The following is a 276,347-nucleotide window of genomic DNA, read 5'->3' as shown; positions in this document are numbered from 1 at the left end:
GTTACTGATGATAGTCTGGGGAATGGTCGGCCACTCTGATTGCATTTGGGCAAATTATCAAGATCCGCTGCTGGCAGCTCCCTTTGCAATCGCCTAACAATCTCATTATCTTTGCGTCAAAAACAAAAAGTGAGTCTACTCACTGGAGGATAGATCTTTATTCCAATCTGCATCTATAGATCACAGGGGAAACTCATTACTCCTGTCATTATAATATGGTATAAATGTACGGTAGCTGGACCCATCTAGTCTACATTTCAGGTACACTAACTGCTCCGTGCTACATTGAGAAAATGGCCGTACCACTGGTTTCACGACTAAAGCAAAGTGTCCCAGGATGCACGTTGCTCCTTCTGTGAGCAGCCTGTAACATACTATAATGGTCTGCAGCGTCTCCGGCTTTGTCTTTCATATAGCACATCTGGGACACCATTGGCCGGCAATTTCAAACGCAGCTGTCAGCAGCGGATCTTGATTTGACCAAGTGCATTCAGCATGGCAGAACATTCCTCAGACAACCATTAATAACTAGAGATGAGCGTCGTTCGACTCAAACTGTTCGCCAATCTCAAATTCGAGCTGTTTTGGGCGGTGTTCGAGCCATTCGGTGAACACGAACAATTTGATAAAAATTCGGCTGTTCGAGGTTATGTTCGATAACTGTTCGTGCACCAAAATCATAACTGGATTTTTTCTCAGTAATGATGAAAATTAATGTTAATACGCAGTTTGAGTGTACAGCCGGGCGGGGGGGGGGCAGGGGATGGATCTCTGCAGGAATAATGAAGATCTCCATTTTTTTTTCTCTTTCCCGCATTTGCAGTGGGGAGGTGCAATCTGTCAGCCTATCAGCAGCGCGCACACGGAGCGAAGTGCTTTTTTTCACACAAGCAAGGGCATGTGTCATTGGCAGTGTATGTCACATGTCCTTGCCCTATAAGACCAAGCCATTTTCCCTGTCGCCACCATTTTCTCACTGCTGCAGCTGCGTGTTAGACGGCACCGCTGTTGCTGTGTGCGCTATACCTTGTTAATTTCAAGCCAATTTTCGCACAAATCTACAGATAGCTTGGGAGTAGGGAATAGTTGTGATTGCAGTCCTTTTAAGGACTAGGTTACAGCATTTCCTACGACTTTTATCAGGCAGGTCTGTGCTCTTAAATAGATAGGTTGTGGGAGTAAAGACTAATTGTAATTGCAGTCCTTTTCAGGACTAGGTTACATCAGTTCCTATCAGTTTTTGCCAGGCAGGTCTGTGCCAGTGCTGTGCAAGTTTTTTTCACAGCATTTGGCTGAATCTAGCAAAGCTAATCCTTTTTGGCCTATTGCAGAGTGTGTTAGTCAGTGGAGTAGCCTATCTGTGTTGCAAGATATACCACCTGTGTATAGAATACCAATTTTTTTACTGCACCTAGTGAAGTAAAATCTTTTGGGCATAGCATCATTCTATTAGTCCATCTATACTGACCTCCATCAGGTTGCAAATTGAATATAATTTTTTTCTGCATCTAGCTCTGAAAAAATATTTGGGCTTCTAGCAGTGTGTGGGACTTGTTCTATTAGTCCATCTATACTGACCTCCATCAGGTTGCAAACTGAATATATTTTTTTTCTGCATCTAGCTCTGAAAAAATATTTGGCCTTCTAGCAGTGTGTGGGACTTTCTCTATTAGTCCATCTATACTGACCGCCATCAGGTTGCAAATTAAAAATAATTTTTTTCTGCATCTACCTCTGAAAAAATATTTGGGCTTCTAGCTGTGTGTGGGACTTGTTCTATTAGTCCATCTATACTGACCTCCATCAGGTTGCAAACTGAATATAATTTTTTTCTGCATCTAGCTCTGAAAAAATATTTGGCCTTCTAGCAGTGTGTGGGACTTTCTCTATTAGTCCATCTATACTGACCTCCATCAGGTTGCAAATTAAAAATAATTTTTTGTCTGCATCTAGCTCTGAAAAAATATTTGGCCTTCTAGCAGTGTGTGGGACTTTCTCTATTAGTCCATCTATACTGACCTCCATCAGGCTGCAAATTAAAAATAATTTTTATCTGCATCTACCTCTGAAAAAATATTTGGCCTTCTAGCAGTGTGTGGGACTTTCTCTATTAGTCCATCTATACTGACCTCCATCAGGTTGCAAACTGAATATAATTTTTTTCTGCATCTAGCTCTGAAAAAATATTTGGCCTTCTAGCAGTGTGTGGGACTTTCTCTATTAGTCCATCTATACTGACCTCCATCAGGTTGCAAACTGAATATATTTTTTTTCTGCATCTACCTCTGAAAAAATATTGGGCTTCTAGCTGTGTGTGGGACTTGTTCTATTAATCCATCTATACTGACCTCCATCAGGTTGCAAACTGAATATATTTTTTTTCTGCATCTACCTCTGAAAAAATATTTGGCCTTCTAGCAGTGTGTGGGACTTTCTCTATTAGTCCATCTATACTTACCTCCATCAGGCTGCAAATTAAAAATAATTTTTATCTGCATCTACCTCTGAAAAAATATTTGGGCTTCTAGCTGTGTGTGGGACTTGTTCTATTAGTCCATCTATACTGACTTCCATCAGGTTGCAAACTGAATATAATTTTTTTCTGCATCTAGCTCTGAAAAAATATTTGGCCTTCTAGCAGTGTGTGGGACTTTCTCTATTAGTCCATCTATACTGACCTCCATCAGGTTGCAAACTGAATATATTTTTTTTCTGCATCTACCTCTGAAAAAATATTGGGCTTCTAGCTGTGTGTGGGACTTGTTCTATTAATCCATCTATACTGACCTCCATCAGGTTGCAAACTGAATATATTTTTTTTCTGCATCTACCTCTGAAAAAATATTTGGCCTTCTAGCAGTGTGTGGGACTTTCTCTATTAGTCCATCTATACTGACCTCCATCAGGTTGCAAATTAAAAATAATTTTTTGTCTGCATCTAGCTCTGAAAAAATATTTGGCCTTCTAGCAGTGTGTGGGACTTTCTCTATTAGTCCATCTATACTGACCTCCATCAGGTTCCAAACTGAATATATTTTTTTTCTGCATCTACCTCTGAAAAAATATTTGGGCTTCTAGCTGTGTGTAGGACTTGTTCTATTAGTCCATCTATACTGACCTCCATCAGGTTGCAAACTGAATATAATTTTTTTCTGCATCTACCTCTGAGAAAATATTTGGGCTTCTAGCTGTGTGTGGGACTTGTTCTATTAGTCCATCTATACTGACCTCCATCAGGTTGCAAATTGAATATAATTTTTTTCTGCATCTAACCCAGCCAATAGTTTTGGCCTAATACCACAGTTTGGCCACTCAGCTCTGCTCGGTTCCCATCCATTGTTTTTTTGTGCAAACAACTCCAGAGTTGTGAACTAGTTAACCACCAAAATGAGTGGAAAAAGGCCTGCTGCTGGTGGAAAGGGGAATAGGCGTGTTGGGAAGGGGAAAAAAGGTTGTGTCCGTGGGGTAGGTGTTAAAGCAACAGTAACATCTGCAGAAGAAAGACCATCTTCCAGCCAAACTAAAATGTCTACTTCTTTTAGCGGACAATGTGATAAGATCCCTTTCTTACGGCCACGCCAATCGCTACAAATTCCAGATGAGGCACAAAAACTTCAGGTGCTTCAACGGATATCAAGTGCTCCCTTAAGTGGGCTCTCCTCCACATCAACTTCAACATCACAAATACTCCAGTCCTCAAAGGTGTCACCCCAATCGCACTTGCTTCCTCACAGCTCCCAAATCTCCAGCTGCCCGTCTGAGTATGAGGTAGAACAGATGGTGGAGTCTGCAGAGCTGTTTACTCATACTATAGCCTGGGAATCAGAGGTCGACTCCAGCGCTTCTGTGAATCCAGACGAGGAAATGATCTGCACTGATGCCCAGAATCTTTATGAGTCGGATCCAGGACCAGACGCAGAAGGTTCTGACCTTAATGTAGACCCTCATTCCCAAACTGTAACTCCTGTTGGTGGAGACAATGAGGAAAATGATGATAAGACTCAAATACCTGATTGGAGCGACAACTTTAGTTTTTTGTCAGGGCAGGAACAGGTTGGCTCTGAGGACGACGTGTGTGTGATAACACACAGGGTGATGATGATGAGGTTGGAGATCCCACTTACTGTCAACCCACAATCAGCCAAGAGATGAGGTCAGCAGAGGAGGTGGAGGAAGATGCTAGTGACGACGAGGTCAGGTTGCGCCTTCCTGGACAGAGACGTAGTACTGGAAGCACGTCAACAACTGCATCCTCAAACACAACTCTGCCTCTCACCACAAGTCGTGGTGGCTCTTCAGGTCGCATGGGTGCTAAGCCTTGCATAGCCTGGGCATTTTTTCAGATCGATAAAGATGACCCAACTCGTGTTATCTGTAACATTTGTCAGCAAAAGCTAAGTAGAGGCCAAAAAATACATAGTTTGAGTACTTCATGCATGAACCGGCACATGGACATGAAGCATAAGTTGCAGTGGGAAGCTCAGTGTGCTACAATGCGGCCTAGCCGGCCGGGCCAACCACCGTCTGCCATATCTTGTGCATCCGCGGCCTCTTCATCCTCTGTGACCTGGGGGGACAGCAGTCACACCTGTTTTGGGGCGCAGACCTGCCACCTCTTTACCCGCAACAGCCAGCGTGATTGGCAGGTCATCATTTTCTTTGGAGGTGATAACACCAGCTGGTGTTGAGCGCTGTCCGACATCGATAGCACCACCTTTGGATCAAGGCAACCTAACATGTCCGTCTGCATCTTCCTCACAGACCGGCAGTTTGCCGGGGACACCCTTATCAACCCCGTCTAAGCACAATAGCCAGCCCTCGGTCCCTCAGATGTGGACAAGTAAAAGACCATTTCCTCCTAGCCATGAGAAAGCTAAGAGGTTGAATTTCACCATCTGCAAGCTCTTGGCTACAGAAATGCTGCCTTTCCGCCTGGTGGACACAGAGGATTTTCGAGACCTTATGTCCGTCGCAGTGCCCCAGTACCAGATGCCCAGTCGGCACTACTTCTCAAAGAAAGGTTTGCCTGCGCTCCACCAGCATGTCGCACACAACATCACCGCTTCTTTGAGAAACTCTGTGTGTGACAGGGTGCATTTCACCACAGACACTTGGACGAGTAGGCATGGACAGGGGCGTTACATGTCGCTGACTGGGCACTGGGTAACTATGGTGACAGCAGGACAAGGGGCTGCTGTCCAAGTCTTGCCGTCCCCACGAGTTGTGCGTCAATCCTCTTTATGTCAAAGTTCCTCCACTGCTTCTGCCTCCTCAACCTCCTCTCAGTCTTCCACCTGCACCCAAAGCCTGTCTGGTCATGCCACAAGCTTTCTAACTGCGCAGAAGGGATTCTGCACACCTCCTTACTATGCTGGCAGTAGGACTCAACGTCATCAGGCGGTTTTTACTTTGAAATGTCTGGGAAATGTGAGTCACACAGCTGAGGAGTTGTGGTCAGCTCTGGAGAACCAATTTCATGAATGGTTGTCTCCACTGGACCTGAAACCAGGGAAGGCCGTGCGCGACAATGCTGCAAACCTGGGTGCGGCCCTTCGCCGGGGCATTGTCACACACGTGCCTTGTATGGCTCACGTGTTGAACCTGGTTGTCCAGCAATTTTTAGCCCACTATCCCAGACTAGATGGCCTTCTGCAGAGGGCACGGTCGCTGTGTGCTCACTTCCGCCGTTCGCATCCCGCAGCTCAGCGACTTACATCTCTACAGAAGTCGTTGGGCCTGCCACTTCACCGGCTAAAATGCGATGTGCCTACCCGGTGGAATTCAACACTGCACATGTTGCAGCGACTGTGGCAGCACCGACAAGCCCTGGTGCAATACGTTCTGACGTATAGCCTGGGCCAACGAGATCCAGAGGTGGGGCAAATCACGCTGGAGGAGTGGTCTCAGATCAGGGACCTATGCACCCTTCTGCACAGTTTTGAAATGGCGACGAAGATGTTTAGTGCTGACGATGCCATTATCAGCATGACTATTCCGGTGATTTACATGCTGGAGCACATGTTAAACAGAATTCGGAGTCAGGTGGTGGCACAAGAGGAGGTGGAGGAAGTAGAGGAGGAGGAGTTGTATGTGGAAGGGCTAACATCTGCAAGGTTCAGACGGTCGGCAGCACCAAGGCGGCAGGCATGTGAGGGTGGGGGAGATGGTTTTACCAGGGCGCATGGTAGCAGCCAAACTAGTGAGGAAGGTGCAGGAGCCCAGGAAGAAGTGGAGGACGAACTGATGGAAGACTCATCAGATGAGGGAGACCTTGATCACATTTCTGTTGTGCGAGGTTGGGGGGAGAGGACAGAGGAAGGAAGCATGATTGTTACCTCGCCACCAACACAACAGGGACTTGGTGCTCCTGGATGCGCAACACACATGAGTGCCTTCTTGCTGCACTACCTGCAACATGACCCTCAAATTGTGAGAATTAGAAATAATCCTGACTACTGGGTTGCCACACTGTTAGATCCCCGGTACAAAAGTAAATTTGCAGAAATTATTCCTGCCATAGAAAGGGATGCATGCATGCAGGAGTATCAGCAGAGACTGTTGCAGAATCTTACATGTGCTTTTCCACAAAACACCAGTGGTGCACGTAGTGAATCTCACAGTTCCAACTTGCCAACCGTGGGACCGTCAAGTGTTCAGCACTCAAACCGTAACAGAACCACAGTATCTGCTGGTAACATCAATTTTGCGGAATCATTTCACCACTTTTTTAGCCCATCCTTTGCAAGGCCACAGGAGACAAGAAGTCTGACACATAGTCAACGCCTAGAGACGATGGTACAGGAGTATCTCCAAGTAAACATTGAAGCCATGACTGTGTCACTGGACCCTTGCTCTTTTTGGGCTTCCAATCTGGATAAATGGCCGGAGCTAGCCACTTACGCCTTGGAGATCTTGTCATGCCCCGCAGCCAGCGTTCTGTCTGAACGTGTGTTCAGTGCTGCTGGTGGTGTGCTGACAGATAAGCGCACGCGGCTCTCCACTGATAATGTAGATAGACTCACGTTCATAAAGATGAACAAATCATGGATCCGAAATGACTTTTCTACCCCTGTTTCATCCTGGGGAGAGTAAAAGCTTGATGATTGGTTAAAATCACCCTACCAACCGTTTTAAGCTTTCAAATTACTAATCATGTTTATCTGTATCTTGGCTGGAAAATAATTTGGGCTTTGTAGCACTGTGCAGCACTGATTCTATTAGGCCATCTATAATAAGGTCCACCAGATTTAAAATTACTAATCATGTTTATCTGTATCTTGACTGGAAAATAATTTGGGCTTTGTAGCATTGTGCAGCACTGATCCTATTAGGCCATCTATACTAAGCTCCACCAGATTTAAAATTAATAATAATTTTTAGCTGCATCTAGCCCGGAAAATAATTTTGGGGCTCCAAGATGCGCAAGACACATAAGTGCCTTCTTGCTGCACTACCTGCAACATGACCCTCATATTGTCAGAATTCGAAGTAATCATGACTACTGGGTTGCCACAATCTTAGATCCCCCAAACTTTTCGATCAACCTTTTCATTTTAATAAAGACCAAAAAAATGGTCATTTTTGAAATTATAAGCATTGGCAGGTTATTAGAAACTGAAATCAAACAGTTTTCAACTCAAAACTTTATTCTAGGTGATGTTACATTTTCACATAGGACCCCTTGTTCGAAAGGAGCTTCTGAACTCTCTCGTCCATTGAATTTGTCAGGTTTTGGATGGTTTCTGCTTCAATTGTTTTGCATGAGGACAGAATACCCTCCCAGAGCTGTTGCTTAGATGTGAACTGCCTCCCGCCATCATAGACACTCCTTTTGATGATGCTCCAGAGGTTCTGAATGGGGTAGAGGTCAGGGGAGCATGGGGGTCACACCATAAGTTTGTCCCCTTTTATGCCCATATCAGCCAGAGATGCAGATGTTTTATGTGCAGCATGAGATGGTGCATTATCATGCAAAAAAATGATCTTGCTGTGAAATACACGGTTCTTCTTCTTGAACCATGGCAGGAAGTGCTGTTTGAGAAAAGCCACATACATTATGGAGTTCATCTTTAGCGCCTTCAGGGATCCTAAAGGGGCCGACAATCTCTCTCCCCATGATTCCAGCCCAAAACATTACTCCACCTCCTCCTTGTTGGCGCTGTAGCCGTGTTTGCGTGGGGTGTCCATCAACCAGCCATCCTCCACTCCATCCATCTGGACCATTGAGCGCTGCACGGCACTCATCCGTGAACAAAACAGTTTTGAAATCAGTCTTCATGTAATGTTTGGCCCACTGGAGCCATTTCTGCTTGTGTGAAGTGGATAGAGGAGGTCGACAGGATGGCGTATGCACAGCTGCAAACCTCTGAAGGACCCTGCATCTTGTTGTTCGGGGGACGTTGGAGGCACCAGCAGCTTCAAAAAATTGTCTGCTGCTATGACAAGGCTTTTTTGCCGCTGCTCTTTTAACCTGACGTAATTGCCTGTAGGAAAGAGTCCTCAATTTGCCCTTATCAGCACGCACACGTGTGTACTGTGAATCAGCTACATACTTCTTGATTGCCAAGACACTTCATCCTGATCATCGCACAATGTTGATTGTAGTCATGCCTTGACCTAAACACTCCACAATTTGTTGCTTCTCAGCAGCCGACACATCCTTTTTCTTTCCCATTTTGGCAGAAAATGTAGGCTGCTTAATAATGTGAGACAGCCTTCTTAAGTAGTCTTGCCTTTCATTGGACACACCTGCCAAACTAATTAGCACAGGTGTCTGCAATTGCTTACAGTGATATAAAGAGCCCTGACACACATCACCATCAATGAGTTTAACTGACAAACAAACAAATTCTTCCCTTATCACTCCTAAACACTTTTTGCATAATAATTTGGAACACAGTGTACATGTGCTTTTCCACAAAACACCAGTGGTTCACGTAGTGAATCTTACAGTTCTAACTTGCCAACCGTGGTCTGTATGGAGTTGTTCAATAAAGGGCCCAAAATTAAGATAACATAGATGGGAGAGGTCTCTATGAATAGGAATTCCTAAGTATTTGATACCCTGTGAGGGCCAGGCAAAGGGAAAGTTGGACTGGATGGAATCCTATATGGATTTGGGGAGGGAGACATCGAGGGCCTCAGACTTCGCAGCATTGATTTTAAAATTTGACCATGTAACAAAGTGATCTATTTCAGCCATAACAGCGTGGATGGATATATGTGATTGAGTGATATATACTAGGACATCATCAGCAAATAGAGAGCACTTGTACTCGGTGCCTCCCACCTCAATCCACCTAATATTGGGGTTATGGCGAATTGATGAGAGCAGGTGCTCCGTCACTAGGATGTATAAGAGAGGGGACAGAGGACATCCCTGCCTTGTCCCATTGGTGATTGTGAAAGGTGATGAAAATGTTCTGATGCACCCCCTGGGCCTTGGGACACCCGGAGCCGGACCCTTTTTGGTGGATGCTGGTGGTTGTAGTCTTCGTGGCGGCGACCCGGTTCCGTGGCTCAGGGTGGTCAAACCAGTGGCGGAACTATTTATGTGGTTTTGATGTTTAAATGTCCGACTACGCCACCCGTGGATTGCGGTCAGAGTGAACCGCCGCTGCAGGGCAGACCGCTGAGGCTGGTGTTGTGGGTGCAGCAGAGCGTAGCATAACTCCCCACGGGAGGAGTATAGCCTCAGGGCAGTGTATGCGGAGGATGGGGGTGATGGTGCAGGGCAGCAGCAGTAGCAACACGGAGTCAGTGATGCAGTCCAGGGCCTTTACTCACAGTTCTTATTATCCAGACCACGTCTGCAGGTAACGGCTGCCCACGTCGTACTGTGCTCACCAGGTGAGGGGCTCAGACAACTCCCAGATAACTTTGGAGCGCTTCACAGGACCCCCTTTGTGTGTCCTTTGTCTGGCCTTTCTTACCAACCCTTCTGTCCGGCTGCCTCGGGCCTCCTCTTGGTAAACTTGGCGCCAGTTTCCCTGACCCTATGTGGTGCCTTCCTAGCGGGTGTAGCGAGGGACTGCGCCACATAAAATGTCACAGCCTCCGGTTTCTAGCTGAGGGTCGTTTCCTGCCTCCACTAGTTTCGGGGACCGGTCTCCCCCTTTGGCCTGACCCCTCTACGCAGGTGGATTCGGGCGTGCGGTGGCGACTCGCCCGTCCGCACCCCTGGGATCCCTTCATTCCTCGTTCCTGGAGCCTTCTCCGCTCCTCTTCCTTCCTTCTCCCTCTTCCAGGCCTGGGACTCTGTTACTAGGCCCGCCTCCGGAGCAGAGCTCATGCAGAGCCCCTGCTCCCTGCCACTTCTGCTCAGACTTCTCTGCACTGAACTAAGATGGTGCCCACCTTTTATACTCCCTTCTCAATGCACCCAGGAACTGCTTCCTCCCTGCTCCTGCACTACAGGGTTCCCCTTCCTCAGTGTTCCCTCCCCCCACTCCAGCCAGGGACAGGGACTGTCGTGCCCATCTCAGAGGCATATTGGGCGCCCTGCCCCACGGCAATGTGGTGTAATGCATGCAGGTGTCGGGTCCTGATCCACACTCCATCCTTACCTGAGAGTGAGATATCACACCTCTGGGTGAGGTGCAATACCTCTGTAGCAACCGAGCCCTCAGGGTGCTACAGTTTCATTTATCTTCAGCCTAGGTGACTTATTGTGATACAGGGCCGTGATTTTAGCTATAAAAGGGTCCCCTAGACCCCTACCCCAAGCTTTTTAAGAGAATCATATATGGCGTGCCAGGAGACTCTATGGAATGCTTTCTCAGCATCCAACGAGACTATCTAATTACAAATTTTTAACTGCATCTAGCCCAGGAAATACTTTGTGCCTAGTAGCAGTGTCTGCTAGTCAGCGGATTATCCCGGCTGTTAAGCAAGCTACACCACCTGTACTTTGGACACTTAATTTTTTCAAAGGAAATGCTTCGGGACCACGGGATACTCAGTGAAGGGCATCAGGAGGCACCCCAAGGCATAGGGGCTGGGACTGGCAGTAGGATGCCTTGCGGTGGACAGCCGAGCTCGATCCTTATAAAAGCTTTTTAACTGCAGCAGCTTTAGTGGACGCTACTGGAGCTGGAATTACGCGGCTGCTGGCATGAGACTTACCCTCCAATAGATCCTTGTAAATGGATTTAAAGTGTATTCATTCAAATTAGAGAGACAATTTAAATTTAAAAGCTTAGAGCTGCCTCCACCACAGGGGGGCTCGCTCGACCCACCAGCGGACAGGCACCAGTATTGGGAGAGGGGGGCTGGCCGTCAGGGTTCACCGCGGCTCTGGCACAAACCCGGCGACACGGAGGTGGCACGTGTAGGAGCGGACTGAACGTGTCGGGTTCTCACTTTTTGGATTTTAGAAGGGCATGACATGCCTATATCTGTGTCTCCCCCTCTTTTTACTCCTCCACCTCTTTTCTTTTCGCATGACTATATGTACTTGTCACTTTTCCATGTGTTAGTTGTGTCTTCTGAGCAGTTTGTCAGCTTTTGGACACCTTTGAAGGTGTTTTCTATGTGTTTCTATGTGTTTTTGTTTGCCTGCCATTGGTTTTAACGGTGTTCGAAGGTGTTCGACGAACAGTTCGACGAACACACGGGTATTCAACGAACCGAACCGAACTCGAACACTACGGGGGTGGCTCAACACTATTAATAACCTCACTGATCACAGGCCAAGGAAGTGTGTGTATTTCTGCATGTGGCGCCCATACTTGATAGTTTTCAAAACATCTAATATTATTCACTTTGTTTCCATTATTTGCAGACTTAAGGCCCGACAACCCCTTTAAGATGTCTATCAATTCTGTGATTTTCATAATTCTACAACTTTTCCTTCCTGGTGTTGCAATTTCAATGGCAGGTTTTTCTGCTCTACTTGTTAGTGCAGCTTTCCTCACAGACTGCATAGCTCTCCTGTCCATAAAATGGCTGGTGTCATAAACTGGCTGGAGGCTCCTGTCCAGCAGCCTCCTCCAGTAGAAAAACACCTCACATGGGAAAGCTGCTTTACTGTTGTAGGAGGCTGGTGGACAGGTCTGGTCATTGCTCCTCCACCAGCAGACATTGTATGGACAGGTCTGGTCACTGCTCCTTCACCAGCAGCCATTGTATGGACAGGTCTGGTCGCTGCTCCCCCACCAGCAGCCATTGTATGGACTGGTCTGGTCGCTGCTCCCCCACCAGCAGCCATTGTATGGACAGGTCTGGTCGCTGCTCCCCCACCAGCAGCCATTGTAGGGACAGGTCTGGTCGCTGATCCCCCACCAGCAGCCATTGTAGGGACAGGTCGGGTCGCTGCTCCCCCACCAGCAGCAATTGTGGGGCCAGGTCTGGTCGCTGCTCCCCCACCAGCAGCCATTGTATGGACAGGTCTGGTCGCTGCTCCCCCACCAGCAGCCATTGTATGGACAGGTCTGGTCGCTTTTTCTCCACCAGCAGCCATTGTATTGACAGGTCTGGTCTCTGCTCCCCCACCAGCAGCCAATGTATGGACAGGTCTGGTCGCTGCTCCTCCACCAGCAGCCATTGTATGGACAGGTCCGGTCGCTGCTCCTCCACCAGCAGCCATTGTATGGACAGGTCTGGTCGCTGCTCCTCCACCAGCAGCCATTGTATGGACAGGTCTGGTCGCTGCTCCCCCACCAGCAGCCATTGTATGGACTGGTCTGGTCGCTGCTCCCCCACCAGCAGCCATTGTATGGACAGGTCTGGTCGCTGCTCCCTCACCAGCAGCCATTGTAGGGACAGGTCTAGTCGCTGCTCCCCCACCAGCAGCCATTGTAGGGACAGGTCGGGTCGCTGCTCCCCCACCAGCAGCAATTGTGGGGCCAGGTCTGGTCGCTGCTCCCCCACCAGCAGCCATTGTATGGACAGGTCTGGTCGCTGCTCCCCCACCAGCAGCCATTGTATGGACAGGTCTGGTCGCTTTTTCTCCACGAGCAGCCATTGTATTGACAGGTCTGGTCTCTGCTCCCCCACCAGCAGCCAATGTATGGACAGGTCTGGTCGCTGCTCCTCCACCAGCAGCCATTGTATGGACAGGTCCGGTCGCTGCTCCTCCACCAGCGGCCATTGTATGGACAGGTCTGGTCGCTGCTCCTCCACCAGCGGCCATTGTATGGACAGGTCTGGTCGCTGCTCCCCCACCAGCAGCCATTGTATGGACAGGTCTGGTCGCTTTTTCTCCACCAGCAGCCATTGTATTGACAGGTCTGGTCTCTGCTCCCCCACCAGCAGCCAATGTATGGACAGGTCTGGTCGCTGCTCCCCCACCAGCAGCCAATGTATGGACAGGTCTGGTCGCTGCTCCTCCACCAGCAGCCATTGTATGGACAGGTCCGGTCGCTGCTCCTCCACCAGCAGCCATTGTATGGACAGGTCTGGTCGCTGCTCCTCCACCAGCGGCCATTGTAGGGACAGGTCCGGTCGCTGCTCCTCCACCAGCAGCCAATGTATGGACACGTCTGGTCGCTGCTCCTCCACCAGCAGCCATTGTAGGGACAGGTCTGGTCGCTACTCCCCCACAAGCAGCCAATGTATGGACAGGTCTGGTCGCTGCTCCTCCACTAGCAGCCAATGTATGGACACGTCTGGTCGCTGCTCCTCCACCAGCAGCCATTGTAGGGACAGGTCTGGTCGCTGCTCCTCCACCAGCAGCCATTGTAGGGACAGGTCTGGTCGCTGCTCCCCCACAAGCAGCCAATGTATGGACAGGTCTGGTCGCTGCTCCTCCACTAGCAGCCAATGTATGGACACGTCTGGTCGCTGCTCCTCCACCAGCAGCCATTGTAGGGACAGGTCTGGTCGCTGCTCCCCCACAAGCAGCCAATGTATGGACAGGTCTGGTCGCTGCTCCTCCACCAGCAGCCATTGTATGGACAGGTCTGGTCGCTGCTCCTCCACCAGCGGCCATTGTAGGGACAGGTCCGGTCGCTGCTCCTCCACCAGCAGCCATTGTATGGACAGGTCTGGTCACTGCTCCTCCACCAGCAGCCATTGTAGGGACAGGTCTGGTCGCTGCTCCCCCACAAGCAGCCAATGTATGGACAGGTCTGGTCGCTGCTCCTCCACTAGCAGCCATTGTAGGGACAGGTCCGGTCGCTGCTCCTCCACCAGCAGCCATTGTAGGGACAGGTCTGGTCGCTGCTCCCCCACCAGCAGCCATTGTGTGGGCTGGAGAGCTGTGCAGTCTGTGTGAAAAGCTGCACTAACAAGAGGAGGAGAACCTGTCCTATGTATAAAATAGTAAGTGTGCACATGAGGTCCCCATCATAGCTGTTAAAGAGAAAGTGGCTAATCCTGTTGATTTCCTCCTTTATTGATTTTATTGTGACAAGAGTATTTCCAAGTCTACTTTTCTTTGTACGAAAAAAAAAATAAGTTACTGCAAATATTTATATTTAAAGCATTAAAAAAGGGGCGTCCCATCTACTCCGAATGAGATCCAGCTTATTGCTGTCTGTTTAGTAGCTGAAACCCACCCCCATTTGCTGCAGACTTTGAAGGAGAACCACGCTAATAGCAAAGCATGAGCATGCAGAGAAATCGCCGTCTATTACTCCATATGCCCAGGTAGAGCATGTGGACCGGTGTTATCCTAATTGAAAAAACCCTTTAATTAGAAAACCAGCAGAATCACTTATGCCTAATTGCAAAGCTAATGCTAAAGGGGTGGTCTAGGGAATATATATTTAAAGAAGCTTCAGCAAAGTTTTTATCCTCTTAATATATTACAATCATCATAATATATAGCACTATCTACTTAGAATTAACTGGGTAGAAAGGCAAAATGAGCAATTGTAAGAAAAATAGGTAGCTTCTTCCCATCAGATCTTAGCAGTACAAGAGTGGTCTTTCAGATTTTAAAAAGTCTGAAGCTGACAAATTCTCAGGCATACATCAGAAATATACACACATATAGTTAAAAGGGTATTCCCTTCTCCAAGTTCCTATCCTAATATGTAGTAGGAGTAGCAATAATATTAGAAAATATCTCCAATTAGAAATGTAGTATAGTCCTTCTGATTTATGTCGCTTACCCCATGTGCAGGGCATTACAGTAGCCTGGGTATCCATGGTTTCGACAACTAACTAACGGTCAGTATATGAGTGGTTGTAACCATGGACACCGAAGCTAGTGCAATGCCCTGCACATGGGGTAAGCAACATAAGAAATCAGAAGAACTATACTACATTTCTAATTGGAGGTATTTGCTATTATTATTATTATTATTATTACACCTACTACATATTGAGATAGGGTCTTGGAGACTGAAATACCCCTTTAAATCATTTACATGACATTACAGAAAATGGATTCTTTGTAAATCCATATTCTGTACTGTTGTGTATTGTAGTCTAGAGCTGTATACACAATGCAGAAGGCTTCAGAGCTGAAATCCTGCACTATTGTCAGCTCAAAGTCTGCATACCTCTTCTGTACAATAATTAATTTAAGAGAAACTATGCTGTTTACAATGTTCACATTAATTTTTTAATGTGGATTTTTTTGCAGATGAATATGTCCAAAAACCACAAAAAATAAAAATAAAATAAACACATTTTTGGCATACTTTTTTTTGCTTCCATTAATTCAGATGTGACATTTGGATTGGGTTTTTTTTCAAGCTGAAATGCCTCAAGAATTGAGATGTTCATTCTTTTTCCACATGAAAAGCCAACATCGTGTACACTATTTTCCCATATAGATTAATAGGAAGCTTATCCAAAGGTGTTTTTACTGTGGATTTTTGAGCAAAAATCTGCTTTAAAAACCACATCAGTTCCTTATGAACAATCCCTAAATCCCCCTGAAGAAAGTGAATGGTTTATGTTAATTCGTTCTTCCAGGCTCCTGGACGTGCGGTGCCTAGAAGAAATCTCTGCCTCCGGTGTTAATTTGTGTACCACCCCCCTCCCATGCCTGCCCCTGCACTCGCGCAATTACGCAGTACCTTTTCCGCCCTGCTATGGGCATTGGCTTAATTGTCCTTCTGCACAGGCACTACCGACTCCTGCGCAGTAGAACGGTGAAGACACTGCTACAGAGCAAAGCGGAAAAGGTACACATAATCGCGCGAGTGCAGGGCAAAGGCGTGGGATTCCTGCGCCACAACTGCACATCACATGGCACTGTGACGTGCATGGGAGGGGGGTGGTACACAAATTAACACAGGCAGAGATTTCTTCCAGGCACCGCATGCCCAGGAGCCTGGAAGAATGAATTAACGTAAATGATTAAAAGTCTATTTCTGAACAAGACAGCACCTATGAGGCATACAGGCAGGACTATTTGAACAATTATATCACCTGTATGCACATAGTAATAGCTTATAAATATTCCGGGGGGGGGACAGATTCCCTTTAAAGGAAAGTGATTTATTGTCAACGCATTTCAAAGTTAGTACCAACTCCTCCCTCAGGACAACCACATATCACATGTTACGGACTTTGAAACTAGTTGACAAACCACTTTCCATTAATCATCTTGTCTTTGGATCTTGGTATCTGCAGCGCATCTGAAATCCACTGTTTCTGTTTTTTATATAAAAACATGTTTTACCTCACAGAAAGAATCAGCTGCGATCCCATTCTGTAATGTCTATATACTAATTTTTTTTCCTCCCCTGCCCAGTAGATGTGGTATGATCAGACCATGTTCCTGTACGGTCAGACGCAGCCATTACACAGTACAGAGCAGGGGCACATTTATAAGATTATCACAGCACAGGAACATTTTATTTTAACACATCCAATTGTGAAACTTATTATTATTCCAAGATCTATTAATTAAAATGTAATTTATTTTTGGGACAACCCCTTTACAACCTTGGACGTATAAGTACATCCAAGGTCGCATCCCACTCTTTGGCGCGGGCTCTGGCGATGAGCCCGTACCTTTCCGGGACATGACGCCTTATCTAATCAGCTATCATGTGCCCCTAACTGCCGCGGCTGGAATCGCGATCCACCCTCGGCTGTTAACATGTTAAACGACATTGTCAAACTCCGACAGCGGCATTTAACATGCGCGCGTCATAAGTCCCGCCCATCGGCTCGCCGGTTACATGATCACGGGTCACAGATGGGTTGGCATTACAACTCGGGGACTTCAGGACACCCCTGTGGTTGTTACAGCCAATCTGCTGTCAGGGCCACCCAGCGGTCTGCGCTCGTGGCTGATGAGCACTTTTGTTACACATAGCAGGGCTGAAGCCCTGCTGTGTGCAGCACAGGCGATTGGATGACCGCAGCTTCTAGTCTCTCATGGAAACTATTGAAGCCAGTGTAAAGTAAAAAAAAATGTTTTTACAAATATAAAAGTTCAGATTACCCCTCTTTCGCCACATTCAAAATAAAACAATTAAAAATCAAATAAAAAATACACGTTTCGTATCGCCGCATTCAGAATCACCTGATATATCAATATAAAAAAATAATTAATCCAATCGGTAAACAGCGTAATGAGAAAAAAAGTCCTCACCCAGCAAAAGATCTCGAAAAATGGAGACACTACAGGTGTCGGAAAATGGCGCCATATTTTATTTTTTTTTTTTTTTACAAACTTTGGATTTTATTTTTACCACTTACATAAAAAAGAACCTATACATGCTTGGTATCTACGAACTCGTAATGACCTGGAGAATCAAATTGGCAGGTCAGTTTTAGCATTTAGCGAACATGGTAAAAAATTCAAAAGACAATTGGGTAATTGTACTTTTTATTGCAATTTCACCGCACTTGGAATTTTTTTTCTGTTTTCAAGTACACGAGATGATAAAACCAATGGTGTCGTTCAAAGTTACAACTTGTCCAGCAAAAAAACAAGCCCTCACACGGCCATATTGACAGAAAAATAAAAAGTTATGAGCCTGGGAAGAAGAGGAGCAAAAAACAAAAACACAAAAGTGGTAAAGGGGTTAAGAACCAGATCACCATACAGAAAATTTGTATAATGTGAATTTGTGAAAATCTTAAAGAAGCCAACTCATTTAATGTATTTACAAAGTGAATTTTTTAATGTACATTATAGTTATAATCTGTAAAATATTGTGACTTTTTACCTTTAAGCCCTTTTCCATTAAACAAATGTAGAAAACCATAAAGAAATCACACTCCAATGAGCCACAGCCCCTCTAAAAAGACATTAAAAAATACTTCAGAACTCTGGGCATCTTAATCTTGTGATTTCAAAACTAAACTGTGATTTCCACTGTTACAAATTTGTGAATATTAAGCAAATAAATTCTTGCTCAAGCAATTTGTAAAATACATTGGTCTGTCTGCATACAAAAATATCAAACACAACAATTATATCCGTCTGCCAACTGGTGGTGCATGATTAGATTTTTTTCATGATTATGTGTTTCTTATTCATACATTTTTTTTATTGTAAATCTTTGTATTTAAAATGATGTACAATAAAGAAAATTACATAGTTAGCCAGAAAAATCGATGTAAATACTTTTATGCCCAAAAAAGAACAAAGTATTCTGGGAGTGATACCTTTATTGGCTAACCAGAAAAATTATATTTGCAAGCTTTCAGAGCACTGAGGCTCCTTCATCAGGCAAGCTTTCAAATTAATTACTGAGACAAGAGCACAACATTTATGAGATGTCACATTTGTGTATGGGGTGAAATAGAAATCAAAGCTATAAAATCAAGGTTTTTGTTGCAAATGGAGAGATGGTAGGAGTGATAGCTTAGGAGTCTGGTGATCTGGAGTCAGTCTGGTAGAGTTGTGAAATATTTCCATGTAGTGAATCTTAGGCTGTGTGTCCACTATGCGTTTTTTAAGCATTTCCGCAGCAGCAATTCCGCTGCAGAAATGCTTAAAAAACGCTTGGTAGAAGGTCTGCCATGTTCCCCAATGATAATCCGCATATGCTGAGCACATGCTGCCGAAATTTCCACTGCGGATTATCATTTCTGAAAAATCCGCAGCACTACCAAATATTTTGCGGAAGCGCTGCGTTTTCGCCGCCATTGACTTGCATTGGAACGCTTGGATTCCTCATCACTGAATCTGTACATGCGGATTCCATGTGTTTCAATGTGCGGATGGTATCCGGGTCTGGAGAAAAGGACTATTATACTTAACTTCTGATGGCCCCAGGTGTCCTTGTCTCGGCTTGCCGGCAGCTCGCGGTAGACTAAAAGGACCTGCGTCATTCAGTCATGTGAAGGGTCACGCGACCGCTGACGTCAGCAGGTTCTTTAATCTACCGCGAGCTGCCGGCAAGCTAAGACAAGGACACCGGGGCCATTTTGAAGGTAAGTATAATATTTATTTTTTACCATTCTTTATGGTCACACTATATAAATCCCTGCCGGTTGCATGGATTTATATAGTGTGACCAAGTTGTCAAGCACTTTCCAAGTGATGCTAAAATTGCTTGGAAAGCGCTTGTCAACCCGCATGCGGAAATGCAAGTGAAGAACGCTTCACATCCGCATGTCCCTGGCAGGAAAAACACATATTTAATCCGCATGCGTTTTTTTCTGCCAGGGAGATGCAGAAACACTCAGGAAAAAATCCGGAGCATTTCTGCATCGTGGGCACATAGCCTTAAAGCATCACTCCAGTGTTTTTTTTTATTTCACTGCTGGAGTGGTGCTTAAAATCCAAGTCCTCTCCCCCGTCTAATACTCACCTTCCGGCGTTTTCATCTGTTTTCGCTGCCGCTCCATCTCCTGAAGTTTGTGACCTCCTGGCTGCTCCAGTGTTTCATGGAGCGAGCCGGAGGTCACTAATCAATGTAAGTCTATGAGAGCCTCGTTCTGGCCTCATTCTGGCCTCATTATGGCTCTCATAGACTTACATTGAGAGCTGGTGACGTAGCTTCTGAGTTGCAGACAGAAGCTGAGCTCACAAGATGGCGCCGCAGGACCGGAGTGGCGCCAAAAAACTGTGAAGACGCCGGAGGGTGAGTATATGACAGGGGGCATGGACTTACATTTAAAGCACCACTCCAGCACTGAAAAAAACAACAACTCTGGAGTAGTGCTTTAAATCCAGGTGTTAGATTGTGTCCTATTGTCAAAGACTTGAACATTCTTATCAGCTTGAATTCTCAGATTCTTCTCTCTTTGTCATCCTTAAAATGGACCTCTCAGTATTGTCTTTTAAATCTGCCATACTGTGTCCAGGTCCAAATAAATGTTTTCCCACAGGTGTCCAGCTCATTCCTTACAGGTCTATGTACATATGTACATTCATTCTTCTTTGTAGTTTTTGTTTAGTTACCCCAATATTGGTTCCTCCAGAGGGCACCTTGTACACTGTATCATGCCAACCACATTAAGGATATACATGAAAAGACATCCATGATCTTATAGTCCTTATTTGTGTTGGATATGCTGACTGCATTTCTTACCGTTACAGAAGAATGTGAATGTTTCTCATGGTGATGGGAGGACACTTCTGACAAGAAGACTCCTTAAGTTAGGGAATTGTTGGTAGGAGATTAGTGGTAGATCTGGGAATAGTTCTTTCATTCTGTCGTCTCTGTGGAATATGGGTCGAGGATCAGCACCAATTTTCCTTCGGATGCTCATGTGGGGGGCTGTATGTGATACCAAGAGGCACCCTGTTCTCCTCCCTCTGTTTGTAATCCCGAAGTCTGCTTCTGGATTCCTTGTCGCCCTGTGGATCTGTTCATCTATTACCAGTGGATGGTATCCTTGTTGTAGAAATGTATTCCTCTGTGATAGCAGGTGTAGTTTTCCTTCTTCACTTTCTGAACAGATCCGAATGTTCCCCAGAGTTTGACTATAGATGATAGGTTTTTTTGTGTGTGTCTTGGATGAAAGCTGCTCCAACTAAGATATGCCAGATGTCCTGTGGGTCTATGGTAAGTTGATGTTTGTATGGTATTGCCTTTGATGTTTATGATCGTGTCCAGAATATGTATTGGAGACTTTGAGAAGTTGAGAGTGAGCTTCATGGTTAGGTGGAACTTGCTGAAGTTATTTTGGAAGGTAAGCAAATCATCTTTTGAGACTGTCCAGATTATTAGCAGATCATCAATGTAGCAGAAATATGCTAGAGGTTTAATAGCAGAAGATGATAAAAACTCTTCCTCTAGTTTAGCCATAAACAAGTTAACATTGTGTTGACATTTTGCATCCCATGGCGCTGCCCATACACTGCAGGTATAGTTACCAAAGGAAAAGGAATTGTAATGGAGCACGGGGCTGGCTCTGTGGCCAGATTGTTTTGTTTTTTTAAGGAAATACACTACTCACAAAAAGTTAGGGATATTTGGCTGTCTAGTGAAATTTATGGAAAATGTAAAAAGTTCACACTACAGTGATATTTTATCATGAAAATAGGGCATTTAAGTAGAAGCATACAAAGGTGATTTCCTCATCTCAAACAATTTACTGAAACAAGCCAAGACCATTGGTGGGTATAGACCCAAAAAAATTCAATGTCTCAATAACTTGTCATGTGGCCTTCAGCATCAATTACAGCTTGGCAACGACATCTCATGCTGTTCACAAGTGGAGCTATTGTCTGCTGAGGCATGGCATTCCATTCTTCTTGAAGGGCGGCCCACAGGTCATTGAGGTTCTGAGATACAGATTTACGAGCCTCTACATGACGACTCAGCTGATCCCATGGGTTTTCTAAGGGATTTAGATCTGGAGAAAATACATGCCACTCCATTTGAGGTACCCCAGTCTCCAGCAGCATTCCCTAATGATGTGAGCTCGATGAGAGCATTGTCGTCCATGAAGATGAAATTAGGCCTGTGTTGTTCATGCAGAGGCACAATGACTGGATTAATGATGTTATTCAAGTTCTGTATTGACTAAACACACCTGCCCACATTGTATCACCACCAAAGGCTCATCTGGTGACAACAGTGGCTGATGCATGGCACTTTCCTTGATGTCTCCAATATCATTGGCAGCCACTTTCATCAGAGAACAGCATGAAGGCACAATGGTACCTCGATCTGTGTAGATGATCCCTGGCCCATGCAAGACGATGACACCTGTGCCTGGTTGTGTGGTCATGTACCTTTGCATGTCGTCTAGCATGCAGGCCACACTGATGTAGCTGGTTTCGAATGGTCTGATGTGACACTTGGGTGCCTCTCAACTCCCTTAAATGTGCCTGGAATTGTGTGGCATTCATCAGCGGGTTTTGAAGGGCATTGTTTACAATGAAGTGGTCATCGGTGTGGGATGTGGCCAAAGAACATCCACTTGTTTGCTTTTCTGTGACTCTTCCAGTCTCTCTGTATCTCTGTTGCAACCTGCTGATGACACTCTGGCACTCTAAGCTCAGTGGCCACTCCCGTCTGAGAACATCCTTGCTTGAAGCCTCGTAATGGCGATGTGCCGGTGATCAGTTGTTAGGTGTCATCTTGGTCTCATAATGTCAAAATGTGAACAGTATGATGTGGAGGACTGTTTAAATACCAATTTTAATTGAAACCCGAAATGTATTGGGCCATTGATGGATGAAACACCTGTTGTGAATTTTGCCATTAAGCTCCTTGTTGGAGAACAGGAAGATGTGCAAAAAGTACTGAAACATTGAACAGTTGGACATGCGTATTCAAAAGCTTAGAGACTGTCACATTAAGTTCATCTAAAAAGGTTAAAGTGCATGTTAGGATCATCCTGAAATTTCACCCAAAAGCCAAATATCCCTATTTTTTTATGAGTAATGCATATGCTTGCAGCAATCCCATCCTCATAAGGCATTCTGGAATAAAGAGACTGCATTCATAATGACTAATATTGTGTCCTTTGGAAGTGGGTCCAAGACAGTGAGTTTGCATAGAATGTTTATGGAGTCTTAGATATAACTGGGTGGGCGCCTCACCAAAGGGTTTCTAAATGTTCTCCACCCATCCTGAGATAATATCCGTTAATATTCCAATACCACAGATGACTGGTATGCCTGGATTGCCATCTTTATGCATTTTAGATAACATGCAGATGGTACCTGTTTGGGGATTGTCTAGTATTAAGTTCAATTCAGAGGATGATGTAGAGGCAACCCATTGCTGGTATGTGTAAATTCATACAGCAGACTATCTCCAGATTACCAAATTCCAAAGCCTTCACTTCCACCACCTCTCCATTTATAACAAAAGCTTTAATTTTATTACCTTTGCTTATCTTTAAGAGGCATCCTCTCATCCACAAATCTCTTAAATGTTGTGATCTAGTCTTAGTAATTTATTTGTAAGCTTGCCTGATAAAGGAGCCTCTGTGCTCTGAAAGCTTGCAAATATATATTTTCAGGTTAGTCAAAAAAAGTTATCACTTTTAGAATACTTTTGTCTCTTTTGAACATCAAAGTATTTACATAGATTTATTTTTAAATAAAATCAAGAACGGTTTATTATTATTCCAAATTCAGCATATTCAAGGCAGCACATTCTCCAGGTATTTAGTCTTCTGATAGATTAAATTAAACTAGCCCAAAAAATGGTTGTAGCTACTATTAAAGGGAATCTGGTACCGGGTTTTTGCTATAATCTGGGAACACTGAGTTAGGGTCCGAGACACTGATTTCAGTGGTGTGTCATTTATTAGGCTGTGTGCTGTTTTTATTTTGTAAATCAGTGTTTTATCAGCAGGAGATCACTGCCGGACTAGCTGCCCCCCTGCCTCCTGATCTAACCCCACCCCCACCACTGATTAGCACTTTACTGGACAACATCCTCTTCTTGGTCAATGATCCATGTAAATGTCACGCACACTCCATTGTGGTTTTTCCCTGGCCCACTATGACCTTGTTTACTTATGTTTAGATGTTTAATCTGTTTTTAAAATAACTAAATAAAAAAAAAAGTAAATATTTTAATTGAGCCGCTTTCTTACAGTTGCATCAAACAATTACGTATTTTTATTTTGTGCGTTTCCCATTTTTCAAACTAATTGCTTTGAGTTTTCTATCCTATCCAATGTATATTGCCGCCCTCTATTTCGAACACAACAAACTGGGAATAGACAATATTTTTTGCCACAGGCCATGGTAGAGAATATTTTTGTACCTGGATTTTGGAGCAGATTCTACTCCAAAATACACAGTAAAAATTTTTTTAAAATTAACTCTACTTTTTATTTCAATGTAAAAAAAACAACTATAGTACACTTGAAAAAAGTGTCACTCCTTAAGACTTTTTTGCATTAAAAAAAAAAGAAAAGCTCTAAAATTTGACCAATAAGTCAATAGAAGCAGAAAAAAAAGCCCAGAGATGTTCGAGAGTCATCATAAAGGCTGGTGCACACGCTTTCCTATACAGACTGTATGCTAGTGCATACCTGCCAGACAGAAGCCAAAGGAAAGAATACACTTTTGGTCAGCGCCTGATGAATGGAGGGGTCATGGGAACATTACAGTCTATGCAAAATGTTCACCTAACCAAGGATATTTCTGGAGTCCTTATAACTTACACCTCCCTTGTTTCGGTGACATTTTTTTTTTCTTTTAGAATTAGACAAGTAAAACAGCTACAGTATACTCTGCATGCACTCTCTTTGACCTACAGAAAAATTAGCATTTTCACACTTTTTAATTTGCATTTCTAAAACATACCTAAAAAGAGATTACAGTACATCACTGTTCTTTGAACATTAAGTAACTACATAATTTTTTTCTTCTACTTAATAAAAAACAAACATGCCATTAAACTGTTTTTTTGTCTTCATTTGTTTGAGTACCTTTGTGAAGGTAAGGTTTCACAAAGCTAGAGTTGTTCAGCTATTGCTGAAGAATTATTTAGCATCATCTCTGATTCGCCTGGTATCTGCAAATGCAAAGAGTAGCATGACAACTTTTGGCAGCGCATACAAACACAAAACTAATAGGGTGCCCTTTCAGATTTCTTTCCTATGCAGTGTTGTCAATCAGACCTTGTTTTGATGCAAAACGTCTTTCATGGCCACTGTCAGGTATTCCACAGAGATGACACCGGGGAGATCACACAATATCTCACCGTTGCCGTCACACTGTCAGGGTTTTGTCAGGGATCCATGAGCACACGGTCCCTATTACGCACTATGTAGGTATCGGCAAGCGACCAGTGAGTGTATGGCATCACACCTCCGGATTCCAACGCATGAAATATGTGTATACGCCCCCTGTACGGTCACTGTCAGCTTCACGATAGCCCAATTATTATTATTCTCTGCCACCACCGACCAGATTTGAAATAGAATACAGGCCTGGTCAGATGCCTGTGTTCTGGTAGCGTGTATGGCTTCGGGGGAGGGACTATTTAATCCAAAAGGGAGGCAGTGTTATGAAAAATATGCTAGATTTTACAAATGGCATTTACAATACAGAACAGACAGTTACATAAAATAAACAGGATTACAGAAGAAACTTACTATAGAGTTTGCAGAGATGAATCAGTATAGCTGGAGGAGGGGCTCCCTGATTTGATTTGAGCGTTATCAAACGCGATCCATTGCTTATAGTATCTATACCTTCCTGGCAAAGAATGCTCATCTATCCTCCGTGGACTCTTTTATGCCTAAGAGAAAATCTGCCCACACACCCCCTGTGCTGACATCATGGGGTTGGACTCTAGCCTGCACATTTTATTTAAGATATGTTTTTTGGGATAACATCACTGGTTGATTTCAGAAGCCCAAAAGTGATACCATATTTTCTATTATGATTTTACCTTCATTTAGAGACCACACATGGCATAGTTGCGATCGGCTATTTTGTTGCTGTTGTGCTACAGCTCCCCGGAGGGGCTTACGGCTATGAAAAATAAGCATCTTGTTCCTTGGCTGACCCTGCCACTAAAAATATGGGTTCCATTATTATCAGAATTATGGAACTTGAACTATTCCATATTTTGTATCGGTGCTGGGCGTCGTGGGGATCTCTATTAACTTCCCTTTTTCGTCCTGGGAAGCAAGCTTCAACACCTACACGTAAATTGATCGCAAGCCTGTGTTTAATCATCCCCTGCTTCTGCCAGGGAGAAAGACCCTGGGATTTTAATTAGGTTGTAGCAATTCTTGGCTGGCATTTGTTTACAGGGCACTTCTCAGGCGTGTGTTAATTGCATACAGACAGAGCTCTCAGCTCTCCTCTTGTGACAAAAGATGGATAAGGGAGGGGTGAGAGGGGCTTCAGAGGGAGAAAGAATATGTTCAATATTTCTCAATATTTCCCTGACAGCCACACATACAATCATGGCTGAAAGTGTTGGCACCCTCGAAATTGTTCCAGAAAATGAAGTATTTAGCCCAGAAAATTATTGCAATTACATGTTTTATTATATACATGTTTATTTCCTTTGTGTGGATTGAAAAAACGCAAAAATAAAATAAAAGAAATTGGACATATTTCACACGAAACCCCAAAAATGGGCCGGACAAAATTGTTGCCACCTGTAGCATCGGCGTCTCTGCCCCGTTCTAGGCAGAGACGCCGTCCCTCTCACCTCCCCGCTCCTGGCGCGGCGTCCTCCAGCGCTGCTCTCCCCGCTGCTTCCGGCACGCGCTCCTTCCCCGGCAGTGTGCTTAGGGCGCGCGCGCTCCCCCTCTCTTAAAGGGACCGCGCGCGCGCCGTCCTAAGGAGTCCCCGGCCAATTGCCGGAGGACCTCCCATATAAAAGGCACCTCCTCCAAAATGGAGGTGCCCGAGCAATGTTGTAGCACTGTTCACTACTCTGCTTCAGCCCTCAGGTCCCGTTGCCAGTTACCTGCCAGATACCTGCCAGATTCCTGCCAGTCTGCTGTCTAATTCCTGCCTGATATCCTGCTACCTGCCTGCTAGCCTGAGGTCCGACGGTCTGCCTTCCAACTTCTGTCAGTCTGTCTAAGGACCAGCTTGCCCGCTCACCTGGGAGCGCACATCTTCTACCTGCCTGCTTGCCTACCAGGAGGCTCTGCCGTCACGTGCTGTGACCACCCGCCTGTCCAGAGATTCCTGCCCGCTCACCTGGGAGCGCTCATCTGCTACCTGTCTGTTGGTCTTCCTGGAGGCTCCGCCGTCACATGCTGTGACCACCCGATTATCCAGAGACTGCCCCGGTCACTTGCCGTGACCTCCTGCCCGTTTACCCAGAGACTGTCCCGGTCACTTGCCGTGACCTCCTGCCCGTTTACCCAGAGACTGCCCCGGTCACTTGCCGTGACCTCCTGCCCGTTCATCCAGAGACTGCCCCGGTCACTTGCCGTGACCTCCTGCCCGTTCATCCAGAGACTGCCCCGGTCACTTGCCGTGACCTCCTGTCCGTTCATTCAGAGACTGTCCCAGTCACCTGCTGTGACTGCCTGCCCGTCCACCCTGGTCGCCACCCGCTCCCTTACAAGGACCGCCCCCTTGTATAGTAGCTCAGAGGTTCCGCCTCCCTGACCCGTTACACCACCTTTCCAAAAATGTGGGTAAACAACTTTGTTTGAAGCATTTGATGCTTTTTCAAACTCACTCGTTTCAAGTAACAGGTGTGGGCAATATGGAAATCACACCTGAAACCAGATAAAGGGAAGAAGTTGACTCAATCTTTGCACTGTGTGTCTATGTGCCACACTAAGCATGGAGAACAGAAAGAGAAGAGAACTGTCTGAAGACTTAAGAACCAAAATTGCTGAAAAATATCAACAATCTCAAGGTTACAAGTCCATCTCTAGAGATCTTGATGTTCCTTTATTCATGGTGCGCAACATAATCAAGAAGACATGGACGGTAGAGGAAAATTGATAAACGGTTGCAATGCAGGATAGTTCGGATGGTGGATAAGCAGCCCTGATCAAGTTCCAAAGAAATTCAAGATGTCCTGCAGGCTCAGGGTGCATCAGTGTCAGTGCGAACTATCAGTCACATTTGAATGAATTGAAATGCTATGGCAGGAGACCCAGGAGGACACCACTGTTGACCGACAAAAAGCTAGACTGCACTTTGCCAAAATGTACTTGAGTAAGCAAAAAGCCTTCTGGGAAAGTGTGTTGTAGACAGATGAGACCTATAGAACTTTTTGGTAAAGCACATCATTCTACTGTTTACCAAAAACATAATGAATCCTACAAAGAAAAGAACACAGTACCTACAGTCAAATATGGTGGAGGTTCAAAGATGTTTTACTGCCTCTACATAGTTACATAGTTTATAAGGCCGAAAAAAGACAAGCGTCCATCCAGTTCAGCCTATTTCTTGTGCACTGCAGCTATGCCGCAGCGTTGATCCAGGGGAAGGCAAAAAAAAAACATGCAGTATAGGCCAATTTACATTATTGAGGAAAAATTCACTTCCCGACTCCAATCTGGCAGTCAGATTAAATCCCTGGATTAATTAACTATCACTAAGCATAAGATGCAATTTTATTGTGCTCAAGAAAGGCGTCCAGGCCTCTCTTGAACTCATTAAGTCAGTTGGACATCACCACTTCCTCTCCCAGAGAGTTCCAGAGTCTCACGGCTCTGACCGTAAAGAATCCCCTTCTATGCTGGTGCAGGAACCTCCTTTCCTCCAGACGCATAGTGTGCTCCCTCGTCTTTGTCACCATCCTTGGTATAAACAGGTCATGGGAGAGATCTCTAGCACTAGATGCTTTGACTATGTTCAAGGCATCATGAAATCTGAGGATTACCAAAGGATTTTGGATTACAATGTAGTGCCCGGTGTCAGAAAGCTGGGTTTCCGTCCGAGATAATAGGTCTTCCAGCTGGACAATGACCCCAAACATACTTCAAGAAACACCCAGAAATGGGTGGAAACAAAGCGGTGTAGAGTTCTGAAATGGCCAGCAATGAATCTGTATCTAAATCCCAATGAACACACATGGAGAGATGTTAAAATTGCTGTTGGGAGAAGGTGCCCTTCAAATAGTTTGCAAAAGAAGAGTGGTCCAAAATATCAGTAGAGAGGTGTAAAAAGCTTGTAGATGGTTATAGGAAGCGATTGATTGCAGTTATTTATTCCAAAGGGTGTGCAACCAAATATTAAGTTGAGGGTGTTTGAGAGAAATTATGTCAATTATGACAATTTGACTTTTTTTTCTCAAGTTTGTGTTGTTCCAATACACACAAAGGAAATAAATGTGTATAACAAAACATGTGTAATTGCAATAATTTTCTGGGAGAAATACTTAATTTTCTGGAACAATTTTAAGGGTGCCAACATTTTCAGCCATAACTATATACAATGATGACTGCCGCTGTTCAACCCTGGTAAAATATCACAACTTCACGTATTTAGAGATTTCAATCTGCAAAAGTTTCATAACAAAACAATCACCTTACTGGAATCAGAATGTCTCTGTAGTGCTGCCTTCCTAACCTCAAAAATTCATTAATCAATTATACAGGTATTGTAAAATGGTTTTCTGTTTTAATAGGGCACTAGAAGGCCCTTTGTAGACTTCTTGAGATATACAAATTTTAAGTAGTAATCAAAAGATCCCACCAGATGTTCTATTTGCTCCTGGTGGTAGTTAGAAGTGACACAAATTAGTTTAAAAATAGTTTTTTATTTAGAAATATTTTTAAAATTATTAAATTAAAAATACAGAAAAAAGGGTGCAGGAAAAAAAGGTACAGGAGCTATAAATCACAGAATGTAAAAGCGACAATTTGTAAATATCAACAATTAAAGTCCTGATTCGTAATAAATATGTATTTACCTAGACCTCCATTTGCACATTGCCCTTTAGCTTGAATTACTAATGCACAGTGCCCTAGACGCTATTAAGATGCTGTTTTATTGCTAGTCCTCCATGACCAGATACTATTTTGAAGCTCTAAGGCCATAAATTAAATCAGGGAGGTTGAATTTCATACAAATTAAGGTGCTAGTGCAATTGTAAAACAATATTAATCAATATACATAATTGCATACTGCCCTCTAGCCTCCAAATATAGTATACTTTCCCCAAGATTTCCATCCTTTGTAACAATAGGACCTTAATGAGGAGTCACATTATTTGGGCTCACAGGTGCATTAACCCCTCAACAACATTTGACGTACTAATACGCGTCTGTGCCCTGGGACTTAAGAGCCAGACCCGTATTAGTACGTCATGGCGATCGCGCGCGCGCACACAGGCTGGGCGGGCGCGATCGCCGCCGGGTGTCAGCTGATTGTCACAGCTGACACCCGGTACTATGTGCAGGGAGCGGTTATGCACCGCTCCCAGCACATTAACCCCCGCAATGCTGCGATCTAAGTCGATCGCAGCATTGCAGAGGCAAGGGGAGGTGATCGCAGATACTCACCTCCTCTTCCGGCTTCCAGCGCTGTCTGCCGTGGCTTCCAGGATATTGCCATGACGACCCGATGTCGTCATGACAACATCCGGGTCACCAGACAGCAGGAAGATTTTTTGGACATGCGCAGTGCATCTCCAAACAATCTTCTCCCTGTCCAGCGCTGACAGCCTGCATGACACAGGGATGGTGCTGCATTCCTGTGCCATGCAGGCGATCAGAGAAAAAAAAGTGAAAGTCCCATAGTGGGACAAAGTAATAAAGTATAAAAACTATCAGAAAGTGAAAAAAAAAAAAAAAATTGTAAAAATATAAAAAAAAATAAAAAAAATCCACCAAAAATAAAAATATAATGTACCCATCAATAAATATTATAAAAAAAAAAAACAATAAAAGTACACATTTGGTATCGCCGCGTCCGGAACAACCTGACCTATAAAACTGTCCCACTAGTTAATCCCTTCAGTAAACACGGTAAAAAAAAACAAAAAAAAAAAACAAAGCAAAAAACAATGCTTTATCACCATACCGCCAAACAAAAAATGGAATAACATGCGATCAAAAAGACAAATATAAATAAAAATGGTACCACTGAAAACGTCATCTCGTCCCGCAAAAAAAAAGTCGCCATATAGCTCCATCAGCCGAAAAATAAAAAAGTTATAGCTCTCAGAATAAAGCTATGCTAAAAAATAATTTTTTCTTTAAAATTGCTTTTATTATGTAAAAGTGCAAAACATAGAAATACAATATAAATGTGGTACCGCTGTAAACGTACTGACCCAAAGAATAAAGCAGCCTTATCAATTTTACCACACGCGGAACGGAATAAAAAAAAAAAAAAAAAAAAAAAAACAACAATTCCTGAATTGTTGGTTTTTGTTTATTCTGCCTCCCAAAAATCGGAATAGAAAGCGATCAAAAAATGTCACGTGCATGAAAATGGCACCAATAACCACGTCAACTCATCCTGCAAAAAACAAGCCGTCACATGACTGTCTGCCAAAATCTGGAAAAATTATAGCTCTCAAAATATGGCAAAAACTAGATTTTACAAAAAATGCGTCTTTTAATGTGTGACAGCTGTCAGTCATAAAAACCCCATATGATTCTGGTATCGCTGTAGTCTCACCGACCCGAATAATAAGGTCGTCTAATCACTTATACCGCATGAGGAACGGCGTAAAAAATAAACTCTTGGGTTAGGGTTGTGCTAGGGTTAGGGCTGGGGTTGGGGTTAGGGTTGGGATTTTTTTTCAAAAGTAAGAAAAAAAGATGACGATATGGCGACTAGTGTTGAGCGCAAGTGCTCGCTACTTGAGTTTGCATCAGGTGTTCTGGTATGCATTGAGTATCGTGGGTATTTGAGTGACATGCTCGAGTCTCCGCCCCATATGCTTCACGGCCCTAAAAACTTTGCGGGGATTGCCTGCCATGCACGAGCAATCCCCGCATGTTTTTTTTTGGGTGTCTAATAACCATGAAACATTCGGGCGGGGACTCGAGCATGTCACTCGAGCACACGCAGTACATGGTGCATACCTGAGTACCTGATGCAAACTCAAGTAGTGAGCACTTGCGCTCAAGACTAATGACAACTTATTCAATATGATGACCTAATGTTATCAAATTCGGTGTCGTACCTCTGGGTTCAAAATGTTCACTATACACCTTAATAAAATCCTTGAGGGGTATAGTTTCCAAAATGGGGTCACTTGTGGGGGAGCTCCACTGTTTAGGCACATCAGGGGCTCTCCAAACGCGACATGGTGTCCGCTAACAAATTGAATGGAAAATCGGCTCAAATTGTTAGGGGACGCCATGTTGCGTTTGGAGATCCCCTGTGTGCCCAAACATTGGAGCTCCCCCACAAGTGACCCTATTTTGGAAACTAGACCCCCCAAGGAACCTATCTAGATGCATAGTGAGCAGTTGGAACCCTTAGGTGCTTCACAAATTGCTTCGTAAAAATGGAAAAGTATTTTTTTTTTCCACTTTTTCATTTTTACGAATCAATTTGTGAAGCACCTGGGGGTTCCAACTGCTCACTATGCATCTAGATAGGTGCCTTGGGGGGTCTAGTTTCCAAAATGGGGTCACTTGTGGGGGAGCTCCAATGTTTGGGCACACAGGGGCTCTCCAAACACAACATGGCGTCCGCTAATTATTCAAGCAAATTTTACAATCAAAAAGTCAAATGGCGCTCCTTCCCTTCCGAGCCCTGCCGTGCGCCCAAACAGTGTTTTTTCCCCACATATGGGGTATCTGTGTGCCCAGGGGAAATTGCACAACAAATTTTGGGGTCCATTTTTTTCTTGTTACCCCTGTGAAAATAAAAAAAATTGGGTCTAAAGTAACATTTTTGTGAAAAAAGTTAAATGTTCATTTTTTTCTTCCACATTCCAAAAATTCCTGTGAAGCACCTGAAGGGTTAATAAAGTTCTTGAATGTGGTTTTGAGCACCTTGAGGGGTGCAGTTTTCAGAATGGTGTCACTTTTGGGTATTTTCTGTCATAAAGACCTCTCAAAGTGACTTCAAATGCGATGTGGTCCCTAAAAAAATGGTTTTGTAAATTTTGTTGGAAAAATGAGAAATCGCTGGTCAACTTTTAACCCTTATAGCTCCCTAACAAAAAAAAATTTTGGTTCCAAAATTGTGCTGATGTAAAGTAGACATGTGGGAAATGTTATTTATTAACTATTTTGTGTGACATATCTCTCTGGTTTAAGGCCGAAGAAGCTGGGCGAAACGTGCACGTCGAGGCTGAGTGCAGGGGCTCCCACACCAACAGCATAAGTGGTTTGTATCAGGTAAATGACAACTTGGATTCTAAGTATGTTTGGAATATTTAAGTAGGACTTTCATGCCTGAGATGTTAATGCCTATAGGTCTTGGTTAAACCTCCAGGGTATAACCTGTAGGTTTTGATATGCAGCTTGAACTTTATATTTATATTGTTTAATGCACCTGTGAGCCCAAATAATGTGACTCCTTATTAAGGTCCTATTGTTACAAAGGATGGAAATCTTGGGGAAAGTATACTATATTTGGAGGCTAGAGGGCAGTATGCAATGAGGTATATGGATTAATATTGTTTTACAATTGCACTAGCACCTTAATTTGTATGAAATTCAACCTGCCTGATTTACTTTATGGCCTTAGAGCTTCAAAATAGTATCTGGTCATGGAGGACTAGCAATAAAACAGCATCTTAATAGCGTCTAGGGCACTGTGCATTAGTAATTCAAGCTAAAGGGCAATGTGCAAATGGAGGTCTAGGTAAATACATATTTATTACGAATCAGGACTTTAATTGTTGATATTTACAAATTGTCGCTTTTACATTCTGTGATTTATAGCTCCTGTACCTTTTTTTCCTGCACCCTTTTTTCTGTATTTTTAATTTAATAATTTTAAAAATATTTCTAAATAAAAAACTATTTTTAAACTAATTTGTGTCACTTCTAACTACCACCAGGAGCAAATAGAACATCTGGTGGGATCTTTTGATTATATCCTTGCATTTGAGAAGTGCCAATTCAGTGTTGCCAGGTATTGTGGTAAAAATAAGGACATTTTGATTAAAACAATTTAAGTAGGCATATCAAGTCTGATGTGATTATAGTGTACTCTGCCCACTAACAAGTGTGTTGCCCGAATTTTTCAAAATTAGTTAATATAAGATTTGATTTTTTTTTTCTTTATAAGTTTAAACATCGTTTTCTAAGGCAACACAAGAAAGGAGGGTGGTTTTCTAGGTCTCAAGTCGAATGGTATAAAAATTAAAAAAAAAAAAAACTAATTATAGAAGAAATACACTGGTTAATTCATGTTTCACATGGATCTGCTAGTACAAACCAGTTTTACTGGCAGTTACCCAAGGACAAAATGCCACTTGACTGAATTAACGCTGGCCTCTTGTCACTCGAGTTATTTGAGATTATTTACATTGCTGTTCATATGGCACTATTCGGCCTCCACCAGAGCTAATTGTATGTGTTCCGGATTTTAATTGGCTTCTTTAATATTGCCTGAGGAAGAAATGCTCTCCTTTGCCTCATACCAGCCTCTTAGCCCACTGCAGTAATAGCTACAATTAAGAGTGTCTAAATCCTGCTCTAATCTCGTGCCAGAACACAGGGTGAAATCTGACTACCTCCCAAACCATTTTACACAAACTGTTATTTATCCTTTTCCACACACATAAAAAAAAACAAAGTTTATATGAAATAAACCAAATGAGCTGCTTGATAAGGAAGGCATCATTCCGGTATGTCATACAGTTAGTACTAAGGCCTTCTGTTATTTGATTTGCACTTTTCTTAGAATGATACTTTGATATAACACTCTTCCCTACATAATCTACAAAGATTTTTTTTTTCCATTTTTGGATTTACAAACTGTTGCTTGCCATGGTATACACATTACACCGGTGTCTCAGCCAAAGATGGCAACATTAGCCATGTTTAACAATTAAAGGTGGTTGTGGTGATGTTTCATGGTTTAGGAAATAAAAGTATGAAAAAGGCTATCAGTTGATCTTTTGATTGATCTGCTCAACTTTTTCTGGATCATTATAGGTAACGGCCAACCATGCAACCTCTGTCTATTGTCAGTTCTGAATGGCTTTTAAAGTGTCACAGCCCTCTAACTTCGTTGTCCCTTAAAGTCGGATTACATGGACCAACGGCCGGCGATGAGTAAACTTTTACCGATCGGTTGTTTGAATGCCTGTTTACATAGGAAGACCAGAATAAATGATGCGCATGGAGTGATCTACTCTAGTTTGCTCAGTGCGCATAGGCTGCATAGTTCTCAGCAGCACGAGTCTGGCTTACACAAGATGAGACACTGCCAACAACGATTTTTCTTTTTGCACTGCACAAAAGATCATTTCACCCTAATGAACGAGCGTTTTGCTTGTTGACCGGGTGATTGGCAGCCTGTTTACATGGCAATATAACTGTGAAATAATTTTTTTTTTTAGCAATGCTTGTTCAATGCCCCTTTAGTTCTAGCCAATGGCGAGGGCCACAGCAGTGGACATGACATTGAATAGACATTATTTGCATATATCTATATGCCAGCAGTGCCTGTCACAAGTCAAACTAATACTAGTTAAGGCCTAAATAATAATGAAAAGTTTTGAAATTATTAAATGGTACAAAACTTTTCTACTTATGCAATCCAAATCATTTTAGATAAAACCAAATCAAGTTAATATTGGTTGACTAGAAACAGTTGTGTAAATTTGGGACTAAGGCGGGGTTCACACATCCTTGTTCTAGGAGGGCGGTGCATGGACGAACAGACGTCCCCTGACTTACACTTTACAGTCTCAGACATATATGAGGCTGTCAAGTTTGGTTCAGGGAATCTGTGGCTGGATGTGTGAATCTGACCTAAAGTCCATAATGTATGTCTTACTTTACTACATGGGGATAGTCGTTGATGGTCTCTTGAAACAAATGGTGAGTATTTTTTTCCCAAAAAGACAAAAAGCAGCCATCACTTGACCTTTGTGTACATTCTGTAGTCAATGAAGTGGACAAATGTTGGTCTGTACTTGATGCAAAACATGTGGGAAAGAGTCAGATACAGGGCAAAAAACTCAAAATATTATGTTATCTAATAGAAACTAGTGATGAGCGCAAGTGTTTGTTACTGGAGTTTTCCTAGGGTGCTCGGGTATACAGAGTTTCGCAGGTGCTCTAGTGAAACGTTCAAGTCCCTGTGGCCGCATGTTTTGCAGCTATTAGACAGTCACAAAACATGCGGGGATTGCCTGTGTTTGTCAGGCAATCTTGCCATGTTTTGTGTCCAACAGCAGTGAAACATGCGGCCACGGGGACTTGAACATGTCACTGGAGCACCCACGAAACTCTGTGCATTCCCGATAACCCTAAGCAAACTCCAGTAACAAACACTTGCGCTCATCACTAATAGAAACCTATGTCATTAGAGCATTATTGTTTTTTCCATATTAGAAGGGGAAAGGTGCCATTTTTACTTTGGTTTGTATATTTGATTATATATTATGTCATGAAGGACAAGTATTTATTGAACTGACAAAGAATACAGCAGTACACTGTGTGACAACATATATGCAAACATTAAATACATGAAATGTAAACTGCATTATCGCTATATGAACTATACTTACCTAGCCCACCTATTGGCCAATTCATGTCCTCACTGGCAACAACAAGGCTATTTATATATTTGTAGTTATATGAAAATAATAAAGATTCTGCTGTTTTCTGAGGAATATTCTGGTCTATGTATTTTTGAAGTAAATAGGGTTAATTACAAAACTAGACAACTATGGATCAGATTGGTAGCATTTTGGTAAAGAATAAATAAAAATCTCACAAGTCCCGTTTCAACTTTTATCCTACTTAGAAGAACAAATATCAGCACCTGGACATGGGTATCATTGTAACACTCAATGTAAAGGATTTTTTTCCTCTGATCACCGTATAGAAACAAATATTCCTTCGTGAAGATCACCCGGGTTCAACCAGAAGAAAGACACTACTGCTAGGAGGTTCTTCTTACCTGCAAGGTTTATTCAGAGTAATGAACAGACATGTTTTAGGAGCGCCCTGGCCTCCTCTTCAGGATTTTTTTTTAAATACATGTTTGAATTGAATATTTGTGAATGCAAATTCCCAGGTCCAGATTTCTAGTAAGGTTGGCACAAATGTTTCTCTTTTTATTGGAAAACAAAATATTTGAATAATGGCAAATTTGAATGGAAATTACATTCTTTATTTTACATTTTTTTTCTCTGTATCAAACCTTTGGCAAAATAATGGATACTCAAATAAGTGGGATACATATTTTGATTATTGAAATACCTAAAGGAAACTTGGCCTTAGTTTATATTGTGAAAACCTGGTGACAACACCTTCAACGCCTCTTTTACAGCAATCTAGCAACTTGAATATAAATCCCCATGACCCCGACCCCCCCTCTTCATATCCCAAAAAATACCTTTTATAATCCCCCTGTACTGCGCAGCCCGGTCCAATGGGCGTCACTGGACTTGCTCGGCGCCTTCTTTATCCACGTAATTTGTATCCTGCTGCCCTGCTTCATATGGATGACATTGAGGGAAGGTAAGTCCTGTATTGTGCATGTGTTGGGAAAGGCCAAAGAGCGCCGGTGACCTGGAAGTGGAGCCAGCACGTGCGCAATACAGAACATTGCTCTTACCTCAGCAAGGCAGAGCAAAGTACACCTGCGCAGGAGTGATATTGGAGGCTCTGTGTGGAAGATACGGGAGGCATCATTCACATGAAGCAGGGAGGAGGATGGTGATTGCGGAGATAGAGGAGGTGCTGAGAAAGACCAGCAACACCCATCGGACTTGACCGAATGGGAGGAATTATGAAAGGCATTTTTTGGGATATGCACAGGGGGTTGAAGACTTATATACAGGTTGCTAGACTGTTGCAAATAGCATTTAAGGCAGTAGCTTTAGTTTATATTGGCATAACCTGGTGACCGGATCCCTTTAAAGGGGTTTTCCTACTAGACAACTGCTGCTCAATTCAGGACCCTAATTATCTTTTTTTTTTTTAAATTTTATTCACCTCCTGCAGTGGTGCCGCTGTTCCTGAAGTGTTACGTGCAGGGCTGTGGATTCAGAAGTTGTGCAGTCAGAGTCCGTGTTCATTTTGGTGGAGTCAGTATAAAATGGACCGACTCTGACAATATATAATAAATTGGGTTCATTAGTACAATGCAGGATGTGCTGTAAATGTTTTCATAAGCATTTGGGAAAGTTATGAAATGTTCTATAAAGGTCTGTTCTGTTCCTGATCTAAGAATCTCGGCTTTGAGTTGAGATGAATCTGTGCTGCACTTTATGTACATGCTCAGTAGTGAGGCAGTGAGATGAATCTGTGCTGCACTTTATATACATGCTCAGTAGTGAGATGAATCTGTGCTGCACTTTATGTACACGCTCAGTAGTGAGATGAATCTGTGCTGCACTTTATGTACATGCTCAGTAATGAGGCAGTGAGATGAATCTGTGCTGCACTTTATGTACATGCTCAGTAGTGAGATGAATCTGTGCTGCACTTTATGTACATGCTCAGTAGTGAGATGAATCTGTGCTGCACTTTATGTACATGCTCAGTAGTGAGATGAATCTGTGCTGCACTTTATGTACATGCTCAGTAGTGAGATGAATCTGTGCTGCACTTTATGTACATGCTCAGTAGTGAGATGAATCTGTGCTGCACTTTATGTACATGCTCAGTAGTTAGGCTCCTACAGGGTTGTGGAGTCGAGAGTCAGGGAAATTGAGGAGTCAGAGGTTTGGCCTACAGACTCCACAGCCCTGGTTATGCGACTTGTGTTGCATGCAGGCTGCAACCAATGGGCAGCCGCTCTTCGGCTGCAGGTCATCAATATTCTGTAAGGGCAGATGTCCGCTCTGACAAAATAGTAATGGCTGCAGATTACGACAAGCGGCCGCTCATTGGTTGCTGCCTGCAAGTAACAAGTAATGTCACTCTCCGGAAACAGCGGTACCGCCATCGTTGGAGCGGCGACACTGCAAAAGGCGAGAATCCATTGTTTTTATTTTGAATTGGGCCCTGAATTGATTAAGCTGGGGTTGGCCAGAAGTGGAGAACCCCTTTAAATAATTATTAACTTCTATCTGAAGCACCATGTACAATACTGCTAACATGTAGCTACTTTATAAATACATATTATATAGTGCCCTGAATAGTATATTAACATCATTACTTTATTTTATAGCTTTAGTCTTCAAAAATAATTTGTCATGATAATACAGGTTAATGTAAAGTAAAAATGTGTATCTTGCAACAATTTTCCCCTACAACATCTTCATTACATCAAAATGATCTCCATGACAGCTTAACAACAAAGTAGTGATCGGAGAGACTGTCTCTAGCAATCCGAAAACCAGATTTGAGTCACTGATCAGCTCAAAGTTTAGTATTATGTTTACATCAGACTGGCAGACTTATAGTTATGCCCTTACCCATGTCAAATTTACAGAGAAAAAAAAGGAATCGCTTTTTACACTTGCAAATTGGAAAGATAAACGTATTAGCGGCCCTGAACACACACAAAACAAAAAAATTGAATAGAAGCACAAAGTACAAAATATAAAAATAAACAGTACATTGCAACATAACACCAAAAATTAAATACTAAAACAAATCTACCAAGTATCTACAAATTACGGTAGTAACATTTACTTAACCTTATAGAACTCTTCCACTTATTCTCTGTAAAAGTAACTTCAAGAGGACTGCGCATAATATTGGCTCAGAGCAGTTTTGAGCAGGGGTTTATCATACTGGCCATGTTCTACGTATATAAAAATACCCCACAAGATAGAAGAAGGCACTTACCCAGTGAAAACTGTAGCAGATCTAAATAAAATTAGACAAGCATGTTTCACCTTCTTAACTCCTAAAGCTGGCACCACATTCGTATAAGAACACAAAAACTACACATTTGCTCTACTGTGTTTAATTAGTAAAAAAATAACCTATAAAAGAAAAATAACCTCCTGGATACAATATAGTTTCTTAACATTACAAAAGTGCAAAAGGAACAGAATGTCTTTGGTAACAAATCACTTAAGTTCACTTCAGGAGGGCACGGTATAGCGACAAGGAATGTTTGGTTGTCCGTTCTTGTTCCATGCAGAATATTAAATCTCTGAGACTAACCCGAGTTATTCTTGGAACAAATAATGATTTGGGTATGCTGAAAAAGGAAGAACCAGTTGTATGAAATCCCTAAAATAAAGAGTAAAAATTTGTTAATATCACACAAAAAATAAATACGTAAATTAGTCGTGAATGTTCTTATTGGCAAAGCGAGGCTTCATATGGTCATAAAATTAGTTATTATGACTCCACTGCTAAAGGTTTAAGCCCAACATTGAAAGTCTTACCCTATCCACAGGATAGGGGATATCATTCCAATGTGATAGCGTCGGACCGCTGGAATCCCCAGTGATGCACTCGAAAAGTTTAAAAAAACTTGCACTACATTACTCACAGAATTCTGCACTGATTCCGGGTGACAAGCTTTATTACATCTTTTGCTGAATGTCATTGATACTCACCCTAACAGCTTATCTGAGCTCACTGAATGCTGTGCTGGCCCTACACTGTAATGGAAGTACTGGTCTTCCTTGCAGAGATCCATCTGGTATAGTGTTCCTGAAGCTGCATGCTGTACTCAGACAATAAAGGACAGTAGAGTGCTAATGTTTTCCATCTCTAAACATTGTGATCTGTAAGTGTATGCGTTTATGGGCTTTTTTTTTTAGGTTCCTGTGGTCTATGTTGCCCATTTGTCAAAAACAAGAACAATTATCTAGGAAAATTCAGATTGTATATATTTTTTTCATACAAGATGAATTTAACTATAACTGGAATTAGAGGGAAACCAGTCCCTTTTGCTGACTATTACAGGCAGGGCAGTGTATTGTGAAAAAGAATATAGAAGAGGTGATACAGCAGATTGTCATCTCTTCTGACTGCTAAGGCTTTACACACAGTGTGACACAGTGGTAGGACCATGCCCAATATTTTAGTACCATGCTTCACAGTACTAACCAGTAGTGCAGAGTAGTGTCCAACTTTGTATATGGGTAGGAATATGCATGGTCTGTATTTAGTGGCCCAGAACCCGGCATTTGCTAGACATTATGGTTTAAAACGGTCATCCTATTCCTGGAATTAGAATTTTTCACTTACACTGGTAGGACAATGCACTGAAGGCAAAAAAACCCCACTGATTGTGGTTTTAATATTTAATACCACTATCCTGGTATTCTGCAGATTGAGGGATTTTGATCATATAAAATATACTTTTTCTAATTGTGATTTTCTCCCATGCTTTAGACCACGTTCATGTGGTCAGTATTTGACATCAGTATGTGTAAGCCAAAACCAGGAGTGGAACAATCAGAGGAAAAGTATAATAGAAACACATCACCACTTCTGTATTTTTCAACTACTCCTGGTTTTGGCTTACAAATATTGATTTAAAAAACTACAAATGCAAACTACTGCCGCATTCCGGTCTCCATCGCCGTTCTGCTCCGCTTCTCAGTGACGTCACCACAATTCAGACTAGCCGGGTCACTCTATGCTCTGCGTGTGAGCCAGAAATATATGACAATGGATCCTCGTTCTGACACTCCATAGGCTTACATTGTAAAAAAATCACTTCCAGATCACGCGGAGCGCAGTGTGACCCGGAGAGTATGAAGAAAGGTAATGTCACTAAGAAGATTAGCAAAACGCCACTGGACACCGGAAATAGTGGCACTGGGGAGTACCATATATTAATACACGCACACTACATGCATATATACACAGATTTGATGAAGAAAAATAATGGGAGTGCTTCTTTAATACCAAGTTTAAGGGAGAAGCATCCCAGACTATATTGTAAGCCCTAAGCTGTCCCACTGGGCCATTCTAATACTACATTCACTTTCAATGAAACAGACTGTGTAATTAAGAGGAATTTCCCAAAGCATTGCAGCATCCTGGTGGTTGTTGTAGTTAGAACTAATGGATGGACTAGGAAAACCATGTTGCTTTGGATGGGGAAGAAGTGAGACGAGACAATGCCATTACCAGTAGTGCTACTGGAAATGTATTTTGTGCTGCACGATGGCATTTGCTTACCAATTGGCTAGTGAGGCCTGAGTTTTCCAGAAGTTACAGAAACATAGTTTGCACCACGACGCTGCTTACATATCTCCCAATAATTTCTACGGGAGTTAATGAAGCTGGCATAGCTTAGTTGCTCTTAGCTGAACTTCGTTCCTCCAGTAGTCGGAGCTGGATGACGTGATTGCTTGACTGCCTTGAAAGGCTGAGATCGGAATAACCCTTTTAGTCTGTAATACATACTGTGGTTATTATCTCCATATTTTAATATAACGCGAGCAGGATTCATCGCCAGTTCTAACTAGCTGTCAATAAAAATACTCTTTACATCTAATTGAGCACAGAACAGATGGCCGACTCTTGTCACTATCTAGAGAGTTGCATAAAGGAACTTGAGCTTTTCCCTTCTGAACGATGCTACAGTGAGAATCTGGAGAAAGAGGAAATATTTCACGCTTCCTATTGAACATATGAAGAAAGTGTCACATTTTTAAAAAATTCCATTTTTTCCAGTGTAGTGTACTTAAAATGACTACCAACTACAGGTCATAGAATAAGAAAGCTTCCTTGTCCCTTTAGACACAATGCCACAAGGTCGGGTCTTTTATACGACAACCTTGTGTGATCTGAGGGAAATTATAGTAATGCAGCACAGCTGCCAGCGCAGGGTTGAAAACGAGGTCAAATCCGCAGGAAGCAGCAGAAAGCCCGAGGCAATATTATAAATGAAACAACCCCCAAGGGAGCTGCAGCAACCAAGGAGTGATGTCCTTCAAACTTTAGAATTATAGAAAGGTGAAAGTATAATCAAATACTTCTGCTTGACATTTCAGAGAGCAGACAGTGTTTTATCCAACGAAACACTTCACTGAAAAACTACATTTCATGTATCGGGAGAGCAGTGTCAGAAAGGACTATAAAATGCTCATCTTTAATCATGTGCTATTCCTTTTGTAATTTAATGTTTGACTTTACATCTTAGATTCCATATTGACAAATGCAGGAGAAATCAATGATAAGAGAGAGACTATTAACATTGTTTTTAGTAATCCCTTATTTTCCCTCTAGAAACATTAAGTATGAAGAATTTTTCATCATCATCGGATATAACAAGTAAGGGTATGTTCGCACAGAGTTTTTGTATATTGATTTCAAAGCGGGTTAGTTTCAAGATCCATTTAAAAATCTGTGTAAACTCAATTTAAATGTCAAGGGTGTATCAGGTTTGACAGACAGTCGTTCTGGATCCGGCTGTAGAAGGTCTCTGAGCTTGGCTTTGCAGACACATTCTTGAACCATTCATCACTGGAGTGTAGTGGTATCCTTCTTTCGCTAGGACCCAGCAGTGATCTCCACCTCCTGCTGCTAATTGACACACCCTTGCTTGATGTATGTAAACTCTCTGTCTCCAGAGAGTCGCCGGTGATGGAACTATTTTCCCCTGCTGATGCCTTGAGTACTAGCAGTCCGCTAGTTTATTCTTGGAGTTTCTGGGTGGATTATTGTAGTCTTCTCAAACTAAGTGCATCCCCTTGTCCATTTTCCTTGTTTGTCTTTAGGTGCAGTGGGGGCTGACTAGTGCTCACCCCTTCCCGTCCATACCTAGAGCCTAGCGCTAGGGACAGTTCAGGATTAGGTATCCTGCTCGGCAATAGGTGCGGAACCTATTTGGGGACAGTAGGGGAGTCAGGTTGTTGTAAGATCTGCCTAGGGATCTCCACCCTCCCTTTCCCTAGTTGATGGGAAAAGTGTGTGGGGGGAAGCCCAAGGTCATACACTTGGTCCTTCCATCACCTAGCGTGACACTAAAGCTCTGTTTCCCACTATGTACCCCTCTTCGATGGTCACAATAACACACTATGTTCTTCTATTCTATCCAGAACAAAATTTTTACAAAAATACAAAGGTTTTATCACAGGTGCCAATAGAAGCCTCCTTTGCAGATTCTGCCAAAAAAAGGCAGAAACAAAATTAGTGCAGTATGTTGCACCATTTTTCTTGAAAAAAAGTTGTATATTATGATAAAAACCTCAAGAATTCAGTAGTCAACAAGGTCATGTTATTTTCAGTTTCTTCTCCTATGATGAAACTGAAAACCACAAATACAAGCATAAATGAAAACCCAGCATAAATAGGTAAAAAAAATATATCAGATCTTATACATTGTTGATAATGGTAAAATGAAAATCATATTGAACTGGTTTCAGTTTTGGCATCACAAGTTAGGGCTGCATCCAAAGCTTTTCTTGCTAACTCTTAATGCCAATCTAAGGCACAATACACAAAAAAAGTTGTATAAAAGAATACTACAATAAAAGCACATCTTTGTCTCCCCATAATTGTAAAGATGATCCAGTATAGAATAAAGGGCAGACAACCAAGAACCAAAGCAAAGCAGCTTCGTTCTCTGTAGATAGTTGTCCTTGGAAATACATTTCTTGTACATTAGTATGGTATAGGTTATTACTGCTTTGAATTAAAGGTTATTTACAACTTCGTAAATTAACAAATTTCCAAAGGATAGCTGAAAACTTGTTGAATGCTGTAGTAGTGTGTGTGTGTGTGTGTGTGTGTGTGGGGTCATCTGCTGGGACCTCCTGTAATCCTAAGAACAAGGCTCTGAAATGCTCCGTTACAATGGAACAGTATCTGTGCATGCATTGATTGTCTATTGGACTGATAGAGTTAACATGCATAGCCACCACTCTATTCTATCAGGGGGTTTTTGGAGCCCTATTTTTGGCATCCCTGTGATCCCTCAGCGATCAGCAAGCAGCAAGTTATCACCTCTCCACAGGCCTTGCCAAAAATACCTTTAATTCCCTAAACTTTCAAGATGTCCTCTATACTGTTAAAGTTTAATCAGTCTCTGCCAACCTGCTTCTTGCCTTTGGCTCGCCTTAATATACAAGACTACATTGATGAATATCCTAAGATGACAATGAGTAAATGCATAGTGTCAAGTTAAAGCACAGGCTCCAGGGATCAGTACTGTGCTTTTAAAAATGGCCATACATGTGAGATAGACCTGTGTGCCGAACAAACGTTTGGCCAACAGCCATTACAGACTTCTCTGTATACACGAGCCTGGCCGAGTGTTCATGTGTCTTCAACAGAGAGGAGAAAGGATCCACCAGACATCTCCAACAGTGGCTTATCTCAGCTAGTTAGCTGCTCATCTCAGGTGATGAAATTCCAACTGCCCGACCCGTCTCTCCACGACATCACATCATTTGTTGGGTGAGAAAAGGGAGACCCCCCTCTCTTCAAGCATTTTGCTGTATTTCTATAACAGGAAGCTAAGAATAAATGAGCGCTTCCAAGAGTAATGGAGTGTGGTTGTGCAGACAACTGTCAAAAACACTAGTAATTTGCCTTGATTAGTGTTGACTTGCCACTGCATGCAGGGCCGGGACGAGGGGTAGGCACCCATTTAGGGCGCTATCTCATGCCTCCAGAATGGGGGTGCACTTTGGGGGGGGGGGGGGGGGGGGGAGTGATATTGCTGAATGCCTGCGGCCGCCCAGCAACTTCCTATGGTCATAAGCATTAAGCACACTGACGGCCAGGGTGCAGGCACACAGATCATCAGTCACTGGACACCGCTCACCCTTCTCTCTGCCTGTGTCCCAGCAGTCGCTTTCCCCTGCACTCAATTGTATTTGCGTCGATCAGCTGCTACTTCCAGCCTGCACCGTATTGGAAACGGCGCACGCAAGAGACGCCAAATGGCGCTATGCAGTGACATCGCGCCATCCAGCACCCACTGCTATACAGCATAGAAGAAGATAGCAGCTGTGGAGAACAGGGAGCCTGCATTGGGGGAGTATAACATTGTACCTGGACTGTGGGGACATCATACTATACAAAATATGTGGGGGCATCATTATATAGGGGGCTGTGGGAGGCATCATACTGTATAGGGGAATGAGGGGGCATACTGGGGGCTGTGGAAACATAATACTGCAAAGGGGGATGTAGTGACCGTATTATATAAGGGGCTGTGGTGGACATCATACTACATGGATGGCTGTTGTGGACATCATAGTGTATATTGGGGGGCTGTTGTGGATATACTGTATGGGTGGCTGTGGGGGTACAGTTTGGAGAGGACAAACTGGTGGGCAGTATGTTGGCATAATGTGAAAAGGGGGAAAAAGAATGGATATGGAGAGGGGGCAGCGTGAAATGGGGTCACAGTATTATTTATTATTATAGCGCCATTTATTCCATGGCGCTTTACATGTGAAAAAGGGGTATACATAGCAAAAACAATTACAATAATCTTGAACAAATGTGACGACTGGTACAGGAGGAGCGAGGACCCTGCCCGCGAGGGCTCGCAAACTACAAGAGTATGGAGAGAGGTTAGCATGGTGAGAGGACAGTGGGGAAATAGAGTGTGTAAGGGAAAACAGGGAAGAGGAGACACCCATGGTATAGGCCAGTGGTGGCAAACCTATGGCACACGTGCCAGAATGAGCAGGCAAAGGCCTCACGGTGAGCACACGTGCCATCTCATCAGCACTAGTGCTGCTGCCACTCTACTCTGCACACGAACCCTCTCCTCAGCCCGCGCACCATCTCCCTCATTACTAGCGCCACCTAAACTCCTATCAGGCCTCGTGCTTGCTGAGGAGGGTGAGGGTGGCGGTGCTAGTGAGGAGGAGATGGCGTGGGAGATGAGGAGACCGCGCGTGCAGAGGAGAGTGGCGGTGGTGCTAGTGATGAGGAGACCAGTGCAGCGGGGGAACGGGCAGAGGTGAGTAGTGTTTTTTTTTTTTTTTTTTTTAATATGTGGCCATTATACTGCACAGAGCACCATGTGGGGCCATTATACTGTACGGAGCACCATGTGGGGCCATTATACTGTACCGAGCACCATGTGGGGCCATTATACTGTACCGAGCACCATGTGGGGCCATTATACTGTACCGAGCACCATGTGGGGCCATTATACTGTACCGAGCACCATGTGGGGCCATTATACTGTACCGAGCACCATGTGGGGCCATTATACTGTACCAAGCACCATGTGGGGCCATTATACTGTACCGAGCACCATTATACTGCACCGAACACGATGTGGGGCCATTATACTGTGCCGAGCACCATGTGGGGCCATTATACTGTGCCGAGCACCATGTGGGGCCATTATACTGTACCGAGCACCATGTGGGGCCATTATACTGTACCGAGCACCATGTGGGGCCATTATACTGTACCGAGCACCATGTGGGGCCATTATACTGTATGGAGCACCATGTGGGGCCATTATACTGTATGGAGCACTATTTGGGCCATTATACTGTACGAAGTACTATGAGGCCTATTATACCGTATTGAGGACTGTGAGGCCTATTAAACTGTATGGAGCACTATGTGGGGCCCATTACACTGTATGGAGCACTATATGGGGCCATTATACTGTATTGAGGACTATGTGGGGTCATTATACTGTATGGTGGACTTTTTGTGCCCATTATACTGTATGGAGGACTGTGTGGGGATTACAGTTGGAGAATCATACTGTTATGGGGTCACCATTCTTTGTTGGCCGAATTGAGGGAGGGGGTACAGTAGGGTCATCATACTGTGAGTGTGGAGGGTACTGTGGAGGAATTCACTGTGGGGGTATCATACTGTCTTTGGGGGCACTTGTTTGCATCATATTTCATGTGTCTTATTCAAGGTCTTTTATCCTTGTTATTACACATTTAAATTAGGCCATTGAGCCATATGATTTTATGGCCCTTACATATTATTCCAATATAATTGAAAAAGTTAGTGGTTTTATTTAATAAGGAAAAACTTCCTCAATTGTAGACATTTTTTTTAACAAATATCAAGGTGGGCCTGCGACTTCGTCCAAGCTTTTAATTTTGGCCCTCTGTGTATTTGAGCTTGACATCCCTGTCTTAAAGGTTTATGCTCATTATAATAAAGGGTTACAATTGCAAAGAGGGCTTAAAGGGTTAAAATTGCAAAAAAAACAAATAACTTTGCAATTTTACTTTTGATTAAAAATACGCTCCATTCTCAAGAACAGACCTCCACTGCAATCAGTGGCTAGTATCTTAGGCTTGGAGTGCAGTGCTTACAAGTTCTTTGCTATAGACTCTGTAGGGCTCTAATGTAGGAGTTGTTTTTCTAAACTAAAACCTCAGTATTCGGGTTAAGTTGCAGTGTTGGCACTTGGCGATAAATAAGTGGGTTTTGGATTGCAGTTTGGGCACTCAGTCTCTAAAAGGTTCACAATCACTGGTATAGGCCATGGCTCATAAGGGCGGATGGGTGGGGCGGTTATAGCGGATAATGGCAGACAGACAGTGTGGTGGTTATAGATCACTAAGGTGGACATTGTGGAGACCATATACCACATTTTTACTCAGAGGGCATTTTGATAACACTCTTATTTTTAAGGGTACTTTGTTGGAATGTGCTGTAGAAGACTGGAGAATAGGGAAGAGCTGTGGATGTGAAAAGTCAACATAGCATCTGGAGAAGATGGAGAAGAAAAGAAACGACTCCGATAAGATGTTACCTATAAGGTACATGGATGTAAATGTTTACTTGTTGATACGGACTATGTCTCATCAATACTGTGGTTCCTGTATATTGAGTAGTTTGATTAAGACTGATAACAACTCCCAGCATCTCCTTACCATTGTTAGGGACATACATTACAATTGATGGCTGTAGTAAGCTTGGTGATGTAGTCATGTTCTGATAGTACTGGTGTTGTATTTATTTATTGATGGTGGTTTTCATGATGTATTGAGGTTCTAGTGATGCATTACTGCACTGATGGTGGTTCTGGTGATGTATTCATGCACTGATGGTGGTTCTGGTGCCATATTCATATACTGATGGTGGCTAAAGTGACCTATTTACTGATTATGGTTCTGGTGCTGTATTTATGTACTATTGATGGCTCTGGTGTTCTATTTATGTACTAATCACAATTTTGATTTTGTATTCATGTCCTGATAATGGTTCTGGTGATGAATACAGCACTAGAACCATCATCTCTACATGTATACATCACCAGAACCACCATTAGTACAGGAATATGGCACCAGAACAATGATCAGTTTTGTTGCAAACTATATTTGTTGCATGAAAGACGTAAAACCATCATACGTATCCCTTTATCTATAATGGGGTCTGTTTGGTTTCAATTAAGGTGCCCAGCATTTGGCAGATATCCTAATGGAAACTAAACTGCCCCCATTATAGTTAAGCTATATTAGTTTCCATGACCGTCCTTGGGTCTGACAATTAAAATATAGGATGTCAGAAATTAATATCATTAATTGTCCCTGGTATTGTGTAAATGGTCCACAAACAATGAATGATTCTATATCTAACTTTGAAAACGCACTCCCTGTTGAACCTCAACCCTAAAGTACACCATTTTTTTTTTACTGGTATTTTTTGATGAGAAAGTAACAATTCTAGTGGAAGTGGTTGTCAGAGCTTGGGTGGGAGGTAAGGTGCATTAGGGGTCCTTTTACCTTTCATTGAAGGCTGAGGGTTCGTCGGGTGTGAGGTGGGTGTAGGAAGGGTGGGTGGAACCAATGGCTTCATCTGTCTAGGGTACAAAAATACCTTGTCCAGGCCCCAACTGCATGTCCTTGAAGACTTAACAATCCTGTCCATGGGGTCAGGAACAAGGAGTAAAACAAAGCATCTCAGTGGTTCTGGGTACTGCTAGCTCCGTTCTTGAAAGCAACCACTGTTAAGCAGTGACTGGCATTTTTGTTGTACAAAAGCTTCCCACACTAGCACCTGCTATGGATTGTCAATGGTTGCTATTCAAAAACAAAGCCAGAAAAGTGACCTTGTAGAAAAGTACTTTACTTTTCTCATTGCTAGATTCCTCAACTTTCTAACTAAGGCCACGGCCCCACTATCCGTATTTGGTCCGTATTTTTTTCTCAGGAGTGGGAGCCAAAGCCAGGTGAGGAACAATCAGAGAAAAGGTATAATAGAAACAAGTCACTAATTCTGCATTTATCACCCACTCCTGGTTTTGGCTCCCACTCCTGAGAAAAAATACTGACCGAATACTGATAGTGGGGCTGTGGCCTAAGGGTCTAAATATTACCCTGGCTGAATTGCTGACCTTAACTGACACACAGTTTGCTAGTTATAACACGATAAAAGGAAACAAAAATGCTCAATTCTCAAAATAGAAATATTTAAAAATGTTTTACACATACAAAAAGCAGTATATACCCACTGAAACTGGTACAAATGTCCAAGAACAGCGGATGCAGTCACCTGGCTTTTGTAGCCTTCCAGTCTGTATATGTGTGTTCACATAAATCTATTTTGCATCTCTCATGCAATATTTTGCACGCTTACACAAGGAACAATAAGATAATCTTATTCAAATAGCATTAGCATCACTATAACTTGATATCCCCATTACATTTTGTACGCTTGTATCCAAGGGTCTTTTTCTTCTTGGTCCAATGGCAGCCAGTGCTGTAAGATTTGCCTCTCGGTATTGTATTTGCTCCAATTCCAGCTGCTGCATCTGAGAAACAGAAAGCATTCACCATTATCTCACAAATAGCAACTACAATTTTCTGCTCTGCCTTCATTCATTTATTTCATTCAGCAGATCTTTATCGTGAGGTCAAGGACACTTTTTTATTCAGTAGATTGTAGCCATACATTGCAACAACCTAACCATAACTGAACAAGTGCTCATCTCTTATATTGAAAGTCTGACTTCTGTTAGGTAAAATGCATCATTATGTAGTCTTCTATAGGAACAGTAAAGTTCTTACACTGAACTTGCTCTTCAAGTCTTGTTTCATATCCATTTTTGTGAAAAGAATCAATTCCAAACCAGAATGACACTGAAACATGATGTAATCTTCATTGATTTGAACAAGTCACAAAACAGCAGCTAAATGGTCTCTATTTTTAAATACTTGATCCCTTTAACAATGTGCTAAATAGACAATCAACAAAACAATTTATTTAAAAAAAAAAATGTCTTAATCCCCTCCTAAAAAAAACACTCAGTAGTTCTCTTCTGTTTAACTCCTTAACTTAAAACCTGTTGTGAGGTGTAATCCATCTCTAGCATCTAGAAGTGAGTCGGGTCGTTGTTTTTTGGCTACGGCTCTTCAGTAGGTCAGACAGCATACAAGTAGGCTGGTTTTCAGTTTGAGCAGTCAAGCAACTTGACAATGGCAAGTGCAATGCATGCAGGGAAGTGAGGTGAAGGAAGTCTCAGTACATGTAGTACTGGCAGAATTAAAAAGCAACCACCCACTCAGTGTGGATGCCAGATTACAGACCATGAGAAATGGGATAGATCCTGGACATACTAGATTGGTATTTTCACCAAATCAATCTTAACTTGTTTTCTGGGATAAGAACAGCAAGACCATGCTTTTCTAAAAGTTGTGTGTGAAAGAATAAGTACACTTTTAGTTACAGTATAAGGCTATCTGCCCACGATGCAGAAATGCTCCGTATTTTTTCCTGAGCGTTCCTGAATCTCCCTGGCAGAAAAAACGCATGCAGATTGTACATGCGGATTGTACATGCGTTTTTCCTGCCAGGGACATGCGGATGTGAAGCGTTCTTCACATGCATTTCCGCATGCGGGTTGTCAAGAGCTTTCCAAGCGATTTTAGCATCACTTGGAAAGTGCTTGACAACTTGGTCACACTATATAAATCCATGCAAACGGCATGGATTTATATAGTGTGACCCCAAAGAATGTAAAAAAAAAAAAATCAAAAAATAAATCTATACTTGCCTTTTGATGTCCCCCGGAGTCTGGCTTCGCTCCGTCCTGGCTTGCCGGCAGCTCGCGGTACACTGAAGGACCTGCCGACGTCAGCATCACGTGACCCATCACATGACTAAATGACGTCACCGCAGGTCCTTCAGTAAACCACGATCTGCCGGCAAGTGAAGACAAGCACACCGGGGGCCATCAGAAGGTAAATATTTATTTTTTATTTTATTCTTTTTTTTACAGGTTCTATGGTACCCGGGTCTGGAGGAGAGTCTCCTGTTCTCCACACCCGGGTACCATCCGCACATTGGAAAGCTTGGATTCCGCATGTACAGATGCAGTGATGCGGAATCCAAGCGTTCCAATGAAAGTCAATGGCGGCAAAAACGCAGCGCTTCCGCAAAATAATTGGTAGTGCTACCTTTTTTTCCGCAATGATAATCCGCAGCGGAAATTTCTGCAGCATGTGCACAGCACATGCGGATCATCATTGGGGAACATTGCAGGCCTTCTACCATGCGTTTTTTAAGCGTTTCTGCAGCGTTTTTGCCCCTGCAGAAACGCTTAAAAAAACGCATCGTGGGCACACAGCCTAAAGATTAAAAAGGTGGTGACAATGTACATTTATCATCTAATGAAGGGGTATCAAATGTCTGCTATCTGGAGGAATTAAAGTGGGTGGTCCTTTTCACTGCACAACTATACTGATAAGCCAAGCATGCACGCTGCGGCTTCATTCAATGCCTATGGGTATGATAGAGACTGCAGTTAGAAGAAAAGGGGCTAGGGATTCACCATTAAAATGAGTCTGTCAGCACAGAATGACTGTTCAAACCAAAGACAGGCGCTCTGGGTGGAGATTATGGGGGAAAACAAGCAGGTGGGAAGGTGTAGTTAATTGTTTCGCAACACCTTTGGGCACCGAGCGCCTGTACTTGGTTTTAACAGTCATCCTGTACTGACAGAGTCCCTTAAAATAAAAATGTATATAATTTGATAATTAGAGAAGGTTAGCACTTCAATTCTGAATATATTTTATTAAAACACAAACTAGAAAGGAACGAAGAAACAGTTACCAGCAAAGGACAACAAGAAAAGGAGATTTGGGCATTGGACTTGTTGATATGCCTGTTGCTCTTTCACATAGATCATGGCAATCTAACTAATGAGAAATTCGGATGGTCAATGCAATGTGCATCTGTCAATCCAGGGAGACTAATTTTAAAGAAGTTGTCTACTACTTGGACAACTTCTTGTCATACCCCACGCTTGGCCCCAATAAAATAAAAAAAAGCCTATACTCCCCTCCCATGCCGGCGCCGTTCCAGCTCACAGGCTCTCGTGCGGTTGTTGTGTCACGTGATCCCAGTGCCCAATCAGTGCTAGCGCTACAGTCCCCGCTTTCGGACAAATCGAACATGAAGAGGAAGTCAGGGATCAGCTGCAGCCCGAACTTCCTTTCCATGTTCAATGCGACAGAAGGCTGGGCCAGTGACGCCAGCGCTGATTGGGTGCCGGGCTCACGTGTCACAACAACCGCACGAGAGCCCCTGGATGTTTTTCAGGTGGATTCTGTCTAGAACGGACTAATAAAGCGTTTAAAAAAAAAAAAAAAAAAAAAAACCTAACAAAAGCACAGCGAAGTCAAAACGACTTACTGTGCGTAGGTTTAACTTTTTTGTAACTTCTTTTAAACATTTCAGGCTTTTGGAAGCCATGAAGTAGCTAAAAAAAAGTGACCGCTGCATTCATCTGGAGGCTTCAGTTTTGAAGCGGCCACTGTTATGCACACGCCCGGACTGACTGGCGTGTGCGGGTGTTGTGGTTCCACTGGACCATGGACCGGAGAGTGCCTGGAGGGGCGTGACTAAGTATCTGGCCGATCCGACCAAGGTGGCACGACGGCATACGACGCCAGTGCACCAGGGAGAAACCGGGCAGAGGGACCAGGTGCTACTCCAGGTCAAACTCCGGACACGGGGGTTGACCCACACTGGGATTACTGGAACAGGCAGGTTAGGCTGGCACAGACTGGTGGATGTAAGCAAACACGGCAGGTATGCAGATGGGTGGATACAGGCGAGTATGCAGGCAGGGAGGTACTGGCCGAAAGGACGGGCTGGAGCACAGAGAGGTTAAGACCCAGTACAGACTGGGTCACAGAACCGCAGATGCGGTAGACAACCACAGCAGAGAGGGAACGCCCGAAGCGGTGGGCAAGAACAGAACAGGACGGGGCTGCAGGAGCAGCGGGCAGAAGCAGGGCAGGGCGGAAACCGCAGAAGGCAGTAAGCAAGATAAGAGCAGAGCAGAAACCGCAGGAGCGGCAAGCAAGGCAAGAGCAGAGTGAAAACCGCAAGAGCGGCAAGCAAGGCAGGAGCAGAGCAGAAACCGCAGGAGCGGCAAGCAAGGCAAGAGCAGAGTGAAAACCGCAAGAGCGGCAAGCAAGGCAGGAGCAGAGCAGAAACAGTAAGAGCGGCAAGCTAAGCAGGAGCAGAGCGGACACCGCAGAGCGGTAAACAAGGCAGGAGCAGAGCAGAAACCGCAAGAGCGGCAAGCTAAGCAGGAGCAGAGCGGACACCGCAGAGCAGTAAACAAGGCAGGAGCAGAGCAGAAACCGCAAGAGCGGCAAGCTAAGCAGGAGCAGAGCGGACCCTGCAGAGCGGTAAACAAGGCAGGAGCAGAGCAGAAACCGCAAGAGCGGCAAGCTAAGCAGGAGCAGAGCGGACACCGCAGAGCGGTAAACAAGGCAGGAGCAGAGCAGAAACCGCAAGAGCGGCAAGCTAAGCAGGAGCAGAGCGGACACCGCAAAGCGGTAAACAAGGCAAGGGGATAGGACTCTGTTCACAAAGAACAGACGGAGAAGGAAAGGCAGAACCAGAAGCACGCACAGTACTTACAAAGAAGTAGCGAGCGTACACTAAATTCACAACAGAGGTACAGAGACGACGAGAAGGAATTTAGGAGCAGGTTCAGACTCTGCAGAAAGACGCAGAAAACAGAGAGGGAAAAAGGGAGACAAGGTTAAAGTAGAAAAGAGGCACAGACAACAGGGAACAGAGGAACGGGAACAGATACCGCAAGGCAGGAACACAAACAGGACTCTGTTCAGACAGGAACAGATACCGCAAGGCAGGAACACAAACAGGACTCTGTTCAGACGGGAACAGATACCGCAAGGCAGAGACACAAACAGGACTCTGTTCAGACGGGAACAGATACCGCAAGGCACAGACAGGCAGATCTAGGAATACGGCCCCTAGAAGGCGAAAGAACAGGCAAGAAGCGTGTTCACAAGAACAGACCACAGTTCAGACACAGAACTGGAAAACAGGCAGGAAAACAGGATAGGACCTGGCATGTCAGAGACAAAAAGCCAACTGACAAGAAACAATGCTCAGGCGCCATCTTGAGGAAGAAGGTGGTATAAATACCCAAAGATGGACAGCAATAGGCTGAAGGTGCAACAGGGGCGTGTCCGCAGCAGGTACAAGAAACAGGAAGTTCAGCGGGCGTCGCTCTATGCAGCCAAAGTAGAGCAGAGCAGAGCACAAGGAAAGAAGCCAGACCAGGAAGCTGGGCGGGAGATGAAGTTTGCGATCTTGCATGATGAGAGATGGAACACCATGCAAGAACGCCGCCAGGTATGCTACAGTACCCCCCCCCTTACGCCCCCTCTTCTTCAGGGCTGCAAGGATCTTCCGCAGGGAATTTGGGGGCCAATCCCTCTCTACAAGGAGATTACTTCTATTGTCCACCGGAGGAGACAAAACTGGTCTCATAATCTGGATGGCTAGGATGCGACTTCCCATCCAGCCATCTTCAGCAACAGATGAAACGGGTGAAGTACCAGAAACAGCACACAAAAAAGTCTCTCTACATTTATTTTTAGGCAGCACCCCAAAAAGTTCAGGAGACAACTGGAGGTCCTCTGCCGGGTTGGAGGGGTGCAGAGACTCGGGGGTAGCCTCTGCTTCGGGGTACATCTTGTCAAGCTCACAGGATGAAATGGGCAAAGTATCAGGTACAAGGTGTAGAGAAGACACTGCCTCTTTGTTATGTGGTGGTACCCCGGAGGATTCAGGAAACAACTGGGGGTCCTCCGCCAGGTTGGAGGGGTACCGAGACTCGAGGGTAACCTCTGCTTCAGAGTACACTAGGTCAGACTCACTGGAAGAAGCGGGCGAGGTATTAGGTACCGAGTATAGGAGAGTCTCTGTCCATTCGCTATCAGGTAGCACCCCGAAGGGTTCAGGAGACGACTGGAGGTCCTCCACCTGGTCGGAGGGGTGTAGAGACTCGGGGGTAACCTCTGCTTCGGAGTACACTAGGTCGGACTCACTGGAAGAAGCGGGCGAGGTATCAGGTACCGAGTAAAGGAGAGTCTCTGTCCATTCGCTATCAGGTAGCACCCCGAAGGGTTCAGGAGACGACTAGAGGTCCTCCGCCTGGTCGGAGGGGTGTAGAGACTCGGGGGTAACATCTGCTTCGGAGTACACTAAGTTGGACTCACTGGACGAAGCGAGCGAGTTATCAGGTACAGAGAATAGGAGAGTCTCTGTCCTTTCGCTACCAGGTAGCACCCCGAAGGGTTCTGGAGACAACTGGAGGTCCTCCGCCTGGTCAGAGGGGTGTAGAGACTCGGGAGTAACTACCACTTTGAGGCACCCATTGTCAGGCCCACAGGACTGAGCGGACGAAGTATCGGGTACCTGGTGTAGGGAAGTCTCTCTCCAATTGTCATAGAGTGGTATCCCGGAGGATTCAGGAGGCAACAAGGGATCCTCCGCCAGGTAGTAGAGGTGTACAGACTGGGAGGTAAACACAGCTTCGGAGCATCCTTGGACATGCACACTGGTTAAAGTGGGTGTAGAATCTGATGCCAGGTGCAGGAAGTTCTCCTGTGTGGACTCTGGATGGGTAGCAGTCTCTTCTGGCTGGAGAACTGGTGCACCACCCACGCACATCACCCGCTGGGGCTTCTCCGGGATACAGGAAGATGAAGCTTCAGTAGGGACTTCAAGGTTGGGGTCAGGAGGTCTCAGGGAGGACAGACCCTGGCGTGACGGCTTGCCTCTGCGTCTAGCACGTCTGGACTGCCTCTTGAGGTTGGGAGCAGTATTCCGGAGAGTGTAGTCATCCTGAGTGGATTCAGGGCAAGCAACAGTCTTTTCGGGCAGGAGAACTTGTGCGCTACCTATGCACATTACCCGTCGGGGCTGCTCCGGGATACAGGGAAGTGAAGCTTCAGCAGGGGCTTCAGGGTTAGGATCATCGAAAGCCAAAAGGAAGGCCACCAGGAAGGCCTGTAGGTCAAGAACGATAGGATCCTGTGCTTCCCATAGGGGGTTGATCCATTCCAAGGCATCACCCGCTAGGTTGGACATTATAAATCCCACCTTAACCCGATCAGAACAATAAGCATTGGCATAGAACCGGAACTGCAGCAAGCATTGCCACACAAACGCACGGCATTGTTTTGGATCCCCGTAGTACCGTGGTGGATCCGCGGGAGCAGGTGCAGCTTCAGCAGGGACTCCAGGATTGGGGTCATCGAAGACCATTAGGAAGGCCACCAGGAAGGCCTGCAGGTCAAGGACGATAGGATCCCAAGCTTCCCATAGGGGGGTGACCCACTTCAAGGCATCACCCGCTAGGTAGTCAATTATAAATGCCACTTTAGACCAATCAGAAGGAAAAGAAAGAGGGTAGAACTTGAAGTGCAGCATGCATTGCTCCACAAATGCACGACTTTGTTTTGGATCCCCATAGTACTGGGGCGGATCCGCAGGAACAGGTGCAGAAAGCTCCATCTGGACGGGTGCGTAATTAGCCAGGAACTCAGCTAGAGAAAAAAAAAAAAAAATTATTTATTTTTAATGCACGTATTAGCTGGAAAACGTCTCAGAGAGCGAAGGCCGTGGGGCTCAACGGGAACCATGGCCTGAGCATGCTGTTATGCACACGCCCGGACTGACTGGCGTGTGCGGGTGTTGTGGTTCCACTGGACCATGGACCGGAGAGTGCCTGGAGGGGCGTGACTAAGTACACTAAATTCACAACAGAGGTACAGAGACTACGAGAAGGAATTTAGGAGCAGGTTCAGACTCTGCAGAAAGACGCAGAAAACAGACAGAGGGAAAAAGGGAGACAAGGTTAAAGTAGAAACGAGGCACAGACAACAGGGAACAGAGGAACGGGAACAGAGACAGCAAGGCAGGAACACAAAAGGGACTCTGTTCAGACGGGAACAGATACCGCAAGGCAGGAACACAAACAGGACTCTGTTCAGACAGGAACAGATACCGCAAGGCAGAGACACAAACAGGACTCTGTTCAGACGGGAACAGATACCGCAAGGCACAGACAGGCAGATCTAGGAATACGGCCCCTAGAAGGCGAAAGAACAGGCAAGAAGCGTGTTCACAAGAACAGACCACAGTTCAGACACAGAACTGGAAAACAGGCAGGAAAACAGGATAGGACCTGGCATGTCAGAGACAAAAAGCCAACTGACAAGAAACAATGCTCAGGCGCCATCTTGAGGAAGAAGGTGGTATAAATACCCAAAGATGGACAGCAATAGGCTGAAGGTGCAACAGGGGCGTGTCCGCAGCAGGTACAAGAAACAGGAAGTTCAGCGGGCGTCGCTCTATGCAGCCAAAGTAGAGCAGAGCAGAGCACAAGGAAAGAAGCCAGACCAGGAAGCTGGACGGGAGATGAAGTTTGCGATCTTGCATGATGAGAGATGGAACACCATGCAAGAACGCCGCCAGGTATGCTACAGCCACTATGTTATACATGAATGAAAAAATGCTTCAATGGATCCCACTGATTCTGAGATTGTACTTCATGATAGTGGTAACATTTCTTCGATATGACTTGCATTTATTTGTGAAAAAACTGATATTTGGCAAAATTTTTGAAAATTTAGCAATTTTCAAACTTTTAATTCTTATGCCCTTAAATCAGAGAGATATGTCACACAAAATAGTTAATAAACAACATTTCCCACATGTCTACTTTACATCAGCACAATTTTCGAAAGATAATTTTTTGTTTGTTAGGAAGTTATAAGGGTTAAAAGTTGACCAGCGATTTTTCATTTTTCCAACAAAATTTACAAAACCATTTTTTTTTTTTTTTTTTTTTTTAGAGATCACATCACATTTGAAGTGACTGAGGGATCTATCACAGAAAATACCCCAAAGTGACACCAATCTAAAAACTTCACCCCTCAAGGTACTTAAAACCACATTCAAGAAGTTTCTAAACCCTTCACGTGCTTCACAGGAACTGAAGCAACCTGGAAGGAAATAATGAACATTTAACTTTTTTCACAAAAAAATTTACTTCAGACCCAAATTTTTTTTTATTTTTACAAGGGTAAAAAGAGAAAATGGACCACAAAATTTGATGTGCAATTTCTCCTGAGCATGCAGATACCCCATAAGTGGGGGAAAACTGCTGTTTGGGCACATGGCAGGGCTCGGGAGAGAAGGAGGACCGTTTGACTTTTTGGATGCAAAATTGGCTGGACGCAATGTCAGGTTTGGAGAGCCCCATGTGCCTAAAGAGTGGAAAACCCCCACAAGTGACCCCATTTTGGAAACTATGCCACTCAAGTATTTTATCCAGGCATTTAGTGAGCGTTTTGAACCCACAGGTATGACACTGAATAAGAAAACATTAGGTCATCATACTGAAAAAGTTCATTTTTTTCACAAATTTCTCACTTTTGCAAGAGGTAACATCGAAAAGTGTACCCCACAGTTTGATACCCACTTATGAGCGGAGCGATACCCCACATGCAGTCAAAAAGTTCTGAGCGGAAAAACAGCAGAGCTCGGAGCGGAAGGAACAATATTTGAATTTTGAAACACAAACTGGCTGAAATAGATTGTGGGTACCATGTCCCATTTGCAGGGCCCCTAAGGTGCCTAAACCACAGAAACCCCCATAACTGACCCCATTTTGGAAACTACACCCCTCAAAGATTTTTTCCACGGGTATAATGAGTATTTTTATGCGAAAGATACTACACATTTGATAACATTAGGTTGTCATATTGTTTACGTCGACATTAGTGTTGGGCGTAAGTTTGCATCGGGTATGCACAGAGTATCGCGGGTGCTCGAGTGATATGCTCGCGTCTCCGCCCCGTATGTTTCACGGCTGTTAGACACCCAAAAAAAAACATGCAGGGATTGCCTGCCATACAAGGGCAATCCCCACGTTTTTTTGGCTAACAGCCATGTGGAGATTGCCCTTGTATGGCAGGCAATCCCTGCATATATTTTTTGGGGTGTCTAACAGCCGTGAAACATTTCACTTGAGCACCCGCGATAGTCAACCACCAGATGCAAACTTGAGTAGCGAGCAACATTAGCCGCCAGATTGTCATCATTTAACTTTTGAAAAAAAAAAAGAAAAACAACACTAACCCTAAGACAAACCTAACCCCAACCATAACCCTAACACAAACCTAACCCTATCCCTAAAATAACCCTAACCCCAGCCCAACCCTAACCAATATTTTTTATATGACTAAGGGTATGACAAAGGGGGATTTTATTAACTGTTTATTGGCTTTTGATCACTGTGATATCACAGTGACCAAAAAGAACCAATAGAAAAAAAATGATCTGCTGTTGCTGGGTACCGGCTGGCAGAACTCGGGCAACGCACTATGCATGCGCCCGCCACTTTTTTTTTTATAAGACGACGAGGCAGAGGACTGGGGGACGGTAGAGGTGGGCTGAATCAGGAGGGCCGGGGGATGGCAGAGGTACCAGGGGACATCATTTCGCTCTCTTCTGACATGTATATCATGTCAGAAGAGAGAGAAATGATTGCAATAGCGGCACACTTTTTTTTTTACTTGATCGCCATTATTCATTGAATAACGGCGATCATGTGATCGGGGACCGGAAAGACTAGCCCTGATCATGTTCTCCAGGGTCTCTGAAACCCTGGAGATTTAACAACGATGGAGAGAGCTATACCCTTATTTCTCAGCGCCGCTAAAAAGTGGTGCTGAGGAATAAAGCCCCTTAACTGTTGCCATTAAAAGGCATATCGGCGGTCGTTAAGGTGTTAAACACGTACATGAAAATATGGTATCGGTGTCATCAGTTTTTTGGAATATCTGTGTGCTGTACATGGTTTTTCACGGATACATAGACTTGTATTAGCCCTTTTCAAACACGACACCGGAAAAAACATGGACATGTAAATAGCACCATAGATTATAATACTTACGTGTTCGATCTGTAAAAAAAAAAAATGCAACACATACGTGTAATATGGACGTCTGGGTGATGCCCTACTGTGGTTCTGGGTGAAATGACAGGTACAACATGATGTTACATATGTAACAATGTTACAGATACAACTTTACAAAAAAGGCATGGAATCAAAGTCTTGACTTCAACACACAATTGTTATAAAACATCTGACCTTGTGCTTAGTAGTGTGCAGTACATTGCAGCTATGTGAAGACCTCAATCACCTTTCTTTCACCAAGACCTTTTATTTTCCTCACAAATAATAATCAGGGCCTGTATAATATTCTGGGAATAATGTTACACCCATGAAGAGAAAACTTCAGCCACATCAGTGATTCTAAAGGTACTAACTATAAAAGCAGGAACACTCTGGAAGACAGATCTGTGTTGGAACTAGGGATCGGTTCTCGCTGGGATTTCTGCTTGTTTGGCTTTAGCTCTGACATTAATAGCAATAATAAAGTTCTTTAAAACATTCATAAACAACCTGCTGCTGACACCTCCGAGCAAACGTAGCAGCGTTCAGCAACAGCAAATTTCATAGTTCAGGAAGCGCAGTTAGTAAAGGAGGGGGGAGAAAAGAAAGGTTTGTTCTTAGCATCTGAGTCATTTGGAACAAAGATCCTCAAAAATTGCATGAAATCAGTCATGTAACTATAGAAACCAATTTCTTCAGCTCCATATCACACGTCTCACACCTCAATTGTCTTTATTATTGTCTACTGTCAGATCCTTAATCAGAAATGTGAACAGGCTTGATGATTTATTCAGCCGGGGAATGAAACTGTAGGTCAAGTGAAAAAAAGAAGTGTACACCGTGCACACACCTAACTCTCCAGCCTCAGGTACTTTCATTTCATTCTGTTCCCAGTACCTCTGGGCCAATTGCAGCAAGCGCCAATATTAAGGCTCAATTAAAATAAGCTCTAATTAGCGCAGCTCTTTTCCTCTCAGGCTAGAAAAGTCAGGAAATGGATATTGGGAAATGTTTGAGAAAAAAAAATAGCTAGCGAGTGAAAGGCTACAGACATAAATGAACGTATTTGTTGATTTGTACAGTTGCTATGCAGAGGCCTCTGGGAGCAAAAGCTTAACCAGCCTAAGCTATAAACTAAAACCCCTGCAGCTAAACATGAACGGAGTGAAAACAAGGGCTCCATCTCAGAGCTGAAAACTGCTGGGCTCAGAAAATTAAAAGCCCGAGGCATTTTCCATTTAAAACGAAATCCCAGTACCGCCTCCCAGCCAAAGAATTATAAGCAGTATCAGATTTACAAAACGAACAATTACCCTGGAAAAATGCAGCCTATTGTACGGTCCCAGATGCTGGATGCAAAAGTGCTGCCCCTCTTATTTTAATATCGCTGCTCTTTAGAAACACCAGTTCTAGACAAGATAAACCCAAATATAATATGCACATGTTATCCGAGGAGAACTTCAATCAATGCAGAAAGAGAGAGAGAGTCGTTCCTCCCATGACGGTGCCTTGTTTGTAATGCTCTCCTTGCCTCCAGCGGCTTCTGTCCTTCCTGGAGGCCTATAGAAATGGTATGCAGCAGCAAAATACACTCTGACCTAATTGCCAAGAGAAAGCTTCCAACTTTTCCAAGCTGCCTCTGCTCCGGCAGGGACCTACACTGGCAGAGATGGGGATCAAGAATTACTCATTTGAAGAAAGCACACACAGATCCGGGCTTTAGTGGCTTACCTCCTTGGCTTTCTGCTTTAATCTCAATTGTTCAGGGTCTTCTTTATTTGCCCGGCTCTGTCAAAACGAACAAAAATAAAAAACACAATACGACAAAAATAAAAATAAGTTATTCTTTCGCAAAAGTTAACTCTTGCTTCACATTGCAATTAAAGGGTTACTCTAAAATGGCTGAATTCTTAAACATGCGGCAGGCATTAAATATTTAATGCATAACAATATTCTCCTGTGATTAAAAAGCTTTGCTGTAGGGTAAACTGCCTCAGTCCAGGATTTGTAAGACTTCCCCTCATGCATTTTCATTCTCATTTTCCATAAAGGTTTGATGCCCGGGTACTTGCCTCAGGGAGCCCCGAGTGCCAGAACTGCTACTTAGGCCAACTCAATCATGACCTCCTTGCTATTTAATTTTATGTGGTAGAGCATAATTGAGTCATCATAGCTGGCAATGATACAAATGCAAAGTTAGGACCTGGAAAATATACAGAATAGTAACATGGCATATGGTGCATCTCTTCAAAATTGTGAATGGCGATCACATTTGGTCCCTTTGCACACAGCCAGCATCATCTTTTCCCACTGGTTTGAGTCTACACTTCTACATTTCTATGTGTCATACAATTTTACAATATTGTCTATTAGTTTATTTTGGTCTACTAGGAAAAATAATTTTGGCTCAATTTTGGAACAGAGAATCACAATTAAGGTCAGACATAAAAGGTGGATGGTAAGGCAAGTCTATACAGATTACAGGAGAAAAATGTATGGCAAGAAAGTTAACAGACAACCAGTGAAAGTGGACATTGGTCTCCGCGAGTCCTAAGACGCCTTTCTGTGTTATTTGGTTTTACAATTTCTAAAATATGTGAAGTTACCTTAGCAGCGCGTAGCAGCATTTCTCGCTCCTCTTCAGTTTTTCGCTGTTTCTCTAGGTGCTCCAGTTGCTCAAGAAACTTAAGCTGTGCTCGAACGTCACTAGACTGGGCATAGCGATCACTTTGCTTAAGAAGGAAAAGTACAACACCAATTAGGTAACAATAAGGCCTCATTCAGACGTCTTTATTTAATTGCACATGGAAAAAAAAAGGGACAGATTTCATTAGTGATCTGGATCAGATTTTCATCAGTGTTTGGATAGGATGTCCGCTTTAGCCATCAGCAATTATCTTGCGAACCAAAAAAAATAAAAAAAGTACAACGCTTCTCCTACCCACTACAATGTTAAAAATGGACAGCGTTTGGATGGCACACGAATGGCATTTATGTCTGATCCATAATTTTCATGTACTCAGACTTGTATGGGTGATTTTCATTCGAGACCGGTCACCGTGATTTTTTTTGCAGCGACAAGGTTTGCACAAAAATACAGTTATATGAACAGCACCATAAACTATAATGGGTATGTGTTAGATCTGTGAAAAACACCAGCAAGATTCATATGTGAAAAACAGACATTTGAATGAAGTCTTAAAAGCAGTGTTTTTGCACACTGCCTGCACCTACCGCTAGAGAGATCAGGAGTATAGCGCATATTGGTTATATACGGTATTGAACGCAGTAACAATGTACACGGTAAACTCCCATAGGGGCAAGTACAGGCAGCCACAACATTACCTTACAGAATGACATAGAATCAGTAACCAAGCGTCTTGCATATAACACACTAACATTAGAAAACTTTGAGTGAAAAGTATTATAGGGACATTTAAGTGTTAGATCATTATGGGCCAGAGTATCATAGACCACTCATTTTTATGGTTTCCCATTGGCTTAAAGGGGTATTCCCATCTCCAAAATCCTATCCCAATATGTAGTAGGTGTAATAATAATAAAAACAAATACCTCCAATTAGTATAGTTCTTCTGCTTCGCTATGTCTCTTTCCTCATGTAGGGCATTGCAGGACCTTAGGTATCCATGGTTACGACCACTATCAACTAGCTAATTAACTGTCACTATATCAGTGGACGTAACCATGGATACCTAAGGTCCTGCGATGTCTGTACATGAGGAAAGAGATATAGCGAATCAGAAGAACTATACTACATTTCTAATTGGAGGTATTTGCTAATATTATTATTACACCTACTAAATATTGGGATAGGATCTTCGAAATGGGAAACCCCTTTAAGCAAGAAAAGATTTTATTCACCAATTTCTTAAGCAAATTGAGCAATAAATCTAAAGAGGCAATAGCAAGGCATAGAAAATAAGAATGCAAAAAGAGAGGAAACACATAGGAAAGAATGGAGGGGCAGTGAGGAAGAAAAGCTAAAAGACAAGAGAATAATGAAAGGTAAAAAAAAAAAGAGAGGAGGCTGTGTGTCAAAGGGTCCCAGACATACCAAATATCAATAGCAATCAGTAAGACACATTAATGGTATAAATTTCATTAATCTCCTGAGATTAACCCTTTTGAAGCCTGCATGTTACTTTCATGTCTGTAAACCTCCATTAATGGTATATATTTCATTCATCTTACTGACTTTGTTGCCTGATTCTGTAAGGTAATCTCACGCACGCTAAGGGTGCTTTCACATTGCGTTTAAGAACCCGTTCAGTGGCCTCGTCCAGGCTTGCGTCCGAATCCCCCACAAAACAGAATTTGGACGTATGCATTGACGGGCCCATAGAATATAATGGCGCTGACCGTAAACGTGCACTCAGCCATACATAATTTTCGGGCGTGTATAGGCCTACTGGAGGCAGATATCCAGACGCAGTCTACTACGTCTAGGTGTCCGTCTACAGTAGGCGTACATGCCCGAAAATTATGCATGGCTCAGTGCTCGTTCGCTTTGTCAGCACCATTATAGTCCAAGGCCCCATCGGCATATGCGTTCAAATCCCGTTTTGTGTGGGGGTTCGGATGTAAGCCCCGAATGGGCCACTGAACGGGTGCCTAAATACAATGTGAAAGCAGCCTCAGAGTTTATGACCCATATTGGCCTGCAAGCTTGTTTCTTTGTGTCTGCATTTTATTGCCTCCTACAGGGTTAACATAGTTGATTGATTGTTAAAGAGACTCTGTCAGCAGAAATTTCCATGTTAAACTAAAGGTATGGGCAGAATGGCGCTGTCATATTGATTTAATACATTCCTTTAGTGTAAAAATTTGCAGCCTGGTTTTTGTTAAATCATGATAAATTTTGGTTTCCTCATCTCTTCGTGCTTCGGGGCGGGACTTGTGGGCAGGATTGTGGGTAAGGTCTTCTGCTCAGAGGGCTCAACCACGGCCCTTCCGCTGCCTCTGTTGAATTAATCATCTTCTTAATTAAAATTTTGGTTTGGCGCTGTCCTAGCTGTGGGCATCGCTCTCGTAGATTCAGCTTGTGACGGTCTTCATGTTCCGACAGTAACAACTCCTGTTTTAGCTCGTCAAAGCAGAAGGCTGCTGCGGATCAATTGAGGCAGATAAATTGTAGACAACCAGAAAGATGGATCTGAAATTGCACTGGAAATCTCGCACCAGACGACGAAAGGACAGTGAAGAGTATTTGAAAGAGGTTTTTATTTGTCAATGCATTTCGAAGCATACAACACTTCATCAGGACAAACCACTATATTATATATGCTTAATAAAGTGGTTTGTCCTGATGAGGTGTTATATGCTTCGAAACACGTTGACAAATAAAAAACACTTCCAAATACCATTCACTGTCCTTTCATCCTCTGGTGGGAGATTGGCAGCATGATTTCAGATCCATCTTTCTATTTGTCTACATTTAGAACAACTCGACATAGATGGCAACAACCCTGGCACACGCTGCAAACACGTTTTCTTCAGCGGAGCTCCAGGTGCTGGAGAAAATCCAAACAGGCCGAAGAATTCACTCTGCCCTTCACCTCTCCAAACAATCCTACTTCAACACACTTATCACTGCACTATCCAATAATCCTAAACATCTGACACTTTTCATTCTCTCCTCAATCCAAGAGTATAGGCCCCACCACCGACCTCAGAACTGACAATATGGCCACTTATTTCAAAGAAAAAATTGACCATATCCGACATTAAATTTTCTCCAAATCCTCTAATATCGTGCATTCTTCTCCTTCCCGCACTGCATCTAGCTCACTTTCTGTCTTCAAACCGGTCACTAAAGAAGAAGTTAGGCTCCTTACATCTTCTCACCCTACTATATGCAGCAGTGACCCTATTCCCTCACATATCCTTCAGTCCCTTTCCCCGGCTGTCACCACTCACCTAACTAAAATAATTAAGCTCTCTCTTCTGGTATCTTTCCTTATTTCTTTAAACAAGCCAGCATACACCCAATTACTTAAAAACCATCCCTCAACCAGAACTCTGCATCAAATTAGAAACCAGTCTGTAATCTTCCCTTCATGTCTAAACTTCTAGAACATTTGGTACACTCCCATCTAATCCACCATCTCTCAGATAACGCTCTTCTTGACGCTTTTCAATCTGGTTTCCGCTCCTTACACTCTACTGAAACTGCCCTTATGCCCTTATTAAAGTCTCTAGTGATCTACTAACAGCTAAAACTAATGGTCACTACTACTGTGTATCACCAGCTCCTGCTCACTATGCTTTGCTTTAATCGGCCTCAGGGATATTGCTCTCTCTTGGTTATCCTCCTACCTCTGACTGCTCCTTCCCTGTATCTTTTGCTGGCTCCTCTTCCCCCTACTGTTAGGGTTCCTCAGGGCTCAGCTCTAGGTCCCCTCTTCTCTCTATATACTGCTCCTATCGGACAAACCATCAGATTTGGTGTTCAGTACCATCTCTATGCTGATGACACAATTATACAGATCATCTCCTGACATCACCCCTGCATTACTACATAATACCAGGGATTGTCTTTCCGCTGTCTCTAACAATATGTCCTCCCTCTATCTAAAACTGAATCTGTCAAAAACTCAACTCCTTGTGTTTCCTCTCTCTGCTAACATACCTTTACCCAATATTGCCATTTACATTTCAGCGTGTGGTTTTACCATTACTGCCCAGCAACATGCCCGCTGTCTTGGAATTATATTTGATTCAGATCTTTCCTTCACTCCCTACATCCGATCACTTGCTCAGTCATGTCACCTACACCTCAAAACCATCTCTAGAATTCGAACTTCTTACCTTTGACCCTGCAAAAACTCTTACTGTCGCTCTTATTCATTCACATCTGGACTATTGCAATGCTCTACTAATCGGTCTCTTTTTACTAAACACTCCCCTCTCCAATCCATCCTTAATACAGATGCAGGATCATATTCTTTTCCAACCGCTACACCGATGCCCCCACTCTGTGCCAGTCATTATACTAGCTGTCCATCCGCTACAGGGTCCAATATAAACTTATCACTCTCATCCACAAAACTCTTCTCTCCACAGTTCACCTAAGGCCACGGCCCCACTATCAGTATTCGGTCAGTATTTTTTCTTAGGAGTGGGAGCCAAAACCAGGAGTGGGTGATAAATGCAAAATTCATGCACTTGTTTCCATTATACCTCTACTCTGATTGTTCCTCACCTGGTTTTGGCTCCCACTCCTGAGAAAAAAAATACTGACCGAATACTGATAGTGGAGCAGTGGACTTAGGCGAACATTCTCAATAATCCAAACCTTCCACTCCTGTCTCCAACATTTCTCGCTTGCTGCGCCGTTTCTCTGGAGTGCACTACCCAGGACAATTCGATTAATTCTCAGTACCAACAGTTTTAAGCGTGGCGTAAAAACACATTTCTATAGACTGGCCTATCGCCTCACATCACTTATATAACTATTCCCCTTTTGCCCTTACAAAATTTTCTTCCAAATTTGGTTCTTCGTTGCATTTGTTTACACACCCCCATGCACTTAATAGCACTCTATCTGTATTGTACAGATACTGGCAGGTTTATGCAGCGTTATGTGAATACCCTATTTATTATATTGATGGCTGGAGAGTACAATACAAGCACTTTTTACCATATACCTTTCGTGTCTCCCCCATTTCCTCACAGATTGTAAGCTGGAGAGCAGGGCCCTCACTCCTCTTGGTATCTGTTGAATGTGTTACTCTCTAAATGTCTTTATTGTCTGTACAAGTCCCCTCTGAAATGTTAAGTACTGCGGAATATGTTGAAGCTATAGAAATAATAATAAAATTACAGTAGAGCACTGCAGAGCTCTACTGTGTTCTCCACGAGAGAGCAGCTGCCAGAATCCTCTGGTGGCAGCTCATCTCACAGAGATCAAAAGGACTGACCGTCTGAAATCAGACATGCCGGATCCATATCTCTCTGACATCTGTTACAGGGGTAGGGTGGGGGGTGGTGAGGATCAGGAGGCCCACATACATACTGTAGACTGTCAGCCTGCTGATATTGGGGGCGGGGCCCGCATACATTTGTCTAATGCAGTGTTTTTCATCTCCAGTCCTCCGGACCCCCCCCCCCCCCCAACAGACCAGATTTTCAGGATCTCCTTAGCATTGAACAGGTGAGAGAACCTGTGGCATTTTTTGATGCCTTGATAATTCCATCACCTGTGCAATACTAAGGAGATCCTGAAAACCTGATCTGTTGGGGGGGGGGGGGGGGGGTCCTGAGGACTGGAGTTGAGAAACACTGGTCTAATACGTATTGAGGCAGAAAAAAATGGACCCATCTCAAATGAAGTCCAATACAGCCAGAGTCATATGTTCTGATCACACTTGGCCATTAGTGATTGTCAACCCATCCACTTATCCTCTAATTCAGGGGTGGGGAATTGTTTTTCCGCCAAGGGCCATTTGGATATTTATACTCTTCTTCGGGATCTGTACAAATCGTGCCAACCACACCCACAAAGTACGTCCTGATGCTGGCACTGGTGTCAAGACGTAATCTTTCATTGCATGCACCTCAGCGTTCAGTAGTGAACACTGTGTGCGTGCTCACAGAGCAAGCAGACATTAATGGACCGGCGACCCAAGTAATGCGGTCCCTGGGAATCTGCCCAGTGGCGATAAAAGGTCATGTCTGCTCTAACTGAAGGGGTAACTGCCAATGTCTGGGGATCAAGGATGTGCTGCTGTTATTAAGTGTCTCAGCAATTGCTTAATACTTACAGCAATAGACACAGGTAATAGGGACAGAAGAGTGGGTAGGTGTCATTCTTACATCCATCACCTGAAAGTATATGTCAAATATGACTCCCAGAATGTTTGCTGGCCTGAATAGGCTCACCAAATATGGAGCACAGTGCACAAAGAGCATGGATACTGCTGAGTATGGTATATCCTAGGCAGGGTCATTTGACATCACTGCCATGAAGTCAAGATTTTGAAATTCATCTCTTGGGTAAGCCATTGGCATTTTGACTGTTAGGATTAAAAAAAAATTGCTAGTCTGCCCACCACAGATTTATTCTTCAATCTTGATAAACACATATGTGATTTGGTCTACGTATATATTAAAAATGTACAGTCTAAACAGCAAGAATTTCATTGGATTTTTTAAACTCTATCTCAAAAATATAATTGAAAAGAAATAACTAATTTTACTTTGTGTCTTCCCTAGGTGTACATATTTCCTTATAGATTGCAAGCTTGTGAGTAGGGACCTCCCTACTTTCGTTTTATTTGCTGAATTATGCTTTGTTCTGTAATGTCAGATATTGTTTGTACATGTAACCTCTGAACTGTAATGTGCTGCGGAATATGGTGCACTATATAAATGAAAAAATAACTAGAGCCTACATGCATTGCTTAAAAATAGTTATCTACAATACAAAGCAAATAAAAAGGTGTTTATCCAATTTTATAAATTATATGCAGTGGTTTGCAGTAAGCTATCATACTCACATGCAGTCAGATGACTGTGCTCCTAGATTTTACCAGTTTATATGAAATACTATAATTAAATCATGTGGTTAACTACCTTCTCCCATCCTGCAATGTGGGACATCCCACATCATAAACAATTTAACCTACACTGCCCCCGACTCTATTAAGTCCCTATCTGCCTCAGGAAATATTGTGTTTCACATGCTGGTCAGCAAAGTAGCGTTAGTAAGAAACAGAACAGCATAAAGGTCTCACAGTATCAGATCTGTGTTGTGTGAAGATAGCAAGTATAGTGCCATCTTACACCTTACAACAGTGGGACATGCAAATGGCTAAAACCAAAGACCATGCCTAGAAGAGAGGAGAGGACTCATGGGAGGTACAGTATACTGTAACAAACATAACAATAAACTTTAAATCCGCTTGCATTAAAGCAGCTGTGCCCAACCTTTCTTACCTTGAGAGCCACATTCAGCTTCAAGAGTGTCGCGAGCCATCTTTAGACCCCAAGTAGTAACATCCAGCTCCTGCCTCTACTCTATGTCCCCACACACTAGTGACACCCAGAAGCCCCCATTATCGGTATAATGACAGCCAGAGCTTCTTCATAGAAATCACACAGAAGCAATATACTTAAAACTAGGGGTTCCCATATTAACCTCATTCAGTTTTCCTCCAAGCACTCCCACCACACTATCGCATCCAGCTCTAAGCACCTCCTCTGAATGAGAGCGTCATCCCATCCCTAGTTTATCATACTTAGAGTGGTTTTCCCACAAACAAAAAAGAAGCTGGAGGAATAATAATAAGTTCCACAATTGGATGTGTTTAATTAAAATGTCCCTGTACTGAGATAATCTTATACATGTGCCCTGCTGTGTACTGTGTAATGGCTGTGTCTGACCCTGCAGGAACATGGTCTGATCATACCATATCTACATGCCTGGGGAGGAAGCAAAAGAGTATACAGACATTACAGCCGGGGATCACAGCTGATTCATTCATGTGAGGTAAAACATTTCCCTGTCTGCTTCTAAACAATGTTTTATTTCAAAGAATGAATCAGCTGTGACCCCCTGCTGTAATATCTGTATATTCTCTTTTGCTTCCCCCCTGCCCAGGAGATGTGGTATGATCAGACCATGTTCCTGTACGGTCAGACACAGCCATTACACAGTACACAGCAGAGGCACATATATAAGATTATCTCAGCACAGGAACATTTTATTTAAACACATCCAATTGTAGAAGTTATTATTCCACAATTATTGATTAAAATCAACTTTTGTTAATGGGAAAATCCCTTTAATTATATGTGCATTCAGATCTGCTCTTCTGTGTGGGGCTACTCTCAGAAGTCACCATCTGGAGACCTGCTCTTCATAACTGTTTACTAGACATGGTGCTAATGCACCAAGCTGGCAGACAGCCCTGAGCCACACATCACAGGCCAGTGAGACACATGTGGCTCCTGAGCCACAGGTTTGAGACCCTGCATTAGAGCCCCTTTAAAACATTCTACCAGCTTTGCTTGTTGTTTTTTTAGATAGAAAAATACACAAAACTGGAATTCCACCAGAAATAAGATAAAGACTAGCTATTCAAGAATTAAGCAAATCGCATCCCAAATTAAAGTGTCGCGACGTCACAAAGTCAATCTCAGGAGTTTGTCCTAAATTAGTAGGATGGGAGGATTTCAGATTTAAAAATAGATTAAGTGTTTGATGACATCTAAGGGTTCTAGTGACAATTATTTATGGTGCTGATGCTATTTCAATGAATTGTGGAACTATATTATTGAGAGCTTTCTCATAATTGTGTAGTAGTATGAAACAGATTGTGATGTAAAATGTGAACCGGGTAAAAGGATTAATACGGTAATTGCACACAGAACACCACTACACTGAGTAATACTTAAAAGCAATGTAAAATGCTTATACATTTGTTTGTTTCACTAATTATTTCTAAGGTTACATCAATAAAAAGATTAAATTATTAAACTCTAAAACCTAATAATGTAGATAAAAGTCAAATTATTTATAGGCTTGGGCATCCCTATTCCTCCCCCTTACACTATATTGCAGCGCAGTCTGTTCACATTGGTCACTACATATTCACACAAGCTTATTTGTAAATCACAGAGCAAGTCCGTCAATAAAATTAATGCTGGCGGACCAATATAATTGAGGCCCATTTAATTTTAAGTTGGTAAACTATACTAAAATAATTTCTATTTCTTAGGTTCATTAATATTTTTGTGATCCATAATATTATGGCCTTTTTAGTAAATTCCCAAAGCTCTAAAGTAAAAAAGCCAATCCCTTGACAGTGGAAGAGGGAAATGCTTAGTATTCAGTGAACTGGTTTCATTTACCTTGCAGTTTGAGTGTCTGTGCTGTGCTGCCACTGTTAGTTTTTCAATGAGCCATCGTAATCTTTCCTGTGTCGCGTGGGACACCAAGTTCATAACATCAGAGTTAAGTTCCTTAATGTCATGCCTTTTACCTGTGGAAGCATAGAAAATCCATTACATGTTTTAGTGGAAGCTGATAATTGAAATAATTAGCACAGCAGGTATTCTGTTCCCTCCAGAACTCATACCCATTAAGAATAGAGGCTTGTAGATTATGATTTTCCTGCTACACTCACAACTTCAAAGATATTAGACACTGCATTAATAAAACTTAGCCTGGAGCTCTGGAAAGTATAGGCAGTGTTTCACTTGGCCTTCAGAATATTTCCGCTTGCAAGGTCAGTGTTAGGACACCAATATTAAACAGACAAAATAAAAAGTCCTTATAGAAATGCTATTATAAATGCAATTAAACTTAAAGTCATACATATTATAGCCATACCCATTGCTAGCATGGCATTACCAAACAGTGCAAGCAGATTGTTTGTACGTTACTGGCACCAAGGTCAGAATGATATAAATGGCACACGGCATCAATATACGTCATTTAACACTGTCAGTTGGCTCTTTGGGTAGAGTAAAAAATAAACACGAGGCACTATTGGCATAGAATTTGTACCAACATAATGTCACCGCACCCAACATGTTTGTTTGGCTTCTTTGTTTGTATTAGAAAATGTTTAGTCAATAAAATGTATCAAGTATTTTTTTTCATAATATGACAAGGTGACGTTAAAAGCTGTCTAGCTACCTCTACCCTTAAAAGGGATTGTTCCATCTAAAATACAGTTTTGAGACAAATAGCCCTCTCCCCTGGCAGGGGCTTTCAGCTCTGGTTAAGAGTGAGTGGTCTCCAGCCAAAAATCCCCCTCAATGACATCGATCAGCCCAAACAGGGCATATGGTTCTGGGTTGTCGGGCAGGATAAACCCTTGATAGCCTTAATTATTGTTGTTCAAAAACGTGACATAGTATCTATAGGCCTAACCAGATCTGAATTAAGAGAGGGATTTTGGTGCACTTCTAAGTATTTATGGATATACATATATATACTACACCCAGAAGCACTAAAATTATAGTAGTCACATAAAATACAGATCTAAAAAAGGTTAAGTTAAAGTAAAATATCTAAACATCCTCTAAGAGCCACTTCTCCCAACGATCCAGGAGTAATTTGGTGATGAACAATGCTTTCCCTAGCATGAGCATCATGTCACAAAGCAAAAAGTGACTGAAATGGAGTGGTTCGTTATTAAAAAAATAAAAATATATTGAAATTTTGGGTCCATGGTCAAGAAACTCCCCAGATTTCGATACCAGTGAGAAGATGTGGTCAATCCTCAAAAAGTGGGAAGACAAACAGAAACACAGAAATTGTGATAAACTCCAAGCACTGATTAGACAAGAATGGGTCATCAGTCAGGATTTGGCCCAGAGGCTGATATCCAGCTATCAAGCCGAAGGGCAGAAGTCTTGAAAAATAAGGGTATGTGCACACGATCCAGACAGGCAGCGTTTTGGACGCAGTATACTTTATGTTGCGTCCAGAGCGCTGTGTTATATGAACGCAGGTGAATCTGCATGTGTTCATTGAACCATACGGTTTCACCGCATTCAATACACTGTATTGATCTAATTTCTCTTGCGGAGACTAGCGACTCCCCTAGAGATATTGACATGCTGTTCTCTGGAAAGGCGCGCCGTACATCAGTGTCCGCGGGTGATCAGAGGGTGCACGGAGACGCATAGTGGACATGGGATTTCTACAAATCCCATCCACTGTGCTGTAACATTTGGCCGCTGCGGGTTTGACACCGCATAAGCATGTAGAGTCAAACCCGCAGTGGCTCCTGACCATGTGCACATACCCTTAGGGTCAGCGCAGTAAATATTGAGTCTTTACATAAACTTGACAATAAAAGTGTAAATACTTCTGAGATGCTGATAATAGTATTTCAGTAACCATAGAAACATCTGACTAAACAATCTATAAACACTGAAGCTGCAAACTTTGTGAAAATCAACATTTGTGTCAGTCTCAAAATTTTTGGCCACAACTGTACACAACAACCCACTGGAGGTCATTTTGTAGGACTCTGGCACTGCTCCTCCTGTGTCCCCCTGAACAAAGGAGCAGATGGCCATGACCGGCTCTCCTCATGTGTCCTGGTATTTGCTTGATGCTCTTAGGCCAGGGTCACACAACTGCAGATTCTCTCATCCTAGAGAATAGGGTAGATTATGTTAATGACACTCCTATCAAACTCTGATCTGAGTTTGATCGGAGTGTCAGCATAGTGTGATCCCATTGTCTTGAATGAGAATTGTAGCACATGCAAGGAGAAGATGGAGAACAAAGTTTCTCCATCTTTCCCATTGTGAGAGTCTGCGTAAATCGGACTGCACTCAGATGTCGTCAGAGTGCAGTCCGATGGTTTCCACGCACATATAAACTTGAATCAGTGAATCTTCTGATTTCAGAGTGAAAGTGAAGCATGCTGCAATTTCTCAGACAGATTCTGTTGGTGAAAAAAAAGTCATCGGCACTGCCCCATTGAATAACATTGGTTTGAGCGTTATCCTATAAATAAAAATTGTCTAGCACTCGCCCGGTTTACAGTGTTCCAAATTATTATGCAAAAAATATTTTCTCGGATTTTCCCAAATTACCTATATGAATTGCAGTCATTGTAATTTTCCAGTCAAATAACTATTAGAGTACAATTGAAAGGTTTTTGTACAAACTGCCTATGATAACAGTATATTTAAAAAAAAAAAAAAAAACTAAAACTGCACTCAAAATGCATGTTCCAAATTATTATGCACAGCAGAGTTTTCAACCTTTTCATATTAATAAAGAACAAAAAAATTGTCATTTTTGAAATTATAAGCATTAGCAGGTTATTACAAACTGAAATCAAACAGTTTTCAACTCAAAACTTTATTCTAGGTGATGTTACATTTGCACATAGGACCGCTTGATCGAAAGGAGCTTCTGAACTCTCTCGTCCATTGAATTTGTCAGGTTTTGGATGGTTTCTGCTTCAATTGTTTTGCATGAGGACAGAATACCCTCCCAGAGCTGTTGCTTAGATGTGAACTGCCTCCCGCCATCATAGACACTCCTTTTGATGATGCTCCAGAGGTTCTCAATGGGGTTGAGGTCAGGGGAGCATGGGTGCCACACCATAAGTTTGTCCACTTTTATGCCCATAGCAGCCAGAGATGCAGATGTGTTATGTGCAGCATTATTGAATGTTTCAATAAAATATGTAGACTTTTTTCTAAGCCATGATGACTCTGTTGTTCTCTCTTTAACTAACATTATGAACCAAGCTTCAGGTTTTGTTTTTGTTGTTGCTTCGACACCTCAAGCATGCTGGACTCAGAATTCTTCATCTTCCTCATGAAGGAAGTACAAATTTTGGGTACAATCACATGCATTAATTTTATCCGACGACCTACCTTACCATCTCTTACCTATGTCCAAGATTCGGGTTTGAAGAGCCGATGTAAATAAAAAGGGTTCATCTTTACAAGATCTAATCACTGCCCCAATCAGTTCGGAGTTTGTTGCCAATATACAAGCATTTTCTTCATTCAGATTAACGCCGGCCATAGATGTAACATCATTTATATCATCTTCTTCCCTAACACACAGATTAAAAGTCAAGATTTCCAACAGATACACACAAAATGATGCAGTTATCTGAAATACATTACACTACATAAAAAAAAATATATATTTTTTATTTACCCAGCAGGGACGACGCTGCCCTCATGAGACAGATTGTTTCCCTAGTTTTACTAGTCACTACTGCTTTACTGTATGTCCTATTTATATAAAGGTATACTAATGATGGCCACTTGTGTCAAACATATAAGGCTTCGTTCACACAAGAGTTTAACAAATCATCCATTTTTTTCATCCAGAAAAAAACCGGAACACTTTTCATCCGTATATCCATTGACATCCATATGGCATCTAATTTTATTCAATTAAAAAATTATAGCAGGCCAAACACAGTTTTTTATATTAAACAAGTTGTCCACTAATTTGACAACTCCTTGTCCTACCCCACGCTTGGCCCTGATAAAATAAAAAAGCTTATACTCCCCTCCTGTGCCGTTCCCATGCTGTAGGCACTCGCGGTCCTAGGGTTTTCATGCGATTGTTAGGACACGTGAGCTCGGCGCCCACTCAGCGCTCGCCTTGGGACAAATTGAACATGAAGAGGAAATCAGATCAGCTACAGCCTGGACTTCCTCTTCATGTTCAATTCGACAAAAGGTGGGGACAGTGACGCCAGCGCTGATTGGGCGCCAGGTCACAACAACCCACGAGACCCCCGGGAAGAGAGAGTGTAGACACGGCTGGAACGGCACAGACACGGGAGGTGAGTATAGGCTTTTTTTATTTTATCGGGGCCAAACATTTAGATCAAGAAGGGGTTGTCCTAGTAGTGGACAACCAGTTTAATTGTTTAATTGCAACGGTTTCGTTAAAAATTAATACCATATGGAAGGAACTTGCACTGCATTAATATTTTTTCTCACACCCATTGAAGTGTATAGCCGAGTCTCATCTGAGGAACAGTGACTAGCGAATGCTGAAGTCTCTTTCACACAGTCTGCTGGTCTGCATGAAAAACAACATTCATATGAACTGACCCACTGCTTTACAGTGATCCATGTTCCACACAGACAGCACTCACCAAAAATATATTCTTCTGGTGAATGCACCACCTTTGTGTCACTGAACACATCACTTTCCTACATTATGTCTGCGGAATCCATCCCAATCTTTTTGAAAATAAATGCAGGTGAAGAAATAGTTAAGTTGGCAGACTTTATGCAGACTGATGTTTAACAATGGATATTAAAAAGAAAAAAAAGTGTACACGCATATGTACCTAAATGTAGATTAAATATAGAAATTATTTTACAGTAGACCTGGATAATCGTATATATCATAGGAGTATATGTACAAATGTGTGTTGGACAAAAAATAGCAGAAAAAAGGACCCTCAGTGAGTATTTAGAACAAAAACACAGAACAAACAGAGATATGGTCATATTAATATTAAAAAAGTTATCATTTTATTGGACAATAAATATAGCCAGCAATGGACATGCAAAGAAGTTGCAAAGGGCGCATAACACGGAAAGTACTATATAAAAACTCATAGTGCAAACAAAATAAAAAGATAAAAATTAAATAAACCCATGGAAATGTCAAAGTTCAAATGCAAATTAACAAGATAGTACAAGTCTCATGTGATTGTCTATACTAAATATCGAAAAGCGCAAGTGCAAAACAAGGAACACCATCTCCTATCCCAGGAATATAATTGCTAATAAATGACAAGTATGCATAGTTATATTCAAAAGCATATTGTTATATACACACGTGATAATGTGTATAGTAGTCTGCAAGTGCCAATAGAAGATGGTGAACTAATACTTCCAAGAGTGATCCCTATATAGGAAGGTAGCTTGCAAGAACATTATAACAAAAGCTGAAGGTAGAAAAATAAGATGTAATGGAGTATATACCTGAGCATATGACATGGGTGACTTGCTATATCCACAGTATGTGCCCACTCCGAAGCGCATTTCAGCGTACCTTCATCAATAGCAGATTTCACCTCACCCCAAAGATTTTCAATGGGATTAAGGTCAGGACTTATTGCTGGCCATTTTAAAACAGTCTATGGATCCTCCACCATGCTCAACTGTTGGTAAGGTGTTCTTTTCCTTATAAACTTCACTGCGCTGCCTGTAAACAAACTGTTGCTTAGCATTGCCAAAAAGCTCTATTTTTCTTTCGTATGTCCACAGAACATTTTCCTGAAGCATTGTGGTTTGTCAAGGTACTATTTATCAAAAATCAGTCGTTCCTTTTTAGGTCTTTTCTTGAGAATGGTTTCTTCCTTGAACTTCGCCCATAAAGCTCTGCTTGGTTTATTGTGCAGCTTATGGTACTTGTTGAAACCATGATCCCAGACTGTTCCAGGTTGGCCTTCTGGTCTTTGGATGTTTGACATGATGTCTTTTCCACCATTCGCACCAACCTTCGAAGACATCTCTTGTGAATTTCCCCCCCCCCATCAAGAACCTCCTCCAGGGAGGTTCTTGATGGTTCCATGCTTGGAAAACTTATACATAACATTGCACACTGTTGAAATTGGGATACCAAGGTCTTTGGAGATGGCTTCATACCATTTGGAAGTCTTGTGTTTGCAAATAATAGCAGTTCTGATGTCCTCAGACAACTTCTTTGTCTTCACTATTGTGACAGGAACAGGCCCTACCATGTGGCTTTTTAAAATACTAAAGTCATCATTCATTGGCTAATTCATATCACATGGGCACCGACAATCACAGGTGAATCTCTTGTGATTTACCACAGGCGAGACAAAATGTGTTTCCATACTAAATGAATGTAAAGGGTGCCAATACCAGTGACACAGCAAGCTTTAGGTTCATCTATTTTTCCCTCCCATTGTTTTTGGGTTTAAATTGTTTATTATTCACTCTTTTGTATTTAAACACGAGTGCTCTATACAAAAAAACTGTTTGGCTATGTGCCCACGATGCAGAAATGCTGCATATTTTTTCCGCTTCTCCCTGGCAGGAAAAACGCATGCGGATTTTACATGCGTTTTCCCACCAGGTAGAAGCGTTTGTCAAGCGTTTTTGCATGCAGGTTATCAAGTGCTTTCCAAGCGATTTTAGCATCACTTGGAAAAGTGTTTGACAACTTGGTCACACTATATAAATCCATGCAACCGGCATGGATTTATATAGTGTGACCAAGTAATAGTTTTAAAAAAATATATATATATATATATATATATATATATATATATATATATATATATATATATATATATATATATATATATATATATATATATTACCTTACAATGGCCCCCCAGTATTTTCTCCGCTCCGTACTGTCTGTTGTATAGGTTGCGGTGGTGTGAAAGGAAATGCGATTACGTCATTGAGTCATGTGACAGGTCACATGACTAAATGCTGTCATGGCAGGTCCTCACACCACCGCGACCCCTACAACAGACCGGACGCATCGCTGAGGAGACCGGGGGCCATCGGAAGGCAAATATAATCTTTACCTTTTATTATAAATTCTTTTTTTTTTTTTTTTTTTTTTAACAGGTTCTATGGTACCCGAGTCTGGAGGAGAGTATCCTCTTCTCCAAACCCGGGTACCATCCACACATAGAATCGCTTAATATCTGTGTGTGAAAATGTACTGACACGGATATTAAGCGATTCAATGCAAGTCAATGGCGGCAATTACACTGCGTGTCCACAAAATTAATGGACATGCTGCGTATTTTTCCGCAATGATAATCCGCAGTGGAAATTTCCGCAGCATGTGCATAGCACATGCGGATCATCATTGGGGACCATGGGGCACGTATTACAAAGCGTTTTTTAAGCGTTTTTGCAGCAGAAATTCCGTGGCAAAATAGCTTGAAAAATGCATAGTGGGCACGCAGCCTTTCACTTGATTCATTTTTTTCAGGAGACATTCCACATTATGTACTTAAACTTCATGGATACCAATAACAATGAGCAGAATAGTATCTGCGTTCCGATGTCTTATTCCAGAGAAATCAATGTTTTTCTAAATATGTAAATGAGCTGTTAAGATCTATGGGCCGGACACAGACTTCCTTGAGAATCCTTGACTACTATACAAAGTCAATCAATCGGATACCAATTTTTGAGCAGTTAATAGTAAACTATGAAGTGCTCTACACAATCTAGCTCAGTTTGTGATATTTTTTCCAAAATATTTGAAAACAATTTTTGACTTAACCTCAATTTTGGAACAGTGAAGAGATGGGACGTTTTGCATCAGTGTCTCTGACCAATCATTCCTACGGTTGGCATTAATACAGCCATGCAAGGATAACAACTGATTGAAGAAGTTTCATCTGTTGGACCTGGAAAAAATATCTATAGCTAACAGATCTGCATTTAGCAGACATGTTGACATGATCAGAGAGCTTGTTTAAAAGCCAAAAGGTCATGACAGACAAAATCTGCACTTTCACTCCTCATTCATGTACAGATAATCATCAAGACTGGAGTTTCCTACGTTTCTTACTTCAGTCAGCTACAGTAAAATGCCCCACACATTAGGATATGCATGCCCCTCTTGAATTTGGTGCCTCTTTTGGGTTACCCAAGACAGATACCTACTCAGATGGATAGAAGTCGATTTTTGCAATAATTATGCGTAAAGAAGACTCATGCAAAATTTGTTACTTTATACGCTAGTTTTCTTTCATAAAACAGATGATAAATTGCTCCCAAAAAATGTTCAGTTGCAAAATATTATTCCAACTCCGCCATAACAAAAACAAAATGCAAAAGGTCTACAGCTCAAAAGCAGATAAATAAAGAACATTTCTTAAACACTACTGGCTACAAAGTGTCAGATGTGCTTAAGATGTGAACTCTATGTATTGCAGTTTTATTTTAGGCATATAAGCCTACGAGGAATATGTAAGAGTGCTAATCAATTTCCATAAGGTTTTTCTTTTGCACGGATAACTCCGTCCGTCCTGACTGATCAATGCTGCAGGATTTGTTTCAGTCACAGTAACAGTAACCAGGTCCTTGCTGTTGGCACTGAAGTCACACAGATCCTCAGTGTTAAGATCTTTCCTACGCAGCTGGCAACCCTACAAGGCCATTTTTTATCTAAAAACTTAGGTCTGTTTGCCAACAGCTGTTAGTGGACTTACTTTCTCTAAAACACAACTTGCTGTAAGATTTTCTGCCACAGATGCACAGTAACTGCGAGATCATGTACAGTCAGGCTGAGGCATCGCAGAGTGGGCACTTCCATCGTACATTGACAACCGTGCATTAAACTAGACTTATATTAGAGGTGTCGCTAAGTGTTAATATTCTTGGTTTTATTCAGAAAAGTACCAAATCTGTAGCAGAAGCGTTGGCACAAATTGTAAATGGTAGTATACTGTACACAGTAGTATTGCTCATAAAAGACTACATTTTTAAATTCTAATAGTTTGAAATAGATGCTTTCATCCAGTATAATAGGAAATTTACATAGTCACATGTGAAAATAAGCAATATTCAGAATTCCTCTTCTAAATACAAAAAATATTAAGTATGGCCAGACGGTGAGGCTACAGCACAAGGCGTAGCTCAACCACAGCAGGCCAATGGCCATACGATTCTTAAACAAAAGTGTGTGGCAATTGACCATTGCTGTGTGTAGTTTCAGCTGCATTAAGCCAGCTGCATGATCTGGCCCTACCATAGCAGTTACTACTACTAATAAATCCACCGTAGTTCAGCTGTTCATTTGTGTCCTGGCCAAACCCTGACATCAGTATGGCTGATTTAAGCAATGCCATGTCAGATGAAGGGCCCATGCACACAGCTATAAGCATGCCGTGTGCCGTATTATGGTGCCATGTATTTCAGAGATAATATTTCTATTGGAGTACAGCTCCTATATAGACCAATGTGTTCCTATAGTAACAAAATCTAAAACAGATTAGAGTCTAATCCTACATTCATACCCCTTCCATCTTACCCTACTAGCTGCTAAGTTAGGCCATGACCCCACTATCAGTATTTGGTCAGTATTCGGTCAGTATTTTTTCTCAGGAGTGGGAGCCAAAACCAGGTGAGGAACAATCAGAGAAAAGGTATAATAGAAACAAGTCACCAATTCTGCATTTATCACCCACTCCTGGTTTTGGTTCCCACTCCTGAGAAAAAATACTGACCAAATACGGATAGTGGGGCCATGGCCTTATACTCAGAAAGGTTGGCAAGAAGTAGAAGAGAATGGAAGGGTGTAAAATCAATCATACCAGTGTTTCCCAAACTGCAGTCCTCATGACCCCTCACAAGTCATGTTTTCAGGATTTCCTTAGTATGGACAGCAAGTATGAATCTAAAAAAGCCTCAGTGACCAATGTGAAAATTTTAAAATTATCACTCTTTTTTAATAAGATTATTCCAGAATTTAACTTCGGAAGCAACCTTATGCTAAATCTATGTTTAAGATATACATTTTTTTAGGATGGTTTTATCATGGAGAACAATCATTTATCATGTCCAAGAACAGACGGGGTAATGGCCAAATACTGGGAACATTTTTTTTTTTTTTACACAGATTACAGCAAGGAGAAGCTTCCCTTTTCCAGATGAAGTATTACAAACTCATGAAGCGGATTTCCTATACTGTAAGGCTTATTCCAAATTGCATCAAGGGGTATTTTCCCTACACTTAGCCTTAACTACCACAGGATTAAATTTCCCTCTGCCGGGGACATCCCAGAATACAACATGGGCTGTTTTTCTATATTGCAAGGCTTATCACTGATTACAGTTTAGGGAATATTTCCCAAACCTAAACACCTCTCCGAATACATTGGGCTTTTTTCTACATTAGATGTATCCCAGAATACAACACAAGAGTTTATCCCTATTTAAAAAGTGGTATATTGGTCTATATAAATCACCTATAGACTGAACAGATGATAATTGTTAGACAAGTGAGGGTCCCACCACCAAAAACAAGGCTGCAGCCAGGAGGAGTTGAATCAAACAGGTTGCACACGTGCCCTACTGCTCCAATTAATATTTAGGAAGATAGCCGAGTGGTGGGCTGTATCTTCAGTGCCACAGATGTGAAATGGGAATGTAAGATCTTGCTTGATGAAGAACACAAATGGTAAATTTTCTTATGCCAAATTGTGTATTTGACAGTATATCAGGTAGTTTCTTTATACCCATAAATAAAACGCTACTACCCTGAAAACCGTATTAAAAGACAATATCACGGGTGTTCGTTATACTGAATGCAGCTTCATTTTAGACATGATTATTATTTCCCAATAGACCTACAGTGTAGCCCTCCACAACCCCCATAGCCCAGACATTCAGATGTGCATATTTCATAAGACACTGCCACTAACATGCCATTTTTTCAGCTGCCTTCACAAGGCAAAAAAAAAAAAACCTGTAATCATACTTTATTGCATTTTTGTGTCATAAAACATCTACGGGTAAAGAATAAAAGAACATATTCCCTAGACGTGGAGCCTGAATTTAAATGAGTCTAATAAGATGTAGGTATTATTGTCTTATTTTAATGTTCCAATGCTTCAAAGCCCTCAGGAACCTCTGTTAAATTAGGTACTACACCTAATTGAAGCCACCCTGATGGGGATATAAAAGGAATGAGCTGCCCAGTCATGTGTTGGATAAGAAAATGAGCCTCTGGCACCCCCTAGTGTCCTGCTGAGTCAAGGTTTGATCATTACATCAAATGATAACATAAATAACAAACAGTGCAGTTTTCGAAACCATAAAAGCAAGAAATACACATCGCTTTCTGCCCAAATTGTACAAAATCACTTATTTATTGGGTTCTACTTCCTATGGACAGTGGAAAAAATACAAGAATAAGTAGATGTGACAAGTGGTAATGAGTCTTGTTTCGTATAGGATTTAGAAGCCATTGTACAAATGACTAAAAGGAAAACAATTTCCATTTAAAAGATACAAATAAAGGTTTCCATTAAAAAAAAACAAAAAAAACCAAAAGGTTATTTTAAATCCTCGGCAGGAACAATTCTTGTCAAACACAGAAGTTCAAGATCTGTGCTTTATACCTATATTTAGCACACAAATTTTATTTAAAAGGGAACCTGACAGCTGATACCTGCTGTCTGTGGTTCAGCATCATGTATCAGACACTGGCTTTATCATTTCAGCCAAGTATATCTGCAAGCTTGCTAGGGACCAAGCCATTCAAATTACGGAGACTGAAAAGGAGCAGTGTAGGGAGAAGGCTCATGGGGCAGTCTTCTTGGCCTAGTTATTTCAACAACTCTGTTCCCGGTGGCTTTTAAATGTACAGTACAGACCAAAAGTTTGGACACACCTTCTCATTTAAAGGTTTTTCTGTATTTTCATGACTTTGAAAATTGTACATTCACACTGAAGGAATCAAAATTATGAATTAACACATGTGGAATTATATACTTAACAAAAAAGTGTGAAACAACTGAAAATATGTCTTATAGGTTCTTCAAAGTAGCCACCTTTTGCTTTGATGACTGCTTTGCACACTCTTGGCATTCTCTTGATGAGCTTCAAGAGGTAGTCACCGGAAATGGTTTTCACTTCACAGGTGTGCCCTGTCAGGTTTAATAAGTGGGATTTCTTGCCTTATAAATGGGGTTGGGACCATCAGTTGTGTTGTGCAGAAGTCTGGTGGATACACAGCTGATAGTCCTACTGAATAGACTGTTAGAATTTGTATTATGGCAAGAAAAAAAGCAGCCAAGTAAAGAAAAACGAGTGGCTAATCATTACTTTAAGAAATGAAGGTCAGTCAGTCCAAAAAATTGGGCAAACTTTGAAAGTGTCCCCAAGTGCAGTTGCAAAAACCATCAAGCGCTACAAAGAAACTGGCTCACATGAGGACCGCCCCAGGAAAGGAAGACCAAGAGTCACCTCTGCTTCTGAGGATAAGTTTATCAGAGTCACCAGCCTCAGAAATCGCAAGTTAACAGCAGCTCAGCTTAGAGACCAGGTCAATGCCACACTGAGTTCTAGCAGCAGACACATCTCTTCAACAATTGTTAAGAGGAGACTTTGTGCAGCAGGCCTTCATGGTAAAATAGCTGCTAGGAAACCACTGCTAAGGACAGGCAACAAGCAGAAGAGACTTGTTTGGGCTAAAGAACACAAGGAATGGACATTAGACCAGTGGAAATCTGTGCTTTGGTCTGATGAGTCCAAATTTGAGATCTTTGGTTCCAACCACCGTGTCTTTGTGCGACGCAGAAAAGGTGAACAGATGCCTGGTTCCCACCGTGAAGCATGGAGGAGGAGGTGTGATGGTGCGGGGGTGCTTTGCTGGTGACACTGTTGGGGATTTATTCAAAATTGAAGGCATACTGAACCAGCATGGCTACCACAGCATCTTGCAGTGGCATGCTATTCCATCCGGTTTGCGTTTATTTGGACAATCATTTATTTTTCAACAGGACAATGATCCCAAACACCCCTCCACTTTTTTGTTAAGTATATAATTCCACATGTGTTAATTCATAGTTTTGATGCCTTCAGTGTGAATGTACAATTTTCATAGTCATGAAAATACAGAAAAATCTTTAAATGAGAAGGTGTCCCCAAACTTTTGGTCTGTACTGTATGTTTTTCTTTGGAACGTTGCATTGTTTCAGAGTAAAACACACCTGGCTGAAATAATGGATCCACAGTCTGATCCTGGCAGCCCATGGTCTGTACATAGTTTAATTATTTTTTTTTTCCGCTTATACTGCGACATTAATTTCAAAAGCACTTTACAGACATCACTGACCCCATAGGGGTTCACACTCTAGATTCCCTATCAGTAGGTCTTTGGAGTGTGGGAGGAAACCCGCCGAGCAAATAACTTATGAAAAAAAATAAACAAAGTAAATATTACTCAGATGTTTCATTATTATGAAAAAGGGATTTTTCCAATTAATAAGTAATTTTGGATGTCAGGGCTTAACAACACCCGTTGCCAGCCCTCACATCCTTCACTTAAAACCAAGGTTGCGACTGCTCATTAACATTGTGTGTCAACAATAATGTTAATTAGAGTCATCAGGACAGTTCAAGTTTCAGCAGTCTAGTGTAATGAATTTGGACAGCAAAGATTTTTGAAGTTGGAGCAGATTGAGAGATTTTTGCTTGACAAGTTGTAGGTTTCATTGGTACCATTGTGTGGCACTTGCAATTTTTTTTATCCATTTTTTATTTTTTGATGAAGCAATATGACAAAAAAACAACAATCCTTGCTTTTTTTTTATTTTATTTTTTTATGATGTTCACATGTATTTATCCTACATTTGAATTGTTCGGGCCATTACAGATTCGCTGATGTTTATGTATATTTTTTTCCTGATACTATTTAACAAAAACTAAAAGGGTTATTTATAAACTTAAAATGTTTGAGGGTTTTTTTCAAGATAATTTTCAAACTTTTTAAAAACATTTTTTTCACAGTTTCGATGGAGGACTTGAACATGCAATCATTTGAGCTCTTGTATCTTACGCAGCAATTGGAGCAATAGGGAGAGATGGGGAAAATACTCCATGATCTAACCGCTTAAAAGTCATGATCGCTATGGCCTGTGGCATCTAACAGGTTAAATGGTCACGGTAGGAGTGGTCTCGCATCTCAGTCATTGCTGGAGCAGGAGAATCTGTTCTTTTCTGTTGCAAAGTCCCTGCTTACTGCTAGTTCTTGAAATAGTTGATTTTCTTATGGATGATTTCAAACACAAGTAATACCGGTGAACTTTGTGCTCACTAGGTGAATAAAAATCAAAAATCCAACTAATACCATCATGAGGAACCTTGATGTGCCCATATAGGCTCTCATGAGAGGAATAATTCCTACCCATCTCCAGCAATATAATAAATATAGCCATACAAAGCCCCATTTTGAAGTTTTCCCCTTTTTAAAGGGGTTGTCCACTACTGGACAATTCCTGCTTTATCAAATGAGGGAGCCACAGAAAAAAAACAAAAAAACAAAACAAAACAGATACTCACCTCAAGCAGCGTCGTTTTTCAAGCAATGATTGTGCTGCTATTCTTGGGGGATGTCATTCAATATTGTGTTATGTAACTGTTAAAGCCAATCAGCATCCACAGATATCCCGCAGCTCATCAAAATTCTGTTATAGTAAAAGTCTGCAGACGATCAGCGGTCATGTGAGAAGGTCACGTGACCCACCGGGAAAAGCATACATTGCTGGAACAGCGCTGCTGCAAGATGTAAGCATTGTTTTATGTTCTATGAGTTCCTGAAGCGATTAAAAGGGAATCTGTCAGCAAGAATTTACTATGTAATCTGAAACAACCATAATGCAAAATTAAAGACCCTGATTACAGGGATGTGGCACTTACTAGGCTGTTTTACGGTTTCAATACAATCAGTTTTACCAGCAGGAGGTCATCATTACAGGACAACGGCCCTTGTGCATCATTTGTCCCAAACTCATGCTGTTATCAGATTACATAGCAAACACCCATTGATAGATTCCCTTTAAGTAGAGATTTTCCAGCAGCAGTTGAAAAGAAAAACTGAAGGTTTCTTCAAGTAGTGACAAAAAGCATAAACAGTCTGATGTAACAGAAGCTGATAAGAATCACTAAAGGAAGGAGAAACACAGAGACCCATCAGTCTTGAAACAGCAACTTGTATTAGATGTGAAAAATGCTTCGCTGACTTCAAGTAGTGACTTGAACTGCGTCAATAAGGCATTCGTGGTAGAATTGATGAACAAAATATCTACCAACAGAAATGAGAAAAGAGTGTGCCCAAGACGAGAGAAGCATTACATAGAATTCTTCCATTAATTTCTGTTTAAGTCAAAATATGATTTTTTGGGTCCTAATTTGCATTTACTTATTACATGTGGAGAAGTAGAGTGGATGTTTGTTGTAACGTACCAGCATTTATTTATAATTAAAGGCAAATAACGCTGGTTAACAGCATGGCAACAAGAGTCAGCAGCATAACGTCATCCATGTTATGGGAGTAGACTGAGTTAATGCTTATGTTTAATATTCCTAAGGAAGAGGAGTGGGAGATGCAGTGCAAGTTTCTAATTTTTCAAGTTACTTTTTGCAGCACTTAAGGTACCATCCAGACTCCAGTACCTAGTAGAGACATTTGTATATGCATGCATCAGAATATAGAATAGCCATAATTGACTTAATTACTTATGCTATAAAGTCCAACTGCTAGTGAATTATCAACAGTAGAAATAAAACTTATAGATTTTTGTTCAGCAGTGAGAGACACCTGCTGCATACAAAAGTTACTTTTTGCCTTTTGCTCCAGCGTTCTACTACATCCATTAAAAACCAGAGAGGGATCATATTAAAAATATCTGGTTTGTGATTCAAATTACTTTGATTTGGTGCCGAAACCCAGGAGGTGGCAAGACTAGAAAGGTTGAACAATCAGACGGTGATCACAATCAACTGTGAAACATCAAAACCATGGTAAGAACCTTTGGATCTTACAAACTGTTTCACATAGGATTTTGGTCTTTGTAAATTTGATCTCTATGAATTGGGTCGCCTCCTGTTTGCGATTCACTTGTGGGGTTTTAAGTGTAAGCTGTTTGCACAGTGTAACTGAGTGGAATTACTTACATTGCCTTGATTTTGTAAGCGCTATATTTTAGAGGCTTTGTGGTGTGGTCGGCATACACTGTGTTTTGTTGAGACTTAACTGCCAGATTGCTCTGAACAAGTTTCGTGGTAATGGTTGTGCGCTGATCTTTAAGTCCATTCTTGTGTTCTAGGATCCCAAGGCTTTGAATCCTGGATTAACCTCATGTTCCAGAAACTGAGGCTCTGGATCTATCTGGTGACAGTTCAAAAGAATTCTGAATAATGGTAATCACCATACCAAAGATTCAGATAGTTAAGGGAGTTCTGGGAGTCACCCTGCCTGTTAGATTGTTGCAGATAGAGCAGGTAAAGATGCTATTGAAGATTGTGAATTCATGTTGAAAAAAACATATGGCAAACAGTGGTTGTCTGGGTGGACATAGTTTATGAAAGAAAATACTGGATCGCTAAAGGACAATGGCCTAACTGAAAAGGCTGCAAGCTAGTTTAGAGCATCGGAGCAAATAAAGAGGGGTGATTTCAAGAAGATTTTCTGACAGCAAACAATATCAGTACAAGTGTTATGAGACAAATGACAGAACTGATGACTCATAAGTTGGCCCTAAAAGAATACCTGCTGACATGTCAACTTTAGATTCTGGACAGATTTACTCAGAAGCAATCGAGGTGTGGTCACAAAAAGAGGGATCTGGCCTTGAGCAGAAACACTGAGGTAATGCAGGAAAAGGGAGAAAACATGGTTATCTTCTACAGTAGAATACTGTACAGATAGCATGACAGGACATTGGTTATGAACCAGGTATCCCAAATGAGGACAAGTCATTGAGAGATGCCTTAAATAGGTCTAATGCAATGAGTCTACAAAGATTCATGAGGACAAATAATACTGTGGAACTGTCTTACAACACGGAGCTGCCTACTCACCCAGTCAGTTTTGCAGGATCATTGGCAGACCACATCACTGACTATTAGTCTACAGCAATATGTTGTTGACTTATTGTTGTGTTGTGACACCAAATAAACCTGCCACGATGGCCGTTTTGCACCTATAATTCCTAGAGCAGGCAGGACGTAAAGATTCACAAAACAACTCCAGCTTTGTCAACCTGCGATCACATATTTAGGACATCGCATCTCACATGGCACTTGCCTACTCTAGACAGGGTCAATGCCATACAGAATATTTCCCAGCCCAGATCACCAAAAGACTCATGCTACCCCTGTATGGTACACCAAGTAAAGATCCATTAGCACTAATTGAGAAAGATTAGGTCAATTTCTGTAAACTCAAGACAAGCAGTAACTAGTGTACCAACCATTGGCTTACTAAACCATGAGCTACCTTTTACTTTGTCCTGCCATAAGAACAGGGCCACGCCCAGGGGATGCTTCCACAATCTCAGGGAGGAAAACCGAGAACTCTTGCTTACTACTCATTACAGCTAGATTCCGGTATCCAAAAGGCAGTGTCATGTGTCTTTGCAGTAACAGCTGCCATTACTCTTAAACACAAGGGACACTGACATTGTATTAGACCACCTACTTACTAGAATGGTCTCTCGCACAGTCCGTGAAATTCTACAGAGTTCCAACCAAATAACTGTCGCAAGACTCACTAAACTACAAGTTTTTCCTCCTTTCATTCTCAGAAATTGTCAAAAAATGTGCACTCCTGAAGCCAGACACCTGTTTAATGGGTTCAGAAGAAGGGAGAGTATTAGGACTACACAAAGTCCATGATTGCATTAAGTTGATGAACAGTGAATCACATGGTCCTGAAAATGTTACCAGTGTTTCTCTTGCTAATCAACAGTTTCAGTTTTTTTTGTAGAAGGCGGCAATTTTTATGAAAATGGTTGATACAGGACTGGCTATGGAGGTACTCACATGCCAAGAAGTAATTGTGCAAAAAAACAGGAGGCTGAGATGATCATACTTGCAGTAGCAAACAGTAAGTGACTTCAGGTGTGCTTTTGGAGATCGCACACGATTATGGGCTTATTTGGCATAGCAGGAGCTTTGTAGGATCCTCTGGTAAACCAAATCAAGAATGCAGAGGACCTCTTGTATGCCCTTACCCAACCACAAAAGGTGGCCATAATAAAAGTGAAGGCTCAAATCAGAGATCGTAGTCAAGGCAACTGGCAACCCGAAAGGCTGACAAGGCTGCCAAGCTGGCGGTCCTCCTTTCGTTATACCCCTGCATAACAGTTGAGGTCATTCAGGAGCTACAGACCGGAACAGTGATGATGGCTCATCTGTCCCATGGCAAAGTACATGCTTCTAAGGACGATGTACGCGCTACTGTCTCCAATTCGTGGGTTGCTTGGGATTCAACAATGTTGTCATCAGGTTTATACAGAGCTGCATCATTTTTGCCTGTCATAACCCAGGTAAAACAGTAAAAGGTACCTGCCAGGTGCACCCAGAGATCAGACTAGCCATTTCAGTGAACGCAAAATGACTATATCCAGTTGCCCAAGGTAGGTGTATACGAGTACGTACACAAGAGAAAGGGAACTTATTGCTGCATGTTACACCCACAAAGGCAAGTCTGTGTCCCTTGTGTAATGGGTGCTCTTGATTTCTCGAAGGCTCAGAGTCAAATCAAGTAAAGATTTCAGAAAATCCAGCAGTCCATAAAATCTATTTTCTTATTTGAAAACATTAAAATAGGTACATGACATGTGCTTTGAAATTTACTGCCCTTAATCATAAACAGAGAGAATAATAATACGTATGCTCCAATAACAATCATGAATGAACTTCGTGTTCATGACAAATCACATTATTACAACATGTTCCTCAAAGATAAAAATGCCAAGACAAAAATACAATTAACAGATTACATGCACCAATGTTACAAGAAAACAGGTCACTTAATATTTTTGTATAAGAGTACGTACTTGTGTGTTTTGACCTTTTCTCTGGTTGGCCAGTGACCTACACTGTCAGAAGTGAAAAAGCAAAAACCACTGCTAAAAAGCTCATGCAGGAAGTTTTCCGCCCACATGGGTTCCTGAAGTGATAGAGCAGCATGGTGGGTCAGTTTTTAGCACTGTTGCATTGCAGCACTGGGGTCCTGGGTTCAAAACCCAACAAAGCACAACATCTGCAAGGAGTCTGTATGGTCTCCCTGCATTTGCCTGGGTTTCCTCCAGGTACTTTCCTCTAACACTCCAAAGGCATACTAATAGTGAATTTAGATTGTGAGCCCGATGTGATGAGGTCTATAAATGCTGTCCGTACTCCATACCACCCACTGAGCAGTGGCAAAGTGGAGAAACTAAACGGTATTTCAAAGTTAAAAGGTACAGAAATCCATAGAGGAGATGGTGAAGCCATGGACAGAGTGCCTTCCCTTAGCATTGAAGTCAGTGCACACAACCCCACATAGAAAGACAGTTCTGCATAGTGATCTCACAAGCTACATGACCTTGTTGCAGCAACAATTAGCTTGCACTCATAACTTTTCTCCTTCATTTCAACTCCTGACTCAAAAGGAAAGAACTCATTCCTTGTAGCCTGGTGATTAGGTCGCCCTTAAAAAGACAAACATATCCCAGAACCTCGATTTGAGCCGCGGCAAAATGTTCAGCCCTCTGTCTGAATTCAGGAGTTGGAAATCTCACCGTCTCCTTAGTTTATTGTATGTGATTTACTCCCTTAATGAGGTTTTCACAAAGGACTGGGACAATAAACTGGTCAAATAATATGTCCTACTTGAAGACATTAGTAATCCAAGCAATGCCCACAATTGCTGGATGAGACACATACTAAAATGACCTCCAACCTATAATTCTATAGTGCAGGAGTAATTGGAGCACATGGCAGTTGTGGAACCCTGAAGATATGGAATGAAGTGAGGAATATCCAACGTCTCCCCATACCAGGGAGTACAAAATCCAGTCTGGAATGGAAGGTATCATCTCTTGGGGACCACAAAGATCATGCTCTAATTGGTATAAGGATAAAATAAGAATCAAAAGAGGTACTATGAGAGTATAATGGGTTAATAATTCATATATTAAAATCAATCTGTCAGTAGGATCGTCCCCCCTAAGTAGTCTACATGGGCATGTAGGTCATAGGAAGCTGAATAAAATGATACCTTGATATCTGTGATCTGATGTCTTATTCCAGAGAAATCAATGTTTTTCTTATATGTACTGTAAATGAGCTGTTCCAGGCTATGGGACTGACACTGATCTGCATGAGAATCTGCCTCCAGAGATTATTTTACATGAAGGAGACGTTACCAGTGTGATATGTAATGGCCGCTCTCTACTCTCCTGATCTCACTGCAGATCTGTGTGTGATTATACCTGACACATCCACAGGTTCCTCTCAGCTTCCATCTCACAGGGTTGCAATTTTGTTACAATTCAGCAGAGCTCAGAAAGCTGCAAAAAATGTGTTTGCAAGAAGCCAGAGTTCAAGGTTACTGCTCTGTGTTTAGTTACATGTCTCACACTGGTAAAATTCCCTTTATTTCAAATAATCACTGGAGGCAGATTCTCATGCAGATCAGTGTCCGACCCCAGCTCATTTACATAAATGACGAGTATTCTCGGAGTAATACCTTTCTTGGCTAACCACAAAAAATATATATATGCAATCTTTCAGAGCGCAGAGGCCCCTTCTTCAGCCAAGGGGCCTCTGCACTCTGAAAGCTTGTATATATACACACTACTGTTCAAAAGTTTGGGGTCACCCAGACAATTGTGTTTTCCATGAAAACTCATACTTTTATTTAATCAAATGAGTTGCAAAATTTATAGAAATTATAGTCCAGACATTGACAAGGTTAGAAATAATGATTTTTATTTGAAAGAATAATTTTCTCCTTAAAACTTTGCTTTCGTCAAGGAATGCTCCCTTTGCAGCAATTACAACATTGCAGACCTTTGGCATTCTAGCTGTTAATTTGCTGAGGTAATCTTGAGAAATTTCCCCCCATGCTTCCTGAAGCCCCTCCCACAAGTTGGATTGGCTTGATGGGCACTTTTTGCGTACGATACAGTCAAGCTACTCCCACAACAGCTCAATGGGGTTGAGATCTGGTGACTGCGCTGGCCACTCCATTACAGATAGAATACCAGCTGCCTGCTTCTTCCCTAAATAGTTCATGCATAATTTGGAGGTGTGCTTTGGGTCATTGTCCTGTTGTAGGATGAAATTGGCTCCAATCAAGCGCTGTCCACAGGGTATGGCATGGCATTGCAAAATGGAGTGATAGCCTTCTTATTCAAAATCCCATTTACCTTGTCCAAATCTCCCCCTTTACCAGCACCAAAGCAACCCCAGATCATTACATTACCTCCACCATGCTTGACAGATGGTGTCAGCCAGGATCTTTTCAGATGTTCTGCGTTTCACAAATGTTCTTCTGTGTTATCCAAACACCTCAAACTTTGATTAGTCTGTCCATAAAACTTTTGTCCAATCTTCCTCTGTCCAATGTCTGTGTTCTTTTGCCCATATTAATCTTTTCCTTTTATTAGCCAGTCTCAGATATGGCTTTTTCTTTGCCACTTTGCCCTGAAGGCAGCATCCCGGAGCCGCCTCTTTACTGTAGACATTGACACTGGCGTTTTGCATGCACTATTTAATGAAGCTACCAGTTGAGGAGCTGTGAGGAGTCGATTTCTCAAACTAGAGACTCTAATATAGTTGTCTTGTTGCTGATTGGGCAGCGGGGCCTCCCACTTCTCTTTCTACTCTGGTTAGAGCCTGTTTGTGCTCTCCTCTGAAGGGAGTAGTACACACAGTTGTAGGAAATCTTCAGTTTCTTGGCAATTTCTCGCATGGAATAGCCTTCATTTCTAAGAACAAGAATAGACTGTCGAGTTTCACATGAAAGTTCTCTTTTTCTGGCCATTTTGAGAGTTTCATATAACAAACAAATGTAATGCTCCAGATTCTCAACTAGCTCAAAGGAAGGTCAATTTTATAGCTTCTCAAATCAGCCAACCCAGCTGGGCTAACATACTTGTGCAAGGGTTTTCTAAACATCCATTAGCCTTATTACACACTTAGCAAACACAATGTAACATTAAAACACTGGAGAGGTGGTTGTTGGAAATGGGCCTCTTTACACCTATGTAGATATTGCAATAAAAACAAGACGTTTGAAGCTAGAATAGTCATTTACCACATTAACAATGTATAGAGTGTATTTCTGATTCATTTAATGTTAGCTTCATTGAAAAAAAAAAGTGCTTTTCTTTAAAAAATAATGACATTTCTAAATGACCCCAAACTTTTGAACGGTAGTGTATATTTTTTCTGGTTAGCCAATAAAGGTATCACTCCGAGAATACTTGTCATTTTTGGGCATAAAAGTATTTACATCGATTTTTCTGGCTAACACGGTACCACAACATAACTTTGTATTATACATTTACTGAAATCAAAAGCTTTTTCAATCAAAAAACATCATAAAATAGGTTGTTCACAACTTTTCCATTGATGATCGGCTGGTGTCTGACACCAGGCACCCCCGCCAATCAGCGGTTATTAGTGTCGGCGGCGGCCGTCAGTACTTAGGGTACTTGCAGAGCTGGCCATCTACTTGCAGCGGCCGCCTCAGGGCACTGCATATCCGCCTCCTATTCAAATCAATAGATGTCGGATCCCGGCTGATCAAACATTGCTTAGGCCATCAATGTAAAAGAGGTGGACAACTTCTCTAACACACCAAGTTCAAGTTACATGTTATCAAAGAAGGGATCCTATGTTATCACCTTCACAATTCTTGCATCCGTTGAACATGTGAGTCATAAGGCTCTGTTCACATGTCCGTAATGATCCGTTAGAATAGATTCAGCCACAATCTGTTGGGAAAAAAAAAAAAAAGTGCAGACAACTTTTTAAAAATTGATCTCTGCTGGATCCATTTTTTTTTTTTTCACGTTGAAATCTATGGAAAACGGATCCGTTAATTAACCATCCATTTCTCTTTCACTTGAAAAAGGATCAGTTTTCTGCTTACTGGATCTGTTACAAATGGAAGAAAAAGGATGGCTAATTAACGGATCCGTTTTCCATAGACTTCAATGTTAAAAAAACAGATACAACTTTTTAGTCCATTTTTTAAACAGATCTTTGCTGTGTTTGCACAAGTTTTGTCTACAGACTGCTGCTGGATCAGTTCTAATGGATCTTTACTGGACATGTGAACATTTGGTCAGGACTGAGCTTCACAGCTTGAAACACGTAGACCCGTGTCCTTTTATTTTTTTTCCTCCCTCCCACCCCATGTCTACCCATCCCCTTCCCCCCTACTTATTTTTTGGTATGTTTTTGCTTTCACATTTTTAATCTTTTTCAATTAAAAGTCATGTTTCAACTCTACACATTTAGCGGATGCTGGAACCCCCCCTAAACCCCACCTTTTTTTCTCCTACTTGTGAACATAGCCTTATTGTGCTTAATTTCTTTGCAGGATGTCAGAATAGCCTCCCAGAGCTGCTGTTTAGATGTGAACGGCCTCCCACCTTCATAGCCATTTTGTTTGAGGATAAGCCAAAAAGGTTCTCAACAGGGTTGAGGTTAGGGGAGGATGGTGGCCACAACATGAGTTTCTCTCCTTTTTATGCTCATAGCAGCCAATATCTCAGAGGTATTCTTTGCAACATGAGATTGTGCATTGTCAAGCATGAAGAGGATTCTGCTACGGATGGCACAGTTGTTATTTTTGTACCATGGAAATAAGTGGTCAGTCAGAAACTCTTATATACTTTGCTTAGGTAATTTTCACACCTTCAAGGATCCTAAAAGAGGCCTACTAGCCCCCCCCCCCCCATGGTTTCTTCCTAAGTCTGCCACCTCCTTGCTGATGCCGCAGCGTTGTTGGAGCATGGTGGTCATCCACAACTCCATCCAGGGTTGCACAGCATGCATCTGTAAACAAGACTGTTTTAAAATTAGTCTTCATGTATGCCTGGGCCCAATGCAACTGTCTCTGCTTGTGACCACTGTTTAGGGGTGGACAAATAGTAGATTTAGACACAACCGCAAGCCTCTGGAGGATCCTTCACCTTGTGGTTCGCGTGACTCCAGTCACTAGCAGCTTCAAATAACTTTCTGCTGTGTAATGGTATTTTAGCAGCTGCTCTCTTAATCCGATGAATTTGTCTGGCAGAAACCTTCCTCATTAGGTCTTCATCTGCACGAACCTGTGTGTTCTGTATCAGCCACAAATCTCCTCACAGTACTATGATCATGCTTAAGTTTTCATGCAATATCTAATGTTTTTACACCTTGTCCAAGGCATTGCACTATTTGACACTTTTCGGAAGCAGAAAGATCCTTTTCTTTCCCATATTGCTTGATACCAGTGGCCTGCTTAATATGATGTGATCCAAAGAGGCCTTAGACAAAATACCATCCATGAGTTTATTTGTAAAACTAAAAGTTACATCTTACTTAAATCCAATCTGCATAATAATTTGGAATGTGGTGTGTGCATGCTTCATAGTCTAGATTAGTCATGAATGGTTTAATTACTTCTGCAATAAAGACTGAAATACTGTCAAAAAGTATAAATATAGCTTACAGGCTCCTGCTCAGCAGTGATGGAATCCTGCTGCATACAAACCTTACTACGCATTTTTCTCCAGCACGCTGCTATACCCATTAGAAAGAAGAGTGAATCTCAAGTTTTTAAGTATGATCCCAAATTAGTTACTTTATCACAGTCTAGTTTTCACTTGACTGACCAATCATTTGTTATCAAGACAATCATGCAAAAATACATCTTCAGACAGTACAAGATGAGTGCTGCATTAGATGGGTCATGGACCTTCACAGGACCCAGAACTACACCATAAAGGGATAGTCTGGAAAAAGCTGGAAGAGGCAGAGAAGGGAACTCAGGCAAACAATACAAGAGTATATATAATATTATAAAATGACTGGAAAAGCATTTTCCTTGGTTGAAGGAATATCAGTGTAAAATTTTTATTATGGCACAAGGCAGCTACATTGAAGAAGTTAATATATCATATATTGGGGGGGTTTCAAGATCTGCTGTCCAAGCTCTTTTGAAGACAGACCAAGAAATGGGCAATGTTAAAGTCTATACACTCAATGGTAAGCCAAGGAAACTTACTGCAGCAGATAAAGACAGATTATGCAAATATCCCTTCGAACTTGGAATATGACCTATAGTGCCATCAACGCAGAACTGAACCAGTCATTCACATCTACTGTTTGGAGAAGGCTGGCCAAAAGAAGAATTGCAGCCAAAAAGCCAAGCTGAAGAAATCAAAGAGCTGCAGCTCAAGGTTTGTGATTAAGTCATCCCACTGCACTCAACAGATATGAACCAAAAAAGGAAAGTGCAGGATGCAAGGAAAATCTTATTAAAATATATAAATTTTATTTAGATCATTTTAAAATACATTTTATATAACACACACACAAATAAGTTTGGGGTCATTTAGAAATTTCATTATTTTTGAAAGAAAAGCACATTTTTTTTTCAATGAAGTTACAGAAATACACTATACATTGTTAATGTGGTAAATGACTATACTAGCTGCAAACGTCTTGTTTTTATTGCAATATCTACATAGGTGTATAGAGGCCCATTTCCAACAACCACCTCTCCAGTGTTTTAATGTTACATTGTGTTTGCTAAGTGTGTAATAAGGCTAATGGATGTTTAGAAAACCCTTGCACAAGTATGTTAGCCCAGCTGGGTTGGCTGATTTGAGAAGTTATAAAATTGACCTTCCTTTGAGCTAGTTGAGAATCTGGAGCATTACATTTGTTTGTTCTATGAAACTCTCAAAATGGCCAGAAAAAGAGAACTTTCATGTGAAACTCGACAGTCTATTCTTGTTCTTAGAAATGAAGGCTATTCCATGCGAGAAATTGCCAAGAAACTGAAGATTTCCTACAACGGTGTGTACTACTCCCTTCAGAGGAGAGCACAAACAGGCTCTAACCAGAGTAGAAAGAGAAGTGGGAGGCCCCGCTGCACAACTCAGCAACAAGACAACTATATTAGAGTCTCTAGTTTGAGAAATCGATGCCTCACAGCTCCTCAACGGGCAGCTTCATTAAATAGTACACGCAAAACGCCAGTGTCAATGTCTACAGTAAAGAGGCGACTCCGGGATGCTGGCCTTCAGGGCAAAGTGGCAAAGAAAAATCCTTATCCGAGACTGGTTAATAAAAGGAAAAGATTAATATGGGCAAAAGAACACAGACATTGGACAGAGGAAGATTGGACAAAAGTTTTATGGACAGACTAATCAAAGTTTGAGGTGTTTGGATAACACAGAAGAACATTTGTGAAACGCAGAACTGATAAGATGCTGGCTGACACCATCTGTCAAGCATGGTGGAGGTAATGTGATGATCTGGGGTTGCTTTGGTGCTGGTCAAGTGGGAGATTTGTACAAGGTAAATGGGATTTTGAATAAGGAAGGCTATCACTCCATTTTGCAACGCCATGCCATACCCTGTGGACAGCGCTTGATTGGAGCCAATTTCATCCTACAACAGGACAATGACTAAAAGCACACCTCCAAATTATGCATGAATTATTTAGGGAGGAAGCAGGCAGCTGGTATTCTATCTGTAATGGAGTGGCCAGCGCAGTCACCAGATCTCAACCCAATTGAGCTGTTGTGGGAGCAGCTTGACCATATGGTACGCAAGAAGTGCCCATCAAGCCAATCCAACTTGTGGGAGGGGCTTCAGGAAGCATGGGGTGAAATTTCTCAAGATTACCTCAGCAAATTAACAGCTAGAATGCCAAAGGTCTGCAATGCTGTAATTGCTGCAAAGGGACGAAAGCAAAGTTTGAAGGAGAAAATTATTCTAATAAAAAATCATTATTTCTAACCTTGTCAATGTCTGGACTATATTTTCTAATCATTTTGCAACTCATTTGATAAATAAAGTATGAGTTTTCATGGAAAACACAAAATTGTCTGGGTAACACCAAACTTCTGAAGGGTAGTGTATGTATCAATATGATGCTAAAAATACATAGACAAGGAAAGATGATGCGTGAGCCCAAAAAAAAAAAAAAGTCAAAGTATAACACACATGAAAAAAAATAACAGTATGATGTTAAGGAATTACAGACGAGCAATACCAAATAACCTAATATGGGGCAACAGAAAAAGAACATGTAAATAATTAAAGTCTGTGTAGACAAAATAGATAATGCCCCGATGAAAAAAAATGATTCCCAACTATACCCGAAGAGGCAACAAGGAGTGCATAGGCTCACCCACCATCCACCCGACACGTTTCACAGCAGCTTCATTCGGGGTGCAACGCACAAAGATAAAGAAATTGGGATGCAGAAAAATGGCTGCAGGTGATTTGGACTGGAGTTAAAATGAAATATTTGGCTGTAACAGGAGGCAGTTTGTTAGCCGAAAGGCTGGAGAGCGGTACGATAAGTGTCTTCAGGAAACAGTGAAGCATGATGGAGGTTCTTTGCAAGTTTGGGGCTGCATTTCAGCACATGGAGTTGTGAATTTGCACAAGATTAATGGTTTTCTAAATGCTGAGAGATTAAAGGTAGATACCTATGCACCATGCAATACCGTCAGGAAGGCAACTGATTCCAAATTTATTCTGCAGCAGGACAAGGATCCCAAATATTTGTGCAAGCCTACATACGCAAAAGCTATGGGGTTAGTTCTCCAAGATGTTTGGAGCCACCTCTCTGCAGAAATCCTTCAAAAACTGTTAGCAAATTTACCTAAAATAATTGATGCAGTTTTGAAGGCAAAGACTGGTCGCACCAAATATTGATTTGATATAGATTTCGCTTTTGCATTTTTTTTTATTTTTTTTTTAAGTTGATAAAGCTTAACTATTAGCACTTCTATTTGTTTAAAAGCATTCTTACTCTGCAGCAATTTTTCCACACCTGCCTGAAACACTTGCACAGTACTGCATAATATATATGTAATACACATATACAAAACACATTATATAAAAAAAAAAAAAACATTTTATTCAGGGAGAATAAAAAGGGCAAAATAAAAGGGTACAGTATATAAACTTTTTTTTTTTTTTTTTTATCTAAATCTGCACAAAAGTTTAGATAAAAAAATAAAAATAATTTGGCCCTTTTACTCTTAAAGAGTCACGTATTTTTACATCATGCTTGTGAAAATAGCAGTGTTCAAATCTCATACATGCCTTTTTTTCCCCCACTGTCTGCAACATACTTGACATCCGAATGCTGCATACAAGACTTTTGGTGCAGCCAAGTCACATATGTGAGCGGCTGAAGCAGGGAAAGAGTCTCTGTGCAATGTACAGCCTGGGAGAGAGGGGAAGGATGTCCTTTTCTTGACATGAGCACCACAAGAAGGGACGGATATTGTTTTTTTTCAATTATATTTTAGGAACATGATTTGAAAAATCTTAATTATGTGCAAGGTATGTTCAAACACTTGCCTGCAAAATCTGACCTGCATTTTCACACACTACAGAAAGTTATAGGTCCCTGACACCTGAGGGTCTTATTACCTGAAGCATGCAGCCTCTTTAATGGGAAGAATAGATGCTTGCAGGGATAGAACTTTATTTCCTGGTACGGTGATATGTTTTACAACTGATGCTTGAAAGGAAAAAGAAACAGAGAAGATCAATTAACTAATGTTTAAAAAAATGGCTACATGACCTAAAGATCAAGATCTAATAACGTTTCTTATAAAAGACACATTAAATAATTTCCTACATTTTTCAATCAACTGCAAAAAAAAAAAAATGTATATTGTCTGCCGATATATAAAAACATCTCTATATATTAACACTGATTAAGAGAGCTTTACATTTACAATCAAGTGTGGTTTAAAACAAGGCGTCCTCCAAAATCTGATCTCAATCAACTTGTGGTTATTGATTCTTGCACAACATTTGTCATTTAACAAATATCTGACATGTATGCATGATCGGGGAAAGCGAGAGGGGGTATTATGGATAATGGATTATAGTTGTAATTCAATGACCCTCACAAGAACAAACATCAAAACTGCCTTGAGTCCACTATGTGCATCTATATTACGGATACAGTAATTATATTGCATACGTACAGTTTGGACACAAATACAGGGGATTTTTAAACAAAGTTATCAAGAGGTGGTGAAAAAGTAGACTTTCAGCTTTAATTCAAACTTTTTTGCTTTCCTTTTAAATTAAAAAAATTATATATAAAAATTTGAATTAGCAACATAGAAAATACAGTAGTATTACAGAAAACTCCTGGAATTAAAGCCAAAAGTCTACACTCCAGTAACACCTTGCTTTGTTTCATACTTATTGTTCTGGTATTCACAGACTAAATTCTAAAAAATGGTCACTGCTCAAATATGTGTGAAGAGTAGTGGAGGGATTCATGTCGCTTAAACTAGCTGCTAATACACAATGCTGTTAAAGAAAGACGGATTTTAGTAAGACCTTACCTGTAAAATCCTATCAGCGAAGGAAGGAAGGGAGACACAGATCCATTACTAGTGGGTAGGCGGAGCCCCACAGGATAGTTCACCTCAGATTAGAAAAAGTGACGACCGGCCCCTCCAGTTTAGGCTCCTCCTACTCCCATGTTCTTCAGTCTGTACACAAGCTAAGGAAGAGCAGACAACACCAGCGGAACAACACAACCCCTTCCGAAAATTCAGAAATGCGAGAGAACAGGTTATGCATATACCAGAAAAAACACACAGTCCCAGGCACTACTCACTGGACCTGACAACTGCGATGAGCTGGCAATGCTGGAACAGAGCCCTAGCGCGCCAACCCCCGCCCAGATGACCACCATCAGAAAGGGGTCGCGCCGCATCTAGAAAACAATGCACTTCTGCCATGGGAGGGTGCTGTGTCTCCCTTCCTTCCTTCGCTGAAAAGGATTTTACAGGTAAGGTCTTACCAAAATCCGTCTTTCAGCAGCAGAAAGGAAAGAAGGGAGACACAGATCCATTACTAGTGGGACGTCCCAAAGCAGTCCAGAACTCAAGGGTGGGAAACAGTGGCAGAATCGCCAACACCCCAACAACTTAGTCAAGCGCGCAACAAGCGGCAAAACTAGATAAAGAGATAACCTAAACCACCGCCGCCTGCAGGACCCTGCGTCACAAGGCCGCATTGGCGGAAGCACTCACGTCCACTTTATAAAATTTAGTAAAAGTGTGAACGGAGCTGCGCTGCCGAGGCCCCCTGCTGAAAAGCCCACGACAAACCAACAGCTCTCGTGGAATGAGCTCGAACCTTAACCGGACAAGGCTCGCCCTTGAGCCGGTACGCTTCCAGGATAGCCGAACGTATCCACCGAGCTATAGTGTCCTTGGAGGCCCGCTGACCACGCCGACGACCAGCAGGAATCACAAAAAGAGTCCGACTTCCGAAACCCTTGCGTGATTGAAAGATAGAACTTCAAAGCCCGCACCAAATCCAACGAGTGCAAGGCTCCAACCGCCAGACCCTTGGCCAAACCACATTGCAGAAAAGCCAATAAGTTGGGAATGGAAAAAACCCTCGGGTTCCTTGACGATCCAGAACACCATGAATAGAAGGCCTCCCAAGTTCTGTGATAAATCCTAGTCGTAGCTGGACCTCTGGCCGCCCGCAAGGTGGCAATGACCTCGGCCGAAAACCCACGACGGGTTAAGATCTCGGTCTCAAGTGCCACGCCGTCAAACAAAGCGACTTCAGGTCCGGATGACGAATGGGCCCTTGGGTTAACAGGTCCGGGCGAAGAGGCAGTGGAAACGGAGGCGCCGCCAGAAGAGACACCAGCGTTGAATACCACGCCCTCTGCGGCCAATCTGGCGCCACCAAAATTGCCAGAATTCGTTCGAGTTTGATCCGCCGGATGACCAGAGGAAGCAAGGATACCGGCGGAAACACGTAGATCAGCTCGATCTGGTCCCACGGGGCCACTAGAGCATCTACCGCCACAGCCTCCGGGTCCCTGTACCTGGACATGAACGTCGGAACCCTGGCGTTCAGCCTGGATGCCATCAAGTCCACCTGGGGAGTCCCCCAACGGGAGCACAGCAGTGTAAAAACTTCCGGATGAAGACTCCATTCTCCGGGATCCACCTGCTCGCGACTGAGGAAGTCCGCCGTGATATTCAGCACTCCTGGGATGTGAATCGCGGAGATGGCTGGGACCCTGGACTCGGCCCATACCAGGATCCGAGAGACCTCCATCATGAGTCTGGAACGCCTCATCCCGCCCTGATGGTTGATATACGCGACCGCTGTCGCATTGTCCGTTTGAATCCGGACCAGCAGACCGCTCAAGGAGACCGTCCAATGTCGGAGGCAGAGAAATATCGCTCTCAACTCCAGGATGTTGATCGGCAGAGACGACGACTCTGACGACCAGACCCCCTGAACCCAGAGATTGTTCCAAACCCTCCCCCAGCCAGTCAGGCTGGCATCGGTGGTAATGACTGACCACAGTGGGAGGAGGAAGATTTCCCCAGGGATAAAGCCTCCGGACGTAACCACCATCCAAGAGACTCTCGCACCCTGCGGGAAATACAGACACAGCGATCTAGCGAAGCCGGCGATCGGTCCCAACGGGTCAGAATAAGATTTTGGAGACCCCGGGAATGAAATTGTGCAAACGGTACCGCTTCCATTGCAGCCATCATCAGACCCAGAAGGTGCAGACACTTCCGAAGGGACATCGCCATCGCCGATCTCATATCCTGGACATGGTGACGAAGGTTCGCTTGTTTGTCCGGAGGCAGGGACACCACTGCTTGAACCGTGTCGAAAAGCATCCCCAAGAACTGGATTGACTGCGACGGCTCCAAAGACGACTTCTTCCAATTGACCAGCCACCCGAAGTCCTCCAGGTGCTGAAGGGAGAGATCGCGAGCAGTCACCGCCTCCTCCGCTGTGGATGACACAATTAAACAGGTCGTCCAGGTAGGGGAGAATCGTAACTCCTTGCCTTCGAAGGAGCGCCATGAGCGGCGCCAGAATTTTTGTAAAAACCCTGGGCGCCGAGGCCAACCCGAATGGTAGGGCCACAAACTGGTAATGGGCCTGACCTATGGCGAAATGCAGGAAGCGCTGGTGAGCCCTGCCGATAGGGACATGCAAATAGGCATCGCGGATGTCGATCGACACCAAGAAATCGTACTGCGACAGGGCCGCCACGACAGAGCGAAGAGACTCCATACGGAATTTCCGGGTCCGGACATGAACATTCAATTCTTTGAGGTCCAGAATGGGGCGAAACTTGTCCTCCTTTTTGGGGACCACTAAAAGGTTGGAGTAAAACCCCCTTCCCCGGTCCTCCGGCGGAACCGGGACCACCACCCCCTGCTGCAGAAGAGAGTCGAGCTCCCGCAGCAGTGCGGCAGCCAGCTTGGGCTCGGACGGGATGCGTGACTGACGAAATCTGTCCGGGGGTCGAGAATGAAACTCTATGAAATAGCCTGCCGACATAACCAGAGTCACCCAGGCGTCCGATACGCTGGACGCCCAAATCGACCCGAATTGAAGCAGATGACCTCCCACCCGAGAGCCCTCGAGGGGGTTCCTGGCGTCGGTCCGCCTTAGCGGGCTTTTTGTCAACCTCCCGTTTGTCCTGACGGAAATGTTGTTTCCAGGGTGTACGGGATTTCTGGGTGGTCTTCTTTCCAGAAGACGAGGGACGACCCGATCTCCAAGATGGCTGACCGAACCGTCCACTGGGCTGAAAGGACCGACGACCACTACCGGCACTTGACTTGCCAGACGTAGAAGCCGCTGCTTTCCGCTGCGGCAAAGCCGAATCCTTGGCCTTAGCAATCAGCTCCGTGAGGTCCGAACCAAATAGCTGACCGCCCTTGTATGCCAGACTCAGCAAACCTTGTTTGGATACCGCGTCTCCAGTCCACTGTTTAAGCCACAGTGCTCTCCTGACTGAGACGGCCGAGGATTGAGCCCTGGACAAAACCGAAGTAGCATCCAGCACTGCGTCCCTGCCATATCGGGCTGCCTCTTTCAACAGCTGGAAGAGCCTTTCCACCTCAGACAGCGGAGTCCCATCTTGCCACGCCGTCCGCAGCTGATCCAACCACCGCAGAGAAGCCTCACTAGCCCACATGGCCCCCAAGGCCGTTCGGAATCCATGACCCGCGGCCTCGTAGATGGACTTCGTCGCTAACTCCGTCCTTCTATCCAGCGGGTCCTGTAGACTCGCCTTCCCTTTAACAGGAAGCAAAGAGGATTTGCTCAGCTGAGACAATGGCACGTCCACTTCAGGAGAGGGGACCCAATTAGCGATAGTCTCCGTGGAGCAGGGATACAGGGCATCAAAAAACCGCATCCCCTGGAAGCGTTTATCCGGACACAGGCGTTCTTTTCTCGTTAAGTTCATCGTGCGCCGGCAGCGTCGAAAGAGCCCGACGCGACTCCTGATACAGCCGGGCCGACTTGCCAGGGCGCCTCGTCACCTCTTCAGACAGCTGTAACGCTTCCCGCATAGCCCCAATAAAAGCGTCCACGCGGCCCGAAAGCGAAGCAGAGCGACCCTGCCGATCCTCTTCATCAGAATCGGAGATATCACCAGCAGAGTCTGTCGGTGATTCCGAAGCCTCTGACGCACTGCGCGGAGGAGACAGCGCCACCACAGGCCTGTGGCGCTTCTTGCCTCGTGACATCAGTTGGGACTTAGCTGATACCCAATGACCCAGGAGGTCAAACAGACTGTCAATGGAGCGAGTGAGCGCTTCCACTTTAACATCACTGAGACCCCCAACCAGTGTCGAACCTGACGCCGTCGAAGACCCCGGCGTATCAGATACGCGTGACCGATCCTGAAGCGGACTGGGAGAGAGGTCCACGCCCCCTGGTTCCTGATCCGACATGCCCCCACACAGTTGCGAGCGTCGTGGATAAGGCGGTAACAACCCATTACAATGGGTACGGGAACCGAGGATGTGTGATTCTGCTACCACAGCCTGTTCCTACACACAAAACCCCCAAACACTGAAGGGTTAAAGCTCCTCCTTAGAGGGAGAAGAGCTACCCCAGCTGCCTGCAGAGCAAAAGTTAACCTAACAGACTAGGGTCCAGAAAGGATTAACTGCCCTGGTGAGGTCAGACCCCTCAGAATGCTGCTGACCACGCAATACGCCTTTGCCTTAGAAGGATAGTGGTGTGCGAGTCCCTCAGCGGGGAAGTAGCAGCGCTGTATGTAGCACACCCTGTCTGCCTTAAGAGACCATCAGTAAGGTGCTCTGCGCTGCAATAGTGCGAGAAAGGAATCTTCTGCCTTAAAAACAGAAGTGACTCACCAGCTAGCCGGGGTGACTGCTCTTCCTTACACAGTGCTCGGTGTCTGGTGTAGAGAGCGGGGAGCAGGGAGCAGGAGGTAGCACGAGGTAATGGTCGGAAGAAGAAGAGGGGGCTGGGACAGCTCCAGCGCACGCTTTCCTGGCACTTCCTGTCTGAGCTATGATGACAGGCAGCAGAGAGGCGTGAAGCCACGCCCCCCGCCGCTGCTACCAACGGAGCCCGCGCTCCTCTGTCCCTGCTCCCCTGCCGATAACACAAACGCCTGCAGCGGAGATATCCTCCTGCAGGGACAAAACAAGCAGTCACCACTTGAAAACAGTAACAGCGGCTGCCACAGCAGCCGCTGAAGGACTCAGACCACAGAGAGCACTTACCCAGCTGAGCGCCACAGGGACCCCCAGGGATGTGTGGCGCCGTGGCCCTTTGCTTCCCCCCATGGCGGAGCGCGCAGGGACCCCACAGGAGCGCCCTGTATCCCCCGGGGCCGGCAGGCTTCTGCGGGGACCTCCTTAGGGGGTACACAGATCTGCCAGGGGAGGATCAGGGGTCCCAGCAGCGCCGAGACCCCCTGAGACCTCTAGACCACGGGGGGCCCAGGTCTCCAGAGTAAAATAAAAAATTCTTCTGAGGAGCTGCAAAGGCAGCGACTATCCTCTGTGACCTCAAATTTTAGACTGAAGAACATGGGAGTAGGAGGAGCCTAAGCTGGAGGGGCCGGTCGTCACTTTCTAATCTGAGGTGAACTATCCTGTAGGGCTCCGCCTACCCCACTAGTAATGGATCTGTGTCTCCCTTCCTTCCCTTCTGCTGCTGAAAAATAAATAAAAGCTGAAACCTTTTAATGCGTTACAGAACCTGATGATAGAACAAACTGTTCACCTATACTTAGTGATAGTATTCAGAAATTACTTCCCAAATGGCTGTAAGCAATGCTAAAAAATAATAGCCTTATTTGCAGTTCACAGTATTAGTTAGGGGGAGAAAGACATTAAGTTACAGCGATATACCAGCTTTAGGGAAGGTTCACAAGAGTGTATATAAAAAAAAAAAAAAAAAAAATCTGTTTCATCCAGAAAAGTGGAACAATTTTTTTTCTCCCTTGTCATCTGTGTACATTCTGTTTTTTACAGCAGCTATTAATAATTTACAGGGCCATTTACAGTTTCGCAGTGTATCCGTAAAAAATCAGATCTTCTACTGTAGTTCCGTATGGAATCAGATTGTTTTTCTACTCACAGACTTGAATGGGATTGTCACTGGGGGGTGTGGGGTGGGGGACATTGCTCATCTGAACTGCTCCATTGAATAATATTGGTCCAAGAGCAGTCTGTTTTTTCCACAGAAAGCACTTGGACAGAAAATAGAGTCATGTGAACGAGCCAGATCACGGCTATAATGTGCTTCTTGCCATGTATTGTAAAGTGTTTTTTTTTTATTCTTGTGAATTTAAAATTTCTAAACTGCCACTTCTTACTGTGGGTTCTGGTGAATATTCTGGATTCACTAGGGGGCCACAAAGATTTGATGAAAAAGAATGAAAAAAAGGGCACGTAGTGGCAGCATTATCTTGAGAATTGTGAAGAACAGGAAGATATAAAGTTGCAGACTGCCAATTCCTCACAAGTTCAGTCACTAAGAAGCATCACTGGCCACCAAGGCACAATGTATGCGAGCTCCTTTGCTATACATTGTCCTGGAATCATACTTGATGGGTTAAATTTTAGGACCAGGTAGGCAGATACCAGAAAAAGTACAAATAACTGAATTCACAGGCCTCTACTGACTGACTATGCAATGCAGAGTCGCAACTCATCTGCTGTATGGCTTTTGTACCCGCTCACAAGCTGTAAGCAGCTTGGCAGCACTTAAAGGGGTTTTCCCAAGAACAAAAGTTATTATTATTCAAAGATCTTGTGAATAAAAGTTCAACAATTGGATGTATTTAAGTAAAATGTCCCTGTGCTGAGATAATCTTATAAATGAGCCCCTGCTGTGTACTGTGTAATGGCTGTGTCTGACCGTACAGGAAAATGGTCTGATCATACCACAGCTCCTGGGCAGGGGAGGAAGCAAAAGAGTATACAGACATTAGAATCAGCTGTAATCCCCTGCTGTTTGTGAGGTGAAACATTTCCATGCTTGTTATTAAGCAATATTTTACCTCAAAGAAAGAATCAGCTGCGATCCCCTGCTGTAATGTCTGTATACTCTTTTCCTCCCCCACTACCCAGGAGATGTGGTATGATCAGACCATGTTCCTGTACGGTCAGACACAGCCATTACACAGTACACAGCAGGGCACATTTATAAGATTATCTCAGCACAGGAACATTTTATTCAAACACATCCAATTGTTGAACTTAATTTTATTCACTAGATCTTTTAATAATAATAACTTTTGTTTGTGGGAAAACCCCTTTAAGCTTGTATGATCAAACATGGAAGGCTTTACCACTTGTCCTGATTGCAGAGATGCATTGCTGCAGCTCAAAATATGCAGCCAGTGGGTCATGAAAGACAAGTACTATCCCTGTCTATAGTTGCTGCTCTATGCGTCTATGCTGCAGTGCACTTTCAAATTCAATACCAAGTTGAAAGCGCAAACAAATGTCTTCTGCATGTGAGCGCACAGAGCAGGCACCTCCTTCTGCGAAAAATAATGGCAGCTGAGCATTTTCCAGCGAGGGCAAGTGCATGCTATAATTTCTCAAAAGGCATTGAAGTCCATTAAGTGGTATGCCAGTGACTACACTAACCAGGTACAACTTAAACAAGTTGTCTACTACTATTTAAATTTCCTCCAATTTATTTAAACTGGGAAGAGAAGTTTTTTTGCAAATACCTTGCTTGTTCTTTATTGCCTGTGAGCGGCACCATTGCTGACAACTCAAGCATCACGTGACCCCCGGCTGCAGCCGGCTCTGACATCAGCTGATGCCACGTCAAGTTCTGGTTGCAGCCGGGAATGACTCAGTGACGCACTCCCCGCTGATTGATGGGCTGTGGGCAGGGTTTTCCTGCGCGTCACAGCCCAGCCAAGTTGCTTGACTGTGGGAAACGTGCCAAGCTCTTTGCACTGCACCACACCCGATTCCTACCTCTACATTTGCCACGACTCTAAGGCCACGTGCACACGCTGAGTATTTGGTTAGTCAGTCAGAGAAAAAAGTATAATAGAAACACGTCACCATTTCTGCATTTTTTACCCACTCCTGGTTTTGACATAAAAATACTGGAGGGAAAAAATTCACCAAATACTGAACGTGCGCACGTTGTCTAACACCTCCACTGCCACTACCACCATGGCTGTCAAAGCCACCAACACGGCTAGGTGTTTGAATGATGGCCTCCATTTTCTCTGGTTTCAAGTAATCAGAGTATAAAGGCTGACTGTTCATCTCGTTCAATAAATGAACAAAAAGAAGTTGTTGTGAATTATCTTTTTTAGCCCCAAGAGTGCTGTGGCTTAGAGGACTAAGGGACAGAAAAGATAGATGGGTCATTGAGTGAATTTAAAGCCCGTAACATTGAAGAATAACCAATAAGGTGTACCGGGCAGAACATCGACAAACTGATGGTGTCGCTGTCAGAGGTAAAAACTTCCTGCTGTGAATGAGATGAGCGATATTACAAATTCCAGAATGCACTGCATTTCCTCCCCACTAACATACTATTACACTTGACAGGGGCGATGGAGGCTAATTGTAACCTGCATTTTAGAATACTGCCTGGACGGCTCGTGCCAGTGCTGTTACATGGGGCTCCCATATTTTCAGCCATTGCATAGGTTTTATTCTTTTTCATTATCCCGCCACTGCCATTTTTTATTTCACCAAACAATTTTAAACTACACTATATTTAACTTCTGTAAATGTTTTCAACTCCATTTATTCCGAATTTGCCAAAAAGGATTGTAATAAATGCTAGGTAGATAGGTACACTTCAAGAAAGCCAAATGTGGAAACAGGACGCAGTATTGGTGCGCTGGGTACGAATGTCAAATTTATTTAGTAAACCTGATGTGCACAAAAAAAAAAAATGTAGTTTATGATAACACTCACACTGAGTAGACAGTCGCTTTTAAATGTCTGGATTTTGGTTATTTTTTCTTTTGTACGTTTTAAAACTAAATTACTACACATCACTAAAAGGATTATAGAAGAAAAACAAGAACTCAAGGCATTCACTTGCGAGAAGCACACTTTCGTTCATGGACTGAATTTTTTATTTTTTTATTTATTTATTTATTTTAAAGCACCATTCTTTTCTTATTTCACCATAGCAGTGGTATCACTAATGCATGTTGCCTGCCTCCATTAATATATCTACCAGACGCCCTCTTCTGTTCTTGGTGCCTTTCCAGTTTTCTTTTGCTAGCTGTGACTTGTCAGATAGCTCAAGTTTTTGCTGGGCGGACCAGAAGTCACTTCTCAATGCAAGGCTATAAGAGTCAGAACAAGACTCTCATGGACTTACATTGAGAGCTTGTGATAGTTTGCTCTGACTTCACAGCTTCTGACTGACTGGGTCACAAGATTGCAGAATGGGACAGAAGTGGGTCCAGGAAGAGAACAAGTTTGCGACTGGCTGGTAAGTATATTGCTATGGGCAGGGAACATTCATTAGTGATGTCATTCCAGCTGTGGGAAAAAAAAAGAAGCCAGAGTGGTGCTTTAAGAAATATTGTGTTGGCTTGCTGCTTTTTACAGCTTGAAGCAGGATTTAAAAAAAAAAAATGTGAAATTCAAATGAAGCAGGATAAGCAGCCAGCTACACTATATCACTGCTCAGTCACACTGGGCCTAGCACTTCTGCTTGCACCTCTCCCTATCAATTAAATCTCTATTAATTGCAGACTACTACACATCTTCACTGCTGCAGTTGTACACCACATACTGTGTGAAGTATCTGTCTGATGTTTTAGAACTTTCTCCTCCTATCTATATTGCTGAGCTACAAGCTCTTATGTCCTCGCTCTATATAAACAAAAAAAATGGCTGCTGTATTCCCTGCCCGACATCATGTCAACCTTCTCTGATGGATACAATCTTCTCCTTTGTGTAAGATGGCAGTGAGCTTTTTTTCTTCTGAGTGTGGGATTTTTTGGCAGTTCGTTTAAACGGAATTGCAAATTGTTTGAGTTTCCTAAAATTCAACATGAATCCGAATTGCATAGAATACATTTGCTTTTCTCATTTTCTACTACTATTACTTACAAATCATATTTTTTTAGTTTATGCGAGTTTATTTCATATTACTCATACAGCAATGACTACCTGGTTGTAGATTCCTTGTTTGTATTATGGTATTCAGAGAGACATGCTTTTCTCCAGGCTTGGTGATGTTAATTGCAGAGTTTGGGGGCAATGTGGTCACTTGCTTCACAATCCCACTGGTTGGATGCTGAACTACCTGCAATGGTAACAGAAACATTAGTAGGCACATACAGGTCCTCGTTCCAAGCAGTCCATCAGCATGTTCAATCAACCAAAACTGCTATGAGGCATCTGTGTCTAGCCCTTAGTTTACACACATCACGCTCAGGAATCCTCAAGCGTACTTTTGTCTAGATATGACAACAAGAAATCTCACCAGTTGTTTACAGTAATATCTAACAACATAAACTTGTCCAGATGGCCTTAATCCCTTAAGACATGCAGGCCTATCAGACCGCAAGTCATGGACGCTTCACGATTCATCATTAATGCAGTTTACTCAAATGTCATGAAATAAAATCTGCAACATTTTCTATGCAGTTTTATTTCATATGGAATTAGATCACAGATGTCAAATGGATTGTGAATGTTCTAATGTAATACTCAGACTGAATTTAGAGGAAAAAATTAAAATATCTGAACATATACAAAGATTGTGTTGTGAAACTCTGCTAAACTAGAATTCACACAATGTATGTAACTAAGGATAAATTCAGATAACATTTGTGATGTAGGTTTCGTGGGTATGCCAAGAAAAGCTCCATAGGTACACAAGTAATGTGTCCATAAGGACAAGTCTGAGTGTTGTTCCAGCTTCCATCTGGCAGCTATACATCAGTATGCTACTGAAAATAGAGGATGGACTAGTGCAGTGATTTTCAACCAGTGTTCCGCGACACATGGTCGGGTGTGCCGCGGGGAAAGTTCCCCAAACTATGGTGCCCCCTGTGTTTTGTTTCCCGGCAATGCGCTCGATGCGCAGTCACGCCTTCTTACAATATAGGAGACGTGTACAATAACACATGCGCAAGCTTTGAACCTCGCGCGACTTAATGACGTCACCGAGGCCGGCGCGTCATCCTGAGAGCAGAGAGACTCTCGCATTTGCCCGCCGCCAAGGTAATGCCCGCCAATAATGCTGACTATATGAGCTTTTGCCTGAGTATATGAACTGTTGGCAGAATACTCAGCATATGAGCTGGTACTTTTAGTACTCCAGCAGTATACTGCATATAACAATGAGAAATGTAAAATGAGAAATACTATAGTCATGAGGCTGGAGTACTACAAGTACCAGCTCATATGCTGAGTATATGAGCTGGCACTTGTACTCTGGCCTCATGGCCATAGTACTTCTCATTGTACCCCTTTATATTGCAGTATATGAGCCACATAATAATCAGCACCATATACTGTGGCGCTGTACAGTGCACATCACCACAGTATATGATGCTGATAATCATGTGCTCATATACGTGGGACTGTATTTATGAGGTTACATGGGATTGAATATATGAGGGGGTTATCCTTTTTTATTTCACATTTTTAAAATAAATAATTTATTGAAAGGACCTCTGCCAGGCATATTTCACTCTTGAGGGCTAAAAAAGTAGCTCTTGTGGTGGTAAGAAGCGGATTTAAAACCCCCAAGAGTGAACTCCGTGAGAGTTGTATGTATGGAATAATAAATGATATTAGTACCGTTCTTCAGCAGTCATGTCCTGCTTGAATTGACTCTAGTGGCGTAGCACTTGGCAGCCGGCTCTATCCTACTTCTAGAGAAAGCTGAGTGCTACGTCACTAGTGTCAATTCAAGCAGGAAATGCAGACCGTAGTAATATAAGTTATTATCACACACATACAGCTCTCGCGAAGTTCACTCTTGGGGGGTTTAAATCAGCTTCTTGTCACCACGAGAGCTGCTTTTTAAGCCCTCAGGAATGAAATATGCCTAGCAGAGGTCCTTTAAGTGTGGCAGATAATGTAATACTCTTCTATTTTAGTGTGTGGCTGCGCACACTATCTCAGCATGGAGAAGTATTTGAGAATGGAAAAGGCAAATGCCAAACAGGACCCTGGACACAATTCTAACCCAAATGAAGGCCCTAGTATGAGAGTTCGACAAAAGAAAAAAGACAAGACGGTGAGCTCAAGGCAATACAGTGAAAGCTATCTTTCATTTGGATTTACCTCCACTGGGGATGCGACAGCACCAACACCACTGTGCTTGGTGTGTGGTGAGAAGCTTTCCAATAGCGCTATGGTGCCAAGCAAACTTAAACGCCATCTCCAAACGAAACACCCTTCCGTTCAAAATAAACCAATGGAGTATTTTGTACGCTTATGTACAAACAATGAGAAAGGGGCAACTTTTTTGAGAAAAAGCACAAAGGTAAATGAGAGAGCCCTCAAAGCTAGCTACCTTGTTGCTGAACTCATCGCTAAATCAAAAAAGTCCCACACTGTGGCAGAAACATTAATACTACCAGCTTGTAAAGCTATTGTAAATGAGATGCTTGGCCCTGAAGCAGCTAAAGAGATAGCTAAAGTGCCTCTCTCTGATAACACAATTGCCAGACGGATTGATGACTTGTCTGCGGACATTGAAACAGTTGTTTTGGAAAAGGTGCGCATCAGTAAGAAATTTGCCTTGCAACTTGATGAGTCGACGGATATCAGTGGACATTGTCAGTTGTTGGCCAATGTGCGTTTTGTGGATGGTGAAGCCATTAGAGAAAACTTCCTATTTTGCAAGGCACTGACAGAAAAATCAACAGGAGAGGCAATATTCCAAGTCACATCGGAATATCTTGATAAAAGTGGACTTGCATGGGAAAACTGCACAGGTGTCTGCACTGATGGAGCCGCAGCCATGGTCGGGCGCATCAAAGGCTTTGTAAGTAGGGTTAAAGAAAGAAACCCAGATGTTCTTGCTACCCACTGTTTCTTGCACCGTGAGGCCTTCGTTGCAAAGACCTTACCAGCAGATCTAGCTCCTGTGTTGGATGATGTTGTGCGCATAGTGAACTTTGTGAAGACGCGACCTTTGAGATGTCGCTTATTTGCGTCTTTGTGTACAGAAATGGGAGCGGAACATAAAATCTTATTGCTCCACACGGAGGTCAGGTGGCTGTCACGCGGCAAAGTGCTGGCCCGTGTGTATGAGTTGCGAGACGAACTTAAAATATTTCTTACAAACGAGAGGTCGGATTATTCAAAGCTGCTTGCAAGTGATGAGTGGTGTGCAAAGCTGGCATACCTGGCTGATATATTTCAATATCTGAATGAACTAAACACACGGATGCAAGGTCAGAATGAAAACCTGCTTACAAGCACTGATAAAATGAACGGATTCCGTTTAAAGGTGCAGCTCTGGCAACAACATGTGCAGGGTGGCAACCTTCAGATGTTCCCACTCACCGAGAAACTGCATGATGACAATACTGCTGCAATGTGCGAAGCGATTGGCAGACATTTGAAAACTCTTGAGGAGAAGTTATCGTTCTATTTCTTTTCAGCCTTCACAGAATGCCTTGACTGGGTTAGGGACCCATACAGCTCATTATCCGTTGCTGGAAAGGACATGACTTTAAAGGAGCAAGAGGAACTCGTTGAACTGAAGCAAGATCGCGGTTTAAAGCTAAAGTTTGTTGATCTTCCTTTGGACAGTTTTTGGTTATCTGTTGCCAAGGAGTTCCCCATTCTGGCCAACAAAGCTATTTTGACATTGCTCCCATTTTCAACCACATATCTATGTGAGCTGGGCTTCTCAAGCTTGACTGCGATAAAAACTAAAAACAGGGAGAAACTGAGAACTGTTGAGGAAGAGCTTTGTGTGTGTCTTTCCACCATTCCTGCCAGGATATCCCTTTTGTGTTTATCGAAACAGGCCCAGGTTTCACACTGAGTGAGTAAAATAAATTTAGAATCTATATTATTAACTATATGTATAATATGACTGTTTTAGTGTCATTTTGTGCTATTTTGGTTGGTGGTGTGCCCCAGGATTTTCTAAGTATAAAAAGTGTGCCGCGGCTCAAAAAAGGTTGAAAATCACTGGACTAGTGCACTACACTACGCATTTAACAATATCCAGCAAAAAAAAACAAAAAACACACCTTAAAGGGAACCTGTCAAGTCCAGACACAATTTACCTGCAGATATAGGAGCAATCTGCATGTAAAATAGTTTTTAAATGAGTAGCCACCTTACTGGAGCAGCAGCTACAGTAAGAAAATGAGAATTCGTCCTACTGGTAATTGTGTTTCCAGGAACCCACCCTGACAGCACATAGGAGGTGATCTTCTGTAGGGACACAAACACACAAGTGCCCCACCCTCCTAAACTATCCAGTGTTTTTCAAAGATCACACTAGGATAGATGCAATAACATTTTAGGAATTCTTTGCATATGTTAACCATTACACAGTGGGAAAATCGAAAGGGAGGAAACTAGAGGTTCTGTCAGGATGGATTCCTGGAAACACAATAGCTGGTAGGACTAAACCACCATTTCCAGGACATGAACGAGCAGTACCGAATTAACAACTTTAGGGAGGAACCACTGTTTGGAGGACTTTGGGTCCAAATGCATGCAGTTGGATTGACAGCACATCAAGTGTAATATTTACAAAAGGCATTTAAGCTTTACCAAGTTACAGCTTTCCAAATTTGGTTGACTAAAGTTTCTTCTTTCTCTGCCCAAGAAGCGACAACAGCACTCGTAGATCTGGCTTTAAATATTCAAGGGGGAAGAGAGAGGGGGAACTCGCCTTGAATGATGTAGGACTTGTAGATTTTATCCCTCTGCCAACAGTAGGTTTTGAAAACTTTTTCCCTTTGTTCTTGCCACCAAATTGAATGAAATGGTTGGTATCTAGGCGCCTAAAACTGGTAGTTTCGACTTTCTGAAGGACTGCTCTTCTTACAAGAGAATTAAACTGCTCTTGCAGGTTATTCAGATTTTGGGAGAAACTAGGAAGCACAATTTCTTGGTGCCTGTGAAATTTCGTCACTACCTTTAAAAACAAAAGTCATAAGTTACTTACCGGTAACGGGATTTTTTGGAGACCATGACCACACCGAAGGCCCTGGTTCTCATGCCTGAGGAACAAGTCCATCTCCGATCCTTGGGTCCTACCAGAAATCCCGGATCTCCTCCGCCAGGGTCCAATACTCTATCCTCAAGCTCCTGGCCTCCACTTGACAGTGGGGAACTTGAGAGGTCCCAGTTAGAACGCAAAGGATTCTCCCGAGATCTAGTGACTACACTAATGCATAATAGAAAACCTGTCACGACCAGGATTTAAGCTAGAACTTGGAAAATTTTTTTTAATCTTTCTCTGGTTCTACAGTTGGTACGCGAGCTCCAATTAGTAAAATTTTTACAGAAGGGCCTCGAGATGGGGTAGGCGACAAGCACCCTTAAAGTCCAAGTCTCTGCCTTAGGTGCTCTATATAACTGTGACTTGGCAGGGAATTACTGGATTTCTCGCTTTATCAGAGCTGTGTTTTGATCCAGACCGGTTATCAAAAGCAATTTGGTACCCTGGGATCTAAATATAGTTCTAAAAGCATTAACTGGTTCACCTTTTGAACCAATAGAGTCGGCATCTCTTAAGTCCATCTCCCTTAAAACAGCGCTTCTAATACCTCTAACATCAGCTAGAAGGGTTAGTGATATCCAGGCTCTGTCTTCAGCCCCACCTTTCACTCAAATCCTGGACGATAGAATAATTCTTAGAACGGACCCGGCATATCTCCCTAAAGTAGTTTCCCGTTTCCATAGACTCCAGGAAATAATACTTCCGTCGTTCTGTCCTAATCCAAGTAACCAAAAAGAAGCAGAGTTCCATACCTTAGATGTTAGAAGATGTGTGATTAAGTACCTGTCGGTCACCCAGGCCTTCAGGAAAGATAGTTCCTTATTTATCTCCTTCCAAGGGGTGAGGAAGGGGCTTAAGGTTACGAAATCCACCATAGCTAGGTGGATCAGGGAGGCTATTACTCTAGCCTATGTCTCCAGCGGTGAGGAAGCGCCACAGGGGTTGAAGGCTCACTCTATAAGGGCGGTGGCAACCTCATGGGCGGAGAAGACTGGTGTCTCGATGGAAGACATATGTAAGGCTGCTACCTGGTCTTCTCCATCTACCTTCTATAGGCACTATAGACTGGATTTGGGTGTTTCATCCAACCTCACATTTGGGAGAAGGGTGCTCCAGGCTGTGGTCCCTCCCTAGACTTTTTCATCTCTGCAATTCTCTCGTGGTGCTGTCATGGTCGACCGATAAAGTCATAAGTTACTTACCGGTAATGGGATTTTTCGGAGACCATGACAGCACCCTTATATTCCCTCCCTTCACCTTATGGGAGCACTCCTCATCACCTTTTCTCACTTAGTGGTGTTGTATAAAAATGTTACTTTTATGATTGTTTTGCTATGTCTACTAACCTGGCGGTCCTCTCAATGCTCTGTAATCCAAACTGAGGCGAGAGGGAGGGCCGCCCCCTTTTAAGCCTGTAGGTTTCCTGTCCTTGGTGGGCAGATCCCCTCTCTCGTGGTGCTGTCATGGTCGACCGATAAATCCTTCTTTTATTAAACAATCCTGTCTAAGATTTTGAGGTAAAGTTGCCGGATGGAGAGAGTTTGTATCTCTGTAATCCTTGCAAAAGTAATTACTACAAGGAATGCGGTATTAAGGGCTAAAAATGTTTTGACTGACTGAACTCTGGTCTCTAAAAAAAAGATAAATTCACAATAAAAAATATGGCGTCACTTGCCAACTTCTGCGATCAACCAGCAAGAAGTTATCGCAGAAGTTAGTGATTTAAAAAAAAACATGAAGGGCGGAGACCAACCCATGTGAGGTCATCACAGGTGAGTGTGTGGGCAGATCCCCACTTTGGCATAAAGGATCCTGCTGAGCCTGGATCTAGACTCCTGCTGGGAATTACATATTTTGTAAGCATGGGACCCGTTCCATAACGGTCCATTGGAGCGCGTCTCCACCACCTAAACTGAATCGTCTCTGCGATCTGTCTAGAAAGTTTCTTCTATTAATCCCTTTTTATTTTGTGTAACTGTATATTCTGTATTGTATTGTCCCACTTTGTAAAACCTTTTGTATATTTTCTCATAAACACTGCCTCCCTTTGGATTAAATATGAAATGTAGTAGTTCTGTTTCTTCTGTCCTGTAATCGTTCCTCCCCCAAAGCCATACTCTACCTATAAGGCGTCCAATTGGCCAGAACGGATTGGTTGTGGCAGCGAATAATCTTAATTGCGTTATCGCGAAGCTGGCAGAGATCGTACGGGGGCATATATACACATTCCATGCGTTGGAATTCGGAAGTGTGTATGCCATACGCTCACTGCTCGCTTGCTGACAACTACGTAGTGAGTAATCGGGATCATGCGTGCGCAAATCCTTGATGAATTCATGGCAGCATATGATCCCGCCGATGTCATTCCAGACACATGGTGGAGCAAGCATCATGATATGGGCATGTTTCTCTTACTATGGTTACGGAACTATTTACCGCATACCAGGGATAATGCACCAATTTGTATATATTAAAATATTTGAAGAGGTCATGTTGTCTTACGCTGAAGAGGCTATGCCCTTGAAATGGGTGTTTCAACAAGACAAAGACCCTAGACACACCAGTAAATGAGCAAAATCTTGTTTCCAGTCCAACAAAATTGAGGTTATGGAGTGGCCAGTCCAAGCCCCGGACCTTAATCCGATAGAACACTTGTGGGGTTACATCAAAAAAGGAAGTTTGAGGCAAAGCAAACAAATGGCAAAAAATTGTGGGATGTAGTCAAAGCAGCCTGGGCTGGAATAACAGTTGACAGGTGTCAGAAGTTGGTTGACTATGCAACATAGATGTGAAGCAGTTCTAAAAAAAAACTGTGGCTATACAACTAAATATTAGGTTACATATTGTGAGTTTGTAAAGGCAAATGCAGACACTGCTATTTTTTACAACAGGCCAATGTTCATTTTTTGTTATTTTCTGTAAAGTAGTTAAAATTATATACATTTCTCTTCATGTCTTGAAATAGAAAACCGTGCGCAATGTTCCCATAGAAATAAAAAGTAGTATAAAGATTGTGCTTAACTCATGTTTTTGAACACACTGCTATTGTCACGGGTTTACCACGACAGAGGAGCCAGAAGACAGCAGCGTCTGATTCCTCCCACTCCTGCACTCATTAGAAGCCTTTTGCCTTCATATTTAACAGTGCAGGTTTCTTTTAGCAGTGCAGGGGTTAATATGATCACTTGTGAGCTCCTGGAAGCTTACATTCATTTAGGCTCTCAGCTGTCCAGTGCTAGCCACTCCCTGCTCCAATATATACACTGGACTTTGGCAGGCTATCATTGCCAGAGCTAGCTTATGCTGAATGGTTCTAGGAGTGTGGTGGAGTGTGGTTATTTGAGAAGGCATTTGGTGGATTTCAGCTTAGACTGTTGTGTGGTTTAGGTTGTGTGTTAATCCTATTCTTCACCTATTTTGGTTTGTTTCCCATCCTCCACTTCTCGGTGCTAACCTCTGCTGTTTGTGTGCATATATTTGTATGATTGGTATTTTCCTTTAGCAATTTGTATTGCCTTGTAAGTCTGGTTGGTGTACTGCCATACACTACTACGTCCCTCTTCCCTGGGGGGGCCGGGGTGAAGGAACAGACTGAGGGCAGATTGAGGAGCACAGACAAGGTACGTGGCCCCGACGTCTTCACCTTCAGAAGTAATCAGGGGAACAGGACCAGATAGGGCGCCCCCAGCATTAGGGACAAGGTAGGAGCCCCTGGCCCCAGGTTACCCGACAACAGGGTCGTAACAGCTATTATTTTGAACACTACGGTATGTGGGGTTGGATGAAAGGCATAGGCCAGTTACATGTCCCAATTTGGTGCCAAGGCATCCACTACTACAAGATTGTCCTTTGGATTTAGAGAAAACAAATGTTCCAGCTTGCATTGTTTTCTTGTTGCAAATAAGAGTATTTGAGGAAGACCACCTCTGTTCTGGAATGTTTGTATCTTTTCTATGACCAACATGCATTTTGAATGAGGTAGAAAAGAAGAATAACTAAAATAATCTAAAAAGATTCCCAAAAGTACCTTTCTTTGTACTGGTACGCGCTCAGATTTTTTCCCCACTTTATAATCCAACCCATATTTCCGAGTAAAGGATAGTGTTCTCGATAGATGAAACTTGAGTCTGAGATGTATTTGCCACAATAAAAAAAGTAGTCTAAATATGGAATTATGATTAAGTCTCCATTTCTTAAGTATGACATGATCAAAGGAATCACTGTTTTGACTGCATTTTGAGTTTTTTTGTAGATTATCTATTGGGTCAAGTATTTAAAATTTATGATTGTTCTGAAATAAACATTTGTTTTATTTTTACCATGCTATAGAACATAGAATTTTCACATCCTCCTCCTGAAAGATTTCAGTTAACTTCGAGTTACACTTCAGCTGTCCATCAAAAGCTTTTGGAAGATATAAACAAATTACTGCAACTGAGGGCTACCACTCAGTTCCCAGGACCGGAAGAATTCAAATTTCCTTTTTGTAGCTTTCTTTTACCACCTGCAGTACCCAAGCGTACTGTGATGGGTGTGTCAGACAGTCGCTCTGGATCCGGCTGTAGAAGGTCACTGCGCTTGGCATTGCAGACATCTTGTTGATCCGCTCATCTCTGTAGTATAGTTATATCAGTCTTCCTTTAGGACCCAGCAGTGACCTTCACCTTTTGCTGCTGATTGACACACCCTTGCTTGGTAGTTAAAAACTCTGTTTCTCCAGAAAGTTGCCGGTGACAGTTCTATGTATCTCTGCGCAAGCTTGCAACACAAGCAGTCGGCTAGTTTCTTCTTTGGCGCCCATGGAGGACAGTTAGCTTGAGCAGACACCAGAGACACAATGCCAAGTGTATCCCCTTTGTTTACCATGTCTTTAGTTTGTAGTGGGGTATGACTAGTGCTCACCCCTTCCCCTCGCTATCTAGGGCCGCCAAGCTCTAGGGGCATTCAGGGATTAGGTTCTTGCTCGGCGATAGGTATGGAACCTATATAGGGACGATAAAGAAGACAGGGTAATATTAGCTCTGCCTAGGGGTCTCCACTCCCCCTTTTCCCTAGTTGTTGGACTCCCTTCCCCTCATTGCACACTTAGTCTTTCCCTCACCTTGCGTGATAGGTACTGAGGTACTAATGTTTACACATTCGCTGTAAAATTGCAGTAGTCTGATGCCCACTCTTCTAGAATCATTGTTTTCCTGTTCTTGAATAAGGATTAAAACACGAATACATCCCCTTTACCGCTTTTGGGATAGCTCCATCTAATCGGTTTTTCCTTTATATTTGTTCTCATTTTTGGACACAATGTTTTTCAAAAGGATGTAACATTTGGCCCCGATTCATCAAAGATTTTACAAGAGAATTGGGGTGTAAAAAACCTGAGTTACAAAACATCAAAATATTTTCACAACACGAAGATGCGCAAAAATTTTGCACCATTTAGCAATTTTATATCATTTTCTTCCAGCTCTGACAAAGTGAGCAAAGCTGAGCCGGGACAGAGATGTGACAGGGCGACACCCGTTCGTTATTCAAGACGAGTGGCAGCGTTTCTTAAGCCACAAATTTTACTTTAGTCAGGGACACCAGGGCCTTTGCTTTTCCCTTCTGGAAAGCCTTTTTTCTTGTCTGAAGCTTTTTCAAGAATGATATTAAAAACAAGTCCTGAAAAGGGAATGGAACAGAGCTTATTCTTCAAGTGTTTCCCAAACAGGCTTTCAACCATAATGCTCATCTTGCTGCATTTGAGAACACTGCATTTCATTTTTTTGCTGCAATGTGATCAGATTCAGCAGATACATCAGCCATAAATCTTGTAACCATATTAAGTAAGGGAAACAATTTCTAGGAAGTTCTCTGGATGTTTTCAATTTAAGATGCTTTTCAAGTTGGTTAATCCAGAGATACATGAATCTAGCAATGGGAATATCTATGTTCAAGACTTTGTCCTATTTCTTTACTTCTTCTGGATCAAAAGGAAGACTGTTCCTGAAATCTCTGCTAATTACTAGTCTTCTCTCCACATCATCTCACTCTTCCAAGAATATTTTTTGCATGTTCTTATTAATGGAATTTCTCCGTTCCTTCCAGTTCTAGTTTTCATCCTTCGAACGGTTACCTTAAATCGAACAGGGTTCTGAAATGTCTGCAATATTCATAGTGCTTCTGACCACTTGTAATAATGTCAGTGTCCTCTAAAGAAAAATAGTTTTTCTCCTCTACTGTGGTAACTGATGGATTAACCAGTTTGACTTCTTCTGAGATTCTCTTACAACAGCTCGCATTCTTGTCAGAAGGCAAGACTGTTCATACATTAAAAGTTTTATAATAAAGTCGAGACAAAGTTGTTTCTTATATAAGTTTGAAAGTTTCTTGCTACAAGAAGGATATTTTGTTACGTTTTCCAGTTTGTACCATGCTTCCAATAGCAAATGTATGTAACATTAATTGGTTGTTCATATTTAATTATGTTGCCAATAAGTTTCTGGAAAGTAATTGTAGGCTTAATTATTTTGTTTTGCTTGTTAGAGTAGCATATTATCCTGCATTATTTGTACCTAGCAAAAAGGCTCTGCAGCAGATACCATTAAAAAAATAAATAAAATGGTGCACCATATCGGAAAGTCAGTTGAGTCAGCAATAGTTGTTGTTAGATATTGACCCATTATAGCTATGAAATCCATTTTACTGTTACTGTGATGGATTATGTACAGAAAAATAGAATTTACAGTGCAAATGTGAACACAACCTTTGTTCATGGAGAAAGACAAAAAACAGACTCCAAAAAGAAAAAAAAAAAAAGGAAATCATGATGGCAGTGTGAAAAGAGACTTTCTATTGAATAAGGGAACTTTTTAAAAACAAACAAAAGATGAAACAGAATCAAATTAAGTCATTTTGAGTACAACCGTTCTAGAAAAATCTAGTGTAATTTCGTTATATGGCTGTGCAGCCAATTCAACATTATGATTTTGTCTTTGGCTATTTTTGGTTTTGCAGTTCAGTCCCATTCACTTGCAATACCCAGACATCGCCTAATGTACAAAGGTGGTGCGGAGTCTGGGGTAGAAAAACAAAATACACCATATTGTAATTTTATACCAACCTTAGCATCAACTCACATTTCTGATAAAAGCAATGCTCCTGACATTTTCATTCAGTTTATTCCATTGCAGTTTTCAGCTTTACCCGTCTTCCCATCTTTTAATTATTTTTGAAAAGGAAAAAAACTGTGCTTTGTGATGCCATGTATACAAATATAAACCATTACAAATCAAATATAAAACCTGAAGTATATAAACCTTAAGTATAAACCTGAAATAAGAGAACGAACGATGAGGATTGCTTATTCTCTTACCAGCTGTTTTATGCTCACAGATTTCAGGTTTTGGGGTGCAGACGAGGTAGTCTGATGGACTTTCACAGTGCCCAGTGCTGCAGAACCAACTGGTTTTACTGTCTGCATGGAAGAGGATGCTGTCATCTTAACAAAGGAGCTTGCAGCAGTCGTCTGTGGTGGAGGGTTCTGTAGTCCACACTGCAAGATAAATTCCTGGGAATTGGGCATCAGACGGCGCAGAGATGGAAGACTTTTCTATGTAAAAAAAAAAAAATATGGTTATAACTGTTCCATGTATGCCAATATACATGTATGTCAAACATTTAGATATGTGATATATACTGTGTATATCAACCTTATATGTCACTTTAGGATAGGTCATCAATATCAGATTAGTGGAGGTCTGATCTCTGCCAACTCCTGCGATCAGCTGCTTTCAGTGCCAGCAGGATGTATACAGTCAACGAAGACAGAAAAGCATGGCGCTGTTCATAGTCAGTGGCAATTCCTGGATGCAGCATCTCCGCTCCTATTCATTTCATTCAGAGCTGATCTGCAGTATCCTGCAGCAGCCACTGCACAGTGAACAGAGTTGGGCTGTTCAGTACCATTCACATCTTGCTGGAGCTGAAAGCATGGTGTGCCGGGGGTCAGGCCACACTGATTTTACCTATACTAACAATAGGTCACCAATATCATTAGCCCGCAAAACTTTTAGGACCCATTCACACGTTGAGTATTTGGTCAGTATTTTACATCAGTATTTGTACACAAAATCAGGAGTAGAATAATCAGAGGAAACGTAGAATAGAAAGTAGTCACCACTTTTGCATTTTTCACCCACTCCTGGTTTTGGCTTTCAAATACGGATGTAAAATACTGACCAAATACTGAACGTGTGAACATGGCCTTGCAGTCAATAAAAAAACAACCAACCACATTGTGCAGCCATAGAGGAGTCTTAAAATGTTGAATCCCAAGAAATATACGTATGTTACACGCACGCCGCTAGGTTCAGATAGGGCGATACGGGTTTCATGAATTCTTTGGAATCCTGTGGGAACCGTTACTCAGGGCGACCTTAGGCTCCAGCTTCTCTCAGGCACACAATAGATTCAATTGCTGACCAGACACATGTGGCAAGAGTCTTTTAAAACAATTTAACAGTGGAATTTAATCTGAAGCACAGCCAGTGCAATTCAGGGATATTACAGCAACAATCTTCATTACAGTAAAGTCTGAGTTTCTTGAGCAACTGGCTCCAGTAACAATACATTAGTTTCTTCACAAGGCACAGTATTAGTCTCTTCAGAAGCAAAATTCAGCATAGATTCGATCTCTTAGCAGCAAACTTCTATGCATACACAACCACAGGCTTTTCCTTCACAAGGATACAATAGTACACAGCATTCTTTATCCTGCACGGAGATGGGGGGGTAGGGTTTGATGAGGGAGATGATCCCTGTGACAATTACTTCCAGTCCTTATCTTCCTGCACGATAATACTCTGCAATGTTAGTTCAGGGAATTTCTGACCAGTGTTTAGTTTCTCTCCTGGTCGGAATCCTGTTCAGTTGCCTTCTGTCACATCCAGATAACACAACATCTTAATCTTCGGCTTCAACCAGACTACAATAACAAGTTCCCCACAATCCCCCTGGGGCTCTGCTAAAACACTCCCTGTCTCCTGTGACTGTGTAAACACCTCTAGTTGCTGGATGCTTCTGAAGCACAACACTTTCTGTCTGCATGTCACACTCTTCCCTCCTTTTTGAATTTCGTCCACGACATTCGCCTTAATTGGTCAATCTGACCAACTCTGAGACAGTGGTGAAAGCTTAGTAACTAGTGTTGAGCGAGCACTAAAATGCTCGGGTGCTCAAAGCTCGGGCCGAGCTCACTGTGATACTCGGGTGCTCGACCCGAGCAACGAGCCCAATGTTAGTCTATGGGAGACCCGAACATTTTTGCGGCGGCTCCCCCGGCAGTCTGTAGAAAGCCTAAAAAGTGCCCAAAACGATAGTGACAGTGCTCAAATGACATGGGGCAGCATGGGGATCGCCCCTGGAAGCATTTCTGACCCCCAGGTCACTGCTGTCAACAACGTGGTCAGAGGTATTAAGCCACTTTTACAGGCTCACAATAAAACGTTCAAAAATGAAAGTGAAAGTGCTTTCCTGTGAAATATGTTAACCCCTTGACGACCATGGGTCTTTCTGTTTTTGTGTTTTCCTTTTTTGCTCCCCTTCTTCCCAGAGCCAGAACTTTTTTAATTTTCGTTCAATATGGCCATGTGAGGGCTTATTTTTTGCGGGACGAGTTGTACTTTTAAACACCATCACTGGTTTTACCATATCATGTGCTGGAAAATGGGAAAAAAATTCCAAGTGCAGTGAAACTGCAAAAAAAATGCAATTCCACAGTTGTTTTTTGGGTCCTTTTTTTTACCACGTTCACAGATTGCTAAAACTGACCTGTCATCATTATTTTCCAGGTCGTTACGAGTTCATAGACACCAAACATGTATAGGTTCTTTTTTATTTAAGTGGTGAAAAAAAAATCCAAAGCTTGCTAAAAAAACAAAAAAAATGACGCCATTTTCCGAGACCCTTAGCTTCTCCATTTTTCGGGATCTGGGGCCAGGTGAGGGCTTATTTTTTGCGTGCCGGGCTGACGTTTTTATTGATACCATTTTGGGGTAGATCCGATGTTTTGATCACCCGTTATTGCATTTTAATGCAAAGTTGTAGCGACCAAAAAAACTTAATTCTGGCGTTTAAAATTTTTCTCTCGTTACGCCGTTTACTGATTGTATTAATTCTTCTTTTATATTGATAGATCGGGCGATTCTGTACGCGGCGATACCAAATATGTGTATGTGGTTTTTTTTTTTTATATATATATATTTTATTTTGAATGGGGCGAAAGGGGGGTGACTTAAACTTTTATATATTTTTTATTTTTTTTATTTTTTTAAAAACTTTTTTTCTACACTTTCTGCTTGCTTCTATAGTCTCCAGAGGAGACTAGAAGCAGCAGTTGTCTGATTGCTTCTACTGCATACAAGCGATGAGCAGATCGCTTGTATGCAGGAGAAATGCTCACTTGCTATGAGCGCTGACCACTAGGTGGCGCTCATAGCAATTGAGACATGACAACCACAGGCGTCTGCTGCAGACCCTGAGTTGTCATGCCCACCCATTGGTGACCAGCGATCACTGATGTCACTGATGGGCGGGGCTTAGGACTCCCGGAAGCGCGAGTTAAATGCCACTGTCAGAGATTTAACATGTTAACAGCCGCGGGTGGATTGCGATTCCAATAATCAGCTGACATGTGCTCGCTTCAGTGCGGGCTCACCGCCGGAGCCCCTGCTGAACCGGCCTTCCCGACCTGGTGCGTACTATTACTGACCAGGTCGGAAAGGGGTTAAGGAACATCCTTTCCAGGGTAAAGACTTGTGTATAAGGTAAAATAAATAACCAAAAAAAAAAAATACTCCTCCACACCTTGGGCTATGTTCACAAGTAGCATTTTTTATGCGTTTTTGTACGTTTGTATTGCTTTCAACCGTGACAAATGCATTCACCGGGAAATGCCATTTTAACATTTTACAACCTTATCTGGCCATGTGCTGTGTGACACATGCATACAGTGCTAAAAAGACATGGGAACAGCATGGGGAAGACCCCTGGAAGCATCTCTGACACCCAGGTCACTGCCTAAAAGTGTGCCCATCAGAAGTGATCCTTGCCGCATCAGAAGATGCAGACTTGCAACTATCCCCGTGCAAGTCCATGTCCTAGGGCAGTGTTCAATTGTACCTCCCCCATAACTTGCAATACAAGCACAAGTATGCAGCCTGCCACCCACCCACCCCCAGGCTGCAATACCATACTGCTAGCTTGCTTGCACTTGAAATTGGGCCTTTTAGGCATGTGGAGGTGGAATCTGGCCACCACGTCATGGCTGCGTCGGTAGCCTGGTATTAATAATCAGTCCCCAGCCGCCTGGCGGCCGGGTGTCCACGCTTGGTCCCCAGCCGACAGGGGGCGGCCGGGTGTCCATACTCAGTCCCCAGCCGCCCCGCGGCAGGGTGCCCACACACAGTCCCCAGCCGCGTGGGGGTGGCCGGGTGTCCATAAACGGTCCCCAGCCGCCCCTATTTGTCCCAGTGCGCCTTATACACAAGCGCGCATACCAAAACATTACCTGTGCCCTCCCCAGTGCATTTAGTGGGAAGGACAGCCTAACCACAAACACGTGGACAAGTGAATGTGGCCAGGAATGGTCCATCTCACTGACGCCTTCACACTGGGTTAATATTGTGGAAGCCGGGACACAGTTGGACACTGGGATGCAACACGTCCTCCAGACATAGAGGATTGCGGGTCCTGGGTCAATCAGGCTTCAACACAAAGTTCAGAAGGTAGACAGCAGCAGTGGTCGGCCTCCTACACAACGAGTAAATTATTCATGATCATGAGACCATCCACCTCCTTAGCTTTCTGTTCCTTGGAATGCAAGTGCATGTATGTAGTAGCAGCTAGGCCTGAGGTGGTCAGCATTTTGGCGCATATTCTACCTCCTTCGAGGATTGCTGGATGTTTTCCTGCTACTATCCCAGTTCTATGACTCACGTTAAAACAAAGCTTCAGGTGATGAATGATGGATGAGGTGGTGGCAAAGGAGAAAGAGCAGGAGGAACAGGGACCATTCACATCAATATCAGGCCAGCCAACCACACGTGTCTTGTAGGATATGTTTCTGTACCAAAAGGAGCGGTTCAGCTACACAGTTATAGGGCATACAGTGAATGCAATGCCTACCAAAAATTTCAAGGCACTCCAATGCCCCTTGGAAGTGACATGGAGGTCAGAGGGCCTTAACTAAACCGTTTTTTCCATTTATAGCAACTGGGTCTCCTGTACACTGTTGGCCTAAGCAGGGAATGGAAGGCTTTCCAAAAATTATTAGGCACTGCAATGCCCCTTGAAACAGACGTGGATTACAGCATATTAAAAACCTTCTACCCATTATTGGGGAGTGGTTCTCCCTTAGTGTTCGCCTATACATTGAAAAGCAAAAGCTGACAAAAATTAGGAGGAAATGCAATGCCCGTTGCAAGAGTCGAGGAGGTTAGAGGTAATTAAAAACAACATGTCAATGCCCCTTGGAAGAGATGTGGAGGTCACAGTAGCTTAACAAGATGGTTTTAATGCCCCTTGGAAGAGTGGTGGAGGTTACAGTGGAATAAAAAGACAATATCAATGCCCCGTGGAAGAGACGTGGAGGTCACAGTAGCTTAACAAGACGCTTTTAATGCCCCTTGGAAGAGTGGTGGAGGTCGCAGTGGAATAAAAAGACAATATTAACGACCCTTGGAAGAGACGTGGAGGTCACAGTAGCTTAAACAAGGCGATTTTAATGCCCCTTACAAGAGCCATGCAGTACAGCATATTAAAAACATTATTCCCATTATTGGGGAGTGGGTCTCCCATATTCTTTGCCTATGCCTTCCAAGGAAAAGCTGCCAAAAATTAGGAAGGGAGAACTTGCAATGTCCCTTACAAGAGCCATGCAGTACAGCATATTAAAAACATTATTCCCATTATTGGGGAGTGGGTCTCCCATAGTCTTTGCCTATGCCTTCCAAGCAAAAGCAGCCAAAAATTAGGACAGAGGAACTTGCAATGCTGGCAACATGGACCACGGTCACCATGGTGGTATAGTGGTCGTGGAGGCTGAGGATAAGGAGAAGAGCAAAAAACAGCCGAAATGAGGAATTGTATACCCATGTGTGGGTGTGAAGCGATGCATGGGAATACACCTCCCGAAATAACACAGTGGATTTGACTTTGTTACTCTGCTGTCATTTGGTGGTGATGAGAAGTCTGGCCCAATCCAGCCCTTGTTCATTTTGATAAGGGTCAGCTTGTCAGCATTGTCAGTTGACAGGCGAGTGCGCTTATCAGTTATAATTCCCCCAGCAGCACTAAAAACACGCTCCGATAACACGCTAGCGGCAGGGCAGGCCAGGACCTCCAAGGCGTACAGAGCGAGTTCATTCCAAGTGTCCAGCTTGGATACCCAATAATTAAAAGGCACAGAGGAATCACGGAGGACGCTGGTACTCCCTCACCATCTTTTGAAACGTTCCACTCCTTGTGAGAGTACCCTGCGCCTCAGGGCCTGTAAGCTGGGCAGGTCTCAGAAAACTGTCCTAGAACATTGACAGTGTTCCCCTGCCTCTGCTGGATTGGAGTTGCGTCTCTCTCGCCTGTATGCCTTAGTTGGGCAGCGAACTGTGACCTCTGCCGCTACAGTGTTCAGATGGCAATTTTTTTAATCTTTCTGCAGCAAGGGCCTTCTGGTACTGCCCCATTTTTGTAGACCTCTCCAACTCAGGAATAAGAGAGTGAAAGTTCTCCTTGTAGAGGGGGTCTAAAAGTGTCATCAACCAGTAATGACGGTCACCCAACATTTTGACAATGCGAGGGTCACGGTTAAGGCAGCGTAACAAAGTCAGCCATGGGTGCCAGACTGGTAACGGGCAAGACTTCCGTGTCCTCACCAAGATGACGACTGATAGTGTTGAGTGATCACTAAAATGCTCGGGTGCTCGAAGCTCGGGCCGAGCTTACCGTGATACTCGGGTGCTCGACCCGAGCAACGAGCCCAATGTTAGTCTATGAGAGACCCGAGCATTTTTGCGGCAGCACCCCCGGCAGTCTGTAGAAAGCCTAAAAAGTGCCCAAAACGATAGTGACAGTGCTCAAAAGACATGGGGGCAGCATGGGGATCGACCCCTGGAAGCATTTCTGACCCCCAAGTCACTGCTGTCAACAACGTGGTCAGAGATATTAAGCCACTTTTGCGGGCTCACAATAAAACGTTCAAAAACTAAACTGAAACGGTTTTCCTGTGAAATATGTTAAGGAATTTCCTTTCCAGGGTAAAAACTTGTGTACAAGGTAAAATAAATAACCAAAAACAAAAATACTCCTCCACACCTTGGGCTATGTTCACAAATAGCATTTTTCATGCGTTTTTGCACTTTTGTATTGCTTTCAACCGTGAGAAATGCGTTCACCGGGAAAAGTCATTTTAACATTTTACAACCTTATCTGGCCATGTGCTGTGTGACACATGCATACAGTGCGGAAAAGACATGGGATCAGCATGGGGAAGACCCCTGGAAGCATCTGACCCCCAGGTCACTGTCTAAAAGTGTGCCCATCAGAAGTGATCCTTGCCGCATCAGAAGATGCAGACTTGCAACTATCCCCGTGCAAGTCCTTGTCCCAGGGCAGTGTTCAATTGTACCTCCCCCATTCCTTGCAATGCAAGCGAAAATATGCAGCCAACCACCCACCCACCCGCAGGCTGCAATACCATACTGCTAGCTTTCACTTGAAATGGGGCCTTTTAGTTTGGAGGAGGCCGAAGCTGGCCACTACCTCATGGCCGCTTCGGCAGCGAGGTATCCATACTCTGTCCCCAGCCGCCCGGTGGCCGGGTGTCCACGCTCGGTCCCCAGCCACCAGGTGGCGGCCAGGTGTCCATACTCGGTCCCCAGCTGCCCAGATTTCTCCTGTCACCTTCCCCCACACTTTTCTTAGCCTGGCCTGCTTTACGGCAGCATTGGACGAGCCCACCAGAGAACCAGACTCCTCCGGTGGGCCCTGGCTTCTTCATCAGGGGAGTTGAGAGTGCCTAGGTGAGGAGCATGATGATGATAGAAGTTAGCATCTGCTTTGTTTTCTTGGAATGCAAGCGCATGTATGTAGTAGCGGCTAGGCCTGAGGTGGTCCGCGTTTTGGCGCATATCCTACCTCCTCCGAGGATTGCTGGATGTTTTCCTGCTACTATCCCAGTTCTATGACTCCTGTTAAAACAAAGCTTCAGGTGATAAATGATGGATGAGGTGGTGGCAAAGGAGAAAGAGCAGGAGGAACAGGGACCATTCACATCAATATCAGGCCAGTCAACCAGATATGTCTTGTAGGATATGTTTCTGTAACAAAAGGAGCGGTTCGGCTACACAGTTATAGGGCATACAGTGAGTGCAATGCCTACCAAAAATTTCGAGCCACTCCAATGCCCCTAGGAAATAACATTGAGGTCAGAGGGCGTTAACTAAACCTTTTTTCCGATTTATAGCAACTGGGTCTCCGGTGCACTGTTGGCCTAAGCAATGAATGGAAGGCTTTCCAAAACTTATGAGGAACTGCAATGCCCCTTACAAGAGCCATGTGTGGCACCCCAGGGGTCTGGTCACCACAGTAATAGAGATATTACGTCGGAGAGCAAGTGGGAGGTTTCCTGGTCAGGATCCCTTAAACATGCAACATCCTCCTGCCCCAGTCCTGGGAGGGGAGAATTCTGATAAGGGTCAGCTTGTCAGCATTGTCAGTTGACAGGCGAGTGCGCTTATCAGTTATAATTCCCCCAGCGGCACTAAAAACACGCTCCGATAACACGCTAGCGGCAGGGCAGGCCAGGACCTCCAAGGCGTACAGAGCGAGTTCATTCCAAGTGTCCAGCTTGGATACCCAATAATTAAAAGGCACAGAGGAATCACGGAGGACGCTGGTACGATCGGCAAAGTACTCCCTCACCATCTTTTGAAACTTTCCACTCCATTTGTGAGGGTACCCCGCGCCTCAGGGCCTGTAAGCTGGGCGGGTGTCAGAAAACTGTCCCAGAACGTTGACCGTGTTCCCCTGCCTCTGCTGGATTGGAGTTGCATCTCTCTCGCCTGTACGCCTTGGTTGGGCAACGAACTGTGACCTCTGCCGCTAGCGTGTTCAGATGGGAATTTTTTTAAGAGTTCTGCAGCAAGGGCCTTCTGGTATTGCCCCATTTTTTGTAGACCTCTCCACCTCAGGAATAAGAGAGTGAAAGTTCTCCTTGTAGCGGGGGTCTACAAGTGTCACCAACCAGTAATGACTGTCACCCAACATTTTGACAACGCGAGGGTCACGGTTAAGGCAGCGTAACAAAGTCAGCCATGCGTGCCAGACTGGTAACGGGCAAGATTTCCGTGTCCTCACCAAGATGACGACTGACCATGCTCTCCTCCTCCTCCTCCCCCCTGTCCTCAGGCCACCCACGCTGAACCGACGGTATGACACTTGTACAGGTACTACCGTCTACAACGCATGATAGCAGCTCCTGTTCTTCCTCCTCCTCTCCCTCATTGTCCCCCAATGCACGTTGGGATGAGATGAGGCTGGGCTGCGTGTAATCGCCCGCTACGGCTTCTTGATCCATCTCATCATACTCTGGCTGCAATGCCTCCTCTTTAATTCTCTGCAGAGAGCGTTGCAAAAGACAGACAAGTGGGATGCTGACACTAGTGATGGCGTCATCGCCACTCACCATCTTGGTGGCCTCCTCAAAGTTTGTCAGGATGGTACATATGTCAGACATCCAGGTCCACTCCTGAGGTCTTATGTGTGGAGTCTGACCTGAATATTGACGGCCTTGTTGCAGCTGGTACTCCACAACTGCTCTCTTCTGCTCACAAATCCTTTGCAACATGTGGAGGGTAGAGTTCCAACGTGTGGGGACATCATACACCAGTCGGTGTGCCGGAAGCTGCAAACGCTGCTGCAACACAGCAAGGGCGGCGGAAGCTGTAGCCGACTTGCGAAAATGAGCTGACAGGCGGCGTACTTTCACGAGCAGATCTGGCAACTCGGGGTACGATTTAAGAAACCGCTGAACCACGAGGTTAAGCACATGAGCCAGGCATGGTACGTGTGTAATCTCACCTCGCCTCAGAGCCGCCACCAGGTTACGTCCATTGTCACACACGACCATGCCGGAATGTAAGTTCAGCAGTCTCAGCCACAGATCTGCCTGCTCTTTCACAGTTGTCCACAACTCACAAGCAGTGTGAGGTTTGTCACCTAAGCTTATGAGTTTCAGCACAGCCTGTTGCCGCTTGGTGGAGGCAGTACTGCAATGCTTCCAGCTTGTAACTGATGTGGTGATATCTGAGATGGAGGCTGAACATGAGGAGGAGGAGGAGGATGCGCAGGAGCTGTACACTGTGGGGGCAACTGACTGACATAGGGCCCGCAATCCTCGGTGTGGGGAGGATGTGTTCCGTCCCAAGGTCCGACTGGGTCCCGGCTTCCACTATGTTTACCCAGTGTGCCGTCAGAGAGATGTACCGTCCCTGGCCACAAGCACTTGTCCACGTGTCCGTTGTCAGGTGGACTCTCCCAGTAACTGCGTTGTTGAGGGCACGGCAGATGCTTTGGGACACGTGCTTGTGTAGTGCGGGGATGGCGCACACCGGGCAAAATAGTGTCGGCTGGGGACCGAGTACCGAGGGACGGCCACCGCCATAAGATTGCGGAAGGATTACGTCTCCACCAGCCTAAAAGGCAGCATTTCCAATGCAAGCAGTCGTGAAATGTGCGAATTTAGGACTGTGGCCTGTGGGGCGTTAGCTGCGAATTTCCGCTTTCGTTCAAAGGTCTGGGATATGGACAATTGAACGCTGCGGTGGGACGTGGACGTTGATGCTGTTTCTTGAGAAACTGCCATAACAAGTTAAGACTGAGAGGAGGGGGCATCTTTACATGCAGTATGGACAGGGGATTGCCTTGCACAAACAGGGGGTTCTATTGCACGCACAACAGTGGAAGAAGCAGTGGTGACACCCGCTGACACTGGTCGTGGACCCTGGGTTTCGCCCCACAAAGTCGGGTGCTTTGCTGCCATGTGCCTGATCATGCTGGTGGTGGTCAGGCTGGTAGTTTTGTCACCCCTGCTGATGCTGGCATGGCAGGTGGAACATATGGCCTTTTTGGGGTTATCAGCAGAGTCTTTAAAAAAATTCCAGACTCTGGAAGACCTACCGCTTGTACTGGCAACGTCCCTCGTGTTGGTGTTACGGGGAACGGTTGCCTGCCTTCTGTCTGCGGCCACCACACTGCTTCTTCCTGCCTGTTGGGGTACTCTGCCTCCCTCCCCCTGTGTGCTGCTGGCCTCACTCTGCATGTCCTCCTTCCACGTTGGGTCAGTTACTAGATCATCCACCACCTCCTCCTCACTTCCTGCCAATTGTGTCTCGTCATCGTCCACCTCTTGTGACAGATTGCCAACGTCGACTTCCTGTGACCGTGGCCGTTCAAATATTTGGGCATCGCAACATGGGATCTCCTCTTCCACCACTTCAAGCGTATCAGGCGAGGGGCCCAAATATGGAAATGGACCAGTGAACAGCTCTTCAGAGTGTCCAAGTGTGGGATCACTTGCTGTCTGACGACACTCGGCATGGTGGGAGGAAGGAGCATCAGGGTGAGGAGGAGTATGCGGTCGAGACTCACGGCTACTAAGAGTTGACCGTGTGGAAGACAGACCGGAGGTGGTGGTGCCCAGGTAACTGGAAGTATTGTCTGCTATCCAATTAATAACCTGTTCACACTGATCAGTTCTCAATACTGGTGTTGTTCTGTGCTTCCCTAGTAATTCGGTCAAGAAGTGGGAGCGAGAAGATGTGGCTGTTGGTTGTGGCACATTTTCACCTTGGGCACGGCCCCGTCCTCTACACGAACCATCACCAGAACGTCCACTTCCACGTCCCTTGCCACGCGCCTTGCCCATTGTAAATGAAGTAAAATAGCTTACACTTGCACTATCAATGGAAAAAGGGTAATAAAGAGTAGATTAGAACTGTAGAAGAGGAAAACCACAGTTATTGTTTACTGGGGTATACCACACTTTTTTAAATAGAGATATTTGCGGCTGAACAGTGAGCAACTGTTTTTTTTTTAGATACAAATGGCCAATAGAACTGCAAAACCACACTTCTATTTCTCTGGCCTACACCAGACTATTATCAACAGATATATTTGTGTCTGAAAAATCAGAGGCACACTTTTTTTTTTTTTTGGGGGGGGGGGGGGGGACGACACCAAAAGGTTAATAAGATGGGTATTTGTACATTGTGAAGGAGGAAAAAAAAAAAAAAGAGGATTTAGATAAAAAAAAAAGGATTTTTCCTGGCCCCTGGAGCTAAGTCCAGCAATTTCAGCAACAGGAGCAGCACACAGGACTGTAATGCAGCGTTTGCTGGTATAACCACTGCGTCTCCTATACAGCCTGCCTGATATACCTGGGATGGATATTAGTCCTGAGAAGGACTGTTTGTTTGATCTGGCAGCTTTTACAGACCCTACACTAACTATTTTGCAGGATATCTCTCTCCCTAAATCAGCAGCGCTGTCCCTACACTGTCTGATCCGGAGCGACTGTGTCCAAGATGGCGGCGCCCGGTTTTAAATACTCGAGGTGACGCTGTGCGGCCAGTCAATCACTGTAATGCCCACAAACAACATGGCTGCGGCATTACAGTGACTGGCTGGCAATCCCTGCATGTTCATTGGCTCTGTAAAGAGCGCCAAACATGCAGGGCGGAGACCCGAGCTCCCGCCCGAGTAACCCGGAAATGCTCGGTGCTCGCCGAACATCCCGAGTAGCGTGATGCTCGGGCGAGTACCGAGCAGTGTCGAGCATGTTCGCTCAACACTATTAGTAACTATATATAAATTTGTCATTGTCAAATTGGTATAACATTTATAAACATTGATAACCTATTCTTACAACCTTTTTCTTGCAGGACTCTTGTAAGAAAAACAGTCAACACAATTAAAACAATCAGCATCTCTTCTGTTGGAGCTTTTTGTATGTCTTCAACCAGCTTTCTCACTAGGCCAAAACAAGTCTTTCCACCAGGTAACATTGTCTATACTGTCTCTCTGAGGTGAATACCACTCAAGTGGGCTTACCTAGTCCGTAGGCAGAGATATTTGTTTCCAATCGACAGTCCTTGGCACTTGGCTTGGTTCACCAAGTGTCTCATACATCAGCATCACAGGCCTCCTCACTTCTCGAGTCGACATCCTCCTGGTGGGTTGTTTACCAGATACCATGGGTTCCTCTGTTGCAGGAGTTTCTTCTGCCGCACTCTTTTCTCGAACTTCCTCAGATGATCTTGGAACCGCCTCTAAGTCCCTGTGCTTCTTTTGAATAGTCCGTTTCCACCTGGTCTGGTAATTCTGCTACTACTAAGTGTCTATCAGTCTCTTCAATGACCGGTGTCCGATCGTCAGAACTGGATTGGACTTCATCTGTATTCCTTGGTACTAACTCTGGTGCTTCGGGACTTAGTTCACTCTTCTGAGGATGGTACATCCATCTCTTTGCCGGTCAGAGTAACAGAACAGCGTGCTCTTTTTCATCCGAGCTCTCAAGGTCACTATCCACCTCCAGAGCTTCAGCCGGTGGTAGTACCTTAGTCGATCTAGGTCGATGATGATCTGCTCCTGGGAATCTTGTGGTGGTGGGAGATAATCACATGGTAGTAGTAAATTCTGATTGGAAACGGGGGAAAAGAAAACCAGAGTAGTCAATCGAAATTTCATACACTGAACTATAATCGGCTTTGCTCTTCACGACCACATACACCTTGTCTTCCAAGTACGAACTAAATTTTCCTGGACCACCTTTTTCACGTACGTTCTTGACTATCACCTGACTTCCCGGTGTCAATTCTGCTCCATAACATTTTCAATCACAGTACTCCTTACTCTTGCTCTGCCCTTGCGTAACAACTTTGGACGCTATGTTGCATGCCTCTGCCATCCGTTACTTCCATTTCCGAACGTACTCCGGATACAGTCTAAGTCTCTAACACCGGAGTATTGAACATGATGTTGATTGGCAGTCTTGGCGATTGTCCATACAATAGGAAGAAAGGTGAGGAACCCATTGCCTCGCTCTTTGTACAGTACTACTTTTGACAGGGAACTCTTCCAGTCTTTCTTCTCATCAGCTGTTAAAGTGCGCAACATCGATAATGTTCGTTTAAAACATTCCACTTGTCCATTACCCTCTGGGTGATAGGGTGTTGTGTGGGATCTCTTAATTCTACAGTACTTTCGTAACTTGGCAAAGAGCTGGTTCTCAAATTCTCTTGCTTGGCCATGGTGTAACCTCGTAGGGAACCCAAACCATTGAAGATCTTCTCTGCTGCTGTTCAACCAGATTTATTGGTGGTGGAATATGCTTGCGAAAATAGAGTAAAATGGTCCATCACCACCCAGATGTATTCGTAACCACCCTTGCACGTCTCGAGATGTAGAAAGTCTATTGAGACCATCTCAAAAGGATACGTAGTTTGGATGCTGCCCATAGGTGCCCAGGTTGATGTGTTGGGACGTTTATCTTTCAGACACCCACACTCCCTGGTCACGTAGCTCTCAATATCTCTCTGAATGTACGGCCAGAAGAAGCGCTCACGGATCAAGCTTGTTGTCCTTTCCACTCCCAGGTGTCCCATGTTTTCATGGAGTTCTTTGAAGACCAACCTATGGAATACTCTGGGTAGTACCAACTGCTGGTTTTGTCCTCCTTACGTTACAGGATACAGTTTTCACTGAGGTAGAGCTTCGCCCATTCTCTAACAAACAGATAGTGCTGGTGACATCTCTCTCCCGTTTACTTGGAAACAGATTTTGGTCCACATAAAGTAGCATTCGGCCAATTATCTGATCTTCCTGTTGTGCTCTACGGATTTTTCCTTTTGGTAGTTGTTGAATGGACAGGGGGTGATCTTGTTCTCTCGCTTTTATGGTGGTTTCCACCGTCAACGGACACCACAATGGTGTGTCTTCATCTTGATAAGCTGGCACTGCTTGGGTAGTGCTCTTAATTGCTTTCAGACTGACTTCCTCTGAGCATTCTTGCATGAACTCCTCAGGCTCTAGTGGCATTCTCGACAATCAGTCAGCATCCGTATTGCATTTTCCTGGCCCATACTTGATCCTGAAATTGACGTCAGCTACTTCAGCGACCCATTTCTGACCTGTTGCATTCAATTGGCTGTAGTGACAAAGGTCAAAGGGTTGTTGTCAGTGTATACCTCAAACTCTTTGCTGTAGTAGAGAATCTCTAAATTGTTCAAAGATAGCCCATTTCAATGTCAGGAACTCCAATTTTTCAGAATGTAGATGGTAATTCTTCTTGGCGTCTCAACGTTCTAGAACCATAACCGATGACTCTCAATTTTCCATCTTGATGCTGATACAGGGCAGCTCCCAGTCCAACTTGAGAAACATCACAATGAAGAACAAATGGTAAGTTGAAATCAGGATATCCCAAGATCAACTTCCCGACAGTAGAGGGCCGCTTGTCTTTTAAGGTGAGTACCGGAGCAATTTCTGCAGAGAGCTGGGCCCAACGTTACACAGGTTACCATCAGTAACACACTACGCCGCCAGGGACTCAGATCCTGCAGTGCCAGACGTGTTTCCCTGCTTAAACCATTACATGTCCGGGCCCATCTGAAGTTTGCTAAAGAGCATTTGGATGATCCGCAAGAGTATTGGGAGAATGTCATATGGTCAGATGAAACCAAAGTAGAACTGTTTGGTAGAAACACAACTCAGCGTGTTTGGAGGAGAAAGAATGCTGAGTTGCATCCACAATACACCATACCTACTGTGAAGCATGGGAGTGGCAACATCACGCTTTGGGACTGTTTCTCAGCCAAGAGACCAGGACGACTGATCCGTGTACATGAAAGAATGAATGGGGCCATGTATTGTGAGATTTTTAGTGCAAACCTCCTTCCATCAGCAGGGGCATTGAAGATGAAACGTGGCTGGGTCTTTCAGCACGACAATGATCACAAGCACACCGCCAGGGCAATGAAGTAGTGGCTTAGTAAGAAGGTCCTGGAATGGCTAGCCAGTCTCCAGATCACCTATAGAAAACCTTTGGAGGGAGATGAAAGTCCATGTTGCCCAGCGACAGCCCCAAAACATCACTGCTCTAGAGGAGATCTGCATGGAGGAATTGGCCAACAGACCAGCAACAGTGTGTGCCACCCTTGTGAAGACTTACAGAAAAAGTTTGACCTATGTCATTGCCAACAAAGGATATATAACAAAAGTATTGAGATGAACTTTTGTAATTGTGACCAAATACTTATTTTCCATCAAAATTTGAAAAAAATTCTTTCCAAATCAGACAATGTGATTTTCAGGATTTGTTTTCTCATTTTGTCTCTCATAGTTGAGGTCGACCTATGATTTTAATTACAGGCCTTTCATCTTTTTAACTGAGAGAACTTGAACAATTGGTGGCTGACTAAATACTTTTTTTCCCCATTGTATATCCTTCTCCGGACACAATTTTCCCTAGAAATCGGACTTGCCTTTTGAACAGTTCACACTTCTTTGGGGTCAACTTAACTCCGTGTTGTTGATACCGCTGTAATACGGTCCTCATGTGTTCAACATGCTCCCGGAAGGTTTTGCGGTGTACCACATTGTCATCCAAGTACGGCTGGCAGATATCGTACCAAACAGGTCTCTATGCTCGTCTGAAATTCTGCTGGAGCTGAACTGAGCCCAAACTGTATGGGGATCCACTCATATAGTCCCCACGGTGTGATGAATGCTGTCAAGGGTCTACTGGACTCTTCAACAAAACCTTGATGATATGCTTTACCCTGATCAAGGTCAGAGAACCAGGTACTTCCTGATATGCTGGATAGCCTATCTTGAATCTTTGGTATTGGGTGCTGGTCAGGTACTGACTTTCGGTTTAGTTCCCGGTAATCACAGCAGAGTCTCAATGTACCGTCCTTTTTAACACAAACAATAGGAGAGGAATAAGATGACTGACTTTTGGACCAAACCTCTGTTGATTAGATCTTGTAAATACTCTCACTTCACGGTGTAATGGTTGCGGCACAGACATGTAAAGCTCCCATCACACTAAGCGAGATCGCTGCGGAGTCACAAGTTTTGTGACGCAACAGCGACCTCAGTAGCGATCTCGCTACGTTTGACACTTAGCAGCGACCAGGCCCCTGCTGTGAGATCGCTGGTCGTGTTGGAATGGTCTGGACATTTCTTTGATCGTTGAAGCCCCGCTGGGTAGCATGCATCGGTGTGTTTGACACCTTACCAACGACCTTGTTAACGACTCAGACACAAACACATAGGCATGCATCGTTATACAGATCGTTACGGGTCGCCGCATCGTTGCTGCGTCGTTGGGAAGATCTGACTGTTTGACATCTCACCAGCGACCACATAGCGACGCAGCAACTATCCTTGACAGGTTGTATCGTTGTCGGGATCGCTGTAGCGTCGCTTAATGTGACGGGGTCTTAACTTCTGGTTACTGGGGTCGCGTCTTTCAAATTAATTTTCAATTGCAAAGACGGGATACAGCCTATATCAGAGTCATCTTTAGAGAATGCATGACACTTCTCTCACCATCTGTTTTGCTATCGCTATATCTTCAGCACACAAGTGTTCCAGGGATACTGGGAGATCTCAGGACCCTGAGGTGGATAGTGCAATTTCTTCCCCTGGGCAACTCCTGTTCCTTGGTGGGGATACCGAATTCACGGTAGACCCCTAGGCGGGTCTCAAACTGGCTGGATATACAGTTTTAACAGTTTTAATGTGACCTAAGGGTATGTGCCCACGCTGCGGAAATGAAGAAGAAATTTTCTGCTTCATTTCTGCATGTCCTCTCCCGGATAAACGCATGCGGAATTCCGCACGCGTTTATCGTGCGATTTACACATGCGGAATTGCCTTGCGTTTTTTATTGCACTGCAAAGGCAATTCCGCTTGCGGAAACGCAAAATTAATGAACATGCTCCAGATTTTTCCCCGCAGCAAAAACGCTGCGGAAAAATCCGCAGCATGGGCATTGAACTTGTGGACTCACATTGGGGACCATGGGGGGCGGATAACATAGCGTTTCACAAACGTTTAAGCTGCAGAAATTCCGCAGCATATCCGCTTGAAAAACGCTACGTGGGCACATACCCTAACAGTCTTTGGATCCAGTCTAATTTCATGTTTTGTAGTATTCATCACTGGTACTGTCACTCGAGCAAACCCACCAGTAGGAATCATAAGCACAGTTTCACCTTGAACTAGGCCTTCCGGAAGTTCTGAGGAGTCTTTTGGCACGAACAATCTTTTCTGGGCTTTTCTTCCCAGTTCTAACCGGACTCCACACCTCACCCCCACCATTTGGTTTGCAGGGATGTTGGTTTGGCGTCAACCTACCTTGACTTTTTAGGTCCATTGTATTCTGTACTCTCTTTACTCTATGAATCACATTTTCCACCATGACGTTGGTTATGGCAAGTGATGTGGCAAAAGAAACACAAGTCAGGGACGCTGGTGGTGGATGCGTGATGACCTCACTGATTACATTATAACCCAGGATAGGATCCTCTGCCACGTTCTGATCACTAGTCACGAGAAAAGGTACCAAAAGCTCAATGGTTGCTGTTCTTCGTGGCCCTCAGTTGGAAAGTCACTTCCACCAAGCCTATGAAAGGGATTTCGGTCTGGTTGACAGCTTTGCCGTGGAGTTCCACTGGTCCTAAGAGTTTTTAGCAACCGCAGGCAGGCATGTGGCAGGTAGCACCTCTCCATTCTTCATTTAAAAGGCTCACTTGGCTCCTGTGTCCCACAGTGATTTTACCAATGTCCATCTAGCTGGCACTGTATAAAGCATCTTTTACCGATTAGGCTATCTTTACTGACCGAGGAATCCTCCTCCCAGGAGTACATCATTTGACCTCCACACTGGGCATTCAATAACTGATGCCCCTGTCTCTCTTGCAGCGGTTGTAGATGGGAACACACTTGGGGATAGTACTGATGCAGCCATTTTACCTCATGCGCTGTTCTGGGGTTTGGTGAGATTTGGATTTGCTTCTGGGGCCTCCTCTGTGTCATGGTTACCAGTCGCCCTGCAATGGCAACCTCCTGTCTTTTAACCCAAACGACCTTGACCATTGGCATTACTTGGCATAATGTCCTTCCTCACCACATCTTAGACAGTGGACACACACAGTATTCTGATTTGTTGAACAGCACGCTTCACAAGCCGGGTATCTCCCGTTTTGGAACTCACTCCTGGGTCAGAGGGATACAGGTTCTGGCCTGGAACGAATCAACTTTTTCATCTCAATCAACTCGGCTCACAGTTCTCCTATTACTTCCTCCCAGTCAGCACTGGGGGTCCTCTCTTTTGTTGGTGCTTTAAGGTTTCCTCTCAGAGGTGGCACTGGATGGTCTCCATGATGATCTTCGGACTGGCCACCAGGGGTTTTCAACTTCAGCTGACTCATTTTGGTGATTTTAGGAGCAGAGCCTTTCTTTAACTTCTGTTTGCTCTCTGACTCCAAACTAGCTGCCTCATTCATTTTTTCAATTAGGACTTCGTCCAGAATGCCAGGATCTTCTAGGTACTGTTTCAGCTGCAACTTGATGTCTTTGGGGATTAACCCTGTTCCCAACGATCTCAAGAACTTCTTCTAGACTAGTCCAACATCAAACTTCTCCGCTTCTACATCTCTGGATGCAAACAGTCTATCCTTCAGTTATTTCTGAATAAGAAACTTTGGGGCGATTCATTATTTTTCTGTGAGAGGTTAGTGAGTCGGTGGAACAATTCTGAAGTACTCTTCTTTATAGTGCTCTTTTAAATTCATCTCCAGCTGTTGCAAGGTCAATTGACTTTTCGTTTCTAGCATACTACGGTTCAGTCCTGGGCTGATTGCTTTCACCACCCCCTCAACGATCTCATCTGGCTGGTAGCCTTTCTGTAAGCCTGCATCAATCTGGTGCAACAAGTTCATATAAGACAGTTTCTCTTTCTGTTCACACTCTCCAATCTGTCCCAGGATCTTGCATTCTTTCCTTATGGTGATTTGTGGTGTTAGAGAGGACTATCTTCCTGATTTATCTAACACAAGCCAGGTAAAGGTTCTGAGTCTGAGTCTGGCACCCGTTCAGAGGTTTTGGTCGATTCTTGCAGGGCTGTTAGGGCTTTGAATTCTTCTTTCAATTCCTGTAGTTCAGTCTGCGGACGGAGATTCCTGCTTTTGGTAATTGGTGCCGACCCACCATCCTCCAAATTCAACCTGGTTAGAAACTGTGTTAGCTCTTGGAGGAATGTCCCCCATGACGTCTTCAGCTTCTTTCTCCCCCAGCTCATCCATTTTTGCATTAATGGCAGCTAATAGTTGCCTGAAGTTGTGTGCTTTAGAAATCTGTTCTTCTGACACCTTTATATGTTCTGCTACTGTTCTCAGTTCTTCACAGGTTAATTGAAGAAGCAGCTCACCGATTCTGTCCATTTGTATTTCCACATCCATTGCAGCTAGTGAGTTTTCTTTAGGGCTGGTCCCCTTTAACTGGTGTAGCAGATTTGAATTGAGGTGCTGTGCTGCTGTGTTTTTCCAGACACTTTTCCTCTTCTCCCTCTACATGCTAATCCCCACTCAGGATTCCCCGTATGGGCCACAAATGTTACACGCACGCCATTAGGTTCAGATAGGTTGAGACGGGTTTCATGAATTCTTTGGAATCCTGGGGGAACCGTTACTCAGGGCGACCTTAGGCTGCAGCTTCTCTCAGGCACACAATAGATTCAATTGCTGACCAGACACATGTGGCAAGAGTCTTTTAAAACAATTTAACAGTGGAATTTAATCTGAAGCACAGCCAGTGCAATTCAGGGATATTACAGCAACAATCTTCATTACAGTAAAGTCTGAGTTTCTTGAGCAACTGGCTCCAGTAACAATACATTAGTTTCTTCACAAGGCACAGTATTAGTCTCTTCAGAAGCAAAATTCAGCATAGATTCGATCTCTTAGCAGCAAACTTCTATGCATACACAACCACAGGCTTTTCCTTCACAAGGATACAATAGTACACAGCATTCTTTATCCTGCACGGAGATGGGGGGGTAGGGTTTGATGAGGGAGATGATCCTTGTGACAATTACTTCCAGTCCTTATCTTCCTGCACGATAATACTCTGCAATGTTAGTTCAGGGAATTTCTGACCAGTGTTTAGTTTCTCTCCTGGTCGGAATCCTGTACAGTTGCCTTCTGTCACATCCAGATAACACAACACCTTAAGCACCCGTCTCACATAGCGAGATCGCTAGCGAGATCGCTGCTGTGTCACGGTTTTGGTGACGCAACAGCGACCTCACCAGCGATGTCGCTATGTGTGACACTTTGCAGCGATCAGGCCCCTGCTGTGAGGTCGCTGATTGCTGCAAAGTGTCCTGGACCATTTTTTGGTCGTTGCCCTCCCGCTGGTCAGCACACATCGCTGTCGCTGTGTGTGACCAGCGGGAGCAGCGATCAGGCTGGTAACCATGATAAACATCGGGTTACTAGGGGCACACGCGCAACTAGTAACTCGTTGTTTATCATGGTTACGAGCCTGCTAAAGTGAGTGGTAACCTCCCGCTCACCGTAGCAGAGTGGTAACCATGATAAACAACGGGTTAACTAGGTGCGCGTGTGCCCCTAGTAACCTGATGTTTATCATGGTTACCAGCCTGCTCCTGCTTCAGCAGCCTGGTAACCGGAGCAGGGCCTAGTGGAAAGATTCTGCTCCCCTGATCGTTGGTGAGCCTGCCTGTTTGACAGCTCACCAGCGACCACATTGCGACGCAGCAACGATCCCTGACAGGTCGTATCGTTGTCGGGATCGTTGCAGCGTCGCCAAGTGTGACGGGGCCTTTACTCTTCGGCTTCAGCCAGACTACAACAACAAGTTCCCCACAAACCTCCCTGTCTCCTGTGACTGTGTTAACCCCTGTAGTTGCGGGATGCTTTGAAGCACAGCACTTCCTGTCTGCATGTCACACATACAAAACACTGGTGCTCACTGATGCACAAAAATGTAAAAAACAAGCATATTGCAACATTCGGTTAAATGGGTTGTCCCCGAAATACAACCACAGACTGAATGCACTAATAAAACGTACTGACATCATGGAGGATGGTCCCCTGCTCAAGATCAAACTATGATCTATATAAAAAAAAAGTTACAAAAGTGTATAAAAATGGTTAATCTCATCCTCCCCTCCAAAAAATTACTAAAGGTTATTTATTTAATACATTATAAGCAGACTAATTGTACATATGCAATTTCGACCCTTCCCGGAAATCATAGGATTAATTAACCAGTTCACGACTGGGCCATTTTCTTCCGTTCCTGACCAGGCACATTGTTAGGCATTATAGCACATGTGCTTCTAGCAGCTTTAAAAATGTTTGTCGTTCCGATATTCAAATAGTATATATGTATGTGGCAAAAACTAATATATATTGCAGATTTTCCTCATAATTGAGGCTGTTATATACGCTTCAAATACAGGGGAAATTCAGCCTCCTGGATGTATAGCAGAGCTGACTGGTTCTCTTATGACCCAGCAGCGCCTATTCCCTCCTTACACCTAGCAATCACTTGATCACTAGGTGCAGAGAGGGAAGCTTTATCAGTGCGTCCCAATCTGTATACACAAGGCTTGCTCAGCGTTCTGTACACAGCAATCAGGAAAGGTTCAGTTGTGATCTCTGTAATAGATCACTCAGCGGTAGTGTTGAGCATTCCGATACTGAAATATCGGGTATCGGCCGATATTCGCAGTATCGGAATTCCGATACTTAATTCCGATACTTTTGCAATATCGTATACCGGAATCGGAAGTTCCCATAATGCAATGAGCCAGTTTCATTTTATTCAGCCAATGAGGATCCTAAGAAGTGTGGGCACATCCTGTTAGGCATGTAGGCATCTTAACTAATGGCATGGCTGTGATTGGCTGCTGAAATGATGTCATGATGCACTATAAAAGCCGCCGCCGCCATTTTGAGCTCACTCTGCTGTGAATTCAGTTAGGGATAGGACGCTGTTGTTCTGAGGGACAGTTTTAGCTACCCATTTGGTCTATTCTGCTTTACCCAAGCTACTTTATAAATCATTGTGCCTTGCAGCGCTAGTGCATAGTTCTCTGTGCTGTTCACCGCTGTCTGCAAGGTCTGTGTGTGTGAGTGCAGCTCACCCTGTAGTGTGTGCTTCAGCCACGTCTGGTTGTAGTGCACTCCGTGTGTGTCACTGCCTCATACATTGTCCTTTTTTGCCAATTCATAATTTTTCCTGACTTCTCCTATTAGTGTGGTGGTTCCATCCGTATTCAGCGAAATTGATTCCAAACACACTATATAGGAGTAGTTAGAGGAGCCTTTCTGCAGAATTGGGCCCTGCAGCCCCAGCCAGATTAGTATTAGCCTATTTTTTGTAGCCTCATCTATTGCATTGTAGGTTACCTTCCTACATTGTAATAGTATCACAAACTTTTTGTAGCCATCGGTATTACATCTTTGGGCACATCCAGTGTCTTTTTGTGACAAAAAAAAAAACTAAATAAAGTTCACCAAACACTCCACTTTACAGTTGTGTAGGCCACATTAGCTCATATTAAAGTCTAGTCCACACTTTATAAAATTAGTGTTTCTTATACCTGTTAGCAGCTGTTCAGGAATAAGCACACTAAGCCCTTAGTACTTTTCTGCCTATCTTTATCAGTCTACCAAGATGAAGAAGGCAGGGAGTAAGGCATGTGGTCGTGGAGTTTATGCAGGGAGAGGACGTGAGGATTCTGTGCCTGCTGCGGGCACCAGTGACTCAGCATCCCCCAGTTTTACCAGGGAACAGTCCTTTATGCGCAGCTTTGTAGGAGCTAGCCGTACTCCACTGCTGCGGGAGGACCAAATTGAGGACGTTGTCGGATGGATGGCAGCTAACGCATCAACTTCAATTAGTTCCAGATCCTCTCAGGTCCTGAGCACTGAAGAGCACCCATCTGTCTCTTCACCACCTGCCAAATTGCCCAGGCAGTCAGAGAGCCCTGGACAGGAGCCATCCCTACTTCTGTTCTCTGAATCTCTTGGCTTGGAAAGAGGGGGCCAGCCAAGCAGAATTCGAGAATTTGAAGAAGAGGTAGTATGCAGTGATGCGCAACCGTTTTGTCTCTCTGAATCTGAAGAGGCGGGTGGGCCAGTGCCTATGGTCAGCAGCACACCTCAGTACGCATCTGATGATGAGACTCAGGTGCCACTTTCTGGTGCGTACTGTGCTGTCGAGACTACCCAGGAGAAGCAGTTGTTTGAAGAGGGTGGTGTAGATGATGAGGTCCTTGACCCATCATGGCGTGAGGGACAGGAAGGTGGTGGGAGCAGCTCTGAGGAAGAGATTCCCCGAACAGCCCAAAAAGGAGGGAGATGGAGGGGGCAGACTTTGTTGCCTGTAGCCTCCATTTCGGCACCCATTAGGAGCATGGCTCTTCCAAAATCCAAAGCGGGCGCTCCCAAGACTTGCAGTGCCTGGTCCTTTTTTGACACAGTTGCAGATGACATTTGCTTTGTCAAATGCAAGCTGTGTAATCAGAAGGTGAAAAGAGGGAAAAGTGTCAGCAACCTCAATACCACAAATATGTGGAAACATGTGCGGACCAAGCACGTGGTGGAGTTACAAAAACACACTGAAGACCTAGGCCAACCTACAGCGCCACCTACCATCTCTTCAGCTCGTGTTGTAGCCTCTTCCTCCAGCTCACACACAGCTGGTTCAGCTTCCTCACAGGATCGCCATGGAAGAATCTCTGGCACTGTTGGACAGAGACACAGTGTAATTCCACCCACAGCACCACTTTCCCTGTCATCCTCACACTCCCAGGCCAGTCTACAGCCATCGTTAGCACAGGCATGGGAGAAAAGGCACCCATACTCGGCAAACCACCCCCGAGCACAGGGTCTGAATGCTGGCATTGCTAAACTACTGGCCCTTGAAATGCTATCATTCAGGCTGGTGGAGACTGACACCTTCCGTAACTTTATGGCATTGGCAGTCCCACAATACAACGTGCCCAGCCGCTTTTATTTCAGCAGGCAAGCCGTCCCTGCCCTGCAACATCATGTGGAGGGAAAAATTAAACAAGCGCTACAAAACGCCGTCAGTAGCAAGGTCCACCTGACCACCGATGAGTGGACCAGTAAGCATGGACAGGGACGATACCTTTCCCTCACTGCCCATTGGGTAAATGTTGTGGAGCCGGGTACAGATCTTGAGAGTGGCGTTGTACGTGTTCTGCCAACTCCAAGGATTGGAGGAATCCAGTCTGTACACATTGACTCCTCCTCATACTCCTCTGAATCAGCGCTGCAGGAGCCGTCATGGTCTACCTCCACATCGACCCGTGAACGGTTACCTGTTATGATGACCAATATGAGCACAGCCGTGGCCAAACGTCAACAGGCCGTATTAAAATTTATTTCTTTGGGGAATCGAAGCCACACAGCGCAGGAGCTCTGGAATGCCATCAAGCAGCAGAGCGACGTGTGGTTTGTGCCAGCGAATCTCCAGCCAGGCATGGTAGTGTGTGACAATGGCCGAAATCTGGTGGCAGCTGTGGGCCTAGGCAACCTCACTCACATCCCATGTCTGGCACATGTGCTCAACTTGGTTGTGCAGAGTTTTTTGAGGGACTATCCGGATCTTGATGCACTGCTTCACAAGGTCCGCATAGAGTGCGCTCACTTGCGGCGTTCCAGCAACGCAAGATCACGCATTGCAGCTCTGCAGCGCCGATTACGTCTTCCGGAACATCGCATCATATGTGAACTACCCACCAGGTGGAATTCAACGTTACATATGTTGGAGAGGTTGTGTGAGCAGCAGGCAGCAGTAATGGAGTACCAGCTGCAGCAGGCGCAAACAAATCGCAGTGCGCGCCGTTCACACTTCACCACCACTGAGTGGGCCTCTATGAAGGACATTTGCCACGTTTTGCGTGCCTTCGATTATTCCACACGGATGGCGAGTGCAGATGATGCACTAGTCAGCATGACTATCCCCCATATCTGCCTGCTTGAAAAAACACTGCAAGCACTAAGGGACGCGGTTTTGGAAGAGGTGGAGGATGAGGAGTCACAAATGCCATCTGCTTCTCTACAGTCTGCGCAACGTGGTTCCTCACAAAGGCCTAGGCAGGGGACACTTTGTGAGGAGGATGAGGAGGAGTCAATGGATGAGGAAGACATCTGTCCAGAGGAGGAAGGTACACAATGCTCTAGTAGTCAGTATCTAGAGCGAGGGTGGGGTGATGCAGAGCAGGCAGAGATCACGCCTCAAGCAGGGGACAGCGTTTCTTGGCCAGTTGGCAGTCTGCAGCACATGGTTGATTTCATGCCGCATCGCCCACATTCTCAACACGGCTGATTATTGGGTGTCCACCCTCCTAGATCCTCGCTACCGGGACAACTTACAAAGCCTCATAACACCGTTGAACCGGGAGCGTAAAATGCGGGAGTACCAAGACGCACTGGTGCATTCCATCATGTTCTCCATTCCAACCGAGAGCAGTGCTGCTAGTGCTTTACAAAGCAGCTCAGTGCGTCAAGGCAGTGGAGGAAGCTCTGCACAAAGAGGGAGCAGAAGCAGCGCCTCAGCACAAGGCAAGACCAGTATGGCCGAAATGTGGCAAAGTTTTGTGTCCCCGCCGCCACAAATGTCTACACCATCACAGACGGCTCCAGTCAGCAGGAGGCAACGTTTCCGTCAGATGGTGACAGACTACATGTCTTGCCCTCTTAGTGTACTCCCAGACGGCTCTTCTCCCTTCAAGTTTTGGGTCTGTAAGCTGAATACATGGCCAGAGCTTAGTCAGTATGCATTGGAGGTGCTAGCTTGCCCTGCTGCTAGTGTATTATCGGAACGCGTCTTTAGTGCCGCAGGTGGTGTACTAACAGACCGTCGCATGTGACTATCCTCCAATAACGTTGACCGGCTTACTTTTCTCAAAATGAACAAGGCCTGGATCTCTCATGAATTTGCCAGTCCTCTTCCAGAATAAATAATTGGTTGGCAACAGTATCCAGGTCTCCTGTTGTGTTCATGTTTCTACCACCTGAACTGTAATCCCTGAGCTCCAACACCGCCAGTTGGCGCTCGGAAGTGCAGTCTGCACAGTCAACGCTTGCTCCAGTGTTAATGGGGTTCAGTAACGTCAGCTGATCCCCAGCTGTGTGTCCAGCAAATTCTCCTGCTCTGTCCACATTCACACTACTACAGATTTTAAAGTTGCTCCAATTACGCCTCTGGCTCCACTCTGTTTTTAGTATTTACCCTGGGTTCCAGCACCGCCAGCTGTTTCCCAGCAGTGTCTTTGGCACGAGTACTCCCTCCTGCCCAGCCTGGTTCCAGCACGCCAGCTGTTTCCAGGTAGTGTCAACGTCACTTTGCCTCCAATGCGTTGTCCTGTCGTGTTGCGGTTGGGTTAGCCGACTCTATGGTGCCTGCAGTTTAGGTGACTCCTATGTGGGCTGCGGGATCTGGCAATGAAGGCTGGTTCCATAGTGCCAATAGGACAAGCACCCCCTGTAGGACTGTGGGTTTTGGTAACTGAGGCCGGCTCACGGCCTTGAAACTTTTTTTTTTACATGGGTACCTTCTGCTACCCATCCGGGTTCCAGTACCGTCAGCTGGTTCTCGGCAGTGCCTTTGGATTAGGTGCCTCCTTCTCGGTATCCAAGTTCCACCAACGTCTGCTGGTCCTTGGTAGTGCTTTCTGGCACAGGTACCTCCTGCTTAGTAACAGAGTTCCAGTACAGTCAGCTGGTCCTCGGTAGTTCCTCAGCCTTCTTGTACCTTCTGCTACATTTCCAAGTTCAAGCTTTTTGAAATGGTTCTTGGTAATCACTCTGGATCTCCCTGACGAGGACCCTGAAGACCAACCCGAAGACGACGAGGACCCCGAAGACGACGACCCCGAAGAAGTTGACCAAGAGGACAAAGAAGAGAAGACAACCACCAAGATACAGAAGAACAAGAGACAGAAAACCAAGAAGCAGCAGAACAAAAAGCGGAAGAACATTAAGCATTATACTAAAAATCAGAGCAAAAGATAATATCTAAATTATAAGCAGAAGATGACTAAGCAGTGTATGGGGGTGAGTCCGTTCCTCCTCGTGGTGCCCCTGGAAAAGACCTGCTGCTGCAGGCCAAACTGAAGGAAGAGAAATCCTGTTGTAAATCTTTTGTGACGGGCAGAACGAAAGGTGTAATGTTCAAACTTTTATAGATAGCAACTACAGGAATGCCTGTCACAAATAAGAATATGATGAAGAAGAAGAATATGAAGAAGTAGAATATGAAGAAGAATAATAGTTGAATAAGAAGAATATGAAGAATGTAAAAAAAAAAAAAAGAATAATACGAAGAAGGTGAAGAAGAAGAAGATGAAGAAGGTGAAGAAGAAGTGGATGAAAAAGATGCTGATGCTGAGGATGATGGAGGAGAAAGTGTGGGAGAAGTAAAAAAGAAGGTGAAGAGCATGGAAGTAGTGAAACATAAATATCTGACAAAATATAAAAATACTTAACATAGTCAATATTTCTGTAACTCAGAAAGTCTTAAAAAAAATATTAATTCCTGCTATTCCATTTGATTGGGCTAAACCTCTATGCCTTTATTGTCTCCCCCACCTCCCTCAATACATTCTACATTATTCTTAGTTGTTTTCCTTCATGTAGAATTAACCTACAAGGAAAGAAAGGGTTTATTTTCATTCTGATATTTCTGCCCCATTGACTTGCATTGGTTTCCGGTATCGGAATCGGCGATATCCGATACTTTTTGGGTATCGGTCCGATCCAATCCGATCCGATATTTCCCGATATCGGTAGGTATCGCTCAACACTACTCAGCGTGCATAGGCTGCCATGGTTATCATTAGTGAGTCCTATTTACAAAGGACAATGCACTGATAACTATGATCATTTCACCTGATGAACAAGCCTTTTGCTTGTTCTTTGTGTGATCGGCAGCCTGTTTACACTGTTTATACTCATCGTGAAATGAGCGCTTACGATTATATTTCAGTGTAAATGCAGCCCAAGATGAAAAAAGACCCAGTAGTCTTTATATATTAAAAATTAAAGATTTTTTCAGTTTTTTTGAAGTTTTTTTTAATTTTAATGTGACTGTAGGGGAGTTCATTTTACTGCTAATAGCAACAGAGATTAGCCCTGTGTAAGGGTGCATTCACACACCCCTATGAAATGCATACATTCACACAGTGAAAAAAAATCACTAATCCAAGTGAGATCTGCCACACTCCGACCAGGTCCTTTTCTTATCCATGTTTACAGATCAGATTCGGCCCAACAAGTCAATGGGAATCCGTGAAACACTGAAGCAAATAAGAATACATTTGTGTCTCATGCATCTACTTAATGATGAATCTGATTAAAAACATGTGACCTTGCTGTGGTCTTTTGATTGGCTTGGGAACAAATATACTACTTTACTGAAAAAAAAAAAAAAAAAAGGGGAGGAGAAAATTGGTCAGTTTCTCACAAATGGTAACATTCACTGTAGCATAAAGTGAGCTGGTAAGATTTTTTTTATTGTTATTGACAACTTTGATGACAAAGCTCTACATCTCTGAAGAGGAAAACACCACAGTACATACCTTTAGGAAAGGCACTAGATAAGGCTGTGGTGAGGACTTCAGCTCCTTGTACAATTTTGTAGTAAATTCTTCTGGTTCAAGTTTAGAATCCTTGAATTCGAAAAAGATATAAAATTAATAAGAAATTCACATGGTCTGGGCACATGAACCAACTTTGCAGCTCACTTACGTGGTCATTTTGCTCATATAATCTGGCTGAGGTTTAAAGCTGTGACATTCGGTATGACAGCGATTGAGATGTCCTACAACTGCTTAAAGGGAGTCAGTCACCCCAGAAGACTCTACCCACAGCACTTACACAAGTAAGTAGGGGACTTCTCTCCTATAAAAATCATACCTGTAGTATAGCTTTTAGCGGTTTCCCTGACAAAACAATTTTGTAAGCAAATGTGAGGGCTTCGGTGCACCTTTGGCATGGCCAATGGGCTCAGTGCACCATTTCGCCCCCTCAATTTCCATACTGAGAACTGTGATATCTTGTTGGCAGGGCACTTTGATGAATGTGAGTGAGACTGAAAAGTGATTTCGCCAGAATTCTGGAATAAAGCACTTTAATAAGATGCAAAAAATGCAACTTTTTCAGTTTTCACGCCAGTTTTGCCCATTCTCACTTAAATGGGCAGAGCTGTGGGTGTGACGCCACAGCTTACCTACTTCTTGGTGAGACATAGTGTTCCTCATACCAGAAGTGTAACTCCAGTTGCTGACTGGAGTAAGATTTCTGGCGAGGCACATGCCACTTTTCAGATGCACTGGATTTATTTGCCTCTTAATCAGGAGCATCTGACTCCACCACACCCTACTATCAAGACTGGTGCAGTTCACGTCAGTCTTGATGAATCGGGGTCATACTGTTACTATCGGCTCTTCTCTGCAGGCACAGTACTGCGGCCATAGACCAGAGCCAGCAATAGCATTGTGTGAGCGTGGCTGCAAAGTGCGCCATCAAACAAGATATGACAATTCAGTGTGCAAATGGAGGGGGCAAAGCAGCGGGGCACCAAGTCCTTTAGCCATGCCACGGTTGCACTGCAGCCCCCTCTTTTGCATACAAAATAAATAGTTTATTTTATGCCAACTAACCCACTAAAAGCTATACTACAGGTGCGATTTTTATTGGGGCCAAGTCCCCTACATACCTGTATTAGTGATTTAGTTAGAGTTTGGGGGGTGACAGATTCACTTTGAGAGAATAATAAAGGAAATTGTGTATATTTCAAAGGCTATGTTTCCGTTACCGTTTTACATAATGTATCCATGAGTAAATGATGACAATGCCCATTGAATCAAAAAACACCTTTGTTGTATTATGAAGGTCTCACGGCAGATATCACAGTAATGGCTGCCCCATCCTCCATCACCACAAATACCACAGCGGAATGGGACATCAATAGTGTCAGGTCAGTGACAGTACCCCTGACCAAATAAAATAAATCACAGTACCCAAAGATGTAATCATAGAATGTGTTATACCTTTTTGTAAAGTAGCATGGGTGCAGTGCACGTCCCGCTCAAAATACTTGCCATGCACCCCATGGGGTACACATACTACAGTGTAGGAGCCCTGTTGTTGGATTCTAACCATTTGGCTAGACATCTATATTTTTAACAGTTGCGCAAGGTAAAATGAGAAGTGAGGCACAAATCAGAGCTCCTGACGTGGGATGGATCCGTTTTACATCACATGCTGGGAGTCATTGACTTGTACTGAGTACGGCCAGGATTCCATTAATTTTTTCTTTTTCTGCAATATTAAGCAGCAGATCTCACTATTCCACCAGTAAACCAGAACCCATTGGAAATTATCCTCACACATTACTGGGTGTTTTGTGTTTAGAAAATGAACGCATTAAAGTTATCAGAAAGTCTTACAAGCAAGCTTTTCACCAAATTTTTGACATTTTGCCCCATGGTTGGTGACTGAGGTCCACTTGATGCCAGTTTTATTAACGTTGCAAGAAAATTCTTGCACTTCTTTACATTATCCAGGACGTCCTAGTTAAATGACAAAAAAATATAATTAAGGTGCACATTCCAAGACAGTAATTTTTATATACACATACACACAATATCCATCTACACACATACATATATACACACACACACACACAAAATCCTAAAGAATTGTGTTTCCTGGTCATTTTTACTATATAATGAGCAGAATGAACACAAAAGCCCAAAAATAAATGCGTTATTTTTTTAAACAATTTATCTTGTTTGTAATTTTTTCTTTTTTGGTACATTACACGTTAAAATGAATGTTGTCATTCAAAACTACAACTCTCCCTGCAAAAATAAGCCCTCAATTGGCTTTGTCAATGGAACAATAAAAAAAATGTATAGCTCTTTGAACAAAAGGAGCACAACAATGAAAAATGTCCGATCCTTATGGGGCAAAGTATAAAAGGACACCTTTATAAAAACAAAAACAAAAAAACACAAAATAGAATAAAACTAAACAAAACCAATAATATTTAAAAGAACAATGTCTAGACAACTCCTATTGAGTTTCTAAAACCAGTTTGAATTAGGGTAAAGAAAGGATTCTGCATAACATACATAAACAGTATTTTGGCAGTAAGGAGATCACCCACTGACCTAAAAGAAGCCGCCAGATGGGACCGTTACTGTAATTTCCCTTTAGTAATGCAGGGATTGACGTTACTGATGAAAATATCACTACATAAGTACCAAGTACGATCCTGCAGCTAAACGTGATGAATACTCGGCCTGTGCAAAACCCCATGATTATTTTACCCATTTCTCGGAAGACAGATTTTACAGTATGTGTAGAGAGTCCTTACTTGCTGCACTGATAGCAGGAAGAGGACACCACAATTATTTAGGCTGGGTGCACGTGATGCGGTTTTAATGCGTTTCCGCGGAGGTCTTCCCGCCGCGGAAAAGCATTAAAACCGCTTGGTAAAAGGTCTGCCATGTATAGCAATGATAATCCGCATGGGCTGTGCACATGATGCGGAAATTTCCGCACTGGATCATCATTACGGCACAAACCACAGCATAACCAATTCTTGAGTGATTCCGCAGCGAATTCGCGCCCATTGACTTGCATTGAATCGCAGCAAACCCGCATGTATAATATCTATACATGCGGATTTGCTGCGTTTCAATGTAAATCAATAGCCCCAAAATCGCGCCGCGGCTGGTACCCGGGTCGGGAGAGGAGACTGCAACTCCTCTCATCCGACCGCTGCTCTGGCTGATAAGTGACAGCAGCGTGGATGGGAGGAGCAGCAGCCTGCTCCTCCCAGCCGGCGGCAGTAAAGGGAATAAAAAAGCAAAAATAAAAGAAAAACCTTCACACTCACCTGTCCGGCGATGTGGTCTCTCCGGCGTCCAGCGGTACACTTCAGGGTACGGGCTCGCTCCCCGCAGTGTACTGGGAGGACCTGCGGTGACATCACTGATCACCTGATGGTCACGTGACCATCAGTTGATTGCTGATGCCGGTAATCAGCTGATCGGTCTCATGACCTATCAGCTGACTGTGGGGATATTCACAAGAATGTTCCCACGGTCTCTAAATCACCGGGGCTCATCAGCTGATGAACCCCAGTGACCTCCTGCAGCTCTGTATACCAACAGGGGATGATTTTACACCCCTGTCAGTATACAGTGGTGTATTCTACAGCTGTGACATTAGTGATTTCTGATGTCACAGCTGTCGAAGTGACAGATCGTCGTGGGACACTTGGCGTTACATGGACTGCATCACTGACGGCGTACAGGTGAGGAATATTGTTTTTTTTTTCCCAGGAGATCAAGGGCTTCGCACAGGCGTGTAATAAAAAAAATAATAATAATAATAGTAGAACCATGTGTGTTTTATTTAATTAAAATACGTTATTCTAGCCGTGTCTTTTATTGAAAAAGCGGCGACCATTTTACTATGTGGTTAGTAATGGAGGGGGGGGGGGGGGTGGGTTTATAGACGCCCTACAGTACTAACCTGGGCTTCACGTCAGCCGCCAATATAAGGCTGACGTGAACCCCAACCTCATTACCTCCTGCCACCGCTACAGGGCAGTGTGGAAGAGCAAGGCTAAGCACCAGATTTGGCGCATCTTGTGGATGCGCCATTTATGGGAGTGCTATGGGGTGATACTAATAGCAGCGGAAGGGGCTAGTATCCATGGCCCCTTCCCTGGCTATTAACATCAGCATGCAGCTGTCTAGCTTAGCCTTTGCTGGTTAGATTTTATAGGGGGACCCCACGTCCATTATTTTCTGGGGTCTCCCTGTAATCTAGCCAGTAAAGGTAAAACAAACAGCTGTGGGCTGATATTAATAGCCATAGAACATTGTTGGCTAATGACCCCTTCCGCGGCTACTAATATCAGCCCCCAGCGGTCGGCTTTCCCTCTGCTGGTTATAAAAATGATGCGGGAGCCCAAGCTTTTTTCTTTTTTAAATTTTAGGCTCTGTGCCCATAATTCAGACGTAGCAGCGCTTTGGACGCAAATTTTTGCTGCGTCCAAAACATTGCATTCTATTGAACGCAGGTAAAAATCACATGTGTTCATGGAACCATGCGAATTACCACATTCAATACTTTCTAGTGGTCAAATTTCTGATGTGGAGACTAGAGACTCCGCAAGAAAATATGACATGCTGCGGTCCTGAAAGATGCGCCGCATGTCAGTGTTCACGGGTGATTAGCAGCCTCTGATGCACACATAGTGGACATGGGATTTCTAGAGATCCCATCCACTATGCCGTAACATCTGGACGCTGTGGGTTTGATGCTACATAAAACCGCAGCATCAAACCAGCAGCGGCTCCTAAGCGTGGCCACGTACTCAAACTCAGCCGCAGTGTATCAATTTCTGTGGCGGACACGCTAGTCTCCGCTGTACATTTTGAGCGACTGAAGTGTCATATGCGGTGGATTCACATGTACCGACAACAAAAGTACGGCATTAGAACACCTTGTTTTGGACGCAATATAAATACATGGTGTCCAAAGCACTGCTGAGTGCTGATTGTGGGGCATAGCGGCTAAGAACCAACTGTGAGATGTTAAGTATGGCCAGGGAAATGTTTGGCACCTTCCCAGACCCAAAAAAAACAGCTCACAGCAGTCACAAATTACATGAATAGAAATGCTAATTAAGATTGGGTGCATGGGACTAGCTGACACCCAGCTCTTTTGTTTGGTGATGTCAAGGTGTCAATCAGACCTTTTCATGACCAAACAAAGTAAAGAAATACAGTGTAAACACTTTCTTTGAAATACAACAGACCCATTCTTTAATCATTTAAATGAACCAATATACTCACCCCAGTTCTATGGTAATCCAAAGGTTTAAGCAATGTCCCACCAAATAAACTTTATTTAACTCCAAAAATCATTCATTGATGCTCAAAAACCGCATGTAACTACACATGCATTTTTTTCTGCCAGGGAGAGGTAAAAAAGCTCAGGAAATTTCTGCTTCAAATCCGCTTCGTGTGCACATACCCTTATCCACAGATTTCACCTACTGCATTACAATAGATGAACGCAACACAACTAACTAAAAGTAGTAGAACATATCTATAATGGATTATTCATTAATCCTAAATGCAAAACCCACTCAAACAAACAATGAACAACCACAAAATCATTTTAAAATTATTCATTTAATACATTTTTATATTAAAAAGAAATACATACATATAAAAGTCACAGGACATTGTTTTCTATAATTGACTCAGGGATATACAATAAATACCCAATAATTCATTCGCTGTGGGGCACAAATCAATAAAAAGAAATATAGAGGGCAAGTCCCGACTATGTGTTAAAGTGCAAAGTGCAATGAATACATATAGCAGCAACTAAAAATTGTGAATAAATTAAATCACAATGGATATATATAAATTAGAGTGCTAAGTTAAATGCATTAATGTGACCAAGTCAACACATAAGGAGGAATAAATACCATATAGATAGGCCCCAACACCTCCAACGCCGTTTCGCCGGATGGCTTTCTCAAGGAGTATAAGTATAGAGATATACTATTATTTAGTTTAGATTATTTATTGTATATCCCTGAGTGTTTTCTATAATTATGTCCTTTGATTTATATATGTATGTATTTCTTTTTAATATAAAAATTAAAATGAATAATTTTAAAATGATTTTGTGGTTGTTCATTATTTGAGTGAATAGATGAACCCAGCAGAACAATGGTGAGAAGAGTAGTACAATGGTGAACTGTACCAGTAAGAAAATCAGTCCACTAACATTGATCCCAATTTGACAAAAAAGCCCGATTTTTATTGGAAGAGTACCAGTCATCTCTCCAGACAAGTATATTTTTAAGAAATGCTTGTATTCCCTATAAAATAACAGGTCTAATACATCTCTTTTTATAACTCTGCAATGTGTCGTTCCTTTATTAACCCCTCCTGGAACTGTATGATTAAATTGACATTAGGGCGACACCCTTCCACATGTCAGGGAAAAGTGCAATTAGACAGTGTGAGTGCAGGAACATGCCCCATTAACAAGTTGAATTGACACCTTCAGTTGTAACTGTGTTCTCACAATTAAAGGAGTAATAATGGAGGAATTACACACACAGGGTTAAAGAAAAGTGCTCCAGTGCATTTGTTTTTTATGAGGCCCACCTGAAAGCAGAGTATGACGGGACCCTGTTCAATAAACACACAAGATGGGAAAATCCCTATAATTTATATTTGCAAAACCAAAACTTTTTAGGCGCATGAACAACCCATTTAAGTGAATAACTAGTAACTCTACCCTACAAAAACTGACCTATGTTGTCCCCCATCTAAAGGATTGTGAATAACTTCTTGATCGGTAAGGGTCAGAAAACTAGGACCCCCACTAATCCACAGGACAGGGGCTCTGAAAAGCTCTGTGTGAATGAAGTGGTGATCGATCATGTGCACTGGGAAGGCTGGAGATAGCCAAGCACTGTGCTCGGCAGCCTTGATATACTAAATAGGATAAATAATACATGGACTGGTCGCCTGCCAGTATGTGTGCAGTCCTGACCGAGGCTATTATGTGCATGGTTGGTATGAACCTGAAATTGAAGAAGATTTTAATATGGGGGAAAACTGGGACGGACAGATAGTGTGTGGAGGCGATACGCCAGTCTAAAGAAATGGGTTTTTAGGGTCTGCTTGAAACTGTGGTTATAGGGAATTAATCGAACTGTCATGGGTAGTGCATTCCAAAGAATTGGAGCAGCACACGAGAAATCTTGGAGACGGGAGTGGGAAGTTCGGATTATGGAGGATTTTAGTTTTAAGTCATTGGCAGAACGGAGGGCACGTGTAGGGTGGTAGACTGAGACAAGGGAGGAGATGTAGGGGGGTACCGAAGCATGGAGTGCTTTGTGGGTAAGCGTGATAAGTTTAAACTGAACTCTATATTGGATGGGCAACCAATGCAATGACTGGCACAGGGAAGAGGCATCAGTGTAGCGGTTTGCGAGGAATAGGATCCTGGCTGCTGCGTTAAGGACGGATTGGAGAGGGGAGAGTTTAGTAAGAGGGAGACTGATTAGTAGAGAGTTGCAATAGTCGAGACGAGAATGAATAAGAGCTACAGTAAGAGTTTTTGCCGAGTCAAAGGTGAGAAATGTTCTGATTCTAGAGATGTTTTTGAGGTGTAGATGACACGAGTGAGTGATTTGATGCGAGGAGTGAAGGAAAGATCTGAATCAAAAATGACCCCAAGACAGCGGGCTTGTTGCTGGGGAGTAATGGTTGAGCCACAAACGGAAATGGCAATATCGGGCACAGGTACGTAGGTTAGTGGAGGGAGGAAATACGAGTTGTTCAGTTTTTGACAGATTCAATTTTAGACAGAGGGAGGACATAATGTTAGACACAGCAGAAAGACAATCACTGATCTTTTGTAGTAATGCAGGGGTGATGTCCAGAGCAGAGGTGTATAATTGGGTGTCATCAGCATAGAGATGGTACTGAAAACCGAATCTGCTGATTGTTTGTCCAATGGGAGCGGTGTATAAGGAGAAAAGAAGGGGGCCTAGGACTGATCCTTGAGGAATCCCAACAGTAAAGGGGAAGGAGAGAGGAGAATAGAAGAACATGTATGCTTACTGTGGTACTTGTAGGCTGTGCTTTACTCTGAGGCTCGGCTTTGCACACATTGGAGGCTCCCGGAGGAACACTTGCTTGTATTTGCACTGATCGGGTACTTTCTCTCATAGAGGAGGTAACCAAAGGAGGTATGCTGGAAACTATGATCGATGTCCCAACTGGAGTGGTTGCACTGCAAACATTACTTCCAGCTATCTTGATAGTAGAGCTGCTAGTACCAGTCTGAGGTCCACTGGATGGGATGAAGGCTTTGACTAGATTTGCTGTTGCTTGTTTAGCAGGAGTAGGTATTGCAGTAGCCGCTGGCACCGGGGAAGGGCATACATTTGCAGTCGGCGTCACAATTGAACGGCTAGTATTTCCTGCAATGGGTGTAATTGGAGCTTGAGACGTTCTAACAGGTAACACAGCCACAGTGCTGGAGTTTAAGGACAGGGCAGAAGAGCTTGTAATGCCCACTGTGGATGGAGAGGTTGTTGTGACATCAGGTGAAGTGCCGGAAATGGCTGCAGCAGAAGGGGCAGAGGCTCGGATTATTACTGTAGGGGCCGCTTGGCTATTAGCTACTGTTTGTGGAGCAGTGCAAATCCTAACTAATGTAGGAGCGGCAATGGAGGCATTTGTTTTAGAAGCTACAGATGAGGAAACCTTGACAATTCCACTTGATGCAGCAGACTGTAACAGAAGAAAGACACAATGAGAAATCCAAATGCACAAAAAAAAAAAAAAAAAAAAAAAAAAAAAAAAAAAAACACAATCTCTTCATGTAATTACAATAATATTTTAAAGATTTACTGTCACCCTTACTTATAATCAGCATATATTTAGAATATACTCTAGAAATATATAGAAAAAAGTGGGAAAAACTCCAGCGTAGGATAAAGTTAAAACATAGTAGTTTATTTAATCCAAGATAATAAAAAAAAAAAAAAAAAAAAAAAAAAAAAAATCGAGTTCATCCAAGAAACAAGCAGCATCACATGCATCTGTGATCTGAGATCATGAATAAGACTCGTCTGAGTTGAAACGCGTCGATTTGACTAATGAAATTCCTCACTGGAGCAGATACATATGATGCTGCTTGTATTTCTCGGATGAACTCGATTTTTTTTTTATCTTGGATTTAATAAACTACTATGTTTTAACTTTATCCTACGCTGGAGTTTTTTCCCCCTTTTTTCTTCATTGTACCGACCTGAGCAAGGGTGGCTCCCTGCGAGGATCTCTGGATAGAGGATTTGCAGACTGAATTCCGGTGAGCTGACTCTCCCTTTCTTTCCTTCCCTGTTCCCTAGAAATATATAGGTGCCATAAAGTGTACAGGGAAGTGTAATGGAAAAAGCTGTCCAATGCACTTTTCTATCATCTTCATAGACTAAGGGAACCGGTCAGGTCCAATAACGCCATTAACCTGCAGCTGTGAGGTTAATCAGCAAGTTAATAGCATTATGAATGTGCACAGCCACAGTATTGACAATGCAACACCCTGGAGAAAAATTAACTATATTTCTCCCGAGAGCAGACTGCTTTCAGTCATTCCGGCGTTCCAATGTGGGTCCAGTCATTGCTCACTATACAGTGAGTTGACCGACAGCCGACTCGGCAGCACATCAGTGCAGAGTCGTCTATTAGTCAGTGCTTGGCATGCTTACAGCCGCTGCTCACTGTGCTGCGAGTGGTGACTGCAGCTGTGCCGCCACACCTGCATGACTGAAAGCCGGTGGCTCCTGGGAGGAATATACCGTAGTTCATTTTCCTCTTGTGCTACACTTTCAGAACAGTGGCCAGACACCTTCATAACACTATTAACGTGCAAAGTAACTCTATTTGCAAGCTAATAGTGGTACAAGTTAATTTTCATACGCAAATAGAGATTTCGGCTCAGTACATTTTTCACCGAGCCAAACCCTTGATCTGTGCATACGCCGCCTCCATTTTATTCAAGTCCTGCGCACATGGCGATATCTCACACTGCGCACGCGCCGCCCACACTGATAGCGACGGCGCAGAATTTTAATAAGGAGGCAGGTCACTGAATAATCAGTGACCTGTACAAGAAGCAGGAGGCGGCTGGTGGGGGGGGGGACCAGAAGACGGTCAGATAGCAATCTGGTTGCTCGCGGCCACCACTAGGGGGAGCTTCAGAGCATTCTGCACACTTGTACACTGTGGTACTGAGGACAGTGTATATACAGTATGTACTAAGCGCTTCAGATCCCTCTAAAAGTTGCTGAGGACAGCCATAAAACTTCTTAAAAGATTCAGCGACTTTTTAATTATTTTATTTAATTGTGGCATTCAAATATACACTGCTCAAAAAACAAAAAAAAAGGGAACACTCAAATAACATTCTAGATCTGAATGAATTAAATATTCTCATTAAATACTTTGTTCTGTACAAAGTTGAATGTGCCGACAACAAAATCACACAAAAATCATCAATGGAAATCAAATTTATTAACCAATGGAGGCCTGGATTTGGAGTCACCCCTAAAATTAAGGGGGAAAAACACACTACAGGCTGATCCAACTTTGATGTAATGTCCTTAAAACAAAGGAGGCTCAGTATTGTGTGTGGCCTCCACGTGCCTATATGACCTCTCTACACCGCCTGGGTATGCTCCTGATGAGGTTGCGGAAGGTCTACTGTGGAATCTCCTCCCAGACCTGGACTAAAGCATCCGCCAACTCCTGGACAGTCTGTGGTGCAACGTGACATTGGTGGATGGAGCGAGACATGATGTCCCAGATGTGCTCAACCGGATTCAGGTCTGGGGAACGGGCGGGCCAGTCCATAGCTTCAATGCCTTCATCTTGCAGGAACTGCTGACACACTCCAGCCACATGAGGTATGGCATTGTCCTGCATTAGGAGGAACCCAGGGCCAGCCACACCAGCATATGATTTCACAAGGGGTCTGAGGATCTCATCTCGGTACCTAATGGCAGTCAGGCTACCTCTGGCGAGCACATGGAGGGCTGTGCGGTCCTCCAAAGAAATGTCACCCCACACCATTACTGACCCACTGCCAAACCAGTCATGTTGAAGGATGTTGCAGGCAGCAGATCGCTCTCCATAGCGTCTCCAGACTCTGTCACGTCTGTCACATGTGCTCAGTGTGAACCTGCTTTCATCTGTGAAGAGCACAGGGCGCCAGTGGCGACTTTGCCAATATTGGTATTCAGTGGCAAATGCCAAGAATCCTGCACGGTGGTGAGCTGTGAACACAACCCCCATCTGTGGACATCGGGCCCTCATACCACCCTCATGAAGTCTGTTTCTAACAGTTTGTGCAGACACATGCACATTTGTGGCCTGGTGGAGGTCATTTTGCAGGGCTCTGGCAGTGCTCCTCCTTGCACAAAGGCGGAGGTAGCGGTCCAGCTGCTGGGTTGTTGCCCTCCTACGGCCCCCTCCATGTCTCCTTGTGTACTGGCCTGTCTCCTGGTAGAAACTCCAGCCTCTGGACGCTACGCGGACAGACACAGCAAACCTTCTTGCCACAGCTTGCATTGATGTGCCATCCTGGATGAGCTGCACTACATGAGCAACTTCTGTGGGTTGTAGAGTCCGTCTCATTCTACCACGAGTGTGAAAGCACAACCAACATTCAAAAGTGACCAAAACATCAGCCAGAAAGCATTGGTACTGAGATGTGGTCTGTGGTCCCCACCTGCAGAACCACTCCTTTGAGGGTGTCTTGATAATTGCCAATAATTTCCATCTATTGTCTATTCCATTAGCACAACAGCATGTGAAATTGATTGTCAATCAGTGTTGCTTCCTAAGTGGACAGTTTGATTTCACAGAAGTTTGATCTACTTGGAGTTATATTCTGTTTAAGTGTTCCCTTTATTTTTTTGAGCAGTATGTATGTATGTATGTATGTATGTATGTATGTATGTATGTATGTATGTATGTATGTATGTATGTATGTATATATATATATATATATATATTTATTTACACTTACATAGGTGTATGAAGGTTTGATTTTTTCAGAACAAGTTGTAATTTTTAATGTTATTTTCAAGTACATATATCTTATTAATAGACTTAATTTATTACTTGTTAGGACCACATATTCCACAGCTCTTTACAGACATCATCACTGTCCGCATTGGGGCTCGCAATGTAATTGTGGAGTGTGGGAGGAAACCGGAGCACCCAGAGGAACCCAGGCAAGCACAGGAAGAACACAAACTCCTTGCAGATCCTTTGTGGGATTTTAATTCAAGATCCCAGTGCTACAAAAGCAACAGTGCTAACCACTGAGCCACCGTGCTGCCCGTGTTGTATTAACCTTCAGTACGATTACAGCAATAATAAACATATTAATATGGTAAGTCGTGTTTGAATTATTTTTTTCATTTCACTGCTTATGTACAATAAAATCACGCATAATATATATTATATATATTTTTTTTTATTTATTTTTTTTTCCCAGCTGTGTCGGTACTGTTAGAGCCAGAAGTTTATTCCCCCCCATCAATAAAGCCTTATGACTATGTTTTTTTATTTATTGGATAAGGGTTATTTTCATTGGTATCAATTTGCCAAGTTTCGATCTATATTTTTATGACGTTCACCATATGGAATAAACATAGTTTTATAGTACAGGTTGCAAAAAATTAGGTGATACCAATTATGTAAAGGGTTTTCCGTTTTTTTTTTTTACCATAATCAGACATCTTATTGTTAAAACTGCAATTTTGCATCAGTTTTGATTAAAATAAAATTATACAGTTTTTATATAAATACCTGTTAGGGCTCATTTAGATGTCATTTTTCTTGTACAAGTTCTAACTTTTAAACACTGGGGAAAATTTGTCATGAAAACCCAGTCTAGTGCTTGCTCAAATTACGACTGCAGCAAATGCGGGTGGGATCTGCTCCATGTGTCTGATGTCACTCCTTCCCTCCCCTTCTGGGTGTTTGAAAAGGACCCCTCTGTTAACTTTAACGATCACAGTGCAGAGCCATTTTGTTGGTGACTGCGATATTATATTGACATGTGGACAGTTTCACGGAGTAGAGCTGGCAGCGCCCGTTCTGGTTTTCCAGGTAAGTGAGGTGAAAATTTAAATGGCACCTTCCTAATGGTGGAATATGAATATGCAGTGAATAAACAAAAAGTCTCCATTGTGTTTAGGGTTTTGTTTGCATCTTGTATAGTATTTTTTTTCTAAAGTTTGAAAAAAAATTCTGAAGTTTGGAAAAAAGAACAAACAAAAAAAATTAAAGGGGGGGGGGGGGTGTGGGTGTAAGCGCGCGTGTTTAATTTTAATATTTAGCAGTGTGTGATGACCAGGGCCGGAGTTAGGGCGGGGGATGCAAACTAACCCTCCACTAATGCCTCCTCCTATGTTATTAGGTTCTTCAGTCACTGTTCATTGTATCTGTTCCTAGTGGAGCTTGCCACTTAGCTTTCCCAGGAACATATACAAAAAAAACAGCAGATGAAAAGCCTAATAAGTTAACCTAAGAAGAAGCAATAGAGCAGGGGTGGAGGATAGGAAGTCGTTTTTTGCCGTGATCAGAGCAGAGCAGTCATATCTTTGCCGCCTGCAGCGATCTGATCATAGTAATCACCATTATACGGTGACAGCAGGTCCGGGCCAAAGGGCTTGTGGTAGCAACTTCATCCAATGGCCTGTTCTCACCGCAGGCTGAAGTCAGTGTCTCAGCCCTATTGATTGGACCTGCCGTCACCGGTAAATTCTGTGATCACAGCGCTGCACCAGGCAATGATTTGACTGCTCTGCTCTGATCACAGTAAGTAGCAGTAACAGAGGGAAATTATAGCTCAGCACATAATGCGGCGCTACAAGAAAATAGCGCCAGGCATCCCCTACAGCTATGAAATGGTTATACCAGGGAACGTGCACAATTCACAGCTGAAGCAGCTGCAAACATATGAGACAGGGTCGGCATCCAACCCTCAAACAATGCCCTCTGTCTGTTCAATGCAATTGTGATGCTTTCACACTTACACAGCAGCAAATATAGCAGCCCCCTGTGGCTAAAATAAATATTACAACAGTTCATTTTAAACAAGTTATACATATGCATGTTTATATAAAATAATTGTGACATATTCCCTTCAAAGGTGTTTTCCGAGCAGAGTACAAAACAAAAATTGGGGAGGTGGTGGTGGGAAAGGATGCGAGAGGGCGAGTGCGAGATTGCCTAAAACTTTGTAATGCAGACTTAGGATTCCGCTCGTGACCACTTCAGCGCCGCTTCAAAGCTGCCAATATGCAACTGAGCATTGAGATAAATGGAAGCGGCACATGACCGCAAGTACATAACTTGTACGAGTTGTCAAGTGATGATCAAACTGTCAAAGTATATATATCACACACTTAGGATTCCCAGTGTTACACTCCCCAAATTTTGTATTTGAAGTGTGTATTCATTTAGGGTGACTAACTACATCTTGCTCATACGTCGTGTAGGAAGTTGGCTGCTTTTTTTACGCCACATTTAATCTGTTACTTATCTAATACATACTTGCATTATATTTGGGTTCTTCTGAAAAGTTTTTGTTTGGGACACTGGTGTCAAGGCAGCAGACAGAGGTACCGTTTTCTCACTGCTGCTCGCCAGGCTCGATACCAGATGCTTTCCAGAATTCTTTAAGTAAACAAGAAATGATAAGAGAAGGAATCATTAGCGTTGTTACTTTATCTGTAGGGGAAGGTTTCTTTTACTTAGGGTGAATTAAACGTCTGTATAAATAGGTCAAAGATATAATTCTATGAAGCTGTCACGCTTGGCTCGGAAGACCTTAGGCCAGTCCTTGCATTGCGGTCTGATCTCAGACCGCTTTGTACGGATATCTGAATGTGCCTTAACTCTGAAAATTTGGTGGATAATAGAACATGTTGGGGACAATAACTAGTCCTTCAGAAGATTCATCAATCCCATTTTCTGCATGCTGTACGTTTCTGAGCCATTCAGCTATCGTCTTGATTATGTTAAGCACCGTGAACTAAGGAACATCAAGATCTCTGGAGATGGACTTGTAACCTTGAGATTGTTGATATTGTTTAACAATTTTGGTTCTCAAGTCCTCAGACAGTTCTCTTCTCTTTCTGTTCTGCTTAACATGGCACACACAGACACACAATGCAAAGACTGACTCAACTTCTCCCCTTTTTATCTAGTTTCAGGTGGGATTTTCACATTGCCCACACCTGTTACTTGCCACAGGTGAGTTTGTTTCACTCATGAGATGCTCTTTCAAAGTTGTTTACCCACAATTTGGGAAAGGTGCCAACAATTTTTTTTCGGCCCATTTTTGGAGTTGTGTGAAATTATGTCCAAGTAGTCTTTTTTCAATCAGTTTTTTTGCATTGTTGCAATACTCACAAAGGAAATCAACAAGCATATACCAAAATATGTATAATTGCAATAATTTTCTGGGGTAAATACTTGACTTTCTGGAACAATTTCAAAAGGGTTCCAACACTTCCGGCCATGACTATTAACCGTCAGGTTCCCTTTATCATGGCTCAAACATTATCATTCATATCCATGTTTGAAGTCCTAAGTCTGAATACCACTTCTGATTCAATCAACTAAATGCATATGTACATCGCATTGGGCCTACGGTGATGTGGTACAAAATAGTAGCCAAGTAGGCTTGCAAAATTTTCCATGTTTTAATCAATAAAAACACCAGAGAATCATCATCCTTGTCCCATGGGCAACACAGCAAAGTATCAAAAATGAGTACAGAGTTTAACAGCGACTATTTCATAAAGAAAACAAGAGTGTCCGGCTGAACTTTCTTGTGCATGGTGGGCCCAGGAGAGAATTATAGGCAAACAGTCATCTATTATGTATGGGGAGCTTAACCCCTTAACGACCACCGATAAGCCTTTTCACGGAAGCAGTTAAGGGTACTTATTCCTCAGCGACGCTTTTTCACAGCGCTGAGAAATAACAGTGTAGCGCCCCCAGCGCTGGAAAGTCTCCGGGGTCTCAGCTACTGGGGGAAGCTGAAACCCTGGAGAACATATTCAGGGCCGTTTTTTTGGGTCCCCGATTACGTAATCACTGTTATTCATTGATTAACTGCGATCACGGAAGGAAAAAAAAAAAAGTGTGCCAGCAGTTAATCATTTCTCTCTCCTCTGACATGATATACAGAAAGAGAAATGAAGCCCCCTGGGCCCTTCGTCATCTTCCGGTGCAAAAAAATAAAGAGAAGATGGCTGGCGCATGCGCAATGCGCCCACCTAGATCTGCCGGCCGGTACCCGGCAACAATAGGGAATCTCCCCTATTGGTTCCTTTTGATCACTGTGATAAACCATATCACAGTGATCAAAAGAAAAGAAATAAATCAAATCCCCTTTGTCATTTTATTTAATTCTAAAATTTAAAAAAAAAAAAAAAAATTTCCCCCCATTCTTTGGGATTAGGATTAGGGTTGTGATTTTTTCAAAAGAAAAAAAAACAAAAAACGACGACGATATGATGACTAGTGTTGAGCGCAAGTGCTCGCTACTTGAGTTTTCATCGGGTGCTCAGGTATGCACCGAGTATCGCAGGTGCTCGAGTGACATGCTCGAGTCCTCGCCCCATGTTTCGTGGCGGTTATACAGTAAAACATAACAAGCAGGGATTGCCTGCCATTCACGGGCAATCCCTGCAATTTTTTTTTTGGGTGTCTAACAGCCGCAAACCCCGAGTACCCAATGCAAATGCAAGTAGCGAGCTCATCACTAATGACAACAAATTCAATATGATGACCCAATGTTATCAAATTCTATTTTTCGTACCTCTGGATTTAAAATGCTCACTATACCCGTTGATAAAATCCTCGAGAGGTCTAGTTTCCAAAATTATGTCACTTTTGGGGGTTGTTTCCACTGTTTAGTCACATCAGGGGCTCTCCAAACGCGACATGGCATCCGCTCTACATTCCAGACAATTTTGCGTTCAAAAAGTCAAACAGTGCTCCTTCCTTTCCGAGCCCTGATGTGCACCCAAACAGTGGTTTTCCCCCACATTTGGGATATCCGCGTGCTCAGGAGAAATTGCAAAACTAACTTTAGGGGGGGGGGTGCAGTTTCTAGAATGGTGTCACTTCTGGGTACTTTCTGTCATACAGACCCCTCAAAGTCACTTCAAATGTGATGTGGACCCTAAAAAAATGGTTTTGTAAATTTTGTTGGAAAAATTAGAAATCGCTGGTCAACTTTTAACCCTTATAACTTCCTAACAAAAAAAAAAAATTGTTGCAAAAATTGTGCTGATGTTAAGTAGACATGTGGGAAATGTTATTTAGCAACTATTTTGTGTAACATGTAAGGGCATGAAAATTCAAAGTTTGAAAATTGCTAAATTTTCTAAATTGTCGCCAAATTTCTGTTTTTTTTCACAAATAAACAAAAGTCATATAGAAATTTTTTTATCACTATTATGAAGTACAACATGTCATGAAAAAGCATCTCAGAATCAGTGAGATCCGTTGAAGCGTTCCAGAGTTATTACCTCATAAAGTGACAGTGGTCAGAATTGTAAAAATTGGCTTGGTCAATAAGGGGTTAAAGCATAACCGTCGTTTTAATGTTTTAGTTCATGAATAGTACACATGAAAATAAGAAACTTTGTAACATAACTTATCAGGGAAATCCCCTCTTCCAGGACTGATCATTCATTTTCAATATTATTGGGTACAATCCGTATTCAGTGAAGCCAGATTGTTAGGCTATGTGTCCACGATGCAGAAATGAAGCAGAAAATTTCTGCAGCGTTTCTGCATCTCCCTGCCAGAAAAAACGCATGCAGATTGTACATGCGTTTTTCCTGCAGAATACATGCGGATTCACACGCGTTAACGCATGCGTTTCCGCATATGGACTGACAAGTACTTTCCAGGTGATAGCATCACTTGGAAAGTGCTTGACAACTAGGTCACACTATATAAATCCATGCAAAAGGCATGGATTTATATAGTGTGACCGTAAAAATAAAAAAATAAAGCTATACTTACCTCCGATGCCCCACCGCGTGTGCTGTCGCGCTCGTCCTGGCTTCTTCCGGGTTGCCAGCATCTCGCGAGACAGCCTGCGGTCACATGACCGCGACATCATCTCAGGTCCTGGAAGATAAGAGCTGCCGGCAAGCAGAGAGAAGCCGCCGGACAGGTGAATATAACTTTATTATTTTATTCTTTTTTTTACAGGTACAATGGTACCCAGGTCTGGATGAGAGTCTCCTCTCCTCCAGAACTGGGTACCATCCGCACATAGAGACGCATAAATTCCGCGTGCACAAATGTACTGACACGGATTATATGCGTCTCAATGCAAGTCAATGGCGGCAATTCCGCTGCGCTTCCGCAAAATTAATGAACATGCTGCGGATTTAGGAGCGCTGCAGAAACGCTGCGGAAAAATCCGCAGCATGTGCATTGACATTGCGGAATGCCATTGGGGACCATGGGGTGCGGATTACCATGCGTTTTTGATGCGTTTCCGCTGCGGAAATTCCGCAGCGGAAACACATGAAAAACGCATCGTGGGCATGCAGCCTTAGATTACTTACTGAGATAGAATCTTATGAATAGTAACTGCACTCTCCTATGTAATAGGGTAGAGGAGGAGGTAAGAGCCATGTCTCTAGCTAATACAGTGGGTACGGAAGTTTTTCTTATTTAATAAATTTGCAAAAATTTCTACATTTCTGTTTTTTTTCAGTCAAAATGAGAAAAAAAAAATGAACTTTTTAGAATTCACCAAATGGCTGCAATGGAACAAAGAGTGAAAAATTTAAAGCGGTCTGAATACTTTCTGTATCCACTGTACATTTATTTTTATGTGTACTATTGATTCATGAAATAAAAGTTAAAACGACGGTTACTCTTTAACAACAAACCTGATACATCAATAAGACATGGAAGCTACAAATACCAAAGTAGCAAAGGCTGTATCAATTATTTCTGTGAAAACAAGGTAATCTTATACAGAACTCAAAATCCAAATTTTGAGGAAAAAAAAAAAAAAGCTTTATTGATCCATTAAAAAGATACAAAAAAAAAAAAAAAAAAAAAAAAAAAAAAAAACAGCACTGTGGTCATGAGATTTCTATAAATCACATACACTTTGCTGAAGCAATAAAACATAACATCAGGAACTCTCTGAACTCTGACTCTCTGCAGTGGTGTCAGATTGTAGGGAAAAGTGTGAATATCTCAAGAACAGCTGTTAAAATTAACAAACAGTAAATGCAAAACATCTATGAAGATGGGAATAACCCTTTAAATCTTTGGGGTTACTATGACAATCCAGAAAAAAAATATTGAACAAACAGTTCCACTATTGCAAAGGTGGTGATTGTACTATATTTGTCCACATGGCTACCTGTATATTGTAGACCTGTATGGTGGCAGCACTAGAAGACATAGGTGGTCTTGCACTTGAAGTTTGTCCATGAGCCTGAGCTCGTGCCAAAGCTTGTTGGGAGACCAGCATAAGCTGCCCATTGCTGCTCTTTATAAGAACAGTACCTGCAGACAAGAAGCCACAGTCAATATAGCACAAAAAGCATGATGCAAATAATAAATTCAAAATGTAAGATGTGCCCCAACTCCTCTCCCTTTCCTGAGTATTGCAGGGTGCTAACGTGTGGCATATCTACCCGATTCCTGCAGATTACATCCCCTCTGAAATCTAAGGAGATCTAGAGATCTTACTGAATAAGCACTACAAGAAACTGCAACACAAGCATCAATGGCATCTTTATAATACAAATATGTAGTCATGTGGTCTCTGCACAGAACAGATAGAAAATATTACATCAGGGGTGGTCTAGCCACAGCTACACCCCCTGGTCACTAACCTTTAAATGACGATCCAATTAAAGGGTTGGAGCATTTACACCTGGTTCACATATTGCGCATTTATAAAATGAAATCAGCAGCATTTCTGCATCTAAAATCCATGCATGTTGCCTGCATTTTCTCACACGTTTTTGTGTTGTTTTTTTTCTTGTTGTGGAAACGTAGCAAAACAGGACAGAGCAAAGCTACAGCAGAAGTGTTAACCTAAATGTGCAGTTATGTTCACACATCGTGGTTTTTTTATGCAGTTTTTTATGCAAATTTTCAGCTGCCTTTTGCAGTACCAGCAAAGTCTATGAGATTCCAGAATTCTCTGTTCACACATCATGGGGTTTTTTTGTTCAGGATTTTGTGCCTTGCATGTTTTTTTGGAAAATAGAGTATGTCACTTCTTTCAGCATTTTTTTTAAACCCATAGGAAGTAATGGGTGGTGAAAAAAAACACGCATCAAAAACGTACCAAAATTTGTTTCAGCGTTTTTTATGCCAAAGTAGAATGGTTTTTTTTTTTGTTTGTTTTTTTTTCACAGAACTTTATGTACATGCATAAAAAGACAGAAAGACCGTGAAAAAACACGCTGAAAAAAAAAAAACCACCAAAACTGCAAGAAAAATCCTGAACAAAATGCCCTTGAAGAACAGGTTTTGCTGTATAAAATTGACGCCAAAAAAATCCATGATGTAGGAACGTACCATTAGCGTCCACATTGAAATTAATGGAGAAACTCAACACCTAAAAGCTGTTTCCCCACATCAGAAATTGATGTGCTGAAAATCTGTGTGACCAGATGATTTCACACAAAAAAATAAATAAATAAAAAACAAACGGCTTCTTTGTCAGAACTACACAGCATAGAGGCTGGAGTGACAGAGGCTTCAGATCTAACATACAAATCAAAAGCAGATTTCTCAGTAACAGAGGAACGGACTGGCCATGTAAAAGATATTCAGGAAAGAGCTACTTGAGCACATAATTTGTGGTGTGAAATCCTGCTGACCGATTCCTTTATAAAAACACTGCTCAAAAAAATAAAGAGAACACTCCAATAACACACCCTAGATCTGAAGGAATGAAATATTCTCATTGAATACTTTGTTCTGTACAAAGTTGAATGTGCCGACAACAAAATCACACAAAAATCATCAATGGAAATCAAATTTATTAACCAATGGAGGCCTGGATTTGGAGTCACCCCTAAAATTAAGGGGGAAAAACACACTACAGGCTGATCCAACTTTGATGTAATGTCCTTAAAACAAGTCAAAATGAGGCTCAGTATTGTGTGTGGCCTCCACGTGCCTGTATGACCTCCCTACAACGCCTGGGCATGCTCCTGATGAGGCTGCGGATGGTCTCCTGTGGGATCTCCTCCCAGACCTTTACTAAAGCATCCGCCAACTCCTGGACAGTCTGTGGTGGAACGTGACGTTGGTGGATGGAGCGAGACATGATGTCCCAGATGTGCTCAATCGGATTCAGGTCTGGGGAACGGGCGGGCCAGTCCATAGTTTCAACGCCTTCATCTTGCAGGAATTGCTGACACACTCCAGCCACATGAGGTCTGGCATTGTCCTGCATTAGGAGGAACCTAGGGCCAACCACACCAGCATATGGTCTCACAAGGGGTCTGAGGATCTCATCTCGGTACCTAATGGCAGTCAGGCTACCTCTGGCGAGCACATGGAGGGCTGTGCGGCCCTCCAAAGAAATGCCACTCCACACCATTACTGACCCACTGCCAAACCGCTCATGCTGAAGGATGTTGCAGGCAGCAGATCGCTCTCCACGGCGTCTCCAGACTCTGTCACGTATGTCACATGTGCTCAGTGTGAACCTGCTTTCATCTGTGAAGAGCACAGGGCGCCAGTGGAGACTTTGCCAATCCTGGTGTGCTGTGGCAAATGCCAAGCATCCTGCAAGGTCTTGGGCGGTGAGCACAACCCCCATCTGTGGACGTCGGGCCCTCATACCACCCTCATGGAGTCGGTTTCTAATAGTTTGTGCAGACACATGCACATTTGTGGCCAGCTGGAGGTCATTTTGCAGGGCTCTGGCAGTGCTGCTCCTGTTCCTCCTTGCACAAAGGCGGAGGTAGCGATCCTGCTGCTGGGTTGTTGCCCTCCTACGGCCGGCTCCACGTCTCCTGTTGTACTAGCCTGTCTCCTGGTAGCGCCTCCAGCCTCTGGACACTACGCTGACAGACACAGCAAACCTTCTTGCCACAGCTCGTATTGATGTGCCATCCTGGATGAGCTGCACTACCTGAGCAACTTCTGTGGGTTGTAGAGTCCGTCTCATTCTACCACGAGTGTGAGAGCACAACCAACATTCAAAAGGGACCAAAACATCAGCCAGAAAGCATTGGTACTGAGATGTGGTCTGTGGTCCCCACCTGCAGAAACACTCCTTTATTGAGTGGGTCTTGATAATTGCCAATAATTTCCATCTATTGTCTATTCCATTTGCACAACAGAATGTGAAATTGATTGTCAATCAGTGTTGCTTCCTAAGTGGACAGTTTGATTTCACAGAAGTTTGATTTACTTGGAGTTATATTCTGTTGTTTAAGTGTTCCCTTTATTTTTTTGAGCAGTGTATTAAAGTCGTTATGACTAGTGTTGAGCGAACATGCTCGACACTGCTCGGTACTCGCCCGAGCATCACGCTACTCGGAATGTTCGGCGAGCACCGAGCATTTCCGGGTTACTCGGGCGGGAGCTCGGGTCTCCGCCCTGCATGTTTGGCGCTCTTTACAGAGCCAATGAACATGCAGGGATTGCCAGCCAGTCACTGTAATGCTGCAGCCATGTTGGTTGTGGGCATTACAGTGATTGGCTGGCCGCACAGCGTCACCTCGAGTATTTAAAACCGGGCGCCGCCATCTTGGACACAGTCGCTCCGGATTAGACAGTGTAGGGACAGCGCTGCTGATTTAGGGAGAGATATAAACTGCGAAATAGTTAGTGTAGGGTCTGTAAAGGCCGCCAGAACAAACAAACAGTCCTTTTCAGGACTAATATCCATCCCAGATACCAGGCAGGCAGGCTGTATAAGAGACACAGTGGTTATACCAGCAAATGCTGCATTACAGTCCTGTGTGCTCCTGTTGCTGAAATTACTGGACTTAGCACCAGGTGTCGGGGGCCAGGAAAAATCCTTTTTTTTTCATCTAAATCCTCCTTTTTTTTCCTCCTTCACACTGTACAAATACCCGTCTTATTAACCTTTTGGTGTGTCCCCCCTCCCAAAAAAAAGCGTGTCTCTGATTTTTCAGACACAAATATAACTGTTGAAAATAGTCTGGTGTAGGCTAGAGAAACAGAAGTGTTTTGCACTTCCACGGTTCAAACTTCTGTATTATCCATTTTGGGCCATTTGTATCTAAAAAAAAAAAAAAAAAAGTTTGAGTGTGTCGCTCACTGTTCAGCCGCAAATATCTCTATTTAAAAAAGTGTGGTATACCCCAGTAAACAATAACTGTGGTTTTGCCATCCCACGGTAAAAAATCTATCATTCAGGTTTTGGTATATTTTCCGTAAAGAAAAACAGTAGTGTCTCCTGACTGTTGTGACACAAAAATATATCTGTTGAAAATAGTCTTGTGTAGGCCCGACATCCCAGTGTGGTTTCGCAGTTCCACGGGTCAAATAGCTGTACTATCCAGTTTTGGGCCTTTGGTATCTAAAAAAAAAAAAGCAGTTTGAGTGTGTTGCTCACTGTTCAGCCGCAAATATCTCTATTTAAAAAAGTGTGGTATACCCCAGTAAACAATAATTGTGGTTTTCCTCTTCCACGGTTCTAATCTACTCTTTATTACCCTTTTTCCATTGATAGTGTAAGCTATTTTACTTCATTTACAATGGGCAAAGCGCGTGGCAAGGGACTTGGAAGTGGACGTTCTGGTGATGGTTCATGCAGAGGACGGGGCCGTGGCCAAGGTGAAAATGTGCCACAACCAACAGCCACATCTTCTCGCTCCCACTTCTTGACCGAATTACTAGGGAAGCACAGAACAACACCAGTATTGAGAACTGATCAGTGTGAACAGGTTATTAATTGGATAGCAGATAATACTTCCAGTTACCTGGGCACCACCACCTCTGGTCTGTCTTCCACACGGTCAACTCTTAGTAGCCGTGAGTCTCGACCGCACACTCCTCCTCACCCTGATGCTCCTTCCTCCCACCATGCCGAGTGTCGTCAGACAGCAAGTGATCCCACACTTGGACACTCTGAAGAGCTGTTCACTGGTCCATTTCCATATTTGGGCCCCTCGCCTGATACGCTTGAAGTGGTGGAAGAGGAGATCCCATGTTGCGATGCCCAAATATTTGAACAGCCACGGCCACAGGAAGTCGATGTTGGCAATCTGTCACAAGAGGTGGACGATGACGAGACACAATTGCCAGGAAGTGAGGAGGAGGATCGTGGTGCGCAAATGGAAGAGGAGGAGGTGGTGGAGGATCTAGTAACTGACCCAACGTGGAAGGAGGACATGCAGAGTGAGGCCAGCAGCACACAAGGGGAGGGAGGCAGAGTACCCCAACAGGCAGGAAGAAGCAGTGTGGTGGCCGCAGACAGAAGGCAGGCAAGCGTTCCCCGTAACACCAACACGAGGGACGTTGCCAGTACAAGCGGTAGGTCTTCCAGAGTCTGGAATTTTTTTAAAGACTCTGCTGATAACCCCAAAAAGGCCATATGTTCCACCTGCCATGCCAGCATCAGCAGGGGTGACAAAACTACCAGCCTGACCACCACCAGCATGATCAGGCACATGGCAGCAAAGGACCCGACTTTGTGAGGCGAAACCCAGGGTCCACGACCAGTGTCAGCGGGTGTCACCACTGCTTCTTCCACTGTTGTGCGTGCAATAGAACCCCCTGTTGTGTGTGCAAGCCAATCCCCTGTCCATACTGCATGTAAAGATGCCCCCTCCTCTCAGTCTGCACTTGTTATGGCAGTTTCTCAAGAAACTGCATCAACGTCCTCGTCCACGTCCCACCGCAGCGTTCAATTGTCCATATCCCAGACCTTTGAACGAAAGCGGAAATTCGCAGCTAACGCCCCACAGGCCACAGTCCTAAATTTGCACATTTCACGACTGCTTGCGTTGGAAATGCTGCCTTTTAGGCTGGTGGAGACGGAATCCTTCCGCAATCTTATGGCGGTCGCCGTCCCTCGGTCCCCAGCCGACACTATTTTGCCCGGTGTGCCATCCCCGAACTACACAAGCACGTGTCCCAAAGCATCTGCCGTGCCCTCAACAACGCAGTTACTGGGAGAGTCCACCTGACAACGGACACGTGGACAAGTGCTTGTGGCCAGGGACGGTACATCTCTCTGACGGCACACTGGGTAAACATAGTGGAAGCCGGGACCCAGTCGGACCTTGGGACGGAACACATCCTCCCCACACCGAGGATTGCAGGCCCTATGTCAGTCAGAGTTGCCCCCACAGTGTACAGCTCCTGCGCATCCTCCTCCTCCTCCTCCTCCTCATGTTCAGCCTCCATCTCAGATATCACCACATCAGTTACAAGCTGGAAGCATTGCAGTACTGCCTCCGCCAAGCGGCAACAGGCTGTGCTGAAACTCATAAGCTTAGGTGATAAACCTCACACTGCTTGTGAGTTGTGGACAGCTGTGAAAGAGCAGGCAGATCTGTGGCTGAGACCGCTGAACCTACATCCCGGCATGGTCGTGTGTGACAATGGCCGTAACCTGGTGGCGGCTCTGAGGCGAGGTGAGATCACACACGTACCATGCCTGGCTCATGTGCTTAACCTCATGGTTCAGCGGTTTCTTAAATCGTACCCAGAGTTGCCAGATCTGCTCGTGAAAGTACGCCGCCTGTCAGCTCATTTTCGCAAGTCGGCTACAGCTTCCGCCGCCCTTGCTGTGTTGCAGCAGCGTTTGCAGCTTCCGGCACACCGACTGGTGTGTGATGTCCCCACACGTTGGAACTCTACCCTCCACATGTTGCAAAGGATTTGTGAGCAGAAGAGAGCAGTTGTGGAGTACCAGCTGCAACAAGGCCGTCAATATTCAGGTCAGACTCCACACATAAGACCTCAGGAGTGGACCTGGATGTCTGACATATGTACCATCCTGACAAACTTTGAGGAGGCCACCAAGATGGTGAGTGGCGATGACGCCATCATTAGTGTCAGCATCCCGCTTGTCTGTCTTTTGCAACGCTCTCTGCAGAGAATTAAAGAGGAGGCATTACAGCCAGAGTATGATGAGATGGAACAAGAAGCCGTAGCGGGCGATTACACACAGCCCAGCCTCATCTCATCGTGCATTGGGGGACAATGAGGGAGAGGAGGAGGAGGAAGAACAGGAGCTGCTATCATGCGTTGTAGACGGTAGTACCTGTACAAGTGTCATACCGTCGGTTCAGCGTGGGTGGCCTGAGGACAGGGGGGAGGAGGAAGAGGAGGAGGAGAGCATGGTCAGTCGTCATCTTGGTGAGGACACGGAAATCTTGCCCGTTACCAGTCTGGCACGCATGGCTGACTTTATGTTACGCTGCCTTAACCGTGACCCTCACGTTGTCAAAATGTTTGGTGACAGTCATTACTGGTTGGTGACACTTGTAGACCCCCGCTACAAGGAGAACTTTCACTCTCTTATTCCTGAGGTGGAGAGGTCTACAAAAATGGGGCAGTACCAGAAGGCCCTTGCTGCAGAACTCTTAAAAAAATTCCCATCTGAACACGCTAGCGGCAGAGGTCACAGTTCGTTGCCCAACCAAGGCATACAGGCGAGAGAGATGCAACTCCAATCCAGCAGAGACAGGGGAACACGGTCAACGTTCTGGGACAGTTTTCTGACACCCGCCCAGCTTACAGGCCCTGAGGCGCGGGGTATCCTCACAAATGGAGTGGAAAGTTTCAAAAGATGGTGAGGGAGTACCTTGCTGATCGTACCAGCGTCCTCCGTGATTCCTCTGTGCCTTTTAATTATTGGGTATCCAAGCTGGACACTTGGAATGAACTCGCTCTGTACGCCTTGGAGGTCCTGGCCTGCCCTGCCGCTAGCGTGTTATCGGAGCGTGTTTTTAGTGCCGCTGGGGGAATTATAACTGATAAGCGCACTCGCCTGTCAACTGACAATGCTGACAAGCTGACCCTTATCAAAATGAACAAGGGCTGGATTGGGCCAGACTTCTCATCACCACCAAATGACAGCAGAGTAACAAAGTCAAATCCACTGTGTTATTTCGGGAGGTGTATTCACATGCACCGCTTCCTCGTTTCGGCTGTTTAATCTTCTTCTCCTTATCCTCAGCCTCCACCACCACTATACCACCAGGGTGCCAGCATTGCAAGTTCCTCCGTCCTTATTTTTGGCAGCTTTTGCTTGCAAGGCGTAAGCAAATACTATGGGACACCCACTCCCCAATAATGGGACTTATGTTTGTAATATGCTGTACTGCATGTGACGCGCCCCCTGGGCCGTGTGTACACGTGTGTGGGATACCCGGTGCCGGGTCTCTGGGGTCTGTAGTCTCCATGGTGGTGACCGGTCCCGTGGCTCAGGCTGGTCAAACCAGTGGCAGTCTTTCTTAGGTTTTGAGGTTAATTGTCCGACTGCGCCACCCGTGGATTGCGGTCAGGGAGTACCACCGCTGCGAGGCAGACCGCTGAGGCTGGTGTTGTGTGCGCAGCAGAGAATGGGATAACTCCCCACGGGGCTTGGGGCCTTCGGTTAGCCTCCGCTCCACGACGGCGGTGCTGGTCCCTTGCTTGTGACCGAGCCTCCGGGCTTCTATGGCCAGAGGACCTGAAATCCCCTGCCGGCTGGTTTCTGCTGCTGCTGGAAAAGTCCTCACAGCCTCAGACTCCTGTGTCCGATTGTCTTCTGCCAGGGTGAGCTCTGCTCAGCTTCCAGCCCCTGGTCTTTAGCACCTAGCTCCTACAGAGCTCCTTGCTGTTACTTTCCCTTGCTCTCACTCTGACTCTGACTGTTCTCTGTTCTCTGACTCACTCAACCCCGCCCCAGATCCAGTTTATAAGGGCAGAATTCTCCCCTCCCAGGACTGGGGCAGGAGGATGTTGCATGTTTAAGGGATCCTGACCAGGAAACCTCCCACTTGCTCTCCGACGTAATATCTCTATTACTGTGGTGACCAGACCCCTGGGGTGCCACACATGGCTCTTGTAAGGGGCATTGCAGTTCCTCATAATTTTTGGAAAGCCTTCCATTCACTGCTTAGGCCAACAGTGCACGGGAGACCCAGTTGCTATAAATCGAAAAAAAGGTTTAGTTAACGCCCTCTGACCTCCATGTCATTTCCAAGGGGCATTGGAGTGGCTCGAAATTTTTGGTAGGCATTGCACTCACTGTATGCCCTATAACTGTGTAGCCGAACCGCTCCTTTTGTTACAGAAACATATCCTACAAGACATATCTGGTTGACTGGCCTGATATTGATGTGAATGGTCCCTGTTCCTCCTGCTCTCCTTTGCCACCACCTCATCCATCATTCATCACCTGAAGCTTTGTTTTAACGGGAGTCATAGAACTGGGATAGTAGCAGGAAAACATCCAGCAATCCTCGGAGGAGGTAGGATATGCGCCAAAACGCTGACCACCTCAGGACTAGCTGCTACTACATACATGCGCTTGCATTACAACAAAACAAAGCATAACATATTTCACAGGAAAAAAGATTCATTTTCATTTTTGAACGTTTTATTGTGAGCCCGTAAAAGTGGCTTAATACCTCTGACCACGTTGTTGACAGCAGTGACCTGGGGGTCAGAAATGCTTCCTGGGGCGATCCCCATGCTGTCCCCATGTCATTTGAGCACTGTCACTATCGTTTTGGGCACTTGTTAGGCTTTTAAAAGACTGCCGGGGGTGTCACCGCAAAAATGCTCGAGTCTCCCATAGACTAACATTGGGCTCGTTGCTCGGGTCGAGCACCCGAGTATCACGGCGAGCTCGGCCCGAGCTTCGAGCACCCAAGCATTTTAGTGCTCGCTCAACACTAGTTATGACCAGTATAATATAAATCAATTCTCGATGAGATGCAAAACAAAAAAACCCCAGTAAAAGTGACAATTTGCTTTTGTTTCTTCATTTCTCCCTGCAAATAAATAAGTTCATTAATTTATATGTACTCCAAAACGCTTTTATTAAAGTAAATAAATGACTAATATCCCCCACCCAAAAAAATAAGCTCATATATGAATACATCAATGGAAACATTAAAAAAAAAGTTATGTCTCTTAGAATAGGAGTACATAACTTTAATTACATTATTTTATGAAATTTGCTATAGTTGTGCAAAAGTAGTATAACAACAAAAAAATCCAGATATAATATAATTAGAATCACTGTGACCCCTAGAATTAATAGAATTAAAGGGGTGAGCCACCACTGTTCACTTCTGTCCCTATTAAATTCTAGGGGTCAGAATGATTATGGTGATATCAAATATTTGGAGGGTTTTGGAGTTTTATTGGGTTACTACTTTTGCACAATATTAACACATTTCACACTTTATCCTTCATGTTTCTATTGATGAGGTCATATTGGGGCTTGTTTTTTTGTGTGGAACGAGTCAGGTCATTGTGGGAGATGCAACATCCACTGTGAAAGTGAGTGATGCCCAAAAAACACCAGCTTAGCCCTTCAGGGTATGTGCACACTATCCGTACAGGCAGAGCTTTGAATGCAGTATACTTTACGCTGCGTCCAAAGCGCTGCACGCGGGTGACTCCGCATGTGTTCACTGAACCATGAGGATTCACCGCATCCTATACATTGCACTGATAGAATTTCTATTGCGGAGACTAGTGACTCCCTAAGTCTACAAATCCCATCCACTATGCTGTAACATCTGGCCGCTGCGGTTTGCATGCAGCTCAAATGCGTTGCGTCCAATCCAATTACTGAGCGTGTGCACATACCCTTATAGGCAACACAGGCTTTATATTCCTGGACTGCATAATCTCCATTTAAAATATATATATATATATATATATATATATATATATATATATATATATATATATATATATATGATGAAAGTATATAGCATTGTAAAATGTCAGCTAGATACCAGAACTACAAGTGGTGGTTCTGAAAAACAACGCACAAATGGAAAACCGTCTCTCTCAATTTTGGGACACAACAGCAAATATCGTCTCTGCTTCCTAAATGGCTTGATTCTGAAGGGGTTAAAGCCAATTCCGGCCATTATTGCCCCGTATAGGGTCTCCTCCAGGTATGGCCTCGGCTAACCCCCGCTGTAATGAGGACCGGCAGCGCCATTGGGAAGTGCTAGTTTAGCAATTGTTCTGAGCTGTAGATGCAGCACCCGGGCAGAGCCGGCAGTACTCACCCGGGGGGATGTGGAAGTTGGCCGGTAACTGGATGGCTGCCGGAGCCGCTTTGAGGGGGGTACCTGGCGGCGGCGTTGCTGACATCTTTGGAGCCGCTGTCACTTTCCCCAGCAGAGTGCAGACAGCAGGGGGCGCCGCTGACAACCGCCCGGCATTATCAGTGGGCTTAGCGCTGACTGACACACCGGTGTAGCTGCCGGCAAGCGCTGGTGCCAGCCCATGGCTCCCCACAGCTGTAGCGCAGGCAGCAGGGACTTGGCTGGCACTCATGGCATACAGGACTCAGCGGTCTGTGGTAGTAGTGTGCTTCACAGTGTCAGTGTTGTGTATACAGCGCCGGCACACAGCTGCTGCTTATCCCAGGGGCGCTCCCCCACAGCACGCTGCAGCCATGTTTATATAGTGCTCGCCATGTGGCGGAGGCGCCGGCTCTGAGTGAGGTAAGAATGCCGGCAGGGCGGGGCCAATAGCAAGTGACGCGCAGTGATCCCGCCTGTAGTGAGGCGTCTGCGTGCTCCAGGCTCCACAGCCCAAGTGTGGAGATAACACAGTTATGGCTGCACCACCCACAGCATGCCAGTACCAGTGGTGACAGTTTCCACAGGTACTGGAGACACTGCCTCACGTGGACCTATTCAAATCTATGGGTCTGTGCACATGTCAGTGCTTTCCCACAGACCGTGTGTCCGTGTGCTCCACACGTAGACAGGTCCGCACACTGCACGGTCCGCAAAATGTCCTACGCTGAACAAAAGTGTGACACATATCGGCACCTGGGAATCAGTGTACAGTTAGCACTGTTCACAAGCACCAGGTGCTGAACGCTCCCCTCATCATTGTCCCTTCCTTGCGCTAGCACAAGCAAGGAACAATGTTGGGAGTAGTAGTCTGGTCCCGCAATATCTGTGTGTAAAAATAAGAATAATATAATAAAATCTTTGTACTCACCTGTCCGGAGAGGTCCCCCGATGTAATCTTCTGACCGCTGACGCCAAGGTGAATGACTCGGTCCAGCGAGCGGGGCCCTGCATTGAGCAGAGCTCACTGAGTGACAGGACACCGCTCCTGAGCTCAGCGCAGCTCCAGAGCCCGCTGGAGGCGACTCATTCTCCTTGGCTACTCGACGTCAACAGTCAGAGGATTACAAGGAGAGATGAGCAAACGTTTTCATGTTCGGGTTCGGCAAATAAACCCGAACTTCAAAAAAATGTTCGTTTTCAGACTCCCGAATCTGAACAAGGCCCAGAACATCCCTGGTTTCCCGCTGTCATCTGCATGACAGCGCGGGAATCAAGGGCTGTGACCAGCGGTAAGATTGCTACCACCAGTCACAGTGCTGCGGGATCATTCTGACAGCTGTGACAGTGACTCGCGGTAAAAAGCTTACCACGGGTCACAAGCGCCGGCTGATGGGAATACTACCCCCATCATCCGGCGCCTGCTGTCACTGTACACAAGCTGCGCAACCGCCGCTGATGGAAGAAGTAATCTCTCATCAGTGAAAGTAAAAAAAAAAAAGTTACAATAAATAAATTATTATTTAAATAAAAATAATAAACACATTATACTCACCTACCACTTACCTAAACCTTAACCCCAATGTTCTCGTCCCCTGTATAAAATAAAAAACATATACTCACCTTACAGCTAATCCCCGAAGCTCATGTGACCTGCAATAAAGATAAAATAATAGACCACCATATTTCTCACTTGTCCGCCGTAGTCCATATACCGAGTGTCCCACGATGATCTCACTGATAGCACAGCCACATCCGGAGATGTGGCCGTCCTATCAGGCAGCCGGCGATACACTGACAGGAGCTCTATGGCTCCCACAGTGTATCGTGAGAAGCTGCCGGCACTGAGGTCACCGGAGTTCAAACAGCTGATGATCAGCTGAGCACTCCGGGATCTCATTCATGGCATTAGTGCAGTGTGGGAATTTTCCCACGCAACACTGATGTCGTAAGTGAGGTCCTGGAGCTCTCAGCTGATCATAAGCTGTTTTAACTCCAGTGACCTCAGCAGCGCAGCACTATACACTAACAGGAGTGGTTACACTCCTGTCAATGTATACAGTGCTGTCTTCTACAGCAGTGACATCAGTGATTGCTGATGTGGCTGCTGTAGAAGTGACCCTGATCGCCGTGGGACACTGGGATTACGTCATGACGGTGGACAGGTGAGGGATACTGTTGTTTATTATTTTTGGTTTCTTACAGGAGACAAGGGATTCGGGGACTGGACGTTAGGTGAGTATACGGTGTTTTTTATTTTTAAATAAATTATTAAAACTGTGTTGAATTTTATTTAAATAAAAGACTTTATTCTGGCTGTGTCTTTATTGAAAAAACGTCTTAAACCTTACTAAGGGGTTAGTAATGGTGTTGTCTTAAAGACACCTCTCCATTACTAACCTGGGCTTCATGTCAGCCGCCAATACAAGGAAGACATGAACCCCACCCTTTTACCCCACTCGCCACACGGCAGTGGGAAGAGAAGAGGCTAAGCTCCATAATTGGCGCATCTTATGGATGCGCCATTTCTGGGGCGGCTGAGGACTGATATTATGAGCCTCGGAGGGGGCCAGGATCCATGGTCCCTTCCATGGCTATTAATATCAGCTCACAGCTGTCTGTTTAGCCTTTGCTGGTTAGATTTTATTAGGGGACCCTACATAAAAAGAATTCTGAGGTTTCCCTATAATCTAGCCAGTAAAGACTAAGCAAACAGCTGTGAACTGTTATTAATAGCCAGGGAACATCTTTGGTTAATGGCCCCTCCCCGGCTAGTAATATCAGCCGCCAGCGGTCGGCTTTACCTCTGCTGGTTAATAAAATTACGGGGAACCCCAAGCAATTTTTTTTGGAGAAATGTAATAATTTATTAATAAATTACATGAACACTAAGGTACACACGCAAAGCACTGATTACATATCTCACATATTTATATCTATCTGTATATCTATCTATTATCTATCTATCAATCTGTATATCTATCTATATATCTAGCTATCAATCTATCTATCTATCTATCTATCTATCTATCCATATACAGTACAGATCAAAAGTTTGGACACACCTTCTCATTTAAAGGTTTTTCTGTATTTTCTTGACTTTGAAAATTGTACATTCACACTGAAGGCATCAAAACTATGAATTAACACATGTGGAATTATATACTTAACAAAAAAGTGTGAAACAACTGAAAATATGTCTTATATTCTAGGTTCTTCAAAGTAGCCACCTTTTGCTTTGATGACTGCTTTGCACACTCTTGGCATTCTCTTGATGAGCTTCAAGAGGTAGTCACCGGAAATGGTCTTCCAACAATCTTGAAGGAGTTCCCAGAGATGCTTAGCACTTGTTGTCCCTTTTGCCTTCACTCTGCGGTCCAGCTCACCCCAAACCATCTCGATTGGGTTCAGGTCTGGTGACTGTGGAGGCGAGGTCATCTGGCATAGCACCCCATCGCTCTCCTTCTTGGTCAAATAGCCCTTACACAGCCTGGCGATGTGTTTGGGGTCATTGTCCTGTTGAAAAATAAATGATGGTCCAACTAAACGCAAACCGGATGGAATAGCATGCCGCTGCAAGATGCTGTGGTAGTCATGCTGGTTCAGTATGCCTTCAATTTTGAATAAATCCCCAACAGTGTCACCAGCAAAGCACCCCCACACCATCACACCTCCTCCTCCATGCTTCACGGTGGGAACCAGGCATGTAGAATCCATCCGTTCACCTTTTCTGCGTCGCACAAAGACATGGTGGTTGGAACCAAAGATCTCAAATTTGGACTCATCAGAACAAAGCACAGATTTCCACTGGTCTAATGTCCATTCCTTGTGTTCTTTAGGTCAAACAAGTCTCTTCTGCTTGTTGCCTGTCCTTAGCAGTGGTTTCCTAGCAGCTATTTTACCATGAAGGCCTGCTGCACAAAGTCTCCTCTTAACAGTTGTTGAAGAGATGTGTCTGCTGCGCTGCTAGAACTCTGTGTGGCATTGACCTGGTCTCTAATCTGAGCTGCTGTTAACCTGCGATTTCTGAGGCTGGTGACTCGGATAAACTTATCCTCACAAGCAGAGGTGACTCTTGGTCTTCCTTTCCTGGGGCGGTCCTCATGTGAGCCAGTTTCTTTGTAGCACTTGATGGTTTTTGCAACTGCACTTGGGGACACTTTCAAAGTTTGCCCAATTTTTCAGACTGACTGACCTTCAATTCTTAAAGTAATGATGGCCACTCGTTTTTCTTTACTTGGCTGCTTTTTTCTTGCCATAATACAAATTCTAACAGTCTATTCAGTAGGACTATCAGCTGTGTATCCACCTGACTTCTGCACAACACAACTGATGGTCCCAACCCCATTTATAAGGAAAGAAATCCCACTTATTAAACCTGACAGGGCACACCTGTGAAGTGAAAACCATTTCCGGTGACTACCTCTTGAAGCTCATCAAGAGAATGCCAAGAGTGTGCAAAGCAGTCATCAAAGCAAAAGGTGGCTACTTTGAAGAACCTAGAATATAAGACATATTTTCAGTTGTTTCACACTTTTTTTGTTAAGTATATAATTCCACATGTGTTAATTCATAGTCTTGATGCCTTCAGTGTGAATGTACAATTTTCAAAGTCATGAAAATACAGAAAAATCTTTAAATGAGAAGGTGTGTCCAAACTTTTGGTCTGTACTGTATCTGTCTATCCATATATCTATGTATCCATATATCTATCTTATCTATCAGTCTATCTTTCTATTATTTATCTATTATCTATCTATCTCCATATCTATCTATCTATCTATCTATCTATCTATATATCTATCTATCTATCTATCTCTCTATCTATCTATCCATTCAGCTATCTATCTATGTATCTATCTATTTATCTATATAGATATATGAATAGAGAGATGATAGATGAATAGATAGATACAGTATATGGATAGTGTAAGGTGGCTAATGTTCGCGTAGTCGATGGGAGGTATGTATCACAGAGATGGCTGGTCTCTGTGATGTAACCCCGAGTATTTCTCTAGAGCACGCCTGCACTAAGAGGACTAATTGTTGCACCTGGGAGACGGGTTACGGGGTGCTAGGAGAGAATGGACAGGTCCAGCAACCCACATGCCTCACCTCTGGGTGTGGTTGTCCAACCTATATAATGGAGGCTGTTGTTTGGCACATGGTCTGTGTGCTTGGAGGGAGAAGGCCCCCTGTGTATGTTTTGTCTCCAGACCGAGCCAGGACACTGGACGCTACACCAGGCTGTGTGACCACAGCGCTGGAACTTTGATAAAAGGACTGATATCTTTGTTTTGCCTACACCAAAGGCTGTTTTGTTTGCGTTTTCCTTTTGAATGGTTTATGAAGCTAATAAACCATTATGAATATTTAAAGGAACATGCCTCCTGTGTGCCTCAAACCACACCTGAGTGAGTACCATCCCTACAATAGATAATAGATAGATATATAGATAAATAGATATACAGATATATGGATAGATAGACAGATTGATAATAGATAAATAGATACATAATAGATACATAGATATATGGATAGCTAGATAGATAATAGATAGACTGATAGATAATTAGGTAGATAATCGATAAATATATATGTGGATAGACAGATAATAGATAGATAAATAGATAGAGATATGGATAGACAGATATACAGATAGATAGAAAATAGATATACAGATAGATATAAATATGTGAGATATATATAATCAGTGTTTTGCATGTGTACCTTACTGTTCATGTAATTTATCAATAAATGATTACATTTCTGAAAAAAAAAAAGGCGTGGGGTCTCCGTAATTGTATTAACCAACAGAGGAAAGCGGACAGCTGGGGCTGATGGTTTTTAGCCTGGGAAGGGGGTAATACCCATGGAGCTTCCCAGGCTACTTAATATCAACCTCCAGCTGTATACTTAGCCTTTACTGGCTATTAAAATGGGGCACCCCAAACAAAATTGAGTGGGGTCCCCCCCTATTTTAACAGCCAGCAAAGGCTAAACAGATTGCTGGGGGCTGATATTAATAGCCTAGGAAGGGGCCATGAATATTGGCCCCCTTCCAGACTACAAATACCAGTCCTTAGGCGCCCCAAAAATAGTGCATCCATAAGATGCGCCAATTCTGGCACATTATTATTATTATTTATTATTAACGCCATTAATTCCATGGCACTTTACGTGTTTAAAAGGGGTATACATCGCAAACAACAAGTACAATAATTTGAACGAAAACGAGTCAGTGACTGGTACAGGAGGAGAGAGGGCCCTGCCCGCGAGGGCTCACAATCTACAAGGGATAGGTGAGGATCCAGTAGGTGAGGGTAGAGCTGGTCGTGCAGCGGTATGGTGGAGTGAGGGTTACTGCACGTTGTAGACTTGCCAGAAGAGGTGGGTCTTCAGGTTCCTTTTGAAGGTTTCCACGGTAGGTGAGAGTCTGATGTGTTGGGGTATAGAGTTCCAGAGTAGGGGGGATGCACAGGAGAAATCTTCTATGCGATTGTGGAAAGAGGTGATAAGAGGGGAGTAGAGAAGGAGATCTTGTGAGGATCGGAGGTTGTGTGCAGTTAAGTACCGGGAGACTAGGTCACAGATGTATGGAGGAGACAGGTTGTGGATGGCTTCGTATGCTGTGGTTAGGGTTTTGAACTGGAGTCTCTGGGCAATGGGGAGTCAGTGAAGAGATTGATAGAGAGGAGAGGCTGGGGAATTGCAGGAAGACAGGTGGATTAGTCGGGCAGCAGATTTTAGGATAGATTGGAGGGGTGCAAGAGTGGTAGAAGGGAGGCCACAGAGCAGGAGGTTGCAGTAGTCGAGGAGGGAGATGAGGGCATGTACTAGTGTTTTTGCAGATTCGTGATTGAGAAATGTGCGGATCTGGGAAATATTTTTGAGCTGGAGTCGGCAGGAAGTGGAAAGGGCTTGGATATGAGGTTTGAAGAAGAGATCAGAGTCAAGGGTTACCCCGAGGCAGCGAGCTTGTGGGACTGGGGAGAGTGGACAGCCATTTACTTTTTGACTTTGATAGATAGGTCAGATGGGAGGGTTGAGCGAGATGGTGGAAAGATGATGAATTCAGTTTTATCCATATTAAGTTTTAAGAATCTAGCAGAGAAGAAAGATGAAATAGCTGACAGGCAGTGTGGGATTCTGGTTAGTAAGGAGGTGATGTCAAGTCCAGAGAGGTAGATCTGTGTGTCGTCAGCATAGAGGTGACACTGAAAGCCGTGAGACTCTATGAGCTGTCCCAAGCCGAAGGTGTAGATGCAGAAGAGCAGGGGTCCTAGAACTGAGCCTTGTGGAACAACAACGGATAGGGGGCGAGGTGAGGAAGTGGTGTGTGAGTGGGAGATGCTGAATTTCCGGTCTGTTAGGTATGAGGAGATCCAAGATAGCCCCAAGTCTGTGATGCCAAGAGATGAGAGAGTCTGTAGTAGGAGGGAATGGTCTAATGTGTCAAAGGCAGATGACAGGTCCAGAAGGAGAAGGACAGAGTAGTGTCACTTGGATTTGGTGGTCAGTAGGTCGTTGGTGACTTTACTCAGGGCAGTTTCAGTAGAATGGTGCGGTCAGAAGCCAGATTGGAGGTGGTCAAAGAAGGAGCAGGGGGAGCCTTGCTCTGCCCATTGCCCTGTGGTGATGGCAAGTGGGGTTATAGGGCTGGGGTTGATTTCAGCTTATAATGCAAGCTGACATCAAGCCCAGTTTAGTAATGGAGAGGCGTCTATAAGACGCCCCCATTACTAACCACATAGTGAAATTGAAATGTTAAAAAAAACACCCACACCCAGAATAAAATATTTTATTTGAAATAACGACACAGACTCCTTTAATATTCTTAATTAAACCCTACTTACCATTTTGCCCATTCCCTCAGAATCCATTGTCACCTGTAATAAAAATAAAATAATAAACCAACCTCATCCTCATCTTTCCGACGTGAAGAACATAATCCATGGATGAGCCATTTCTGGGGCAGTTGAGGGCTGGTGTTTGTAGTCTGGGAGGGGGCCAATATTTATGGCCCCTTCCTAGGCTATTAATATCAGCCCCAAGCTGTCAGTCTAGCCTTTGCTGGCTGTTAAAATAGGGGGACCCAACGTCAAATTTTCTTTGGGGTCCCCCATTTTAATAGCCAGTAAAGGCTAAGTATACAGCTGGGCGCTGATATTAGTAGCCTGGGAAGCTCCATGGGTATTACCCCCTTCCCAGGCTAAAAACATCAGCCCCAGCTGTCTGCTTTCCCTCTGCTGGTTAATAAAATTACGGGGGACCCCACACCATTTTTTTTTTTAAGAAATGTAATCATTTATTAATAAAATACATGACTAGTAAGGTGCACACGTAAAGCACTAATTATATAGCTCACATATTTATATCTATCTGCATATCTATCTATTATCTATATATCTAGCTATCCATATACAGGTGCTTCTCACAAAATTAGAATATCATCAAAAAGTTAATTTATTTCACTTCTTCAATACAAAAAGTGAACCTCATATATTATATGGAGTCATTTCAAACAGGGTGATGTCTTTCAAGTGTTTATTTCTGTTAATGTTGATGATTATGGCTTACAGCCAATGAAAACACAAGTCATTATCTCAGTAAATTACCATAGAATAATTAACAAAAGACACCTGCAAAGGCTTCCTATGCGTTTTAAAAAGGTCCCTTAGTCTGTTTCAGTAGGCTCCACAATCATGGAGAAGACTGCTGACTTGACAGATGTCCAGAAGGCAGTCATTGACACACTCCACAAGGAGGGTAAGCCACAAAAGGTCATTGCTAAAGAAGCTGGCTGTTCAGAGTGCTGTATTCAACAATATTAATGGAAAGTTGAGTGGAAGGAAAAATTGTGGTAGAAAAAGGTGAACAAGCAACCGGGATAACCGCAGCCTTGAAAGAATTGTTAAGAAAAGGCCATTCAAAAGTTTGGGGGAGATTCACAAGGAGTGGACTACTGCTGGAGTCATCCAGGACATGGACTACAAGTGTCGCATTCCTTGTTTTAAGCCACTCATGACCAATAGACGACACCAACAGCGTCTTACCTGGGCCAAGGAGAAAAAGACCTGGACTGTTGCTCAGTGGTCCAAGGTGTTGTTTTCAGATGAAAGTAAATTTTGCATTTCATTTGGAAATCAAGGTCCCAGAGTCTGGAGGAAGAGTGGAGAGGCCTCAATCCAAGCTTCTTGAGGTCTAGTGTGAAGTTTCCACAATCAGTGATGGTTTGGGGAGCCATATCATCTGCTGGTGTAGGTCCACTGTGTTTTATCAAGACCAAAGTCAGCGCAGCCATCTACCAGGAAATTTTAAAGCACTTCATGCTTCCCTCTGCTAACAAGCTTTTTGGATATGGAAATTTCATTCTCCAGCAGGACTTGGCACCTGTCCACACTGCCAAAAGTACCAATACCTGGTTTAAAAACAACAGTATGACTGTGTTTGATTGGCCAGCAAACTCGCCTGACCTTAAGAGGTCAAGAGGAAGATGAGAGACACCAGACCCAACAATGCAGACGAGCTGAAGGCTGCTATCAAAGCAACCTGGGCTTCCATAACACCTCAGCAGTGCCACAGGCTGATCGCCTCCATGCCACGCCGCATTGATGCAGTAATTGATGCAAAAGGAGCCCCGACCAAGTATTGAGTGCATTTACTGAACATACATTTCAGTAGGCTAACATTTCGGATTTTAACAACATTTTTCAAGTCGTTATAAAGTATTCTAATTTACCCTACCATCATTATATATAAATGTAAAGCAAAGTTGCATAATAAATATAGGGTACTTACTTGATAAAAAATAGTTCACTAAGTACCCTATATTTATTATGCAACTTTGCTTTACATTTATATATAATGATGGTAGGGTATGAGATATATTTTTGTCTTTTGTCTTTTGTAGGTTTTGTTTCTTTTTTGCTAGTGTGAACATGCTCCTATTTCTTGCATGTCTACCATCTTAGACCTCAGTTCACATTGCCTGGTTTTTTGTCTTGTTTGCATTCTGTGCAATTTAAGGGTGTGGCATCCCCTTTGTTGAGCTGACTGGTATATATGTAGCTTACCACGGGCCTGGGTGGTCTGGAGTTGGGACCCGGTCCTATTTGTCTACCCTTTTATATGCATTACTTCAACTTTGATATACAGTAAGGTTTTTAATATAGGCAGTATAGGTACCGTCCCAATTTAGGGTCACCTTGCCGCTGGTGGGACGGCTTGTATACTTTTTTTGATCAAAAATAGTTCACTAAGTACCCTATATTTATTATGCAACTTTGCTTTACATTTATATATAATGATGGTAGGGTATGAGATATATTTTTGTCTTTTGTAGGTTTTGTTTCTTTTTTGCTAGTGTGAACATGCTCCTATTTCTTGCATGTCTACCATCTTAGACCTCAGTTCACATTGCCTGGTTTTTTGTCTTGTTTGCATTCTGTGCAATTTAAGGGTGTGGCATCCCCTTTGTTGAGCTGACTGGTATATATGTAGCTTACCACGGGCCTGGGTGGTCTGGAGTTGGGACCCGGTCCTATTTGTCTACCCTTTTATATGCATTACTTCAACTTTGATATACAGTAAGGTTTTTAATATAGGCAGTATAGGTACCGTCCCAATTTAGGGTCACCTTGCCGCTGGTGGGACGGCTTGTATACTTTTTTTGATCAAAAATAGTTCACTAAGTACCCTATATTTATTATGCAACTTTGCTTTACATTTATATATAATGATGGTAGGGTATGAGATATATTTTTGTCTTTTGTAGGTTTTGTTTCTTTTTTGCTAGTGTGAACATGCTCCTATTTCTTGCATGTCTACCATCTTAGACCTCAGTTCACATTGCCTGTTTTTTTGTGGTGTCAGACCATGCCCCACTAAGGTGGATGTGTGAGAAGAAGGGGAACAATGCTCGAGTGACCAGGTGGTTCCTAGCTCTTCAGGAGTTGAGCTTCCAGGTAGCGCATAGGCCTGGGAAACTGCATGGCAATGCTGACGTATTGTCAAGGGTTCACTGTATGTTAGCGGAGGGTTCCGAGCCTCCCGGCTTTGGGCAGAGTGGGGGTATGTAACTTTGTTGTAAGGTTGGTAGCTTCAGTGATGTAAAACCGGGAAGGCATGCTTAATAGGACGTATCAGGGCTGGTTTTTACGGCAGTCATAAGAGACAGGTGGGATTGGCTGCTCACATCCCCACCCCAGGGTGTGTATAAAATTGAGACCGAGTGTCTCATTCAGTGTCTGTGGCTGGAGGTGGGGAGACTTCCAGAGTGTCTGTGCTACAGGACACTGACTGTGAGCGGGCGATCCCGCAGTATTGTATGGACTAGTTACTTTCCTGTTTTGTTACTTTGTGCCGGAAAAGGCTGTCATTTGTTTACCTTGCAAGGGCGGTTTATGAGGCCTGAATAAACCTGTCTTGAGTCAGTTTCTTAAAAATGTCCCTGTGCCTACCTCAAAAGCAGCTGAGTGAGTACCAAACCCTACAATTGGTGCTAGAAGCATGGGCACAAATCCCAAGGGGCAATGTGACTGCTACAGGAAACCGTTTATGTCCTGGGTGAAGACCGCCAGCCAGCCAGGGACATCCACCAGCATGGAGGAGCTGATAAAGCAACTCGTGCAGGCTAATCTCCAGCAGTATCAACAGCAGCAGCAGCGGCAACAGCAGCAGGTGCAGCAGCAGCAGCAGATGCAGCAACTACAGCACAAGCAGCAGATGGAGCTCCTGGCCGAGGTGATCCATGGCAGGACATCCACTCCACCCCCAACTCCAGGTGATGACTCTCACGTGAGGAAGACTGTAAGAAGAGCATTACAAAAGATGACCCCGGGTGATGACGTCGTGGCATTCCTGACGGTCTTTCAGAGGGTGGCAGAGGGGGAGAAATTGCCTCCGGAGCAGTGGGCAGTGGTTTTGGCGCCATATTTAACAGGCGCGCCGCAGAAAGCCTATTATGACTTAGCCTTGCAGGACGCAAAAGAGTATGCCAAATTAAAAACGGAGATCTTGGCGCGCTTGGGAGTGACTCTGGCTGTCAGGGCGCAACGGGTGCACCACTGGGCCTATTGTAGTGACAAATTTTCCCGGTCCCAAATGTTCGACCTCCTATACCTGTGTCATGCAGGGTGTGGGAAAGACTTAGTGCAACACAGAGGGAAGAGAGAAAATGAGCCCAGACACTAGGGAAAGGGGGGAGTGGAGACCTCCTTGTCTGGTCTAGGGTCACCTCGTCTCAACTACCATCCCTATATTGGCTCCTCACCAATCGTCCCACACGTGCCTCGCCCTGACTTTCCCTGGCGTATGGCTAAGGCTAGGAAGGGAGGAGATGAGCACTAGTCGATCTCAACTAAACTCTATAGACAACAAGGGTAGACAAACAGAGGGGAAATTGCTTAGCTTTAGATGGCTCCAGCCAAATGCGCACATGGCCTCAAGCTCCAGAGAGAACGAAGTACTGCTCCTGCTAAAGCCTCACAAGTAGTAATGAATATCGCCGGCACCTCCCACTGAAACACAGCAGGTATTTATACACCCAGTCAGGGTGTTAATTAGCCAGAGGGAGGTAGCCACTGGGTCCTAGAGACAGCCTCTAAGAAGATGTCTGTGATGCCAAACGTAGAGATCTCCTGCAACCAACTGCAGGGCGACTGTCTGTCACCTCTGACACACCCGTGACAACCAGGTCCAAAAGTGGTTGCAACCTGAAAGGGGGCAGACACCCAAAAGAGGGGAGCTAGAGCCACACCTGGGGGCGTCCTAGAGCTCAGGAGGGGTCTGAGTTGCTGCCAAAGGTCCTTCCCCATAGCACAGTATGTTGGAGATGTCACACCCCAGGTCACATAGCCGCCCATTGCCCCATGATCAACGAGCCAATGGACTGTAGCGCAGGACGGCGCTGTACGTACTTTGCATATCCAGCCTGCATTGCTGTTCCTCAACCAAGCGAGGCATAGCAGGCATGACTCGTATCAGTAAATGGAGTGCAAGTGACTGCTGTGTTAGACTCGGGGAGTTTGGTAACCCTAGTGGGGGCCACAGTTCCCCATCAGCTGGTTACGGGAAAAAAGGTTGCCGTCCGTTGTATCCATGGGGATGCTAAGGACTGCCCTGTGGCCCGAGTGGTCATAGACACAAACTGTGACGCCGAGTCCAATGAGGTGGGCATAGTCAAGGACCTATTGCACCCTGTTATAATAGGGCGGGACTTTGCTTTGTTTTGGGACTTGTGGGAGAAACGGAGGAAGCCAGGTTGTCCAGACAACAACCAGGTCGCTCCTGAAGAAACCTCATTACAGGCCCCCTCTGACGACAGGTTTCCTTTTTGTGTACTTGTTGAGGATGAGGATGAGGGTGAGGCAGCATCCCCAGAGGCCAACATCCTTGAGCTGGAGAGGTCCTGGGGAAACTTTGGAACTGCCCAGCTCAGAGTCTTGACTCTAAAAGGGGCATTTGGTAATGTCACTGTCCTGAATGGTGTTGCTCAAGAGACGGAGGCTGACACCTGATATCAGCACTTTGCTGTAAATGGGGAGTTACTATATCGGGTCACCAGGCTCAGAGGGGAGGTAATCGAGCAGTTACTAGTGCCAGGGCTGTACAGATGCAGGGTGTTAGATATGGCCCATAGACATGTGTTGGGTGGTCATGTGGGGGTAGAGAAAACTCAGGAAAGGATCCACCAAAGGTTCTATTGGCCAGGTTGTCACCGAGAAATTGTAAATTTCCAACTGACTTCCCCGGTGGCCCACTTCCGGAGCCCCTTAGTGCCATTGCCAATCATTGAGGTGCCATTTGATCGCATAGCCATGGATCTAGTGGGACCCCTGGTCAAATCCGCCAGAGAACATCAGTATATCCTGGTGGTACTGGACTATGCTACACTGTATCTGGAGGCCGTACCACTACGTAACTCCTCTGTCAAATGTATAGCCCGGGAGTTGGTCCATGGAGCTTCGGCGTCTCTGTCTCCTGCCAGGCAGAGACGCCGTCCCTCTCACCTCCCCGCTCCCCACGCGGCGTCCTCCTGCGCTCCTCTTCCTGCTGCTGCCGGCGCGCGCAGCTTCCCGGGCACTGTGCTTAGGGCGCGCGCACGCCCTCCCTCTCTCTTAAAGGGTCCGCGTGCGTCGTCCTAAGGAGTCCCCGGCCAATAGAGGGTCCTCCCATATATAAGGCACCTCCTCCAAAATGGAGGTGCCCGAGCAAAAGTTGATGCACAGCATATTTACCTCTGCTTCAACCCTCAGGTCCAGTTGCCAGCCTGACTACTGTTCCAGTCCGCCAGTCTGACTACTCTCCAGCCCGACAGTCTGCCTTCCGTTCAACCCGCCAGTCTGTCTATGGGCAAGTCCGCCTGCTTACCAGGAAACACCTGCCAGTTACCTGCCTGCTACCTGCCGTGCCTGATAGCCCGCTCACCTGGAAGCACTCGCCTGTTACCTGCCTGTTACCTGCTAGCCTACCTAGAGGCTCTGCCGTCACTTGCTGTGACCACCCGCCTGCTAACCTAGAGACTTCTTCCTGCTTGGCTGTCACTTGCCGTAGCCTACCTGGAGGCTCCTGCTGTCACTTGCCGTGACTACCTGTTTGTTAACCTAGAGACTTCAACCTGCTCTGCCGTCACGTTCCGTGACCACCTGTCAACTATCCAGAGACTTCTGCCTGCTTGTTGTGTCCATCCGCTATACCGGTCAGTCCCAGTCTGCTGACCCGTGGGAGCCACCTGCTCTCTTACAAGGTCGTCCCCAGAGTAGCACCTGGTCCCTCTGCTCGGTCCCTCCTTGGTCACGGAGTCGTTAGCCGCCATACGACCAGGGTCGGTCTGAGTTGATACTTAGTTACGCCCCTCTGGGTCCCTCCTTGCACCGCGGCACAGAGGTTCCACCACCCGGATCTGTAACATTTTGTTCGGGCCATGGAACCCGGTGGCACCCAAGCTCCCTCGCTCTCTGACCTATACCAGGAGGTGTCCCGTCAGAGATCCCAACAGGAAACCATCCTGAACTTCCTGCGGAGTGTCAACTCCTGCCTGGACACACTGCCTGTCCCTCCTGCGTCCACCTCGAGTTGTACGACTCCCGCTCCGGCAGCGCCGCTGCCCACCAATACCATGGCATCCAGCCCCGGTCCCCGGCTTTCTGCACCTCCTCGTTTTGGTAGCGACCCCGCCTTAGCTCGAGGTTTCATAAACCAGTGCACCCTGCACTTTGAACTTTTGGCACATCAGTTCATCTCCGACCGGGCCAAAGTGGCATTCATCATGTCCCATCTCACTGGGGAAGCACTGGCATGGCTAAATCGCCTGTGGGAGAGAGGGGATCCCCTGGTGTCCGACCTGTCCTCTTTCCTCGCTGCTTTCCAGAAAGTCTTCGATGAACCAGGGCGGAAAACCTCTTCTGCCTCATCTCTGCTACGTCTCCGCCAAGGGAGTCTCACCGTGGGCCAATATGCCATACGGTTCCGTACTCTCGCTTCTGAGCTTGCCTGGGATAACGAGGCTCTGGTGTCCGTCTTCTGGGAGGGTCTTTCCGGTCGGATTAAGGATGAGCTAGCCGCTCGGGACATTCCTACCACCCTGGATGACCAGGTGTCACTCGCTACCCGGATTGACATCCGGTTCCAAGAACGCACCAAAGAGACCACTCAGGAGAGAAAGTTCCCCCGCCTTGCTCCTACTTTCCAGAGACCTGCCTCTCAACCAGTCACTCCCCGGGCGCACTCGCCCGAACCCATGCAGATTGACCAGACCAAGATGGTCAAATCTCGCCAAGAGTAACGTCGAGCCGAGGGGAGCTGTTTCTATTGGGGCAGTAAAGAGCACCTGATCCGTTCCTGCCCGGAGAGGCCGGGAAACTTCAGTGTCTAGGACCGCTCGGAGAGGTCGTCCTAGGCAAAAGTAAGCCCTCTCCATCCCTGACTTTGTCTGTCTCTATCTCCTGGGCAGAGAACCGTCTCTTTGAAATTGCTCATCTGGATTCTGGAGCCGCTGGAAACCTCATTTCCCAGTCCCTGGTAGAGAGATACCGAATTCCCACCAAACCTCTGGCTGAACCTTTGTCCGTCGCCTCCGTGGATGGAAGACTCCTTCCGGTGACCATCCTGCTAGTCACTGAGCCCCTAACCCTGCAGGTGGGAATGCTGCACTCAGAGAAAATCTCCTTCCATGTGCTGTCCGGACTCTCTCACTCCCTATTGCTAGGTCTACCCTGGCTCCAGACACATGAACCCGTGCTGAACTGGCAATCCGGTGAAGTACTCCGGTGGGGGCAGGACTGCCATAGGACCTGCCTGATTCCGGTTCGCCCGACTCGTCCACCACCTACCCCAGCTAATTTACCCGGTCTACCGGCTCCTTACTGGTCCTACGCGGATGTCTTCGGTAAAAAGGAAGCAGAGACTCTGCCACCTCATAGGCCATATGATTGTCCAATCAACCTGGTACCTGGTGCCACTCCACCCCGTGGGCGTATTTACCCGTTGTCGGCGGCCAAAACCCGGGCCATGTCTGAGTACATTGAGGAGAATCTGGCTAGGGGATTCATCCGGAAATCTACCTCCCCGGCTGGAGCCGGATTCTTCTTTGGCAAGAAGAAGGATGGTTCGCTACGCCCCTGTATTGATTAGAGAGGACTCAATCAGATCACGGTAAAAAACAAATATCCCCTGCCGCTCATCTCCGAGTTGTTTGATCGCCTTAAGGGCGCTAGGATCTTTTCTAAGCTGGATCTACGTGGAGCGTATAACCTGGTCCGAATCCGTCAAGGAGATGAGTGGAAGACGGCATTCAATACCTGGGACGGTCACTATGAATACCGTGTGATGCCCTTGGGTCTCTGCAATGCTCCCGCTGTCTTACAAGAATTGGTCAATGACATCTTCCGTGATCTTCTTTACTCCTGCGTGGTGGTATACCTGGACGATATCTTGGTCTTCTCTCCAGATCTTCCCACACACCGGAGGGCTGTTCGTCAGGTCCTGCTTAGGCTCAGGCAGAACCACCTCTATGCAAAATACGAGAAGTGCCTCTTTGAGCAGACCTCTCTTCCATTCCTGGGCTACGTTATCTCCCAGACAGGCTTACGAATGGATCCCGAGAAACTCTCTGCTGTCCTAAAGTGGCCCCGTCCGGAGGGGTTGAAGGCGATTCAGCAGTTTCTGGGCTTCGCCAACTACTATCGTCTCTTCATTCCGCACATCTCTTCCCGGACTGCTCCCATATCTGCACTCACATGTAAGGGAGCAAATCCTAAGGTATGGTCGCCTGAAGCTGAGGAGGCCTTCCTCTCCTTAAAGCAAGCCTTCTCCTCTGACCCGGTACTGCACCGTCCGGACTGCAACAAACAATTCTACCTGGAGGTTGATGCTTCCTCCTCCGGAGCCGGAGCGGTGCTCACCCAAAAGTCTTCATCCGGGAGAATGGTAACCTGCGGCTTCTTCTCCAAACTCTTCTCCTCGTCTGAGCGCAACTACTCCATTGGGGACCGAGAATTGTTAGCCGTTAAATTGGTGCTGGAGGAGTGGCGCTACCTGCTTGAGGGGGCTCTATACCCGGTGATCATTTATACGGATCACAAAAATCTGGCATATCTCCAAAATGCCCAAAGACTCAATCCGCGTCAGGCCCGGTGGTCTTTGTTCTTCGCTCGCTTCGACTTCGTCCTACAATTCCGCCCGGCGGACAAGAATGTCAAAGCCGACGCCTTGTTCCGATCCTTCCTGTCCTCCGATCAAGAGGAGGAGCCTATGCACATCATCGACCCCTCCAAGGTGATGAAGGTGGCCCACTTGGATCTGACTCGTCTTCCACCCGGTAAAACATTTGTAGCAGTACCGGATCGCGAGAAGGTTCTTCGCTGGGGTCATTCATCTAAACTAGCCGGCCATGCTGGCCAAAAGAAGACCTTCCTGCTCATCACCCGGCATTACTGGTGGCCTACCCTGCGCAAGGATGTGGTAGACTTCGTCTCAGCCTGTTCATCCTGTGCCCGCAACAAAGTTCCCAGACATCTACCAGACGGTCATCTCCTGCCTCTTCCCGTACCTGATGCCCCGTGGCAGCACATTGCTATGGATTTTATTACAGATCTCCCTGACTCTGCCGATTGTACAGTCATTTGGGTGGTCACTGACCGCTTTTCTAAAATGGCTCACTTCATCCCTCTGCCTGGTCTCCCGTCTGTATCAGTGCTAGCTAAGGACTTCTTCCTTCACATCTTCCATCTCCATGGCCTACCCCTCCACATCATGTCGGATCGAGGGGTGCAGTTCACCTCACGTTTCTGGTGAGCTACGTGTAAGCTGCTGGATGTCACCCTGGATTTCTCCTCCGCTTATCATCCACAGTCCAATGGTCAAGTGGAGCGGATCAACCAGATCCTTACCAGCTACCTCCGGCACTTTGTTAACGCTCACCATACTGATTGGGTGGATCTCCTGCCATGGGCCGAATTCTCCTACAACAACTATGAGAGCAAATCATCTTCCAAGTCTCCGTTCTTTATAGTCTATGGTCAACATCCCCGGATTCCGTTTCCCATCTCCGCTTCTGTGGACAACCCTGCCGCGGAGTCTCTGGTCAGTGAATTTTCCACCATTTGAGAGAGTACTAGGTCCGCTCTTCTTCAGTCCTCCGAGCGGATGAAGAGACGTCTGGATCCGCCTCAATTCCGTCCGGGAGACAAGGTTTGGCTCTCCTCCAAACATGTTCGGCTCAAAACACCCTCCTACAAGTTGGGCCCTCGGTTCATCGGTCCATTTGAAGTCCTTAAACAAATCAATCCAGTGGCCTACAAGTTTAAACTCCAAGCCACCTTACAGATTCCCATCTCCTTCCACGTATCTCTCCTCAAACCAGTTGTCTTTAATTCTTTTTCCAACAAACCAGGTTCTTCCCCTGCTCCGGTTTCTGCTGAGGACGTTTTTGAGGTAGAGAATATTCTGGCTACCAAAAGGGTAAGAGGAAAAACCTTTTTTCTGGTGGATTGGAAGGGGTTTGGCCCAGAGGAGAGAACTTGGGAACCCAGGGAGAACATCCATGCCCCGTTTCTCCTTGAAAAATTTCTTTCTGGCCTAAAAAAGAAGGGGCGTAAAGGGGGGGTACTGTAGCATCGGCGTCTCTGCCTCCTGCCAGGCAGGGACGCCGTCCCTCTCACCTCCCCGCTCCCCGCGCGGCGTCCTCCTGCGCTCCTCTTCCTGCTGCTGCTGCCGGCGTGCGCAGCTTCCCGGGCACTGTACTTAGGGCGCGCGCTCCCTCTCTCTTTAAGGGGCCGCGCGCGTCGTCCTAAGGAGTCCCCGGCCAATAGCCGAGGGTCGTCCCATATATAAGGCACCTCCTCCAAAATGGAGGTGCCCGAGCAAAAGTTGATGCGCAGCATACTTACCTCTGCTTCAGCTCTCAGGTCCAGTTGCCAGCCTGACTACTGTTCCAGTCCGCCAGTCTGACTACTCTCCAGCCCGACAGCCTGCCTTCCGTTCAACCCGCCAGTCTGTCTATGGGCAAGTCCGCCTTCTTACCAGGAAACACCTGCCAGTTACCTGCCTGCTACCTGCCGTGCCTGCTAGCCCGCTCACCTGGGAGCACTCACCTGTTACCTGCCTGTTACCTGCTAGCCTACGTAGAAGCTCTGCCGTCACTTGCCGTGACCACCCGCCTGCTAACCTAGAGACTTCTGCCTGCTTGGACCTCACTTGCCGTAGCCTACCTGGAGGCTCCTGCTGTCACTTGCCGTGACTACCTGTTTGTTAACCTAGAGACTTCAACCTGCTCTGCTGTCACGTTCTGTGACCACCTGTCAACTATCCAGAGACTTCTGCCTGCTTGTTGTGTCCATCCGCTATACCGGTCAGTCCCAGTCTGCTGACCCGTGGGAGCCACCTGCTCTCTTACAAGGTCGTCCCCAGAGTAGCACCTGGTCCCTCTGCTCGGTCCCTCCCTGGTCACGGAGCTGTTAGCCGCCGTACGACCAGGGTCGGTCTGAGTTGATACTTAGTTACGCCCCTCTGGGTCCCTCCTTGCACCGCGGCACAGAGGTTCCACCACCCGGATCCGTAACAGTCCACATCTTCTCTAGAATGGGGTTGCCTAAGGAGATCCTAATGGACCAAGGGACCCCATTTATGTCAAGGGTGATGAGGGAGTTGTGTAAAACCCTGCAAACACACAACTCAGAACCTCAGTCTACCACCCCCAGACAGACTCAGTGGAGAGGTTTAATAAAACCATGAAGGCCATGTTAAAAAAGGTCGTAGAGAAAGACAGCCAGGACTGGGACTGTCTACTGCCATACCTTCTGTTCTCCATTAGACAAGTCCCACAGGCCTCTACTGGATTCTCCTCGTTTGAGCTGTTATATGGCCGACACCCCCGCGGACTCCTGGATGTGGCAAAGGAGACCTGGGAGGCGAAGTCTACACCCTACAAGAGTGTAATCGAACATGTGGCCCAGATACAAGAGCGGATTGCAGAGGTGATGTCCATTGTGAAATCACACCTTCTCAAAGCACAAGAGGCACAGTTGAGGGTGTACAGTAGATCAGTGAGGGTGAGACACTTCAACCCTGGGGATTGGGTACTAGTGCTGGTACCTACGGTGGAGAGCAAAATTCCTGGCCAAGTGGCAGGGCCCCTATGAAGTGGTTGAAAAGGTTGGCGACGTCAACTATAGGGTCCACCAACCAGGAAGAAGGAAGCCCTACCAGGTGTACCACGTCAACCTCATTAAGCCATGGCAAGACAGGGAGCCTGTGGAAACTCCGTGTTTGGTGGCAAAGACTGAAACCGACGTTGAGGAAGTCAACGTGGCAGAGTCGCTGTCACGTGCCCAGAAGCAACAATGCTGAGAGTTGCTGCAGTGGAACAGGGACCTGTTCTCGGATCTACCAGGCTGTAATCGGGTCATAGAGCATGAGGTGCTTACGGAGCCTCATGTCCGAGTGAATATGAAGCCATATCGGATTCCTGAAGCCCGACGAGAGGTAATCTCGAAGGAGGTGAAGTACATGCTGACTCTGGGGGTCATCGAAGAATCCAAGAGTGGCTGGTCCAGTCCCATAGTCATAGTGCCGAAACCACAGATGAAGAATGGCAGTTCTGCAATGACTATAGGAAACTGAATGAGGTCTCTAAGTTTGATTCGTACCCAATGCCCAGGGTAGATGAACTAATTGAAAGGATAGGGCTGGCCAGGTACATTACCACCCTTGACCTCACAAAATGGTATTGGCAGATTCCTATGTCCCAAGAGGCCAAGGAGAAGACGGCCTTTTCAAAGCCAGATGGGTGTTTCCAATACACCAGGATGCCGTTTGGGTTGCAAAGAGCACCAGCTACCTTCCAAAGAGCAATGGACCGGATCCTAGCTCCCCACGAGAAGTATGCAGCAGCCTATCTGTATGATATCGTGATCTACAGCCAGGATTGGGGTAGCCATCTGAGCAAAGTCCAGGCGATATTCGATGCTCTACGAAAGGCGGGGTTTTACATCAACCCGAAGAAATGTGCCATGGGCATGGAGGAGGCCAGATATTTGGGCTATGTCGTAGGTAGAGGCGTGATAAAGCCCCAAGTAAATAAAATTGACGTGCTCCGGGGTTGGCCACAACCTCTCACAAAAAAGCAGATCAGAGCGTTCCTGGGCATCATGGGCTACTACCGCCGGTTCATCCCCAATTTCACGATGACAGCCGCCGTCAGCTATGGTTAAGTGGTCTCCAGAAACCGAGACGGCCTTCCAGGAACTCAAGCAAGCTCTGTGTAAACAGCCGGTTTTGGTGGCACCAGATTTCTCGAAGGAGTTTGTGGTCTAGACGGACGCATCAGATGTCGGGCTGGGTGCTGTCTTTTCACAAGAAATGAACGGCGAAGAGCACTCCATAATGTATTTGACGCGCCCCCAGGGCCGTGGGGTACTCGACAGCCGGGCCTATGGATGCCGGTCTGGGGAATATCACGGTGGCTGGCCCGGTCCGTGACCCAGGACGGTCAGTGCAAAAAAGGGGGGAATACTTTTATATGGGGTTTTTGGGATTGTTCGTGATGCCACCTGTGGATTGCGGCCAAAAGGAGCCGCCACTGCGGAGCAGTCCTCTGGAGCTGGTGTTACGGCAGCAGGAGTGGTGTGGCTCTCCACAGATAGAGCAAGCTCCAGGGCAGTGTAGGAAAATGGTGGTTGCGCTGGGCGTTGTTGTGCGGAGAGGGAACGATGGCGCAGAGTAAAGAATGGACGGAGGCAGTGCGGTGCAGTCATCCGACTTTTTACTCACAGTTATTATGACCATTCCACTGGTGCACTGTACGGGTGCTAGCCTCCCACGTCACGCTGCGTTCACCAGGCATGGGCTCAGTTCCTCCTCAGGCAGGTTAGGCGTACCTGACAGAACCCCGCTTTCTTGTGTTCCTAGCTAGACCGTCTTCACGCTGGGTCTTTCTCTCTCCTGCCCTGCACTTCCCCACTCTGAATCCTGCTCGGGTGTTCTGAAGTCCCTCCTGTCTGTCGGAGTTCACAGACCTGCTTGACCCTCGCAGAGATTAGAATGAGGCTCCGGCAACTGACTACATAAGCCAGAAGCCTCCGTTTTTTTCAGCCGAGACTTGAAGTACACAACTGGGCCAGGGGCCTGTCCCCTTCCTGCGGCCTACGATCCCTCTGTCTTCTGACAGATGCGGGGCGTACGGGTGCCGTCCTGCACTCGCCGTACCCCCTAGGATCCCTTCTTAGAACGGAGCCTACTCCCTGCTCCCCTCCTGGGCCTCTGATACTGGGCCCTAGTTGTGGAGCAGAGCTCCTACTGAGACTCTGCTCCCAGACTGTTCTTCTGAACTGTCCTTTCACTACTGTCCTGCCACCCTAAGATGGCTTCCCTATTTATCTCCTAACAAAGTGCTCCCCCTAACTACTTCCTCCACCTACACCCATTACTGGTTCCCCCTACCTTTGGGTTCCCCCCACTCCAGCCAGGGACAGGGCTCAACAGGAACATACATTGCGTCTTGCCCTTCCAGCTGGCCTGGAGCAGTGTAGTGTTGGATGCAGGTGTTGGGGTTCCGGGCAGCACTCCCTCCTTACCTGAAAGAAGGAGACACCACACCTCTGGGTGAGGTGCAGTACCTCTGTGGCGACTGAACCCTCAGGGGCGCCACATATTTAAGCCGGAAGCTGCTGGCTTGTGAGAAATTACTCCATTGTGGAGAAGGAATGTTTGGCCATCAAGTGGGCACTGGACACCCTAAGATGCTACCTCTTAGGCAGGAAGTTCAGGTTAGTGTCAGACCATGCCCCACTAAGGTGGATGAGTGAGAAAAAGGGGAACAATGCTCGAGTGACCAGGTGGTTCCTAGCTCTTCAGAAGTTCAGCTTCCAGGTAGAGCATAGGCCTGGGAAACTGCATGGCAATGCTGACGCATTGTCAAGGGTCCACTGTATGTTAGCAGAAGGTGCCAAGCCCCCCGGCTTTGGGCAGAGGGGGGGCATGTAACTTGGCCACCGGACATGTCCTTGAGGGGAGATATGTATTTCTGAGGTTGGTACCTTCAGTGATGTAAAACCAGGAAGACATGCTCCAGCACACAAGAGACGGATGGGATTGGCTGCTCACATATCCCCACCCCAGGGTGTGTAAAAAAAAAAAAAAAATGGAGACAGAGTGTCTCATTCAGTGTCTGTGACTGGAGGTGTGGAGACCTCCAGAGTGTCTGTGCTACAGGACACCGACTGTGAGCAGGCGAACCCGCAGTATTGTATGGACTAGTTATTTTCCTGTTTTTGTTACTTTGTGGCGGAAAAGGCTGACTTTTGTTTACCTTTCAAGGGCGGTTTATTAGGCCTGAATAATCCTGCCTTGGACATTAAGAAACTGACTCCTGTGCCTACCTCAAAAACAGCTGCGTGAGTACCAAACTCTACACTGTCTATTATCTATCAATTATCTCTCTATCCATATATCTATTATCTAGATAGATAGGTATATGGATAGATAGAAAGATTGATAGATAAAAAAGAAGCAGCAGCACCAGCAAACACACAGGACTGAATGGGTGCAAGTCTTCCAGGCAAATACCAAACCCTTTAAATAGATGCAAAAATATGAAGACAGCACTCCTATTTGAAAAAGCGAAAAAAAGTGATTTATTATTTTTCAAAGAGGAGTGCTGTCTTCATATTTTTGCATCTTGATAGATAGATATATGGATAGATAGATATATGGACAGATAGATAGATATATTGATAGCGAGATATATAAATAGATAGATATACAGATAGATAATAGTGTGACAGTCACTGGTCTGATATACGAGGGGAGGTGTGTGTCACTCAGGATACTCTCCTGTGTGAACTGAAATCTACTGAATTTCTGCCAGCATGTTATATGCTGGGGGTTAACTCTATTAAAAAAGGGTGTGGTTTTATGGGAATGGCAAAGAGGGTGGGAGGCCATTCCCCTATCTCCCCTCAGGGTGTGGCCTAGCAGGGTTAAATGCTCAGTCAGCTTTGTTCCTCTGGAGTGTGTGGTCTGGAGAGTGAAGTCTCCAGGCTGTGTTTGGGTGAAACCAGAGAGCAACACCGGAGGACTGGTGTGGCTGAAGACTTCACTGTGCTACCTGCAGCAGGCAGAGCTTCGATTACTATTGGACTCTGTCATACCTTATCTTTTTGTTTTTCCCGTTAACCCCGAGAGGGTCTGTTTATTTTTATGGGACACTGCTGGAGTTTATGCCACAGAATAAACCATCAGGAAGTTAACTCAAACAGTGTGTCATGTGTCTGCCTCTGGAGAGCCGAGGAAGTCGCTTTGCCACAATAGATATACAGATAGATTTAAGTATGTAAGATATATAATCAGTGCTTTGCGTGTGTACCTTACTGCTCATGTAATTTATTAATAAATTATTAAATTTCTGAAAAAAAAATGGGAGTGGGGTCCCCCGTAATTTTATTACCCAGCAGAGGGAAAGCCGACTACTGGGGGCTGATATTACTAGCTGGGGAAAGGGCCATTAGCCAAAAATGTTCCCTGGCTATTAATAACAGCTCACAGCTGTTGCTTAGCCTTTACTGGCTAGATTACAGGGGGACCCCAGAAAAAAATTGACGTAGGATCCACTAATAAAATCTAACCAGTAAAGGCTAAACAGACAGCTGTGAGCTGAAATTAATAGCCAGGGAAGGGGCCATGGATCCTGGCCCCATCCGAGGCGAATATCAGTCCTCAGCTGCCCCAGAAATGGCTCATCCATAAGATGCGCCAATTCTGGAGCTTAGCCTCCACTCTTCCCACTGCCATGTAGCGGAGGTGAGTGGGGTAATAGGGTTTGGTTCATGTCAGCCTTGTATTGGCGGCTGACATGAAGCCCAGGCTAGTAATGGAGAGGCGTCTATAGGACGCCCCCATTACTAACCCTGTAGTAAGGTTTTAAACATTTTTTCAATAAAGACACAACCAGAATAAAGTATTTTATTAAAATAAAATTCAACACTGTTTTAATAATTGATTTAAAAATAAAAAACACTGCATACTCACCTAACGCCCAGTCTCCAAATACCTTGTCTCCTGTAAGAAGCCAAAAATAAAAAACAACCATATTCCTCACCCGTACACCATCATGACGTAATCCCAGTGTCCCACAGCGATCCGGGTCACTTCTACAGCAGCCACATCAGCAATCACTGATGTCACTGCTGTAGAAGACAGCACTGTATACACTGACAGGAGTGTAATCACTGCTGTCAGTGTATAGTGCTGCGCTGCTGGGGCTGAGGTCACTGAAATTCAAACAGCTGATGATCAACTGAGAGCTCCAGGACAGCGCTCCTGTCAGTGTATCGCCGGCTGCCTGATAGCACAGCTACATCCGGAGATGTGACCATCCTATCAGTGAGATCGTCATGGGACTCTCAGTATACTGACTGCGGCGGACAGGTGAGGATAAGGTTGGTTTATTATTTTACCTTTATTGCAGGTGACATGAGCTTTGGGGATTAGCTGTAAGGTGAGTATATAGTTTTTGTTTATTTTTTACAGGGGACGAGAACATCGGGATCAAGGTGTAGGTAAGTGGTAGGTGAGTATAATGTGTTATTTTTATATAAATAATTCTTTATTTATGTAAACTTTTTTTTTACTTTTCACTTTCATTGCGCAAGTGCAGCTAATGAGAGATTACTTTCCCATCAGCGGCAGTTGCGCAGCTTGTGTACAGTGACAGGGATGTTCGTGTTTGGGGCCGACTTTTGTGCAAAAAGCTCGGTAACCCAAGCACGAATCCGAATGTGCCGTATTTGTGCCGAATTTGAAACTAGCGATCGTTTCCCAAACATATATACAAGCTCCTGCAAGGGACAATAATGAGGGCAGCTTGGGAACAGCGCTAACATTACACTGATTCCCAAACATTTGTATGTGTGCTCCTGATGCGGCACACATGTGCCACACAGGTGCACACGGACATGGATATCTCTGGTACAGGTTTTTCCAGTACCAGAAATATCTGGACATGTGAAACTGGCCTAAAGGTGTTTTCACATTGTGTTCCGACACCCATTTAATGATCCAAACCCCCGCAAAACGGGACACCGACATATATGCCAACGGGGTCATAGACTATAATGGTGCCGACAGACCAAACGTGCGCTCTGCCATACATAATTTTTGGGGGTATATGCCTACTGAAGTTGGACACACAGACATAGTAGCCTGAACGTAGGTGTCTGCCTCCAGTAGGCTTATTATGTCTGAAAATGATGTACAAGTATATCAAAGTGCACATTCGCTCTGCCAACACCATTATCGTTTATGGCTCCGACAGCACATACGTTTGTATCCCGTTTTGCAGGGGGTTTGGATGTAAGCCCCGATGAGACCACTGAGCAGGTGCCAGTGCACAGTGTGAAAGCACCCTAACAGGGAAACAGGACTCATTCTCAGGGTAACATATAAGGCTGTATTCACATCACGTCCAACTTTCCTGTGCTGAGAACTAAACAATATCTGGATCGGCAGCAGGTCACACATGCCTATGAGCGGTCGCACACAGTACAATCACAGCCAAACATCCTGACACTGACACAGATTTTGGTTCTCACAAAGTTTGCTGCTCAGTGATTTTCGATCTTTAGTCAGATGTGTCTATGGTTATTCAAGTACAATTATAAATATTTCATGCATTTCAAGTTTCTACACTTTTATTGACAAATATATCAAGTTTATGGAAAGACTCAATATTTACTGCACTAAACCTTATTGTTTAAAGCCCCCGTCTCATATAGCGAGATCGCTAGCGAGATCACTGCTGTGTTACGGTTTTGGTGACGCAACAGCGAACTCACCAGCGATGTCGCTATGTGTGACACTTTGCAGTGATCAGGCCCCTGCTGTGAGGTCGCTGATCGCTGCAAAGTGTCCTGGACCATTTTTTGGTCGTTGCCCTCCCGCTGGTCAGCACACATCGCTGTGTGTGACCAGCGGGAGCAGCGATCAGGCTGGTAACCATGATAAACATCGGGTTACTAGGGGCACACGCGCACCTAGTAACCCGATGTTTATCATGGTTACGAGCTTGCTAAAGTGAGCAGTAACCTCCCGCTCACCGTAGCAGAGTGGTAACCATGATAAACAACAGGTTACTAGGTGCGCGTGTGCCTCTAGTAACCCGATGTTTATCATGGTTACCAGCCTGCTCCTGCTTCAGCAGGCTGGTAACCGGAGCAGGACATCGTGGAAAGATTCTTTCCACGATGTCGCTGCTCCCCTGATCGTTGGTGAGCCTTCCTGTTTGACAGCTCACCAGCGACCACATAGCGACGCAGCAACGATCCCTGACAGGTCGTATCGTTGTCGGGATCGTTGCAGCGTCACTAAGTGTGACGGGGCCTTAAGAGTTCTACACTTTGCCCTGACAGCTGGATATCAGCTTTTAGGCCAAATCCTGACTGATCACAACCAATTCTTGTCTAATCAGTGCTTGGAGTTAATCTGTGGTTTTGTTTGTCCTTCTGCTTTTTGATGATTGTTCACTGGATCTCAATGGGATTGAGATCTGGGGAGATTTCTGGCCATGGACACAAAATCTCAATGTTTTTGTTCATTGAGCCCCTTAGTTATCACATTTGCCTTGTGACATGGTCTTCATCATGCTGGAGAAAGGAATGTTCATCACCTCACTGATTCTGGATCATTGGGAGAAGTTGCTCTTGGAGGATGTTTAGTTGCTATTCTTTATTCCTGTCCAAGATGGTTTACTTAGAGAGAAGTGGCTTCTTTCCTGCCCTCCACACTTCTGAAAGCCTTTGCTACAATGAGATGTTTAAAGCTCACCAATCTGGGGCTGCCCTATTTATTTAACCCCTTCTTGACATTTGCTGTACATGGTACAAGTCAAGAATGGGAGTATGTAGCTCCATACTCTGCAGATAATGGCTGCATGTCACAGTCAGGATCTTCCTTTTAGCAACCCACAGGTGGAGCGTAGCCTGCACCTGTTAACATACTAACTGCCACTGTCAGTCTATGACTGCGGCATTAACATTGCACTGGAATGGTGATACATAATTGTACGCGCCCATAAGCTGCCCCGCGACTAGAATATGGGGTGCTGATGGGATGCCATGGCTGCCTGCCTGCTATGATGAGACAGTGACTTTTACTATGTACAGCAGTACTGAGGTATTGTTGTATATAGTACAAGCGATCAGACGGGCGCAGTTTCAAGTCAAGAAAAAGAATCAGATTTGTCAACAGCTCACCAAGATAATCCGAGGGAAATCCTGCTGGTTAGTTCTGGATGCGGTGCACAGACAACTCCAGGCCAGTTCCGGGGCAAACAGCATAGAAAAATGGGTCCAGCATCCGTAATTGGGACAAATTAAAACTTACATTTTTTAGGACATCATTAAGAGTCCCACAAATAAAGTTGTACTCTGTAACGCTATAGCATGCAAGCATGAAATGTATGAATATATTCATATATATTTCATGCTCGCATGCTATAGCGTTACAGAGTACAACTTTATTTGTTAGGCCACGGCTCCACTATCAGCATTTGGTCAGTATTCGGTCAGTATTTTTTCTAAGGAGTGGGAGACAAAACCTGGAGTGAGTGATAAATGCAGAATTGGTGGCTTGTTTTTATTATACCTTTTTCTCTGATTGTTCCTCACCTGGTTTTGGCTCCCACTCCTGAGAAAAAATACTGACCGAATATTGACCAAATACTGATAGTGGGGCCGTGGCCTTAGTTATATATATATATATAGATGGCTACTCTTAGTACACACTTGTTCACACCAGTTTTCTCTTTGGAAGTGACGTTCAGGACTTGAAATGCCTAGACCCAGTATCCATATGCTATCTATGCCGCTACTGGCTTTTAACCACAGTTTCATGTCCCCTGAGGGGACTAACAAATACAGTAAAAAATAAATACACAAATGAGAAATCACTGGGTCCATCTATCAAAATATAAACTTAATTAAACATTGTAGACATAAAACAAAATTAAAAAAGCCAAAATAGCATTTTTTTGATGACTGCAGCACTGCCAAAAAATGCGTAAGAAGCGTTTATAATAATGTTGGCTCACACAACAAAAAATAAGCTCTCGCCCAGCTCCTTTAAATGAAAATCAAAACTTTACGGGTCTCGGAAAATAGCGACACAGTCCAATTTTTTTTATTTTTTATAAATTTCAGATATTTTTTCCACTAGAATAATAATAAAAAAACTGGACAAATTTGATATTGTTATAATCATACTAACCTGGACATTTATAATCCTAGGGCATTTTTACTATGCAATGTCAGAACTGCCTTTTTTCTTTTTGTATTTTTTCATTGCAATTTCACTGCACTTAGAATTTTTTTTCTTATGTTTTCCTGTATACTTTGTAATTAAATGGTGTCATTTAAAAATAAAAATAGTCCTGCAAAAAAAACAACCCTCATATCTCTATGTAGACAGAAAAATAAAAAAGTTTTGGCTCTTCGAAGAAGGTGGAGAAAGAAACCTGAATGCAAAAATGGAAATTGGCCATGTCGTGAAGGGATTAAAATGATAGCTCACTGACCCCTTAAGTTTAATAGAACCATTTACACATCCGGAGTTTTTTACAGATCTGTCCAGTTAAACTCCACACATCCGAGTCTCATCAGGTTTTAGAATCAAACTTGGTCATTCAGGTTTTTGGAGATCCATCAAACACCGCTAAAAAAACAAAAACATTTTTTACCGCAGTTTTCTGTCTCTTTTTTTTTTTTTTTTATCCATTTTGACCTGCTAAAATACACTGCTAAATCTCTCCTCCAAACCACATATCTAAACCCTTTCTACTTCCTGCCGACTCCAAGTCAAAAATATCTCCCGGACCCGTACGTTCCTTAATCAAAAATCTGCAAAAATCCTAGTGCGTGCCCTCATCATTTCGTCTCGACTACTGCAACCTCCTCCTCTGTGGCATCCCCTCTAAGGCCACGGCCCCACTATCAGTATTTGGTCAGTATTCAGTCAGTATTTTTTCTTAGGAGTGGGAGCCTAAACCAGGTGAGGAACAATCAGAGAAAAGGTATAATGGAAACAAGTGCACCAATTCTGCATTTATCACCCACTCCTGGTTTTGTCTCCCACTCCTGAGAAAAAATACTAACCAAATACTGACCAAATACTGATAGTGGGGCCGTGGCCTAACAGTCTCGCACACCTCCAATCTATCCTAAACTCTGATGCCTGACTAATCCACCTGTTTCCCCCACAGTATTCCCCAGCCTCTACCCATTGTCAATCCCTGCACTGGCTTCCTATTGCCCAGAGACTCCAGTTCAAAACCCTAAGCCTGGCATACAAAGCCATCCACAACCTGTCTCCTCCATACATCTGTGACCTAATCTCCTGGTACTCACCTGCACACAACCTCCGATTCTCACAAGATCTCCTTCTCTACTCCCCTCTTATCTCCTCTTCCCACTATCGCATGCAAGATTTCTCCCGTGCTTCCCCCCTACTCTGGAACTTTCTACCCCAACATATCAGACTCTCGCATACAGTTGAAACCAGAAGTTTACATACACTGTATAAAAAGACACATATGCATGTTTTTCTCAATATCTGACATGAAATCAGAATAAACCTTTCCCATTTTAGGTCAATTAGGATCACCATAATTTTTAATATTTGCCAAATGCCAGAATAATGAGAGAGAGAGAGAGAATGTTTTATGGCATTTTTATTACTTACTGCAAAGTCAAAAGTTTACATACACTAAGATTACTATGCCTTTAAACAATTCTGGACTGCCCACGTGATGATGTCATGTGTTTGAAAGCTTCTCATAGGTTTTTTGGCAACATCTGACCTAATTAGAGACACACCTGTGGATGTATTTTAATGCACACCTGAAACACACTGCTTCTTTGTGTAGCATCGTGGGAAAGTCTACAGAACTCAGCCAAGATATCAGTAAAAGAATTGTGGACTTACGCAAGTCTGGCTCATCTTGGGTATAATGTCAAGATACCTGAAGACGCCTCGTTCATCTGTAAAAACAATTATACACAAGTACCATCAAGATGGGAATGTCCAGCCATCATACCGCTCAGGAAGGAGACGGGTTCTGTTCACCAGAGATGAATGTGCTTTGGTCTGACATGTGCATATCAACCAAAGGATAAAAGCAAAAGACCTTGTGAAGATGATGGCAGAAGCTGGTAAGATTGTGTCAATAACCACAGTGAAACGAGTACTGTATCAACATGGGCTGAAAGGCCACTCTGCCAGGAAGAAGCCATTACTCCAAAAGAAACATAAAAAAGCAAGATTAATGTTTGCAAATGCACACAGGAACAAAGACCTTAATTTTTTGGAGACATGTCCTGTGGTCTGATGAAGCTAAAATTGAACTTTTTTGGCATAATGACCATTGTTACATTTGGAGGAAAAAGGGAGAAGCTTGGAAGCTTAAGAACACCATCCCAACTGTGAAACACGGGGGTGGCAGCATCATGTTGTGGGGTTGTTTTGCTGCAGGAGGGACTGGTGCACTTCACAAAATAGATGGCATCATGAGAAGAGAAGATTATGTGGCAATACTGAAGCAACATCTCAAGACATCAGCCAGGAAATTAAAGCTTGGGCAGAAATGGGTCTTCCAAATGGTCAATGACCCGAAGCATACTGCCAAAATGGTAACAAAGTGGCTTAAGGATAACAAAGGCAATGTTTTGAAGTGGCTATCACAAAGCCCTGATCTCAAACCAATTGAAAATTTCTGGGCAAAGCTGAAAAGGCAGGTGCGAGCAAGGCGACCTACAAACCTGGATCACTGACACCAGTTTTGTCAGGAGGAATGGGCCCAAATTCCGACAAACTATTGTGAAAAGCTTGTGGAAGGATATCTCAAACGTTTGACCCAAGTCATTCAGTTTAAGAGCAATGGTACCAAATACTAATGAAATGTATGTAAACTTTTGACTTTGCAGTAAGTATGGTAATAAAAATGCCTTAAAACTTTCTCTGTCTCTCTCATTATTCTGGCATTTGGCAAATATTAAAAACTATGGTAATCCTAATTGACCTAAAATGGGAAAGGTCTATTCTGATTTCATGTCAGCTAATGAGAAAAATATGCATATGTGTCTTTTTATATAGTGTATGTAAACTTCTGGTTTCAACTGTACCTTGGAAACCTTCAAAAGGCAGCGGAAGACCCACCTCTTCCGACAAGCCTTCAACCTGCAGTAACTATTGTTTCACCATACCGCTGAGCAACTAGCTCTACCCTCACCTACTGTATTCTCACCTAGGCCCGGCGTCAGCACACAGCACAACCGGACAAGTGTCGGGGCCCTGAGAAAGCGGGGGGCCCAATTGCCGTCGGGGACACCGGTGCACTATGGGGCCTGTGAGTCAGGAGGGCCCAGTCCAGCATGGGCGCTGGCACTGGTCTTCCCTCCCCTCCGTACTTTAAACTGTTTGCAATACTTACCTCTCCCCGATCCTCCGCAGCACCGGTGTATTCCACATCTTCTGGCTCTGTGACTTCTCAGGGCAAAGGGCGCGCCCTCTGCTCTGAGCAGTCAGAGTGTAGAGAGCTGGAAGACGCTGAAAAGACAGGACCTGCGGCCAGTGAGGAGAGGTGAGTATTTGATTTTTTTTAATGTATGTTGTGTTAAATAGGGCCCATTATGTATGGAGCATTATATGGGGCCCATTCTGTATGGAGCAATATATGGGGCCTATTATGTATGGAGCATTATATGGGACCCATTATTCTGTATGGAGCATTATATGGGGCCCATTATTCGGTATGGGGCATTATATGGGTTCCATTATTCTGTATGGAGCATTATTTGGGGTCAATTATTCGGTATGGAGCATTATCTGGGGGCCCATTATTCTGTATGGCGCATTATATGGGGGCCCATTATTCTGTATGGCGCATTATATGGGGGCCCATTCTCTGTGGAGCTTTAAATGGGGTCCCCCACTTCTATGTTTAAGGCAGCCCCCAAATCTAAGAAGCATCATTGTCAGAAACTCCCTGTCATCTCTAGCAGCTACAGGAATCTTTCCCTGCAACCAGAAAAAATGTAAAACCTGTCCATTTATAATGACCACGGACAAGATAAAGATCCCCAACTCGCATCAGGACTACAAGATCCCAGGTACTTTCAGCTGCATCACATCTAATGTGTGTGGTATACTTAATTATATGTACCAAATGTCCAACTGAGGGTCTGTATGTAGGGGAGACAGGGCAAAAGCTAGAACAAGGATGAATTGTCATCGCCAGACAATAAAAGAAAAAAGAATAGAAGTACCTGTGGCCAAACATTTTTGTATCCCTGATCCCAGCATCATGGACATGAAATTACTGGTATTAAAAGGTAACTTCAAATCTCAGAGAGACAGGAGAGTCTGAGAGTACAAACTAATAACAACCTTTGACACACTCAGTGCAGGAATGAATGTGTCACATGGATTTATGTCTTTCTACACTGCTCGAAAAAATAAAGGGAACACTTAAACAACAGAATATAACTCCAAGTAAATCAAACTTCTGTGAAATCAAACTGTCCACTTAGGAAGCAACACTGATTGACAATCAATTTCACATCCTGTTGTGCAAATGGAATAGATGGAAATCATTGGCAATTATCAAGACACCCTCAATAAAGGAGTGGTTCTGCAGGTGGGGACCACAGACCACATCTCAGTACCAATGCTTTCTGGCTGATGTTTTGGTCACTTTTGAATGTTGGTTGTGCTTTCACACTCGTGGTCACATGAGACGGACTCTACAACCCACAGAAGTTGCTCAGGTAGTGCAGCTCATCCAGGATGGCACATCAATACGAGCTGTGGCAAGGTTTGCTGTGTCTGTCAGCGTAGTGTCCAGAGGCTGGAGGCGCTACCAGGAGACAGGCCAGTACACCAGGAGACGTGGAGGGGGCCATAGGAGGGCAACAACCCAGCAGCAGGACCGCTACCTCCGCCTTTGTGCAAGGAGGAATAGGAGCACTGCCAGAGCCCTGCAAAATGACCTCCACAAATGACTGGCCACAAATGTGCATGTGTCTGCACAAACGGTTAGAAACCGACTCCATGAGGGTCCGATGTCCACAGATGGGGATTGTGCTCACAGCCCAACACCGTGCAGGACGCTTGGCATTTGCCACAGAACACCAGGATTGGCAAAGTCGCCACTGGCGCCCTGTGCTCTTCACAGATGAAAGCCGGTTCACACTGAGCACATGTGACAGACATGACAGAGTCTGGAGACGCTATGGAGAGCGATCTGCTGCCTGCAACATCCTTCAGCATGACCGGTTTGGCAGTGGGTCAGCAATGGTGTGGAGTGGCATTTCTTTGGAGGGCCGCACAGCCCTCCATGTGCTCGCCAGAGGTAGCCTGACTGCCATTAGGTACCGAGATGAGATCCTCAGACCCCTTGTGAGACCATATGCTGGTGTGGTTGGCCCTGGGTTCCTCCTAATGCAGGACAATGCCAGACCTCATGTGGCTGGAGTGTGTCAGCAATTCCTGCAAGATGAAGGCGTTGAAACTATGGACTGGCCCGCCCGTTCCCCAGACCTGAATCCGATTGAGCACATCTGGGACATCATGTCTCGCTCCATCCACCAATGTCACGTTGCACCACAGACTGTCCAGGAGTTGGCGGATGCTTTAGTCCAGGTCTGGGAGGAGACCCCACAGGAGACCGTCCGCAAACTCATCAGGAGCATGCCCAGGCATTGTAGGGAGGTCATACAGGCACGTGGAGGCCACACACAATACTGAGCCTCATTTTGGCTTATTTTAACCCCTTAAGCCCCGCGGGTGGTTTGCACGTTAATGACCGGGCCAATTTTTACAATTCTGACCACTGTCACTTTATGAGGTAATTACTCTGGAACACTTCAACGGATCCCCCTGATTCTGAGATTGTTTTTTCGTGACATATTGTACTTCATGATTGTGGAAAAATTTCTTCGATATCACTTGCGTTTATTTGTGAAAAAAACGGAAATTTGGCGAAAATTTTGAAAATTTTGCAATTTTCAAAATTTGAATTTTTAAGCCCTGAAATCAGAGCGATATGTCACACAAAAGAGTTAATAAATAACATTTCCCACATGTCTACTTTACATCAGCACAATTTTGGAACCAAAATTTTTTTTTGTTAGGGAGCTATAAGGGTTAAAAGTTGACCAGCGATTTCTCATTTTTCCAACAAAATTTACAAAACCATTTTTTTAGGGACCACATCACATTTGAAGTCACTTTGAGAGGTCTTTATGACAGAAAATACCCAAAAGTGACACCATTCTAAAAACTGCACCCCTCAAGGTGCTCAAAACCACATTCAAGAACTTTATTAACCCTTCAGGTGCTTCACAGGAATTTTTTGAATGTGGAAGAAAAAAATGAACATTTAACTTTTTTCACAAAAATGTTACTTTAGACCCAATTTTTTTTATTTTCACAGGGGTAACAAGAAAAAATGGACCCCAAAATTTGTTGTGCAATTTCCCCTGGGCACGCAGATACCCAATATTTGGGGAAAAAATACTGTTTGGGCGCACGGCAGGGCTCGGAAGGGAAGGAGCGCCATTTGACTTTTTGATTGTAAAATTTGCTTGAATAATTAGCGGACGCTATGTTGTGTTTGGAGAGCCCATGTGTGCCCAAACTTTGGAGCTCCCCCACAAGTGACCCCATTTTGGAAACTAGACCCCCCAAGGCACCTTTCTAGATGCATAGTGAGCACTTGGAACCCCCAGGTGCTTCACAAATTGATTCATAACAATGAAAAAGTGAAAAAAAAAAACACTTTTTCATTTTTATGAATCAATTTGTGAAGCACCTGAGGGTTCCAAGTGCTCACAATGCATCTAGATAGGTGCCTTGGGTGGTCTAGTTTCCAAAATGGGGTCACTTGTGGGGGAGCTCCAATATTTGGACACACAGCGGCTCTCTAAATGCAACATGGTGTCCGCTAACAAATTTAACGCAAAATTGGCTCAAATTGTTAGCGACACCATGTTGCGTTTGGAGAGCTGCTGTGTGCCCAAACATTGGAGCTCCCCCACAAGTGACCCCATTTTGGAAACTAGACCCCCCAAGGCACCTATCTAGATGCATAGTGAGCACTTGGAACCCCCAGGTGCTTCACAAATTGATTCGTAACAATGAAAAAGTGAAAAAAAAAAACACTTTTTCATTTTTATGAATCAATTTGTGAAGCACCTGGGGGTTCCAACTGCTCACTATGCATCTAGATAGGTGCCTTGGGGGGTCTAGTTTCCAAAATGGGGTCACTTGTGGGAGAGCTCCAATGTTTGGGCACACAGGGACTCTCTAAATGCAACATGGTATCCGCTAACAAATTGAATGGAAAATCGGCTCAAATTGTTAGCGGACACCACATTGCGTTTGGAGAGCCCCTCTGTGCCCAAACTTTGGAGCTCCCCCACAAGTGACCCCATTTTGGAAACTAGACCCCCCAAGGCACCTTTCTAGATGCATAGTGAGCACTTGGAACCCCCAGGTGCTTCACAAATTGATTCGTAATAATGAAAAAGTGAAAAAAAAAACACTTTTTCATTTTTACGAATCAATTTGTGAAGCACCTAGGGGTTCCAAGTGCTCACTATGCATCTAGATAGGTGCCTTGGGGGGTCTAGTTTCCAAAATGGGGTCACTTGTGGGGGAGCTCCAATGTTTTGGCACACAGGGACTCTCTAAATGCAACATGGTATCCGCTAACAAATTGAATGGAAAATCGGCTCAAATTGTTAGCGGACGCCACATTGCGTTTGGAGAGCCCCTCTGTGCCCAAACTTTGGAGCTCCCCCACAAGTGACCCCATTTTGGAAACTAGACCCCCCAAGGCACCTTTCTAGATGCATAGTGAGCACTTGGAACCCCCAGGTGCTTCACAAATTGATTCGTAATAATGAAAAAGTGAAAAAAAAAACACTTTTTCATTTTTACGAATTAATTTGTGAAGCACCTAGGGGTTCCAAGTGCTCACTATGAATCTAGATAGGTGCCTTGGGGGGTCTAGTTTCCAAAATGGGGTCACTTGTGGAGGAGCTCCAATGTTTGGGCACACAGGGACTCTCCAAATGCAACATGATATCCGCTAACAATTTGAGCCGACAATTTGTTAGCGGATATCATGTTGCATTTGGAGAGTCCCTGTGTGCCCAAACATTGGAGCTCCCCCACAAGTGACCCCATTTTGGAAACTAGACCCCCAAGGCACCTATCTAGATTCATAGTGAGCACTTGGAACCCCCAGGTGCTTCACAAATTGATTCATAAAAATGAAAAAGTGTTTTATTTTCACTTTTTCATTTTTACGAATCAATTTGTGAAGCACCTGGGGGTTCTAAGTGCTCACTATGCATCTAGATAGGTGCCTTGGGGGGTCTAGTTTCCAAAATGGGGTCACTTGTGGGGGAGCTCCAATGTTTGGGCACACAGGGGCTCTCCAAACGCAACATGGCGTCCGCTAACAATTTGAGCCGATTTTCCATTCAATTTGTTAGCGGACACCATGTCGCGTTTGGAGAGCCCGTGATGTGCCTAAACAGTGGAGCTCCCCCACAAGTGTCCCCATTTTGGAAACTATACCCCTCAAAGATTTTATTAAGGTGTATAGTGAACATTTTGAACCCAGAGATACGGCACATTATTTGTTTACATTAGGTCATCATATTGAATAAGTTGTCATTATTCTTGAGCGCAAGTGCTCGCTACTTGAGTTTGCATCGGGTACTCAGGTATGCACCATGTACAGCGTGTGCTCGAGTGACATGCTCGAGTCCCTGCTCCGCATGTTTCACGGTTATTATACACCCAAAAAAAAACATGCGGGGATCGCTCGTGCATGGCAGGCAATCCCCGTAAAGTTTTTTGGCCGCGAAGCATATGGGGCAGAGACTCGAGCATGTCACTCAAATACCCACGATACTAAATGCATACCAGAGCACCCGATGCAAACTCAAGTAGCGAGCACTTGCTCTCAACACTAGTCGCCATATCGTCATCTTTTTTTCTTACTTTTGAAAAAAATCCCAACCCCAGCCCTAACCCTAGCACAACCCTAGCCCCAGCACAACCTTAGCCCCAGCACAACCCTAGCCCCAGCACAACCCTAGCCCCAAACCCAGCCCTAACCCTAGCCCAATCCTAACTCAAGAGTTTATTTTTGACGCCGTTCCTTGTGCGGTATAAGTGATTAGACGACTTTATTCTTCGGGTCGGTGTGATTACAGCAATGCCAGAATCATATGGGGTTTTTATGACTGACAGCTGTCACACACTAAAAGACGCATTTTTTGTAAAATCTAGTTTTTGCATCGCCATATTTTGAGAGCTATAATTTTTCCAGATTTTGGCAGACAGTCATGTGACAGCTCGTTTTTTGCGGGATGACTTGACGTTGTTATTGGTGCCATTTTCAGGCACGTGACATTTTTTGATTGCTTTCTATTCCGATTTTTGGGAGGCAGAATAAACAAAAACCAACAATTCAGGAATTGTTTTTTTTTTTTTTTTTTTTTATTCTGTTCCGCCTGTGGTAAAATTGATGAGGCAGCTTTACTCTTCGGGTCAGTACGTTTACAGCGGTACCACATTTGTATCATTTTTCTATGTTTTGGCGCTTATACACAATAAAAGCTATTTTATAGAAAAAAATATTTTTTAGTATCGCTTTATTCTGAGAGCTATAACTTTTTTATTTTTCGGCTGATGGAGCTATATGGCGGCTTGTTTTTTGTGGGACGAGATGACGTTTTCAGCGGTATCATTTTTATTTATATGCGTCTTTTTGATCGCGTGTTATTCCACTTTTTGTTTGGCGGTATGGTGATAAAGCATTGTTTTTTGCTTGTTTTTTTTTTTTTTTTTTTTACCGTGTTCACTGAAGGGGTTAACTAGTGGGACAGTTTTATAGGTCAGGTTGTTCCGGACGCGGCGATACCAAATATGTGTACTTTTATTGTTTTTTTTTATTTTTTTTATAATAATATTTATTGATGGGTACATTATATTTTTATTTTTGGTGTATTATTTTTTTTATTTTTTTATAATATTTTTGCACATTTTTTTTTTTTTTTTTTTTCCACTTTCACACAGTTTATACACTTTATTACTTTGTCCCACTCTGGGACTTTCACTTTTTTTTTTCTGATCGCCTGCATGGCACAGGAATGGAGCACCATCCCTATGCCATGAAGGCTATCAGAAGTGCACAGTGTGAAGATTGCTTGGAGATGCACTGCGCATGTCCAAGCAATCTTCCTGCTCTCTGGTGACCCGGATGTTGTCATGACGACATCGGGTCGTCATGGCAACACCCGGGAAGCCTTTGCAGACTGCGCTGGAGGCCGGAAGAGGAGGTGAGTATCGCCGATCACCTCCCCTTGCCCCCGCAATGCCGCGATCGACTTCGATCGCAGCATCGCGGGGGTTAATGTGCTGGGAGCGGTGCGTGACCGCTCCCTGCACATAGTACCGGGTGTCAGCTGTGACAATCAGCTGACACCCGGCGGCGATCGCGCCCGCACAGCCTGTGTGCGCGCGCGATCGCGATGACGTACTAATACGGGTCTGGCTCTTAAGTCCCAGGGCACAGACGCGTATTAGTACGTCAGATGTTATTAAGGGGTTAAGGACATTACATCAAAGTTGGATCAGCCTGTAGTGTGTTTTTCCACTCTAATTTTGGGGGCGACTCCAAATCCAGGCCTCCGTTGGTTAATAAATTTGATTTCCATTGATGATTTTGTGTGATTTTGTTGTCAGCACATTCATGTTTGTACAGAACAAAGTATTCAATGAGAATATTTAATTAATTCAGATCTAGGATGTGTTATTTGAGTGTTCCCTTTATTTTTTTGAGCAGTGTATATCAACAAAGGAATGTGCTCCTCAGACCTGAGAATGCATCACAATCATGGATCAGACCTCAATCACAGGACAATAAAACTTTCATACTCCTGATCTATGAACTGTTCCAATAATTAGGGCCACGCCTGTTTCTCCCTCTCCCATACTGATAGCTCTGCTTCACATCACTTGTCTCATCTATTGCATTATTTCTGTGTCCTGCTGTGCATAAATATGTGACTCTTCAGATTTTGTGTTATTCTATGGCTTATGGAGAGACCTGCGTAGTCTTGAAAGCTTGCCATTTGTTACCATCTTTTCCGTTAGCCATTAAAAGGTATCAACCACTGAGGACTCTCAAATATAAATATTTTTCTATCTACTGGCTAACACGGTACAAAGATCTAAATTTTTCTTGTAATAAAAAACAGGAATGCACGTAGAAGCTCTGCTGGGACCAGAAAAATCACTAGTGGAGGCGCATATAAATATATCCACATTATTTAAGCAGGCAAAATTGACATGCTGCAGACTAAAATTTAGCAAAAAAGGTCGATATTTGGAATGAAAATAAAAGCAATGTGTGGATGAGATTATATGGATCTCAGACACTTTGCTAAAACAGTACTGAGGTGCAGATTTTCCAACGGAAAATCTAGATGGAAAACTTGCAAAAAGTATGTTATATCTGAACATACCCTATGGATTGGCAAGCGTTCAGGGTGCCACTGAAAACCTACCATAAAGCAGCAGCTTTTTCTATAAAGTGGGTGTGGTTATGGGGAGCTGTGTGCAGTTCCCTCCTAAAATAGCTTATAGTATAGTTTTATAGTATGAATCATTACGAATGTGGCATTACAAAGTATGTGGTAAAATAATAAATTTAATTAAATAATAATTAATAATACTAGAATAAAATTTTAGTGCAACACAGAGGGAAGAGGGAAAGGGAGCCCACACACTAGGGAAAGGGGGTAGTGGAGACCTCCTAGTCTGGTCTAGTGTCACCCTGTCTCAACTACCATCCCTATATTGGCTCTTCACCAATTGCCGCACCCGTGCCTCACCCTGACTTTGCCTGGCGTATGGCTAAGGCTAGGGAAGGGAGGAGATGAGCGCTAGTCGATCTCCACTAAACTCTATAGACAACAAGGGTAGACAAACAAGGGGGGAATTGCTTAGCTTTAGACGACTCCAGACAAATGCGCACACGGCCTCAAGTTCCAGAGAAGACGAAGTACTGCTCTTGCTAAAGCCTCACAAGTAGTAATGAATATCGCTGGCACCTCCCTCTCAGACACACCAGGTATTTATATACCCAGGCCAGGGAGCTAATTAGCCAGTGGGAGGTAGCCGCTGGGTCCCAGAGACAGCCAGCCTCTAAGAAGGTAAAATAGAGAAACTACCGCACTCCTGGAGTAGTGAGGTGCTCAGGTAGGGTTGCAAGCCCGACGTAATATTAAACCAAAAACCTGGCACTCAAATAGACTTGAAGATTTTTTAAGAAATAGTTGTTTAATGATAATGTAGTACAGTAAGCAGACGTTTCGGTCCCAAGGACCTTCATCGGTGTACAGAAGATGTAGATCTAATGGATAAGGCTGTCAAGACAGCCTTGAACAAGCGGTGGACACCTCGTTCTCCCTCCATCACAGCCACATTTGGTCACTATACCCCACAGTTCTCCCCATCTAGGCTTCAGCCTTATCCATTGTAGTGCCGGCGTCCCTGCCCTCTGCTAGGCAGGGACGCTGCTCCCCTCACCGCTCTGCCCCGTGCCCGGCGTCCCTCTCCCGCTCTGCTGTCAGCGCGCGCTCCTTCCCGGCGTCCTCCTCCCGCTCTGCTCTCAACGCGCGCTCCTTCCCGGCCCCTGTGCTTAGGGCGCGCGCGCGCTCCCCTCCTCTTAAAGGGGCCGCGCGGGCCGTCCTAAGGAGTCCCCGGCCAATGGCCGGAGGACTTCATCATATATAAGGCACCTCCTCCAAAATGGAGGTGCCCGAGCAATGTTGTTTGCACCTGTGTCTCACCTGTGCTTCAGCCCTCAGGTCCCGTTGCCAGTTACCTGCCAGTTACCTGTCAGATTCCTGCCTGATTACTTGCTACCTGTCTGCTAGTCTGAGGTCCGACGGTCTGCCTTACTACTCCTGTCAGTCTGTCTAAGGACCAGCCTGCCCGCTCACCTGGGAGCGCACCTCAGCTACCTGCCTGCTTGCCTGAGGTCCGACGGTCTGCCTTACAACTCCGGTCAGTCTGTCTATGGACCAGCTTGCCCGCTCACCTGGGAGCGCTTCTCCGCTACCTGCCTGCTTGCCTGCCCGGAGGCTCCGCTGTCACGTGCTGTGACCACCAGCTATTCCTGAGACTCTTGCCCGCTCACCTGGGAGCGCTTCTCCGTTACCTGCCTGCTTGCCAGCCCGGAGGCTCCGCTGTCACGTGCTGTGACCACCAGCTACTCCAGACTCTTGCCCGCTCACCTGGGAGCGCTTCTCCGCTACCTGCCTGCTTGCCTGCCCGGAGGCTCCGCTGTCACGTGCTGTGACCACCAGCTATTCCTGAGACTCTTGCCCGCTCACCTGGGAGCGCTTCTCCGTTACCTGCCTGCTTGCCTACCTGGAGGCTCCGCCGTCACGTGCTGTGACCACCTGCTATTCCAGAGACTCTCGCTTGCTCACCTGGGAGCACACATTCTTCATCTGCCTTGCTAGCCTACCTGGAGGTTCAGCCATCACAGGTCGTACCTACCCTTTATCCAGAGACTGCCCCGATCACTTGCCGTGTCCTCCTGCCCGTACACCCAGAGACTGTCCTGGTCACCTCCTGTGACTACCTGCCTGGTCGCCACCCGCTCCCTTACAAGGACCGCCCCCTTGTATTGTAGCCCAGAGGTTCCGCCTCCCAGACCCGTTACAGTTTGCTCGGGCCATGGAACCCGGTGGCACCCAAGCTCCCTCGCTCTCGGACCTCTGTCTTGAACTGTCCCGTCAGAGGTCCCAACAGGAGTCCATCCTGGGTCACCTGCGGAATGTCAATACTCGCCTGAACACTCTGTCTGATCCACCAACAACCTCCGCCAGTGCCATATCTTGCAATCCGGCAGCTCCGCTGCCACTAATACCATGGTATCCTACCCCGGACCCTGGCTCTCTGCACCTCCTCGCTTCGGAGGCGACTCCGTCCAGGCTCGGGGCTTCTTAAATCAGTGCACCCTGCACTTTGAACTTTTGTCCCACCAGTTTAACTCCGACCGGGCCAAAATTGCCTTCATCATGTCCCATCTCACCGGGGAGGCCCTGGCCTGGCTAAATCCTCTATGGGAGAGAGGAGACCCCCTGGTGTCCAACTTGCCTGCTTTTCTCACGGCTTTCCGGAAAGTCTTCGACGAACCCGGACGGAAGACCTCATCTGCATCATCGTTGCTACGCCTCCGTCAGGAGAGTCTCACCGTGGGCCAATATGCCATACGGTTCCGTACCCTTGCCTCGGAGCTGGCCTGGGATAACGATGCTCTGGTTTCCGTCTTCTGGGAGGGTCTGTCCGGCCGTATTAAAGATGAACTTGCCGGTCGGGACATTCCTACCACTCTCGATGACTTAATAACTCTTGCCACCCGGATTGACCTACGGTTCCAGGAGCGTGCCAGAGAGGTCACCCGTGAGAGGAGGTTACCACGTCTAGCTCCTACTTTTCAGAAACCCGTCACTCCTTCTGTCTCTAACCAGGTACACCCTCCTGAGCCTATGCAGGTCGACCAGACCAAGATGGTCAAGACCCGTCAGGACTTACGCCGTGCCGAGGGGACCTGCTTCTACTGTGGCAGTAAGGAGCACCGGATCCGTGCCTGCCCGGAGAGGTCGGGAAACGCCTGTGTCTAGGTTCGCTCAGAGAGGTCCACCTAGACAAGAATAAATCCTCTCCATCCCTGCTGTTGTCAGTTTCAATCGTCTACGGGGAGAACCGTTATTTCGAACTAGCCCAACTGGACTCTGGAGCAGCCGGGAATCTTATTTCACAGTCCCTGGTAGAGAAATACCGCATCCCCACCAAACCTCTGGCTGTACCCTTGTCTGTGGCTGCCGTGGATGGGGGGCTCTTACCACGCCCCATCCAACTCATCACCGAATCCATTACTCTGCAGGTGGGAATGCTGCATTCTGAAAGTATCTCCTTTCATGTTCTGCCTGGACTCTCTCACGCCCTCTTGCTAGGTCTGCCTTGGCTCCAGAAACATGCACCCGTGCTCGACTGGCAAACCGGAGAAGTCCTTCGCTGGGGACAAGACTGTCATAAGACCTGCCTGGTTCCCGTCCATCCCGTCCGTCCCTCTCCTACCCCAGCTAATCTACCTGGACTTCCAATTCCTTATTGGTCTTATGCTGATGTCTTTAATAAAAAGGAGGCAGAGACATTACCCCCTCATAGACCATACGACTGTCCCATCGACCTGTTACCCGGTACTACTTCTCCCCGTGGGCGTATTTATCCTTTATCCGCTGCTGAGACCCGGTCGATGTCCGAATATATTTAGGAGAATCTGGCCAGGGGATTCATCCGGAAATCTACCTCCCCGGCGGGAGCAGGCTTCTTTTTCGTCAAAAAGAAGGACGGCTCTCTCCGTCCCTGTATAGACTATAGAGGCCTAAACCAGATCACGGTGAAGAATAAGTACCCCCTTCCGCTCATTCCAGAATTATTTGATCGTCTGAGGGGGGCTAGAATCTTCACCAAACTAGACCTCCGTGGGGCGTACAACCTGGTTCGTATCCGTCAAGGGGATGAATGGAAGACGGCATTCAACACCCGGGACGGCCACTATGAATACCTGGTAATGCCCTTTGGTCTCTGTAACGCTCCTGCCGTCTTTCAAGAGTTGGTCAATGACATCTTCCGGGACCTTCTCTACTCCTGCGTAGTGGTGTACCTGGACGACATCTTGGTCTTCTCTCCGGATCTCCAGACTCACCGGAGGGACGTTCGTCAGGTCCTGCTCAGGCTCAGGCAGAATCACCTCTTCGCTAAATACGAGAAGTGCCTCTTTGAGCAGACCTCGCTTCCGTTTTTGGCCTACGAATGATCCAGAGAAACTGTCTGCCATCGAGAAATGGCCCCGACCGGAGGGGTTGAAGGCCATTCAGCGGTTCCTGGGCTTCGCCAACTACTACCGCCTCTTCATACCACACTTCTCTTCCCGGACTGCCCCAATTTCCGCGCTCACCCGTAAGGGTACTAATCCCAAAGAGTGGCCGCCCGAAGCAGAAGAAGCCTTTCTTTCCTTAAAACAGGCCTTCTCTTCCGCCCCGGTGCTGCATCGCCCGGACGGCAACAAGCAGTTCTTCCTGGAAGTGGACGCCTCCTCCTCTGGAGCTGGAGCGGTACTTACTCAAAAATCTTCTTCCGGGAGGATGGTAACTTGCGGCTTCTTCTCTAAACTCTTCTCCTCCTCAGAGCGCAATTATTCCATAGGAGATCGAGAGTTATTGGCCATCAAACTGGCATTGGAGGAGTGGCGTTACCTGCTTGAGGGGGCTCTTCACCCGGTAATAATTTACACTGACCACAAGAACTTGGCTTACCTCCAGCATGCCCAGAGACTTAACCCGCGCCAAGCCCGGTGGTCCTTGTTTTTTGCTCGTTTTGATTTTGTCCTTCATTTTCGCCCGGCTGACAAAAACGTCAAGGCGGACGCCTTGTCTCGATCCTTTCTGGTATCTGATCTCGAGGAAGATCCGAAACACATCATCGATCCCGCCAGAGTAATGCAGGTGGCTCCCGTGAGTCTAAATCGTCTCCCTCCCGGAAAGACGTTCGTATCAGTACCTGATCGGGAGAAGATCCTTCACTGGGGTCACTCGTCTAAACTGGCTGGCCACGCTGGTCAGAAGAAGACCCTCCAGCTTATTTCCCGGCACTACTGGTGGCCTACCCTGCACAAGGATGTAATAGACTTTGTTTCTGCCTGTGTGTCCTGCGCCCGCAACAAGGTTCCGAGACATCTGCCAGCCGGTCGCCTCCTTCCGCTCCCAGTACCTGCTGCCCCCTGGCAGCATATTGCAATGGACTTCATAACTGACCTCCCACTCTCTGCCGGTTGTACGGTCATTTGGGTGGTCGCTGACCGCTTCTCCAAGATGGCTCATTTCGTTCCCCTGCCAGGCCTCCCGTCTGCACCCGAGCTAGCTAGAGACTTTATTCGTCACATCTTCCGTCTTCATGGCCTGCCCCTCCACATCGTGTCGGATCGTGGGGTACAGTTCACCTCACGCTTCTGGAGAGCCACTTGTAAACTACTAGACGTCACCCTGGACTTCTCTTCCGCTTACCACCCACAGTCCAATGGTCAAGTGGAGCGGATCAATCAGAACCTGACCAGTTACCTCCGGCACTTCGTTAATGCCCACCATTCTGACTGGGTGGATCTCCTACCATGGGCCGAGTTCTCTTACAATAATCACGAGAGCGAATCCTCCTCCAAATCCCCGTTTTTTGTAGTCTTTGGTCAGCATCCTCGGATTCCTTTTCCTGTCTCCACCTCGGTGGACAACCCGGCTGCGGAATCTCTCGTTAGCAAATTTTCCTCCATTTGGGAGAGTACCCGATCCGCACTCCTTCAGTCGTCCGAGCGGATGAAAAGACACGCTGACAAAAAACACCTGGATCCTCCTCAATTTCGTCCAGGAGATAAGGTCTGGCTCTCATCTAAATATGTTCGACTCAAGATACCCTCTTACAAGTTAGGGCCTCGGTTCATCGGACCTCTGGAGGTCACCAGTCAGATCAACCCGGTGGCCTATAAATTGAAACTCCCGGCCAACTTACGGATCCCTAACTCCTTCCATGTATCTCTCCTCAAACCTGTGGTACTTAACTCTTTTTCCAAGTCTACAGGTACGCCTCCTGCTCCGGTTTCTGCTGAGGATGAGTTTGAGGTAGAGAACATTCTTGCCACCAAAAGGGTAAGAGGAAAGACCTTTTTTCTGGTAGATTGGAAGGGGTTTGGTCCTGAGGAGAGAACGTGGGAGCCCCGGGAGAACATCCATGCCCCTCTCATCCTAGTTAAATTTCTGTCTGGCCTAAAAAAGGGGGGGCCTAAAGGGGGGGGTACTGTAGTGCCGGCGTCCCTGCCCTCTGCTAGGCAGGGACGCTGCTCCCCTCACCGCTCTGCCCCGTGCCCGGCGTCCCTCTCCCGCTCTGCTGTCAGCGCGCGCTCCTTCCCGGCGTCCTCCTCCCGCTCTGCTCTCAGCGTGCGCTCCTTCCCGGCCCCTGTGCTTAGGGCGCGCGCGCGCTCCCCTCCTCTTAAAGGGGCCGCGCGCGCCGTCCTAAGGAGTCCCCGGCCAATGGCCGGAGGACTTCATCATATATAAGGCACCTCCTCCAAAATGGAGGTGCCCGAGCAATGTTGTTTGCACCTGTTTCTCACCTGTGCTTCAGCCCTCAGGTCCCGTTGCCAGTTACCTGCCAGTTACCTGTCAGATTCCTGCCTGATTACTTGCTACCTGTCTGCTAGTCTGAGGTCCGACGGTCTGCCTTACTACTCCTGTCAGTCTGTCTAAGGACCAGCCTGCCCGCTCACCTGGGAGCGCACCTCAGCTACCTGCCTGCTTGCCTGAGGTCCGACGGTCTGCCTTACAACTCCGGTCAGTCTGTCTATGGACCAGCTTGCCCGCTCACCTGGGAGCGCTTCTCCGCTACCTGCCTGCTTGCCTGCCCGGAGGCTCCGCTGTCACGTGCTGTGACCACCAGCTATTCCTGAGACTCTTGCCCGCTCACCTGGGAGCGCTTCTCCGTTACCTGCCTGCTTGCCAGCCCGGAGGCTCCGCTGTCACGTGCTGTGACCACCAGCTACTCCAGACTCTTGCCCGCTCACCTGGGAGCGCTTCTCCGCTACCTGCCTGCTTGCCTGCCCGGAGGCTCCGCTGTCACGTGCTGTGACCACCAGCTATTCCTGAGACTCTTGCCCGCTCACCTGGGAGCGCTTCTCCGTTACCTGCCTGCTTGCCTACCTGGAGGCTCCGCCGTCACGTGCTGTGACCACCTGCTATTCCAGAGACTCTCGCTTGCTCACCTGGGAGCACACATTCTTCATCTGCCTTGCTAGCCTACCTGGAGGTTCAGCCATCACAGGTCGTACCTACCCTTTATCCAGAGACTGCCCCGATCACTTGCCGTGTCCTCCTGCCCGTACACCCAGAGACTGTCCTGGTCACCTCCTGTGACTACCTGCCTGGTCGCCACCCGCTCCCTTACAAGGACCGCCCCCTTGTATTGTAGCCCAGAGGTTCCGCCTCCCAGACCCGTTACATCCATTAGATCTACATCTTCTGTACACCGATGAAGGTCCTTGGGACCGAAACGTCTGCTTACTGTACTACATTATCATTAAACAATTATTTCTTAAAAAATCTTCAAGTCTATTTGAGTGCCAGGTTTTTGGTTTAATAGCCTCTAAGAAGGTGTCTGTAATGCCAAACGTAGAGATCTCCAGCAACCAACTGCAGGGCGACTGTCTGTCACCTCTGACACACCCATGACAATTAGACTACACTGTTTTCCAAATTATTATGCAAATAATATTTTCTCAGATTTTCCCAAATTACCTATATGAATTGCAGATATTGTAATTTTCCAGTCAAATAACTATTAGAGTACAATTGAAAGGTTTTTGTACAAACTGCCTATGATAACAGTATATTTAAAAAAAAATAAAAAACTCAAACTGCACTCAAAATGCATGTTCCAAATTATTATGCACAGCAGAGTTTTCAACCTTTTCATTTTAATAAAGAACAAAAAAATGGTCATTTTTGAAATTATAAGCATTAGGAGGTTATTTCAAACTGAAATCAAACAGTTTTCAACTCAAAACTTTATTCTTGGTGATGTTACATTTGCACATAGGACCCCTTGTTCGAAAGGAGCTTCTGAACTCTCTCGTCCATTGAATTTGTCAGGTTTTGGATGGTTTCTGCTTCAATTGTTTTGCATGAGGACAGAATACCCTCCCAGAGCTGTTGCTTAGATGTGAACTGCCTCCCGCCATCATAGACACTCCTTTTGATGATGCTCCAGAGGTTCTCAATGGGGTTGAGGTCAGGGGAACATGGGTGCCACACCATAAGTTTGTCCCCTTTTATGCCCATAGCAGCCAGAGATGCAGATGTGTTATGTGCAGCATGAGACGGGGCATTATCATGCATGAAAATGATCTTGCTGCGGAATGCACGGTTCTTCTTCTTGAACCATGAAAGGAAGTGCTGTTTGAGAAACTCAACATACATTATGGAGTTCATCTTTACCCCTTCAGGGATCCTAAATGGGCCGACAATCTCTCTCCCCATGATTCCAGCCCAAAACATTACTCCACCTCCTCCTTGTTAGCGCCGTAGCCGTGTTTGCATGGGGTGTCCATCAACCAGCCATCCTCCACTCCATCCATCTGGTCCATCGAGATCATTTCATGCATGATAATGCCCCGTCTCATGCTGCACATAACACATCTGCATCTCTGGCTGCTATGGGCATAAAAGGGGACAAACTTATGGTGTGGCCACCATGCTCCTCTGACCTCAACCCCATTGAGAACCTCTGGAGCATCATTAAAAGGAGTGTCTATGATGGCGGGAGGCAGTTCACATCTAAGCAACAGCTCTGGGAGGGTATTCTGTCCTCATGCAAAACAATTAAAGCAGAAACCATCCAAAACCTGACAAATTCAATGGATGAGAGAGTTCAGAAGCTCTTTTCGAACAAAGGGTCCTATGTGCAAATGTAACATCACCTAGAATAAAGTTTTGAGTTGAAAACTGTTTGATTTCAGTTTGTAATAACCTGCTAATGCTTATAATTTCAAAACTGACCATTTTTTGGTTCTTTATTAAAATTAAAAGGTTGAAAACTCTGCTGTGCATAATAATTTGGAACATGCATTTTGAGTGCAGTTTGAGTTTTTTATTTTTTTAAAAATATACTGTTATCATAGGCAGTTTGTACTAAAACCTTTCAGTTGTACTCTAATAGTTATTTGACTGGAAAATTACAATGACTGCAATTCATATAGGTAATTTGAGAAAATCTGAGAAAATATTATTTGCATAATAATTTGGAACACAGTGTATTTCACACATCACAGCATTTAAATATAGCATTAGGGAACCCCTGCTAGAACCCTAGCGTACCACATAGGTTGGCATGTGACTACACACCCAACAGTGAAATATTTACTGTAACATAAATCAGTTGAAGTAAAGCGTTGTGCATCTATATGGGGTGGAAGAAGACCAAGCAGTGAGGCTCCCATCTTCAGCCAATGAACGGCTGTCCAAATAAGTCTTAGTCCAGAGGGCAGTCAGGTAGGCAGGGAAAGCAATTTTGCTCACCATATAAGCACTTTGTGCCTCCAGCTTGGGGTGAGGACCCCACGCTGGCTGAAGAGCGGAATATTATTATGATTCCCCAGGCTCCACATCAATTAGATCCAGAATTGAGGCAAGTTCTCCTTAAGGGGAATCTGTCAGTAGGATCAGCATTCCTAAGCCGTCTATTTGGGCATGTAGGTCATAGGAAGCTGAATAAATTGAGACTATGATATCTGCGATCTGATGTCTTATAAGAAAAACGTGGATTTCTCCGTAATATGTAAATGAGCTGTTAAAATCTATGGGGCAGACATTGATCTACTGAGAATATGCCTCCAGGGATTATTATAAATAAAAGGGGCATTACCAGTGTGAGATTAAGAAGACAGGAGAAATTAATTTTGTCTCAAAACAAGCATGTTGGCAACTGCAGCTCTCACAGCTCTGCTATATTACAACACTTCTGCAACCCTGTCTGCCTATGAGATGGAAGCTGAAGCTGAGAGGAACCTACAGATGTGTCAGGTATAATCACACACAGCTCTGCAGTGAGGTCAGGAGAGCAGAGAGCAGCCATTACACATCACACTGGGAACTCCCCCTTCATGTAAAATAATCTCTGGAGTCAGAGTTATCATGTAGATCAGAGTCCGGCCCATAGCCTAAATATACAGGTGCATCTCACTAAATTAGAATACCATCAAAAAGTTAATTTATTTTAGTTCTTCAATACAAAAAGTGAAACTCATATTATATACATTCATTACAAACAGTGATCTATTTCAAGTGTTTATTTCTGTTAATGTTGATGATTATGGCTTACAGCCAATGAAAACACAACAGTCATAATCTTAGTAAATTAGAATGATTAACAAAAAACACCTGCAAAGGCTTCCCACGCATTTAAAAAGGTCCTTTAGTCTGTTTCAGTAGGCTCCACAATCATGGGGAAGACTGCTGACTTGACAGATGTCCAGAAGGCAGTCATTGCCACACTAAGTAAATGCAAGTAAATTTTGCTTTTCATTTGGAAAACAAGGTCCCAGAGTCTGGAGGAAGAGTGGAGAGGCACAAAATCCAAGCTGCTTGAGATCTAGTGTGAAGTTTCCACAATCAGTGATGGTTTGGGGAGCCATGTCATCTGCTGGTGTAGGTCCACTGTGTTTTATCAAAACCAAAGTCAGCGCAGCCGTCTACCAGGAAATTTTTAGAGTACTTCATGCTTCCCTCTGCCGACAAGCTTTTTGGAGATGGAAATTTCATTCTCCAGCAGGACTTGGCACCTGTCCACACTGCCAAAAGTACCAATACCTGGTTTAAAAACAACAGTATCACTGTGCTTGATTGGCCAGCAAACTTGTCTGACCTTAAGAGGTCAAGAGGAAGATGAGAGACACCAGACCCAACAATGCAGACGAGCTGAAGGCTGCTATCAAAGCAACCTGGGCTTCCATAACACCTCAGCAGTGCCACAGGCTGATCGCCTCCATGCCACGCCGCATTGATGCAGTAATTGATGCAAAAGGAGCCCCGGCCAAGTATTGAGTGCATTTACTGAACATACATTTCAGTAGGCCAACATTTCGGATTTTAAAAACATTTTTCAAGCTGTTGTTATGAAGTATTCTAATTTACTGAGATAATGACTTTTGTGTTTTCATTGGCTGTAAGCCATAATCATCAACATTAACAGAAATAAACACTTGAAATAGATCACTCTGTAATGACTCTATATGAGTTTTACTTTTTGTATTGAAGAACGGAAATAAATTAACTTTTTGATGATATTCTAATTTAGTGAGATGCACCTGTATATCCTCTATATCCACCTCCCTCTTCTTTGACAGCTCTGGCTTCATAGAGCCAGAGAAGGTGGAGATAGATGGAAAACAGGCAGGTGGGAAGGTGTATATAAATGACTGGCTTCGCCATGGAGCACCGAGCACCTGTACTTGATTTGAACAGTCATTCTGTGCTGACAAGATGAAAACTGGCTCCTTCACTAAGGGGTTAAACCTGGAGTTTATACTCTACTAATTCATTCACAAGGAGGGGGGTCCTGGTTTTCATGATCAGTGCGCCCTGCAGTCAGTCGCCTTTAATCATACATGTATCACCTATCCTGGGCATATTGCAGGAGATACATTTATTTAGTGGCAAAACTCCTTTCAGATCTAACACAGTAAAGTATTTTTAAAAGGTCGTCTCTTTAACAGCTCAGGACTCTGCCATCTCCTTACTTTGTGGCTTCTGTCAGGGTGGGCACTCCTCGAGTGACAGTTCTAGTAATAGAAGAACTGTAGTATTAGTAGAACACATTGCATTTGAACAAACACACAGCTCCAGCCAGTGAGAGCTGTGATTATGAGAACTGCTCCGGAAGCAGCGGATAGTGAGGGCTGGTGATTTTGCAAGATTTATAACAGCAGCTTGTCAGCAGCTGAGAGGGAGGTGAGCAGATAACTGTATAGAAATCAATGGACTGGAGAGAGACGGCTGTGATGTTAAAAGTTAAAGGGAATGGGTCATGAAATTATGTTTTGATTTTATAAATGTTTGGAATGTATGTTAAAAGGTTTATTTAGAAGAGTATAACATTAACTGGTGTAGTATTTTTTGTCAGTATGACTTCATCCAGCAGTGAGTACACATCAAGAAGACACCACCGCAGCTCTGCTGTCTGGCTGGACTTGATGAGTGTTCACAGGTAATTACAGTGATCAGAGAGCAGCAGCCGCAATGATATGACTGCTCAGCTTCTATATCTGTAAAGACTGGTGAGCGGCTCCGACTGTCACACTCCCTAACGCCTCCTCCTTTTACAGCAGTTGAAGATCCTAATATCTGTTCCTGGGACTAGCTGAACAGCTTTCCAGATACAACTAACCAATATGTTTATAAAAAAAATGAACATTTGCTATTGCGGTATCGGTAAAAGTCCAGTCTATCAAATTATAAAATTAATTCCCCTATCAATTTCAGTTTGTTACCAGAAGAACAGGAATCGTCGCTGACCGCCATCTTCAGCATTTTGTTGGTGAGTGCAATGCAATACTGACATGAACAGTGTGTATGTCAGGACAGTATCGCATTGCACTCACCAACAAAATGTCTCCTACTGTGATCCCAAACTTAATTTTCCCTTATTTTTCTGCAAACACACAGAAGGGGAGGAGAGGAGTGACATCAGACACATGTGAGCAGAGTCATCCCACATTTTCTGCAGTCATAATGTGAGCTAGCACTACACTAGGTTATCATAACAAATGTCAGCAGCTGCTCCCCCTAGTTGAAAATATCAAAACTTTTTAGCAGGGCTGTGGAGGCGATAAGCCAAACCTCTGACTCCAACTCCACAGCCCTGCCTCACTACTGAGCATGTACATAAAGTGCAGCACAGATTCATCTCACTGCCTCACTACTGAGCATGTACATAAAGTGCAGCAGATTCATCTCACTGCCTCACTACTGAGCATGTACATAAAGTGCAGCACAGATTCATCTCACTGCCTCACTACTGAGCATGTACATAAAGTGCAGCACAGATTCATCTCACTGCCTCACTACTGAGCATGTACTTAAAGTGCAGCACAGATTCATCTCACTGCCTCACTACTGAGCATGTACATAAAGTGCAGCAGATTCATCTCACTGCCTCACTACTGAGCATGTACATAAAGTGCAGCACAGATTCATCTCACTACCTCACTACTGAGCATGTACATAAAGTGCAGCACAGATTCATCTCACTGCCTCACTACTGAGCATGTACATAAAGTGCAGCACAGATTCATCTCACTACTGAGCATGTACATAAAGTGCAGCACAGATTCATCTCACTGCCTCACTACTGAGCATGTACATAAAGTGCAGCAGATTCATCTCACTGCCTCACTACTGAGCATGTACATAAAGTGCAGCACAGATTCATCTCACTGCCTCACTACTGAGCATGTACATAAAGTGCAGCACAGATTCATCTCACTACTGAGCATGTACATAAAGTGCAGCACAGATTCATCTCACTACTGAGCATGTGCATAAAGTGCAGCACAGATTCATCTCACTGCCTCACTACTGAGCATGTACATAAAGTGCAGCACAGATTCATCTCACTACTGAGCATGTACATAAAGTGCAGCACAGATTCATCTCACTGCCTCACTACTGAGCATGTACATAAAGTGCAGCAGATTCATCTCAGTGCCTCACTACTGAGCATGTACATAAAGTGCAGCACAGATTCATCTCACTGCCTCACTACTGAGCATGTACATAAAGTGCAGCACAGATTCATCTCACTGCCTCACTACTGAGCGTGTACATAAAGTGCAGCACAGATTCATCTCACTGCCTCACTACTGATCATGTACATAAAGTGCAGCACAGATTCATCTCACTACTGAGCATGTACATAAAGTGCAGCACAGATTCATCTCACTGCCGCACTACTGAGCATGTACATAAAGTGCAGCACAGATTCATCTCACTGCCTCACTACTGAGCATGTACATAAAGTGCAGCACAGATTCATCTCACTGCCTCACTACTGAGCATGTCCATAAAGTGCAGCACAGATTCATCTCACTGTCTCACTACTGAGCATGTACATAAAGTGCAGCACAGATTCATCTCACTGCCTCACTACTGAGCATGTACATAAAGTGCAGCACAGATTCATCTCACTGCCTCACTACTGAGCATGTACATAAAGTGCAGCACAGATTCATCTCACTGCCTCACTACTGAGCATGTACATAAAGTGCAGCAGATTCATCTCACTGCCTCACTACTGAGCATGTACATAAAGTGCAGCACAGATTCATCTCACTACCTCACTACTGAGCATGTACATAAAGTGCAGCACAGATTCATCTCACTGCCTCACTACTGAGCATGTACATAAAGTGCAGCACAGATTCATCTCACTACTGAGCATGTACATAAAGTGCAGCAGATTCATCTCACTGCCTCACTACTGAGCATGTACATAAAGTGCAGCACAGATTCATCTCACTGCCTCACTACTGAGCATGTACATAAAGTGCAGCACAGATTCATCTCACTGCCTCACTACTGAGCATGTACATAAAGTGCAGCACAGATTCATCTCACTACTGAGCATGTACATAAAGTGCAGCACAGATTCATCTCACTGCCGCACTACTGAGCATGTACATAAAGTGCAGCACAGATTCATCTCACTGCCTCACTACTGAGCATGTCCATAAAGTGCAGCACAGATTCATCTCACTGTCTCACTACTGAGCATGTACATAAAGTGCAGCACAGATTCATCTCACTGCCTCACTACTGAGCATGTACATAAAGTGCAGCACAGATTCATCTCACTGCCTCACTACTGAGCATGTACATAAAGTGCAGCACAGATTCATCTCACTGCCTCACTACTGAGCATGTACATAAAGTGCAGCAGATTCATCTCACTGCCTCACTACTGAGCATGTACATAAAGTGCAGCACAGATTCATCTCACTACCTCACTACTGAGCATGTACATAAAGTGCAGCACAGATTCATCTCACTGCCTCACTACTGAGCATGTACATAAAGTGCAGCACAGATTCATCTCACTACTGAGCATGTACATAAAGTGCAGCAGATTCATCTCACTGCCTCACTACTGAGCATGTACATAAAGTGCAGCACAGATTCATCTCACTGCCTCACTACTGAGCATGTACATAAAGTGCAGCACAGATTCATCTCACTGCCTCACTACTGAGCATGTACATAAAGTGCAGCAGATTCATCTCACTGCCTCACTACTGAGCATGTACATAAAGTGCAGCACAGATTCATCTCACTGCCTCACTACTGAGCATGTACATAAAGTGCAGCACAGATTCATCTCACTGCCTCACTACTGAGCATGTACATAAAGTGCAGCACAGATTCATCTCACTACTGAGCATGTACATAAAGTGCAGCACAGATTCATCTCACTGCCGCACTACTGAGCATGTACATAAAGTGCAGCACAGATTCATCTCACTGCCTCACTACTGAGCATGTCCATAAAGTGCAGCAGATTCATCTCACTGTCTCACTACTGAGCATGTACATAAAGTGCAGCACAGATTCATCTCACTGCCTCACTACTGAGCATGTACATAAAGTGCAGCACAGATTTACCTCACTACTGAGTATGTACATACAGTGCAGCACAGATTCATCTCACTGCCTCACTACTGAGCATGTACATAAAGTGCAGCACAGATTCATCTCACTGCCTCACTACTGAGCATGTACATAAAGTGCAGCACAGATTCATCTCACTGCCTCACTACTGAGCATGTACATAAAGTGCAGCACAGATTCATCTCACTGCCTCACTACTGAGCATGTGTGACATGCAGAAATAGTGCCGTTGCTTCAAAAGCATCCAGCAACTATGAGTTAACACAGTCACAAGAGACAGGAAGTGTTGTGCTTCAGAAGCATCCAGCAACTAGAGGGGTTAACACAGTCACAGGAGACAGGGAGTGTTTTAGCAGAGCCCCAGGGGGATTATGAGAAACTTGTTATTGTAGTCTGGCTGAAGCCGAAGAGAAAGGTAGTGTGTTATCTGTATCGGACAGAAGGCAACTGAACAGGATTCAGATCAGGAGAGAAACTAAACACAGGTCAGATAATACTCTGCACTGTTAGTTCAGAGAGTTTATCGGGCAGAAAGATAAGGACTGGAAGGAATTGTGTCACAGGGATCATCTCCCTCATCAAACCCCTCCCCCCATCTCCATGCAGGATAAAGAATGCTGTGTACTAGTGAGTCCTTGTGAAGGAAAAGCCTGTGGTTGTGTATGCATAGATGTGTGCTGCAAAGAGATCTAATCTGTGCTGAATTATGCTACTGAAGAGACTGACATTACTGTGCCTACTTTATTAGACTGTACTGTAATTAAGATTGTTACTGTAATATCCCTGAATTGTACTGGCCGTGCTTCCGATTAAATTCCACTGTTTAACTGTTGAAAAAGACTCTTGTCAGATGTGTCTGGTCAGCAATTGAATCTATCGTGTGCCTGAGAGAAGCTGCAGCCTATGGTCGCCCTGAGTAATGGTTCCCCCAGGATTCCAATGAATTCATGAAACCCGCCCTATCTGAACCTAGCGGCGTGCGTGTAACACATGTACATAAAATGCAGCACAGATTCTTCTCAACTAAAAGCCGAGATCCTTAGATCAGGAATAGTAAAGACATTTAAAGGACACTTCATAACTTTCCCAAATGCTTATGAAAAAATATTCCCTACAAACTGCATTGAGCTACTGCACCCAATTTATTATATATTCTAGGAGTCGGTGTCAGTCCATTTTATTCCGACTCAGACACCAGCAAAATGGACACCGACTCCAGAGCCCTGGTTTTTAGATTGTTTTCCATATTTCATATTGTTTATACATAAATAAATATATATTATTTTTTTTTTATTGAAACATGTGTACCTAAATTTTTTTTTTTCAGTTGAATTTTTTTTTTATGACACATTCCCTTCAGTTCTTTCCCTGGAGTATCATTGTAGGGCTCACTCTGCCAGGCTTTAGTGGCTGAGCTCCTTGGAAACCAGCTGTACACTGTGTAAGATAAAAGCTATCACAGCAGGAACATGATAGGAAAGAAAAAGCAAGTCCCTTGTAAACTTGCTTCTTTTCAAGCTGTCCTACTAACTAAAGCAATTTAATAACATGAAAATACCACTTTAAACAAACAAAAAAATGTATATATACACTGGTGATGAGCGAGCCATCAGGTCCTATGATTAATAGCCCCTCACGGTGAGGCTAAGTGCCTACGAAGAAGAAATGCTCCGGTTTTTTTCTGCATCTCCCTGGCAGGAAAAACGCATGCAGATTGTACATGCGTTTTTCCTGCCAGGTAGAAGCGTTTGTCAAGCGTTCTTCACATGCATTTCCGCATGCAGGTTATCAAGCGCTTTTCCAAGCGATTTTAGCATCACTTGGAAAGTGCTTGACAACTTGGTCACACTATATAAATCCATGCAACCGGCATGGATTTATATAGTGTGACCAAGTAATAGTTAAAAAAAAGAATAAAAATGGTAAAAAAACAACAAAAAACCCCATTATACTCACCTTCTGATGTCCCCCGCTCTCTTTCCCCGGTGCGTCCGGTGTCTTGGGCGCAGTCAGCGGTTGAGTGACCTGTCACATGACTAAATGATGTCATGGAAGGTCCTTTTACACCACCGCGAGCCGCAGAAGACACCGGACGCACAGTACAGGAGACCGGGGGCCATCGGAAGGTGAGTATAATGTTTTTTTTTAATTTTAATTCTTTTGTTAACTACAGGTACTATGGTACCCAGGTCTGGATGAGAGTCTCCTCTTCTCCAAACCCGGGTACCATCCACACATTGAATCACTTAATATCCGCTTGTGCACGTGTAGTCATACGGATATTATGCGATTCAATGCAAGTCAATGGCGGCAATTACGCTGCGTTTTTTCCGCAATGATAGGCTGTGTTCACACGATGCGTATTTCATGCGTTTCCGCGGCGTTTTTGCAGTTGCGTAAACGCCGCGGAAACGCATGAAAAACGCATGGTAGAAGGGCAGCAATGTTCCCCAATGGAAATCCGCATGTGCTGTGCCCATGATGCGGATTTTTCCGCAGCGTTAACGCTGCGGTCAAAAATCCGCAGCATGTCAATTAATTTTGCGGAAACGCGGCGATTTCGCCGCCATTGACTTGCATTAGAACGCGCCAATTCCGCAAGACAGCATTTGTACTTGCGTAATTGGTGCGTTCTAATGTGCGGATGGTACCCGGGTGTGGAGGAGAGGAGAGTCTCATCCACACCCAGGTACCATTAAAAAAGCTGTAAAAAGAAGAATAAAATAAAAAATAAATGTATTCTTACCATCTGTCGGCCCGCGCAGCGCTCCCGCTTGGTTCCCGGCACTTGCAGTGAGTTGTAGGACCTGCGGTGACGTCAGAGTCATGTGACGGGTCACGTGACGCTGACGTCGGCAGGTCTTTCAATTCAAAGTTGCCGGCAGCCGGGAGAACGGAGTGAGCAGGACAGCGCGGGCCATCGGAGGTAAGTATATACACTCTCTCGGTTCACACTGTATAAATCCATGCTGTTTGCATGGATTTATACAGTGTGACCTAGTTATCAAGCACTTTCCAGGTGATGCTAACATCGCCTGGAAAGCGCTTGTCAATCTGCATGCGGAAACGCATGTGAATCTGCATGTGGATCCGCATGTATTCTGCAGGAAAAACGCATGCACAATCTGCATGCGTTTTTTCTGCCAGGGAGATGCAGAAATGATGCAGAAATTTTCTGCTTCATTTCTGCATCGTGTGCACATACCCATAATCCGCAGCGGAAATTTCCGCATGTGCACAGCACATGTGGATTATCATTGGGGAACATGGCAGACCTTCTACCAAGCGTTTTTTTAAGTATTTCCGCGGCGGAATTGCCACTGCAGAAACACTTAAAAAACGCATAGTGGGCACACAGCCTGAGTAACGCATCAACGCCCCTGTGTTCTGCAGAGAAGGTCGCTGCACAGTAACGTGCGTCAGCCAATCACAGGCCACACATCAGACATGTGGCGCAGGGTATCACGTGACCCCACACTAGGGTCAGTCACGGGCCTGCGCGCTGAGGTGCAGTCGGGCGCAGGCTCCCGCAGTGGCGGCCATTTTCCGTACGTCTAAAGCCATTTACTTCATTTATGTCATTTCGTAAACGAAGACAATCACGAGTCACCTGGAAGACAGGAGACTTGTTCCCTCTCGGCCTGAGCTAGACCAATTGTCGGGCTATGTGGGGGAGCTCAGTACTCCCCCTACTGAATGTGAACTATCGGCCAGTCTTTTGAATGAAGACCGAGCGGCTTCTCCAAAACACCTAATAAATAATGGACCAAGTCACGTAGTTGTCACTTGGTACATTCCAATGAGTTTGCCTGTGTGGCCTCAGTAAGCCCGCTGCTATGTGAGGGGTCGGCCCCGTGCAGCGCGGGAGAGGCTCTCCTACATCATTCCTACGCACGATGGTGCGGTCACCGCCTCTTAGTTTCAGTACTTGACCTCCCCTCTGCTGGAACATACCAACTCTTTGAGCGTTGTTCACTACGCAGAGCATTGTGGGATCTCTGCTCAGCGGAGCGGCTCAAGGCTAGTGATGGGGGTGGGGATTACTTACACTGCAAGTGTTCGGCAGTTAGTCGCGTTCATGGTTCTCCCCTAAATTTGCAGCCAGTGTGTACATCCTAATACACGTTATGCCGGATTGAAAACGGGTGTGTCTGGTTTCTGTTTTTAGGTCGGCTCTGAAAATGTTTGCGATCCTCCCCCTGACGCGGCCGCTTGTTGGTTTCGCCCAGGAGCGTGCTGGTGTGTACGCGCGGTGAGGGGGTTGTGTTCCAGCCGTTGTGTCTCAGTGAGGCCTCCGGTGTCCGGTCTTCCTCGTTCCTGCTCGCAGCCTGCTCTCTGCCGGAGCTTTTCAGCGCTATGTCGGTGGCCTTCGCAGCTCCTAGGCAGCGGGGGAAGGGCGAGATCACTCCCGCCGCCATACAGAAGGTAACACAAAAGGACCAGGGAGGACGGTGCCGTACACAGCGCTGCTGCCTCCCTGGAGGCTCGGGGAGAGTGGTCCTCCAGCACTGGACACCATAGTGTGTGTGTGTGGAGGGGGGCACAAGTCATAGAGGGAAGGTTGGTGGGTGACTTCCCCCCAGGGGTTACACTAGTGAGTGCATCCTCCCAGGAGCAGAGCTGTGTACTGTGCCTGGAATCCAGCTGAACAGGACTCTGGGAGCTGCTGATTGGCTGTGTACTGTGCCTGGCGTCCAGCTGAACAGGGCTCTGGGAGCTGCTGATTGGCTGTGTACTGTGCCTGGCGTCCAGCTGAACAGGGCTCTGGGAGCTGCTGATTGGCTGTCATTTATCAGTGAGATCTGTCGGGTTCTGAGTCTTCTAGGAACAGAACTCCTGTGGGAAATGGATCTGTGACGTGCTGCACACAAGCCGAGCCCCATATATCCCGGTGGCCAGAACACGGCCCGTTGCGTTTCTGTTAGGAGCTGCCATTTAGCACAATAAATCTATCGCTTGGCGTGCTTTACTTTTTCACCTGTTTAATGTGATGGAGCTGGTGACAGAAGCTCCAAACTGAGAATCCAGCTCAGAGGAGAACATGGGACTGGATTCACAGCTACACAGAATGAAAACCCCAGGTGTCTGGCATAGCACATTGAGAGTGGGTGCCCAATGTCATCAGGGCTAAAATGTCCCACATGGAACAATGACTGTAAAGAGGTTGTCTCTTACTAAATGGGGAAAACTTGCCAAGTGCTTGTAAAAACAGGAACTTTTTAATCTTTTTTGTTCCGTTGTGTACAAGGTCCTTAGCCACCTCAGAGGTGGCTGGTGGTCTAGGCAAAGAGTGATCGCTTGCAAGCGCTGTCCAAGCTTTGGATTTTGCCGGCTTCTGGCCCTCTGTGCTTCTCCCATGCTACAGAGGCAAAGTTACCTAGCAGCAACATGGGAGAGCATACAGTCCGGGCCCAAACTGTCAGTCTTATGGAGCACATCAGGGAGTGGGTGGCCTCCTGAAAAATAGCAACAGGAGTAAACCCCTTTTAGGCTGTATACGCACAATGAGTTTTTGACTTTTGTGTATTTTCGCTCCTTCAAAACCGCATTGTCTTACAGTTCCAGCAGAGTGGATGGGATTTATAGAAATCTCCTGCCCACTATACTTCTTTTTTTCATTCAGCGTAAACTGAAATTTTTCAGGCGGCCACTGACATCTCTATCAGCGCTTCACTGGGGGGCGCTTCTTGTTGCCATTAGTTTTTTTTGCAAAGGTATTTGGAAGCAGAATACACAGTGTACAGCAAACGTGGGGCTGGCAGTCTAGAATTCATGGCATCTGTTTGCAGGGGAATCTTCCCCTGTCCTTTCCCTTTCGTGTAGCTTGTTAACGTAGACTTGGTGAATATAAGGTGCGAGATCACTATTGAAACTGCCGACTTCTCAGATATGTTGGGCAGATAGTGCGCACGAGAGAGGCAGGATGTGTATGGGCGCTGCCAAACAAAGGGGAAAAATGGAAGTAAAAAGGAAGATTTGTTACAAAAAAATCTAACGCATTTCAGTTGCTGTCTTCTTCCTTCAGGTCATTTACAGACACCACTTCATACAAGTATGTAAAAATAAAAAATATTGCAAACTATTAATAAACTTGTCAATAGAAAAATGCTTAAAATTCTCTATGCGCTTTTATGTCTGCACTTACTAATACAAAACGCCAGACCAGACATCATGCTGACAACAAGGCATGCTGGGAGATTTCCGCTCCAAAGCCTTCCAATAGTGAATGCCTCTCTGGATTACTGTAGTCTATAGCCCAGAATCATTACAAGATAACTGCAAATACATTGCTATACTTATTTCAGTTTTTCCATATAAATCATATCTTCAGAACAAGTAGAGGGATTGAGTAGCTTAGACCACCCCCTCTGTGTGCCTTATGGAAGTCTGGGGTGGGGGGTATGTCCTGTCCACCACTGGGTGGTTTATTTGCCAAAGAGGTTACCTTAATATGACAGCCGCCTAAAAATAAGTCATTTGCCGCTCCTCTCTCCTTGCTCGTATCCATTATTGTTTTTTTTTTTTTTTTATTACAGATGTTAGATGAGAATAATCACCTAATTCAGTGTATTATGGATTTTCAAAACAAAGGAAAGACCTCCGAATGTTCACAGTAAGTAACAGGAAATTCTAGAAATAGTATTCATTTGATCTATGACCATGTAATTGGTTTGTCCCATGGGAGCTGCCGTTATTTATTTGGTGGGTACCATGTAACACGACTTCTAAGGGCAATGTGCGTCTGCTCCCTCGACGTGTATCAGCTTAAGGGTTCCAACAACCAGCCCACTGGTGATAAATGGCTCACTTTGACATTTTCATCTGCTCTTACATAAAATCATAAATTCCAATGTTATGTGAAATAGCAATAGAAATAAATGAGACGGAAATTGATTGCCAGGTGTCCGGTCCCAATTATTTCTCTATCCAGCACCATGGAAACCCATCTAGGGTGACCGTTAACATTGACAGTTTTTTTTGTCTAAATGCATTAAAGGGGTTGTCCAGTAGTGTGCCAGCCTGCTTAACCACTTCAGTGCCCCACTATAAAATACAGAACAATCCATACTCCCTTTTCGCGGCAGCACCGTTCCTGCATGATGACGCTGCTGTCCTCAGTGGATCATCTGACTTTGTTGTCATGTGACCTTATAGCCCATTAGAGGTCACATCCGCTCTGACAGAATAGTAAAGGCCGCTGATTAGCTGTCATGTGACCTGCTATTGTTTTAAATGGGACCCTGAATTGATTATTAATCCATTCCCAACATCTGCCATGTAAGGCGTAGTGGGAAGTGCGTTCCCACAAACCGCTGTACTTGTACGGAGTAAGGATTTTTCCTGCCCTCAAGCAGAGGTGAAAGAATCATCAGCGGATGTCCGTTCTAAGTTATAGTTGACACCCTGGTGTAACGGTTGCGATCGGTGCTGGTGATCGCAGCCATTTACCCAGTGAGATACTTCTGTCAGCAGGGTGGCTCATTCTTTACCCCATCGACACCTTTCCATTGCAATCACATGGTGCCAATGGCAGCCACAATGACCTCAATCCCTCCTTATTGCAAAGCCTAACACGCCTCCTGCCAGTGTAAGATTGACAGACCTATTACCCTGAAATGCATACGTTTAGAATTAGACCAGCAATGAAACATCTGAAAGGGTAAGGGAAAAATATTGTAGAATTGTTTCTCGGCTATAAACCCTTTCTGTGAAACAAAAAAAACCTACACATTAGTATCGGCACAGCCGTACCAACCCGACCTGTAAAACTGTCCTGTTTTTTAAAGTGAACCTGTCATCTGATTCATGCTGCACATACCGCAGGTAGCATGAATCCGAGCCATGCTACACGATTGCAGTCAGGTATATTTTACTATGAAACTCTGTTGTTTCAGAGAAAGTACGGTATCTTTTAAAGATCTGGCCAGAGACAAGACTGCTACAGCTTCACACCCAGCCGGCTCTTCCATTGCTGCTACAGACAATTGACAATTCTCTCCCTTGAGTGTACATATTAAGAGACCTGTCAATCACCTGCAGCAACGCTGGAAGAAGACGGATATCTAAAGTACGTTTTTTCTGAAACACCTGAGCATTTCAGAGTAAAATAGGCTCTGATTCATTGCCGTCCATGGTTGACAGAATGAATCCAATGACCAGTTCTCTTTAACTTGTATGGTGAACACCATAGAAATTATAAACACACCAAAAGTATGACTCCCATTATACTGACACGCAAAAAAATGGAATAAATATAATCAAAAAGTCATTTATTTAAATAAAAATATCGATGTAAACATCATCTCGTCCGGCAAAAGTTGCAGCTATAAGAATACGATGCTGCAAAAACAAATTATTTGTTGTGAAAAAAAAAAAAGTTTAGTGTGCAAAAGTAGGAAACCAAAAAACAAATCTATATAAATGTGGTATCGCTGTGATAAAACTGACCTGAAGAATAGTTTTTTTAACTCCTTTATCGCAGAGGGAATGATAAAAAGAAAAAGAAAACCATTCATGAATTACTACTTTTTGTTGACTTTTCTGCCCAGAAATTGGGAAATAAAAGGAACCCATTCCTTTTCCCCAGTTAAAAATAAAAAAAATATAAAAACAATACTTATTTTAGTACTGCCTTATCCTATCAAAATATAAATTAATTAACCCGATCGGTAAATGCCATAGCGAGAAAAAACTGAAACACCAGAATTGCAGTTTTGGTTATCAAAAAAGAATGCAATACAAAGTGATCAGAACATAGTATGTACCTGAAAATTGGGCATAAAACAACTAGCACAGCTCCATTTATGGAAAAATTGCTATTGATCTCGGAAAATGACGACAAAGAAAACCTATTTATTTTTTATCTTTTTGCAAAGTTCAGTATTCTATTTAAGTCACTTAAATAGTAAAACAAACTTTACTCATTTGGTATCACCATAATCGTTATTATGGACAACCAGCGCTCCCGCTTGAAGTTATAAAAGCTGCTCTCAAAAAAGCACTAATTGCCTGCATGCTTAAAAGTGAATTGAATACACAATGGCATGAGTGCGCTATTAAACTATATCGGAGAATATATACAGACGGTGGGTCAATGTGAGCCACCGAGCGCTTTAAAGGGAATCTGTCACCCCCCCTGGGCAATATCAGACCTCTACTATGGCCATACAGGGTATAGAAAAGTAAATCTATACTTACCTGTATGGCCCATAGCAGAGGTCTGATTACAGAGAAATCTGGTTTTATAAAGTCTGTTTTCCAGAGACTTGGCGTCCGGGGGATGCCAAGCAAACCCCTCCTATCGTCTGTAAACGATTGTCTATCTTGGTTATCCGGATGAATACATTTGCTGAATAAACTAACGAGGATGTAATCTGATAAGGGTAAGGAATTCCAATTATTTCCACGGCCGATGACGTGCGGTGCATTAGCTCATAACTTTTAGTATTCTACACATTTTTGTCTGTGTGGCACAAATCCCTTGTCACTAGTCTATCTTACTTTAGAGTATGCAGGGACAAATGCTGCAGTCAACAGTGCTTTGATGGCTTCTGTCTGAATCCCTGAAACGGGTCAATTGTGTCCCCTTGTGCGTTTGAGCTGCTAATTTAATTTTCAAGAAGAATAACTGAGGAATGGCCCAATGCAGTTATAAGAAAAGATGGTCCAGCATAATTCCACTAATCGGACAACCCCTTTTCAATCAGTATATTTACCCCAAGTACAGTTAAAACACCTATACTCACCTCTTGTGCCGGCTCTGTTCCAGCTGTGTCACCACTGGCTCTCCCAGGGCTGGTGTCACATTGTTACAGTATGTAGCCACAGCTCTCACTTACTCCAGATGTATGACTTGTCCAAAGGAGGAGACAGTGAAGTGGCCATTCATCGGCCGCAGGGATTGTATGACATTATGTCACGCAAGCCCCGGGGAGAGCCAACATCACTGCAACAACGGCTGCACAGTTGAGTTGAGTATATAGGTGTTATTATTTTACTTGACAGGTCCAAATACTTTTATTTCTATGTTTTTGAAATATATGAATGAATTTCCTATTCGTTTTTTCTGTAATGTAAACATTCTTTTCTTACTATAGGTATCAACAGATGTTGCACACGAATCTGGTTTACTTGGCCACCATAGCAGACTCAAATCAGAATATGCAACCTTTATTACCAGCAGTGAGTAGAGAATATTATGGCATTACATGGTTGTGAAATTTATTATTTTTTATTCAGCGCACCATTATGGTGCTGTACATACAAAATACCGTGGCTGTGGAGCCAAACCTCCAACTCCGACTTCTCAATTTCCATGACACTGACTCCACGACTCCCTTATACATTGCTCATGTTTAAGTGATAAATTTACTGTAGTAAAATGGTAACATCAGACTTTTAATCATTATTATGATACAATAATCAAGCTATTTAGATAGAACATAAAATATATTTATTGGAATACAACTTTAGAACAAAAAAACTTTTGCATATTTACAATTTATTATACACTATGCAGTAAGTGGGAAAAAAACATTTTTCAACAAAAACGTACTGAATAACATTTGCGCAGTCTATGAATTTGTTCTGAGAAATAATATCGCCTCTATCAGATCCTCCTTCATAGATGACCTCAAATCTGACCTAATTATTTTAAGGCTAGAGAACAACCTCTCTACACTAACTTGGGTAGGTGGCAAAGCAGTAACCACATGGGCAACATCTCTAACAATTTCAGGGTATAAAGGAATTGCCCCGTGTACAGTCAGTTTTGATGAACGATTGAACTCTTCTACTTCTTTCAGAGCAAGTGAAAAATTTTGTAATTCCACAATTGCCTCTTTTCCAGCACGTCTCCAAGATGGAATCAATTTTAAGGGTTCTGGCAGCAATAGCCAATTTCCTCACTTTGCTACTCAGAGTTGCAGCATGTCCCTCTTGCAGACTATCTCTTATTGCTAGCTGCAGTGTGCGAACAACACAGTGCATGTGATGAATAGGAGGGAGGTGTGAAGCAGCTTCAACAAGATCACGTAATTGTAAAGAATCATTTTGCTGTTCTTCTGTAGTAATATCGGTTTGTTCCTCTGTTATGGGAACAGGACTGCGGCCTTCCATCTCCAACATACTGAATCAGAAATACTCTTCAAGCTGCTGTTCACCTTCATTATTCTCATTCATCAGTTTAATTGTACTTATCATGTTTGAAGCATTATCAGTTATAATAGCAATACAATAGAGATTACAGTGGGAGAGGGCCCTGCCATTGTGAGCTTACAGTCTACGGAGTACATCGTTTTTTTTTTTTCTTTTTGTCTACTTTAACCCTTTATGGATCCTGCAGTTTTTTACTTTGTGTTAATGTAAACAGCTTTTTTGTGTGGTCAAAAAATGACCAGGAAATATGATTCTCCAGGTCAGTACAGTACAATTACTGCAGCACTAAAGTTGTCTGTTTTAGTTTTTTAGTCTTTTTTTTTTTTTTATTATTATTATTATTTTAGAAGTGGAAAAAAAATTCTGTTATTAGTAGGGGAAAACAAAGCCATTTTCTGAGATTAACAAAGTTTTTTTTTTTTTTCCCTGTCCATGTAGCTGTGTGAGGGAATATTTTGTGCGCACTGAGCTTTTATGTTACCGGTAATTTTGGGAGACAAATGACATTTTGATCACTGTTAATTGCATTTTTATTCTTTGAAGTGCAGCGACTAAAACATAGCAATTCTAGTGTTCTTATTTTGTTTTTTCCCCTTTTTTGTCATTTTACGCATGGTTTAAATTTTTTTTGTTCAAACTTAAACCTGTCTTTTGATCGCATGTACTATAATATTTCAGTATGCAGTGAAATCAGGGATCTACTGATACGGTGCACACTGATGATGGCATAATTTAAGTGCTGTTGTCAGTGATAGACAACAGCATTTAAATGGTTAATATGCAGCAATCGGAGCGAACTCTGGTTGCAGCAGCTACAGACAGATGCCAACTATGTAACACAGCTGGCATCTGCCTAGTATGAAGCAGGATCAGTTCCTGAGCCGGCTACATGCTTTCCTTAGCAATCTGTGACATAATTGTACATCATACGTCATAAAGGAGTTTTAGTTGCCTTGGATTTACTTTTAGTTAATCCAAGTCTTGTAGATGTATGAAATAATATTCCAGACGACAAAAGGGTTTTTCTCACTTTCTACATTTATCACCTTTCCACATGATTGGTGATGTATGTATTATCTTTGGGGACTGCTGAGACTCTCATAGATCACGGGAAGAAGAGGTCCATAAGTCCCACGTGTGAATGATCATACATACGCTTAGCCACTCTATTTTGACAGGGGACTTTGAGACCCCCTTGAAGGAAAACAAAAGCGGAAAAACGATGCGGCCATAATGTTACATGTCTGATCTATATCAGCCTCATCTTGTGAGAGTGAGGAGGCTCACCATGAACATTAGATGGTCAACCAAAATCTGCAGGTTCAACACGCTTTTATCTAATGTGTATGGAGGCCTTGCTTCTTTGTTTCCCTTCATCTTCAAATATTTTATAGTTCTTCCCTTCACTGGAATGCGGCTGTAATGTTTTGTGGAAGAGTTTAGTGTCTATCTAAGGAATGTGGAGAATTTTGAGATCTGTAACAAAAAAAGAAAAATCCAGCTTAGTAGTAGGTATAGTCAGAGAGGAAAGATCAGTGCACTTCTGTCAGGGAGAAAACAGGCGAAAGGCTCTGTCCAGACTGTACTCCCCCCCCCCCCCCCCTTCCCCTCCACTCTGCCCTTGTGGTGAGGCTGTAGTCCGGCCTAATGTCTATCAGATGTTAGGCTTTGTTCACACTTGCGTCTTGATGTGACATTTTTTGGAATTGACAAATGTAATCAATGTCCTAAATGGTTCAGTTGTATAATTGAGCTTCCAACTGTGATAATGAAATGGTATATGACACTTTCCAATGGATTAAATGATGCAAGTGCCTCTGTATCCACATCCTGTACCACATGGAATAAAGTATCTACATCATGTAATCCAGAGCTTCTCAAACTTAATCTTGGTCTGATGAGGCCCGAATATAATGTCTGAGCCTCACTGTCTTTATTGAGCGTCAATAGTCTATACTAGAATCAACAATATTTCTTAATTTTCCTTTTTTGTCACCTAAATCCAATATAATACCATGTACAGAATGAGTCCACTATGTGGGTAAACTAGAGAGAGAGAGAGCAGTTTATAATCACTTCTATTAACACTCCCTCCCCGGTGGCGCCTCACCTAAATCTGTGTAGCCATCTTCACGGTGAGCAGCACCAGTTTATTCTGTGGTGAGTGCTATAGTCATGTCTTATGCTATTAGATATTTGGACCAATCTGCTGTACCGCTGAGCACACCTATTCGTTTTGATAGCACCATGTCCTGGCAATTGTTGTGCAGCACAAGTTGGGGGAGTTGTAGTACTAATAAGTGAAAGGTAGCAGTGGCAGACTTAATTTTTATGAGCTGGAAGTATAAGAAGTCCTTTTGTTTTTGCAATGCAATAACCATATGACCTGGAGATAGGATGTAATAGTGGCTGCAGAGTGAAATAAAACTTTTTTTTTCTCCGTTGCAGAGCAATCAAAATGTTTGGCCCCTAATCAGCAAGTTTCTCAGTGCATGAGATGTATTACAGACACACTGATCTCCTGGTCTAACCTGCATTAGTCAGTGTGGGGAAGAAGGGACAATACAGCTGAGTTTAGCTGTGTCACATTACAAACCCTTCTGTCAGCTCTCCTGATTACTGTGTCAGTAATTACACTTTTGTCTGCTGTGCTGACGCAGCATGAAATTTCTCTGCAGTGAGATCAGGGCTATCATTATGTCTCAAAGAGGAATTACTTGCCTGTTTTGGAATACTCCTGTGTGAGATGTAATGACGCCTTGCACTTTTCTCCCTGCAGGGCAAGCACAACAGACATGTGTGAGGAAGGATGATTTCCTCAATAATAATAATCTTTATTTTTATATAGCGCTAACATACATAATCATCGCTGTCCTCATTGGGGCTCACAATCTACATTCCCTATCAGTATGCCTTTGGAGTGTGGGAGGAAACCAGAGAACCTGGAGAGAAACCCACGCAAACACGAGGAGAACATACAAACTCCTTGCAGATGTTGTCCTTGGTGGGATTTGAATCCAGGACCCCAGCGCTGCAAGGCTGCAGTGCTAACCACTGAGCCACTGTGCTGCCCTAACCGAATACACATAACATTGTAGGTTATAGTTAAATTAGTGCTAGATGTACAATTGACGAAGGAAGGTTGAACTTGATGGATCTAGGTCTTTTTTTCAACCTACAGTACAGACCAAAAGTTTGGACACACCTTCTCATTTAAAGATTTTTCTGTATTTTCATGACTATGAAAATTGTACATTCACACTGAAGGCATCAAAACTATGAATTAACACATGTGGAATTATATACTTAACAAAACAGTGTGAAACAACTGAAAATATGTCTTATATTCTAGGTTCTTCAGAGTAGCCAACTTTTGCTTTGATGACTGCTTTGCACACTCTTGGCATTCTCTTGATGAGCTACAAGAGGTAGTCACCGGAAATGGTTTTCACTTCACAGGTGTGTCCTGTCAGGTTTAATAAGTGGGATTTCTTGCCTTATAAATGGGGTTGGGACCATTAGTTGTGTTGTGCAGAAGTCATGTGGATACACAGCTGATAGTCCTACTGAATAGACTGTTAGCTGCTTTTTTTTCTTGCCATAATACAAATTCTAAGTAAAGAAAAATGAGCGGCCATCATTACTTTAAGAAATGAAGGTCAGTCAGTCCGAAAAATTGGGCAAACTTTGAAAGTGTCCCCAAGTGCAGTTGCAAAAAACCATCAAGCGCTACAAAGAAACTGGCTCACATGAGGACCGCCCCAGGAAAGGAAGACCAAGAGTCACCTCTGCTTCTGAGGATAAGTTTATCCGAGTCACCAGCCTCAGAAATCGCAGGTTAACAGCAGCTCAGATTAGAGACCAGGTCAATGCCACACAGAGTTCTAGCAGCAGACACATCTCTTCAACAACTGTTAAGAGGAGACTTTGTGCAGCAGGCCTTCATGGTAAAATAGCTGCTAGGAAACCACTGCTAAGGACAGGCAACAAGCAGAAGAGACTTGTTTGGGCTAAAGAACACAAGGAATGGACTTTAGACCAGTGGAAATCTGTGCTTTGGTCTGATGAGTCCAAATTTGAGATCTTTGGTTCCAACCACCGTGTCTTTGTGCGACGCAGAAAAGGTGAACGGATGGACTCTACATGCCTGGTTCCCACCGTGAAGCATGGAGGAGGAGGTGTGATGGTGTGGGGGTGCTTTGCTAGTGACACTGTTGGGGATTTATTCAAAATTGAAGGCATACTGAACCAGCATGGCTACCACAGCATCTTGCAGCGGCATGCTATTCCATCCGGTTTGCGTTTAGTTGGACCATCATTTATTTTTCAACAGTACAATGACCCCAAACACACCTCCAGGCTGTGTAAGGGCTATTTGACCAAGAAGGGGAGTGATGGGGTGCTACGCCAGATGACCTGGCCTCCACAGTCACCAGACCTGAACCCAATCGAGATGGTTTGGGGTGAGCTGGACCGCAGAGTGAAGGCAAAAGGGCCAACAAGTGCTAAGCATCTCTGGGAACTCCTTCAAGATTGTTGGAACACCATTTCCGGTGACTACCTCTCGAAGCTCATCAAGAGAATGCCAAGAGTGTGCAAAGCAGTCATCAAAGCAAAATGTGGCTACTTTGAAGAACCTAGAATATAAGACATATTTTCAGTTGTTTCACACTTTTTTGTTAAGTATATAATTCCACATGTGTTAATTCATAGTTTTGATGCCTTCCGTGTGAATGTACAATTTTCATAGTCATGAAAATACAGAAAAATCTTTAAATGAGAAGGTGTGTCCAAACGTTTGGTCTGTACTGTATGTAACTATGATTACTGGCAGTTTGGAGGGAGGGGCAAACAGCAGAGGTGATGATTCTGTGACTGAGAAGATAGATGGGTTTGTAATGTGACACAGTTAAGCTCTGCTGCACTGCCCCTTCCCCGTCCCACACATTGACCAATGCAGGAGGTTTGACCAAGAGAACAGAGCTGTATCACTACATATCACACTGAGAAATCTACTCTGAGCTATGGTAGGGGTGTTTTTCTTTTTTTTTCTTTTTTTTTTTTTTTTGTGTTGCTGTCTTTTTATGATTGGTCAGCATCATAGAGGGGGAAGAAGTGCACACCCTCAGTGAGAATTGTCTGATAACACCCACTTAAACTTAATGTACACTAACTCATTAAGATCCAAATAATTTCTAATATCTCTGCAACAGACAAGTGAAATAATATAAAAAAAAAAGTTTTATTCCTCTCTGAAGCACCTCTTTCATTTCGTGTCCGTTTCAACATGAATAATTTGGTGTCGGGGTCTCTGTAATAGGTGTTTGTTTTTAGCAAAATATTTCGCCATTCTGTGGATGGAAAATCATATTAGAATAGCAATATTGTGGATGAGATTTTACTCCTCCATGTGCTGCAGAGATCATCCACAGTGTAGTGTAAGTTGATTTGTGCTGCTGATTAAAATGTGCATTGCGCCGTTTTCATTCATTGCCACTTTATAAGGGAGAAATGTGCAGCAAATCCACAGGATTTCCAAAGCAATAAGTGGCACATGCCCTATATAAGTAGCGCATAAATTACATATAAACATGGAAGTGGTGGGGTGCAGACGGCCATTACAGGCTTCAGTGATGTGCAGTAAGTATTTTTTATACTATCTGTTCAGTTCAAAACGCTTTTTTTTTCTACATTTTTTAAAGAGAACTCCTTATTGATATGTTGTGAATATCAATATTTATTAAAGCAGAGATCTCTTTATTGCCATTGGTGTTAAAAAGATCCTCTGCTCAAAAGGTAGATTTAGTGGTGGACAGCCAAAGGGTTAAATCAATTAAAATGCCTACTCTGCTGCTCCCACATTCTCGCCATGCTGGGAGCGGCGATGTCCCCTAACTGCTGCAGCCGCTGATCGGCAACTCCTGACCCTGCAGCCCTGCAGGTCACTGGTGGTCGATGACATCAGCTGAGACTGTGAGAGAAGCAGAGTATGCATTTTAAAGGGAATCTGTCACCAGGTTTCGTCACCTAATCTGAGAGCAGCAAAATGTAGAGGCTGAGACCCTGATTCCAGCAATGTGTCACTTGGCTGCTTAGTGTAGTTTTGATAAAATCACTGTTTTATCATCAGGAGATTATCCCTAGAGGACTAGTAAACCTGCCTCCATTAGTTTTGCACATTCATGAGCTCTGTATAGACCTGCTCCCAGCACTGATTGGCATCTTTCTGTGTGCACTGAATATGGGCAAAAAGCTGGCAATCAGAGATGTGGGTGGGTTATACAGAGCTCAGCATTCAGAGAACTGCTAGATCTGCAGCAGATAAAACGTGTTTTTAGTAAATTGACAACTTGCAGCCCAGTAAGTGACACATTGCAGGAATCTGGGTCCTTGCTGCTACATTATGCTGCTCTCAGATGGGGGAGCAAAAACCTGATGACAGATACCCTTTAAGGCCACGTTCACACGTTCAGTATTTGGTCAGTATTTTATCTCCGTATGTGTAAGCCAAAACTGGAATGGGGGGGAAAATCCAGAAGTGACGTGTTTCTATTATACTTTTCCTCTGATTGTTCCTCTCCTGATTTTGGCTTACAAATACTGATGGAAAATACTGAACATATGAACATGGCCTTAAGTGTTTTAACCAATTAGCTTTTTAATTTGAACTAAGGAGGACGTGTATGTGGTGACCTCATCGCAGGTGAAAGCTGTAGGTTTTGTGCACATCAGATGGCCAATGCCAGGCACTGGAACCAGTTTATATCACAAATAGATGCTAAAAACTGAAGTCAAACGAGCTGTAACGTTTTGGCTACTACCAACAACACCTTATACTGATAGCTGATGAAAAACCAGCAGGTTTAGCTGATATTAATAATGTCTAGGGCTGATTCTAGTCGTCCTAGTATGACTGAGGAAGCAGAGGACAAATAGCGCAGCAGATGAGGAGCAGCAAAATTGTCGTTTGAGATGGCATACAGATTAGATGGTGTGCCCTTGTAGCTGGCACTGCAATATGTATCTGTAAACTAGATAACATGCATTATACATGTCCCCAAATATTTGTCATGGGCTCCATGGCTTTTGGCAGTGAGCATTTCGACCTATGATGCCTGCCATGCAAGTCTGACTGTTTTAAATATATAATATTTTATACTTTGCATTAAATATTTTGCAAATCTGCTTTAGCTCCCCACACAGAATATGCCTATGGGTCCAGCAGGGATGAATCAGAGTGGCCCTCCGCAACCACCACGCTCACACAACATGCCTTCAGAAGGAATGGTAGGAGGGGGTCCGACTGCACCGCACATGCAAAACCAGATGAACGGCCAGATGCCTGGTAAGAGTCTCTTCTCTAAGGTATTAACACCAATGTTGCTTAGCAACCAATGATCGTGGGGCCCAGGGGATACTAGATTGTTGATGACAAAACTGCTTGGAATCCCCTGGAGTGCGCGCTCTCTTACAGTTTGTTCGCTCTGCAGCTACGTGACCTGTATTCACTGCTTATCTTTCTGCCCTTGGGCTTTGATGTGGCTGGCACTCAGCACTGCTGTGATGAGCAGAACTGTCTAAATTTAGTCTATGCGAAACCGCACATTACAGCTGGCTCTCAAAGCTTTGTGTCGAGAGGTTGGCCATTGGCTCCGCAAATGTAAATCCTTTTATGAGCGAAAAGGTACGGCTTTATTGCTTGCGGCACCCTTTCACTGCCAGGTCATAATTACATTTTTTGCAAGTTATGTGTGTCTTGTAATAAAAAAAATATGCTTTATTTATCTCGTTTGTGTGGAAGAAGCCTGGAATTATTCTTTATATAACATATTTATATTATAATAAGAGTAACCATTGATTAATTTTTATTTCATAAATCCAGTAGTACTCGTGAAATTAAGAAACTTCGTAATATGTCTTTTTAGAGAAATATATGCTTCTTTCTCCTACCACCATCTGAACATTTATTCTCAAAGATCTCAATTCATCGGTGAAATTCATAGAACTTTAAAAGCACCAACTGTATTTCATGAATTGAGAGCAAAAGGTCAGTGCAGGAGGAGAAAGGGTAGGGGTTTTATCAAAGAAATCTGCCTATCGGGCGTGGTTTGTTTTTGTTTTTTAATTTTTTCTTCCTAGAACCATGTCTTTTTTATATATATATAGATAGATAGATATTTTTTTTTTAATTTTTTGCTGCTACCATTTTTCGAGACCCATAACTTTTTACATGTTCGGGTGATGTAGGTTGGTGAGGGCTTGCTTTTTTGCACCCTGAGCTGACCTTCTTTTTTTTTTTTTTTTTTTTTTAAATTGATACCATTTTTTGGTAGATTTGATATTTCAATCATCTTATTGCTTTCCTTTTGCCTTCGTGGCAGTTCTGCAGTTTTGATATTTGTTTTCATTACTGCATTTACCAATCGAGTTAGTTCATATTCTGTTTTAATAGATGTGACTTTTATGGACGTGGAGATCGTGCATGCGTGTATGTGTTTTATTTATTTTAAATTTCCTAATTTTTTTTTTATTATTATTTTCTTGTCACTGTGTCCCTATATTTTGTAGTCCCATTAGGGGACCACAATCATCCAAGGACTTGTGCTGTATGTAGCAAAGATTACAGTCTCTTATGAATGCCAGTCACAGTCTGGATTTCATAGGAGTACCAGCATGACAGGCATCTGGGTCTTCAGCTGGCCCCCGCCGGCTGTCATGGTGATCTATCGGCGCCCCGCAGTTGAGATCGCGTGGGCGCTGATGGACAGTTAAAACAGCACAACCCTGTTCAACCCCTTCCCCTGGTACACGCACTGTAAATGCTCCTGACACAAATTGACAGCAACGTTTAACCGATTAAGAGCCGTGGGCGGAGCTCAGATCCACTTGTCATGCCTGGTAGAGGCAGATGATTGACGATCACATCCATCATTTGCAATCAAAGATGCGGGCTCATCCTCCGAGCCAGGAACAAAGTCAGGGAGCCGACATGTAATGGTATAAATGTACGTTTTATGCATTTTTAGATTCATTTGTGTTATATATTGGTTACAGCGTGTGATGGGAAAGTCTTATTTATTTTTTTCATTTTGCTCATGAGTTTTTTACAAAAACATTTCTATTTTTAATTTCAAGGACCAAATCATATTGCTATGCAAGGACCAGGACCTACTCAACATAACATGACGAATAACGCGATGCCTATGCCTTCTACTAATCATGGTTCCATGGGAGGCTATAATCACTCTGTGCCATCTTCCCAAAATATGCCAGTTCAGAATCAGTTGGGTATGAGTCAAGGCCAGTCAATGGGTAACTATGGTCCCAGGCCAAGCATGAACATGCAGCCAAATCAAGGTAACTAATATTCTTCTGTTTGTCATGTCATGTTGAGGTACATAAGTGATTATGATTTAGAAGATGATAAAGACTTTTGTGATGGTTGACCTTGACAACATTTTTATGGTTCTACCATTCATATTGGATAATTATGCAACTGATCTCTCTTAGGTCCAATGATGCATCAGCAGCCTCCCTCACAGCAATATAACCTGCCTCAGGGTGGCGGGCAGCATTATCAGGGCCAGCAGCCACCTATGGGGATGATGGGCCAGGTTACTCAAGGAAATCATATGATGGGTCAAAGGCAAATTCCTCCTTACAGACCACCTCAGCAAGGTATAAATTAACTCCACACGAATGCAATATTCATATGAGTGTCACTGTCAGCCTTTCTTACAGGTTGTGCAAAAAAAAAAAAGTGCCCCATTTGTCCTCAGTTTGTGTGTAGTAGTGCAGCTAATCCCTGTTCACTTCAGTGGAGCTGAGCTGCCATACCAGACACGGCCTTAGATGTGTCGGGCTATTTCTGGAAGAAAGTATCCATGAGCCATGTTGATCAAATTTTGGACAACCCCTTATTATAGGGGTTTTCCTTTTGTAGAAGCCTGACAACAAGCCTAGCACTTTGAGGTACCAGCTATTGAGACCCCCACTAATTGTAAAAACTGTGCAGAAACTGGGGACATGGCATCATTCAAATTAATAGGATTGCATTGTAGCTTCATGCTCAGTGAATGGTTTGAAGTGCCGAGAAGGAAAATTCTGAAGGATCCACAGTAACTGGCAGGGCAGTGGAGTCGTAAGCCAAACCTCCCACTCCTCAATTTCCATGACTCCATAGCACAGATTCATCTCCGCTAAAAGTCTAGACTCTTAGATCAGGAATAGGACAGACATTTATAGGACATTTCATAACTTTCCCAAATTCTTATGAAAAAAATATTCCTGAAAAAAATATTCCTCGCAGAGTGCATTGAGCTACTGTACCCAATTTATTATATATTTTAGGAGTCGTCCATTTTATACCGACTACGACTTTGGCTCCGACTCCACAGCCCTGGTAACTGGGTAGAACGGCCTCTTCATTCTAAGGATCTTGGTCCCAGAAGTCAGACCCACACTGAAGAGGAAGTGTTTCTCCTCCTAGCATTATGCAATCACTTCCTTTGGTGGGAAAACCCTGTTAAAGTACATAATGGTCTTCACTCCACTGTAGTCCTTCACCGGACCAAAGGAGGAAACAAATGTAGCACTTTTATTTTATTTTTTTACCATTTTTTGGGAGGTGACTTCTTGAGGGTATTGTAGCTGTATAAAGTCTGCCTAGTAGTGGAGAATTTTTAATGGGGTTGTCCGGTTACACAATATAAGTTACTTAGCGTTAGGTTATGTCATCAATATCGGTTAATTGGGGAGAGAAAACACCGGGGAACCCCCCTTGCCAACAGCTCCAGCCAGATGTAGGATTGTATAGAGCTAATAACAGCTGATCGGTGGAGCTTCCTGGTGTCGGACACTACACACATCTGATATTGATGATAGGTCATTCATAGTCTTACCAGACGATGCCTTTAAGTGCAGTAAATTGAGAATAATTTTTTTCCTTCATATTTATTAAGAATTTTATAATGAGATCTGCTACTGATTAAGTTATTATTGGAAGAGTAATTAGGAAAGTAATTCCTTAGAGACAATGCACCCACCTGTTATTTAGCACTTTTAACTGCGAAGTAGAGTTCGGATCTCTATTCCTAACGTGAAATGTGTTCATCTGTTTTCTAGGTCCACAGCAACAGTACTCAGGCCAAGAAGATTACTATGGAGAACAATACAGTCATGGCAGCCAAGGTCCTCCGGAAGGCATAAGTCAGCAGTACTACCCTGACGGTAATGGTCCTTTTATCAATGGGAATATTTCAGAACTATCGAAACTTTCTATTAGTAAATGGGTAATACAATTTGTCGTTGGTTAAGGCAATATAGTCCCTATTTAATAAGACAGCAATTTTGCCCAGTGTTTTACAGCATTCATGGTTTGGTTTTTAAAGTTACATTTATTGTGTGTGTATAGAAAGGTCTATTGTATAATAAATCTATATTATATGTTTATACTTTTTAATATAAATATATATATTATAAAAACTTGTCAAGTGTGATGAGCAAAATAGTGCTCAAATAAATATATTCTAGTGTTGGTTGAGGCTGCATATGGTAAATACCAATCTTATTTAAAAACAAGTAGAAGGGGAAAGATAATGTTTGATCCCTCTTCATCATACATTGCAATTCTTCTGTATGGCAGTGTATTCTCTGTCTGGGTTACACTAACAGGCAGCCTATTAGGCTTGGCCTCTGGAGGACCTATTAGGCTTTTGTGCATGGCAAATCATAGAAGTTATCCCTGAGTCTCAGTAGTACGACAGGGTATGAGACCTGTCTGCTCTCTGCTCAGTACTTTTGTGCCAATGACATATACTTTCCTGCTGCTCCATCAGACAGTGGTCACTTGTCACTCTGCAGATCAGTCTGTATAGCTTAAGATCTTTGCAGCCAGCTGTGCAAATGGTCATTATTTTTAACATTTATTGAGCGGTTTTTCAGGTGTGTTGCAGGTAGGATGCACTTAGAAACGACCCTGTGTGCACATACCCTTACAACTCCAAGAAGGAAGGCTTTGTTTACTCTGACCTGCGGTGTGATTTTTGAAATCCACAACATGTTAAATAGTCTTGCAGTAGCTATGCCTTTTTCCCACAGACTGTAGACTTTAAAGCACCACTCCAGCGGTTTTTTTTTTATTGCATTGCTGGAGTGGCTCTTTAAATGTAATTCCCCTGCTGCTGTCTCATACTCACCTGCTGCCACCTTCATCCTTTTTTAGAGTCGCTCCCGTCGATCTCTGACGAAAAGTGACCTGCCAGCAATTCCATTGTTTCATGGAGCCGCGCAGAGGTCACTTTTCAATAGAAGTCTATGAGAGCCTCATTCTGGCTCTCATAGACTTGCATTCAGAGTGTGTGATGTAGCTTCTGACTTCTGGCCCGTCAGAAGTTGTGCTCACAAGATGTCACCATAAAAACGGTGAAGATGCTAGAGGGTGAGTATATGACCGGGGACATACATTTAAAGTGCCGCTGAAAAAAAACAAACGCTGGAGTGGTGCTTTAATGAGGTATGGAAAATCCTCAGATTAAGAAGGCATATGTGTTTTTATTATTCATTTTTCCACATGTAATCCACATATCACTTCATACTTTATCCATAAAGTTTCATCAAAACAAGGCACAGGCACAGTTTCCAAGGCAAAGTAGTTTTACTTAAAAGATGGTTTACCCAAAAGGCAACAAAATCATAAAACACGTTGAGAAAACACTAAAAACTGCAATGGAAAAAAAAAATACCAAGTAACCCTATTTGGTTGATGAATGCATTTTTGATTATACAGATTTTCTGCAGCATTACTGGATTAGTCATTATGAGAACTTAACCCTACCAAGCACTTTTTTTTTTTTTTTTAAATAAAATAAAATGTTTTGAATAATCCTATTATCCTTTATGTTCAGCAATCCCGAGAACGGGACTATGAAGCACTCAAGTGAAACTGTCACATTTTCACACAGAAGACTTTTTTAGGAAACACTAATGTATTTTTTTATTCTCTGGAAGGCTTTTCCATGGATTTTGTGACTGTTGTGTTGTCTTTTTTTCTTACTCCATTGAATAATTAGGAAACCAATTGCGGTTTTTAAAGCAAAAACTATGGCAAAACGCTCCAGAAGATATCCGGATATCTTTTGAGCTTTCCCATTGATTTGTATCCTAAGGCCACAGTCACACTTTCAGTATGTGTAAGCCAAAATCAGGAGTGGACCAATCAGAAGAAAAGGTATAATAGAAACCCGTCACCACTTCTGTATTTATCACCCACTCCTGGTTTTAGCTTACAAATACTGAGGTAAAAAACTCACTAAATACTGAATTGTGTGAACATAGCCTTCTACTCAGGGTAACTGTTGCGATATTCACCTTCTCTTCTATTTACCATTTACTATAAGATTACCTCCAGTTATAGGTAGTGTTCTTCATATGTTCAGTGGTTTTAGTCTGGCTAAAATATGGTGGAGTACTAATAGTTTACAGCGTTCCTGGAATCTAAACTATATCTTGGTGGATACCAATATAACAAAGCTTTCCCAATGGAGTTTTCTAGGTGACTCCCATTCTTTGCCAGGAATTATGGATGGAGGGCACAGGTAATTTTAGTAGTTATTTGCAGTGACTGATGTTTGACAATTCCAATCTTAATCAGTTCACAAACAGTAGACACATTCAGATTTTGGTCGAGGTCAGGCAGCATATGAAAAATCGTCCAAGTTTCATCCAGATCCTTGAAGATGAGACTCTACATAGATGATCTCTGTATGAGTTGTTTTTTTTTTCTTCACTCAGACACGCAGTCTGAAAAAAACATCTGAACTGCCTTATTGAACACGTCTGTATTATCTGCTCATCTAAATAAGCCTTTAGTCCTAAGCTCACAGGCTGTAGACACAGCAATGACCAGACTGTCTGCATGTCTCCAGAACCAAACTTACTGGCTTATTTACAAATGAGGCTGTAAGTTTAGGTAGGGGGACCCGCAGCCAGTTTGGTCATTGCTGTCTGTATACAGACCACAAAATACAGGCTTCTGGACCAGGCCTTAAGGCGTCTCTTGAAGACCACACCTATCCATAGGAGGACCTGCACTTGACAGCTTGGAACCCTTTTCTCTGAGCTGGAAGGACGGGCCACTCGGAACAGCTCACTTTCTGGCATAAGGACGGGCCACTTGAAACAGCTCACTTTCTGGCGTAAGGACGGGCCACTCGGAACAGCTCACTTTCTGGCAGACTATTCAGACTTTCTCTGACCACGTATAACATTGACAAATCAGCAGCTCTGAATGGGCATCATGCTACATTTGTCTGTCCAGCTGTACCAATCCCCTTTGGGCCCACCTTGAACCACTTATAGTTTTCTTTTACGATATGACGTTGTTTTTTTGTTGTTTAATTCAGTTATTACTTCTGATGCTTTTATTCTATTTTCATACATTTTGACTTCAATCTCAAGTTTGGTGTTGATCCCATGAGGAATCCACATCAAACATTGATTTGTCACTCCCCCCGCCCTTCCCCCCCATGGTACAGTTTTCAAAACCTGGTTAGGGGTAGAAAAATACTTGCAGTATAAACAGCACTGCGGATTTCCCATTAACATCAATAGGAGGTGTCTTCAGAGTGTGTTTGATGTAGTTTTTGATGGGAATTTTGGAGTGAATCTGCTCCATCTGTCAATATAACTGGGAATATACCCTTAGCAATGGCTTCATAGTCTGTAAAGTTGCTATCATTTTCCTCATCTTGTGGGCGCACACTTAAGCAAGTCTAGAATAGTTGCTTGCCAGATGTTTAACCATTGTAAAATGTTCTAACATTGAAATGCCGGCATGTTTTCTGTATTGTATTATGTGCATTTTCATGATGGGTTTTATTACAAATGCATGTAAATATTTTTACAATTGGCAGATCCTGAAACTCCTAAGCTGTCAGATGTGTAGTGATTGCAGGCCACCCGGGGAGCGCTGTCCAACTACTATTGTGCTGCATACTGCTGTATACTTTCTTATATGTGACATATAAGCTGAAATAAGTAGAGCTACTTATATGCATCTCCAGCATAAGGCCATTAACGTTTCTTCCTGTTTCTTGTCGAATTGATGTAGGTCATAATGATTACGGTTATCAGCAACCGTCGTATCCTGAACAAGGCTACGATAGGCCTTACGAGGATTCCTCACAACATTACTACGAAGGAGGTATCTATATACCTTCACACACACTCTCACATATATACCAATCCTATTTCCGTTTGTAAATCCCGGAATGAGGGTATTGTCACAATGTCCATATTAAGCTTTATTAGAAATAGTGCTGGCTTATTTTTATTTATTTTTTTGTATTACTCCTATACAATAAAGCTAGGCAACCGCACCCCCCCCCCCACTCAATAATTGTTCACAACCCCCTTACTGACCATACAAGACTAAAACATGTTAATTCTCTCAGCTAAATGAACCTAACCCAACAAAACCATTGATATTTCAGCTCTATTTCCATACACACATAATGTTTGTAGGATCCAGCTTTCTGATCTCGTCTAGCTAGTCTGTGCTCTTTCAACTGTCTCTTAATTTTCCTTTTCTTTGCTCTTCCGATCACGGTCATAATACTGTGATACTTCTCCAATGTAAGGATGCACTGAAACAAAAATGCCGCAGTCCAGACTTGCAAAACTAGCTTTATTACGTTTGTGGGCTGACTTCCCTATGTTTGTTTTTTTTTTTTTTTTCTTTTTGGCGTGTTGCGTTTTAACTATTTTTATATATTGGTTTTGTATTTTTGTTTCCTTGTTTGGTGTTGGTTGTGATGGTGTGAGACTTTGTAAGTTAAGCAATTTATTAATTTTGTGTGCTTTAAATTCACTTTTAGGGAATACACAGTATGCTCAGCAGCAAGAGTCCTATCAAGGGCCCCCACAGCAGCAAGGCTACCCACCTCAGCAACAGCAGTACCCCAGCCAGCAAGGTTATCCTGCCCAACAACAAGCTTACGGTGAGTACTTTTCAAAGTTGCTTTATCTGACATGACCTGGTCTATTAACATGCCTTTTACCAGCGAGCGTGTGTGTGATAGAGTAATGAAACTTTACCTCGGTCTATAGCTTAGACCCTAGAAACGTTACATGACGGCAGCAAATAACCCCTTAACGACAACCGATACGTAGTAAAACGGCAGGCGCTAAGGGGCCTTATTCCCTCATTGCCATTTTAAAACGGCAATTGGTAATAAAGGTATAGCACCCCCACAGTCCAAAAATCTCCAGGTTCTCCGCTACGGGGGGTAGCTGAGACCCTGGAGAACACAATCGGGGCCGTATTTTCCGGTAAAATTTTGGAGGAAAAAAGTGCGTTGTATAATCAGAAAAATACGGTATATGTACAGAAGGCAAAATGTGGCAGCAGACTGCAGTATTGGTTTGCGTTCACAGTTGTTAAAGGGGACAATTCAAATTTTTCATGTTGAAATGAACACATTTTGTAATTCTCTGCGGAGCGGAATAAAATGTGTGGGTTGTGTGTTTTTTGGGTTTTTTACTTTCTCAGTTGCGGTAATATTAATTAACGTATTTGGCACTTAATGAGTTAACACCCACTTTCACGTATAAAAAAAAGTTATCAGACACTGTCTGCTTTTACTGAGGAGTTGTACTTCTTTTTCCTGTATGACTCTGACTAATCATAAGCAGGGAGCAACACTCCAATGAAAGAACATGTTCCCCCACAATAACTTAGAGCAGGTTTCTCAGTGTATGAGATGTATGACAGACAGTCCTGATCTCCTGGTCTAACCTGCTGCATGATTAGAAAGCACAGATGACTGAACACCTTTCAGAGAAGGTCCCTGTGGTGGAGGGGCAGCATAGCTGAGTTAAGCTGTGTCACATCATAAACCCTTCTATTGGCTCTAATCCTCTCAAAGCACTGTAATCTTCTGTACTGCTCCTCCTCCCACACTGTCTGTCTTGGGATGTCATAAATCACACACTTATCTTGTGCTCAACTTCTTTTTCTCCTTCTGCAGTGAGACCAAAAAAGGGTGACATTATGTCTTACACAGTTGTCCAGAACATGTAGGCTGCTCCTGTATGAGATATAATTGCAGCCTGATCTCACTACAAAGCGATTATAAGTTGCTTGAGCACAGCAGACATAAGTGTGATTACATCTCCTACCTGCTCTAAGCTCTGATGCGGTGTGTTCTTTCCTTTTAAGTGTTGCTGCCTGCTTATGATTGGTCAACATAATACAAAAAGAAGTACATGAGTGAAAACTCTGATCATTTGATGATTTTTTTTTTTTTTTTTTTTTTTTTTTAAGTCTAAGTGCGTTTTATTTTAAGGGCCAAATACTTTGCTAATATATCCGCAAGAGAGAGGAGAAATTAGAAAAGCAAAAAAAAAAAAAAAGTTTTATTCCGCTGTGCAGCCACGATTACATTGTGTCAAGTTCAATATGAAAAATTTGGGGGCTAGAAAGATAGGTGTGTTAAAACAAACAAACAAAAAAAAAACCCCAGACACGCACAGTTACATGTCTACATTTTGTTTTTTTGTCAACCAATTTAATCCACTTCCCAAAAATTACAAAATAAGAAATGCTGGGTAGGTACATGACCAAAAAGCCAGCACCTGCCACAAGACGCTACATTAGTGTGAAGTGAAGACATAGACAACCCATATACATTTTTCAACTAAATTTATCATTACCTCCTACTTAATATTTTCTGGGGGCATTTAAATCTATTTTGAAGAGTTTTTTGACTGATGGATTTACCTATGACATATCTACACTATCTTAAATACAAATTAAATTTCCATCTCACAGCTTGTCTTACATGATTCAATGTGGCTGATCTGGGTGCATGAGGCTGTGCAGTGGCACTAAACCTCCATGTGGCATAGTGTGTGCTGCAGATTGATGCTGCGTACCATGCTATTACAAAGTTATTCTGTCCATTGTTAATTCAGTAGTAGAGTAATGCAGCATATGATGAGGCACTCCTCCGCTTTCTTTTTTTTTTTTTTTGTTCAATTCAAATGCATTTGAAAGGAATTGAAAAGGAAAAAAAAAACCTCTGTCTTCTCTAACTGTGAATTATCAGAAAAACCCCACAGAAGTTCTGTATTTTGCCTCCATAAGACTCAGAAGCCATCCCAAGTCATATTATAACCTCACTCATGCAAAATATTTTAATTTCAATAGTTAAGATTGTACCAAAAAGGTCAGCTTTTGGCTCTTCTTACCCCTGAACAGCACAGTTCTGAAGATCCACTTTTGTGCTCGGCCAGAAATCCCTTTGCTGTCAGCGCCCACATTATTTGGTGTCTTTGCACTTTTTGTTTCCCATGTGGCTTTCACTGCAAAATAGTTTATCTGCATTGCTATATATGTATAACCAACCATTTGTCCAGAATTTTCTCACTTTTATTAAAGGGAACCTGACAGAGGACACATGCTGCCTGTGGATCAGATCATGGCTGTATGATCTTAGCCACATCAGGTTAACTCTGAAATGCCGCAGCGGTTCAGAGAAAAACATTCTTTAAAAGCTGCCAGTGACCGAGCCACCGGGAGACTAATCAGAAAGGCGGGTCCTCGGCTACTGCGTGCCAGGTCTTTTCCTGCCTGAGCATGTAGGGGGAGATCTGTCACTCCAGGGGAGCGGCTGTTAAACTATTGTTTTGTCTGAAACGTAGCAGCATTTCCGAGTTGAACTTATACATAGTGCCTAATACATGCTACCTGTGGATTGAGCAGCATATATCAGCTGTCAGACTCTCTTTTGAAATGTGGTGTTCTTTTTCTATTTTTTGTTTGTTTTTTGACAGCCTGTTTTCCACAAATACACTGCAGACCAGGTTGTGAATCCATGTGCTGGGTAGTGATGAGGTTGTGCTCACTGCATAGTGCGTGGTCACTATAACCGCTCCCTGTATCACCTCGATGACTGGAAGCGAGTGGCCGCAGGGAGGATATAAGTTAATTTTCTCCCTGGAGCTGTGCTTCCAGTAATAAAAGGAAAAACACTGGAAAAAGACAAATTGCAAATAGTCTTATCTGGGTAACAAAATAAACAGAAATACACAAAATGTGATGGCGCTTAAAGGGAATCTGTCACCCCCTTGGAGATATCGGACTTCTACTATGGCCATACAGGGTATAGAAAAGTAAGTCTATACATGCCTGTATGGCCCATAGTAGAGGTCTGATTGCAGAGAAAAGCTCTTTAATTCTGTTTTGTACTGGCTTGGCGTCCCCGCCTGTGTGCTTATTATTCCCCCAAATCTCCGCCTTTATGCTTAGTTACCATATCCTCCCCCACCCCCCTCCCCTGCATGTCACAGGGCCCTGTGATGTACACTGTGCTCCCTGACTTTCCAGGCATGCGCAGAGCACCGCTCACATACAGCGCTCTTTGCTTCATCCCGGCCACTTCTGCTTGTGCACTGCACCACAGCGTTCTATTGCGCAGCCGCTGGGAAGTGACAGTCACTTCCCGGCGCCTGCGCAATAGAACCCTGCGGTGCAGTGCACAGAGAGACGGGGCTGGGATGAAGCAAAGCGCGCTCTATGTGAGCGGTGCTCTGTGCATGCCTGGGAAGTCAGGGAGGGAGCGCAGTGCACGTCACAGGGTCGGGGGGGAATATGATAATTAAGCATTTAGGGGAATAATAAGCACATAGGTGGGGATTGCTTGGTGTCCCCCGGACGCCAAGCCTGTACAAAACAGAATTGATTAAAGCGCTTTTCTCTGCAATCAAACCTCTACTATGGGCCATACAGGTAAGTATAGACTTACTTTTCTATACCCTGTATGCCCATAGTAGAGGTCTGATATCGCCCAGGGGGGTGACAGATTCCCTTTAAGGCTGCTGCAGACCCACGAGGAGATGAATGCATGAAAAGAAGGAGCAAATGGGTTTTTCTGCGCTGCTGTTTAAGAATGGAGGATGCCAATCAAACGATCATGGTGGTCCTGATGAATAATCTATATGCTTTGAAATGCGTTGACTAATAAACCACTTGGTACTGGATTGGCATCCTCCATTCTTTCACGACAGCGCAGAACAACCCATTTGCTCCTTCTTTTTATGCTTCCTATAATGCTGTCACTCTGGATTTTCATGCCATTTACCTGCAGATTTGTTCTATATCTTCAGGTAAATTTCAGAAGGTGACCCACTCCCTTTAAGTTTCAGGAAGAAGAGCATCTCTGATTCCTGACACATTAAGAGTACTGTCATTTTAGCTAGTGTTCACAAGGTTATTCATATGTTCAATTTACTTGTAATTAAAAATCCTGACCTTTTTGAAAAGCAGATTAATTTTTTGTATCTACATCTTGTTGCCTAGGTTCCCAGCCACTGCTGCAGTTTAGCGGCGGTGGCTGAACATGTGCAATAGAGCTTGTAAGTACTGCTTTACAGTTGGTTGGAGCATGCCGTTGGGTACTGATCCAGGGTAGTTTAGTGATACTGGATCAGATGCTGCAGAGGCAAAAATACATAGCAGCATTGGAAAGCGACACTGGCCCCCGCTGTGTCCAACGATGCCACTGATACCAGCTGTCAATCAAGTGGCAGTGCACTGCTCTCAAGCAAGCAGCAAACCAGGAGGAGTGCTCCTAATGTAGATCATGGGACAACTCTTTAAAGGGAATCTATCAGCATGAGTTCACCCCAAACAATTTATATGCACATGTAGATCTTTTCAAGCAAGTCCAGCCATATCTTTACATGGCCAGTCCATTCGTCTGATACTGAGAAATCAGTGTTTGAATTAATATGCAGATGACGCTGAAGATTTAAAGCCTCTGTCACTCCAGCTCTATTAATTTGCCATGCCTGCTATAGGGATTTCTTGAAGCAGTGACAGAAATATACATGTGGCATCCTCTGGAACAAAGCGTCTGGTTTAAATTGTATTATAGAACTATGGGGCATTGGCAGCGTCTGTCAGATCAAACAAATTACTAACCTGCCAAAAAGGATGACAATTGGCACATTATTTACATTTTCTGTCCTTCAGCATCAGAACATATCCACTCCATTTCGTGCCTTAGAGTAGACTGTTTATTAGCTTTGCTTTTGTGGCGCTTGACGTTTTGTTTTTATTATTCCCTGTAGGTCCTTCTCAAAGTGGTCCTGGTCCTCAGTACCCTAATTACACTCAGGGACAAGGACAGCAGTATGTGCCATACAGACCTTCACAGCCAGGACCTCCACAGCCGCAACAGCAGAGACCTTATGGATATGATCAGGTAAACCTTCCTGCGGTAGAAAAATAACGCAAATCTATATTCTATTCTATTTTTCCCCCAAATATCACAAAGTGCCTCAATAGTGTATTTAGTTGGCAGAATAACAAGTGCTGTAAGGATCACCTATGCAAGACAATTCCTGTGAATTCAGAATGTGAGAGTCTTCTCCATAACCCTGCAGATTATCAGATCAGCGGATGCTAGTCAATACATGGTGTCCGTCAGAACTCCTTTATTTCTATTTTTTGGTATAGATGTAGCACCACCACATTCTGCTGAGGGCTATAGGGGCTGTCACCTGTGGTCTCGGTGGGATTCATAATCCTCATCCCAGATCTACACATTCCCATTCCAAACCAATTCCATAAGAAGCCAATTATCTTTCAGTATGTTTTAGATGAGGTTTATTCTCATTGCCAGGTTACACAATCGCTTTATAATCAGTGAGGTTCTGACCACTGGGCCTCTGTAACCTCAACTGATCCCGAGAAAAAGTTTAGAAAACTAGCTCTGTGGCCTCTTCATATTCAGGATCATTGGCCTTTCGGAGGTCTGACCCAACTTTATTATAAAGTGGTAACCTAGGAATGTTCCATTACTTTCCTGTAATCTCTCCAGAGTAGAGTTCCCCTTAGTTCTTTTTTCATGACATGAGGTCCTATATCTAGCCTATACCATAGTCTGGTCATTGGTGTTGAGAACCACAACAGCATCAAGCATAGAAGTGCCTGGTCCCCTTCATAGGTGGAGAGGTGACTGCAGATTTATGGCTGGTGTGAATTATTGCCCAAGAGATACAGGGCAGTGAGCATCTTGGATGTCTCGTTATGAGCCGGAGGCTAATGGCGAGAGCTGCACTCATTCCAGTGTTTGAGAGGTGTATGCTGAGACTTTCCTTTTGGATATGACATCAATCATTTTAGTTGGTGTTGCCCTCTTTGCTCTCCACTAGCCTATTAGTTCAATGGATCATAAATGGCCATCTTTTTGTAATGTCTATTTTTTTGTGTTTTAGGGGCAGTATGGAAACTATCAGCAGTAAAGACCTTGTGGATTCCTGTAGCCAGTCAGTGTAGCTGTTGTGGTGTTTCCTTTGGACTGTGGACATCCATCTTCCTTTTGAAGATATTTAACTTCTATCTATCTTTTGCATTTGGGGAAATTATGTGAATTGACGGCAGCTTCTATATTTTCCAATCCAAATGGATTAATGATGGAGAACTGCAGTAATTCACATGTCAGTTTCACATAATGTACTCTAGGTGGGGATGTTGCATCATACAATCCAGGATTCCTACAATCCAGGATCTCCATGTAATGCATAGACCACAGATCTGTCAGACCATCAGTCAGTAATGGGAGACTTTTATTAATGACTTGGGTGATCCCTTTTTTATTTTTTTCGTTCCAGGTACAGCTGCATACTTAAACGGGAGCTAAATCTCAGAACTTTGTAACATTTGGATACCGCTATGAAATTAAGGAGAGTGAGAATTTTTTTTTTCTGAGATGTGTCCTACGGTTTGGACACATGAAATGTTCATAAAATGCATCATTTTTTTCCTTAAGTTTCAAAATCTAATCCTTTTTTCTTATTATTTTTTTTTTAATAAATGAATTTGCAATTATGTCTATACAATTTACAAACGTAATATAGCAGGGATCTCAACATTGGTCTATTGACCAGCAAACAAGTATATTTAAGCAGTAAAGAGCACATGCTGCAATAAATCCTTTCAAGTACTAGGTAATTTATGCAATACACATCAACAGATCTTTGATATAAGTTATAATAGGTCATATTATGTCATGATTTTTTTTTTCTTTTTTATTAGGAAAAAAAATCTGCAGATATTTGTATGTTTATTTTACGGAGCAATATTTTCCTGTTTTTAAAACTTAATAAAACACACAACACAATTGAAACTTTAGCTTGGGCAGTATTTTATTTTTTTTTCTGTCATTTATTTTTATTTTTTTTCACCTTGTGGGGGAAGGGGCGGGGGTCAAGGTTTCTGTGCCAAAAGTATATCATTGTACTTACAATGCTATTTAAATGTACTTTACAATAATAAATTATTTGTGACTTGAATTTTAATTTTGTTATGTGTGTACGGGATGCATTTATTGTAGTGTTTTTATCAAGGATAATGGCAAAATACAAAGTAAAATTGTTCCTAATGTCAACTGATCATGTTAATTATTCTTTAGCTTCTAAATCTATACAAATGAAACACAAATTTA

The 276,347-nt window shown here is 44.0% G+C and overlaps 2 protein-coding genes across 4 annotated transcripts; one reads left to right on the top strand and one right to left on the bottom strand.

Annotated features, from left to right (window-relative positions):
* Positions 1-50,229: 50,229 nt before the first annotated feature.
* TAF4B (TATA-box binding protein associated factor 4b) lies at positions 50,230-197,749 on the bottom strand. The gene is made up of 14 exons (XM_073676958.1): positions 197,695-197,749; positions 173,920-174,065; positions 169,056-169,178; positions 162,543-163,217; positions 156,312-156,434; positions 154,440-154,529; positions 125,049-125,285; positions 112,654-112,789; positions 101,606-101,696; positions 76,334-76,503; positions 72,815-72,945; positions 63,547-63,672; positions 62,672-62,728; positions 50,230-50,452 (listed from the first exon to the last, which is right to left on the bottom strand). The coding sequence occupies exons 1-14, from the start codon at positions 197,747-197,749 to the stop codon at positions 50,303-50,305; spliced, it is 2,310 nt and encodes a 769-aa protein (XP_073533059.1). The 3' UTR covers positions 50,230-50,302.
* Positions 197,750-245,885: 48,136 nt separating this feature from the next.
* Positions 245,886-276,034, top strand: SS18 (SS18 subunit of BAF chromatin remodeling complex). 3 transcript variants are annotated; one of them, XM_073679191.1, is made up of 11 exons: positions 245,886-246,105; positions 248,217-248,293; positions 251,778-251,862; positions 260,029-260,182; positions 261,973-262,194; positions 262,348-262,515; positions 263,962-264,066; positions 267,947-268,039; positions 268,713-268,835; positions 273,970-274,103; positions 275,515-276,034. In XM_073679191.1, exons 1-11 carry the CDS (start codon positions 246,037-246,039, stop codon positions 275,530-275,532), a joined length of 1,248 nt encoding a protein of 415 aa, XP_073535292.1. In that variant the 5' UTR covers positions 245,886-246,036; the 3' UTR covers positions 275,533-276,034. The 3 variants fall into 3 exon arrangements, with proteins under 3 accessions (XP_073535292.1, XP_073535294.1, XP_073535293.1); XM_073679193.1 differs by having other exon boundaries at positions 245,888-246,105; positions 275,119-276,034; XM_073679192.1 differs by lacking the exon at positions 267,947-268,039 and having other exon boundaries at positions 245,888-246,105; positions 275,119-276,034.
* The last annotated feature ends 313 nt before the right edge of the window (positions 276,035-276,347 follow it).

Source organism: Phyllobates terribilis, unplaced genomic scaffold (assembly GCF_046119375.1).
Source record: "Phyllobates terribilis strain yellow unplaced genomic scaffold, ASM4611937v1 Scaffold_4__5_contigs__length_816908805, whole genome shotgun sequence".
Classification (NCBI taxonomy): Eukaryota; Metazoa; Chordata; class Amphibia; order Anura; family Dendrobatidae; genus Phyllobates; species Phyllobates terribilis.
Note: the sequence above shows the minus strand (reverse complement) of the source record. Positions and strands in the feature narration are given on the sequence as shown.

Bases quoted from the DNA above. Each gene is read 5' to 3' on its own strand.
- SS18 (XM_073679193.1), top strand. From the start codon at position 246,037: ATGTCGGTGGCCTTCGCAGCTCCTAGGCAGCGGGGGAAGGGCGAGATC. The intron at 246,106-248,216 runs GTAACACAAAAG...TTTTTATTACAG, and splicing joins CTCCCGCCGCCATACAGAAG to ATGTTAGATGAGAATAATCA. The intron at 264,067-267,946 runs GTAATGGTCCTT...GAATTGATGTAG, and splicing joins TCAGCAGTACTACCCTGACG to GTCATAATGATTACGGTTAT.
- TAF4B (XM_073676958.1), bottom strand. From the start codon at position 197,749: ATGCCTGCTATGCCTCGCTTGGTTGAGGAACAGCAATGCAGGCTGGAT. The intron at 76,504-101,605 runs GTAATAAGACCC...TCTGTGTGTTAG, and splicing joins AAAGAGGCTGCATGCTTCAG to GGAAGAAGATGATATAAATG. The intron at 63,673-72,814 runs GTAAATGAAACC...TTCCTTCTTAAG, and splicing joins ACAGACACTCAAACTGCAAG to CAAAGTGATCGCTATGCCCA.